Source organism: Aethina tumida, chromosome 7 (assembly GCF_024364675.1).
Source record: "Aethina tumida isolate Nest 87 chromosome 7, icAetTumi1.1, whole genome shotgun sequence".
Lineage (NCBI taxonomy): Eukaryota > Metazoa > Arthropoda > Insecta > Coleoptera > Nitidulidae > Aethina > Aethina tumida.
Window position 1 is genome coordinate 1,421,641 of NC_065441.1, and position 241,263 is coordinate 1,662,903.

Sequence of the window (241,263 nt, forward strand, 5' to 3'; positions counted from 1 at the left end):
TTTTTTCAAATTTCACTATCTATTTACCAGATTTATAACTGCTTCGCATAAATTTTCAATGGTGAATTTTGTATTGACTATTAATTATTATGTAATTTGGTAATTGACTATTAATATTGTATTGAAAATCAACAAACGTATATTACTTTGATTTTTTTAAGTGATTAAAATTAACTGGTTAGTACTAAATAGTTGATTAATCATGTTTTTAATATATATTTACCAAATGGTGACAATTATTGATAGATCAATTAAACAATATAAACTGAACTGTCATTCAAAATACAATTGATGAATTTGTATATATAAAAAAAGAAAAAAAGGTAAAAACTGTATCATATATTTCTTATAAAAAAAGTACATATATTTATTTATTACATAGTTATATTATATTTCGACTAACTAATTTAAATATGTTGGAATACAAATTAATTTTAAAGGATGGAAAAGGGTTTTAATTGATGAATTTGTATGTATAAAAAAAATAAGATGAAAATTATATTATATATTTCTTATAAAAAATAGTATATATATTTATTTATTACATAGTTATATTATGCTTTGACTAATTAATTTAAATATCTTGGAATTCAAAATAATTTTAATGAATGGAAAAGTGTTTTAATTGATGAATTTGTATATATAAAAAAAGAAAAAAAGGTAAAAACTGTATTATATATTTCTCATAAAAAATAGTACGTATATTTATTTATTACATAGTTATATTATACTTTGACTAACTAATTTAAATATGTTGGAATATAAAATAATTTTAAAGGATGGAAAAGCGTTTTAATTGATGAATTTGTATATATTAAAAAAAGAAAAAAAGGTAAAAACTGTATTATATGTTTATCATAAAAAATAGTAAATATATATTTTTTTATTAGACAGTTAAATTATACTTTGTCTCACTAATTGAAATATGTTGGAATACAAAATAATTTTAAAGGATGGAAAAGAGTTTTAATTGATGAATTTCTACATATAAAAAAGAAAAAATATAAAAATTGTATTATATATTTCTCATAAAAAATAGTACGTATATTTATTTATTATATAGTTATATTATACTATGACTAACTAATTTAAATATGTTGGAATACAAAATAATTTTAAAGGATGGAAAAGGGTTTTAATTGATGAATTTGTATATATAGAAAAAGAAAAAAAGGTAAAAACTGTATTATATATTTCTCATAAAAAATAGTACGTATATTTATTTATTACATAGTTATATTATACTTTGACTAACTAATTTAAATATGTTGAAATACAAAATAATTTTAAAGGATGGAAAAGGGTTTTAATTGATGAATTTGTATATATAAAAAAGAAAAAAGATAAAAATTGTATTATATATTTCTTATAAAAAATAGTACGTATATTTATTTATTACATAGTTATATTATACTTTGACTAACTAATTTAAATATGTTGGAATACAAAATAATTTTAAAGGATGGAAAAGCGTCTTAATTGATGAATCTGTATGTATAAAAAAAGGTAACATAGTTATATTATACTTGTTTTATTTTAATTAAACTATTTCTTATACAACTTGCCAGAAGATTGTTTTCTGTTGTTTGTAGTAAATTTATTGACAATTATATAATATAAGTTACAACAATTACCTATTATTTAGTAAGTAATTATAGGATTAAACAAATGTGAAACAAATATAAATACAAATAATAAACAAGTAAATATAATAAATATTTGTAAATTAATATATTAGTGTATTAATATTAAATATTAAAGTCTATTACATTATTTCCCACAAGATACTTACATATGTAATCTTTAAATGATTTGATATTTTTTATCTGCTATAACACTATTTAAGTCAGTGGTAGATGTGTGAATTTGTGATTGTAAAACATGTAGATAGTGCTGCAATATTCTAAAATATAAAATAGTTAATGGGTTTCATATACTTTACATATGTAATTAATATTAGTCAAGAATATCATTTCTTCAATTTTTCCTGAATTAAATTTTGATTCTCAATTTTTTTTCTATTTAAACAAATCTATAGGGTCAGATTTTTCAATCTGTTTTAATTATTCTATTTTAATTAATAAAACATGAAATCGTAAAATTGAACTGGTACCTATTCCAGATGTTTAATAATGTATGTATTAAGTATATCTTTTTTTAAATATCCTTTATCTTTTTTTACTGATAATTCATCAGGCAAATTTTGCTTATTTCTTACTTATCTTTCAATATTCAAAGATTTAAAATCTGCATTGAGAAAGCTTTTTTGAAGTTGATGAAGTTGCTTATACGATTACAAACCACATTTCGTAAAACTTTATATTTATTGTTATTATTAAACATTATTTACCGTCTAATAATCAAATACATTAAAAATAAACGATGTGATGGTGGAGATACCAATGTTTACCTCGACACTAAAGTTTTTCTAATACATGAATTTAAGTAATCCCTTAATCTATAGATACATTTTATTATTACAACAAAGTATTAAATTTGTGAAAGGTTAACATGCTATTAACTCCAATTTTGCCCAAAGTGGAGTTACGATTATTTACCTCTACGGTATTGAAATATATAATAAGAAATTTTTAATGTTGGATGTTCATGAATGAAAGAAAGAGAAACTTAATTTTTTGCAGAATCGTTAAGAGAATTAAAAGACCTAGGGTACTATGGAAGTTTTTGAGGTTAAAATGGCTACACAATTTAAAGTTAAAAACTTTTAACAGGCCGTAACAACTAGATTTTATCGGCTGAAAAAAAAAAACGTGTAAATTGACAAAAAAAACTATATCTATATTATACATTAACAATTTAAATAGTTAAAACATTTAAGAACACTAATTTCAGCGTACACGTTGATCAGTTTACAATTCAGGATCAATTCCCATCTCCGGCCTTTTTCTGTAAATCGGTGGTTTGCACAGATCGTTATCTACATCACGAAGCCCTCTGTTTACAACCACAATAAATCGTAATTTAAAAGTACATTAATATTAAATGATAAAAATAGAGATATCATTAATTATTACACTGTTAAAATGGTTACGCGGCCGTTTTTATTTATGTAGTGCGATAAAAAAATACAACTATGTTAGGAATGCTTCAGCGGATTGATTCGAATCGTGGCAACTTATTAATATTTATAGAATCCGTGTGCTGTTCATTAGCGGGGAATTATCGCAGTCGGGAGTCCGGAGTAACAAGAAAAATGCAGATGTAACTATTTCCACCGTATGATTCCTCTTCGAATAAAACGCTATTGTTAATACCAGAAAAAACATTTTATTTATAGTCATACAATATATTTTTACTTGTGCAAAATTCCTTTTATGTGTTCGACGATGTGTTTGGCCGAAAGTCCGTAGTAGTCCAGAACTTCTGCGGGTGTTCCGGATCTTGGTACCCTCGGAATGGCGTGTTGTTTCAAATAAATGTCTCTTTCTTCGGCGATTGCTCCCAGGACGGCTTCTCCGATACCTCCTTCGTAGTAGTGGTCTTCAACTACCAAGATTCTGCCTCCGGTTTCTCTGGCGTTCTTGATGATGCCGTATTTGTCGATTGGTTTGATGGTGAACAGATCCAGTACTCTCACGCAAATTCCCGATTGGGCCAGAATGTCGGCGGCCTTCAGGGATTCCTGCAGAGTGATTCCTCCTCCAATCACCAACGCTTGATCGTTGTTGGAATACCTCAGGACTGTAGCCTTACCGATCTGTAATTTAATTAAATAATCAATGCAAACCCTAAAATAATGGTTTCGTTTCGTACTTGGAAGGGGTGGTCGTTGGGGTAAACGACGGTAGTGGCAGGTCGGTTGGTTCTAATAAAAGTGATTCCTTTGGTGTTGGCAGCAAGTTCAACAGCACGTTCCGCGGAGACGGCATCGGCAGGGTAGAAAACAGTACTGCCAGGGATGGATCTGAACATTGCGATGTCTTCGAGGGCCATTTGGCTGGCACCATCTTCACCGATTGATACACCACAGTGAGAACCGCAGAAGTTGACGTTGGATTGTGAGATTGCTCCCATACGAATCTAAATTATTAAACAGTTAAATTGGGGGTTAGTTAACAAATAATTAATATTTACTTGGTCGAAAGCTCTGGTCAAGAAGGCGGCGAATGTGGAACAGAAAACGACGCTCCTGTCTCTGCAGGCTAAACCGATACCAGTTCCGGCCAAACTTTGTTCGGCAATGAAGCATTCGATGTACCTCTTAGGGTCGTATTTCTTCAGCTGCTCTGAGAAGGTTGAATTTTTCATGTCACCATCCAAAGCAACAACGTGTGGGTTGGTTTTGGCCAACTTCACCAACGCCGTTCCGTACACGTTTCTGGTAGCGATGGAATCGCCTTGTTTATAATTGGGGGGACTCTCAAGTCTGATGTTGGAGATGTTGTTTGGTGGTACTGTTTGAGTTGGAGGTCTGATTGTGAACTTGAGTTGACCTTTAGTTTTGATCAATGATTTCAAGTGTTGGACGACTCTTTCGCTGTGGGCGCCCAAAGGTTTGCCGTGCCAGTTTTCCAAGTCTTCGATTCCTGGGAAATCTCTTCCTTTGAAAGTCTTGGCGATGAGGACTGTCGGTTGGTTTTTAACAGTGGCAGCTACGTCGAAACTTTGTACTAAGTCTTGGACGTTGTGGCCATCTACGATTATGGAGTTCCATCCGAAAGCATCGAAACGCCTTTTGTACAATTCCAAATCGTGACCCACAATGGAAGGTTCAGATTGTCCCAAACGGTTGGCATCAACAATCAACACCAAGTTATCCAATTTGTAATAGCTGGCGAACTGGATGGATTCCCAAATGGAACCTTCGGCGCTCTCACCGTCACCAATGATGCAGTAAACGCGGTAATCGGCTTTATCGAAGTATTTTCCTTGGTAAGCCATACCACCGGCAATGGCCAAACCTTGTCCCAGAGAACCGGTTCCTACATCTATGAAGCTGAGCCTGGGAGTGGGATGACCTTCGAGGTCTGATCCCAATTGACGCAACCTCTTCAGTTCATTGGCTGGGATCAAACCAGCTTCAACCCAGGCACCGTAAAGAGCGGGGGCGGCGTGACCTTTGGAAAGCACCAAACGATCTGCTGAGGGGTCTTTGGGGGCGGATACTTTGTATCTCATTGTGTTGAAGAAGAGTACCGAAAGGATTTCTGCGATTGAAGATGATGTTGTGGGATGTCTGGAAAAAAACCGGATTATTATCGTAAAATTGTTGTAAAATTAGTAAGCGTTGAAAAGAATTGTTTGTAATGGATTTTGTTATCTATTTTTAAAGGTTTTGTTTATTTTGAATTTTGTTACTTAATATTTATGAACGTCCGGCCATTAAGATAAACGTTTGCATCATATTGTGTTTTGATTTTTTTTTTTTAATAGTACTTGTTCAGATAAACATGCTGTTTTTGGTGATCATTAAATATTTAAAATTAATAAATTGTTTTATCAGATAAATTGATAAGAGTTCAGTCAATGATTCTACAATAATATTATTTTTGTCCGAGATAGACTATTACACAACATTTGACATCTAAATGTTTTTGAAAGTGGGAATGATAATTGTAGGTCGGATTTAGCACTCTTATAGTTTGTGACTATTTTTTATAGTTTAATTTAATGATAAAAGATTAATTTAATTAGATTTTGTTATCATTGAATTTTTAAGATTACAGGAAAAATGTAATTATAATTAAATATTAGTATAATTTTGACGAAGCAAAGTTTTATAAACTAGCAATTGATATTTACATATTAATTGGATATTTAAAATATTTTACTTAAATTTCTTATAGTGTGTAATTATTTATTGATTATTTATAAATAACTGTTAAATATTATACAGCTACTAACCTATCTTAATTATTAATATATTAACTATGCTTTTTAATAAATATTACAGTAATAATAAATACATATAGTATTTTATTTTTTACTTTTTATAGTGTGTAATTAAGTATTACCTAATTGAACAACTACTAACCTATCTTAATAATTTATATTAATCACGTGAGATTATCAATTTTATATTTAACTAAATGTTTAGTATTTCTAAAGTCTTGTAGTTACTTACAGCTACAGTAACTGCTAATTAATTAAATAACAACTAACCTATCTTAATAATTAATATATTAACTATGATACTTAGTAAATTTTGTAAGATAATTTATAAATTTGGTGGTTTATGACTAGAAAAAAATATAAAATATTGAGATATACCCGGAGTTTGCGGCGGCGGTTGATTCCACGCTGTGTATCCTGATGCGTGTGGCCAAATCGGCCAAAGTTTGGTAATCGGTAACAGGTCCGGGCATCTTGGCGGTCACTTTCAGTCTCTCGCACACACGAAACACTGAACTGCTCTGTCATTTCGTTCGTGTTTATATTCAAATCGTGTGCGTTATCAACGAATGCCTCGAATGATTTACAAAAGTTGCTATATCAATCGTGTGGGGTTATCAATTTAATATTTATGTACGTTGATGGAAATATACCTCGAAATTATTACCGTAATATGTTTTTTTGGGTGTTTTCGGACGACATTTATGAAACTTTTAGTTTGGTCGCACACAATTAGTTTGTCGATAATTTAATTAAAACCGATGAAGTTCGAGTATAATTAAATTACTATTAATTGTTTTATCGGACAATTTAAACTATATATGCAACAACGTGCAATTAAATAATTATAATGATATAATTATAATTATTGCAACCTTTCATTTAGCCTATCAAACAAACTAATAAAAATTGATGTCGATTAATCATCGGTGTAAAAATGATAATCGTGCGTTGTTAAAAGTATTGTCAGTTGTGTATTGTGTTTAACCATTTTTCATGTAAAAAAAAGGTCGAGGGTTTATTGTTCGAGATTGACAGAGTGACCGAAATGTTCAGGCTATGCGGTACTATCAATTTTTCACACTTTCATTATTTCACACCTCGATTATCGGAAATTCCCGTTCGATTTGGCTTATTATCAATTATTGGGTCAGTCGGTTTCAACAACCCTCACAACAAATACCACATTCTAATATTAATAATTAATAATAATAATTTTCATGCGTTTCGTGGTGATGAGAAATGCAAATAAATTTCTGGTTGATGAAAAATCCAATCTATAATAAACATTACTCACACAACCTATCTTTGGAACGATCTATATTAAAATATTATACGATAATACATGTAATTAATTGAATTATATAAGGATGTATATTCATAAAGCAGATCCTATTAAAAACTGACACCGTCTTAACTTTTATAGAAAAAACCTGCATTATCTTGATTTTTGCATAAAATACACTACATAAGAATAGGAAGCAATTTTTTTTCTAAATTATTTTAATTATTGTGTTCACAGGAACGAGCCAAACGCTGAAGGAAAACGGTGAGTGACTAATTAAGTAAAATTTTTACCTATTATTAATAAGATTCGTTAATAAGGTTTATTTATAATTGCTCATGGAGGATTATTATAAATTCAATCCATAAATTTTAAGAGTCAAAACATATGTCCCAAAGTGCACCCCATCCAAATTGTAACCATTCAATTGTTATTTCTTCAATTATGTATTAAATAAATGGATTTTGAAGCAAGGAGTAATAAGACCAGAAATTTGAGACTAGATTAGCTAAGAGAATTGGTTTGATACTTTTATAATGATTTTTTACTTAAGCAAGTACTTTGATAAAAGAGTTACCAAAAGCATATTGTGATGTGATGTTGAATGTGATGATAGAGCAGTATTATTTCAATGTTTCTTGTAAGTCTTCTTCCATGTGGAAATTCTGGCCTTTAAAAAAATTTGAAAAACAAAAGAGCAAACAAGATGAGAAATTTAGAATTTCTGAATATAAAGGATATTCATATTTTTATAAGATCTGAGGCCTAATTATAGTCACAATTTCACATAATTGATTTTTCTAGAGTAATTTTGAATTATTGTAATTTGAAGAGGTGTTGCATTTTAAGACCTTTTTTATATTATTCCATTTATTTTACATAAAATTATCAGAAATAAAGAAAAATAATTTAGAATTAATAATCTTTGTTGTGTAACGAGGGAGAATCAGTGGAAAAAATATGAAGACATCGATGGGGTTGTAAAAGAATTACTGTTTCGAATATTTACGAGAGATTCGAGCTTAATTTCTGCTCATACATTTTTTGTGTTTCTTCTTCTAGGTGGATTTTCTGGCCCCCAATAAAAAATCTCTAAAAAACAAAAGGTGTATTTAAGGTAGTCTAATAAGTGAAACTAGAAATTTTGTTAATTTGTCGTTTTGGTTCTTTTACTATTTTCTCGACAATGAACATTTATATAAAAATATGCAAGAGTGTAAAATTTTAGAATGTTTCATAGCAAACAAGAGGAGAAATTTAGAATTTTCTTTCTTTCATAATTTAAGAAGATCTGAGCCCTTATTGTAGTCATAATTTCAAATAATTTAAGACATTTTATATTTTATTCCATATATCTTAGATAAAATTATCAGTATAAAAGAAAAATAATTCGGAATTAACAACTTTTGTTGTGTAACGAGAGAGAAGCAGAGGAAAAAATATGAAAACATCGATGGGGTTGTAAAAGAATCACTGTTTAGAACCTATTTAGAATATTTACGAGAGAGATTCGAGTTATAGAAGCAGCGAGAGAAAGGCAGCAAAAGATCGGCTATTATAAAAATGCCCCCATAAAAACTGATTAGAATTTCGCCCCCTGCCAAATTGCTATTCAAATGTGTGACGCTATTGGCAAGCGATTTGTTCTTGTGTCGTTCGCGGTAACAAGATTGCGGGAGCTTAAGTAGTGCGCTGTTGCCGAAGAAAAATGTTTGTTTTATTTAAATTTGAGTGCAGACCGAACGAACATTATATTCAAATTATACGCCGCAGTCTCGGAACGACAGAGATAAAATATCCGGTTCGAGAACTAAAACGCAGACCTAATATGTGTGTGTGTAAGCAGATTTTTGCCCTCGGGGGGAAATTTCAAATCGGCGACTTTCGTGGTCGCAGATCGATGCAAATAAATTTCTATTTTTTAATTGAACCACGATTCGAAATTACCAATGCAAATTACGAATCGTTTGATCTGTGCGAATTGATGTGTTTGTGCGTACGTTTCCGAAGGCCGATAATTATTTAAGCAAAAGACACACGTGCTGACGGCTCCCGAACTGGATTAGTATGCAAACGAATGCAAAAGTAATAAAAACATAATCTAAATTTGGTTTTCGGGTCGGTTATTCAAATGAGGATACGTCGAAGATGTTTCAGCACCAATTTGGGCGTCGCGACGCCGGACACATTTCGTATTTACTCACTTCAGTCCATCAGGGATGCTCCTAAAACTGCTCTTTAATTGTTTACTTATAAATAAATTGTTAATAGTAAATGTCTAATAAATTATTCATATTCATCGATTTCCTTATTAAAATTATTAAATTCTAATGTACCATCGATATTTAAATTAAAAAACGAGGATTTATTAACCTATAAAGGTAATTAAGAAAAGTGTAAATTGTATTCAGGATTAAGTATCGCCTGGGATCGTCCTGCACGTTGATAATCGTCCGAAGTCGCGGCATCGTATTCGACACAACTCGATTTTAATTACATTTTCTTTAATTAATATGCTAATAATTTTGCATAGTAATTATTGAGAGCAATCTAGCACGAGTGGCTGTCGCTTTGATGTGTCGTCTGTCTCGATATTCGTTCCTGCAACATGATTCACGACTCCAATATCAAAACCTCAACGTCTATATCCTATTTTGTTTAACTGAAGTATTGAAAATGTGGTTTGTAGGCGCCTAACGTTAAAATCTATTAAAAATATGTTTTCCTGGTGTCCTATGTATAAAAATTATTATTAAGATTTAATTAAATTAATATAAATATTTAATACAGATATAATAAAAATATGTCTAATTGGCGCCCAACTTAAATATTCAATCTAAGATTTTATCCACATTTATATTGACGTATTTATTTTTAAGAGTGCATTGGATTAAAATATTTTAACAATACATGTAAATAAATTCCGCGAATTAAAAAATACATATTATGTTTTAGTGATGCTTAATATGTTAAAATAAGTTAATTGATGTTCTAAAATAAATTTAAACATTTAAAATATATTATTTATAATTATTGATTTGAGGTCTGAGATCTTTAAATATGTTATAATTTCGTATATTCATAAAATAAAATGTTTTTGTAATTTTTGGCGCCCAACAAATTTAATACTTACGTATTCAAAAAGTGCTTTTTTGGCGCCCAACGTTAAAATTGTGTTTTAATTTCGATGTACAAATGAACATATTTTCACAAATATGTTAAAAATTTGTTTTCCTGGTATCCTATGTATAAAAATTATTATTAAGATTTTGTTTAATTTAAATATTTAATACAGATATAATGAAAATATGTTTAATTGGCGCCCAACGTAAATATTCAATCTAAGATTTTATCCACATTTATATTGACGCATACATTTTTAAGTTTGTATTAAATTGAAATATTTTAACAATACATGTAAATAATTGATATTTTAAAATCAATTTAAATATTTAAAATAAATTACTTATAATTATTGAGTTGAGGTCTGAGATCTTTAAATATATTATAATTTCATATAATTCTAAAATAAAATGTTATAATTTTTGGCGCCCAACAAATTCAATATTTACGTATTGATACTGATAATAACTTTCGATATTAAAATGCACCTATTTATTACAGTTGTACATTTTTTAAATTTGGTAGAATTTTAATATAAGTATTTAACGTAGAAATTAATTTAAGATTTTATTAATATAAAATTAATCAATATAAAAATGAAAATATTTGTTGCAGATGCACTATAAATATGACCAACGTAAGACCATTGTTTGCTTTTGTTTATTTTTTTAATTTCAATATAAATTCTAGATCATACAAAATTCTACCACGACTTTTAAATTTGAAATAGAGCTAAAGAGACATAATTTTGAAAATTAGAGTATTTAGTGCCACATTTTTTTTATTACACAAATTCCAAATCTGAAAACAAGAAAGGCGGAACTTTAGAAAAACTTAATTATTCGAAAATTTTACTTTTCATTTTTCAAAATTTGTAGAATAATATTTTTGTTTTCATTTACATAAGTCACTATTTATTAAAATATGAAAAATAAAAAAAGGTGATATTTTCGAACACGAAGTAAAAATAATACTCGAAAGAATTCAACCTTAAAAGATCCAATTGTACAATCTCATCGTAATTCCAACGCACGGAAATTAAAATTTAACAAACGATTGGTAAAATATTTGTTCTAAAATCAATTTCGTTCCTTACAGTAGAAAAACAAGCTGAATTGATTTTCCGTTAGATGGAAATAACCGAGATAAAAAAGGAATAAGAATAAATCACAAGAAGAAATCCATTACGGAGTTGAATTAACGTCATCTTGAAAAGAATTAAACGAATGGAATTAATTAAAAGATTGATGGATCCTTGAATTATTCCCGAAACTCACCCCTACGTACTAAATAATATTCATCTGGTCGACGAGATAAAAACATAACTGAACCGCTAATTATTAATAAATATAGTACTCGTATGTATGTAACTATCTCAGTAGTTAGTTGATATGAAATTGTGGCATGTTTATTTAAGTGCATTAATTACGCGTTGTGTGCTCACCTATAATTAATCATAAAGTAAATTGCTTTCGATTGCGTTGATAATAAACGCTCCGAGTCAAGAATTCGACCGTTTAACGCAATTAAACACTCGAAATTCACGTGTGCGTTAGTTTGTTTCTAATGGCCTTTTCTACAAATGACTGGCTATTTTTTAACCCCAATTTAGGGTTTAATTAAGATTTACCAACCTGACTGATCTCTGATAATGCTGTAATTTCCATTTTAATTTATTTTACTAAATATATCTTTAAGGTTACTTTGTAACCTTAAGGATAACTTTTCTTAAAAATATAAAATATAACAATTTTAATTGTTAAATTCATTTTTTACTAATTAAATTATTCTAAATTATTTTTTATTGATTAAATTCATACTTTTATAAGTCAAAACATTATTGTTATTAGTCTGTTAAAAGAAAATTTTTAACAAGCTGTATTTATCTTCTTTTTTCTTAGTTTTCATTTATTTGTTCATTATAACAATTTAAATTTTTACCATTCAATAAATTGATTAAATATTAAAATATTTAAAATTAAATTTCAATCTATAAGTCCATCCATATATTCTTCAATATTTTAAAAATATTTATTTGATATATCATTTATTTTTAAAGTGAAATCCATTGATTACTAATTATAATGTTGTTTGTTTTAGATATATGCTTATAAAATTATTATTTCTATTTTTTTACTAATTAAAATTTTCTCAATTTGTAACCTTAAAGATAACTTTTCTTAAAAATATAAAGTACTTTTTTAGTGATAACCAAAGAATTTTTATTAATTTTAGTTGTGTTTATATAACTATAATTTTTATTATTCAGTTAATTGTTTAATTATTAAAATATTTAAAATTAAATTTTCATCCATAAGTATTTATTTTTTTCAATATTTTAAAATTATTTAATTGATTTTTTAAGTGAAATCCATTATTTATTGTCGTATTTAACTGTTTATAAGTATAAGTATATTTTATTTTCGTCTTATCTTTTTTCTTATTTTTCATTTATTGGTTAATTATAACAATTTAAATCTTATTATTAAATAAAATTAATTTTCGAACTCTGGGTCATTAAAGTTTTAGTCTTTTAATAAAATGTACTTATTTTACCAAAACTTTTAAATTTATTATTTAATATATTAAATCAATATTTTAATGAATTACATTTTGTAAATCCATAACTTATTTAAAACTATTGAAAAGAACATATGATACAAACAATTTGTCAATAATAATTATTTAAATTTTTATCTCTTATTATATTATTTTGTTTATTGACCTTTATGACGGTAGTAGGTAGTAATTCGATGGAAAATTTAATTTTAGCTTTAGAATGAAACAGTCGGTGGGTGGTAATGGGTTTGTACATATGAGATGATTTAAATAAATCGGTTTGTTTCAGAGGAATAACATATTCATAAGCAAGAGCATTAAAATGCAAATAAATCGATTCGTGTATTATTGTTGAGGGCGCGAGCTTTAAACGGCATAAGGAATAAAATATTCATAAATTTGTAACGAAATTAGTGTGCGTAAGCGTTTCGTCGAATGGCAAAAGGGCATTCGGACGCGTAGCCCGGAGTAATCCGGTTCGGAATCAAACGGAGCGGGCTCCATCAAATAAACAAAGTGTACAACCACCGTGGAAACTATTAAAATGCAAATGCCGCGATGAAGAAATGCCTCCCTCGAAAAACCTAAACGTTTTTCCAGGGGGGTAATTTCTTTTTGCGGCTCGGAATGCCGATATGAATGGCCAATAAAAATGAAACATATTCATGATTTTTCCATCCGGAAAACAACACGCCGACATTACAATATTAACCCTCGATTCCCTCGATTCCCTCGATCCTTGACTGAACGACCGAACGATTGTTTCCGATCCAGTTTGTGTTTCTTGCTCTGGAATAATAATGCGCTCATTTTTATCGCCGTATTAATATTCATAATGCACTTTAATGCCCCATCTGCCAATATTCAACTCTTCACGTCCCTTTTCTGGTTGTTTCCCTTGTTAATCTAATGTAGCAGCTATTTGACTTATTATCTTCCTGTATTTTCGATTTTTTCTGCGGAATGTTTTAGGTGTTTAGTGGAGTTTATTAGAAGCAAAACAGCGACAATAATCGCGACGGTGCACCGTGGGGAAATTTATCGCCCGGCGTTAATTAATGTGCGCGTTGCCGTATTTCATTTCGGCAAGAAAGTAAGTTAACAATTAGAAAATGAAATTCAGCGCGGGCCATAACTCTTGTAGTGTTTTGTGTGTGTAGTTTGGGCCTTTCACGCGCGTCCTTTTGCATAAATCGCTTACGGAGAGGGAAAGTGACATGCTTACTTCTGTTTAGGGTTATTTATGCGGCGTAATAAATGGTCGGCACCCCCGTGACTCCGGCAAGGTGATCGCAATTAACACTATTAAAATTATTTACGGCTTTTTGAGGCGTCGGTAATTACTGCACGTTTTGTTCATTTGAATGGTTTGTCGAGGAGTGTGGTGCGATGATTTAATATTGTTTGCGTTCGTGAGCTTCAAAAGCGATGTCACACAAGATGTACAAAGGTTCATTATCGGTGTTCGCGATGGAGCGTTGGAGTTGCTGCTGTTATTCCCTCAGCCGCGTAAAACGCAATCCCATGATTCACGCGTGGATTCTCCCGTTTTGGTCCGGTACTCGCTCGAAATTCACTCACACTGACTGAGGGCTGTGTATTAATTAAGAATTTCTAATATTCTCTCGACCAAAAAAATTGATTGATTATTAAGTATTTTCTTCAACTTACTTGTTTTACATTATCTATTTATTAGAAAAATTAACGGTGATCGTCTAGATATTTAAATACCACACAATTAAACATTTTTGATTTTAATTGGATTATCATTTTATTAAAAGGACGATTCTTTTTAATTTAAATTAATTTTATAATTAAGTGTGTAAACATTTCGTACCTCCTTTTATATACAAATATCTTTATTTACATACTATTTATATAACTTTTTATTTAGATCATTGTTCATAAGTAAAGCAACTAAACTGTATATTCAATAAAGTTAATTTTATAATTTATTTCTGTGCCATCATAAAAATGAGGCAACAAATTGTGAAAAGTAGAATAAGATTAGACAGATTGGTAATGGAAAACAATTTTGTTTTCCCATGGAAGTTAGTTCTAATTATTCAAATCTGATGTCACTTCATGGGTGAGAAGACCAATTAATGAAATGTCTAATCCGAAGTACATTAGTTCTGTTGGAGGAGACGTTATGGTTTGGGGATGTTTTTCTGAATTTAGCTGGTTGAGATAAACGGGATAATGGATCATTGTGAAGAATTATTTGCTTCCATTTGCCGAAGATAACATAAGTTAGTTAAAAAATTGTTCGCTTCACAAGGAGTATGTGTATTGTCTTATCCAGCACAAAGTCCAGACCTTTGAATAAACTTCTTCATAGAGAAGTTCAAAATCATTGAAAAGAAATATCAAACGATTAATTTGAAAAGCCACTGAAATCAACGAAAAAAGATGTTTAAAAGTTATTAAGAATAATGGATATGTTACTAGATACTAAATAAAGGAATGCTAAATGTACGTAAGGTTGTTGTTTATTTTGTAATTGCTCTACTTTTGATAGTCGAATTTTTTTTCAAATATTAGTAAATCGTTAATTATTTATCCTAAATAGAAGACGACAAATTCTCAAATACGAAAAATAGAAATAAATAAATAAATGAGTCTTTATTATCGTATGGCCGAATATTTAAATATTATAGAATAATCAGAATTTATCTTCAATTTTATCAGTACAAAAAGTTTCTTTAGGCTATCTCAAATGAAAAAATATTGCCTATAAATTTATTAATTTTTTAAATTATTAATTTTAATAATATTGACATTTTAAGTAAATATATTAAAATTACAAACTAATATTCTGTTTTGTCTTAGTATTATCAGAGTGTGAATTATTAAATTAAATTAAAATTTCAAGTCGAACTAAGTACAAGGAGAATCGATAAATCGTTCTACTTAATTTTTTTATTATAAATTTCTATCGTAAATTGACGATCCAAATACGTAAAAAAATTAAATGAGTAAGTTTATTATCATATGGTTGAATATTTATTACAGAATAATAGAATTTTATATATTTGAAATAATTATGAGTATTAAATAATGCATTTGTTTGGACAAAAAAATATTAATTCCTTAAATATAAAGAAATAAATTATTGACAAAATCTCAAATTGGAATAATTGTATATATGTTTACTCTGCATTAATATGACAACAATGTTTAACAATGTTAATAAAATTACATTTTATTATCTAACACTTTGTTTTGATTTAAATTAGTATTAATAGAATATAAGTTAAATAAATTAATTAATTAAGTTATTTTCATATGGACCTAAATAAAAGTATAGTCGATAAATTATACTCTTATTATTGTAAATAGACGACGACTTATTCCTAAATACGTAAGAAAACTAAATAAATAAATAAATGAGTCTCTGTTATCATGTGGTCGAATAACATCTTTAATTTTATCAATAAAAAAACTTCTTTGGGGGACTTTAAATAATTGCTTATAAATGTAATAATTTGCTAAATTATTAATATTAATGTATAATTTTATTCTCTCTTAAAATATTGATATTTTAAGTGAATTAAAAATATAAACTAACATTCTGTTTTGACTTAGTACTTAGAGTGTGAATTAATTAAAAATTTAAAATTTCAAGTCGAACTAAACACAGGAATAATTGGTAAATCAATTTATTTAATTTTATTAATATATATATATATATATATATATATATATATATATATATATATATATATTATAAATTGACCATGATAATTCCCAAATACGTAACAAAAAAAATAAATTATCATATGGTTAAATATTACAGAATAATCGAATTTTATATATATCGAATATTATATATTTGTAATAATTATAAGTATTAAATAATACATTTGTTTAGACAAAAAAAAAATAATTTCTTAAATATTAGGAAATATTAAAATATTAACAAAATCTCAAATTGGAATAACGAGGGCGAACTTATTGGGGACATATTTTATCATTGGAAAGAATTTTGAAGAACCTTGTAGGAAACAAAAAAGAAACACCATTGTTTATAATAATTTAAGAAAAATATTCTATACATTAACAATATAATGGTCAAAATCATATTCTATTAAATTATATGCAGCAGTGATCATAATTAAATATATTAGAATTTTTTCACTGTACTGCTTTAATTGGATGCGAATATACAAGGTGTTCCAAAAGTGACACAAACGAGAGATATTGTTACTATAAAACCTTTCGGGAATAGAAGGTTGTCAAATGTAAACTCTTGGTAATATAGAAACATAAAAGATTTCAATAGGAAATCTTTCAACATAGGAAATATCAAGAACATCTAACTGTCATTAACTTACTGTTACTATGGTTTTTCGTTTTAATTTTTTTTTTTTTTTTTGATTTTACAATCTAGCCATTCAAGAGTGTCCTGGAGTGTCTTGAACCCCATTTTACTAACTTACATTTGCATGTATATGACATTATATTTTAATGTGTTTTCAATAATGAATTTTAAAAAATGTTTGGTAGGATAAATTACAATTGGAAAAAAATATTCTCATAATATTAAAGAGTCTGCTTTCATATCTTGAATAGATTCATTTGTTGCCCATAACAGAAAAGAGATCTCCAAATTTATCTTTGTTTTGCTTATTTTTGAGATAAATCAGAGATTATTTCAAATATATCTAAAAAAATTGCTTTATTACACACTTAAATATTTAATTTTCTCCAATATATAATTACAATAGCAACAATATCTCTGCTTTCTAAAAGATATTTATAACGAGCGAGGATTTAAAGTTTTAAAATATCTCAATGATTATTACTTAATTTTGGTATAATTAAAGAGTTAGTTTATATATAATGAATAATTTACTTAGTTAATTTTCTTAAATTGTTTTGTAAATATTGAAGAAATATCGAATATTTACTCTGAATTTTTGTTTAATTATCTAACTACATTGAAGTAGATAATAAAAATACTTTTCAAATGAGGTATCACAAAACCATCATATCCATAAAATAATTATTGATAGTGCCCATATTATTTTATTTTACTCACTGTATATATGTATATTAGATTTGTTTTCTTCCTGCACTGATTTACAATATTATACTAGTAGCAGGGTGTGTATTAATTAAGATTTTGGAATTTGGCGTTGACCAAAACAAAAGGGTAGTTGATTAAAGCGTTTTCCTCCAATTTTTTTTAATAAATTCCGATCGTAGTTTGACGACGTCGCAACGTCACTAAAGGCGACAGCTTGTGCGTCGCTCAATCGCTAATGAATTTGATTTCCTTCAAAAAAATAAACAGTCCGACCTTAAAGGGTGTGTGTTTAATCGCCTTTTCGACACTTGAAGTGTATTTTAATTCGATTACATTCTGCTGCGAATTTACATTTTTTGATTAAAGAAAATTAAAGTTTGTGTTGTCCTGATTGAGATTGACGTCGGGGAATAATTATTTTCTTTGCCACCCCGTAATTAAATTTGTGTCTTTGACGGAAAATTTTCGAGTTGTGTTTTTTCTTTTCCTAATCTGGCGGAAACGGCGGAAATGTTTACGCGGAATCAAATTTAAGGTGGGCAATAATCCGGTCGAGTGGACTTATTGATTGGCACGGTAATTTTCAATAATTGGCCCCGGCCCGGGGGAGGCCCCACGATAATTGCAGTTGCAATCCGAAGCATTCCGCGTTATTAAATAACCCGGGCATTGTATTACAATTAAATAAAAAAATAAAATGATATTTAACGAGACGGAATAAGAAATATAAAGCGGACGAACGGTTCGGAAAAATTCCCGATTCCCGATGGAATTTCTCGTTCGGCGCACAAATTGAGGGGACGCGCATGTGATTCCCGTATGGGGCCGCTAATATTTCCAATTTAAAAATATTTAAAATTGCGATTGCCCGACTGAATCGCCCGGAGGTGAAATTCATGCGAATTCGGACCGTCCGAATGGAAGACGAAGAATTTATTAATAATAAGGGATGGTCTGATTTGTACACTCGGGGAATTAATTAAAAACAAGATATTCGTTCGTTGTTTTGCTGTGATACGAATTTCGGGGGTTGCGATCGAAAAATTAATACGCAACGAAACAAAGTCTAATTTTAGGATCAGTTTAATTAATATTGGTATACTTCCATAATTTTGATTAAAATATGAAATATGGAAACAAGTAAAATATTTACTTTTTTACTAGAAAATAATTTTAAAACTAACATTTTTTTAATTGTTGAGAAATTGTTTGTTTCTTTACTATTTTTTGATTTCTACATATTTTTTTAATAAGACATTTTATATTTTTATTAAATTGTTTATTTCTTTATTGTTTTTTTATTTCTATAGATTTTTTTAATATTACTTTTTACCTTTTTATTAAATATTTTTTGATTTCTAATAATTTAATAAAATTTAGTGAATTTAAAAGTAAGGTATTTTTATTTAATTTATTTGGATTCTTTTATATTCATTGGTTTAATATAAATAATAAAGTATAATTTTTGAATTAAGAATTTTATATTTAAATTGTCACATGTATCATTTCATTAAACAAATTTGAAAAATTTTCTTTCCTTAAAACATTTTCCTAAATTATTTCGATATTTTTAGAATTAATTGATATTTTTTAAATTACTTATTTCCATTTTTAGTTTAGTTTAATGAATAAACTTTCGTAAAGCAATATTTCACTGAGCCTCCAAAGGAAACATTTACATCAATTAATCACGAATTAGAATAAATTTTCATCCCCATAAAGTCCGGAGTCAAAGCCAGAGTGAATAAGAGTAAGAGTAACGGAATAGCCCGCGTTTTATATAATAATATCCCAAGAAAGATCTTAATTATGTAAACGGATTACATTACTAATGGTAATAAAATATGACTTAATACAAAGAGTGTAAAGTTTGTAATTAAATGAGAATAACAGCGGAGTGGAGCCGGGGCGGACGGTGCGGGCGGAGGAAAGTAAAAGAAGAAACTAGAAACTCTTTACTCTTTCGGTAATTTTAATTTATCGAACGGCTCCGGTACAGCCACCCTTTTGCGCAGTGTTAATGAGTTTTATACCTAAGAAAATGGAGAAGATTCTTATTACGTTTTAATTGAGGTGATGTGTTTCTCTCATATTGACGGGAACAATGAGCAAAGGAGAAAGAAGGACGGAGGGCGAAGAAGGGAGTGTTCTTTGAGCCATTGTACTTAAAGTTTTAATAGATACTTCTTTTAGCATTCATTATCAGTCGGCTACAGCTCGCGTTAATCAACCAAATTTAGATATTATGTTTTGCGGTTGGCCAAATCCCCCTCGCGTCTCCGTTTCAAAACTTATCCAACCCAAAACGGTTGTGTATAAAATGAATAAATAAGTTCGACGGGGATTTTAATTATTATTTTGCCCCGGTACGCGGACCAGACCTCCTCCTTAATTTACCAAACTTTATTTCAAACAGACTTTCTGCTATCTGGAAATCTCCACTTTTCGTCGGCCAACTAGACTTGAATACAATCTTTAATTATTTTCCCCGAGTCAAAGAAAAATTTATAATCAAAATCAATGTTCATTTATTTTCTGTTGACTTTACTTACCTTGTCTGATGTGTAATTCTTAGTTCAAGGAAGGAATAAAATAAAATTGAATAAAACAATGGTTGGGTCAATTTTATGAATCATTTTTATTTTCTACAAGGCACACATACATAAATATTTACAATAAATACATGCACGCAGCTCATATACATTCTAACATTGCAAATTTATCAAGTCCTCTAAAATTAATTGATTTGTCAAATTAAAAAAGTGCTCTAAGAGTATTACAAAATTGAACAGTTTCAAAACTACATTTACAGTCGGAAAACAAATAGTAAAACATTAACATTGTGTCCGTTTAATTGATATTGTCCCTACACATTCAAACCGTACGGATTTGTGCAAACTGTTGTGTACAAAAACAAACCGGATGATTAACACCAGAATACGAATATTTACACCTATTATGTTCGATATAAAATATTTCTAGTTAACGACTAATAATGGGATTAAAATATGTTCATTTTTTTTGGACAAGTTACAAGTTTTATGTTTCTGAATCTTGACATGATTGTCAGAATGGCGTATACACATTTATTATTATTATTATTATTATTATTATTAGGTATTATTATTAGGTATTATTACTCGTTCTAGAACCGAAGGGAGGTTTTATATCTTAAGACATGCTCTATGTTACAATGCTGGATTAATTAGTTAGTAAAAATACGGGAGTTATATCCTTATTAGTAACTTCATAACCAGATCTATCGATATTTACAGATACACAATCGAAGAAAATCTCTAAAGTTATGCCCGAAAATCAGTCTTAACGAAACTTAATTTACAAAATCAAAGTAAATGTTGAAACTAAATTGATATGCATCGAAGAAAATGGACGTTTTCATAGATTTTGTAACTCACATATACTAGAAGTAAAAGCATTCCTCTAAACTAAACAATTTCAACAACAGTTTTACAAAGTTCCACGTTTATGTTGCACTGCTGGTGAACAGCACCGAGTTCTTGTAATAAGCCGCCCTGTCTTGAAGAGGCGATTTCACATCTCTCTCCACTTGCTGGTGGCGCGACTTTCTCTCCATCTCTAACTCCTGAGCCAAAGAATCTGGAAGGGAATGCCATGTTAGAACAGTTTGTTAAAGAGACGAACCGCCAATCAATCGCGATGAAACATATAGAGCGAAACGCACACACAGACAGGCATAAGTTGGGGGCATCCATTAAAGGAGCTTCCGGCGAGTTCCTGCGTCTTACCTCACTTCCGGAACTGCGGGCCTCCGGAGTCCCGAATAATTCAGAGCCAACTTGCCACTTTAAGCCTTAATGAATAGGTAATTAGTTAATATTGTGCCGGCTTCCCGTTGTCCAGGGTGCCCGGTTTTCGGGTCGTGCGGGACTTAAGTCGCCGCCATCGCCGTCTTGGGACCCATTTACCCCCGGACCAAACTAACTTTCTATTGTTCGGCGGGATTCCGATTGAATTAACTCTAATCACCGCAGATTAATATGGATTGAAGACCTATGTCTTCGGATTCGTTACTAATATGCCGGACGTGGTGCACAAAGTCTTGCCTAGTTTAGTTTGCCTACCTCACGGTTCGATTTATATTCCCGGGGGGGCTGAACAACTAACTAAGATGATTAAAAACTTGCGTTTTGTTTCCACGACGGAACCGTGGTGGGTGTTGAGAGAAGGGGTTGGTGCCTCGGGCTAATGCACCTCACTTTAATATGCACAGCCGCTTATGCGATTGTGTGTCGGATTCGCATTTCAATTAGATCCGTGGTCCGCGAAAATATTGTTTTAGGCGCCGTTTCACGTTTCTTGTTCTGCATCTAGTTTATTACTAGGAAAATAAAAGGGGAGGATCGCGGGCGAGGCGACGGAGGCCGATTTACCCGGCGAAACTTCTTAATTAAAGAGGTTCCCGGGGCTCGGGGATTATGCCTGCGACATTTTCCCGTGGCGACGCGCGGCCAAGATTCAAAATGCGGACAACGAGCCGAGAAATTGCTACATTAAAGATAACATCGTGCTAAATGGCCAACGGGCCGGAATCCCCCCGCAGTTCCCCAAAACCGGCGCCTCCACCATTGCGAAAATTAACTCTCCAACTGTCTGTCTCAACCTTTGCCCTTAATTGGTTTTAATTATGGATAGGTGCGGTTTCTGAGACGTTCGTCCGTTTCCTCTGAGGATTTGTTCGTTTGTGTCGGCCAAATCACGGGAATAAAGGCAGATTAGCCCGAAGTAAAAAATCGATAATTCCACAAATGAACGTGGGCCCCGTTTCGGATCCGCGAGAGTAAATAACCAGTAAACCGTATAAATTGGTTGTGTGTGTTTGTGAGCGTGTCTTCTCCCTTCCGAGCTCTCTTGAAAAATACGGGCGCCCCCGGACGCCTCCGGGCGAAACGTCCCGATTTAAATTCGTGAATATTATTGTCGTCGCAACGTGTGAAATCACTACAAAGCAAAATCATCGCGCTGTAACTAAATAAATGGAAATTTGTATAAATTCGGGGTCTCGCACCCTTCGCGTCGAATTTGTGTCTTAGGCATTAAGTTTAATTTATATTAAATTGACAGAAAATTTAATTTTGATTAAGTTTTAGATTAGAAATAATACCAGCCAAACGGAAAATTCGTTGTTTGCGGGCTGGCGTACAATTTTCGAATAAAATCCGTTTCTCTTTTCTTTCAACTTCATATTCAATTTATTTTTATGGGGTCGTTTCACATTTGATGTTCCAAATCGCATCAATTCATGCATCACTTTCTCCGAATCGCGATATTTCTTTTTACAACGTCTGCCCTTCTGTTTTGTCGTCGCTTTACAATTGTTGCTTGTTTTCGAATTTGAATCGAAGATGTGTGTAAACACAAATTAGGGGAGATGTTTCAATTTGTGAACTGGTTTGGTTTGGTGTTGCGAACCGTGAACGACAAGACGTTGAGATTCATAGTGCCGGAACGCGTCTTCAATGAATTAAGACAACAGTAATCGATAAAACACACTGTTGGATCAGTCACTCAACCGGACTAAATTTCTAGTCTCTGGTCCACCCAAGACCAATACCTACGACATTATTATTATTAATTTAAAACAATAAATTTACAATTATAATACTCTTTGTATTACTACTAAAAGTTTTGTTGTGTTTTATTCAAATGATTTTCTCACCTCTTTGAACTGAGTCAATCTTAGTGAAAAGAGTCAGTCGTTAAAGTAATTGTTAATTTATTCACAGCTTGATACCAATAATAAACTGCCCGCTTATTATGCTAAATAGTTAAGATCATGTACATGTTAAGAAAATATGACATTTTACCACAAATTACATACTATGTATTATATTCAACAATATGAAGTTTTACAATAAAAAAAAATTAGTGACAATTTAGTGAATATTAAAGGTTTTTAATTTGGCTTATAATTAAAAATAGACACTGGTATTATTTTCACCCTGTACATAAAACTAGTTTATATTAATATTTCAAAAAATTTTTATATAATTTAGTTATATTTTGAAAATGTCAATTTTGTATTAAAAATATCTTAACCATATCTATATAATTCTCATTAAATTAAAAAAATATATTTATATCTATATAACAATAACTAAAATATGTAAAAATGTTTACTAAATTAATAAAGTTATGAATTTAAAACAAACAATAAAAATTAAAATACATGCATATACAGGATGTCCCAAAACTGGTTAGTTTTAACCGTTACGAGGGTTTCCAGCTAAGATTGAGAAAAATTGATCAGAGATCTTTATTTAGAAACGTTGATTATCATAAACTGAATATTGACAAATCTGACCACATATAAAATATCTGCGAAAATTGATGTTTGACAACAATTTTACTTATTTAATTATTATGATTATTATTATTATTTTTGATGGTTAAATTATTATTAACGATGATAAAATCTTTTTAGAGGATTATATACTTTGCAATATTCAATAATATGAAAGTTTACAATTAAAAAATAAAAGCAATAGTGAAAATTTAGTGAATATTAAAAATTTTTAACTTGGCTTATAATTAAAAAAAAAAACACTCGTATTTTTTTCACCTTTATATAAATCCAGTTCATATGAATAATTCAAAAATTTGTTATATAATTTTGTTATATTTTGAAAATGTCAATTTTGTATAAAAAATATCTTAAATATAGTTATATAATTTTCACTAATTTAAAAAAATATAATTATTTTCATATAACAAAAATTAAAATATGTTAAAATGTTTATTAAATTAATAAAGTTATGAATTTAATTCATTCTGAAATATTCTAATAATTTCTAAAAATAAGTGGATAATGAAAATTAAAATGCATATGTATATATATATATATATATATATACATATACGAAAACTGATTATTAATTATATGGATATTAGGCTATTATCCAAAAGTATAATTTGTAATAAATTTTTCATTATGAACTAAATTTTTAAATAAATTTCTATACAATTCATACACCATAACATACTTATGTTTTTAAAAATTAAATTTTATATTCACACACTTTTAAGCAAATACCATAATTACTAATGTAATATTTTCAAACAGATAATCAGTGGTTAATCATCATATTTGGCAGCTTAAATATATTCACATTTATCAAAAATATAATTATATCTTAACTAAAGCAAATTTAGTGTATCACAAATTAATTTTTGCTAATTTGAACTATTCATTTTGAAGGTTGTAAATATTACTGTTCTGTTCTGTTATATGACAATTTTCAAAATCAGAGAAAAATGCAGTAACAAAAAAATAGACTTTGGATACTTAAATCATTTTTTCCATATCAGATATATAAGAAATCGTCCAAATTATATAAAAAAATAAAATTCAAATGTACTAAAGTGATATGAAATAATAAAATATTTTTATTAGAAAGGAAATTATTTCATATCATCATATTTATATATTGGAGTTTAGTCTTTTTCTAAATTTTCATTAAGATAAAAAATATTAATTCAAAAAATATAGTTTTGCAAAATATTTAATAAAAACAATTTTGTTTTAAAAGATAATATAATAATTATAGTTTATAAAACTACAGAAGAATTTTCCATTGATTCAAAAAATGTTCACTCTCATATTTAAAATATTTTTTCCTGTAAAAGGTTAATTAAAATATATTAAATACAAAACTGAATTAAAAAAGAATTTTCTTATAAATAAGTTTTAGCTTTTATTAATGTTTTGAATGTTGTAAATTTTAAATGAAATATTGATACTAAAATACAAAATTTCATATTACTAATTATTTTAAACTATCTGTAAATAATTTAAAACAATTTAAAAATTAAGATTCCAAAAGTGGTTACATTTAAACGAACCAGTTTAAATATGTTATTCCATCAGAAAATACCTTATATAATAATGTTTTACGCGTGTTATTTCTCTGCACAAAAACCATTATGAATCTTTTGTTGTGGCCTTTTTGTACGACGTTTAAAAAAACACACCTTAACGAATCATTATCTTAAACACCTTTAATATCGGGCATTCCACAAACGCTTTTGCTCGAACAAAAATCCGCGACTAATTAGTTTATTAATTTATCACGTCGGTCGGTTAGTTATTGTGCTACGTACAAATATTAATACTGAGTGCCATTGTCGAGAGACAACATCAGGCAAACGCGGTTCCAGATGCTGAAACGAGAATTTCATTCGAAACCAACATTTTCAAAACATGTGTCTGCTTCAATCGGTTAAACGTAAAACAAATTATGTATCATTTTATCGGGAAACATCAGCTGGAATCATATTGTACAAAAAAGGAGCAGATGCGTTTAATAAACCTTAACGAGAATGATCCAACAACACGTTCGTTTTTTTATTTTAATTTACGTGTTAAATTGAAGAGTCATTTAGGCACGATTCGAGACCGCGTCGGTTGCTCCAACTGTTCCCGAAATGAAACTCTCCCGGGCTCCCTCAATATTGCTAATTCAAAACATTACACAACACGTTTAATATTGTAAATTGCGGTTCGTGCAACTCCATGAATTCTAATATCCAAGGAATCGTCGTGCGGTAGGTTTGAGAAGTCGCCCTGCGACACCCCGAAGATGGTCGTCCCGTTTCGTCGGCACCACCCCCGTCGTTGCCGCAGCATAATTTCCCCCGAGTTCACCCGTTTACATAATATGTTTATTGTATCACGTCTGTTTGTTCGCCATAGTTGTGCCGCCGGACAAGGAACGGGGGTGGTTTATTTCAGTCCTGACTCCGCAACTTTAACTTCGATTAGATGCGGTAAATTCGTTCCTCTAATATTTGTCCCTACACACGACAACAATACATCTCATCTATCTTTCATAACTGATTATGAGACAATGTTGCTTATCTCAGTTCCACCACGTAGAGATATCTAGCTATAAACTCGTATAAACTTATATTTGGACATCTCAAAACTTGTCTCAAAATTCATACATGATAGGATGGCCACAACTTAAAAAGTCGGATGTCAAAACTTACAAAAATCGATTTGCACATTTTTTGTAAATATCTCGTTTTCTATGGGTTTTACGTTACTTGTATTTCTTATCAATATTGGAGAGAATTTAATTAATTCACTACAACTTTTGTTTTAAACATTTTTTCATACATCGAACCGTTGTCGACATAAAAGGCAAAGAGCAGACGGTATGTATTTGAGTATTTGAGGTCAACTGGTAGCCCCAATTGAAAATACGTAGTACAAAGTTTATAAATTATTGCTAAATATATAATTACCATTTTTTATTATTATCATCAGAGTGCATTTGTACAATATGTTGGAGACAATGTAAAATCAGCACGTTTATATCTTCAAGATATGTTGAAGTTGGAAGAAACTATGGATGAACAAACTTTTGAGAACTTTAAAAATGGATTTTTCACCGTGAAACGAATAGAAAAAATCAGATCTGGTACATGGACAGATATGGTAATTGAACAATGTCTTATGAAATCAATGAAAACAGAAGGAGGAGTATCTCCTGGTGGAATCACAAAAGAAAGTGTTTTGTGTAAATGGGCATATGCTATGAATGTTACAAATACTATATGTGAAGAAATGGAAATTAAAAATAGATAAGAAATCAAAAAAAATGATTGAATATAATGTAATAGTTAATAAAAAATGGTAATTATATATTTAGTAATAATTTATAAACTTTATACTACGTATTTTCGGTCGGGACTAACGATGATACTGTAGCCGTGCGCTATTTGTTCTTTATCTCGATAAAGGTTCGACGTATGAAAAAATGTTTAAATCAAAAGTTGTAGAGAATTTAATTCTCTCTTGTAAGTTTTGACCTCTGATTTTTTAAGTTGCGGCCATCCTATAGTGTGTGAATTTTGTGACAAGTTTTGGGACATCAAAATATAAGTTTATATGAGTTTATAGGTGGATACCTGTTTGGAGTAACGAGGAGGTTTGGATAATCTGTTATCATAAGACCGATTAAGTAACATGTTAACTGTATCAACCAATTTCTGGTACAATAAAATCCTTTAGTTCCATTGTTGGTAAAAATTAATTAACAATCCTCGAGAAACATTCCATTGTCCGACGTTTGTTAATTTCACCGATTAGTAGAAAAAAAGTGGAGTGGTGGAGAATCGTGACACGTTGTGGAAGACATCCCGGGCACATAATACCAATATTACCTGATCGCTAAGTTTGACCCTAAGCGACTATTAAACCATTGAAATTCGAAATTAAAGGTAATAATGAGTCGGTGTTTCGATTGTGCGGATCGTACAATGGTACCGAGGCGTTCGATTGTTCGGCTCGCAGCGTACTTTTCAGCCATGGGCTACTGGAATTAAATGTCCTTTGTTGGAGATAAATCATTAAAGTTTCGAACGATTGCTTTTAAATTGGTGCCGATGAAAAAGCTTTTATCGGTTTGTAATATACCCACTAAACACGTTTTATTGATACGTACCGCTCGCTCATCTACGACGACGGTACTTTATGTCGGCGATTAATCGGGGACCTCCCAATGATTTTTCTGCGGTTGGTGCCTTAAAAGGAATTCCGTTTATTTGTTCGACTGCCCGTTTTATGTCAATTGCGCTTATTAAACCGCATATTCCGGCTTTAATGCACCCATAAAAAGTGCCCCATTCGTTCCCTCTTAATACCTTTCAGAAAATATTCATTAATTGTACCTGAATAATTCTGCCAGAAGGCGGCCCCGGTGTTCATCATTTCGATGCCCGGGTAGCCCCAAGTCTTCGTCTCGGACTGGGTGATCGGCGGCTGCGGCGGCGGCGCCTCCCTCAACCCCTGCACGTAGCCGGGAATCGCGCTGTCTTCCCTCTCGCGATCCAGCATCCTCGACGCTTCCGGAGCCTGCAGACGGTCTCTGTCGTTCGACAGCACGTGATTTTGTTGAGCAGGTTTTTGTTCCATCTGTGCCAGTTTTTCTATAAAATCCAATCAATCAATTATTAATAAACTAGGTGTGACAATTAATATGGTTGTGTTAGTGATGCGAAGCAGAGAGATGTTTAACTTGTAGTCGGGAATGTCTTAAATGGAACGCGAGTTAATTTAATAACAACTGGCAAATGTAAGGGAAACATGAGCCCATTGTTTTCCCCGATATTCCCCATCAATATTGCGTGTGTTCCGATCCCTCTGCCGCACCCCTAACCCCCGACCCAAAACCGTATCCCGTTCTTAATGAGACTGCGAATAACAAGGCAAATATCTTGTAATCTGTTTCGGATCAATCCAGAAGTTTTCGGCAACCCCGCGGGATATCAAAGAAGTAATACGCGGATAACTTGTGATTGACGGGCCGCACGGGTTTCATTTACGCATTTCACTTCTGTTTTTGATTCCACTTTAAACACCACCCCTCAAAATTTAATATTGTAATATTTACCATTGATGATGTTGATTTGTTCTTGGGCGCCTGCAGCTTTCAATGCCTCCTCCAGGTGAGTCCGCCTTTTGGTTTCGATCTCCAGTTGGTCGTGCAGCTTCCTTCTGGTTCTTCTCTCCCGTCTCAAACGTTTTTGCACCACGGCTGGAACAATTACATTTTCATTTTATTTTATTAATCTCTTCCCTTCGTACAAGACAGAAACAAACACAGACATTCGATAAAATTGTTCCCACCGATTGTTCGTTTTTATCTGTGGATCCGACAAACAAAGAGCATTGTAAATAATAATTGTTGCGGTGGCGCCCGAAAAGAAATACAGAAGGATGTTTGAACTACTCCGTTTTATTAGAGAGGAAACGGAAGCACTTTTGTATCGTTGTTTCAGACTACGAAAGTACGAGACTGTGAAAAAAGGCAGTTTACATAATTTACAATTAAACCGTAGAAAAATAGCATGGAGCAATTTTAGGGTAATTGATTGTGTACAGTTAATGCTTTTAATACAAAATTACATTACAAACTTTTTTTTATTTAAGATAAACTTATTTTTGGTTATTTTTGGTCATTTGTGTTAATAGAATATATAATAGATAATTGTGCTTTAAAAACTGCAGAGGAAAGAGATTCAAAAACTAATTTCATGTCAAACAAGTTATTATTTATGAATTATTGTCAGTAAGAAACTTTTATAAATGACCAAAAGTTATTTAACAATATACTAAACTAACACCAAAGATAGTCGTACCATCTCAACTCAAAGTCAATTTCTCTAAGACAATAGATAATTGGAATCATCATCCGATACCACATTAATGGTAATCAATCTTGAGGTGGTCGCATTGGTCGAGAATCGGTTCTGGGTTGATGGATGGTGGCACCCTGCTGTGTCGCGGTATTAGGCGGTTCCTACCCCACGGGGAACCTCCCCCCTCGTTCTCCCAGAACTAATTATAACACTCATTACACCACAACTCAATGGTAATCACTGTACGGAGTTATTCGTTGTGATTTACAGGTTCTCCGACTTTGGGTGGTCATTAATTTGTTTGAAGAATCGATTCGATTATGGTTTTTGTCGATCTGTGGATTTTGGAACTGCGGTAATTGCTTTGTTACATTTGATTGATTCGGTTGATGTTTCGGTTTGAAGGTGTAATTTGCATTAACACCAGATAATTACTGTTAATGGTGACTTAAATTTGTATACTATGACTTGTAGGAAGAAGTTCCTTTATCTGCGAAATAAATTTAATAGTTTTTAGAAATTCTTACAAATTTAGTACTTTCTTTCTATTCTTTTTTCTCAATTAAAAATTTTAAGTAGTACCAAATCAAAAGTTATAAAACTTGTTAAATGTTCTTTTGTTCCCAATTTATTAAGTTTTAAGTAATTGATTTAAAAATACTGTAATCAATATTTGTGGTCGAGTACCAATATACCAACTAGGAGATGGTACCAAATTTAAAGGTTGAGACTTTTGGAAGATTCAACACAGTCTCAGATCTGCCAAAGATAGGAGAGACCATCAAACAGCTTCTGTGATATATCACATAGATTTCTCTTGCGGGAAAGTACACTGGTACTAGTAGTAGTACATAGTACTAGGATTAAGGAACACAAACGAAATTGCAGCAGATAAGAACGGCCAACGAAGAGAACGAAATTTCTAGAACAACAGTTGTCTAAGTTGTCATTTAGTTGTGAAGCAGATGTCAAACTAATCAAATCAGGGTTCTGAAGATGCTGGCCACTCGTATTAGCGAAACGTCAGGACAACAAACGAAAGCCTCAACTTTTAAATTTGATACAATTTTAGAATCTTCTAGTTGGTATATTGGTACCGTAATTATTGATTGCAGTATTTTTAAAGGAGTACTCAATTATTCAAAACTTAATAAATGGGTAATAAAAGAACGTTTAATAGTTTTATTTTTGATTTTTGATTTGGTATTTGGTACCATTTCGAATTGAAAAAAAAGAGTAGTAGTTGTTCAAAGCCCTGAAATAAATCATGTTTGGTGTAGGTTAGAGTACTCCGAAGTGGCTTGGACGCGAAGAAACGGCCGAGAGCCAACAAGTCAATGAATCCGAACGGTCGATCTTTGACGTGCGGATCACGTTTCACCGTCCATTGTCAATCGGCCGGTTCCCGCGGACCGGGGTGGGGCCAGAACATTGGTGAAACGACACCGGGTACGGGCCAATCGCCTTCCACAGGTAATGCCAGGTTACGGTGCATAATGTGCACGCGGTGTGTTGCCGGCACGGTCTTATCTTGATCCGCGGCCGTTTTGCCTTCCCCTCCCGCCGCCGCGCGCTCGCCGCCAAGATGGATCCCGTCAATATTTGATTAATACATTTCGTCTTCTCTCTCTCGCGCTCGTACACTCTTTCGGTACCACCCACATCAAGGCTTCGCGGACGCCGATCGCCGGCTCCGTGTTCTTTTTGGAGGAACTCCAAAGACACTTTCCTCCTTCCTCCTTCCTCCTTCCTCCTTCCTCTTTCCTCTAATCCGTGCGGTGTGAAGTGAGAATAATCGGGTGCGTTCAACCATCAACCGTCGCCCATGCCCATGCCCATGCCCGTGTTTATGTATGTTATGGTACATGGGAATTTCAATTTGTCGATACTTTTTCCTTAAACGCCTCGACATTCAAATTAATTACCGCCGGGGTATTATTGCATTGTTCCCATTATTTTTTTCAACACCGCGTTTAATTTAATTAAAACATAAAATCCAATGAATACGAAAACAGTTTTTTTCTACATTATTTCGTCGTGTTCACGCCATTGTACTTTTAATATATTATTCAGATTTTACACCTTGCACGATTTTTTAGTACGATCGTAAAAAAATAAGAGAGCAATTTAATACTTTTAACAGTAATACAATACGAGTAATGGCTTATTATCTTTAATTATAATTAATGTTTGAAATGATTATTTTAATTAACTGAATGTATCAGATTAATGTGCCCGTGTTTATTCACTCGATTATGTTAACAATACCATGTTCAAGCAGCTAATGGAAGTGAAGTACTATTTCCATTTGGCTGATCAATTACACACACCTGGAATGTGCTTCTTGACTGGAAAAATCTCAAGGATTCGTTACAACGAATCGAAATCGAAACATAAACTATGTTATTCCTCATCACGTCCCGGTGTAATTGCTGATCAATTTCGTCAGTCTATTAACGTCTCCCCATAAAATCTCCCCCCAAATATAGCGCAATATTGTGAGAGAGCAGTCCTCATAAAAATATGATTCCTGCAACGCGACGAAATCGTGTCCGAGACAGATTACAAGTTTCCTCCGCAAATAAAAGCCGGAACGTAGGAAACCGTCGGCCCCAATAAATATCATATTTTATACCTGCAATAAAGCAAACGCGCGGGTAAAAACAGAAATAGAATCGTTATCGGACGGTGTCAGGGTTAGTCGTAAATAGGGCGATCTCCGAATCGGGTTTTATTGGCCGAAAACTTCGAGATAGTGCTTCATCCCCATACCTGCCCCCCCCCCCCTTCCGGACGTCGGGAAAACTGTTTATCTGGTCCGACAGGACACACTCCTGACCTCCAAACAATTTTCCTTTTATTGTTTTGCAACAACGGAAATATTTGATGTGTGCTGCTGAGTCTTGTTATTCGTCGTGATGGATCACAATTCGGTTTTATTGCGCCCCGAATGACAGACGTATCGAATCGGGGACCGTTGTAAAACGTCTACCTGCAGATGAACTCGTAAAACACCCTTGTTATTAGTTATATTGTTTCTTTCGGCGTGAGGATAATTAATTTGAGACGGGAATGACCACTCAACACAATAGAAACGTGTTGGATTTATTGTCTTGGGGCCAGTTTTTGGTATGGGCTCATTTTCAGTTATTTATTAATTTGCTCTCTCCTTCTCTCTCTCTCTCTCTCTCTCTCTCTCTCTCTTAAATTCAAAATTTTTCTTAAAGACATTTCCCACGTGGAACACTAAGAAATGCTAAATAAATTAGGTGGCCCTATTTTTGATTCAATTAGAAATGTTATTAACAAAATACGTTGAAACTTTAATTTTCCGCATCCACAACTACTTTAATTGGGTGCACAACTATTTTTTATGTATAAATTTTAACTCTGTTTAAGAAGTTTCACAACTATTTTAATCTTATACCAAACAGTTTAGGAAACTTAAAAATTGATATAAATTTTATTTAAGCATTTTAATTGATTTCTGTGATATTAATATAATATATATATATATATATATATATATATATATATATATATATAAATATACAATCTTACATACAAAGTAAGAGATCATTGTATATTTCGAAATAATTGCATATACATTTAAGACAGTCATCAACTTTTATTAATCATAAAATATGTATAAATAAACAATCTTACATACATTGTAAGAAAAGAGTAATTGGGAAATTGTGTATTTAGAGATCATTGTATCTTTCAAAATAATTGCATATACATTTAAGACAATCTTAAATTTTTTTAATTATATAATATGTATAAATAAACAATCTTACATACAAAATAAGAGAAAGAGTAATTGGGAATTTTTTAATAATATTAAACAATTTAGAGATCATTGTATCTTTCAAAATAATTGTAAGTACATTTAAGACAGTCATAAACATTTATTAATCATGTGTAAGAATTTCACATTTTTTTTAAAGAAGTGAATGTTTTTTTATACAATTTATATAAAATATAACCCTCAAATAATTTTATATAAAATGAAACTTCTTGAATAATTCTTTTTAAGTAATTTTTTGTACAATATAAACAGATTTAAAGACCCCAAAGCAATTCTTTATAGGATTAAAACAATTTAAACTTTTATTAATCGTGTGTGAGAATTAAGCAATTTCATAAGGAATTATTAGATAAAAAGTAACTTTCAAATAATTTTGTATAAAATGAAAGTTATTGAATAACTCTTTTTAAGCAATTTTTGTACAATATAAACAGTATTGAAGCTCCTAAATCAATTCTTTATAGGATTAAAACAATTTAAACTTTTATTAATCCTATGTGAGAATTTTTAAGCAATTTTATAAGGAATGTTTTTTTATAAATTTAGATAAAATGTAACATGAAACTTCATGAATAATTCTTTTTAAGCAATTTTTTGTACAATATATGCAGTATTGAAGCTCCCAAAGCAATTCTTTATAGAATTAAAACAATTTATACTTGGATATACAACAATTTCGATTTTCCTACAAAATTGTAATAAAAAATGTGAGAAATATTCCTCGTGTACGTATTATATAAAACATTCCGCTAAGAGTGAATAAATTTTAGAAACGTTTTCCATTTTTCCTGAGGCAAAATACAAAAACAGGATGTATTCTTTGAAAAAAAAAAATGGCACTAAATATAATTAAGATTAATTTTGTATACAATTTAGACAGTTCTGCATAGAATCAAGAGAATATGAACTGCTTCAACTGTTAAATAGACAACACGTATTGAACATTTTTCGATTAAGAATATTTAATAAAGAAATTTCCCAAAAAATTATCATCAAAAATATGAGAAACATGTAATTAAATTGACTAAATTCTTTATAACTATAAAAAAATATAAAGAAAAAAATCATTCATCTGAACATAAAGAGAATCTCAAGTCACATCTTAGAAACTCAAAATATTATTCTAATTTTAAGACAGTTATAATTAAATTATTTTTTATACAATTTAGATAGTACCGAAACTGCATGAGATTAAGGCAATCTGAAACTTCCAACAGTTGAATAGATAACAAGCACTGAAAATTTTTGATTGAAAGTTTGTATTAAAAAAAAATTCCTATAAAAATATAATATAAAAATTGAAAAATATTCCTAGTGTACATAGGAAGTGAATGTGGTTCTTTGTGTGCACATTGAAGAACAGTGAACAAAACAAAAAAAAAACACCTGAATAAAAAGAGAAAATTAAGTCGTAGGTCGTGTTTCAAGTGATATTAGATCCTGGAAACGTTTCCCTATTTTCCAGAGATACAATGCTCTCTATATATTTAAGATTTGAAACTCGCATCAAATTATTATTATAATTTTAGCACAATATATAATTAAGATTGTAGAAATTATTTTTAAATTATTTTTTAGACAATTTAAACGGTACCAAAACTTCCAAAGCATTTCTGAATGGGATTAAGGCAATCTGAAATTTTAAACAGTTGAAGAGACAAAAATTAACTCGCAAGTCGGGTATCAAGTGATATTAGATACTGGAAACGTTTCCCTATTTTCCAAAGATACAATGCTGACAGCAACTGGAGTATTCTTTGGAACTTCCAAAAAAAGATTATTGTGATTATTTTTAAGTTATTTTTTATACAATTTGGACAATACTAAAACTTCTGAAAGTTCGGCAACGTTTCCCTATTTTTCAGAGGTACATGGACAACAGTGACAAACTAAAGTATTCTTTGGAACAACAAAAAATTATTATATTTTTAGCACTCAATAGATTTAAGATTGTTATGATTCTTTTTAAGCAATATTTCATACAATTTGGACAGTACTGAAACTTCCAAAGCTGCTCTTTTTTTATTAAGAGCTTTTATTAAAGAAGTTTCCCATAAAACTGCAATAAAAAAAATATGAGAAACATTCCCCGTGTACATATGATTGAATTGAATGTGGTTCTTTGTGTGCACAAAAAGAAAGAAAGCAAAAAAAAAAAGAAAAAACATTCACCTGCACATAAAGAGAAAGTTAAGTCGCATATTAGAATTTCATTAATTCCGGTTCGGGTTTCCTGCGAGAATAGATCTCTGGAAACGTTTCCCGTTTTTCCAGAGGCGCGCACACACACACACAATGCCGCAACGGGACGAAACTAGCGTATTCTTTTGATCTCCCGACGAAAAATTATTACATTTTTTTGTCCGCGTCTCCTCCCACACCGCCCGCCGCCTTTTCCCCAAGGAACGACTGATGAATAAGTTTAATGCGACTCAGACTTTCCGTTCGACAATGTGTACTATATGTAAATCAAATTTTCGGCCGTATTTCTTTTTAAAAAGGCGAACCTATTCATATTTCCTTTTTTTATTGTGCCGACCGAACAATGGCCATTTCTTTTCACCAGGGGGGGAGAACGGCAGCTTTTCATGGAACTTGGAAATTCTATATCGGACGAATATGAAATATGGCGTAATTAGTTCGCTTTTTGTCAATTCCTTCGTGTTTCTCTCGGGCGAATCTCCTCTCTTTTCTTGCTCCCTTTAATTGGCTATTATCACCGGACGAATTCACCAAAATGTCTTGTCAGATGTTTCGCCCTAAATTACCTCGTTTTATTCCAAACAAAACACACAATTGTTTTGTTGTGTGAAACTTAAGAGAGAATTTCAATTTCGTCCCTTATGCAAACCTCAAATAGACATCGGAAAACCGAATCGCCTTTTCCACTTAGAGAGCAAAAGGGAGGAATATCGATGTGTGGTCATCGAAATCGAATTTACGGGGTGGTTTGTCGACTGGCAAAGGGTCTCCCTTATGCCCCGTGCCCCGAGAAATCTCAAGATATGCCATATATTATTTTTAAATTTGTCACGAGCGTATGGCGACTGAAAAACCGGGGAATATTTTATCCCGTTTTATTTTTATGGATTCGACGCGGTGACTGTTACGGGTTCTCGACTCTTCAGCTTTCCGAGACGGGGAGGTTGAAAAGTGAGAAGTAATGCGTTTTGTATGTTAAGTTCTGTGTTTAATACAAACAGATGGTTCGGACAACGTTGAAAACGCTGAAAAGAATCGGAACAAGAAAGTTGTTGTGGGGTCGGTGACGCATAATGTAAATGTACCTGTCAAAGCAATTACACCATCGAATTTCCTGCACATAAACGGTTAATGAGAAAAGTTTCGTCGGGCAATAAAAGATGCGTCGTAAACCTCGCAACAATTACATTGGTAGGAAACACACTCGAGTCGAGTCGACTCGTGTGTCGCACGTGGGGGCGGTTCACTTTTCGAGGGCAATAAGAACGGTCGCGGCTCGTAAAACGCGGCCCGTTATGGATTGACACTTGTTTGATTTACTCAGGAAATTGGGTTCGATTCTATCGTGCCACGAAATTACTGGCTGGCCCCAGTTATCTCACCTGCTCCGTCGTAAAACTTTACTTGCTGTTGTTGGTGTTGTGTTCTAGACGAACAACGCTGGACACGTCGATATGTTTTAATTACGACCGTAAAACGTTGCCGAGGTTCCGACGTTTTTCTTTATCAGATTTTTGCGGCGTCGAGTTGACTTTTTAAGAAGCATGCAACGTGGGTTGCAGACTTGTAAACTCCGCGAATTGTCGCCATCTTTTAGCGTCACACCAAAGTAAAATAATACATGTGATAATATAACATCCTAATCCTAATGTAATTGTTCGAATTGTTGCCAGAAAACAGCCCACAGAAACCCAGTAGCTCGTACAAGAATTCCATCTAACAGGCATAAAACGAGGAACACAATGCAGCAACGGCGCACAAAGACATCCCCCGTCGGGCACAGTGCACAGTAGTCAAAATAAAAGAGGCGCGCTGGAAAAAGGAAAGGGAAAACAAATATATTATTAGCATTGTGCGGGGACCACCCATCAAAGGTGGCGCCTCGCGCCTCTCGCCTCGGCCATCGGACCAAGTGGGACCGTTGCACCAAAGCGGCCGACCACCAGGGATTATTAACTTCTTTTGTGCGTCTGTCATCCAATTTTTCGATCGCTCCGTGCCTTGATTAATACGATTCCGAAAAATGTCGGGACCAAATTAAAAAGGGAACTTTTTCAAATTAAAACCAATAACGTTTTTATCTAGGTTTAATGAAATGAAATCAGATATGTGGATTCGTGGTCCGTTTTTACGTCGGCCTCGAATTCTTATCTTATTAATGACCGTTTCGGGCTAATTGGTTTTGTTGTTTGCGGCAAAAGAATTCTTTTGTATCGGGGAATATTTGTACTGTGTCCTAATCGATCTTCTGGTGCTAAGTCTTTTTTACTTAATGGTCTTTATAATTGTATTATCCCACTTCACTATCGTTCTTGTCAGAGATTCGAACAATGGGGATGGGGAATATTTACACACACTATCCTTTTACTCATGACAAAAAATATTTATCAGTTTTATGATTTGTTTATTGTTCTAGAAAAACATAATAAATGTTACAGTTAAACAATCATGGAAAGTTTATTTAAACGTGTCTCAAACGTATTTAAATATTGTAAATGTTGTCAATATTTGGTAAATTATGCAAAATAACTAAATTGGATCACATTCAAATTAGACACAAAATGTTACATGTTTTTTTTTTTATTGAATAATGCCAACTTTATTGGACAGAAAACTATTTAAAACATTTTTCTCTTAAAGAGACCACTTAAAAAGATTTGACTTAATTGACAAGAAATATGTTTATAACTTTATTAGTACATGTTTACTTTTAATTTACAAATCTACTTAAAAAATTTCATATCCATCTTAATTATTTACAGAAATGTCTTAGAAAATATGTTTTCTTTACAGGATTGTACAAGAAGTTTTAGAAGAGTCTTAGTTATATATTGAACTGTTAAAAAAAATTTAATTTGTATAAATTATATATAAAGTTGCTAAAGAAGTTTCATAACCATCTTAATTATTTATAAAATTAAGAAATTCTAAATTGAATCATGTCTGTAGAAAAATACTTAAGAAGTTAGAATCGTCTCAATATTATCTAAAATTGTTTAAAAACTTCTTAATATTGTGTATAACTGTTTAACAACTTTTAAATTGTCTAAATTGCAATAAATAAAACTACTCAATTGGCTTAATTTTTTTATTTAAGCATTTCTAAAGTGTATCATTTTTATATAAAACAATTTAAGAAGTTTTAGAACTGACTCAATAGTATCTAGAATTGTTTAGGAAGTTTTCATTTATTTAATTAATTTTGTCTATTTTAATATTATATATAAATGTTTAGAAAGTTTTAAAACTGACTTAATTTTTATGAAACTGTTAAAAGATTCTAAACTGTATCTTTTATATACAAAACTACTTTAGAAGTTTTAGAACTCTCTCAGTAGTATATAGACTTGTCTAAACATTTTTAATTTATTTAATTTACTTTGTTTTAATATTGTGAACAAGAATTTGGGAAGTTTTAAATTGTCCAAATTGCAGTTTTTCAACTGTCTTATTGTTTTATAGAACTGTTTAAGAAACTTTAAACTGTATTATTTTATACAAAAATATTTTTAAAACTGTCTCAGTAATATCTTAAATATTTTGTCTGTATTAATATTGTATAAAACAATTTAACCATTTAATTTTAAATTGTCTAAATTATAAAAAAACTACTTAAACAATTTCTCAACTCTCTTAATTTTTATAGAAGTGTTTAACAAAATTCTAGCCCGTATCATTTCTATACAAAACTATTATAGAAGTTTTAGAACTGCCTCAGTGGTATTTTAAACTTTTTAGAAACTTTCAATTTGTTTAATTGACTGAATACTGTTTACAACTATTTATGAAGTTTTAAATTGTCCAAATTACAGTCTTTCAACTGTCTTATTTTTACAGAAGTGTTTAAGAAATTTTAAACTGTATTATTTTATACAAAAATAGTTTTAACACTGTCTCAGTAATATCTTAAACACTTTGTCTATCTTAATATTGTAAAAAACTGTTTCACTATTTAGTTTTAAATTGTCTAAATTATAAAAAAATTGCTTAAAGAATTTCTCAACTATCTTAATTTTTATAGAAGTGTTTAAGAAATTTTAAACAGTATCATTTCTATTCACAACTATTATAGAAGTTTTAGGACTGTCTCAGTGGTATCTAAAACTTTTTAGAAAGTTTCAATTTGTTTAATTGACTTTATATTGTATGTAACTATTTATGAACTTTTAAATTGTTCAAATTACAGTCTTTCAGCTGTCTTATTTTTACAGGACTGTTTAAGAAATTTTAAACTGTATTATTTTTACAAAAATAGTTTTAACACTGTCTCAGTAATATCTTAAATACTTTGTCTGTCTTAATATTATATAAAACTATTTCACTATGTAGTTTTAAATTGTCTAAATTATAAAAAGATTGCTTAAAGAATTTCTCAACTGTCTTATTTTTTTAGAAGTGTTTAAGAAATTATAAACAGTATCATTCATCTATTCAGAACTATTATAGAAGTTTTAGAACTATCTCAGTAGTATCTAAAACTTTTTCGAAAGTTTCAATTTGTTTAATTGACTTTATATTGTATGCAACTATTTATGAAGTTTTAAATTGTCTAATTTGCAAACAAAGCGGAGTGTAGTAAAGAGTTTCTTAACTTACTTAATTATTTATAGAATTGTTTATAGTAAGAATTTCTAAACAAAATCATTTCTATGTAAAACTACTTAAGAACTTGTCTTAGTGGTATATAGAACAATTTAGAAATTTTTTTATTTATTCAATTAACTTGTATATATTACTATATATACTTAATATTGTATAATTATTTGAAACTATTTAAAAGGTTTCTGAAGTGTCTTAATTACAGATAGAACTAAACTACATCAATTCTATACAACAATATTTTAAAATTGTTCTAGTTGTGTATAAATATTCCCTAAAACTGCCATAATTATCTAGAAGAAAACAGAAAGAAATAATCCTCCGTATATTCGAAGCTAGTAATTTGTTGTGATATCAATTTTTGTTCATATTTTAAGCCTTTAAATTATGTTATAAAATAGTTAAGAAAAGCAGAGTAATTTTTCAGAACGGAATAATCCTGGATATCTCTGAAACCGTTTATTTGTAGATCCACGTTCAGTAAAATAGTTCGTCATTCCCTTACAGTTCATGGGAAAATATGAAAGTGTGTAGTTTGTGGGTTCACAACTGTATTAATTGTATATGGAACCGTTTAGGAAGTTTTAAACTATCTAAATTGTATGCAAAACTGCTTAAGAAGTTCGACAACCGTCTTGATTGTATAAAGAACGGATTAAGAACTTTGTTTGTAGAGTTTTAATCCAATATTGCTTTGTGTATTTTAAAAGTCTGGAACGACTGGTAAAATTGCAGTAAAGATCGAGTGGTAAATGATAGATTAGAATTCCACGATTTGCTGGTGTGCAATTTAGTTGCGAGCTGGAAATTCCGTAGGAATCGACGAAATGAGCACGTTGCATCCGTACCGAAACTTTTCGACAGGATCGTTCGCTCATAAATATGCAAATCGAACGCGAACTATATTGATCTGTAACCCGAGGTGATCGAGAACCGGCAATTCGTGTTCCTAGATGCTCATCAACTTCATCCTCTATTTTGCAGATTAAGAAACGTCGTTCGTTCATCTCTCTGCCTCTCCTTTCTCTCTCGGCATTCAGATTTGCGCATTGGATTTCGATACGATTCGGAGTCAATAATAACGTGGCCAGTTTTTAGTATTTTTGTCTTTTTGCACGAAACCGATTCGGTGCTTTATTCACGCAACGTGAATTATAAGTTTTCGGTGAGACGATCACAAAGTTTACGCGTTTACTTTTTTATAATAACATATGTTTAAAGGCCAAAGAAATAAACACTAGTTGTTTCCACGCAATAAATATCATCAATTATTAACTCAATTTCCGAGGCATTTTGGTTACATGTAGTGGCAACTATTAAATAATATGATAAACAGTGTCATAAGCAAAGCTTTTACCATAGATTCTCGATTATAATATGAGTGAGGGAATCGCAAACTGCATTACATTATAATACGCAGTTTAAATATTTTGAATGCGCAGTGCACGGTTAATTAGTAGGTAGTTTGAAAAGGGCCCGAGTTCCAGTTTGGCTGATATTTAACCAGGTTTGATTACGGCCGTCCGCCTATAAATATAATTTGTGTTCGGTTAACGTTTCAACTTAAAACAACTAAATTATATTGAATTTGTAAGCAGAACGCACACAAAATATCGTTCACAATCGAAGCACCACATCCACCCCCTACCCCTTCAATTACATTATTATTACTGGAGTTTCAGGGGCATATTATATCCGGTGTCGCAAAATAATTAACTAAATATCATGACAATCATGTAATAAAAGTGGAAATACGAGTGAATCCATCAGTAGAAGAACTATGTTTTTATTGTAGTATTGTGTCAAATTAGATATGTAGTGCTTCGAATATTGAGTATATTTAATATTATTTATTATGTTTAATCGAATTTTGTTTTATGGATATTTATAGTAACAAATTTTTAAGTGAAATACTACAATTTTATTAGAAAAACATATTTTTAAAATAGATTTGACTTTTATTCTATCTTGCTACTCTCCACTAGATGGCAGCATATTCTGAAAGCATAAGTAGACAACCATGGACACAAAATACATGAACAAAAAAAATTAGTTTGTTTTTAAAAGTGATTATATCCGGTGTCGCAAAATAATTAACTAAATATCGTGGCAATCATGTAATAAAATTGGAAATACGAGTGAATCCATCAGAAGAAGAACGTTAAATTTTTACTATGGTCCATATTTGTTATCGCCGTGCCATAAATATAATTAAATATTTTTTGAGTAAAACGACGCGCCATAAAGTGTATGTGGGGGGTGGCGAACTGTATAGAAATCTTTTATGAAAACAGTAAAAATCATCAGAGTTATTCCCTATCAATGATAACAGTCGCATAAAAGTAAATGTGTTTTTCCGGGGACCGATAGATATTTGTGTCGCGCGACCTAATCGAATTTCTCCGGGACAAACATTCGTAGTTTCGCCGTAAAAACTGACATACGTACGTACTGTGTGCGTAAAAAACGAACCGTATTATGATATATCGTAAAAGGGCATAAAGACGACTAAACATTTCGGAAACGGGGGGGATTTCACGGACAAATCTCGGGGTGTGTGTCCGATAAATAGTTTTTTTTTCTCTTCGCCTTTTTTTGGGGTGATTTCCCGCGGAGATAATAATGTGACACTGTTTGATTTAATTGTGTTTACTTATGTGGGATTTCGTCGTTTATCCCCCAAAAGTGGTTTTATCATTTATGGGTTTTCACTCCGATTCGGGCCGAGAGCTATTTATGTCGTCGTATTTTTGCAATAATGGTTTTTGAGGAATTTATCGTGCATAATGATTCACAGATAAAATTTATAAATTTTTCAAATTTTCAATTGGAACGGCGTCACTGACACATTTTAATGGCTGCTAAAAATTGATATAAGAAAACAAATTGATAAGCATTATTATTTCAAAAAGGTAAATATCATATATAATGTTGGTTGTCTAATCACAACTTATTATTCTTTTGCCATCTGTGAAGGAATAGACAAACCGTTTAATCTGAAATTTGAAATTCATCTCATTAATATTCATAGTAGTAAATTTGTTAATGAAAAACATCTATAATTTTATTATATTAGATAAAAAAATCTGAATATAGAATGTGTTTATTCTATTTTACTTATTTTTACTTATGTTAATAATTTTAGGCAAATTGGAACGGCGTCACTGAAACATTTTAATGGCTGCTAAAAATTGATATAAGAGAATAAATTGATAAGCATTGTTATTTCAAAAATGTAAATATCACAAAGATAAGCGAGTTTACGTTCGGCGCCAAATAATAAATAAATGGGCGTACAAAATTTAAACATTTCAACTGCTGCTCCCAATTTAATTGGCCAAAGTTTCACCTATGACAATGTATAATTTAAACTCCATTTTGAATCATATTGTTTCGAAAAGTTGTATAAATATTTGCGATGTTTTGTTGTATAATGTAATTATAAAGTTTATTTGCTATGTTCACATACGTATTGTATATTATGAACGTGCACTCATTACTATTATAATTAATATATTCATGCACTCGACTTTTGTAACATTAACATAAATTTTGCAAACGGATACAATTTTGATTTAAACATATTTATTTTATTCTGACCTGTTATTAATATTTGATTGGATGTTAATTATATCATTGTAATGTATTTTCGAAAACATGCAACTATTGTTGATAATTAATTTAATACCGGAAATTTTTATTAATTTCTGATATTTAATCAGGAAGAGACGTCGATGAGAAAATAATATTTAGTCAAATCGTCTCGCAAATAAAACGATCCTCAAACCATTCCAAACCACGAATTCCTTCCAAAGCCTTAAACCAATATTTTTACAAGGATTACAATAACGAAATGTAATAAAGAACCTTCTAATTTTCCACCCCGTCATTCCATTGTCTCACCCCATCTCGATTTTTTTCTCTCGCAGAAACGGAAGTAACCCCTTGAAAAGGTCAGGGTACGGTTTATTTTTTCGCTACATTTCCCGAACGAAACAGTCGGGAGCGTTTTCCATCCCGCGGGACTCGACTTATTGATATCGCATTTATAGGTGGCATTATGGATCCTGTCGCCTGATTGAATGTTTATGTTAGCCATGCTGCGATCTCTCACACCCCACACCCGAATCCTGCGACTCCCTCAAAAAAAAAATATACTATATCGTGGCATTCGCATCTCGGTTTTCGCCTCGCTGTGTTTTTATCGTAAATATGGAATGGGTTTTATCCTGTTTTACTTTATCTTTCCATTTTTTCCGCGTTCGCTTGTCGCGAATTAGACGATAATAATGGTAATATTCGGTACATTTACTTAAAAACTCTCAGAGAAGCCTATTTTAAAATATATCTTTTAAAATTTTTACGAAATCAATTTTAATCAAGTATAATGTTGGTTGTCTAATCACAACTTTTTATTGTGCTCCCAACTGTGAAAGAATAGACGAACCTTCTAATATGAAAAATAGTAATAAATATGTGAAATATGAAAAACTTCTACAATATTATTATTTTAGAAAAAAAAAATCTGAATATGGAATGTGTTTATCCGATTTTACTTATTTTTTACTTGAATATAACTATTTAAACTATATTAATAATTTTAGGAAAAATATGAAAGACTATTTTATTCTAGTGTTAAATTAAAATTAATGTATATATGTAGTGCGTTTAATATTTCCATTAAGTAAATTTAATAAAAAATAATGTAGATTATCGTTTTGTCTTTTTAATATTTATTGTAGTAAATTTTTTAGTAAAAACTACAATTTTATTAGAAAAATATATTTATAATATTTTAATAATTTTAGGTAAAACATAAAAGTTATTTTATTATAAAATACTTTTTTTATTGCAGTGTTATGTCCAATCAATTTATATAATGTATGTAGTGCTTTTAATATTTTTATAAGTATATTTAATATAATATAATGTGTTTTATCTAGTTTTGTTTTATGAACATTTATAGTAACAAATTTTTTGACTGAAAAACTACAATTTTATTAGAAGAAAATATTTTTAAAATAGATTTGACTTTTATTCTATATTGTTACTCTCTAATAGACTAACCAATTTTTTTGTTCGTGTATTGTGTCTTCAGGGTTATCTACTTATGCTTTCAGAATGTGCTGCCATCTGTTAGAGAGTACTTCTCATATCAAAATTGAAATAACAAAAAAAAAGCATTTTGTAGAACTATCAACAATTTTTAAACATGTAAATTTTGTAGAAAAAAAACAATTTTTACAAAAAATTTGAATTGTTTTTGGTTTAGTGTTAACTTTTTCTGGGATTTACTGTATCAAAAAGCAGAAACGGGAGTTCATTTTTAAGTCCCCAGTGATGAATTTCCACCCTTGTTAATTAGGAAATCGGATCTGCGTCCGACCATCCAACTATTCCGTTCCGTATATCGTGCGGCTTTAAAGGCGTCGACCGGCACTTAATCCATATCTGGTCCGGAATTCTTTGCCGCTAATCTCCCCGTTCATTTTTCTACATATAATGGGACTTTTATTAATTTATAACTTATTAACAAAACCTTTGAGCGGACACACTCGAGTTTTTGTGGGGCATTAAGTATTAAAATCGTATTAAAACATATAATATACCTACGGCGAACTGAAGAATTATAAATTTCGCTCGGACTTTTAGGACTGCACAATCGGATTTTACTGCGGAAGATTACTTTTATGGATATTACCAATAAAAATCTTTTTAAAGGACCGACTCGATTTTCGTAATTTCATACACGGGTGTCGGGATAAATTACGGATTTTCTTCTCTCTCACAACGAATAAAAAATGGAAAAATTAATGGTATTGAAAAGTGTTTTATCCACGGTCATTATTCGGATGCGGCAACAATATTTTACGGGTGTAAACGTTGGCACGGAACGAACGACACTAAAATATGAATGGCGACATAACAATTGAATGTTTGACATGCAATATACCACGATATCCCTGACAGATACGATTTCATTTTGTCACATTGTAATGTTTAATAATCAACCATCCATCCACACACACACACACACACACACACACACACACACACACTATGATTAATATTAATAGAGAAACGTTCTAAAATATGACACGGAGCTTTGATTAGGGGACGCGACGTCCCGCAATAACAGCCGCATTAATTTCGCCAGGAATCGTAAATCGAACGTAAACGGAACATGAGCATTGTCTTGTGGGCAATGAAAAGCGTCTCGTAGAGCGTTTACTTCGTCGGATTAGAAGTGGGAAATGTGTCCGGCTTTCGGCCGCGCGATAATTACACGTCGGCCCGGCAATTCCTTCGCCAATCACCTGGGTTTTAGTGGCCGTAACTGCGTAACCGGACGCCGTCGACGTCGGGGGTGGTTTACGTCGGAGTACTCTCTAATCCCGGTCCGACTTTCATGTGACACCCGCTCGAAATTTGATTTAGCCTTTCTGCTTTTTATTAAGGGTATCTGTGTGTGTGTTGGAAAATCGATGGGGGGTTGGTTAAGTTTCGCGGGAGACGTGACCTACAATGTCACGTTCGAAAAATGCGTCAATCGATATGATGTGGGGGATGTTTCTGGTCTTGTATGTACACATGTCACGTGTCGAAGTCTCCGGTGTTTCCTACGAATCGTATTTAATGAGTGGTTGGGAATCGAAAAAGTTTTATGGCTAAAGAAAAACAAGCTGGCGTTGAATCCTTGAAATAACTTATTGATGATACCATTTCGATGTTTCAAGAATTATTCCATTGTTTAGTGAGTGCTAGTGTTAATAATTAACTACTAACTAACTATTAATCGGTATTATGTTGAATTGAGCTCTCTAATTGATATGATTATTTATATAATTTGATTATTATACTTAATTTGAGCAATTTTCTTTTGTTATAACTATTTATAGACTAAACGAAAATGTTTTATCCTCAAAAATTTATGTAAAATTTTAATGCAATTATTCATTTTAAGTTTATAGAGAAGGGAAAAAGATACCGGCTTGAAATTTTTATAACAATTATGAATTAACTCGTACTACTTTTCTAATTTGTTTTGAAGAAAATTAAAAAAAATTTGCACCTAAACACAATAGTATTTGGATTACTTTTGTTCTCCTAAAAAATTTGACAGAGATGATGGTTTTACATATCTATAAAACCACCAACTTTGATGGTGGAAGCTTCCTTTTTGGCATACACGTTGACCAAGGGTAATTACTATATATTGGAACAAAATAAAATGTATGTTTGGTTCAGGTATTTTACATTTTACTTCTATTCTATAGAAGGAAGGAATATATCGATTTGGTTTGGCAAATAAATATTGGGACAATTTATTTTATGGTTAATATGGAATCACATCACCTTTAGGTTTAATTACCTTTTAAATTTGTTTAGGTATTGATGTATTTTTCGGGGGTAATTTCATGCCAAATCACTTCTATTTTGGCCTTAAGTTGGAGTCATTTGAGTGTTGTTTCTTAAGGTTTGGTGACATTCAGATCAGGACTCCTGAAAGGTCAGTAAACAACATTGATATTGTTGTCGCCACATTTGTGGCTTTTTGGTGGTGACAGGCTGCTCTATTCTATCAAAAAATGTAATTTTCGCTAACATGCAGTTTTTTGATACTTGGCAGTCTATTTTGCGGGATTTGTTGATATTTTGTAGCGTTTACAGTACCATCATAACTCCTTTGGGAATAATTTTTTGATTTTTAGAAAATTTTATCATTTCGTTAAATAGTAACTGGATATTTACGAATATATTTTAAATTTTTGAGCATTTCTTATGAAAAGTTTTATAAAAAATAAATATTTTTATATTCATTTTCATAAAATTCAATGTTTTTTATGAAATTCTATTAATTTCGCCTTAAAATTTATTTTTTTTTATTTTTCTTCCATTTCTTATAATTAATAAACTAATTCCAGTTTGAGCATAATGCCCAATTACATACACAGACTGTTGATTTAGGAATATTTTATCAAATAAAGTTTTACTTAAAATAAATTAGAGAATTAGTTTAAATCAAGTTATAATTGCAATAAAAATTTCAAATCAACACCTTTTTTCCGTTTTTCATAAACTAATAATAAATAAGTTAGATGAATCGCCCTGTAAAGGTGGTAGTTAATACAAAAATATGAGAAAATATGTTTGAAATGATCAATTTTCGAAGGACAAAACGACGCAACAATTTACATGAACAATTTCCACACGCAAAACAAATTGCAAAGGAAAAATCCGAAACAACATGCATTAAAATCAAAGTGGAAAAGAGTTTTTGCGAGTGAAAGGGTGCCAGATTTAAATTAAAGTTTCGCAGCGCTTTGTGAAAGCAATTGACAAGTAATTTAGTGAGACCGAATGGTCATTTGTGTTGTATAAATGAGTTACGAGTCGAGTGAATAAAATTAGGACCACTGGCCGGACATCAAAGAGCCGTGCCACCCCTTTCGCAAATGTCCGTTTGAAACGGTCTCCTCCTACATTCGAAGTCCGTGTCCGTTTCAATTTGCCGGGCGTCGCGACGCCCGCCACGCATTATGCCGTTTGATATTAGAAAATTGACGCTTTGTCGATTGTTTTATTCATGGCTTTCGGAAAAGGCTTTTGAATGTCACTTTCAGTGCTTCGGAACGTGTCGCGTACACTCTTTAATTACTTTTCGTTGAATACAAATAATTATCCAACCAACCAACCAACCAACTAATTGTTACCAAGTAACGATTGTTTGCACGGTTTTTTTATTACGGGTAAATAGGAATCTTGTGACCAAACCGCATCATCTAATTTGAGTAAATAAATAATTAAAATTGAACGTAATGGAAAATAAAACCTTTAACTGATAAGTCTATTAATTTTTCGAATCTCTCATCCTGTCGGCAGGTGTAAAAACTTTAACCAAATTTAGATAAATTTTATATAACAATAGGATGTTTGCACAATCTCCCTTATCGCTTTACTTCCGCTGATGAGCATTATTATTTGTCGAGCTACCTAAATGTGAACCAACGACTTGTTCAACTATTTAAACAGATCCGAAAAACCTTGTTAAACTTCCGAAATAACAAAAATAAAAATCGGGCACATCAGTGAGATAAATTCGCGTATAATCCGGCCGGTCTTTTTTCCGTTCAAATAAATGCGATGAAGAGAGCGTGGCGGTTTCCGAGCCCCGAGTAATTTTTCGTTAATGGACCAGACTTAATCTCGTTCTCGATCTACGGCGAAGGAAAAAAAGGACCGTGAAATAAATATTATTTTCCTACCCCCCTTTGCCTCCGCTCCAGAAGTCCCGGGCGAAAATTAGGGGGCAAGTATATAAGTTTTACAGTCGAACTGGTCCGGACTCCACAGACCCCCCGGATTTTTATTTAGTCAGCCATAAGACTTTCCATATATGTGGAAATAATACGGGGACTGCGGGTAAGGATTACGTGCCGGAATTGAAAACCCGGTTTTTAAGCCCCGGGTTCCAAGAAACGAACGATTTTGATTAATTAAATAAATTACCGGACTCGTGTTTTCATGTAAAACAACTTTTCCGACCCGATAATTTCTCATATAATATAACATGTTCCTCACACCTGTATTTATTTATCGTTTTTCTCCGTCTCTAAATGGCTACTGTGGAATACATACATAATATTAATGTGGTTTTATCTTGCAGGGTCTTTTTAAGACAAGTAGACTGGAAAATGATCAGATTTCAAGATACATTCAAAGCCATTTATATACCTGTAATTATAAAATGGCAAAATAGATTTAGATATGCCGTCTGCGATGTGTTATTTAATATGGAAATTCCTGTAGCCAACAATGAGAACAATGAGTGCGTATTATCTAATAATTCTGCCAACTCTTAGGACAACACCAAAACCCTAAATTACTGCCGTTTACACCGAACAAAACGCCTGAAAACGGTTGCGGCAAAGAGATACAAGTGATTAACGAAAAGTATTCCCCCATTCCGTTTTATCTGAAACTCGAGAATGGCAAACGTAGTCCGGTACTAGAGGGTTGCGGCGTCGTGTAAACAAACCTGACGATGTGTGTGAATGCATTGAATCAAAGTTATCTTAGTGCGCGCCGCCGTTAATTAAAGTTGGTGGCGGTGTCCAACTTGGCTAGGGTGTCAAAGAGTGTTCCTTTGTCAACGGAAACTGACCATTGCAGACTTGGTCCTTTGATGTCCACTGTCTTAGTGTAACGGGACTATTTCGAGGTGTTGCGGTATTTAGCAATGTATGAACTCTTTGTTTGTACTGTTACCGGGGTCTTGGAAAACTCCGGGCACACAGAAACCGCCACTTTGTATCGCCGCCGTCAAAGCGGTGCAGTTTAAATATCCACCTTTTAAAAAACTAAAATGTCACTTGAAAGAAATTTCAACTGCAATTTAAATTGATTTTTTTTTTTGTACAAGCAAAATAACACGGGGTGAGTTTATAGGTGACTTGTTGTGGTGGACAAGTGTAGCATTATAATCCGCAACAGTGGCCGTGCCTCCATGAAACCGCACTAAAATTTACCGGGATTTATGTCTGGGAACACATGTGCGTCATTTTATTGTCCCGATACTGAATAATAAATCCCATTTATTGGGCGAACGTACGTAAACCAATTAATTTTATTATTCCAGTTAAATTCGTCAGTTTAATTGTCTGACAGTCTGCCGGATTTTTTTTACGTGGCGTTTTTATGTGTAATCTGTGTTGTCTATCACTTGTGCACATAAAGTGCTGCCATCTTTAAATCGAAAAGAATTTAAAAAAAGGACATTAATCGAAACAATAACAAGATGCTAGACGATAGGACGCCGAACCAGATACGGGAGGTGGGGTAGCTGGTTGGGGTATAATATTCCTCCCCAGAGCTAAGTAATTATTAAATTTATGCTGATTCTACGTCTTAGTCCTGGGCGGCCGTGTTCGAATTACAACAAGATTTACAATATTACCTTGATACGCCTTGCCTAATTCTAATTTATCTGCGGGGGTCGTTCTGCTAAGGCTTCGCCCCGGTTTCTCGCGCCAGTTTTCACGTTACTATTGAAACATCGCACGACCGACTCCCATTACAATCGTAAAATTCAATTATGACGTTTATTGCGGCGAGAAAACCTAAACTACGCACTTGTGGCTCGGATGACAGATCTCTAATCGTTTCACCCTACCCACTTAATGCTTACGCAAAAATTATGGTTACTGCCGTGATTAAATTTCATGATTTATACAAATGGTTTCAAGATCTTGGGCTGCGGAACTAATTTACCAAAGTATTATTGGTTGCCTACATTATCGTACATCACATGCTGCCATCTGACTAATAACATACGAAATAAAAAACATTGCAATCGATAAAAATTGGATTTTATCAACGAAATCAGGAAAATAATAAAGGTAATAGGTTTCGTGCAACGAAATTACGAGTGTGCCGAGATGGAAAAAAGCCATTTGTGTAATTCGTGAAATACAATCCGTAAATCGAATGAGACCGAAATTAATTTTATTGGCGGGTAATTCAATCGTCCCCCGAGATTCGAACGGGAAAGTCACGCGTCTGGCCGTTCATTTCCTCCGAGTATAAAACCGGAAATTGCGGCAAATTTGAAATCAATACGTGAGATATTTATATTTCCGCGGACATTACGTTTATTAATTTGTCAATTTCGTCGGCGGAATTGCTCGGCAAACGGACACGCCATCCGTTTTAGTCCTGTGCCAATGTTTAAAAGGGAAAAAGCAAAACACACACACGCAAAATAATATTAAAATAAACGCATTAAACAATGTCACAAAGCTGCTTTCGATATTTCCAATATTTGCCCGATATGGATATTTTAACTCGATATACACGACATTTACATTTTAATTTGATTTAATTGCTAATTGGTGCCTATTGTATAAATTAAAATTTCATATTCGACTAAAACAAACGTTATTATTGCCGGCCCTCTGGTTTTCTATCAACAACATTACCGATGGAATTGTTGCCCGCAAACAATCAAATTTATACGACCTGATTTTGAATTGTTTATTACAGCATTAAATTCGACTTATTTGTTCGGCACAAATAACGATATTGCCACCGCGAGGCTGAATAATTATTTCGGCCTCTCCATTTATCGATTCCACTCAATTCACTTCATAAATTTCATTTTATTCCAATTATTAGAACAAAAAATCTTAAGATTAATTCAGAAAGCAACCAAGTGTTATGTGGGTTGTCTACAGAAGAAAGCAGAAAGTGCTGCCATCCTTTGACGAGATTGTAAACGCCCTAAAAATTAATTAAACTACAATAAAGATTGAAATTCGTTTTTGTCCCGCATATTTTTATCGATAACCAAACAAACGAAACAAAGAAAGGAGGGTGGAAAACGGATTATGGAAATGAAAATAGGTCTAATGCAAAAGTAAATAGAAACTGTTTGGGTTTTATTAGAATGGATGGATCCGTTTGCTTGATGTGTAATTCGAGTCGGAGGTACGGTTGCATTAGGACTGCGGAAGTCGCGTGTTCGTCCGGAAGTCAACACAACCGTAGTCGATTTCAGAACGGAGGGTTGAAGACGCCGACTTTCGCATCCCTTCACGATTGTCTTTATTGCGTTAGCCGGCGTTCGCGAAGATTGTCGAGAGATGTGTTTTGCATGAAACATAATATGGCGAAAATAAATCCGTCCGGCCGATCAGACCGAATGTTTCTGATAGAACGATTCCGGATCACGCGTCGTGAACGGTTAGTTTATCTCATTGATTTCGACCCGCCCGGTAACTCTACACCTTATCCACTGTTCCATTATTTGGATCAGTCATTTACTGTTTCCGATCACCGAAATTTCAAAGGCTTCACTACTAACACGAGCTGATTAATAAACAATGTCGAGTCCGGTTCTGTTACGTTGTACAGGTTGTTTTCAACACAATATGCAGAATTTTGCATTTGTGTCCGGAATGTAAAACGAATAAAAAGACTGTTAATTAGTGACCGAAGTCGAAACATTATCGATCACGAGAATCATAATTGTACGTGCTACTGTGTTTTATTCAACATGCTAGATAAACGTTGGAATAAATTGTCTAAGCTAATTATCTTGTTCGTGTGTTAGGAACGCCCACTTTTTTAATGGTGACAATTCAATCACATTTTGTCACAATTTACCCAAATAAAAATATTCCAATAGTTTTTTTTCTAAATTTAATAATATCTACTTTACCAACCCATCATAAAGTAGATTTCTATACTCTTTCAATTATAAGTTGGAATTATTTATATTTTAAAATGTGCATAAACTAATTTAATTTTAAAATTGAAATAAGTTCAGAATAAGATTGTACACTTTCAAAGCATAAAACAATTTTTAATCAGGAAAATATGACGAACTTCTTGTTAATGTCTAGTAAATTTAGAAGATTGTGGATATATGTGATTGCTCTTTTATATTTTATTCCAATGAATGTGTTTGTCTGTCCCAATATGTTTTTAATAAATTAATATATATATATATATTTTGAAACGAAAATAAATTAATTGAAATTTAAAATTGAAATAAGTTCAGTATGAGATTATACATTTTCAAAGTATAAAACAATTTGTAACCAAGAAAATATGACGAACTACTTGTTAATATCTACTAAATTTAGAAGATTGAGGATATATATATATTTATATTTTATTCCAATGAATGTGTTGGTACAATAAATTAATAGAAATATAAACTTGAAATAAGTTCAAAATGAGATTATACACCTACAAAGTATAAAACAATTTTTAATCAGGAAATATGATGAACTACTTGTTAATATCTACTAAATTTAGAAGATTGAGGATATATGTGGTTGGTCATTTATATTTTATTCTAATGAATGTGTTAGTTTGTTTGTCTCAATATGTTTTTAATAAATTAAATATCTAGTTTACCAACTCTTCACTTGAGAGTTTGACATTAAAGTAGGTAAAATAGGTTTCTAAACCCTTTCAATTATAAATTGGAATTATTTATATCTTAATTAAAATTTAAACTTGAAATTAGTTCAAAATAAGACTATACACTTACAAAGTATAAACCAATTTTTAATCAGGAAAATATGACGAACTGCTTGTTAAGGTCTACTAAATTTAGAAGCTTGAGGGTATATGTGATTGTTTTTTTATATTTTATTCCAATGAATGTGTTAGTTCGTTTGTCCCAACACGTTTTTAATAAATTAAATATCTACTTTACCAACTCTTCAATTGATGCTTTGACATTAAAGTAGGTAAAGTAGGTTTCTAAACACTTTCAATTCTAAATTGAGATTATATATATTTTGAAATGAGAATAAATTAATTGAAATTTAAACTTGACATAAGTTTTAAACGATATTATACACCTATAAAGTATAAAACAATTTTTAATCAGGAAAATATATCGAACTACTTGTTTAAGTCTATTAGATTTAGAAGATTGAGGATATATGTGCTTGCTCTTTTATATTTTATTCCAATGAATGTGTTAGTTTGTTTGTCCCAATACGTTTTTAATAAATTAAATATTTAATTTACCAACTCTTCTATTGATGCTTTGACATTAAAGTAGGTAAAGTAGGTATTATTCCAATGAATGTGTTTGTTCGTTTGTTCCAATACGATTTGTATAAATTAATTATTTACTTTGCCTTTTTACATTGACATTTGAGTAGATAAAGTAGATTTTCAGTTGTAGAAAAACCTCAGCCTTGCTTGCACTTGTACATTTGATTGATCGATTCGAATACAATGATCTAAGAAATTGTCAAACGCCCGATTATAGCTTCGGGTTGGCGGGGGATGTTTCGCCCCGACGATTGATGACAGAACACGTCGCTGCCACACCACGAGAATAAATCACCGTGTGCGACCGCATTCCGGGCGCGCGCCCGTTTTCACGTGTTTTTTTTTTTCATCCGATCAACTATCCGGAGAAACCATATTGTACCGATTTAAATCTCATTTTTTACCGATCCGATTTGAATTGGGAATCCGGGTGATGTATGACTTACGGCCGGCCGTAATGCGTTTTTTCGGACCGGCAAAAACTCTCCGTCAAATTTTTGTTTCGTAACAAGCGTGATATTAATTGGGTTGCGCCGGTTGCCTACTGTGACACATCACATGTGCTGCCAGCTTAGGAAATAGGAATAGTTAATATTTCTTTGAGATATAATTCGAGGGGAAGTGTAAGTGTGTAATAACGGGAAACGAAGTGAAGGGTTGCAGTGGCCATAAAATACTAATTAATTCAGAGCATAGTGGGAATTAATGTCCACTTTAACACATCTCTAATCTTGGAGCGTCTGCTCCCTTTCCGTAGCGCGTATTGCAATAAATGGGGTGGGTCATTTGGGCAGATCGCGATAAGGGAAAGAGTCGCGGCACCGTCTTACCTCCTACCTGCGGCTCCTAAGCGAGAGAGACAAAAGGGGTCGATTAGCCAGTTTGTATGTATATGAAGCGTCCTAGTGCGGGGTAGTTATTTCGGACTGTTGTACCAAAACAGCTGCGAAAGGATAAAACGGAAGATAGTTTATGCAGATACGGGGTCGGTAAATGGGGCCGTGCAGAAGAACCAACTAACGCTGTCATTTCACGTGTTCCAAATAGATTATGGGTATTGCGGCCGCCTCGTTCGGTAATTACGCGGCCTGCCATATGGACGAAAGCTACCCCGTCTGAAAGCCCGATTGTTTATTGGGAACGGGCCGCAGCCGGAATCGGCTTTATTAGCTGCGCTGCCACATAATCAGTGTTATTTCTGCGGTCGTAAATCTTTTCTGGCGAGCCCCGTTATGGCTTTCGAATCGTTCCTACCCCATATAAATATATTTCGATTTTTTTAAACAAATATGTGTACTGTTGATTGCCTATCTTAGCGTAAGTACTGTGTTGCCATCTGTCCGTCTAATGAACGAGTTTTTGAATTGAAGAGTCAATTAATTATCCAATTATTTTCGAGTCCGTTCCTGCGAAAAGTCGAACTGTGATCGCGTGCCTCGGCATCGTTCTATACCTAATTAAATACCCAACAATTAGCTCTAAACCCGTCCAAGATGTATAAGTACGACTAATAAAAATAATATATCAATTACCTGCTGATTAGTGTGCTCTTCGTTTACTAACAGATTACTTCCACAGAGGAAATTCATAAATTTTTTTTCGAGTTCCTCTTTATTTTTTGTGACTAATTTCATTATTAACAACGAAGGTGTGGAAAGGGGTGGAAATTAACTCTGGGGAAACAGTGGATGTTCTCACCCCCGACGCGTTTGGCCGAAAAGTCGTTCGTCATGTCCTGTCATCGCACATCAACTGCACAACCGTTTTTCCCGGTTTCCATTCCCATCAACACTCGAGGGAACGATCCAAACGTTGTGATGTCGCGAGTGCACAACAAACACACAAGATCGATTCGTGTTTAATTTGAAGGAGCGTGAGAAAGCTTTTTTGTTTCCGTTGATGAGTTGATGATGGTTCGAAATATCCACGGTAATGATAAATATTAAAAACTAAAATATCTAATAGAATAATCAGAAATTGTACAAGTTCTTACTCGTTCTGTTTCTTTTTAAATAATCAATGACCAATAAAGACATCAAAACATGTGTTTGTTTGAACAAAAAAAATAATAAAACTAACTCTAGTTAGTTAACCTAACCATTAGAGTAATAAATAATTGTAAAATAATCTTCCTGTTTTGGTTAAAGTCAAGTGATTATTGACCATCAAAGGCAAGTATTAAAAAAAACTGTATTAATACAGATTACAAAAATTTGCTTGTTTCGATTAATTTTCTCTTTATGAATAAAAAAGTAGATATTTGAAAAAAACATTAGTAAAATTAGAATCTTCATTACCAATGATAGATGGAAAAAGATAAGTTTTTATATTAAAACCACAAAGAACGAAAACAATAATGAATAATTGAACTAACAACTTTTTGTTTTAAAGTCAAATGATCAATGACCATAAATGACACCAAGCTAAGCTTTTTTGAAACAAAAATAAAACTAATAGATAAGATATAGAAGGAAAAAAGTGCTTGATTGAATTTCTTTAATCAGGCAGGAAAAGAAGCTGCTACGTCAATGATGTAATAAGAAAAAACAGTTTTTATGTTGAAAACAAAAATAACCAAGCAATAGAGTAATAAATAATTGTGCAAGGATCCGCTCGTTTTGGTTGTATGCAGTGTATCGGATGACGAGTGTGGTCAATTAGGGTAAAAGCACCGATACATTGTACATTGAATATGATGATAACATGTCGGTATCATTTATTCCATGCATACAAATCCAGCGAAACAAACAAACCGACCAATAATTGGCGTGCGGTATAGAATGGGTATGAATATGAATGGTAATTTGGTGGATTTCCACTCTCTGCGTGTGTGTGAGATGCGATTCTGGAGCCCCGGCCTTTTTTTTATATAAAAGACCTGCTCCGTATTCAGCTGTCAAACCGTTTTAATGGTAATTCGGTTTAATATGGCGTTTTAAAAGGATTTCACTCGGATTTTTAATATTTTCATATTAGGCCGTGACAACTTTTAAAATATTCCCATTGATAAAATCCACTCCCGGTGCGTTTGTCAATTGACGCGCGGGATTTATATTTAATCCTCCGTCAACTGGTTATCCACGTAATTGTGTCACACGCTGCTTTATTTACATTTCTCTTCCTTGTTCCCTTCTTCATATTATTTTTGAGTTATTGTTTTTAACGGTTCAACTTTCTAACAGCAATTTATTATTAATCACTCTGTTTTCTATCGCAAAAATCTGTTCTAGTTCGTATATTATGCAAAGTTCTTGTTATGATTAAATGTTGTGTTCCTAGTGATGGTACTAAATCATGAAGTGACAGAGAAATTATAATGTTTACATGAAGTAATATATATAAAATAAAATCTACATAGTGTTCCATAGAAAATAATAATATTACTGATGTTTTACGATGCACAAAATGTACATTTTTAAAAATATTATATTATAAAAATTGTTTGAACTTAATTTACTTTTTAATTAAAGAAATTAATTATATTTATTTATATATCGTTAAACTTAAAAGTCTAAAAAAAATTAACCATAATTCACTGAAATATTTATTGTAAAATCATTAAATATAAAGAATTTAGTTAGAAAAAGTATACTTTTTGATCAGTTATTATTGTTATTTTTAATATTTAAAATGGTAAAAAACATAAAAATCTAATGTAAAAAAATATGTGTCAATTTATTTAATTGGTGATTTAATTATTCTCATATACAGGGTGATTCAACAAATTTATGGTTAAAAAATGTATGAAAAATTATAACTTGAGTTGACGGTGTTTAATAATAATTTACAATTTAATTATACTAAAATATAACATATATATATAGTGTAGCAAAAAATATATACATAGTAAAAGCAAAAAATATTTAATATTCGTTAAACTTTTTGATCAGTTATTATTATTTTTTTAATATTTAAACTTAAAAGCTTCAAATAAAATAAGAATTGTTACAATTAAATTATATAATATATATATATATATATATATATATATATATATATATATATATATATATATATATATTATAATCTAATTGTAACATATGTAATATATTTATATATATTTATAAAAATATATTAAATTATTAAAAAATATAATTCTAATATAAGAAAATATGTATTAATTAATTTAATTTTTGGTAAATTTAATTATTTTTATAATCAGGGTGATTTACCTAACTTATGTTTAAAAAATGTATTAGTAGAATTATTACTTGGCTTGAAATATACATGGTGTTCCATAGAAAATAATAAGTGATGTTTTAAGATGCACAAAAAGTCTAATGTAAAAAAATTTGGTATATGTTCAATTTAATTATTGTATATACAGGGAGATTCACCTAAGTTATGGTAAAAAAAGGTTTAACATTCTAACAGCAATTTATTGTTAATCACTCTGATTTCTATCGCAAAAATCTGTTCTGGTTCGTATATTATGCATGTTGTGATTAAATGTTGTGTTCGTAGTGAATAATTCCGATGGTACTAAATCATAAGGTGACAGAGAAATTATAATGTTTACATGAAGAAGCAAGTAACATTTTAATCATAATATATTTATGCTTCCTTCCATCTTCTTTTATTATTTTCCACGAGGACATGAATAAAATCGAACAGTGGTAGAACAGTTGTAAGACGATGGTGGTAATAGTATACTGGCATTTAGCAAAGGTCAGGGCGGCAATGCCGGAGGCAATAAAGCAACTAACCCCTGTCCCTCGATTTATAAGTCTTCTTTAAGGGTGAGTTAAGAATTACTGGCTCGTCGACTGTTCGGAATTAAAACCGTATCCGACGAACCTTTTGTTTGATGTTATTACATCAGTTTTTACATCTTGTTTCTGTGCGGGAGAAGGAAATGGCAACGCAAATGTCAGTGGACAATGCTAACATATTTCATGGCTCTAGGTCTTATTGGATGAGTTGACGGACAATCTCAATCTTTTCAATTTTGATTTTAGTGCGGTTTCCCATAACCGGCTTTGATGGAAGGTGGCTTTGATTTCGTTCTTCTTCTTTATATGGAGCTTAGGTAAATGTTAGTCAATCAGAACAATGGTTTTAATGGGTTTAGTTGTTTGGAATTGAATGATTGTGCTTAAGGGGTTGAAAGTGCGGTCTATATGAAACATTAACATCTCGTTGTGCGATTAATTGCGCTCACGTCAGCCGGAGACAAATATGTCATCAACACATTCTGCGGGGGGACGAAGCGGGGTGGGCACACATCGGTAGGCATTCCGGGGTTCGCTCCGAACTTCACTAAGACGTTTCGCTTGCGAATGACGCGAGATGAACAACATTCTCCAAGTTCCATAGATCAAACTCATTCCTACATTCGTGCCCCCTCCTAGTAAAACCACCTGCCTTGATCCTCTGTCGTTCGCTTCGCCCACAACTTTATTACGGATCTGCAACTCGGCCGAATTTCGTACATTTCGGCTTGCATTGTTTCGGTTGTTTCGGGCTGCAACTGGTAAACTATTCTTATGCTAACGGGAGACACTATTCGGATCTTGGCCTGAGGGCTTTTACTTCCCAACCACCGACACTCAACATGGGTGCTCCTCCACCTCCTTCCCATTCTCGTTCACCACCACCTCACCTCTTCATGTGAGAACTTCTTCCTCCTTTCCTCTAAACTTTATCATAGATAAATTATGCAAATTGTCCCCTTGTAATGAATTAATTCATAAAATCTTCGTGGCATCGAATTTCAGCATACATTCCGAAAATGCCCGCAGACATCGATATGGTAAACGGTCGCAATTAAAATCCAATAAATTCGCATAAGAACTTGTAAATTGGATGCAATCGTTCCGGACATCCGGTGTCCACATTTGTTGTTGTTACTTTTTTGTGTTGCGCCACACATACCGCAATTTCCAGTAATCAGATGGTTCGAAAGAAAAATTAATTATCCACCATGATTAACGTAGGATTGTTTGCACAACGTGCCTCCGACCGCAGTTATTAAACCCAACTATTATTTACCATGCTTATTTACATGCGAAAACGCTTCTTTATCCCATTTTTTGCAAAACACCATAACGGATACGCATATTACACATTATCTAAGCAAGGAATGTTTCCTGATTTAATTGCATGTGTAACGTGTAACATTGTATTTTATGCAAAAAGCAGCCGCACATACAGGGAGACGTCCGTCTATAATTTCGAGGTTTAACTGCTCCCAACGTGCATTAAAGTGCAGCCACCGAAAAAACGCTGTCTGGAATTGGAACAATGCAAAGATTGCGCCCCATTTGAAACGATTTAAACGTTCATTGGCATCCCCGATCATGCACAATACACTACATAATTACAACATATACACACACACAGGTATTAATTATATTCGTTATAATTTAAATTGTGAAACAAAGGAAATAAAACTGCTCGGCTTTTGAGCTCTGTAATTAATATTACAGGACTTTCTATTTGAAAACATCAACCACAATACAAACATTATAAAAGAGTAGAACTTAGACAATACACACAACAACCACTCGGTTAGTGTTTTTTCTTTCTTTCTTGTGTCCGATTTTATTCTTGTGTTATTATTATTTCGAAACAATGACGTCTGTAAAAATTAGTCGAGAATAATCGGCATCGAACAATAAGACAATATCGTCTGAGCCAAGAACAAAGCGACGTTTAACGAGTGGTTTTTTGATCAATTTAATATACACACACTATCACTTACCACGGATTTTTTGTTCTTCGACTAATTGTCTCTCGAGATTGTCCTTCTCCTCCCTTTCCCGCAGCACGTCCATTTTCAGCTCGGCTGAAACAAAACAAATCACATTTTAAACTTCTGTTTCTATGTAGATTTTTCATAATTATTTTTTTTTTTATTAATTCAATTAATTGTGTTTAATATTTAATACATTATATATTGTGCCAATTAACTTCTAAGAATATTACTTCAAATAAACGAAAATATCCATTTTAAATAAAATTACAATTATATTATGTATTTTGTCTAAATGTTTAGTTAGAATGTTAAAAAAACAATAGAAAATCTATTTAATTTAGAGAAGTTACAAAAAACTGATAATAATTAATATACTAAAAATATATTTGAATATTTTAAAAATATTATATCAATAATTTAAAATATTTTAAATGTTAAAAATTGGAAATGGTTAAAAAATTTCATATAATAAAATGAGAAATGTATTAATTAAAATGTTGAATTTACGAATAACTAAAAAATGTATACGAAATTCTCATTTACTAAATCATATTATAAGATAAAGACTATAAATGTATATTTTTAAAAATATTATATGAAAAATATTTGTATTTAATTTACTTTTTAATTAAAAAAAAATATTTTAATCAAAATTCACTGAAATATCTATTGTAAGATCATAAAATATCAAGAATTTAATTAGAAAAAGTAAATAATACTAATAAAGTAATTTAATATTTAATATATTATTTTACCAGTTATTATTTTTAATATTTAAAATGACAAAACTTAAAGACTTATAAGAATAAGAATTCTTACAATTAGATTTTATATTTATAAATTATTAAATTTTATTAAAATTATAAATTATTAATTTAATTATATTATCGAATAATGTAAGTCTAATATAAAAAATAATTGTTGATCAATTTAATTTATTTTTATATACAGTGTGATTTATTTAACTTAGTTATAAAATTATAACTTGACTTGAAGGTGTTCTAAAATAATTTAGAATTTAATTATCCTAAAATATACATGGTGTTCCATAGAAAATGATAAAGTTATTGATGTTTTAAGATGTACAAAATGTAATATATTATATTATAAAAATATTTTGTATTTAATTTACTATTTAATTAAATAAATTAATTATATTTTTTAAATTTATATTTCTTTAAACTTAAAAATTTAAATATTATTGTAAAATCATAAAATAAAATTTAGATAGAAAAAGTAAATAAAAGCAAAAAATATTTAATATTCAATATACTTTTTGATCAGTTATTATTATTTTTTTAATATTTAAAGTGGTACAACTTAAAAATTTTAAATAAAATAAGAATTCTTACAATTAGATTTTCTACTTATAAAAATACATTAAATTATCAAAAATTATAAGGCTAATGTAAAAATATGTATCAATTAATTTAATTTTTAGTCAATTTAATTATTTTTATATACAGGGTGATTCACATAACTTATGGTTAAAAATGTATAGAAAATTATAACTTGACTTGAAGGTATTTTAATATACAATTTAAGTATGCTAAAACATACATAGTGTTCCATAGCAAATAATAAAATTATTGACGTTTTAAGATGCACAAAATTAAACTGTCCGTATAAAATTTATGATTTTCTTTCTTCGTTAACTAATAACGTGTATAACAAAAATGAACGTTTCATCATCAAAATTGGTGGCTTTACATATATTTTAGTTAGACCATGTCAAAATTTTTGGTAAAAAAATAACTCAAAAACTATTTTATTTACAATTATATGTAGAATTTACAAATCCAAAAATATATAGGGGTCTCCATGGAAAATAACAAAATTCTTTCAAAATTTTATAAAACTAGAAAATATCAACAACTGGATTTTAAGTTAAGAATATACTGATTTTATTAAAAAATCAAAACATATAAATTTTTGTTAGAAAAAAAAACTAATTAATAAACATTTCTATTAATAAATTAAATTTGTAAAATATTTATAAACTCCGAAAGTTTTTAAACAAAACTAAATTTAATTACATACTTTTTACTTAAATAATATGAAGATTTTTTAATTTTACAAAGAAATTACAAAATTTAATGAGACATCAAAATTTCAAACGAAAATATATACACAAATATGTCACAAATTTCAAAGGGATAAAGTATGGTCCAAAATATGACAAAAAAGCTTATTGAACATGTGATATAGAGGATTATTTTTTATCCAATCATTTTTTATTGTCATTCATATTTTAGGCTATAATACATCCTATTAAAGTTTGTAACAAATTTTAGCACTGCATATATAATATGGAATTATAAAAAGTGAATTAACCCAGTTTTGAGAATTTCCGATTTCTTGCTAATCGAAGACTAGTTGAAGATGATGGAACGCCAGTTGTTTAATACTAAGGAGGGGGCACACGTACGCCGGGCGCTAATTGCAAAAACCATTCGGGACCATCGCATAATTGGAGATAAATAACGACATCAAATGCGCGAATCCGTAATTGATACGAAACGTTAAACCCCCGAAATGTATACGGCAATTACACGGCTACATCTGCTCACGGCGATCTGTTTTATCATCAGCTCGGCACCTGCGTAATCGTCATCGTGTACTGTAAATCAATTAAACACCGCATTATGAGAAACTCACCGTTTCGCACTAAACGGTGATATTTGTGCGACACGGTTTTCCACACACGGTGTCCGGTTAATTGGATGGATTCGAATGGTACCGACTGGATGGCACTCCGCCACTCATGGGAAACGTACGCGCCGACAAAGGCCGCAAAATATTATGCAAAAACCCGATCATTATCGCGAGATTCAGATAAAACTTTCCCATTTACAGGAATTCATTACGTTTACTTCGTTGTTTCGCTCAAACGATTGTAATTCTTTCCGCGACTTCAGTCCTGAGCCTTCCCCGCAATCTCCAATCCATTAGAGCTACTCCATTAACCTCCCTATCGAAAGTGCAACAATTTAAGATAAAACCAAACGTGAAATAGTTCGACCAGGAAGCTTTCGCGAAAAAGTGAAAAAAGGAAAAATGCGCAAACAACGCAATGGAATAAATGGAATGCCATCGGATAGGAGTGAATAATTCGGGCGATAGAAAATGAACGTTGGAACAAGCGCGAGCCGCGTATTAAATCAATGTTTCCAGTCACGGCAACATACGAACGAGATAAGAAAACAGCACTGTCAATAGTTGATATTTCACATTAAAAGCGCGTCCGACGCTAATGGAATATCGGCGCGATGTTGCCTCGCTTTATCAAATCATTTTGCACTGCGTAAATCACTGCTTTTTACGTAAATACATCTTTTCACGAAATCCTAATAATGTTAAATAATTTAAAGCAGTTTATTAAAAGCATAAAGCAAAAATATTTAGGCAGAATATAAATACAGAAAAAAAATAAAAGAAATAAACCAAATATAATTAAATTAGTTTAAAAATGTTAATACATATCCTACAAAGAAGAACACGCACTAAATAAATTAATTGTCATTTAAAAGACAACTTAAATAAAAAAACAGAAAGAAATTTAAGTAACTCAATAAGAAATAAAAGTTCATGTCGGTAAAAAAGAAATCTACAAATAATTCTTCCTTTGTTAAACATAACAATCATAGTGTTTTTAAAATGCTTATGTCAATTTCACTTTACAAAAGTAAAAAAAAATAAAAATATATATATTATCCTTTATATTATTAAAAATAAGAAATAAAGTTAAGTAAGACATTAATAAACAAATTAAATAAATAAAACAATATCACTCATGTTAATTAATGTAGTTATTTTTTTTAAGGAATATTGTTTAAATTATTATTATCACCAGCTTATTATTCATATTCTTAAATGTTTCTGTGTTAATAAACAATTTACATGATGTTATATATTGTTTTAAGTAATTCAATATCAAAATAAATGTAAAAATTTGTTCATAAGTGCTGCTTCATGTTTAATAAATTGATACACCATTATTATTTCATAAATTTAACTAAGCAAAAGTCATTTGAAACCACATATTTACGATTAAACTTGATTTAAGGTTCATGTCAATAAAAATGAAATCTATAAATAATTCTTCCTCTGTTAAACATATACAAGATAAATATAGATTATTACTGTATTTTATTATAGTATACTTGAAAAATAAACTGATTGAGATGAGATATTATTTTTTATATTATTAATTATATATTATATAAATGAATTTGACATTTTCAAATGTCTAAAATTATAACGTACATTTTCCTCCACAAAATTCCAACTTTGATTAGTATTATGCTATTTTATGTTTTATAAATTAATACATTATTATTATTTCATAAATTTATCTAAGCAAAAATCATTTGAAATCATATATTTAAGATTTAGTTTGATTTTAGTTTCATGTAGGTAAAAACGTATCTTTAAAATGTTGATGTCAGTTTCATTTTACAAAATTTGAACGTCGATTATTAGTGTCTTTTATAGACGTATACTATATACACGATTAAAATGAAATATTATCCTTTATATTATTAAAAATAAGAAAAAAAGTTAAGTAACTCAATAATGAACAAATTAAATAAAAAATAAATAAAAGAAAAACATAGTGGTAGAAAAATATATATTTTGTGATATTATTTAGTTATTGGCAACAATGTATGACTGTGTATTTATGTTTTTTATTGGTCGTTACCTGCTTTGAATTGATTGTACCCTTATCAGATGCAAAATGTAACACATTAAAAGCTTTTGAATTCGTAAGATAAACATTTGTCGATTTCAATCGTAATTGCTGCGATAAATCGAATATCAATCTTGTAACTCGTTTCTTTCGTTTCACTCGTGATGTTTTAGAGGTGAGGATTCCTCAGCACCAAACAATCGTAAAACAGTAACAGATAAAAATAAAAAGTGCAACGTATTCATTCACCCTCCACAAACGCACACTATTTCACAATAACGCTTGTCAGCCGAGCAAGGCCTTGCAGGGGGTTGATTTATACCGAAATAATTAAGTTCCGACATCGTTTTTCTCTTTAAACAGTACGAAATTGATTCATACGAACGAGCAAGAACCAAGATCCGAATCGGATCCATTTATCATCTGCAATCCGTTTGATAAAGATTTACTTCTCCCATTGAAAAGTTTATGGGGCCCGCTAATTCGGCGCGCGGAAGCAAAGCGAAATTTTTACATTATCATTCTTTCATTATTTCGTTACGGCCCTCCTTTTCAAGTTGTGCACCACCGGCTAATGGAAAAACCACCCGGTATCGCCAGACGGCTCAATTTCTTTAATGGCCGCACCGCGAAACATTCATCATCTTATTCAGGAGTGCGAACCAGCGATTTATGTTAATTATTTTTACTAATATGACTGAAAGATTTCAAAATTGTTGAAGGTAAAATAGAACTTGACAGTCAAAATCAAACAAGTGATTGATAACTAGATTCGTACATTACGGAAGGTGTTATTGGAATTTATCATTAGTTTGGGTAAAGAAGAAATCTACAAATAATTCTTCTTTTGTTGTCAAACATAAACCCACAAATTATGATGTTATGTTGTTACGTCATCTTATAAGTGTTCCTCCTTGCAGTATTTAAATAATAAGTGTGTTTGAGATATATATATATATATATATATATATATATATTGTTTTTCACTACTCACCATTGGAGTATTAAGTCGATCGAAAATCAAGTGTCTATGATTTGAAGTCAGGAAGGGTACAAAAATGTAATATCTGCAAACAATTGTTTTCAATGTCATATTTTTACACACTTTTCGACTCCAGTGAGGAGTAGGGAAAAGGAAAAAAATATCAAAATATGGATTTTTCGAAAAAAAAAAATGTGTTTAAGAAAGTTATTGCTTTTAACGAATTTCTGTAACACCCTGTATATTGTTTTATTAAAATTATATTAGAAATAAAAAATCATACTTTCATGGAATTAATATATATAGTTATTTTTTATCTTCGTCTTTTTATATTTTATTATTTGAATAAAAATTCAGATTATTAAAAAATTACATGTCATTATCATTAATTTAACATTACCCTTTTACACCATATTATAATCGATAACAAGAAATCTAGGAACCACACTATTAACTAATGTTTGAAGTATACTTGAAAGAGAGTAAGCTGAAAATTGTAATCTTATTTTTCTTCTGTTTAAACAAAAGTGATTTTTTATCATTTTAATGCATTTTTTTTAAGGAATATTGTTTAATATATTATTAAAATCACTAGCTTACTATTTTTATTCTTCAATGTTTTCTATGTTAATGAACAATTTATATGATGTTTTTTTAAGTAATCAGTATCAAAATAAATGTAAAAATTTGTCCATATATGTTGTTTTATGTTTTATAAATTAATACACCATTATTATTTTATAAATTTCACTAAGTCAAAGTCATTTGACATCACATATTTAAGATTTAACTTGATTTCAGGTTCATGTCGGTAAAAAGAAATCTGTAAATAATTCTTCCTTTGTGAAATATATATAAAATTATAGTGTTTTTAAAGTACTGATGTCAATTTCACTTTACAAAATCAAAAAAAAAAAAAAAAATAAATATAAAAAATATTCAAAATATTGATTTTTCGAAAAAAATGTATTTGAGAAAGTTATTGCTTTCAACGAATGATTAAATTTTCGGTACTCATTTTTATAACACCCTGTACATTATTTTGCTAAAATTATATTAGAAATAAAAAAAATAATTTCATGAAATTATTATATATACTTATTTCTTATCTTCTTATATATACCTATTTCTTATCTTCTTTTTGTATATTATTATTTGAATAAAAATTCAGATTATTAAAAAAATATGACATTATCATTAGTTTAACATTACCCGATACACCATACCACCATGGTCGGTAACAAGAAGTATACTTGAAAGAGAGTGGCTGAAATTTATAAACTTATTTTTCTTCTGTTTAAACCAATGCGATTTTTTATCATTCATGTTAATATAGTTATTTTTTTTAAGGAATATTGTTTGAAATATTATTAGAATCACTAGCTTAATATTCCTATTCTTCAATGGTTTCTATGTTAATGAACAATTTACATGATGTTTTTTTAAGTAATCAGTATCAAAATAAATGTAAAAATTTGTATATATATGCTGCTTCATGTTTCATAAATTATTACACCATTATTATTTGATAAATTAAACTAAGCAAAAATAATTTGAAATCACATATTTAAGATTTAACTTGATATCGGTAAAAAAGAAATCTATAAATATTTCTTCCTTTGTTAAACATATACAAATATATTTTAAAAATAAAATATAGTGATTGAGATGAAATATTATCTTTTAAAATGATGACTCCACAAAATTTCAACAAAATTTAAACATAGATTATTACAGTATTTTATTGTAGTATACTTAAAAAATAAACTGATTGAAATGAAATATGATCCTTTATATTATTAATTATATATTATATAATTGAATTTGACATTCGTGTCGGTAAAGAAGAAATATACAAATAATAATAATCTTCAAATGTATAATGTTTTATGTTAAAATGATGACTTACATTTCCCTCCTCAAAATTCCAACTTGCTTTATTGCTGTACTCAATTCTGTGTACTCAAAAATGAGATTTAATAATATGAAAAAATAAATAGATGAGTAAATGAAAAATGCAACTATTTTTTACTTCAAATACATAATTTTATCGCTTCAACTCTGATACTGAAACTGAAGGATACATAATTGTATTTTAATGTATTAATTAGCCTCTGAAACATTTTTATATAATAAACCAATATCTTTGTGAATGTCAATATACAGCATGTTTTCTACGTTAATTAACAATTTACATGATGTTTTTTAAAATAATCCAATATCAAAATAAATGTAAAAATTTGTTCATATATCCTGCTTTTTAACTAAGCAAAAATCATTTAAAATCACATACACAGGATTTAACTTGATTTAAGGTTCATGTCGATAAAAAAGGAATCTATAAATATTTCTTCCTTTGTTATACATATAAAAAATCATAGTATTTTTAAAATGCTGATGTTGGTTTCACTTCTTACCCAGTTTCCGTAATATTTATTTTTCGATGAAAAGTGAAACTTATTTCGATATCTCTATATTGATATTTGGAAATTCTGAATAAACGTTAATGTTTTATAAGATATCTTTGCTTATAAAATTTAAATAATATTTAAAATTATAAAAATATACCAATAAATGATTGTTAAATATAATTTAGTGGAAAATAACGTTTTTTTAATATTTTTTATTTATTTACTTATTTATTTTTTCTATAAAACGTTTCTATGGAATAAAACAACATCTTTATATATGTTGGTGCTTTTTGAAAAGTGAATAAATACATGGACTTTTTTAAGTCTTAATCTTAAAATTCATACTTACTTTTTTGTTTATATGTTTCTTATTAAATAATTATTAATATTTTACTATAATTTTTTTATACTTTATTTTTTTAGTAAAAAACACTTAATAATTTGATGGCGTTATTAATAAAATTTGATACTAGAGTTAATAAATTAATAATTTACAAAAATAATTGTTCTTTTGACAAACGAAACTAAATAATAGCATCCAGTTCATGAAAAAGCACCGATTGCGGACGTTCGACAAAAGAACCAGCGTTTAAACGGCCATTTAAAATTCATAATAAAAGCACGGAGAGAAAAATTGGGGCGGCAGCGACGAAAAGAAAAGTCAGAAATTGAAAAAGTTATTTTTCTCTGTGTTACAATGTTTAGTGGATTTGAATACGGGACGGGTCGACCGTTCTCTTTTTTCGGGTCCTCCCCGTCTAATCCAATTGTGCAGTGAATATTTAAGTGGGGGACGGCGGCGTTATTTTTAAAGAACTCCGCGCTCATCGATCACGCGTCTCGCGCTCGCACGTTTTTTCCCGGAGCCGCCGCCGCCGACGCCGCCGACGCCGCCGGTGTTTCATAATTTTTTGATTAAATTTCCATGAATGCTGTGTACACAGCCGTCCGGGGGAAATAAGAAATGAGCTTTGCATTTCAATATCAAAAAACATTCAAATATTTGCACAAATGATTATTCCATTAAAATGAAATTTGCTCAGGTATACACTTGCTCTGTTTATTATTCAAATTGGCGGGCTGGGCGCGCAATAGCAATACGCAGTTCTTAAAGTCGATTAAAGAAAAATATTGTAGCGACTGAGTCGGGATAAATCTTTTCCTCTAGTTATGTTCTGAGATATTACGCATAAAAGCCGACAGAGGGAAATTGCGTTTTAAAAAAGGCACAGTCCAATAATAATAAACCTTTATTTGATCCGCACATCCACACACACACACACACACACACATATAAAATAAGTGTGTAAAGCTGGCGCGAGGGTGGGACTATCGAAGATGTGTATCTTTTTGTCAGGGGGTGAAAGGCAGAGAGAGCAAAAAAAAAAAAGTAATAATGAGTAAGTAGATTGGGTTTGTGTTGGAGCATCGCATGATATAAAACGGGGTGAGGAGATGGCGGAGGAGAGAAGTGGAGGCTTTGCAACGAACGTAACGTTACGTATCTTTATGAGATGTGTACAATAAGTTAGAAGGGATCCAATTTGCATATGTAACTATGTACGTTTCATATTGCCCCAACAAACTACTTTATAACGTAAATTTTATGCCTTCGTGTGACTTAGTTATTATGGGGAAATTTGTTTTATATGAGTTGGGAATAAAAATACGAACAAAGAAAACAATTTAAATACATATTTTATACTTTGTAAAAGTTTTATATTCCGTACATCCGCATATTTTTCTTTATTTTTATCATTCACAAAGGAGTTAAACAACGACGTGCCGTACGGAAAAACCGCTGGATTTTCATCCGCACATCCACACATCCACACATTCGCATATAATCATATTTTTACATGCATAATGAGCCTCGTTCTTCCTCTCAGCACATTGTTTCAGCCATCAAACACAACGTAATCTTCTGAGTTTAATTGCCACATTCAAATGCGCTCTTCCTAATCGCACACCGAGACGCTGCTATTGTAAAAAAACCAACTGATTCAATTTCTCCGTGCCGTGATGGCTTAATGACGCGCACAATGAAAGGGCACGATAAAAATTAATAACTGATGAAAAATTCCCGAAATTGGCAAACTTTTTATTCGAACGGGGAGGGCCGGTGGCTTAATTTCCGAAATTACAAAACGGTTACCGACCAATTAGCAATAAAATAAAAAATAATATCGCCGTAGACAGTAAAAATCCGCACGGCGTACGCAATTTACTATAATTGCGGCTCGCGATATTAGTAACGGGCTTATTTTTTATTCACCCTGTCTCTTATCACCCTCGCCGGAACACGATAATCTCCGGGCCTTTTTCTTTTACACCTCGCCATCCAGATACGCACTCGAATGTTTTTTTCCATTCCATCTTTTGCTACTTACAGCTACCAGCGCAGAAGCAATAACAATAAATAAATATGAAAGGGGTTTTTTTCCTGCCATATAAACCACAATTACACTGCATAATGCGTAATTATAACTACGAGTCCGAGATTATCATAATATTCCCATATCTAGAACATTATTAAATTATACGATTTTTTTTAATGATATGAATTACGGCTTCCTTAACTACTTAAACTTGCGAAGGGTCAGACGGAAAACAGATGCACGATGCTACTTTTATAAACATTCATTACTCATTTACTCTTGTGTCGATTTTTTCAATTAAACTAAAGGAAATACGCATGAGGAGCAAGTGGATAGGACCAAATGTAAACAGTCGAATGTTCCCGTTGCACTCGTTTTCTAAAATTGACATATTGTTTATAATGTTGGTATGACACTTGGTAATGGTTATTTAACTAAATGGTTTGAATTTTTAGTTTTAGGTAAGTTATTTCTTATAATCTAAATAAAATGGTAAATGTATTTTATGTTTTATAATTTAATAATTCAGTTCATATATGTATATTTTAAATTACAACCATATTAGAAATAAAATAACCTAAAATTTGAATAAGATTGTTTATATATTAATATTCTTTATCTTAACTGTAAATTAAAGTTATTTTGTAGATTATAATGTACAATAAATAATTTATAATAAAAATGTTTCAATTTCATAGTTTTTTTTATTTCTGGTATTACTCAGAACACTTAGTAATTATATACAAATTAATTTGAATTTGAAATTATTCCCGGCATTTTTGATAAATGTTAAATACAGAAAACTGTAAAACTGACATCTATTGAATAAATTAAACACTACAAATCAATTTTTCATCCAGTATTGTTTCCCATTTTTAGTAAGAGGTTGGTACTTCTTGAGTGTTATCTGATTCACATCCAGTGTTATTATGTAAACACGGTGTTGCCTAACTCTTGTCATAGCTAAGTGCTGCCATCTATTATCCAATAGACTAAGTATAGATAATAAACTGCTTTAATAAATATATAATTTTGTTCTTTTTAGATATAGACAAAATAGACATGTTAGATTCCAACTAATTACAAAGTAAGGTAGTTTTATTAGAATAGACAATTTTTTTCTGTAATATTTATAATTTTTCTGTGATTTAATTTTATAATTTTATAAAATTCAACCAAAATTTATCAGGTTATTTTATCAAAATTTATAGCTAGCACAATCGTAATTTTAAAAATAATTTTTTAAGCCTGCTTCCAAATTAAATTTAGTATGGTATGGTATATTATAAAAAGAAAATTTCACAATATTAAACCAAAACAGTTCCATTATAATACTTCTTCTAATAATTCCACTGTTGAAAATTATGTTAATAGGTTAAATTTTGTAGTCTTTCCCCTATCTCTAAATCGAGTGCTTCTATTTGTAATCAGAATATTATAATTCACTCAAATATTTTGTTGAAAAGTTTGAATTTCCTTCTACTAAGTAATCACTCTCACAATTCCAATAGTGCAGTTAATCAGTTAGTTTAAATTATGATCTTCCTTTCTCAAGTAGTTTAAGTTCTTCTAATAATAACAATGGGTTAAATTTTGTTATGTTGTATTTGTATTTATTTTTGCTGTATATAGTTCTTAAGAAAACTGATGTAGTTTGTTATAATGTACATAATAAAAATCAATTTCATATTTTTTTTATTTCTGGAAATACTCAGAACACCTAATAATTATATACAAATTAATTTGAATTATTCCCACCATTTTTATCATATGTCAAATACAGGAAACTGTAAAGCTGACATCTATTGAATAAATTAAACACTACAAATCAATTTTTCATCAATTTTTAGTTGGAGTTTATACTCCTTGGTATTGCTTCTATGGAAATACCCATAATCAAATTGGCATCCTTGTAAAGTACGATTTGTGCTTTTATATTGCTGTTTAAATTATTATATTGCTATTAAATTATTTATTTTAATTGACAAGCGTACAAAAAATATGTAAAAAAAAATTAAGTTGGTCTCTGATCAAAAATTTTATAACATATTGTATTTTATGGTATACATTTAAGAACAAAGGACCAAGTTAAAGTTCCCACAGGAAATAAATATTTGTCAAGTGATTTAGGAAACGGAAAGCCGGCTATTAGTGTGAAAGAACAGAAAAGTGAAGGCGTACGGCCCTGCAACTCGACATCATCATCCCCCCGCGGAAAGTTTTGGGGCCCGGAATATTGGATAGGCCGTCCCTCTAAGGTTAAGAAAGCTACAATATGGTCGCATAACACTAAAAAGAAATGAGGGCCTCTCGCCCGCCAAGAGATTCCTGAATATTTTATAATTTGTAACAGAAGTCGCCAACTCCGGCAACTTTTTGATGAGTAGAGCCAATTAAATGTGAATAATTTAGTTAATGGCGACATTACATGTAATTGATATCCCGCACTCGAATCATAATTAGATTTTTCCGCTGCCGACGCCACCGACGAAATTAATTTCTGAAACTAAAGTTTTAATATTTAAATTGAATTTTCGTATTAAATAACTGCCGTCAACGCGACTTTTTCCGTTTAATATGAAAATGTTCCGCACCGGAATGTTGTTATATTTTATAATTATAATGGTTTTAAATTTTATTACCGAGCATAATCCGGACTTGGTCTGATGTATTAAATTTGGAAACTTTTCTCTCTCCTGCGGATTCTCCACCGCCACCAACTAGACTCCAAATTGTCTTCTTATTGACACCATTTGGATACTAAAACAACATGTTTAAGTGCAAATCAGCAATACAAATATATTGTTACATATTGAGCGTATTGATGGTTCTGGAAATGGACTGAAATTGAACATATGGGACTGATATTGGGCTAAACGATTCGTTATGTGCCTCACGGTGGCTGTCAACTCGTTATTTTATCAATTGTTCCTTGTTTGTTCACATTATTAGTCGTATGTTTCATTTATTTACCAAACTCATTTTTATATTCATATTATATCTGATTGCGTGCAAATATATTAATCTTAATGACTGACATGATCCGATAACATTTGCCAAAAATAGAAACACATAAAAAATCTTTTACAGCCGATTTGATTATCACGACGAGTTATTTGGTCGACTGTTAGTGCCTCAGGTTTGTTTGCCATCCTGCGAATCTCGACTGTTGGTCTTGCTACAGCTCCGGGCCTTATTCCATCCCCCTTCCCACCAACCCAAATTCGGGACTAAGCGGTTTAGCACTTAATGTGATTCGGATCAAAATTTGCCATAACATAACAACAACAACAATAATAATAATAATAATAGTAACAAATATGACGAAGTATTTGTCAGTTGTATATCTCGATCCGGGCCAAAACGAGAAACGAAACGTTAAAAGGGAGAACGGCGGGGGCAAATGGAAACGGAAGCAACAAGTGCGGATGTGTGAGTGTGAAAAGCGATTCGCATTCAATTGGATTTCCGGTGAAATGCGAGGATTTCTGCATTGAATGTAATTGACTACCTGTTGGGGCGTGTTTTCCAACCACCGAACCAATGCGGTCTCCCGCACTCCATCCACTTCCAATACAAGTCGAACACTTTTCTTTCGTTTCATCTCCTAATTGTTTTTGTGCTCCTCGACTAATTTGCCAGTTTTCCCCTTAACATTGTTGGCTGTTGTTTCGAGATGGTTATTTAATTCGAGTTTGATTACGGGGATCACCTTTATAAAGTTCCCGAACGGTACATATTGATTGAGGGCTGAAATCCGTAATATTTAATGTGGCATCAAGTTTTGAGACAAAGGGCCTTGCCGCCTCCTCCCTCTTGGCTCGGCTTGGCCGGGCGCTAATTCCAAAACTAGTTAATGTAAGCTTTGCATTAGTTTACTTAACATAACATTGCCCGACGTAGTTCTGAATTAATTGAATTATTGGACCGAAAAGAAATTAATCTTGTAATTGCGCAGGGGATTTCGGTACGGAGCACAGTCGGTCTGCTCATTACTGCTCCTGACTTCGAGGCCTAATTGGAATTGAACTTCGGTATCTTCCAAACTGAATATTTATTAAAAGTGAACCATTATTGTTGGTGGCAAGAGAAAAAAAACTTGAGAGGAGTAGTAACGTTTTAATTAAAGAACATAAATGGTACAGATGCTGGTTTCGTCCCCCTATATAGATCCGGGGCATTATATGTAAATGCGACACCCGCTAATGAGGTCGGAGCGATACAGATCCGAATCTGCGGACCAAAAGCGAAATTCCACCACGAGAAATGTTGAGAATTTTGTGCGGAGGAAAATGTGCACTAAACAGCCGATAACAAACCTAAACTGTTCTGCTTTTTTCGACCTGAGAACTGAGGTAAAAATTAATAATTGCGTATTATTACCCATACACTGTATGATGTCGTTTGTAGATTCTTGTTTGGACGTTGTGGATAATGAAGATGGGTTTTCGGTGCGATTTAATGAAGTTGTAACGAAACCAATTCTTTAACCGATACCATGTAAAGATAGGGCAGAAGATCTTGCTACTGTTAAGCAATCTCATGTTACCGGCTTGTTGCGCTCAACTATTGACTTAACCATTTTTATTTTACTCTAGTTATCCGGCAAAGTTATCTTTTTAATTAATTTTCCTTCGGTTTGTATAATTTTTTACTTTTTTGTTCAATTAAGTGAGACATACTGTTACGGAAATTCTTGCATTATAATGTATTACTTTCGTATTCTTAAAGGTTTAATAGATACAATTTTCAAATTTCTTAGTAAATTTTTTTTAAATAACAAAATAACATTTATTTAGTATTGAATAAAATCTATAAAATTTAATAATTTTTTCTTTCTAATATACTAATTAAAGATGCATTTAGCACACTTGATTATTTCTCTTGACAGTATTTACTACTTTATTCCTTTTTGTTATACCTCTTAGCATTTATTTTATTCTATAGAAAAGTTTTATTTTGTTTTATTTTTTATATTTTATACCTTTTAATGTAAAATCTGTTTTACAAAATAAATACTGTCAATATTCGATAACTCGAATAATAATTGACAGAAAAATATTTAGACTTCTATCCTTAAATCAAGTCTTCAAGTTATCAACAGACTCCAAAATGAGTATAAACTTACAGAGTAGTTAAGTAGTGGAAGTTTTCAACAACATCTCAGAAATTACTAATGAAGTAGGTGTAGAAAAAAATAATATTAAAATAAGTGGGAAATATTTACAAGTTTTTTAAATAGCTGTTAGAAAATATTTTTTCTAATTTACCAATTAAAAGTGTATTTGGGACATTTGATTTTTCATCTTAAGGATGGTTGTCATATTTTTTATCATATTTTTCTTTTTCTATATGTTAAAACAGTTCTCTACAACCCCAATTTGTTAAAGGAATGTCGATAAATTTAACATAAAATGAAATTGAATTATCGTTTTTCTGTCTTTTATATTTTACATCATTTTTATATAAATATTTGAATATGACAAAATACTTAATAAACATATTGTATAAAATCTATAACTCAAATCATAATATAATAGAAAAAATATATAAAAATAAGTATGTAGTGGCTAAATAAAGGAGGTATTTGTTCATATCTCAGAAACTACAATAAAATAGTTAGTGTAGAAAAAAATATTAATAAAATATTATTAAAAATTATTTATAACATAATGTTTCAAAGTTTTAATGTCATATACTTATCTGAAAAATCATTTTATATTTCTAATATACCAATTAAAGGAGAATTTAGGATATTTATCTTAAGTATATTTGCCGTTTTGTTTATCATATTTTTCTTATGGATTCTCTTAAAATAAAGAGAGTTTAAACAATAATAAATGTAAAACTCTATATCATCTATTTAGTTGAAGAGAAGCTAGTAAAGTTAATATCAAAAGAAAGATTTTTTCCTTTAATCTATCTTCTATATTTCATATATATTCCATAACAGCCCTTAGAAAGAAACTTATATGACCATAGTATATCGATAAATTTAGCAATATTAATTTGTTTGTTGTCTTTCAAAATTCTCTCACAGATGTTTTGAAAAAAAAGATTAACATTTTAAATTATCACTTAAATGCAGAATATAATGTGAATCAGTAATCAAAATCCATCGAACGGACTCATTGAATTTAGCATCAAATATTTTATACAAATTATCAAGATATTAATTTAATTAATTATTAATTATGCTATTAATACTATTGTCTGACAATTTAATTCAAGTTATCAGATCTTTTAGTTATCCAAATTCGACTATAATATGCAACTTAACGTATGAGGAATATATTAATATTATTTATGAATTAATGTTTAATATTTTTGAGATAACATTTTTATTTTCCACAATTTTTATTGCTTTAAAGATTTTTATAAATTTAACGACTTTCAAAAAGTTTGAATGTTTATTCTTCCCACAGTTTTCTCTTAAGGCAATTTAATCGAGAAAATCTGTAATGCATTATATTATAGGTAAATATGTTTATATTGATACATAATAACTATAATTAGTGATTAATTAGTAGCAGCCTCAATTTAGCAAATTAGTTGTGCGCTTCCAGTAAAACACTAATAAGATTATTAACCTCTAAACCGATTGTTTAGTTGGGCCTCATTAAAAATATAACTAATATTGTTGTTAATGTTAATATAGCGGTTTGTCTTATAATAATAGCGTGTAAAACGTCGTCGCTTTGTGAGTTCTGAAAGTCCGTTGAGAGAGGAGAAGTAAAAAAAGTGTAAGAAACATTAAGTATTTGATTAAATTCCTCGGCGATTTTCTGTCTCTTTTTATCGTATGATTGAATCTCTGAAATCGTTCTGACTCTGCATTTTGAACTATCATTAAGAACGATAATATAATTACAATATCCAGCGCCGGAATACAATAATAACATATTACGTGATTAAAAACATCTTAAAACAACTTAAAAGTAATTAACAACAAAACATATTTTTTTAATTCGAACATCATTTCATTAAAGCATTGTATTAAATATTCCGTACAGCGTATAATTTACAATCTCATTGTTAAAATTAATTCACTGTCCCAGACCGGGTCGTTTTTTTTCGGGTTACGTTAATGTCGGCCGGCAATTTTGTACAACGTAATAACACACCACGGATTGATTGGTTGGCTCTCGAAAAATAATAATCGCCCGAAATCGATCGCGGGGGACGAGAGGGGGACGAGAGGGGGGCAGGCCCGTTTCTCGCAGGCATTGTATTTGAAATTAGTTTCGAATTAGTTGAAATTTTATTTATATACGCATCGGACCCGTTGGAACCATCGGGGGCACCTGTTCCACAAATTGGATCGTTTATCGAAATTTCTTTTCTTTTCTTTTCTTTTCGACCTCTTCGCCAACGCGTCCAACAAATGCTGTTTAATTGTGACGAATATGTTACCTTGCTTTTGGGTTTTGGGAGGTTCGATGGATAATCGATTCGTTTCTTCGTCTCCTCGAAACGATTCCACAAAATTCAAACGGCATAGCAAAGCGGCAGGAGGAGCAACAATGAATGCACAAATGCACCAAAGTGCGAATGCACCTTTCGACATTGACTTATGAATACCATCTGTATCATTAAATGCAATTTGTAATGACAACATAATCGTTTAATTGATACATATCGTTTTTGTATCGTAATTGGAGAATACGCATAAATATTTCGAAATTATACGATTCCGAAATGTTTTATGGGCCAGTTTTCCGTTTCTTAGTTTAAACGAGCACAATTTAATATTAAACGGAGGATTTTTTCCATCCTTCGTAAACATGACGAAAATGAACCTGTTTGTTATTCATTAAAGAAATTAAATTTTAGCAAACTGCTTAATACAATTTGTACTAGGGAAATATTATTATTACATCTAAAAAATAAAAAATATATTTATATATGTAAATACTTCATTATAATGATAATATCATTCAATGTTATATTTTCAGTGATGTCTAATTTTACTCGAAGAAATAATCTCATTATTATATAAAAAATTACTCAGTATTTTTTTGGTAAATTTTATAAAAACTGTCTTTTTAATTTAATATATCTAATAATGAAATTAAATTATTATTTTTATTACAAAATAATATAATATTATATATTTATTTTTATAAATTTGTCTTTACTATAATTTTAGGTTTTCAATTATTTACACATTTTATAATTAAAGATTTTTATAAACTATGAAAGTTTGGGAGTTTCTAACTGATTTAACATGATTAAATATTATTTTTTATGCACCAATATTACAATACAATGTATTTACAAAAATTGTATTAAATTTTCTCTTAGTTTTTGTTCATATTTATTATATTTTAATCAATATATAACCTAACCTAACCTAACCTAACTTAACCTAACTTAATGTTATATATGTATATACTTTTTATAAATTCTCAATATTTTTACTCTAATTATGTAAATAAAGATATTAGATTAGATACATTTTAGATATTTTTCGTTTAGATTGTAAAAAATAGTCACAAATCTAAAATATTAAAAAAAATCGATTAAATTTAAAATAATTATAACATTTAAAATAATGTATTAATTAATATTTTTATGAAGCCGGTTAGTTTTTTTTTTCGTGGCGTTTATTGTTCATTAAAGAAACGAAATTTTCGCAAACAGTTTAATATAATTTATACCGGAGTAATATTCCATTAAAATTCAAAGTGTGTTAAAACGTAATAGTTGTTTTAAATGTTCTCTGTCTGGTACCTGGATAATCGTAAAATCCCGACACTAAACTGTGTTTATGCATATGTCGAATCGCTAATAATCTTGCAATTTCACTAGACAGTAGACTTAATACGCACATAAAACCGTCCGTTCATTTCATTTCGACGAGATGCGTTCTCGAAAACGTTTTCGTTAATTGGGGACCACGTTTAACTATTTTCAAATCTAATCTCCACTCCAGGAAGTGTTCGCCAACAATTTTAATTTAATTTTGTCCTTTCGTTTTGGCTTTTATCAATCCCATTTTCCATTTTCGTTTACAGTTAAAAACGTTTATTCTTTTCACTCCTTCTTCCTGTTATTATTTATTTGTCTATATTTGTGTTTTTATTCACACATTCACACATTCACACATTCACACACAACTGTTACCTAGACCTAAAACTCTATAATTTACTTGGGTCATTTTCTGAAAAGAAGTAATTTGAAAAAGAGGAGGATCCATAATCTAATAACGCTATTTAATTTGAAAGTAATCGTCGATTTACTGTTGGGAAACGTAAAAATGAACGCAAATTACTAAATTGGTCCCATTATCCATAACGTCCCATTCACGATGTGACCCAATATGGCAACCACCAGAAAAGAAAACCTTTATTGGTGTCCCTGTATGCCAACATCCTCGGGCACAGTTCGTGAAAAATTTAATTAAAAAAACTGACCGTTGATTTACGGCAATCGACCAGAACCATTAATCCTTTTTAGCGAGTCGAACAGTAGTAAGAGAAAATTAGGCGAAACGCACGGTATACGTGAAGTGGTATAAATATTAGAGGGCAACGTGGGCGGACAATATAAAGTGGTCTACTGGTTACGGTCGCTAGTGGCTACTTAAGATTATTCCAGCTACCGATTAAAAAGCAAAAACACAACACGACATCCAATCTTGACCATTCTACATCTATATTATTTATCGGGCCGCGGCAAAAATAAATATTAGCGACCGCGGCCGCGGCCGCCCTGGGGCTGATCAGGATCTTATTTAATCGCTCCTTACTTACTGAGCTTGTACCCACTCGATGCGAAAACTTATTCTCTTCTCTTCTCTTCTCTTCTCTAACCTCTTACTTCTTCTCTGTGTTGGTTATGCTAATTCGGCATCTACGACTTGTCTTGATGGTCTTTAACATTTCTAAATTTATAACGATTTTAATTCGTTTCAATCATCACTAATCACAACTCACACTAATTACCTTGATAGACAAACAGACACGGAGAGCAACAGAAAGACGATCATAATCACAAAAGAAGATAATAACAAATGTGTTTTGCGTACAAACGAACTTCCGTGTAGTTCTGTTGATCGCAATCCGTTGAAATTATAACGAATAATTAGCATAGTAATGTAAGTGTATAACAATAAAACACGAGGTCGATTAATATTAAACCAGCTTGGCATTTTGATTAATTATTTAATTATGTATCGACAAATGACTGGGCTTTTTGTGCAGGAAAACAGTCATTTCTATCGCAACGAAGAATCTCCACAATTTGAATAAAACGAACAGACCGATTTCGTTCGATTAACGTGCCTTCTCCGTAACACAACTAATAGAATCTAATCGGCAACAATTTCAACGAAACAACAATAATCGAAGTAATGGCGATGATGTGCATTTCAGGGGGGCGAATGTCGGGACATTTGAACCAGCACGCGCGCACCGATCTACGGTTTCGTGGCCGCGACACATAAACTCTGTGCAAGAACCCATCGTACACCAGATATTGTCCGCGTGTTTCGCACTCGAACCGACCGAGCCCAAAGAGCTTTACCTGGTACTTAAACTTTATGGTTCCGATAGCGTTTCAGTGCTGTTTGTTGTTCATGCGGGTCCGAGGACTTATACCACGATGCTCGAATCACTGTAATTGCCGGGGAAATATTAAAAGAAACCGACGAACTGTGTGTGTTTCTGTTTTATTTTTAGATAAATCCAACCATCAATTTTATATTCTGCAAAAGCTTAATTTTCTTGAGAAATCTTTTTGTATTCACATCATGAAGGGGCAAATGAATAAGAATGTAGTATATTTAGTCAAGTTATTTTTCTGAAGTTGGTAAGACAAAAAATAAATAAGATTGGCGACAATGCCAAATGAAATTCGCCAAAAAATAATGGTTATCGTTCTTTAGTTTTGTTTATACAGAAATGGTATCAATAAACGGTACCATACCACTTATTGGAGTAAATCCACTACAACCACGACAAGACCAATCGCTTTCTAAAATTGATATGTTGTTTATAATGTTGGTATGACAATTGGTAATGGTTATTTTTTTTGGTGCATTTTTTGACAAATGAATTTTTAATTTTAGATAAGTTATTTCTTATAATCCTTTATTGACTTGTAGGATAAATTTTGTAGTCTTTCCCCTATCTCTTCATCGAGTTCTTCTATTTCTAATCAGAATATTATAAACCACTCAGATATTTTGTTGAAAAGTATGAATTCCCTTTTATTAAGTAATCACTCCCACAATTCCAATGGTTCAGTTAACCACTATTACAGTCATTCAATTAATTCACATTATGATCTTCCTTTCTAAAGTAGTTTAAATTCTTCTAATAATAATAATGGGATAAATTTTGTTATATTTGTATTTATTTTGTTGTATTTGTATTTATTCTTGTTGTATATAATTCTTAAGAAAAATGATGTATTTTGTTATAATGTACAATAAATAATTTATAAAAAAAGTTTCAATTTCATAGTTTATTTCTGGTTTTACTCAGAACACCTAGTAATTATATACAAATTAATTTGAATTTGAAATTATTTCCGCCATATTTGTCAAATGTCAACTACAAGAAACTGTAAAGCTGACATCTATTGAATAAATTAAACACTACAAATCAATTTTTCATCCCATTTTTAGTGGGAGGTTGGTACTTTTTGAGTGTTCTGTGATTTATATTATGTGAAAACGGAGTTGTCTAACTCTTGTCATGACCACGTGCTGCCATCTATTATCCAGTAGATTAAGTATAGATAATAAACTGCTTTAATAAGAATATAAAATATATATTTTTGTTCTTTATTTTTTATAGAGAATATTCTATATTTTTAAACTAATTTTTCGACCATTAGTGTGTTATAGATCAATAAGAACAAAACAACATTAAACCATAATTAGCGTTGTACGGCGAGAGATTTCAGTAGCTGAACAGTATAACATTTCAATAACCCGATGGAAACAATGGCCGCGAGTTAACATCGATATCTGGATGTAAGTGTAGATTGTGCGCGGCGATAATTTTAAGTGGTAGTGGTTTATCGTGTGGAAAAGTGGAAAAATGTATCTGAATTTGTGCGATCGTGTCCCCGTTCCCGTTCGCGAACGGCCGGTTCATGTGTGGTGGACACACTCCTTCTTGCATCTTGTCGCTGATAAAATCTTCGCTATCGTCGCCGCCGATCTGGATCTGGACCCGAGTGTGTGTGTGTGTGCCTTGGTGCACCGGCGAATTATTGCCCGTTTCCACATCGGGATGTAATACTGGCTGATTAAAATTGCCGTTTGAATGCGATCGTTACTCTGGAAACGTCTTCATTTACATTCGGAATCATTTTGTAACGTCGTTCGCATGCAACGCAATTACGCGCGCTATAAAATCGTTTTCGCTTCTTATTAAAGGTAATTTTATATCGTTACAACATTAATAACGACCTTATAATATTTCTCGTGCTAATTAGACGGACGAAAATTTGTTTGTTCCCGGGATCGATGACAATTTGCATCTGCAATCATCGATTTCCAGCTAAGTGATTACGTTCATTATTTTTAAATAATTTATAACATTTCAACCCGAAAATGCCTACCTGCATTAACCCAATTATTTTTACATTATAATTCATGTATTTTTAAGTTTATGCCCATAAAAATTAAATACAACAGTTATTATTCCTAAACTAATGATTATAAAATATAACGACGTGTTTTCTCAGAGTTTCTTAACAACTTGTATACATATAAAAACTGTTCTTAAGTAAATTTCATTGAAAAATGAATGAATGTGCAAACATAGTTGTCTAATTCTTGTTGCCTTAACGTGCTGCCATCTATTATCGAGTAGATTAAGAACCTTAAAATAATTAATAATTTAATATGTACCAGGCCCTACTTTTTTCCTTCGATATTAGTATTATTAATTTAGCAGATGGGTTAAGAGTTTAAACAAAGGTATATCACGTAAAATAGGTCCCGGCATCCATAAATAATTTGGTACGCGATACCGACGGTTTCCGACACACACATGAATAATGTAAAACGGACCAGACTCACACTTAGCCATCGTAAATTAGTCGAAATTGATCCGCCACAGGTTGGCCGCGTCTACCGTATCGAAAACATTCGTAATTGTTCCTCCGGGCCGGATCAACCACCATCGATATCTATCCAGATCTCTGGTTGTCTCGTCTCCTTTACGTTTCGTCGGATCGAAATGTATTCAATGGGCCGACATTATGTCTCGAATGCATTTCAACAAACGTTTACGTACGACGATTATGTAGATTATCGGACGGGCGACGGATGTCGTTATGATATAAATCAGGCTTTTTCTTTTTAATGTTGCTCTTCCTTTCAACAACTTCTCAGAATTCATTTTCAGGATACTAATATTAAATGCAAATGTGCGGTGGAAACAACACGATCCGTCCGTGTTGTTTGAACGCAACATTTTTAGTGCTAACAATCAATAATACGATAAAGAACTAAAATTAATTTGTTCTCGTATCGAAATCGAGCGAAATAATCGTGCCGTAGAAACAATTTAAGTTGATGAGCTCCGTTTTCTTTCACCGTTCATTTATCTATTTTATTTGATGGGCATCAATCAATTTTAATATGCATATTGTAATGTCATGATGTGAATGTTTTATGGGAACTGTTAAAGGCGAATACGTTTCTTAATGATATGAGAATATGCGAGTTACTTTCGGAATTAACGACTGTTTAATGTGCACACAATTATTCACAAAATTTTCATTTTTATGTCAATTTCTTATTGCGTGTATCTGTTTTCTTTTAATGTTTTAACTGTAAATTATAATATACAATTTTAGAGTTTTTACCTTCAACTCGTATGTGTAAACATTATTGTCTAATTCTTGCGGTTTAAGAGTGCTGCCATCTACTATTGGTTACACAGACAATTATGTATGTATTAACTAATCCAACGTCCTCCAATGTCCTTAAAGCCACAAAATTTTTATGTAACATAACGTCAGTAGTTTGATTTTTAACATTGTCTGTATATCGGCAGGCAAAAGTCGTGTGTTGAGGGGTTAAAATGATTATTAAAACAATGTAACCCCGCGTAGAACGTGACGGTGGTGTGGCGGAGGGGGCGAGGGCGAGTGGAGAAGAGTTGGCAGCGTGACGGCCATTAAAAAGTTTACAGCCAATGTTGCTATTAGCGTTTATATTCTTTATGCCGCTCACCGTCGGTGCATTCGGCATTAACATTGCTCATTTAATGCCGGCCTCTGCATTTTCCCAGCGCAAAAAACACGATGACAGTCGGCCCGCTATTATTGGCGCATCCATAAATTTACGATATTAAATACTTAAAATTTTTATTTATTGCTACTTTTATAATTCGCCTTTATGTCCGACCTTCCCTTAATGTTCCGGGCTAAATGCTGAAATGCGCGAACTTTTATTACTTATATCTTTCGCTCACTGTGTGTCTGTGTATTTAGTTTTACTGCTTATTCCGCGAATTTTCTGCCTCTATTAAGTCCCTCGTTCTGACTCACATCGTTTATTTACATCACGTATCCTCTACTTTGTGCTAAATATGTTTATTGGCCTTTTAAAACCAATAATAATATCATAAATTGTTCTTAACTTTTATTACTTATTACTGTGGATTCTTTTTGCACAAGTCGCATTCTTAAGATACATCATTGTGCACACATTGGTTTATTTCTGATGTTTTCAGTAAGACTTTATGGTTGTATTTGCAAACACGGTTGTCTAATTCATGACGTGATAACGTGCTGCCACCTATAATTTTTTCGCACAAGTTGTTAAATTAGATTACATCAATGATAATTTTCTGAAATTCATACCATTTTGTTTCTTAACCTAATTTAACATTTTTGTATTTTGTAAATGTTTACCATTTTTAACACAACGAAGATATTAAAAAATATCATTTGTTCGTTTCGAATAATTTAATTAATAACCGATAATAATTTCATAAACTGTTCTTAACTTTTATTACTGTGAATCCTTTTTGCACAAGTCGCATTATTAATTCTGATGTTTTGTGTAAGACTTTATGGTTGTATATGCAAACACAGTTGTCGAATTCATGACGTGATAACGTGCTGCCACCTATAATTTTTTCGCACAAGTTGTTAAATTAAGTTAGGTAAGATTTACATCAATGATCATTTACTAAAATTCATTCCAATTTGTTTCTTATAATCATACTTAACCTAATTTAACATTTATGTATTTTGTAAATGTTTACCATTATTAACACAACAAAGACATTAAATAATATCATTTGCCCGTTCAGAATAATGTTCACTTACCTGCCAAAAACTTATAATTAATTTTAAAAAATTCAACGAATAATCGAGCAACTGAAATTAATTTCAGTGCTGGAATTTAGTATCTGTTGATTGGTAACCAATTGCAAAACATTATATGACATTAGAATATATGTATATAGAAAAAAGGTGCCACCTACCTATTTTCTATCGGTCCCCTCTTATTGTTAGTACTACTTACTTAGCCAATTTAGAAAACTGAAAAAAGGACTCCCCGAAAAATAAAAATGAAACACGGAAAATGTATTTAATAATTTCGTTTATTTTCAATTTTGAATTGTTAACATGTACATCACACATAATAATACCTAAATGCTAAAATGACACCACGCAAAAATGGTGTGTTTTTTGGTGCATCGAAAATTTCGCTATATTCATTTTTTTTTCAAGTGGACTGTACAATTATAGAATATATCAAAATTTTCATTTCACAGTCAGATTATCTCCTTTTCGTTTTGTGTTAATGATGATATGAGAGTTTCTGTAGTTCCCCTGATTGATTCGTTAGAAGATAATGTGACCTGCTTCGTTTAGTTTTTTTTAATAGTAGTATATAAATATTTTTAAGTTAAATTAACTAGTATTTTTATTTTTAAATAAACATCTACGCTAATAACACTGGAAATAAATGGCACATTGCTATCAATAAATCTAATACCACCAGACGACAGAATAACTAAATTCCATCACTGAAATTGTAGGCGATTTTTTTTTGTTGTGCCCAATGATACTAACAATTAATTTTTCTATAAAATATTTTTGTAACTATCCGTTATGATCGTATATCATATATACAACTAGCAAAGCTATACTTATGTAAGTGTGTATAAGTACAAGTCGATATGGGCACTGAAAAGTGCTAATGGGCATCTCTCATTTATCTCATACTTTATACAAGTGGCTGTACAAAGGCTTAAAACCAGCTGTTAAACCAATATATGTACAGAAAATATCGTGCGTTACTTAAAAGTTATTTTCACGCGTTTTAAGCCAATGTTACTATACAAATCGACAATTGTTTTCGGTTTTTGAACATATATTTTGTACAAATGGGATATTCCGAACGAAATCGGTACTCTTTCAGTCTTTGAAAATCGTATTGTGGCTAAAAGAAGTCTGTACGAGTATGTTATCAAAAGTGCAAAACTAATTGCCTAATTCTTGTTGCATGAAAGTGCTGCCACCTATTGTTTGAAGTATTAACTTCAATGAAATGATCATCATCAACACCTTTTTAAACTCATCCACTGGATTCGTTCTATGAAATACCCCAACTTAACTAATAAACCAATAAACAATCGTGGATTCGCCTCAGCTCTAACTCATTGTCAGTATCAGTAAAAATGGTTTAAACTTATAATAAATATGTACAAAAAGAATTGAAAACAAAATCACCTCGACCGAATTAACACTTTTGTGTGGCGGCCAAGTACATGTAGTATTGTGCTAGCGACAAGAGATACACCACATTACTATTGGTACCTTTTTCGTAGTTGATCTGCCGTTCCTGCTGGCGCGCGTTGTCTGCCGCCACCTTCAGCAGGCCCTGGATGTTCCTGAGCAACGTCTCCGTCGACGAGAGGCTCGGATCTTGGGTCGGGCCGTTCGCCGCCACCGCCGCCAACGTCGAATAATTGAGGGCGGCTTGGGGACTCTCGCTGCCCGGTGCCACCGGCAAGGGAAGCGGTATGTCGCCGTCGTCCATGTCTGCAACAATTCGATAAATCCAGGTAAGAATCAATCGGCGGAAGGAAAAAATGTTTCTGGTTGAACCAGATCGGTAATGCGATTTGTTATTTCGCGTACCGTACCAAGTCGAGTCCGAGTCGACGCGCAGACCGGTTTTGCGGTCTTGCACGCAAGTGGTTTTATTTCGGTTTTGTTTCGAGCCCGAGGCGGTTTCTAGTCCAGACTATAAACAGACTGTGTGCGGTGAAAAATCGCACCGTAACGAAAGTAAAACTCGATTTTGACGCGATGGTACAATCAAGTCTTGCCGACGGATCAAAATCTTATTTTTTGCCTATGATTAAATTAGTTTTTCTTTGGCGTCACGTCGCGCCACGCAATTTGGAACTTCATCAAACAATTTGAATCTCAAATTAGTGTCATTATCTAATATATTATTAAATATAACATAAAATATGTAAGCGTGGTTGTATAATTCTTGTTGTCGAGACGTGTCGCCATCTATTATAAATTAAAATAATTTTGCATGAGAAAATGATTTTAATCTCTTTTAGTTTCGTCTAAAAAGTAAACTAATTTGTGTAAGAAACAAAATTACATAAGATTTATAGAAAATGGTCGTTTATTGATTGGTATTTAAAACCCGATGGGAAATAATTTGTGTCCGAAAGGAACGTTTAAATAAGTCATCAAGTTTAGTAACCGTGTAGCATGTTAGTCGGCCATCTATTCATCTCTTGTCCGCATTAGCATTCCCGAGTCAATTTTTCCCAGGGCCCAGAACAAACAAATTGCTCGCATAACTCTTTCTCTCTCCCAAAGCGAATTATTTTCGCCTGTCCAAAACTGATTTACACATTCGAATATCGTTTTGCACCCTCCAAATATAAACGCACACACACACGCGGCGATTAATCGCATTTTAATTGGGCCCCGGGCCCTTAATTAAGGATTTCACAGTGGTTCTTTACCGCGAACGCCTCGAATTCCTGGCCCATGGACAAAAGAAATGTTTTCGAATTTCGAAAGCGTATCACACGTGACTCACTAATGACTCGAGTGGTTAATAAATTAAAAAAGTGTTTATATCGAATGTGTCAGTAACATATTATATTAATGATGTAAGTGTCTGACCTTTTGAATTATTACTCGATATGTGGAAACGACTGGAACGGATCTTTTCTGGTTCAACTGTTAATAATAATCATAGTGAAGGCGAGTCCTTACCTTGATCCTTGTCGTCCTCATCCTCCGGATCCGAGATGTTGTCGTCCTCCTCGTCGTCCTGTGCGGACCTGGGCGACCTGGGCGACGGGGGTGCGTCCGGACCGTCGGCCTCGCTGCCCGAGTGATCGGCATCGCCCAGCGAGCCGGCACTACCGCCCCCGCTCTTCGACAGATTCAAAACGGGACTGTGTTCTGTCGGTGAGCCTGCAACAATCGAACAACCTCTTCAGAAACGAAATTAATCGGACAATCCGAGCCGGGGGTTTTAATTTTAATTGATGGCAGTAAAAGCTCGGACGATAAATTAACCCTCCGAAACAATTAAATGCGCGTATGCAGAAAACGAAACCGAAACGGAACCGGGTCCATCAATCTGGATCCGGTGACCCTTTCGTTTCCATCTCGGATTTATTGCCGGGAATAAAAACACACACACACACGAACAATTAAACGATTTTATATTGCTTCGCGTTGCTTTGGAATCCGTCGTGCTTTGTTTGCGACTGCTTCATTAATTTCGATTGCCCACTCGACGAGGGTTTTTATTAACACCTGGACGAGGATTTTTGGGGGGCGGTTTATTGCCACGGTTTTTACAGTGGTGGCACAATTTTTTATTGATCAAACGGAACAAGCCACAGCTACAGGTGCTTGTTATTGAAACTGTGACTAGTGAGTAAGGTTTATTTAAGTTAAAACTTCTGATGGGAAAATTACTACTAATGTGTATAATGTGCAAACATAGTTGCCTAGTTCTAGTTGTGATCATTACTTCCATCTATTATTGAGTAGATTAATAAATGACAATTTCTATCTGAAATATCCTTATCTATTGTCTAATGACAATAAGTGAGAAACAGTGACTATTGAGGAAGATTTTTTTAATTTAAAACTTTTTAATGGGAAAATTACTACGAATCTGTATAATGTGCAAGCGTAGTTGTCTAGTTCTGGTCGTTGTCATTACTGCCATCTATTATTGAGTATTGTGAATAAATGATAATTTCTATGTAAAATATCCTTGTTTATTGTCTAATAAAAAGAAAACACTACGTAATAAAAAGGGAGACTTAAATTTGGTGGACAGCCAAACAAACTAAACCTAAGACAAACTTCCATGCGTCAAGTTTAACATCTTCGGAAAAGTTTAATTTAAGCCTCCCCCTTAAAAACATCGAAATGAAATAAAACGATGGAAATAAATAAAAGGAATGGGGGAAAAATAAAGTGTACTGACCTTTGGAATACCAACTTGACGCATTAAAGTTACTCTTAGAATGCCAATCTGGAAATTAATTAAACAATTGTAGTTTTCCTAAGCACAAGACAGAAAAAAAAAAGATAAAAAAGAACGAGAGAGGGGCAAAAAAATACGACATATGCGATTTTAATTAGTTAGTGCATGCGTCGAAAGAAAAATTTAATTACGTTGCTAATTAAAAACTGTAAAATCGACCGTTTCGGACCGAATGCAAAGCCATAATTAATAAATATGTGCAAGAAATTGCAATTTTGCTCGACACTCACCGTTTCTCGGACTCAGATCTCGCGGCTTTTGGTCCATCGGCAAAGATCTGTCCGGGTCGCATCTTTCTTCTCTTAACCTGGAACAAAACAAACAAATATTAGTTGATTAGTTTCCTGTTTTTGATTTAATAATGAATTTGACGTGTGTTAAAAAAAAAATGTGTAGTTTTGGGCGTTTGTGTGCGACGTCAAATCCAGTTGTAGGAAATTGTGTTTGGGGGGCTCGTGCAAAAATGCAAATCACCCGCCACGCGGACAAAACAAACGAATTTGTAAATTGGCTTTAACAAACAAAAGGGAACCAATTACGATCATAAAGAGGAGCGCTGCGATATATATTCATTATAATTGCATTATAAATGCATTACATTTCGGTTGGAATGGACGGCGGCATGCGATCGTGCAATTCGAAAAAATTTTCACAAAAATCCACCTGTTCCTGATCATCCCCCTTTGAGCGCCCGGCGCGGGCTCCGCGGCTTCGGAACGCAACGCAACGCAGGTGGTTGCGCCTTAAAACGCACTTACGCCTAAAATATGTGAAACGTAAGCGGGCAAGCGGGCGAACGTAAAAACGGGCCGGGATGAGGCTTCATTACGCCGAATGCAGATTTAAGAAGTAGCAGGTGTAAAAGCCGACTTTCAAATTGAAAAACATTGCCGCCCGCGATATTAGATGAGCGAGGGGATGAAATCGCATTCCGCTAAATTTACTTCTCCGTAATATTGTGCCGTTTTATCTTTATTTGGCGGATGATTCACGACGCCTCGGCCTAAATCTGCCGTTTATATTTTTATTCGTACTCTAATCATTACGGGAAATCGAGATATCCAGCTGTAAACTCGTATAAACTTATATTTTGACATCCCAAAACTAGTCTCAAAATTCACACATGATAGGATGGCCACAACTTAAAAAATCGGACGTCAAAAGGCACAAAAATCAATGTTTTACATATTTTTTGTAAATATCTCGTTTTCTATGGGTTTTACGCTACTTGTATCTCTTAATAGTATTGTAGGGAATTAAATTCTCTACAACTTTTTTTTTAAACATTTTTTCATCCGTCGAACCGTTGTCGAGATAGAGGGCAGAGAGTACGAGGGTACAGTATCATTTGAGGTCAACTGGTAGTCCCAAATGAAAATATAAATTATCCGTCGAAATATTTGACATTAGAGAAGGTAAAGTAGACATCTACCATAACTACAAGTCTTTGTTTGCGTCGGTTGATCACGTTCATATTTTTGTGGCTTTTAACAAATGGTACGGCGTGTGGTCATTAAATCGTGTTGAGTCGTCTTAGGTTTGAAGATCGTCGCATTAATCAACGACGAATCTCCGAGATCTCCCGGTGTGGGACATAATTAACCTCATCGAAAATATCGGGCGTCCAATTTGCGTGAAAACGACAAAACACAAGATAAAAAAGCGGCGTCGACAAGATCGAAAATTAATTAGGAGAGAGGAACGACAGAAACGTTTCGTTTTCGGTCGAGGCGTGAAATGGGACCTCTTTCATCATCCCGGTTGACAGCTTCCTCATGTCGGACGCGCCGCTAATAACGTCTCCGATTTTCCACAAACAAAAGAAGGTGGTGCGTGTCGCGCGACCGTAAAACTCCCGCTTATTAATTTCGTCTTATAGAAATCGTGGACGTTGGTTGTAAATCTGTCCCGCCATTGTCTCCGCTGATTGGATTCCTGTCCAAAGTTGTGTTATCAGAATTTCCCCGCTAACCACCACGTGTCCGTGCATTAACTCCGGGGTGTGGGCGGGGGGTTTTGTACCAGTCAAAAATTAAATTAATGCATCCCCGTTTCTTAATGTCGATTTCCTCTCCATTTATTGCCGGGCCGAAGTGCGCATAAAATAATAATATAATGCCGAGTCGGATGCTTAATTTTTTAATGGGCAAATGCTTTTAAAGATGTACTAACTTACGTTGAATAATTTAAAAGTAATGCGGAGTCTGCGGAAAGGCTGGCAACATTAAGAGGCCGATTCGTATCGGGGGGAGGACTCTTGGTTTATGCCCGTATTTAGTGCCACCCCGCAAAAACGGGCGGCCACAGGTGCTGCTTGTCAGGATATCTGATTCCGCTAAAAAGGAAACGTAATAACGAGTCTGATACACCTCGACGTTCGCCTGGGATAATTCGGTTATGCGGGGGAAACACCGATAAAGTTCAACCGCACAACCTTCATTTAAATGGTCTCACCAATATTATTATCAAAGTATCAAACTGAATCCGTACGGAGATAATAATTTATTAAAAAGCACACACATGCAACATTCCATTGAGTTAGTAATTACAAGTTTTTTTCCCGTTTAATCGTCGTATATTTTAATTAAAGCCCAGGTAAATTGTCGGGCCGCACAAAAAGTCCAGTTTTGTATCGAATTACGAGGCAACAATACAATATTTATCGTGAACTTTATAATAAATTATCTCGATAAATAATTTAACGCCTAGTCATAATGAATTTCAAGTTGAATCAATTTATTACAATCAAAATTCAATCGAATAGTCAGCCGCTACCGTTTACATTTAGATTTCTATCGGTATTAGTTCATTTAAATTATGTCTATGACTAATCAAAATCTGCTGAAAGCCCCTCGCAATCGACCAGCCAAATGTTCCTCATCCACCACGATTTGCCGCGGTGGCTGATCCAGGTGGACGGCCGGAGCCGAGACTTAACCCCTTCTTTGATATAATCATTACCCTCCTCGCTCTTATTCTTGTTTCATTATTATTTAATTATTTTCATTTCTGCTCGAGACATGTTACCGATTCGAAACGGCGGAATATTAGATTGATATTTTACAGGTAGCATTTTGGAATATTAATTTCATTCCCCGTTTTAATTAACATTCACCGGTCTTAACGAAAGCGGGGGCTGAAGACGCATTTGCTTGAGATAAACACTTTTTCAACACACGTAACTTGTTCATTTCCCATTCATATTTCGGGGCCGTATCTCGCCCTTAGCGAGCCGGCCAAAAGCCATTGATCGCCTCTGAAATCCTTTTAGATATCTTTCAACCCCGCGACTTACGCGACTCGGATATAGTCGGGACTTTTGTGAGTGGGAATGGCGGGCTATTTTTCTTCGGAATCCGATAAGTTTATTGTTGGTTGTTTACTTTTGGATAAAGATGAAAAGTGGTGAAGTTCCACCGTAATTTAATAAACTGACACGGCAATTAAATTGTTCTCCGAGAATCATTAAAATGTTGTTGAAAATAACATAAATATATCCATCCGTAATCGAAACCGAATAAACTCGTATAAACATCGATCACATAAAATGGTAGTTCTGGTAAATAGAACGGGCCGCAAATAATTATAAAATATGCCATTAAGCTGGAAACTAACAGCTAATTAATATCAGATTTTCGTCATGATTTATGCGTTTATTATTCTTCACTGGTTATTTTGTTACGTTACATTTTTAATAAATCCTCTTCAATATAGATGTTCTAATGGGAATATGTATTTTCAGATCGTCTGTTTATTTTAACATAACTGCTCTATCTCTCTGATATTCCAATGATCTGGTTGATATAATTTACACAAATAATTATTATGAAAGAATAACAAACGTTTTCTATAAATACACGTATTTATGGAATATTGAGAAACACTTATGATTTTACCAGTAGATTAACACATGCTGTTTATTATCATAACCGAAATCGGATTAGAAATATTATAAATTGACGGTCGTGTTACAAATAAACTCCCGAAAGAAAATCGATGGACTCATCGTCGAATTTGTAACTGTCGTCCCGCATATAATTATTACTAATTACCGGAATCATATTTTAGAAACAAAATTCTACAACGAGGGTCGTTAGAGTCGCGAACACGACACTTTGCGCATTCCCGAAATAAATCAACCCCCTCCGAAAACAACTTACAATTCATTAATAACTCTTAACATCGATGTTTGAGTTAATGAAAAATCGCAGTTAATCACCACTCGAATCAGAACTCGGACCGACCGCTGTGCCGGGGTGCGCGACACCCCTTCCGCATCCGCGTCCTATGCTAATTAAAACAGATGTAGCTTTTTTGTGGTGCCCAAATCCGACTTTAATTTCTTGTCGTCGTGTTTTTAAAATTTGTCTTCGCGTCGTAAAGGTTCGGGGGGTGTGTTGTTGCCGAGGGAGAATTGGCTTAGGAATAGCGTCTAATTTAACAGTTTCTGCCTGGATAATTGGATTTGGAACTATATTACGACATTCTGACACAGCATTAAAAGATCTTTATCGGCTGCTGCATCCATTCAGCGCCGCGTCCATTGTTAACCCTTATTAACGTATGTTAATGTTATTGTCGTGCCGCATTGTCGACAAGTCAATTTTAAATCAAACGCCCTTAATGAGACTATTAAATTACGGCTCCGATGGGCCAGTCGTCTTAGACGAAATTAAGTGAATATCTCGGAAATCACAACAATTCACACAGGATGGCCCCAACTTAAAAGTTTTTAAATTGTTGCTAATAAAAATTTATAATACTTATTTTCGGTCGGGACTACCAGTTGACTTCAAATAATTTTGTAGTGGCACATTTTCCACCCTCTTTCTCGACAACGGTTCGACATATGAAAAAATGTTTAAAACAAAAGTTGTAGAGAATTTAATTCAACACATAAGTAGCGTAAAACCCATAGGAAACGAGATATTTACAAAAAATGTGCAAAAAATCGATTTTTATAACTTCGACCTCTGACTTTTTAAGTTGGGGCTATCCTATCATGTGTGAATTTTGAGACAAATTGTGGGATGTCAAAATTTAAGTTTATAGAAGTTTATAGCTGGGTATCTCGATTTCCGTATAATGACTAGACTAAACAACAAAGTAAGTAACATTAAACCAGTTAATTATTCGACTGTTTATGTTGTAAAATTTTCAAAAACAACATATTTATCTTAGAAATTAACATCAGTTAATAACACAACGGTTCAAAAACACTTAATTAAGTAGACGTCGTTATACCTGACGCCTCCAAACAAATTACCGTAGAGAAATACGTTCGCATTTTCGACAAGTGCACGACACCCGATAAATTCCGGTACTAATTAATACGAAACGTCCACGTGTCCAGATGGAGAGCGTCGCGACGTCTTTAGCAAAAGGTGATGTACGAAGCCGAGAGGGGCTCGAGGTTTATTATTAAAATGAGGCGATTAATCATCGCGGTGACATTTTTGACGGGCGCCGCCCCCCACCACGTGCGCACGTCCCCCCCGGGTGTCGGTGTCGTCACCTTCCGCTCATTTGTTTCGCAAATAAACCCAAAGAAAACATCAGTCAACTTTTTTTTTTGAGGAAAAAAACACCAAAACCACAGGTGGAGAAATAGGAAAGGATGGCGAATTGGGGGGATGGTGGTGGAGTGGTTGACACAAGGAATGTTGTGTCGGTTCCCCACACATCAATTACCGTGTTTATGAAAAGCAAACGTTTCGTTAGCGTCAAAGATCCAGGTTTCCCGTTGGTGGTGCGTTCTCAGGCGTTGTCCGGTAATTATAAAGTGTACGTCATTTCGGGTTGTTATTTTTGACATAAGCAAACATGGAATAGGCCGTGCTGTGTGCATGTGTGCGCACGGAGGGTTAGACAGAGGCGAGCAAACAGCATTAAATCGTCATAACCTTGCCGGTTACAACAGGCTATTATTAGTGGCAACAGCCGCTGGTACTGAAATTATTTAATCGTCGTAAATATCCACCGCCGGCATAAAATTAATTTACTGTGTCCCGATTTAATTAAATGCAAATATTAATGCCGCATTTGATCGGGCGCACATCTTGCCCGCCTCTGCCTCTGCCTCCGCCGTCTTCCGATCGGTTTTTAATCGAAACCGGTGGAAAAACACCTACCCGTAAATTTTCTTTATCTCGCCAAACCGCAAACACGGTTGCCTAATATTAAACGGTTCAAAGTGGCGCCACCTACCACTTGAACGCTAATACTTGAAACTTTCCGGACTTAAACTCCAATAACCGGGCCGGAAACAATCGTTGCTTTGACCGAAAAACAGACACGGGATAATCCCGAAAGTGAAATTGGACATGTTCGGGAAGTTTTATTGTTATTTGCCCGCATCCCGCGGATTAGGCCATGATAAGTTTCTTGAAAAAAGAGTGTTTGCGCGGCGATTATCCCGTTGCTCAGGAGTCCGTGAACAGGCAAAGGCTGCCGCCGCCAAAAGAGGAAAAGCAAACTGAAAATTTTAATTAATGAAATATCCAGGTACTTATAAATCACCGGGATGCGTTGTCCATTCGGCGGCAGAGGATCAGGGCGAATCCACGCATTGTTTGCCGGGCGGTTTAACAAAAGCGCAGCTTTAATTGCGGGCTCAAGACGGGCGCCCCCCACCCCCCGTATACACATACACATGCAAATTAAATCTTGAATCCCCATTTTCACCCTTGGCTTTCTTTAAATAAATTAAACTTGGGATCGCACGAGGAATTTCCATTGTTCAAGTCTTGTTCCGATCGCTTCTTTGAACCGACTTCACCCTTTTACTTGCCGATTAGTACGCTTTTTGTTGGGGGGGCTGATAAAGATGGGTTTTTGAGGAGTCTGACCATAATTCGCAGGAGGTTTCGGTTTGACCGTAAATTCAGCAATCCGCATCGAATTTAAAACAGTGTGTGTGTATGAGGGGTGGAAAATTTAAATTGCGATGAGACGGTTTGTCAATGACGCGGGGAAATTTACATATTTCAACAAAAATCTACTCGAAGAATCCAAACGAAAAACTCAGTCAGCGACTTTTCAAGTGGCTGGAGTCGTTTACGTGGGGATGATTCACTATTTCAAAAGCTTTTGGACGAAAGTTTATTATTTTGTTAGATTTGATAACTGTGCAAGTTTTTTTCGGGCAGGGGTGAAAAACGATTACCATTATTCGTCCCTATAAAGCGGCACTTGCTAACAAATGTTACACAAATGCGAAATCTATTCAATTTCGAATCAATCGTCGTGATAGATGGAACGAAAAGTTATATTATCACCCCCCGGTTCGGTGAAAAGTAACATGTCTTCCAGCCCCGCAAGACAAATGATTCGTTCCCGCAACGAACCCCGGATATTTTAAAGGATAACCCAAAATATAAGAGCGATTAAAATTTAATTACATCTTGAAGCAATTTCGGAGTCAATCAGCTCGGAAATTTCAGATTCGTAATTATTAAATAATAATTAGGACTGTAATATTAACCCGGGAGGGATATGATTTAATATTAAACTCTTGCAACTGAATTCAAGACTTGAGAATCCGCACTAATTTAGGAGCGAAAAGGTGGAATGGGGGTGAGAAGGGGGGGCGAACAACAACTTCCACCCAACTGCAGTTAATGAATGACTCATAAATATTAAAATTCTAACATGCCTATTATGGGGAGTGTAACTACTTGAAACACGAGCAATTTCGTAGTTACACCACTCCACCAACACACAGGAATGCTACCAAATTATATATTAACCGGTCGAATTTAAATTACGTTGCAAATTCACCAGAAAAATCAATGGGAAACCCAATTTGAACTGCTAAGTGGATAACGGGTTGCCTACGACTTGTGCACACACTTTGCTGCCATCTGTTAAGCGGCACAGTTAATTCCAGCCTCCGCAAACAGACTTAAAATCCGCAGATGATCTCGTGGGTTGACCCGCGCGATATTTGCGTTCGGACGCGTGCAATAAAATATTAATAGGTTATTTTAGCGAAATGAAAAGCGAAACGCGGCGCTCCGGTTGAAATGAAAGTGGGATGCGGATATGTTTGTTAACCGAAATTATTATTTACACAGAAGAGGTTATTGCATGTCAGTTATTTGCGGTGCTGACCCGGGCTCGCGCTCGCCCATGTATTCGTAATGTTAAGTCAACAGCGCGGGCAAATAGACACACGCACACCTCCACCCCCGCAACCCCCGCACACGCGGATCCGTTTCCGTTTTCTGAATGCCACCGTACCGCCACCTTTTTCAGCCCGGGACTGTTTACCCTTCTGTGTGACCCTTTTACGGGTTTTTTTTTTGCGATTGAGCCAGTTTACCACTTAATTATTCTTTTTTTGTTGTGTGATAAGTTTGAATAAATCGATGTGCATGTACTGCACGAGGATGCGACGTTTGAGAACGAGCGGGAGGGTCGCGCCCCCGACTTCGCCTACACGCTGATGATTTTTAAAACGTCTCCGGAAAAAATATGCTCAATAACCGAATTAAAATGGCTTTGGCGCTGTGTCTAACAGCTGGGACCGCCGCCGCCCTGACAAATGACTAACTAAGTTTAGTTTTCGGCAACGTTAAAAGGCTCAGTCCGGATTAGGGGGGACGCGTTTTTTATGATGTCGTCGAAACATCGCCACTCTCGAGGCCCCCACAGAATATCTGCATAAACCTTTTTATATTATCGTTTGGCTTTTATTGCACGAACAACAACGATTTGAGTAATGCCGCTTTATGACATCCCGTGTGCGTTTATTAAATTTCTGTTTTAGTCCAATCATTATAGGGAAATCGAGATACCCAGTTATAAACTCGTATAAACTTATATTTTGGCATCCTAAAACTTGTCTCAAAATTCACACATGATAGGATGGCCACAACTTAAAAAGTCAGAGGTCAAAAGTTACAAAAATCTATTTTTTGCATATTTTTTGTAAATATCTCATTTCCTGTAGGTTTTACGCCACCTGTATTTCTTATCAATATTGTAGAGAATTAAATTCTCTACAATTTTTATTTTAAACATTTTTTCATACGTCGAACTGTTGTCGAGATAAAGGGCAGAGAGTGCGCGACTACAGTATCATTTGAGGTCAACTGGTCGTCCCGATCAAAAATACGTAGTATAAAGTTTATAAATTATTGCTAAATATATAATTACCATTTTTTATTACCTATTACACTATATTTAATCATTGTTTTGCCTACTTATCTATTTTTAATTTCCATTTCCTCGTATATAGTATTTGTAGCATGCATAGCATAGACCCATTTACACAAAACACTTTCTTTTGTACTTCGACCACGAGATACTCCTCCTTCTGTTTTCATTGATTTCATAAGACTTGTTCAATTATCATATCTGTCCATGTACCAGAATTGACATATTTTCGATTGGGACTACCAGTTGACCTCAAATGATACTGTAGCTGCGCACTCCCTGCCCTCTATCTCGACAACGGTTCTACGCATGAAAAAATGTTTAAAACAAGAGTTGTGGAAAATTTAATCATCTACAATAGTGATATGAAATACAAGAGCGTACAATCCATAGGAAATGAGATATTTACAAAAATGTGCAAAAAATCAATTTTTGTGACTTTCGACCTCAGACTTTTTAAGTTACGGCCATCCAATCGTATGTGAATTTTTGGGATGTCAAAATATAAGTTTATACGAGTTTATAGCTGGGTATCTCGATTTCCGAGATATTCACCTAATTTTGACTAAGATGATGTGGACTAATGTAAAAAGCGGTGAAAGGACAAATTTTGCTTCATCAGATGTCCATAAAGATATTATTTTTTATTGTTGGACATGGATATATATGTGTGGAGTAATTAATTGAGGAGCATTTGGGTGTAGTTTTTCGTTTTCTCTTCGGATAAACGGACATAAATCTGGTCGGAACGGTGCGTGGTGTTGGTCGAGATCACGCGACCGAACGGATCACCGACATGCCGAACAGACAGTCACCCGCGGTTTGCCACCGTTGTCTCGGCCGGTATTTATGACAGGGCGGCTTGAAAAATAGAGCACGCGAATTATCAATAACAATAATTAACTAATTGGCAGATTTACATACGGTTATTAATGGGGTGAGTCGCTCCGTCCGACCCCGAAATAAATAACGACAATTATTGATGGGCGAAATCGGAACGAAGTGAGTCGGTCTTGCGGGGGCTGTCACAAACAAATTACGCGGGATTTGCGTCGCCGTCGAAAGGCCGTTAAAAGGCCTCGCAGCAAAAGTCATAAGCCGCGGATGACAAACGATTGTCGGGGAGAGTCCGGGGCAATTTGAATAAAAAATCAACATTCAACGAAGTTAATAATGGAAACGTGAACGGGAAACCGATTTCACGGCGAGGCTTTCGGAAAGGTGAGACGCGCGACTCGTGTCGATTAGTTTTTCCGCGTCGAAAGATTTTAAATTGGGTTTCGGCACTCCCGGAATACATTTTGCGCAAATGTAATTTGGTCCCTCGCCTCTCGTTTTTTGTTTCCTCGTTCCGACTGTGTTTTTATTTTCCCCGGCAATAAAACACCCATTAAGCATCTCATTACGGGTACGTGTATTGTTTTTCCTTGCGCACGGGGTTGCCTATTAGTGCGGGGCGGGGAGTGGGTCCCTCTGTCGGACAATAGTTAATTGGTGTCCGTCCGATTTGTGGTGTGTAAATGGAGTGGAGACTTTTTGATTCTCGCTGGGAATGAATAATGTGGATCATGGCAACACGCGATGTCTGACGACGGGGATTCATTCATCAGGTTCTTGTTTGTTGATAGTTTTCATCGGAGACGTTTCAGTTGGTAATTTAGCACGTATTCAAGGTCCGCTCGTTAATGTTCTACGTCGTCATTGAATTTGAATATTGAAAAATGCACGAACAACATGCATCTCCGATAATTGCCCCGGCCAATATAAATTGCAACGCTTGTACAGCCTTGTTAGAAATTTCAGCGTTTTTAATTAGGCAGGCGCCTGATTCTCATAAACGGACAGGGGGAAAAATTATTGTAATTAAAATGAATTTATTTGCTCGCAGCTAATTACCATATAATGTGCATTTATTAATCCGTGGCGGTTAATTGTTTTCCATATTTTCTTCGGCGATTGAGAGATCGACGTGAATTTATGCGCTAATTAAAATTTCTGAATTCGTTCCGTAAAAATTCCGGGCGGTTTCAACTTTCCCCGGATAATTAACTAAGTTGCAATGTTGTGTTTTAAAATCCACAATTTCAGATGACGTCCGCAGATCCGCATTATAATTAATGATAGCCGAATGTAAGATTCACGAAGTGAATCAGGTTTCACCCTTACAATATTTCGGGTCTCCGTCCCCCGTTTAGCAGGACCGTGTCAGATAAAAGGGAACAAACAGACCTCGAAATATCGATTCGCATTTTGTTAGGTGAAGATGATACACGTCCCGAGTCGATAAGGCCTCGGACCAATTAATCATGTTCCTCCGGTTTCGTTTGCATTCGATAACGACCGACCCCCCCATCAAATAATAAACTGCAAGAATGATACTTAACTTGCGTCCGTATTATTAATATTCATAAAACGCGGAAAGGAACAGGACGGCGACGACGTCGAATGACGGACGAAATCTGGAAATCTGCGCTCGCCCCCCCGGAGGACTAATTGTGCTCGTCCATGTCCTGACGGGGATTAATTAATTTTCGGGTCTTAATTCTAATTTAAATCGCCCAGTGTTTTCGTTATTCCTACACTGTTAATTGCGCGGACAGCTTTGTGTAATTCCGTTCGCACGGAACGCCTCGACCCGAAGATTTGCATCGAACGATTTATAATGTTTTGTTAGTTAATTTTCCAAACACCCGCACCACCGGGGGATGCTGTTTTTCCGACCGTTCACGCGTCCCGAATTTGACTCGGACCGTCTTGGGTTCATTAATTATTCCGTTGCTGTTTCTGCGTTTAATTGTCGGACTCGATTCACAAATTGTTTAATTAAACTAGATATGAAATGAATGAATGAAGTGAGTGATGATTTCGATAATTATTGGTGGTTGCCTACTGTTGCCGTTATTCACTGGCGCCATCTGTGTGATTTGTTTAAATAATTAGTGAATTATTAGTAGGTGACATCTGTTAAACAGTAGAGTAATTAAAAAATGTATTGGATGTGCGTGTGTGTGTTAATCCCCTTGTTAAGGTGCCGGTTTTGAAGTGGAGTGTCTATAAAGGGAAATCTATTAAGAGAAGAGCGGCGACGGCGGCAACGAGACAAGAATACGATGTGATGAATATTGATTAGTAATTTGTGATATATAAGGTTACTGGTAATGCATCGGAAAGACCGCGCGGGGTGGGAGCGAAGGAAGGGAAGGAGGGGGAGGCACTCATTGGCCGTCGCCGAGTTCTCATTAGGGCGTAATCGGACACCGAAAGTCAGACACTATCAAAGTCCGAAGATCGGGTCCCGGGCTCCGCGCATTAAACAATATTAAGATATATCTCTCTCTCGATCGGGGTTTTTGGGAGGGAATTCACTTAGCGCTACAGTTTCGTCGATCCTTATCCGGCTCGCCGATCTAATGTTGTAATTGTATTTCGGTAAATGCTGCCTGCATCCAGTTAACGGGATTCCCCGCTCCTTATTAACGGAGACCCGGACGAATCTCGGAAAGCTCCTAAGGGATACATTGAATTCTCATTTCCGGATACCTCTACATTCCGTGCTACGTCGTCTAATTAGCGAAAGAAGCTCCTGAATATTGTTCTTAGGACTTTAAAAGTTATGTTTGTAAGGGGGACCATATAATTAAAACATTATACTGTACTGTCTTATTATGACTACATTACGAATCCGAGGGAACTTCACGAAACAATTTGGCCCCCGAAAACATTCGCATTCTCCTGATTTAATGCAATAATCGCGGATGATCTAATTATTCCGGCACTTTCTCTTAATTTCGTTCCGTTCTTGTCTACGTTACTCTTATTGTTGGTTAATTGAACTTGTGCAAAAATGTAAATGCAACAAAATAGTCCAAACATCTTAGTCAAAATTAGGTGAATATCTCGGGAATCGAGATACATAATTCATATAAAGTTATATTTGGACATCTCAAAACTTAAAATTCACACATGATAGGAATGGCCATAACTTAAAAAATCAGAAATCAGTCAAAAAACACTATCTCGACAACCGTTCGACGTATGGAAAAATGTTTAAAACAAAAGTTGTGGAGAATTTAATTCTCTACAATATTGATAAGAAACACAAGTAGCGTAACACCCATAGGAAACGAAATATTTACAAAAAATGTGCAAAAAATTGAGTTTTGTGACTTTGACTTTTGACTTTTTAAGTTGCAGCCATCCTATCATGTGTGAATTTTGAGATGCCAAGATATAAGTATATATGAGTTAATAGTTGGGTATCTCGATTTCCCGTAATGACTGAACTACATATCAAAGTTGAATGATGACTTTTTGGCATTGTAGGTGCGACATCAATTTGAAATCGCGTGGGATCCCCGATCCGCGACTAATCGCAGTTGATCCGAATGATAAATCACGGCGGGAGTGTTCGGGCCGCGCGTCCCGCTAATTCCCGGCAATATGCACGCACCGCATTTGTCAAATGTCGCGGCGATTAGCGTTCGTATACGGGCTTTTCACGGCTCACGGCCCGCCTGAATCCCGCCCGGATGATTTGTGACCGCCGCCCCCGGAATAATCCGCCGTCGGGGACGACACGAACGTTTGTCGGTTCCGGGACCCGTGACCATCAGTAAGGTTCAGCGCTGGATCTTTGGATAATTGTTTAACGGTGAGCCCGATAAATTGGTCTGTCTGTCTGAAATTTCGCTAGTAAGTAAGTAAGCCGACTCACCTTTCTAAATGTTTGACTATGTCTTCGTAAGCCGCCCTGCAGTTCTCCCATATTCCGGACCTGAAACAAACGTCACAATGTTATCAACCAGATGGCGGCAATGATTGTCAGCTAAAGTTAGGCAACCGGGTTGGCTCACATGTCAGAAAACGTTATAATCCAATATTACTTCCACAGTGTTTCAGCATTTAGCACACACACACACACACACACACACACACACACACACACACACACACACACGACATGAACTCGCAATCGACATGAATAATGAAGGAAACTCGTGCACGTTACGTTTAAGGAACTAATTTCGAATGCGAAGTTTTGCTAATCTTTGTGTTTGCATTAAATATTGCAGCGGATGGAAGTTTTCGGGGAGAGATCTTTCGGCGTTTAAATCCACCGTTTCTTGTTCAAGACACGGAGGGATTTCGCCGTACGAATCGGTCTGCATCCATAACTTCACATCGTACGGATTACCGAGACGTCGTCCCGTTTTTCTTCCAGTTAACTCGAGTTAAGTTAAATACTACCGTGTGTTGCGAATGTAGACGTGTTAATGACCTGCAACAAATAAGCCGAGTGCGAATGGATTCGTGATGATGGGCTATAAGAAACGAATGGAATTGTCTGATGGGAATGTGTGGAAGGTGAAGAAAGATATTAATCAACACAATCAGTGCGTATCGAATGGAAATCCACGTGAAAATGCCCAACAAAACTTATAACATTGTAAGAATGACACACTCACACACACACTAAAGCAAATTAGAAACAGAAAACAAGGAGACGACGGTTTTTAGGGGGAGAAGAGAGGAGAGTGGAAGCGGAGGGTCGGTCAGGTTTCATAAAGTAGACAGTACAGTCTACCTGGAGAATTAATCATGGCGCTCTCTCCGTCTCGGTGACGTGGACACGCATCCAATGCTCCGGATTTGCATTTTAATTACGGCCGTTGAGCGTTGAAATGATAATGATGACTTGAACAACCGTGTAAACAAGTGCTACACTCTTTAAAAAGCCGGACTCCGATCGACAATCCAATGTTTGCACGTCTTCTGTTTTTAATCATCTTAAAATAGAGCGAATTGGGGGATTACGCAACGAAATTTACGACGGCCCCACACACTAGATAAGAGTGAAATTGTACGATTTGAGACTTTGGAGGCCAAAAGAAGTCAAGTAGTAATCGTCTTAAGGCGGCAAGAAGACGTACAACTAAGGTCTCTAACCCCCGGGATCCATTTCCTATTGACAATTAGATAAATACCTTGCGAGCGCTTCCATGGTGGGCATGCCTTGGTTCTTGATGACCGATCCGTCGTGCCGGGACAGATTGTGGGGCATGGCGGGCGACAGGAGGGCAGAATGGGCCGCGGCCGGATGCGGAAGCTGCATGAACTGCATGTGGTTCAGGTGGGGCGGGTGGTTGTAGCCGTTGGCCAGCAACGGGGACTTTTCCAATCTCGACATTTCTGGAAATAACAAAAAAATATAATTAATATATTTATTTTCCTAACAATTACACAAAATAAATTAAAATTTTCATTGGGAGAGGGACAACAATTAATATATGTGGTTGGCAATAAACTTTAAACAAGTGATTTATTATAAGTCTAAACTGTATCAAAGATGTACTGTACAGGTTTCCCGATTTTCACTGTTTACGACATTAAATTGATACTCAACAACGTTTCAAAGCAAATGAACCATTAAACCCATAATATTGACTTTGAAGTCGAGTTAATTGACTCACTTTGTTTTATTGAGTGAAAAATGCCTGTCTAGATTAAATTATTACATATTATTATTATTATTATATAACAAATATATTTTTGTGTATTTTTTAACTTTGAATCGTTTTCAAAATTGTGCAAATTTCCCACACTAAAATTTTTCACATTTAAGAATAAACATTTATCATTATACAACTCTCTCATTCAATTTTAGGTCATTTACTCATAATAAATTTTATAATATGAATAGTTCTTTTCCTTTCAATTTTAAATAATTATCGAAATAGTACTTTTTAAATATTTTGTATATTTTTATATCATTCAAACATTTTCAAAATTGTACAGTTTTCTAATTGACTTTTACATCATTTATTAACAATAAATATTAATAATTTTAAGAATATTATTTATTATTAAAAAAAAATCCATATTATTTATATTTTTTAACTTTTGACCATTTTCAAAATTGTGCATCTGAAATTAAAATTTGTTAAACTTAAGAATAAACATAAATATATTTATTTTTCTAATTCATTTTTAGATAATTTTAATAAATTTAAGATTGAAAATTGTTAAAAAAAGTTTTCTTATTTATTCTTTATTCAACACTAGAATTTGTTAAATTTAAGAATAATCATAAATATTAATTTTTTAATTAATTTTTAAGTTTGCAATAAATTTTACTCATATTTTTAACATTTTAATAATTACGTAGTTATTCAGTTTAATTATTTTATATTATATTTTAATTATTATATTTTTTAAATTTTATAATTTTTCATCATTTTTTTTTTTAAAATTGGGCATTTTTTATTTAATTTTTAAAGTGATAACAATACAGTTTATTTGAGGTTAAACATAAGAATTTAATAACTTATTTTTATAACAAATATATAGATGGAAGACTATTAGAACCATTCAACGAGTGTACAGGTTTCTCGATTTTCACTGTTTACGACATTAAATTGATACTCAACAACGTTTCAAAGCAAATGGATCATTAAACCCATAATATTGACTTTGAAGTCGGTTTAATTGACTCAGTTTGTTTTATTGAGTGAAAAATGCCTGTCTAGATTTTCGGTTTTAATAATTTTCTATTAATAAAACGTTATCTCATTGTTCGTAACGTTGCAGGAATGCTCGTAGGTAAATAAAGTAAGTTTTAACAATTTTGTTTAATTAAATGGGAGATAAAACGGCGAATATTTCCCAATGGAATTTTACAGATTTACTTTTTTGTATGGAAACATACTGTTTGTATTGTTAATCTCACTTTTAAATATCACATATTTAAATTATTTAACGCAGTAGCAAAAATGTTCGTTTACGCAAAAATATGTTGTATATTTTTATGGTATTTGAAACAAAAATGTTTAACATTAATTAAATTGAGGCAACATGGTAATGTTGAAGGAACAACGATTCTAGAAGACTCCGGCTCTGTTTTGGCAGCGGAGAATGCCTCGAGTTTATCGTTATTGAATAATTTGTTATGCTCTTTGTAACCCATTACAATTACAGCCTAAAATTATGTGCCAAATTACTTTTATTGCCCTCGAAAATAATTAACAACAATTTAAGTGTGTCGGGGTTGTTAAATGCGGTGAAATATTGCTGTCCGTTTGCCTCCTTAAATTGCCATCCGCAGAAAAAGTCGAATTTTAATGAAGTCCACGCGAAATTACGTTCGCAAGACGGGTGAACAAAAACGATTCGCTTCCACGCGAATCGATAAACGTTGCAAACTGACCGGTTCGTCGAAAGGGGCGACGAGAGGGTTTGTTTCTCTTTGGGCACGCTCGAAATTAAATAATTTTCCTGCATTCACCCACCCCCGGCGGCTTTTGTTCGAATGCTAAAAGGTTCCAATCGAATTCAATTTCCCGACACGACAATCAACTATTTTCTTTGTCGCTGCCGCTGCCGCAGCCGCTGCCACCGCCGCTGCCACCGCCGCTGCCACCGCCGCTGTGAAGAGAGCCAAACAGCGTTTGACACATCTGAGGAATTAAATTTGGTCCGGCACCGCAGCGGAGATTAATAGAAACAAACAACATGTGATTGACCCAAGTGGAAATATACCTGACCATCCGTAATAAAAAAATGTGACTGGCCGATTCCCTCGGCCGAAGGCCCGAATAGAAGGAGAAAGAAAGAGAGAAAGAGAAAAAGTTAAACTGTTCGGAAACGTAGTGTTAAACGATAAATTTATAAACAATAATTTAACCAATTCAAAAATAATAATAGCCCGAATTATTCTGAAATTGCTATAATCAAAAGTTGGACGTAACCGAGCATAAGCGTACGGATAATTGTAAATTGGCTCGGTATAAAATTATACAGGCCCGTTTGGCCCGAAGCGGTCCGCTCCGAAAAAGGTGCATGTCATTCCGAAAACGATTTACCACGGCTATTTATTAGAAATTAGTCGAATTGCTATGATTTTCGGTTGGCACAAGATGTGCCAAGTGGTTTTGTGGTCGGTGCTTTGCGGTCGGTTTCCTCGGTCAACCGAAACGACCCGGACTGCGGTTTTCCACCGAAATTTTCGCCCGTGGATTTTGCTAATTGGTTACACTTTTCCCTAATGGACTGATGGTTTAATTAAATCATTTTACTTGTTAATCATTTCTCTTCAACATTCTAATTCTTACTTTTTATATTCGATAATTAATTTTGTTTTAATTTAAGAAGACATATATTTACAAAAAATTGTTCATAAATATTATAAATTACTACATACTATATATAACAAATATTGTATGAACGTATTTGTTCATATTTTTTGACTTTTATTAAATATAAGAAAAAATATTAAATTTAAAGATAAAATAATAAATAACCGTTTTTTATAAGTAATTTAATTCTCATTAATTAACGAAATAGTATAGTTTAAATAATTTTTCAAACATTTTCAAAATTGTACACTATTCATTCATTTTTAGATGATTTATTAACAATAAATATTAATAAATTTAAGAATACATGTAAATGTATATTTAATTATTTTTATATGAAAATATTTATTCATACTTTTTAACTTTTAATCATTTTCAAAATTGTGCAGATTTTTCAGACTAAAATTTGTAAAACATTTTTAGATAATTTACTCAATAAGTTAAATATGAGAATTAAAATAATAAATAACTGTTTTTATAATAAAAATAAATACTCATCTTTTAATTTATATAATTATCGAAATAGTACTGTTTCATATATTTTTTATATTTTTATAACTTTCAACCATTTTGAAAATTATATAGTTTTCTGATTCACTTTTAAATGATTTATTAACAACAATTATTAATCAATTTAAGAATAAAAGTAAATATATATTTAATCGTTTTTATAATAATTTTTTTTTTCCATACTTTTTATGTTTTTAAATTTTTAATCATTTTTAAAATTGTGCATCTAATAATAAAATTTGTTAAACTTAAAAATAAACATAAATATATTTATTTTTTAAAGGCTTCAACATTACGTAGCTTTCTAATTCATTTTTGGATGAAATTTAAGAATTAAGATAAATACATATTTAATTGTTTCTAAAATAAACATTTTTGTTCATATGTTTTCATATTTTTTCATATATTTTCAAAATTGTGTAGTTTCTTATTTATTTTTAGATGACTATTCAACATTAAAATTATTTAAACTTAAGAATGTTTTTTTAATAAATATTAAATAACATTAATAAATATATTAACAGTGACATAAATTTTATTTAATTAATATATATTATATTCTTAATATTTTATAATTTTGTATAATTTTTTCAAAATCGTGTATCTTTTATTTATTTTTATAGTGATAACAATACAGTTTATTTGAGGATAATCAAAACAATTTAATAATTCATATTTATAATTAATATATTTGTTCAAATTTATAGTTTTCTGGTTTAATATTTAGATGATCATTCAAGCATAAAATGCATTAAATTTATGAATAAACATTAAAATTTTATTATTAAATATTTTTGTTCCTATTTTTTAGAACTTCCCATCATTTTCATCATGGAACTAAATCAAATTTAGTAATAAACACAAAAACGAAAATATTTTCATTTTCCAAATTGTATGGGTGGTCATAATATATAATTTTATATGAATAAGTAACAATATGTTAACTACAACAAAAGTAGTATTTAGATATACATACTTTCTAAATTTTTAATGTGTATAATAATAGTTTTAACTATTCTTTGGTTTCTCTTTAAAGAGAACAAAAAGCACAATTGTAATTAACCCGCTTCTCCAGTAAAATAGTTAAAATACAGCAAAAACAGCCAAAAAACAAAATCGAACAGATTGCGTCGAAAAAACTAATTCGAATCCATCGATTCGAGAAAGTAAATCGTAATATTCATGGTCTGAATTCGCGATTGCGAATATTTGTCACGCCTTTTTCGTTTCAACGATCTAGATCAAGTTATTAGATGTTTGTTTAACGCAAATTGATTGTTGTTAGTCGCATACCGTTTATGCACGAGTTGGCCGCATTTATGCGCGAGCCACACGTATATTTATCACTGGCCGTTAATTAATTATTAATCAGCTAACACGGTTAATAAATCGTAATCGTTCGGCCTCTTATTATCGTATTAAGCGAACAATAAGAATCCAGCCACAATGTAACACAAGTTTGAAATTCGATCGCGTTCTCGGAATCGTCGTAAAACGCGGCCCCCATAAATGCGAGATATTTCGGTCATTTATGACGCGATCATAAGTTATGACAACACTAAAATCCCATCAGCGAATCAACGGACGAAATTAAAAGGTGTCCTTTCCGATCGACCCTGATCAAGTCGGCCGTTCGGAATCGGTCTGACAAGTACAAGGGTGCACACGTTGCCCCACGTTGCCTCACGTTGCCCCACGTAGGTCCGCGTTGCCTCGTCCGAAACAAAAAAACTCAATTATCGCGTCTTCGTGCGGGATTGAACAGTCCGATAATTAATTTTAACTGTCATTATTCATTAACAATCGTCCATAAAACCCCGACGTTTATTAATTTTTTATTTTCCCTCTCCAATAATCACATAGGCGATTTATTGCACAGTAAAATTTATGGCCGGGGAAAAGAGCATAGATAAAATATTATATTAAAATGCGAAATTAATATTTCACGGGACGGATTAACTAAACCGCCTACCACGGATTACGGATTGGTCCTAATGTTGCCCGAACGGTTCTCTCCCACTAATTACGGCTTGTCATTCCGAATGCCATGTTAGGATTCCTCGGCAACATCTTTTTAATTACTTTACACGTTTCTTTCCAGCATTCGTTTTTTCCTCACCACCACTACCACCACCACCAGCGGCATCGTGAAACGTTGGTGTGGTCTGCTGTAACGCAATAACTCCCTGGCTACATCCCTCCGTTGTTTGCTTTTGGCACAGAGAACGTGGAACATTTGGTGAACGGCGGAAGCCATAAGCGTCCGATTTTGTCCATCCGCACGTGAAATAATGGCGTATGAGAATGAAAAAAATTCAAGTTTCGGGTTGCACAAAGGATCTTGGATTTCTGCGATTTTTCGTAGGGCTGCGATATTAAATTGCCGTGCGGTTTCGAGGAAATTATGAAACAACATGTGATGGAAGTGTGTTCCAGTTACGATGGAAGACCGCCGTTCCTCTTGGGCCACTCGAGATGCCATTACCTCGGCATTGTGGCTGAATAATTAGTATTTACGTCTCGGGGTCGTTCTGGCCGACTGTAAAATTTAATCAGCACTACATGTATTATCCACCGACATTGTCAGCCATTAACAAACAACAACGCGGACGGCGGACATAAAATAATACCTTGCATTCTAATAACAAGTATTCAATTTTCCGTCGTGGGCTTTCATTAGTAAGTAATATTTGCGTTTTACGATCGTACTCATACCAGACGCAAGACACACCAAAACTAATCGCACAGAAACCCGAATGGTGGAGCGGGAGGCGGCGGGAGGCGGCGGGAATTGTACCTGGGCCCACCCGCGCACACTTTTCGCATCCCCCTTTCGACTGTAACACGATATCGTACTTCGCTTGCATATCACTTCTGTTTACTTTTCATATGCCATTGAACAATACCACCGGCCGACCAGCTCAATACTCCACCATCCACCATCTCGGATCGGGTGTCCTCCCATTATTCGACGCCGCTAATCGAGAACAATGCCAAGAAAACATTTTTCTTTTTTCTATTTCGGGACTGTGAATGTTTCTTTTTTGGGGCTTCTTTTAACCAGCATTATTTTATGATTGTCATTGTTTCAACCACTTTTGTTCAAGACTCTAATAAGTTTGTAAAAAGTTTAGACTGGTGATACGATTCGATCTCTTCCGTTCGAGCGTTCAAGTAGTTAGGACGTGCAATTACTTAATCATAATCTAGGTAGGAATTTTTACATATTTCTTCTTAATAATGCCTCATTTTCTACTAATATCTGTGTTCCTTCTATTTGTTTAAATGTACAGTATATTTTTTTAGTTTAAATCATTTTATTGTTATTCTTATATATTTAGAAACAATATGATCTTGTAAAATAGTTTTTTTCTCATGTATAGAAGACATGAGTAAGAGCAGTGTTTTCGGACGTCTGATATCTTGCTAATTTTTTATGATATCGTTGCATAATTTGCTTTTACTATGTTATAATAATAAAAATCTTGTGAACAAATTTATGTTTGCATCATACATTTTAAAATAAGAAATTAAATAGACCAAATAAAATAATAAAGCACCAAATGCGTCAAAAAATATTTTATACTTTGTTTTTTTATAATTCTTTATAAAATATAATAATGATGAAGTTATTTTACCAACGTCAAACATACAATAAACAACTTATTCATAAGATTTGCATTATAATTAAATTATATGACGAAAACTAATTAACTATATAATATATTTGATCGAACAAACTTGTTCACAAAATTTGTATTACTTTGTTTCTCATTAGACAAGTTGGTGGTGGTATTGTATATTTTCAAATTTGAAGTTGATCTTATTCCTTTTTGGTCACCTTTTCAGAATTCCAATGAAGGGTATTATAAGAGACCAATTTAGTGTGAGAAATCTATTTTGGCCACTCAAGTGTCACACATAGATATCCGACTCTAATAGCGATAGATATAATAAAAGACGTGTAAACATGTTAACCACTACACACATAGTAATACAAATTTTGTGATGCGAACAAGTTTTACGATCGCACATTCCGAAATAGTCAATTAAATGCGCCCCCAATAAAGCAATAAAACGGAAAAAAAATAATTTAATTATATTTACGAGACACAATAAAAGAGCATCGGACCTTTTAATTACGCTTGGGCCGATAATAATAAAATCGGACGCACAGATCATCGTCGCTGTAATTGCCCGTCTAAATAAGTCTTCACGTCGTTAAACTGGTCAGATTTAGGAGCGCGTTTATTTTATTTCCGATCGTACACACGTTTTACACACTCACACTTCTAAACGATATCAATCCACTTTGGTTACGGCGTTTGTGTAATATTTATGTGGCGTTTGCGTATCTATGAAAGGCGATTTGGGTGACGGCGGGATGCCGAGACGTCCCGCGGTTCGCCGTTGACCCCGGCTCTCACAACACCCTCATTAACTGAAATAATTACACGGCCTTAATTAGCCACGAGATATTGTTCTCCGTTCCGTCTCTCTCTCTTTGTGTGTGATACGCATTTGTATTTCGACCCGGCCTGACGTGGACAGATTGATTTCTGGCCGATGGAACAAATTGGAATCGTCTTCGGCCAACAATGGAAACAAACAACGTGCACCACAGAGATGTGTGTTTGTTTTAGGTGAGCGGGAGGCTGGCCGGACCAGCGCAATAATCGACGTTCAGGTATGTCAGTTATTAAACCTTTTGTCGCATCACAATCGGGTAATTAAGGCGCGTCCCCGATTTGCGGAATCCGTAACAAGCGACCCGCGCATTTTTGGAATACGTTCGTAACATTGTTCGGCCGTGCACAATATCCGATTTGCGGCATTTCGATTGTGTGCGCTGCCTTTTGTTCCCGCAGAGCAACCCTTTTTGTTTGGCGAATTTACTAAATATCAAAACGACGCGTACACACCACAAACGACTGGCGACATTAACGACTCGTCCCGGATTCCCTGATCTGGACCGCGGGTCCGTCATCAATCATCCGGGGACCTCGCGAAGATGTTTGTTGTGTGTGCGTACACGATTTACACACGCCAACGCTATCCAGCCATTATCGTTAAGATCGGAACGATAAATATGTAAATCGTGGACGATTTCTTTTTGTTTCGCGTCCGGCAAGAATTACGTTGGGGGATTGAGAACAACGAACAACGGAGTGGTGAAAAGTCACAAACAAATAGTCCAGTCGTTATAGACGAAAAACTTATATTTTGACATCCCAAAACTTGTCTCAAAATTCACATGTGATAGGATGGTCGCAACTTAAAAAGTCACAAGTCAAAAGACAAAAATTGAATTTTTGTACATTTTTTGTAAATATCTCGTTTTCTATGGGTTTTACGCTGCTTATATTTCTTACCAATATTATAGAGAATTAAATTCTCTACAACTTTTGTCTTAAACATTTTTTCATACGTCGAACCGTTGTCGAGATAGAGGGCAGAGAGTGCGCGACTACAGTATCATTTGAGGTCAATTTGTAGTCCCGATCGAAAATACGTAAAGTTTATAATTGTTACTAAATATGTAATTATCATTTTTTATTATTATCATTAGAGTCTGATGCACTTGTACATTTTGTTGGAGACAATGCCGATGTAAATGGGTCTATGCTATGCATGCTATAAATACTACATGTGAGGAAATGGAAATTAAAAATAGATAAGTAAGCAAAAAAATGATTGAATATAATGTAATAGTTAATAAAAAATGGTAATTATATATTTAGCAACAATTATAAACTTTATACCACGTATTTTCGATCGAGACTACCAGTTGACCTCAAATGATACTGTAGTCGCGCACTCTCTGCCCTCTATCTCGTCAACGGTTCGACGTATGAAAAAATGTTTAAAACAAAAATTGTAGGTAATAAATACAAGTAGCGTAAAACCCATAGGAAACGAGATATTTACAAAAAATGTGCAGAAAATCTGACTTTTTAAGTTGCGGCCATCCTCTCGTGTGTGAATTTTAAGACAAGTTTTGGGATGTCAAAATTTAAGTTTATGCGAGTTTATAGCTGAGTATCTCGCACCTAATTTTGACTAAGATGACCGGACTAAAAATCGTATTCATTCGGCATCGATTTTCCAATTGTTAACACACATTCGCGTTCCATTTTGCATTCGTAGTGCCGGACATGCGATTCGTGTATCCGTGCACTCGATTGCGCGGCCGTTTCAATATATAAATAAGGGAATAATATTTAAAAAGCAATACCAAAAGCGAGTTATCAAAACACGTAACTACGACTCGTGTATCAGATGGGAAACGGGCTTTAAATGTGCATCGATTCGTTGTTGTTTCTTTCTAGAGGTGAATTAATTGCTGACACACACGATACGTGTCGGCCCGTTTTCTCTGTGCTCTGTGCTCTGTGCTCCGTTTTCTCAGTCGTGCTCCATATTTGTGTGGTGGATGTTTGGATCTGTTATAAAAATATAATGCACACAAGGGCGATCTGATTGCTGGACGTAATTACAACGAGTTTTCATCGTGAAAAATCTGTTCATGTTTATCTGAAATTACATATTAAATCTTGGGTCGCGTGCAAAAAAATCCTTAAGGCACAAAGTAATAGATTAATTTAGTCCCTTTATTTCGTTCGTCGGCCGGTTGTCATAAAATTGTCCTCAAAAACCGGAAACACAAACGTAATCTTGATATAAATATCATGAATTATTGTTTTGGAAGTAAGGAATAATCTAATTAAAATTATTTCCGATGCGAATAAAGGCGGCTGCGCAACCAAAACTCCCCACCGATAAATTATCGCAATTAAAAAATATCCTGTCAACATGCTTATCAAGTTGTTAATCTTAATCGTATAAAAAACGCTCGTTTAAAACATTCAAACTCGAGTTATTTTTATAAGGAACACTGTTTCTTTTATATTTATTCACTACCGACTAAATTTTTGCATGCGTTCACAATTTAAATATCAAGGTTTACATATTTTATTGCTCCTTATTTTTATGGCGTTTTAAGTGATTTTAATTAAACTGCAACGGCACAAAGGTCGTAATTTTTAAAAACTAATACGATTGAATCTAAAGGAAGACTTGAGTTTAGTTAATTGAAACACAACTCCTGTAATCGGTTTGAAACAATGCACTTGTTTTTATTCCCGCAGCCACGTGATTACAATGCAAATTATTAATTATAAAAATTAATATTAATACAACATGTAATTGTCGGCCGTTAACTAACACAAAAAAGAAAGAATTCAATGGGCAACAAATTGATCCCGTGTCATAATGAATAGCTTCCCCCTTGTTATTGAAATGTTAGAAATCCGTAGCGTGACTTTCCATACAACATACATATTCTTTTTTATATCACAATTAAAACTCATATAATAACCGGCGGAATATTTATAATTGAACGTTCGTTTGGTGTGCGCATCTGCAACAACGTAAGTAACGCTGGGATAGCTGTATAAACATTCGTAATTGGAAGTGAAGACAAACGATTCCTTGGCACACAATAACAACTGTACAGTTTCGCTTCGTTCTCACAGACACACACACACACACACACACACGTACAACCTAATAACTAATAGCTAAAATAGAGACTTACCGGCCATGTGTCCGTTTTCGTAGGGGTAGTCGCCGTTGTCCATGCGTTGTTTCTTGAGCTGCTGATGCTGGAGATGGGAGGCCGCGAGACTCAGACCAACCGGGGCTCGTTTTGGTGGTCGGCCGGGCCTGGAACTGCAAAATAGTAGAGAATTACCGTTGTTAAAAACTCCAACGTTACGCCACCACACACTCATCCCAACAGTCGCACCCAATCAATGTCGAGGAGAAGCTGTGCTCCTTCCTCCGCCGTTTTAACTTAACATGTCAGTTAATAGAGTGTAAAACGGGGGAGACGTGGCTCAAAGTTTTGTCCCAAATCGTCCGTTAAATCCGCACGGACGTGTCGAAGATTTAGTAAATATAATTTGGAAACGGTCCGTCATAACACAGCGAGTGGAGTCAGATAGGTATTGACCGTTGACAAGTCCATCCATTAGATGCACGTCCGTTCGGCATCGAATAATATCGGTATCAGATATCGCGCCGGTCAATCGACAAATGGACCCCCCCTTCTTTGATTTATTACTTTCATTTCCGTTCGAATCCAATACCGGACAACGGGCAACTCAATTACGTGAAATATGGTCTATTAACTCAACGCAACGCCCATGAATAATGACACTTTCGACGTTACGTTTCAACTGGTTTTTGGAAGATTCCTTTCCTGGTTATTTGTGCGCAATAAAGCAGGAGTCGTGACACAAACGGGCGGGATGAGAGTGGAGCCTTAATCTGAACGCAGTGCGGTTTTCTATTATGTTGTCAAAATGATACAAACTGCCTCAATAACCGCGAGGTCGGAACGGGGATCGAGTCCTGCTACCGGACAGCTGATAAACAATACAGTCCTGCGGCTATCGCGCCGCCGAGTGATTCATGGACGTTACGCCTCTGTCCTTGAGTGGTTTTTGTTCGTTGCCTGATGTGATCTATGGGGGGGCCATATTTTTGGCCAGAAAAATCGTGTAATATAGAAAGTGTCCCACCCACTAGGAACGTGGAACGGTGGTAACCCAAACAATGTTTAGTAACTTGTTTGTTTAAGAGAGAATAGTTTCGGTTAGATAGTCTTCCGCCTGGCATCATTTACACGCACCTTCTAAATATTTACCGCCAGTTGGTCGAGTAAACACGGATAAAAATACATCCTGCAGGTTCATTCATTCGCTTCATTCACTAATTCCTGCCGAAATCGCCTTTAGAGTAGATACTCGGCCGCATTAAAACAATATCAATAAATAACACATCGCCCCGAGGAAACAGCCCATGTAAGGTCGGCGGTAATTCAAGATAAAAGCGCGACGCGAAGAGTCGAAAGTCTTGAGGAGCTCGTTGAAAATGAACGCCCGCTTAAACTCCCCGTATCGGGATTCTAATGTCTCGCAGGAGCAATTGTAATTTTCAAACAAAAGAACCGTTTAGTCAAACGAAATGGCTTTTTTTCCTGCTTAATCTGAGATTATGAATCTTTTACGGCATCCCTGCGGGATACCTGGCTGCCTGGCTGATAGCTACCAGCTACTGCCGAAACCGGGGGGGAGGGATTTTATTGTTTCGTGTCGCATGTGTGTTGGGGTCTTTGATCAATCAAGCCAATTTCTGTGCTTGCTCGTCTCCGTATTGATTCACAAAGACTTTTCGCCTTCTGCACAATTATTTGTTAATGGCGGGTTATTAAAGGTGGGCGTGGGCAGACGTAACATGTGTACCTCCAATTACACAAATCCTATAAAAAAAATAACAGGCGATTTATTAAAGGCATTAATGTGCGTGAAATAACCTCCTCATCAGTTTAATCACTATTTGTTGAACGATTCCCGTCTTTGATACGGATTTATCTGCGTTCGTGTGAGCGCGATTGTTCCAAGTGCGTGAACTCATAGAAAACGTTGTGTGTGCCACGAAATCCCGAGACACTAATTACACGGTTTGGGGTATGATTGACTGGCCCGCGCCAATGGCGGACATTTCGCTCACATTGGAAATGTGAGCCCTCCTTATTGCCAAGTCGTTTGTTTCCATGTTTTATTTTTTTTCCGGGGATCGCCAGCCATTTCAATCGGGCGCCCGAATCCCATAAATGGATAATTTGGTGCGGGAAATAAGACGAGCGAATTAATGGGCCCAAATTGCAACACGTGGATCTGCCTTCGGGCTAGTTTCTATTAATAGCGCTAGTTTATACGTAGCCAAAATAAACTTTTCTATAGTCCGATTTTTCGTTGAATTACAAAATATTATTGTTTACTATCGAAATATACGTCAAAAACTCATATTTATGCAATATAGTGGTTTATAAAATGGGTATTTTTAAAAGTATTCCTTTTATTTTTTTAATTTTAGATGTAAATTTTAATCCATTATACACAGGGTGTCCCCAAAAGAGTAACGCTTCTGTACCACAAATTATTGAGATGAAAATAGATCAATTTACCTTATCTTATCTTAGTACAAACATTGATCATTACGGAGATATAGATTTTGATTGTTTTATAGGGTATTCTAAAATCAATGATTAATTCCAGATTCATAAATATCAAAGAGACAATAATTAATTAACGTTTAACCAACCATTTCAATATTTGTATAAGTAATAAAAATCATATTTTTTCAGTATTATTCTATTGCATTTTAAAGTTGAATGTTTCACTCTAAAAAACCCTGAATAACAAGTTCTATAACGTTGATATGTTTCTATAAATAAAAAATGAAGAAATTTTAAAATAAATTATTAACTTTGTCACCCTATATCTCAATAGTTATGGAATGAACCAGTAAAATGTCAAAGAAAATCTAGCTGAAGACAAGTTAATATATCATAAATCATATATTTTTGGAAAAACTTGATTTTTTTTATTTATAACTTTTTTATTTTTATTTTTGACAAATATATTTATAAAATCTAAATTTTATATTCAAAAATTAACGCAAAATGAATAATAAATGTGTTAAATATCAAATTTCGTAGCTTTAACTAATCCATTAAAAGCCAGTTTTGAACACTTAAGTCATTTTGTTCTATTTGGTGTGAGAACACTCGAAATAGTCAGAGATAACTAATTTGGGATACCCCAGATATAGGATTATTCTATGGACATTTTGAGCTAACACACATCTAGTCATGATGAATAAATAAATTAATTAGTTAATAATAAATTGTTAATTAATGCTAAAATTGTAAGAAACCCAAAGTAATTTATATACGTAAGTTTATAAATTAAATTTAAAAAATGGAGTTGACCTTTGTTTATTAAACGACTTAAGTGTTCCCTATTTTCGATCCACTATTCACCACATGTTACATAGTGCCAAACATACGTCTACCTTTACCTCTATTATTAACAAACCCCACAGCAAAATCCTATAAAAATACCATTTTTACAGTCCAATATGTGCCTCTCTAAAAAGCCATTAATATTTTCGAATTCTCAGAAAAATGTTTGTTTAGAAAACGTTTTCCAGACAATGCGTCTGAAATTTGTGACTAATGTAGAAGAAATGTAAGAAGCGCACTTAAAAATTTTCAGGCCCCATTTCACGAGTAAATGATAAAAAATGATTTATTTGGAGATCCAATTAAAAATCGGTCGGTTGTTAAATGGATGGCGGGCGTTTCGGGTCGTTCCCCCTTTCATTAATTCGCACGATAAATCAGTACGAAAATTGAAATGGTATCGGGTGTTAATTGTAGGAATCGCAGTCCGGAGTTAATAATCGTTAACTGCATTCGGTTACCAGTTTCCAGTTTCCAGTTTCCCCGAATGCCAATTCGAACGTGTAATTGTCATCGGATTTCCCATTAACAATTAGGCTCCGGGTTGACGCGCAATTTCTACGTCAAAAAAAAAATGTATTGCACAACTAACCGAAGGGCTTGTATAAGAAAGTTGGCTAAGAATTTCCAGTCGGGAGCATCCCGCCCCATTAGACAGCGCAACACACACAAATTAAACGATTAAGTTGGTCGTGGAATTCGAAAGGGAGAGATCAATTGGAACGGCGAAACTCCTCAAGTTAAAAGCCGATGATTGAATCGGACGCATTTACAAATTATTTAATTTTACGCCCAAAGGAGCATATTTGTTTCCTAAGGCGAGGCAACTCGACTGTAACTAAAACCCCCCCGAATCGAAAACAACTGGTAAAACGAGATTTATCCTCCGGGGCCGCTCCGAAGACGGTATACATAGGCAAAGAAAAATCGTTTCGGTGTCGGTTTTAATTAGTGTCGCGGTGTCGGAATTTATTATTTTGGCCGGAACAGAAATGCTCGCGTCTAATTTCGGCGTGTGGAAATTAAACCCTCGGCGATAAACGACGGATAAATAAACCGGCATTAAAACTCGGGCGCCACCTTTCTAAAACTATAAATCAAAAGATGAAAAGTACACAATGTTTACACTGACACGTCTCTTGAGACCGTAAAATCGCTGCTGCGCTGTTAACTGTTAACAATGCCGTTTGTGCGGCGTGCGATGGACGAAAGTGTTCTCGCTTTACGACCTGCTGAAAACCTGCTGAAAATCCAACCAGACACCCAAACATGTATTACTATTATCATTATTACTATTATTATAATGAGGCGGTGGTGGCGCACTTTTTGTTTGTGCCGTGAAACAAAGGGGACAATGAAGGCATCATCTTTGATGGGGTGCGGTGGTGTGCGGATGTTTTTTTAATGATCCAATGTAAACGTGCTGCTTAAGCATGCACGCGTGATTGTGAGAAAATATTGCCACAAAAAATATTAGTCTTTCATTTCGTTGGAAATGTGTTTTGTGTAAAACAACATTAGCACCGTGCACACAAGTCGTCGGGGATGTTTTCCTTTTTTCTTTCGGAAAAATTCGTTTTGTTTGTTCGCCACGTGGAAAAGGAAACCGCACAAATTGTCCGGCTTTAATATTAATTAATGACGCTTTCTAATTTACCAGCCACCAATTATTAATTGAAACGCTATTTTTAAACGCTTTATCAACCCCCGGCCCTAAAACAGAAGGCCGACCAAAAAAAGGCCAGACAGAAAATGTATCTAGAAAAACACATGTTTCGTCGTAAATGTCCTTTTTAACTCAAGTGCCGTTTTATCTAACCCCCGTGACACCCGACGTAAACCAGACTCGGCGTGCCAGAACCCAGAGAACAACCCCCTCACCTGCCGCAATACGATTCGTTATTAAAATCCCGTTTAATATCCCACAACAAACTGTTTTAATATCAGCAATACGTCTTTTTTTCTCTCCTCGAACGCACGCGTAACTTTTAATTTGCATAGTTCGAGAAGTTGTGCCGTTTTTAATTTGGTTTATTCCGGCGATCGGCCGTAAGTTTTCAGTATGTGCTCGCTCACCCCCGTGATCTCGTAATTTCGCGCAACATCTGTCCGAAATATGCGTTTTGCTCCGCGGGTAGTTTTTTTTTAACTTATTAAAAGCGGCCAGGTGCTAAAAAACTGGAACCCCTCCCCAAAACGACAACGCATGATTGATCTGTGTTTCTGCCAAAAGATTCTCCGTTTTATGTTAATCGTCTAATACAATTATAATTTGTAAAAATTAAAAACAACATTGATGATGTGTATTAGTTTTTTTATAAAAGACAAATCGTTGAATAAGAATTCAAAAAAAGCACAAAAGATTTTAAAAATGAATTAAAATTTAATTAAGAACATTTTTGAGGGACCTACTTAATTTAAGTCGTATTAAATATTAATAAAAATGTTTATGTTTATTTTTTTTTACGTAATATTTCTATGGATATTTTATTACAAAATATTTTTTGGATTGAATATATATTTTTTTAATTTCTCCTTAAAATTAATCTTAAATTCATATTTTCAACAATCAAATTTTGAAATAATTGGATAACCATTTTATTTTTTCATTTAAATATTTATCCAAGCAATTTTTTTAATTGCCATGGACATAAAAAATTGTTTTAATTAAAATATCTCTTCAATTCGTATTTTCAAGAATACCCATATTTAAAAAATGATATATTTTTTATCAATAAAATACCAAATAATTTTTTGTTTTAAACTAATATTTTTCAATTATATAAATAAGAAAACTATATATTTTTAATTTAATTATAATTTAATAATAATGATCTTAAAATATATAATGCATAAAAAAATATGTTATTAATTGAAACAAATCTTTAATTCATATTTTAAAGAACTAAATTTTGAAATATAATTTATATTTGTTTTATCAGTCAAATAGTTTGGATAACCATTAACAATAATCATTCACTCATTAATTTAATTATCAAAACAAATATACGTTTAATTTATAATTTTTATGTCATGAACATAAAAAATATATATTTATAATTAAAATGTCTCTTCAAGAATAAAAATAGTTTTTGAATTAAATTTTTTAACTTTTTCGTTATCTAATTAACTATTTGATTCATAAAAATATATTATAACAACCAATAAAATATTTTTTAATTTAATATTTTGCTTCCTTAAAAGATGTCAAGGACGTAAACATATTTTTAATTAAAATATCTCTTGAATTCATATTTTCAATAATAATTTAAAAAAATAATAATATAATATGTGTTTTCGCAATAAAATGGGTAATTGGATAATCAAATAGTTTTTTGAATCAATCAACTACCAAGAAAATGTATATTTTTACTTTATGTTAATTATTTTCTTTCCCTTAGTTTATCATGGACATAAAACGAAATATTCTTTTATTTAAAATAAATATTCAACTGAAATAAATTTTGAAATTAAGACTTTTATTCTGTACTAAACAGACGTCAAGTTTCTCTGATACAACCAACACTCAGTTTAGTTTCATTAAAGGAAAGTGTACCAAAACGTTCGAAATGGGAAAACAAACAATCGAGACGTTAATTCCTTCCAGGTGTGTAAGAAATTAGAACCCCCATAACTCAAAAAAGCGACAAGTGATGATTGATCAGTCCTATGGATTCGGCGAGTCCTGAATGGATCCCACTTTTTATGCTAATGCAGAACCGTTGTCTAAACACAAGTAATTGTTAATTTCGTCTATCGGCTTTTCAAAACCGGCTTCGGCGCTTGATTGATCGCCACTTACCCTCCCGGTGCATGCGTCTTACTACACCCTTTAATGCCCCCAATTTAATTTTTAAAGTGATCAATTACTATTGATGTAAGGCGATTTGCATGTGAACATTTTCGGGATGTGGCCCTTTCGGCGGCACCGGGGGATGATTTCTTTCGATGTTTCGTGATACATCAATCCGGGCATTATGCCGCATTTCCATGATCCATTTAACATTCGTTTTTACGACCGTGACTAACTAAACACGGTGATTTTATGGCGTTTCGAGAGCAAAAGTTCAGGCTGATAAGATAAAAAACACACGGGGCGGCGGTGCGGCGGGGCGACGCTTTTATGGAATCGTAACAGATTTCGGGAACCGCAAAAAGACATATTGCATTGCACCGATCCGATAAGGAACGTGTAACATAAAAAGCTATTTCTGGGACGGCGGGAAGTGGAGAGAGAGACGGCAGGGACAGTCTCACCCTTTTGGGAAGTGCATTTGTTGCGGGCAACTCAATCAGAGGTCATAATTCATTTATGTGATACTAATGAGCAGTCACAAGATTATTAACGAACGAAATGGATGTTTCCCTTAATGGAAACGGGGCGATTCTAATGTGATTTGTGCAAAGACTTCTTGCGTTTCCCTTCCTACCGTTTAATTATGGATTTTGGTGGATGGATTTTATAAATATTTATGGCGGGAACGCGCGGGGCAATAATTAAAATGTTTAACACGAATTTAATAAGCGGATAACGATCTTAATTAAATCGTCGAAATAGAAGAAGCTAATTTTTTCGATTAATTCCTACAAACAATGAAATATAAATCATTTCGTTTTTATTGTTCTGTTTCTTATCTCAAGGAATCAGCTGGAAAAAATTACAAGAGTGAACAACAGTGAGTATGTGAAATGATATATTGACTGGGGAATTTACATTAATTTAATAACTGTAACAAACAACAGCACGGAAGCCGTTCGATAATTAAACCAGAAACTAGTATTAAAAGCCAAGTTTCCCAAGGCACAAATCCATTTTTTTCCACTCCACAAAAACCGAAAAAGGGCCCCAATGATAATCCATAAGTTATTGTCCAAAGTCCATAAAAGCCAACCGTATTCTATTACATTTTTATTATTATATCAGTATGTGATTTCTCTCGTCGTATTGATATATCAGTTTCGTATTGGATTACCAGAGGCAATGGTAATAATATTTTAGGGTTATAACCGGGGACACAATACAATTCGAGTGCCCGATCCGAGGGGGTGGTTTTTTAATGCATCTGTTATTCTGCAAAATACGCGATTATGCGAACGCAAGGGGTAAACTAACCCTCGGTGGGGCAGTCCCGAACAACATTGTTCTAAACTGTTCAAATATAATTGACTGAAATGCGAAATTTGTTTAAGGGTGTTTCGCGTCATGACGTTAATTAAACACACGCACGAACGTTTCCAATGCAGTATTCATTTCTAATCGGAAACGCGATACGATGTATGGTAAAATGTGGACCCATTGAAACAAGAATAATTTGCCAGAAACGTAGAAACGTTAATTCAGGTGCGAAATCGCCGATCGGATTTAAGTTCGTGGACAAGAACAAACGTCGGTCGGACCAAAGGGGTGTTTATTAAGCCGATGAGCATCACATGGCTCATTGATTTGTCGAAGTCCGTTGACCGAATCCGAATCGCAGTTTTGCTTTTGCTCCGACACCCTTCGCTTTGATGTCGCCATTTCGGTCAAAGTGACCGACCCTTTTGCCCGATGCCGGCCGCCCCAAAACGCAAAAAACTACAAATTCCGCAACGCAAACGTAAGTTTAATTAAATTAATGAAGGGATTTTTCGGCGGGCGGCCCCGCAAGAAGACGTAATCCCTTGCCGGGACAGCAGCAACACACCTCGCCGATGCGAGAACTCCGCGCCCGCAATAAATACCGAAATAAGAAAATTTCATTAACGTCATCTTAAGGTGAATTTATACGTGGCAATTTCCGAGTTCCGGGGCTTAAGCGTAGCGACACTGCCACAGGTTTTAATAACCGGGCAAACTTTGCCACGCCTAGATTATATTATTTAAATGAGTTTTATTCGCTGCGCCCGACAAAGGCCCAATTACTGTTTTCAGAGATTACCGACATTCACATTGTCTGTCTTCGCTCTTCCATTAATTCGCACGGCACTAATCCCAATTATCACTGTTTCGACAATAAACGTCAACGCGTTTTCCTCATATCTCACAAAAATTTCATTATCGCGTCAAGTTTAAACTATTTTTGTTGCTACCCATTGTTAGATGGCACCACTAATTAACTACTGAAGGTATGCAACTCGACTTGCAATTGTTCAAACCATTTAATTACAATGTATACCTTAGAAACGGGTTGAAAGGAAGAAAACAAGTCTGTAATTTAATACGCCCTTTTTTAAATTAAATATTTAAATCATATATTCCAAAATTGAAAAATATTATATTGATTTTATTAATAAAATAGTTAATTTCATAGCCAAAAAATATTTTAATTAAAATATCTTCAATTCATTTTTTTTAAATATTAGAAATTTAGAAAAATAATTTAATTTTTTTTAATAAAATCCGAAAGTTATATTTTTTAATTTGCTTTTTTATAATATATGAAAATAAAGAAATTTTTAATTTAAATATCTGTTTAATTCATATTTTTAGGAAAGCATAACATCAACACATTTTCTTCATATCTCATAAAAGTTTATATTGTTTAAAGTTTAAATTGTTTTTGTTGCTACTCATTGTTAGGTGGTAGCATTAATTAACTAGTGAAGGTATGTATGTAATTCAACTTGCACTTGTTCAAACTATTTAATTACACCGTAGGCACGTTCGGAAACTGGTTGAAGGGACCGACACAGCGAGAATTCAAAAGAAATCTGTAAATATCTGATAAAATTTAATCCGCCATTTGATTGATATGACCCGATTAAAAGTGCTTTCCAAGTGTCAACGATTAGTCAAATCTCCATTATTCAAATGATGTTTGTCCGGAATGAATCGAATAAATTGTGATATTGTATTCGGGGCGTTTAGCGTGTCGTCAAAAGCCGAATTAATATCGAATTTTAAAGGCCCCAAAAGTAAATTAATGAATATTAATATGCGTTTTGAATTATTGACACGGAAATGACATATCGACAACGGCAATCGAAATGATATTCATGACGCCTCGCGTTACAATTCCAATTAAAATTATTTATCGATCGTGACACGAAATTCTTCGAACGTTTAATTAGCCCGAGTTGTAATCAAACACACAGATCAAATGAATTTGGAAACGGTCGCCACTTTCGTTCTTACACAATTGTAACACAATTAACCCGTCTCGACTTAGCGTTTCCGTCCACAAAGCGCTTCGAAAAACGGAAACGCAGGATGAAAGGGAAAACGAAACGAAATTGAAATTGCGGTTAACAAGTTTTTAGAACGGAATTAAGAAGCCATTTCGCCGATGGAACAAGAATAATCGTCATATACCGGGAACTGGGAAAACAGTCTGCGACTTCAAAGGGCGAAAGTGCTTTACTTAATTTCGTTTCAATTAACCGAAATGGAGACGACGAAACATGTCTTGCCCTTTTAACTTTCGGTATTAATTATGGGTTCGGTTCTGTGATCTCGTCCTAACCGGTTTTGGTGGCGTTCATTACTAATAAGAATTGGAAGGGGGCAGCACAATCGGTGCACTAGACGTATGCAACTGTTTCAACATTGCGGGGACGGTGCTTTGTATGGAAGGAGTTAAATTTAGACTGGCAGGCAAGATTGAGAGAAGAAAAACGTTGCGAGGGTTGGTTGTTTGAAATTCGTACGCAGTACAACACCATTCTTATCAAAAGCGGGACATGCGACTATACACAACACAAAACGGCGTGTTTTATTTATAAAGACAAATGAAACGTAAATAAGCAGACGGGCCAGAAATGCCTTTCTCTCGACAAATGCACTTCAGCCGTCCCGTTTGCCGGTCCGCGTCCTCATTCATCTTCGTTCGCCTCTTTCAACCGGCACCGCGATCTCACTGCGATACGGATACTTTTCACGCATATCATTGAAATATTCAGAGGTCATTTCTGCCGTCCGGCATTATGTCACCGTGTGTCCGTCTTATCGTCGCGATCAGTCAATATCCCCGGCTCTTATTTTCCTTCACTCAACACTTCGCAATCACCACCACCATGCAAACTTAATCGGGATCAACGCTCACCGATTCACCGATTCACCGATTCACCGATGTCAGCGTCGTTTCGGACGCTTTCCTCGATTTCCAACGACGTCTCGAATCAAAGTATCGCGTGCCGATATCGAGTGCACGGGGACGAAAGCGGTGCACGCGAACGCACACCCGTACACCCGCACACGCAACTTGCATAAGTCGCCGGCAACGGCAACGGCCACTACAGACCTTAAAACCACTCGAATCCGAAACGGTTTTAATGTGATTAATCACGACATTCACCCACGGTTTTCCCCAGATGACTTCTTTTGCCTTGTCCCTTTTCTGTGTCCTGTGTTACGTAAAGATGGTTATTACAACCCTAAAAACAGGCGCAACATCAAGGAGAATAATAACCCAGCTAAATGGCCGTTGTAAGACTCGTTTGTGGATTAAATCCCCGCAACTTTCTATTATTAACCCCCATCGATGGCCGCGTGACGGTTGCGAATGCGGGGGACCCGGGCCACCCCCGCGGTGCGAGGAAGGCAATAAGGAAAATAAAGGGCGTGAAAACGAAATACATTTTTAAGCGGTCGTAACCCTTTTTCCTCCAAGACTGATGAATATGTAATGGTATTAATTAAAGATGTGCTGAGCCACCTGCGACCCGACGCAGGTATTACTCGCGGGGTAATTACACAAATTTTATAATTTCTTCTTGGGGAGTCGCCTAAGCCCGAGCCGTAATTAAAAGTAAAAATGGGATTTTTGTTTTTGCTACCCGGAATTGAATAATTAAATATTCACTCGGTTTATGTGGCCACTCGTAAAACTTTTCTGCCCCTTTTTTTATTCGCTGGAATTGCCTTAATTAGGAAATACGACGTCTAGAAGTTTTTCCATACATTTTCGAATGGGTTGCAAATTAACCGAGTCGCATTTCCAACACGTGAAACATCATTAAAACTTTCCGAATATATCTCTATTATTATTCATTCATATTTCATTAACGCGTCAGTTTTAAAATTTAATGCACTTTGTTACACTATCGTAGTCGTGGTTGCAGACTGTTTGCCAACAGTCAGAGTTGCCATCTTGCGACTTAAAAAAAAGCATCGATTTTAATTTGTAATTCCAGCCGTAAATGGAAAATAATCCCACAAAGGCAAATCGGCTTAAAATCAGTAACTGTCATTGTACAACAATTACGGCGGAAGACAAATGCGTTTCGGACTTAATAAACATCTTATTCGCGGTGCCATTTTACCATTGTGGCGTCCCGCTTAATTAATTAACTCGCCGCGAAAAACAAATGAGATTTCGTATTTCTTTCCGCGTATTTCTTATCTTACGCCTTTCATAATTAATAATTTTTTATCCCCCCCATAATAGGATTACTTCCCCCTTGGCAGGCAGCCTTGGCAGCGTTCGCTTTGTGTTTCGGCCCGGTCGAATCGTCTGTAATACTATCTTATTTTAATAAATGCCCCATTTAGTGTGTGCGGCCCTGTAATTAGAGATGTAAAAAAAAACTGGGGGGCAAAACATGCCAGTCACATCGCTAATGTTTTATTTTCGATTTCGCACGACAGCTGTACGTGAAAAGTCAACAACCACCCTTATCGCCGACTAATATAAGGTCCGCTAGGGTCGCTAAATTGAAACTACTCCGCTGAATAAATACACGGTGCGTTTGGCAGTGGATTTTTTCCAGACATTGATATCTGTTTTATTTTTACGAATCTAATGGACGATTCTATGGGGGTGGGTGGGGGTGATATTTGGCGTCGCAGGCCTTATTATAACGACTAATGACATGTTTCTTGGTGTCGTGTGTCTCGTTACGATTAATTTGCCGTTCCGGAGACGTCCGAGTTGAATGAGAGTGATAATCCGGGGAATTTATAACCGCATTCATACACACTCAATTAGGGCTAGTTGTAATTGTAGACCTTACGTTCGAGGGGGGGCCTTTCAAGATTTTCGCTCTGAAGATATCTCGTTACCGAGTCTGTAATGATTATTTTTGGGGTACACTGTGCGTCTTTTGAACTGGATAATTAAAATTTACTAAATTAATTCAATGTTTTATTGTTATCATTTAATAAACATAAAAATCCATTTATTGTATAAAAAAAACATATTTGTGGATTTGAACACATTTTATTCGGTTCATTTTTAATTTATCTGTTGTTTAGCACCGTAAAATCCTCAAAAAAAGACTTTTTTCTGAACATTTCACCACAATACTTACAATTTTGGAATGTGAGCAATTAGCAAACACAAATACAAATGTACAAAGTCTCACAAAGTGTGGGGGCGGTCGACAACAAGTTAGAACTAGAAGATAGACCCTTCATTTCTGTTCCGTTCAGACGTTGGCATCATTGTAAGTTTGTTTATCATCAGAAGAAGGTGAAAGAAAAAGCCAAAAGTAATTTTCCAGACCCTATGTTAAATAGGAAGGAAGTATCATCTATAGGGTGTGACCAAATAGCTTAATTGTTCACGGATGAGTCTTTTATCACTCTAATAACAAACAGTAGTTGAACATGGCCTGAATGTGGTGAGAAATATCATGAGCAAAACATGGCTCCAACTGTTGCTTTTGAAAATGATCTTGTAAACGTTTCTTTAAACCAAGAATCTATGATTGACTTGATTATTCAACCCATTATTATTTCATTTGCTCAAGAGTTTGGACCAGATTTCATTTTTGTATACAACAATGCCCCACCTCACCGTGGGAGTCATAAATTTGACGTTGCAAAATCACGAAATTATTAAGATGCAGAGGTCCCTGTGTTCTTGAAAGAACTACAGATCAAGAATTTTAAGAATGCCAAAGGGGGTGAAAGCTGTTCGTAGAGCAAGGGAGAATCGACCAAGAACTGATTGAAAAAATATAGTGGCTAAGTTGTTTTTTTTTAATTAATTAAAACATATTTTGTTATGTTCTAATTGTTCTAATTTTTGAAATAACTCAAATGATCCACTTGGTAAGACGGGTGGTGTATATTAAATTTTGATTATTGGGTTTGGTGTGTAAATACAATTAGCTGTTTGTCGACGAGTGCGAATGATTAATTTTGTGGGTTATTCAGGTGTGTCTAATCAACATTTATTACAATTTCATCGATAATAATACATGTGTAAAAACATGTATAAATCCAATTTCGTCTGAATTCTTATATTGCACAGCAATAATGTCAGTTTATCTGTTTGCCAACGATATGGACTGGATTGGAAATCGGTTTTATTAAACAAAGCGAGAAATCAATAGACGTAAAATCAACACGTGAAACGATAAAGATAACAAACAACAAATCGTATTCCTCAAAACAAATTAACATTCGATCATTTATCGATGAGGCCTAATCTTTCCCTCTCCCGTTCAACATTCAGCCATTCGTTGGTAATTTACATGCAAAACGGTCCGTTTGAACGTCCGAAGGAGAGAGGAATTTAATGAAGGACCAAACAGAACTCCGAAAACCGATTTCGGGATCGGATTACGAAAACGCCAGTCAGTTCGGTCTCTCTACCTGTGCGTCAGAAAACAAATCAACTGGCACACGAAACAATTAAAAAATATAAATTACGGATCGTCTCGAGATGAAAAATTAACCGGGACGGTTGAGACGAAAACCGAAAACCGAAAACCGGGGTGAAATATCGTTCACAAATACGAATTTTTATTTTTTGGCAATTATACGGGGCAACTAAGTCCATTTGTTTTTTCCGCCCATTAAATTGAAAATTACCTGGATTTTTTCGACATATATCACCGTGCGGAATGACTTTTATTTATTGGTTTGGGGCTTTTTAATTATGAAATTAATATCTGGAACTGGTTTTGTTTTGTTAACTGGTGAAGTTATGTTAACTAAACTATTTTAAAGCGTCCCGAAGTAATTCGAGGTTTACGTTCACACGACATGATGTAACATAAATCAGATTTGTAATATTTAATATGTTGGAAAAGTAAACATGGGTCTCTGGCGTCGATCTGTCAACAGATTGGGGCATAAACGATGCGTCTTCCACTAGAAATATATATAAATATATAATATTGTATATTGGTGTCATATGTTGCATACGAATGTTTATTGTTCGTCGTCGTCGCATTAACCATTTATGTTAATTTACACGCAACAATTTTTCCCCGTTCCGATATCACAAATAAACACAGTTATTAACTCTTACGAAAATACTTCCAGTTTCCGCTGTTTATATTATGAATTAAAACACACGATAACACATACCTGACATTCTCTCTCTCCCACCAATGTCATATTTCCCGCTTCTGTTGTTCTTAAAATACAAGATAAATGATATAATAAAACACTATTTACTGAGCTACTGTTCCAACCCAACATTGTTTACACCCAGTTTATATTTAGCCGAAAGTGGTGTTAAACGGCAATTATATTTATTTTTAATAAACAACACACATCTCAACATGAGTTACAAGCCTACAACCGTCCAAGTCGAATTCAAGGTGGTACCAAACAGTCACCAAACATAGCACCCACTTGGACCGTTGTACAGGTGGTTTTTCTCACGCTACGATATCCGTTTTTGTTTTTGGAGCAGTTTCGTCGCCACCACCGTCGCCGTCGTAAACTACTTGTGGATATAACTACAACTAGTCCAGTCATTATAAGGAAATCGAGATAGCCAACTCGTATAAACTTGTATTTTGGCATTCCAAAACTTATTCCAGAATTCACACATGGTACTTAAAAAGTCATAGGTCAAAAGTCTCAAAAATCGATTTTTGGCACATAATGTAATAGTTAATAAAAAATGGTAATTATATATTTAACAATAATTTATAAGCTTTATATTACATATTTTCGATAGGGACTACCAATTGACCTCAAATGATTTTGTAGTCGCACACTCTCTGCCCTCTATCTCGACAACGGTTCGACGTTCGAAAAAATGTTTAAAACAAAAGTTGTAGAGAATCTAATTCTCTACAATATTGGTAATAAATACAAGTACCGTAAAACCCATAGGAAACGAGATATTTACAAAAAATGTGCAGAAAATGTGACTTTTTAAGTTGCGGCCATCCTATCGTATGTGAATTTTGAGACAAGGCGTGGGACGTCAAAATATAAGTTTATACGAGTTTATATCCAGCTGGGTATTTCGATTTACAACGTATTCACCTAATTTTGACTAAGATAGCTGGACTAAACATGTTTAATGCGGAAACGGAGAAACACAAATCGCATCAGCATTACCATTACCATTAGCATTAGCGTAATCATGAAATTCACAGGAAATTTCATTCCGAGAAATGCGTTTCCTGTATTTCCCCCGCGTCTGAATAATTTAATGCCGACCGCCAAAACGCAAAACTGCAAGAACGTGTTAATTAATTATATACAATCAGAGAATAGAATTAATTGTAATAATAAAGAAATAAGGCGCTTTTTTATGGAGCGTTGTTTATGTTTAAATTCAATCTAAGTCACTGGAGCGTTCGATATAACGTACGATGTAGAAATTGTTCGGGATTAATGTAATAAGTTTACACGATTTTTTTAATGTCGGAATACTAATTGTCTCGCCGTAATTAAATAACACAATTAACGCTTAAGAAGATTGTCTATAATCGGTGTTTAGACAGCAAATTTCAACTTTAAACACTCGTTTCCTGTGTGATTTATGAAATATTGCGCAAAACTGAATAATGGTGTACCTATGGTATGGTGAGTTGGTGCAGCCCCACTTGAAGCTTTGAAAGCGATGATATCCCCGACAAAAAGCAATTAGGTGAGCCCATTCGAAAATCGGTGGCACACAAAAGTGGGACCGCAGCAGGACAACATTAATCCGGAGCGTGAAACGGCTCACCTTTTCTCCCGTCCACAAAAAAGACATTAGCCTCCATTAAATCAGCGATGCGTTCGCCATTGAGACCGGATTAGAGCCACTGTGCGCTAAAAAGGTGCAACTTACACCACCTTTTCGAAATGCGTTTTCCACGATCGTGCCGACTGATAAGCACTTACTCCCATTGTCGTCTCGCCCTTTTGCCTCTTCACGCTGCAATTACACCTAGCAAATCCCGTTTTGATGAGGGCGCACGGGAAGCGGGAACAATATCGGAGCCTATAAAATATAAAATTACGGCGCGAAATGCGATTGATTAGACGAAAGGACTCGATGTTGGCGTGGATTGTTTTATTGGAGATAAGGGTGCGGGCATGGTGGATTCGAGTGTTTCGGGAAGAGATCCCGGGACCACTTTTCATTGTTTCAAACATGTTCTTGTCTCATTGGATCTTTTATCGCGGCGATTGTAATACGATATCGTCTCGTGCACACATAGGGGATGATTTATTTGAAAAAGAACTGCTTTGTCCGCGGAAATCTCGACGATGGTTAATTCGAATGTACTTCAGACGTGAATAATTAGGTGTGGACGTTTTTCTTCTTATTTTATGAGCCTTCTTCTTTTGTCCTCCGACTTTACCATTGGCCCATTTTGTTTAGGGGGCACTGACTCTTTGAGTTTATATAAAAATTGTGGAAAGTGACACAAAATCAATGCGAAAACAAACAATTAATGTTGTTTCCCTTTGAATTCCTCGCAAGAAAGTATTTTTAATAATCAACCGGCAAACGTAAGGAATCGAGTAAAAATATCCGAGTGTCGTCTACCCCCAGTGACGATTTAATTAACTCGACGGGGCGCATAAAACTGCGAACTTTTTAAAAAATGAAGTCGTAACATCGACATTCCCCTTTTTCCTTTTTAAATTAGCGGAAAAACGTAACGTTTCTCCGTTCATTAACTCTCCCCGGGCTAATTTGGAAAGAATTTTCACCCCCAAAGAGGCATTCCGATCCTCATATTAGGCGGGACGGAGATTTTTTCCTTTTTGCCTTTCTTAATATCGGTTTCGCAACGGAAACAACTGCGAATATCTTTTTCCGACTTAGATTGATTGGTATTTCGGAAGTTTCTTTTTCTTCCTTTAAATTACTGGCTTGATTAAAAATTCTTAATGCTCTCCGTCTCTGTTCCTTTCCACCCTCGAATGGGACACGTAAACGCACGGTGGTGCAAATTTGTCGAATCATCGGACATCTTGATCCGCACTGACAAAGACATTCACCCCGACAATGGCAATTACATTAGCACCCTTGTCCCAACCTGGTAAACAACAACAAACATTCGGCAACGTGACAAAGTCGCACAGTTGGATGCTTGTACGTTTCGCTTCACCTTTTGTCCATTTCGGATGCGTTAAATCCTTGTTTGGCACCAGATGACATGAGTACGTGCATTGTTATCTATCCTAAAGAACTCAAAGTAAAAAACGTGAAACGATAATTGTTAGAATACGTTTTATGGAAGACATAAATTTAGGCTGTTCATCGATGGGATTTAATATTTATGTGGGATATAGATTGTTTTAATTCGCCGGTCCGTAGTAACACGATAAACCCATTAATTTTTGCATTCTCTCCTCTCGCATGTTGCGTTCCCGGTCCCGAACAGATACCGAAACCGTATTAATATGAATTTAATACACCCATCCCGCAGCCAGCTGTCAATTTTTTATCCGACCGCACAAAACAAAGATACAAAAAGAAAAAAAAATAATAATAAAACCGCCGAACGACCTCGATACAAAACTACCAAACTAGAAACGGACCCCGCCGGTTAAAAAACGAAACGTGAAATACATTTTTTGAGTGCAATGAGCCATTTCATATTGTATGGATCTTTGAACCTGATGAAAAGGGGCCTTTGTCGATGCATAAGCGGATACTCGGATACTCCACAAACAACAACAATGGACGTGTAGTGCATCGGCTACTGTTGCCGTTTCTCTCTTTCGAACCCTGTTCATCCCTCCGCAACGTTGTTCTCCTGCCCCCCCAGGCCGTAATTTCGACGGATCCTAATCTTATGCCAGAATAGAGCAGCAGAGATATGATTCATGCGTGCGGACGCAAAATGAAAAATTGTCCAAGGGCAATCATGTCCACTGATAATTATAAACAACAATTTGACCCAGTAATCAAAGCTTTGTTGGGGTGTGTTTGGTGAGTGTGAAAACAACACGACGTTGTGTTGGATGTCCGATGTTCATGTGCATGTGTGCGTATGTCTTCGCATTTTTCCGATGCTCACTGAACGATTCCGTTCGTCGTTGTTCTGGTGTGCTTTTCCGCCACACCTCATTAATTCCTAACGTTGACAGGATTTTTATACCTGTGTGATCAAGGTTCATCAATCTGTAATTTCGCCTGGCGTATATTCAAATTAAAAGTTTACACTCGAACTGGAACGACATTGAAACGACCAGCAAGCCTTTAATTTCGTCGTCGACGTCTATTATTTATTATTTATTATTTATCATTTGACTGAGTGACTGAGTGAGTGAAGGAAAACCAGCCACACTCGATTGATTCATTAGTATTCGCACAACACAACACAAATACATAATATTACCACTTTCAATTTTCTCCGAAGATACAACATTAATGATGTTACGGGATGAAATACGAAATGAATTTATGGGCTGAATAAACGATATTGCGGTGTTCCCACAATAGGTCGAGGTGTTTGGTTTTTGGCCCGATCAAAAGTTAGTTCATTAGTGGAAACGCAACCGATATATCATGAAATAAGATCGGCCAGACACGCAATGATACTGGAAACAGAAATCCGAAACAATAATCAATCATTTCGGGCCGTAATGGCCGTATTATGGTACAGTATTACCGTTTCATTATGGCTTTTCTCACCGAACGAGGTGAATACATCTTTCATGTACTCTATGTATCTCCAGGTTAATTAAGCATATGAGTATGGGTAGTTTTATTTACACTATTTGCATACTCTTGTGCCTTTCTCATAGCTACTTTTAGCTTTATGGGAGCATTTAACTTTTCTTTTGTTTACAAAATTAATTGCTGATACAGCGTTTCTCATCTCATCAACTCATCAGCGGGTACATTCGGATAAATGGATCACATCCTTGTTTTTTTTTCATAACTTACATCATTTACATTTATATTTTGTGAATTACAATTATTTATTTATTTTCATGATCTGTATCAGTTGAGAAATGATGAACTCAACTAATCTGTTAAGTTTCAATAGAAGCTTTCTCTTGTTACATATCTAATTGTTTTAATAAAAATTTATCCTCCTTTCTATCATTCATAAAAAGCCATATTTTATCATATGTATGTGTACAGTACTTATACAGTACAAATAAATGGTGGAAACGTTCAACAAGTATAAAAGCACTTAGTATAAAGTAAATAAGTTTTGTATTGTGTAATTGAATAAATATTCTCTAACACTCAACACAGGATGTTTCTTAAATGACGAAAATATTAATATCAAATATTCAGTGTATTGAAACATAGCTTTTACCATACAGTAGAGTATACATTTTGTATATAATTTACAAAAATAGTTCATTTAAGTCATAATGACATTAATAAAACATTTAAAGTGTTGAACGATTTCAAATAATTTACTTCAACAACGTTATACAAACCCTAATTATTTAATTACCATTTAAATTATATCTACTAATTATAACATTAACATCTATATAATAAAATTTCATATAAATAGTTTATTAAAGAAATTAACTGTTTTATAACACATATTTGTAACAGTAAATAAACAATATTAACAAAGAAATATGACTATTAAGAAAAAATAATTGTTGTTGAAAATAATATGCTTTTAAAAACTATTTCTTTAATCCTATTTTTAAAATAGTGTTTTTCAATAATTTACATGCCCTTTAAAATCATTGAAGAGACTAATATATAAAATAACTTCAGAGATACGTTTAAATCTAAGAGTATTACCAAATAATGATACTAAAATTATTGGGTACCATTTTTAATAATTTTTTTTAGGAATCAAAAAGAAATTACATCATTTTGGTATTATAATATTAGATTTGATTTTTTAATAATTTAAATCTAAAAGTATTCAAATAATGATACTAAAATTATTTAATACTCTTTTAAAAGTACCATTTTTAATAATTTTTTCAGATATATTCTCATTGTTCCAGAACTAACAAATAAAATAGCTTCTTCAGATAGATGTTTAAATCTATGAATATTATCAAATAATAAAAAAAATCATTGAATAGTAGTTTAATAATAAGTTTTAATATTTCACAGCATTTTGGTATTATAATTTTGGATTGAATAGATGAGTTATCTGCTATTTAAGAAAGACCTTGTATCTATTAATTAATAAATTATTTTTGGCTGGATTAAATAATGAGGTCATTGTTTGATGAATATTCAATTTAATTCTACTAATCTACTAAATCTCAAAATAAAATCTATATCATTATTTTATTCTGTTATGTTTTATAATCTATTTAATATCGAAATAACATAAAAAAAGATATTATAGTATTTTTTTTCAATATTGTTAAATTATTGTTTTCTGTTGCTGTAATATTTTTTAAATTAATTTATTATGTTTATTTATAGTATGGTGTACGTAAATTCAACTTATAGTTATATTTTTATTCAATTATTAAATCTAGAAATAATTGTCACATCAATCATGTTGGCATATTGATTTTTGGCCAACCACTTTTTGTAAAATGATTTTTAACAGTCTGAATATCCTCATTATTTCCAAACTAATTAACTAATATTTACAATATCAGATAAATGTTTAAATCCATAAATAGTAGCCTGAAAGCTTTATTTTACTAGTTTGTTTTTTGCCAGGCAAGTATTTTGGTATTAAAATTTTTGTCAGAAAATAATTATTTTATTGGTTTTAAGTACGTCTGCAATTTTGGGCAATAATATAGACAAACTATATCTTCCATACAAACTATTTATTAATTAAACAACTTTAATAAAGAAACCTTCAAACAATATGACTAAGAACCGATGATTAATGAAAATCATAATCTTTTAAATATCCTTTTTAGAAAAAAATCATTATAAATGTTTAATTTTGTTTTCAATCAGAGAGTAATTTTACTTAGAGATTTAAAAAATTCATCCTTTTTTAAATAAAAAGTAAAACTGGTAACAAATCAGTAAAAACAAAATCTTAAATGTTATCTATTGTCGAAATGATGCAAACACAAATGTAGATTTAAAACTAATGAAATAAAATGAAAATTGTGAAATTTTTCAGTAGAGATTGGGACAATTAAACGAGTTAATATAGATGAAAGTAAATGGAAATATCAGCCACAATAATAACAGTAAACAAACGCAAACCACACACGGGGAATAAAGTAGTAACAGTGGAGAGGTGAAGTGGTCCTTAGCCGGCAGAACGGACCGTCATTTATTTACGCAGTCATACGAGTATGGCAATTAAGGGCATTCGCGGCATCAACCAACATGCACGCACCGCAAACACACGGGGATGATCTGGTGCATTTGATGCATTGGCCAAACCACAATTTGTGTAATTGATTTCGGTCGGGTCGATTGATTCCGCGATTCGCCATCGAAAAGAAATGAGCCGGGTCGCGGGCAGGCAGGCAGGCATCAATCGTGCAAAAGTGCTCTGAGCGAGTCAGCTTTCGTAAATTACGGGTTTCGCGTTGAAAAATTGCCCTCGACATAACCAATCGAAGGCAGGTATTCAAATTTGCCAGGCGTTTCATCGGAGAGGCGAATCAAATTCGAAATTTCTTAATGGCCCTTGCCTATACTGAATAATAATTCCATGTTCTTATCTAGTCGACCCATTCAATTTTCTCTCTTCTCTATTCTCTATTCTCTCTTTTCTCTCTTTTCTCCGCTCAACACCGGATTAATGTGGTCGCAGTTGTTTTTGCGTCGATATCATCGGAACATCGGCGAACAGTGAACAGTGAACAGTTTGTTGTTAATGTGGCGCAGCTGGGTTTTGCATTTTCTTCATTAAAATAATTCGGCGGCGTGTATGACGAGGAATTTTTCGTCAATTACGCCGATAACTTTAATTGTTGCATGAAACTATTTTTTAATTGAGCTTATGGAAATGTCCGCGACCGTTTCCTGTTACGATGGCACACACAACTTATTATTGTTATCTCAAAAACTAAACGTAAAAGTAACGAACGATTCGATTTCCTGATGCTGTTAATTGTGATTCCCATGTACAGATTAATTGAATTAATAAACAGCAATTAGTTGGTTGTGTGAAGAATGAAATTGTTTTAAAAGTCTCGACCACAATGAACTTATTTGTTTCCGCATTATAGTTTAACAGCAACAATAAATACATACCTACATATATATGTATACGTATGTTATAATTGTGTGCATCTGCCGTTAATTTGCGCCGATCTCACGTTCCTACGTTAGATTATAGCATAAATAAAAATAACAATTCGAATTGTTTTTGGCATCGCAGCAGCCAAGCAACAAGCAACAAGCAACAAGCAGCAGCAGCAACAGCAACAGCAACAGCAACAACGGTCGTTGGTTCTTTGGGACGCACAATAAATGCATGAGTAGGCACATATATCGGGACGGGAATGTATCCAACCCCTAATATAACTCCATTATCTAGCGCTACAGCGTTTAGCACGGTGAATGTGAGTGATAGCGGCGGTCTGTAATTATTCCTTCAAACAGTCACTCCGGGGCCTATCTGATGCTGCTGCTGCCGGACCGTAACCCCGTTCGTTGGGATCTCCCATTGTCAGGTCGTCGGTGCCGATACCGATGCCGATGCCGAATCATTTACTAATCCAAATATCTCTCTGTGACCCGCCGATATTGTTTTATTGATTTTCGACGTTCTCAACCATTCCCGTCTAGAATGCAGTCACCAAAACTTTTTGCCTGTTGATGTGAACTACTTTATACGGAGTGTTTTTATAATTTAATAAGTCGAAAATCCTAATACCAAAATATATTTATAAAAATAAACCGTAATTGTCAATTTGTAAGGTACACGTTTGGAATTTGATTTATTAAAAATATGGGAAAAAATCGTATTTATGTCACAATAAAATTATTATTACTTTTGCTCATCAATTTTTTAAGGTGTCATGTTTTATAGAAACAAACACCAAATAAAATTATGGGTCAAATATCATGTATAATCCCTTGAAAAAATAATTTAATAAGTTTAAAACTACGTCTGCTATTTTTGGCATTAATGTTGAAAAACTATATCTTTTTAATAAATTTCCATATAAATTAGTTATTAAATAAACAATTTTAATAAAGAAACCTTCAAACAATATGAGTAAGAACTGATGATTAATGAAAATCATAATCTTTTAAATATATTTCCTTTTTAGAAAAGATCATTATAAATATTTAATTCTGTTTTCAATATTGTTTCTGTTTTCAATCACCATTATATTTTTTAAATAAATTTATGATTTATAGTAAGGAGTAGATAATTCCAACTTATGACTCACATTTGTATTCAAATATTTTCATTATTTCCGAACTAATCAAATATTATTTTAAATAATTTTTATCAAGCTTCGTGGGTCAATTATTTTTTGGTGACTCAAAAAAGACTGGATGTAGAAGATAAGCTAAACTTAGTATTATTAGAATATTGTTTCTATTCTTAATCAACTTAAATTTATAATTTATAATAGGGAGTATACAGTTCCAACTTATGACTCACATATAAATAAACAATTCAAATATTTTAATTATTTCCAAACTAATTACATTAAAACTTTTGACATACGTTTAAATTCTTGTATATTATATAATAATGCTGTTAAAAATTAGATTTTGTGACTCCATATTTCTTCAAATATTATTTTAAATACCTTTCTCAAGTTTTGTGGGTCAATCATTTTCACACGACATTTTGGGATTAGAATTAACGACTCAAAAAAAGGCTCAACAATAAAAAATATTTGTAAATTGATGTACAAATGTATATTACATGTTTGTTTAAAGCTATTGTCGTACAGATGGCTGTATAAGCACAAATGTGCCTATGCATATGCGCGTATGTTAAATATATCAAATTGAATCATACACGCTGCAGACGATACTTTTTTCTATTGATAAAAATCTAGTTTATAAGAAAGTTAAATTTTCTATATATAAATAAGGCTTTCTTAACATCAATTTATTTCTAAATCAAAAGTTCAATATTTAAAATTAATTTTATAATCATGAAATATATATTAAATTAAACAGAGCAACATAAAAACATTACGAATGGCAAACACAGACGAACGGTGCACATAGAGGAGCAGAGACATAAACGACGCGGCCGTCGCGACGCCCCGTCGCCGACTGGCCCGAATCCGGCGATTCGTACGTAACACAGTCGGCATTAGGAATGGAAACGGAATGAATGAATTCGTACGCACGAGGGGGAAATCCCCCATTCAACAGACGCAGAAACTCCGACCGTCTCCTCTCGCCCCGCACAATTCCCGTAGGAATGCCCGGGCGTCTGGCGCTGGCTGGGGCACACAACCTGTGGCGTCTCGCCGAAAAACGGCATTGGGCATTGTTTTCGTTTCCGGCGGCCCGGGTCCCCCGTTTGGGTTTCCGCGTGCGATTAATAGGTTAATTGCGTCGAACGTCCGGGACCGGGACCGGGACCGGGACCGGGAGGAACGGAAAAATGCCAATATGTATGGAGTGAAATTGAAAGGCAGGAATTTGTAATTAAAATCCGTGCATGCATAGCTGGTGGGTCAATCCGTGGCGTTGTTGGAGAACGTCGCGTTCAGGTTAGATTTATTGAATTGATAAAGCATATTTATGGAGTATTTATAGATAATAAAGGCGATTATAATCGATATTCCGTCGTATTGAATGATGGTTTGTAGGTAGTTCGTGTAAAACATTTATTATCGCGGCGTGGCTCGGGAAAGAGAGAAGGGAAATATACATAATAAATAAAAGAGGCTGAACGACGACGTATAAGCAGAACGCAATTAATTTTAGAACATACCACCTCCCTTTACACAATGTTAATCTGCATAGTAGAAGAAGTAGTTTAATAGATGGCCATATATTCAGTATGCAGCAAGTAAGCAAGTAATCTCATACCACAATGCAACAAAAACCCATTTAAACCATGGCAAAAATATAATATGTTGCGTACAAACTCTCTGATTGCCTTTACAAAAATAAATTAAATATTAAAACGTTCGTGCAACAGAATAGAACCAGACCAGACCAGACCAGACCAGACAACTCTGCTGCTGTTGCTGCGTTGCTCCTGCCTAAACAACCCTCCATCAAAAGATACCTCTTTAACGACTTTCAATTTACTTCCTACAAATTTTTCAATACCTACAACCATTCTTAATTTACTCATTTGAGCCTCTTAATATTCTTAAATTTATGTTTTAATAGATTCAATCAATAATTAATATGTACTTGTCTTTCCTGCTATTTAAGTAGTATAAAAAGGAAAAAAGCTTAGTAGTATCCATCTAAAAAAAGTTTAGACAGATATTCAACCTTGAAAAAAATTTATAACATATTTAAAAGCTACAGTTAATCATTTATATTTCAACAATTTCAAATAAGATTTATCTTCATTCTATTCTATTAAAACAAACTTCTTTAAGGATGTCCTTAAGTTAATATTAAAACTTGATGAGTCTTAATACTTGCTTCATCTTTTCTTAGTAAAATTATTAATTATTAAAATGATGAACAGAATTTTGAAAGAAGCTGTAAAAAGTCTTATTCAAATGGAGATGAAAGAAGATATTAAAGGTGAAGTTTTAATTGATCATTTATATTTCAACAATTTCTATTAAAACAAACTTCATTAAGAATGTCCTTAAGTTAATATTAAAATTTGATGAGTCTTAATACTTGCTTCTTCCTTTCCTAATAAAATAATTAAAGAAGATGAAGAGAATTTTGAAAGAAGCTGGGTAAAAGACTTATTCAAATGAAGACGAAAGTTGGATGAAACAAAAGCAAGATGTTGAACAGCATCAATAGTGATACAAAGTGGTTTTATGGTTGAAGCGAAGGAAGGTGGAAGAAGAAAAAGAAAAAGAAGAGAATTAGCGAAAAGCAAACAACAATAAAGTGTATGTCACAGTGTGACCTTTGGCCGTTCACCGGCCCCGACTGCCACAATAATAAATCCGTGGCGATTTTCTCGAAACAAGGTAGAGGACTGGCCGGACCGGGCCGATCTTTAATGGCCTAGGCGTAACTGTCAACAATATTTATTTACCGATGATTTAAAACCGCCGCATCCTATTGTCTTGCATTGTTGCAAACTGTGCAAACTCTTCGACATTTATGACGTTGCTTTTTATTGGTTTTATTGGTTTTGGAACCGCCATCTTTGACAATTCCACCTTCCTATCCTCAACAATGACCGTCCAACATCAAAACCAAATTGTGTAATTGAAACAGAGACGGGAGAGGTCTCTTTCTATCGGTAGCAGGAGATAATGTATTAATTTTTTTTACGGTTCGAATTCGTTTTGTTGGCTGAGTGCTAATAGGTTCTGTCAGTCGGTCTGTTTGTCTGATTCGAATTGTGGTGGTAATTTATCGATTCGACGGCGCCACGGCGTCTTTGCTACACAATCGATTTTTTCTTTATCATCGAACAGGTGAAACGATTGTTCATTTTCAATTTTCAATCACTAATCTACAATACACAATCCTCAATTGTATCTTTTAATAACTTTCAATGCCTATCTTTATTTTCGACAATTAACACTACTAATACTAATGCAATTTAACCCAATGGTGCTAAGATTTTAATATGTTGTCCTTCTAAAATTATTAACCAATTTATTAAGAATAAATTTGAGATTAATTCTCATAAGTTATTAGTGATTTTAGAAACAAAAAGTTAATTCTAGAATATCTGGTAACATGTATATTATCTTGGTGTTAACATTATAATTAATGTTCTTCCTTATAAACATTGTAAACAAATTAAAATATTATGAATAATAGTAATAAATTTTAAATGATGTGTTTTTGACAATAAAATATGCAAAATTTACTGTAAAACATTAATATTTAAGCCCAATGGTGCTAAGTATGGAACTTCTTTAGTACTAAAGTTGTTGGCACTAAATTTTTTTTAGAAATTTTATACAAACTGGTTGTTAATAAATGAAATATCTACTTTTACACTAACTTTCTTTGAGTTAAGTTAAGTTAGTGTTGTTTAAAATGTCTGTAGTGCTAACTCTTAACATTTAAAAATATAAGACTTAACATAAAAAAGAGACAAACAGACTTTCAGATAAATGAAAAAGATAAAATTATGTAACATTCAGTGAGCCACTTCAAAAACTTGGGCCCGTGTCATCCTATTTGCGAGGGTGGCAGCGAATATAAATTACAGGGAAACCCGACAATCGCAGAAACGTCCCATTCCCAATTAAAAGGAAAGTTGGAGTGTGATTAACCCTTCAGTCGTTTTCGCTTCTTAAAATCTGGTTTTGATATTCAGCATCATGCGTCTTAGTGCGTCCCCCTTTATTACAATTCGAAATGATTATAAAGCGGCCCGAAACAAGGGGATGCGTCCCTTACGCGTTATTGCGTTGTTGCGGGAGTATAAAACATGTGATATCAATTGTTGATTCAATATTAGAAAACGGACACGTGATTTTATTACGGGCAATGCCAGAAATTCATTAACGGTGGGATCTCGAAGGGGATGCAAGGACAGATCTTCGAGTTGAGCAACCCCTTTTGCGTTTATGGATTTGTGTTTGGAGTGGCATTAAATGGGATTTTGTGTTTCGGATCAGGAAAACACGACCTGATGCCGCTTTCGAAAATGTTTATTGTGTCACGTTTTGTGTTTCGGTTACTTATTAGCTGATCAATTTATGGTCTTATAAATAATAGTGAATAATAAAGTAATAAGTATAATGTAATATAATATGCAAATAAATTTAAATTACGTAACACAAAAATTAATACATATATTTTAATTTAAATATATAAAATATAGAAAATTAGGTTAAACATTGCAATGTTAAAAGCTTAAAATATTTATCTAAAAAATTGAATCAATTCAAATATTAAAAAAAATAACCTTAAAATTTAAAGGTAATTTAAAAGAATAAAATATAAAAATATTGAAATTATTGATTCAAAAAATATATAAAATTAAATTTGAAAAAATTAAAAAAAAACAATAAAATTAAAAAATAAAATGTAAAAAAATATTTATTAGTTTAAATTTATAATAATATAAAAATATGTCTAAACAATTGAAAATACAAATTAAAATTATCAAATTAAATTTATAAAATTTCAAAAATAAATTTAAATAATAAAAATAACCATTTAAATTAAACAACATGAAAATTAGTATTTTAGATTTAAAAAATTAAAAAAAAAATAGCTTTAAAATTTTAATTATTGATTTAAATTTAAATAATTTATAAAATTAAACTTAAAAAAGTAAAAATAACCAATAAAATTAAAAAATAAATTATAAAATAAATGTAAAAAAATATTTATTCATTTAAATTTATAATAATATATTGAAAATACAAATTAAAATTATCAAATTAAATTTATAAAATTTCAAATAATTAAAAATAACCATTTAAATTAAACAAAATGAAAATTCGTATTTCAAATTTATAAAATTTAAAAAAATATATAAAAGTAAATAAAATTAAAATTAATATTACTAATTTATAAGAATAAAAAAATTAAACCAATAATATTAAAGAAAATATAAGAATTATTAATCTAAATTAATAAAATTAAACAATTTAAATTAACAAATTAATTGTAAAAAAATTAAAATTATTTTAATTATGATAAATGTAATTAAAATTGATGAGAATTTTACCAAAAAGTTTAAATTGAAATTTAAAATCTATCATGTATATGTAAAATAATTATTATAATGGTGAACAAACGCTTTTCAATAAAAATTAAACAGTTTAGAATGATTTTTAAGATTTTGTAATAAAATTACTAATTGCTATTTGAATTGTATGTAGCTTTTTATTACTATTTTAAACCATGGTTTTTAATTACTATTTCATTAAAGCATAAAAATATTTTTTACAATTTAGAACAATATATTAACTGATTTTACTTAAACATATCTAAATAAATTTTTTAAGAAATATGCTTTTTTCATTTCTTTACTAAAAAAAATGCTTAAACATTTATTATGTTTTCATTTAATATAAATAATAATAAAAATATTTTAAAATTAAATTACAGAAAATTTAAATATATATGATAATAAATAAAGTTGTAAATTTTATTTTAAAATAAATAATATGTGTATTTTTATACATAATATGTGTACTTTATTAGATTGATTTCATTTATCTGTATGTAATAATTTTAAATTTAATCAATCAAAATTTGTTGGAGTTAATTCATGATGAATTATAAAATAATAAATAATAATAATAAATATAATAAAATTTATGAGAAAATTATAAGGCAAACAAAAATAAAATTAAATTCATGTTAAATTAAAATAATTAGAAGTATTTAATTAAAAACCGAATAATTTAATGAGCAAATTAATGTTTCTACACATTTCAATTCTTTTCAGTTGTATTTCGTCATTGTTTGAAAAAAGTGTTAAATTGTTTTTGAGTGTAACTATTATGTAGTTTTATTTAGAAATTTTTTACATAATGTTTCAGTACTTTATTTGTAGAGAAACAAGAAAACTACTTAACTTAAGATATGTATCTTATTTTTAGTCAGGTTGATTTTCAAGTGACAGAAAGTCCGTTTGAAGAAAGTAGAAATTATAATCTGACAAGATTACAATCTCTTCAGAGGATAATCCACAATATTAAAAGATTTAAATATAATAATTTAAAAATGACGATTTAATAAAAGTCACCACTCTTCTTCAACACAATAAAAGAGTTAATAGTAACAATAAGACGTCAGCAATGTTTCTAAAGGTGACAGAATAAAATTGTAAAAATTGACAGACACGTACCTGGCCGTGGTGCAGTCCTTGTACAGAGTGTCAAAGTCCTTGCAGCTGAGCAGCTTGCACCGATTGACCCCGGGCTGTATAGCCCCCAGCCCCCTCAGGATCCTGACCTGTTCGACGTTGCAAACTAGGGGCACAATGTCCAACCGTTTCAGTTTCGTGTAAACTGTGTGCAAACCTCCGACGAGGTGTTTGAGAAACAGCTCGAAAGCCTGGGGCAGACAGAGCATGGTGTCGCCGGCTATGATGAAGGCGGCCACCTTTTGACCTCTGTAATCCACCAGTTTGCACTCGTTGGCGGTCGGATCGGAGGTGGAGATCGGCGGCGGACTGTTGTACGACCTGGGGGGCGCGTGATGGGCCATCAAGTCCAAAGGACTGTGGTGCAGCACTCCCAGGGAGTTGAGCAGGCCGAGACCTGGAGGCGGCAGATGGCCGAGGGCCATGCTTCTGGCCAGGCTGGCGGAGGACACCGGCGGAGGGCTGAGGGCGTGTGCCATCGACATCGGCGGACACGGCGCCATCGGCGACGCCTGTCTGGGGCTGCTATGCTGCTGCACGCCGCCGATGTGGTTGTTGTTGTTGTTGTTGGTCGGCGGCGACGGGGACGGTTTCGCGGCGGCCGGCGAACCGGACGATGCGTGGCTGCTGTGGTCGCTGGCCGAGTCCATCGCGGTCGTGTCCATCATCGCGACAAACCCTTTCACTAACTAACAAAAAGTTTCGTTTCGAATGTTCAACGGTTGGATAATAGAGTCACTGCGAGTCACTGTCCATATGAACGGAAGCACCGAATGCGAGAAACGTGCGCTGCGGCCTGCAGGAGCGGACGAGAGGCGGTCTCGCAATAGTTGCGGATTGCGGAATTCGTATACGTATGTAGTATTGTTTGTCTGTCTGTGTGCTTGTGTGCTGTGTGCCGCCTGGGTCCGAACTTTAGGCGGGGCAGCAGCAGAACGGTTGTGCGCGCACCACCCGGTACACTCGGCTCGGTACACTCGATCGGCTTGTTCGGCTCGTTCGGCTGTTCCGCGACCTGAAGGAAGTGTGTGTGTGTGTGCAGACGACACAACCAGTACACTCGCCTGCCGTTACAAATGTAATAAATAAAAACATTTGGAAAAAGTGGTGCAAGTGGCCGGGAGGCGGGGCCGCGGTCGGTGCCCGCCCGTTCGCGCTCATTGGTCGGCCGGCGAGGCGGTCGGCGTACGGTTGGTGCCCCGCCGCCCCGACTCCGTGTCGCGCCGCGCCCCCGGCTACCGAAAGAAGTTAGTTTCTTTGTAGCGGCGAGGGCGTTTGCAGACAACTTGAAATATGAGCTGTGACGTATTGATAAAGAATGTCACCGCGCTGTCGCTCTGCAATCAATACGAGGTGTGCGGGCTCCTTTCTTTTAAGACCGTGCCTCTCTAGCCTCTCTAGCCTCTCTAGCATCTCTAGCCTCTACGGCTTGATCTTCCTTCTCTTCCCATTTCTTCACCTCACTTCACTTCTCTCGTTTCTTCGCCGGCCGCGAATCAATGTTCAAACCATTTTTTTATTGTTTTCCTTTTGTTCCATATTTTTTCGCCTTTCTTAAAGAAACTAAACACTCTGATTTTTTTACTCAATTTTAACTAGATATCTTATAGAAATAGTCTATAAGATTTTCATTGAAATGGTTATTCGGCATTTTTCAATAAAAACGGTATAAACGTTCGTTAAAGATCTTGATTTATATAATTTTATATTATTTATATTTTTAGTTAATAATAAAGATTTTATTATTCAATTTCTAATTTAATTTTATAGAAATGTTGACAATTATAAACATAATTTAAAAAATACTTAATATGTTCTGGATCATTTTATGATATAATGTTAAAATAAACATTTCCCTGTTGCTGCTGTGATTTCAATATATTACACATTTTGACTCCAGATCATCATCATTTAAAAAAAGAGAATTATAATAATTTCTGTTAATATTAACAATGAATGTTGTCTTACAAAATTTAATGTAATTTTTAATCTTTATTTTACTCAGGCATAATATAAATATATATTATAATATATATTATAAAATACGTTTCTTAAGACTATTATCTTTGTGGGTAAGATTTCATTACGTGTAGCACATATTTAAAATTTAATACGATTTTAAAAGTTTATATTTTTCATAAATTAAAAATAAATATAAACCATTCCAATCAAATTAAATTTAAGAAAAATTAGATATTTTATACTCGTTTTAAATAAGAAATTAAATTTTTAATATTCTACTTCTATGTTAGTATTAAATAAATTTAATTTTTAATAAAACACTTTTAGAATCATATTATATAAAATTAACTATTAAAAAATAAGTATAATTTTCTAATTAATTTGAATACGTTTTAATTTCTATTTAAATATATACAAAATAAATTTTCTAAGTCTATTATATGTGTGGGTAGAATCTTATTAAGTGTAGCACACAAAATACATTTTCTAGCTCTAGATGGGTAAGTTATTATTAAATGTGGCACATTAAAAAAAAATCAATACCATTTTATATTTATTTATTTTTTATTTTATATTAATTTATTATATTTATATTATATATTTATATTTATTACTTTATTTATTTCATGTAATAAACTAAATATTGTCTACAATATTTTAGAAAATTAGATATATTATATTAGTTTTAAATAAGAAATTATATTTTTATCATCCTACTTTTATTTTATTATAGTATTAAAACATTTAATAAAACACTTTTAGTGTATTATATGATATTAACAATTAAAATTCAAAGTTCAAATTTTAATTAATTTAAATATATATATAATATAATACATTTCATACAAGTGGTGAGAGTAAAAAATTTAGTACTATAAAAATTGTAAACTTAAATAATTAAAAATGGCTTAAGAATTTATTATGTGGGTATTTAATAAACTGTTAAAATATATAAAATTTACAAACTACAAATTGATAAATAATCATGTCTAAATATAAAATTTTGATAAAAATGATTAATTCTTTTAATTATAATATTATACTTGTATCTAAGGAGGAAAATAATCGTTTGAATGATCTTCCCAAATACAGGTTTATTTATAATCTCAAATCAGTCGATTTTAGTTCGGTTGTTGAAATCAATTTCGTCCCATTAAAAAAGCCCAAAATCCATTCGTCCGTTCTTCCGTCAAACCAATTGATACATTAATAAGATACGTGAGACGTCACATCCGAAACACCCACGCTCTCTCACACATTGGTTTAAATAGTTCAATCAGATTTGATTCCTGAGATAATCGACACAGTTTTGGATGGGGATAATTTTGGTCAGTAGGTCAGTGACATCGCGGGGTCCAAGAACGAGCGTGTTCATCCCCTAAATTTAAGAGAGATACTTTAATATATCGGGCCGAGGGACGAGGGTGAAACTCGACGGGATTTTCGTACCGCTTTTCCGCCCCTCCGGTTTCACTATTATTTTCTCTAAAGGTTCGCCGCTCTTCCTTTCATTATGCACGCAACAATCATTTTTGTTTGCCTCCTTTTTTCTGATTGTTGCTATTGATGTTTTGTGGTTTATTGTCGATGTAATGGTTACTGTCACAATTGAATTTTGCCACAGTGAATTATGGTGGTGAGACTCGGTTAAAATTATTAACTAACAATTTTAATTTTGGTTATAAAAGATTCTTAACTTAACTAAATGGGATTGACCTAATTATATTTTATGAATTATTTCCATTACGCTCACTTTAGTACATATTTTTATTTACAATTTATTTTGTGATAATTAACTATTGTACACAAATTTTATTGATATGTAACATATGTTAAATTTAAAAAATTGATTTTACTAGTTAAACTAATTATAATATTTACAGAATATTTCCAATAATATAATTCTTTAGTAGTCACCAGTCAGTCATGAATAATAAAATAGAAATGAACAGTTCGATTTTCCATAAGATTTATCGAATTTGAATATTATCAATCAATGACATATTGTGGAAAAGTGAATATGGAAAGTTGGGGGTGTGTAATCGTATAAAGCAAATAAGGGACAAGACTGATATCTGTTCTTTGCATAACTCACCAAATCTAAAACTCTTCAACCTCTATCCTTTTAAATTGTCCGTATATTTTAAACTCACAAATTATTAATATTAATTCCTCACTTTTTTATCAGTACTGTTTGTTTTTTAAATATTAAATAAACGTAGGAAGTGGGTTGTAAAATGAAAACACAGACGAAAAGAAAAGATTGTAAACGTTGTAAGATAAATATCATAAAATTAATTTTGCCTCTTTATTTAATGCCAGTAAAACAATTGTAGTTTCCACAGATAAAATAACAAATCCCTAATTTAGACAATAAAAATGATCAAATTAGTAATAAAAAATGAATCACGTATGGAAAATAAATTTTTTTGCGGACAATTCGTGTGGAGATTGTAGGAGCGAATTTTGATTTGGGCATCGGTGCGGTTACGCGTTTGCGAAGCGTCGCGACGGTTATCGCCGGTTGGCACGCCGACCGACCGTCTTCTTCTTCACAATTCGCATGATTAATGACACACCACGCTCCGCTCTTATGCGATTCTGCGGGAGTGTGTGGCCGATCTGCATCTCATTTTTATTGCCTCCCTTCGACAACAGTAATATAATAACATTACGAACAATTAGATTTTTATTAGGATAGCAAACAATATGTTATGAAAATGGTGGATGCGCAGGTGTAAATGATTACTTTATCTACAACTACGTTGATGACGGATATCATTTGGGTGTTTCTGTACTATAGAGGACCCGGATTACTGCTTTAGAATTTTTTAGTTTGAAAATTACTAAAATTATATATTTTCATAGAATTAAATAGAAATAATCTATAAAATGTGACCACCATGAAGTAATCTACTACGAGGGCAGTTCAAAAAGTATCCAAGCTAACTAAGGAAAAACAAAGGAATTCTGAAAAATATTCTTTATTTTTCACATTTACTGTTTAGGTAGATACCGATACCCACGTCTATAGTGAGAAACGTTGAGCTCTTCAAAACAGTAATCAACACCACCAACAAGTTTCATTCATTGTTTTTGTTCATTGCAATAATGGATGTGTAAATTGGCTTATTGTCCTGATGGAATAACACTTCTTTTCCTTGTTGAATATGGCCGATTTTCTTTAATTTCATCTCCGAAATGTAAATACAGACATACAGTTCGTCGTTGGTGGTTTATACTTTTTGTAGATAAAATGATCTCATGCTTATTCAAAAAAACTACCTTCCATATTCTTTGGAGCTGATTCTTTTCTTGTTTTGACTGTTCTTTCATCTCAGGTGTGTTAAATGATGAAACCAAGTTTCATCTATTTTAATGGATTAACTCAAAATTCGTCTCTATTATGGTGAAAGTTGGCCAACTGCTTGATTGAAACATCTTCATGTAAAATGTGGAAATATTTCTCATACAGCTTATTCATGTTGAAATGGCCACATTTTTTCTGGATACCCACAATTAGTTGACGATCATCCAAAACCAATTTGGGGATTTTTTTAAACGTTTCTAACGAGGTCTTTAAGATTTCACTGTGCTCATTTAAATTTTCCTACCCAATATTTTAATGGTTCAAAGGAAGGTCAGAGACCTTTTAAATGAATCTGTTGTATCATATATTTACAAAAACCATGTAACCCACAGGAAGAATTTGTATTTTTTGTTTAAATGTATTACACTTACATTTACTTAATTCTTTTTCTTTGAAGAACTGTTTTACATTTTTAATGCTTATAGATTATTTGTTCCTGGTTAAATCCATAACCAATTTATCTCCCTAGATAGTAAAATCCCCGTTATTTATGTTTTTTTCAAATAATTTTTACTTATTGGGCCATTTTTTAATCTCTAATTTTAAGCAACAATGATGACCATCTAAGATTTTTTTATAGTAGTAATGTTATTGTTTTCTAAGAAATTGAAAACGGACGAGAATGTTAAAGATTTCTGTAACAATTAGGCAACTGAGTTTAAATCCGCCTCGTTGTGTTGCAGTTAATTAAGAACACTCCGTGATTGATAAATATTGAATGTTCTAAAGGTGTAATGTCTTTATCATCTCATTTTTTTTATTCAAAATTTTCTAATATTTTTTTCAAGCAAATGACATTCGTTAGAAATAATAAGTCTAAGCAAAAGAAAATGTTAAAATAAATACGTAATATTGCTTGATCAGGCAGGACAATTCTTGTTTATCTTCAAAATGACCAAATAATGTAACAAATGTATTAAAATTATTGGTGTCTTCAGATTAACGAACGCCCAGTCCATTGAAATCATCTTGTTTTCATTAATTATATTAATTTTTATTTTCGTTTATAATATTTATATTTTTTTATATTTATTTTAATTGATATGACTATCTTGCTGGAATAAAAAATTATTATTATTTAATAAAATATTTAATATTTGTTATTTCTAATTTGTAAACATTTTATTAAATTTAATCAAATTAGCATTTTAACAAAGACGATTATACAAAGTGAATTTAATATTCGATTTTAAACCGTTTAAAAGATGATCCCGACACCGCAGCATTGTCGCAACACAATCCGCAATCGATTCAATCCGCACGTTTCCAATAAGCCCCAGAAGACCGCCGCTAACAAAATAACAAGACCGTCCGTACAAAAAAAAGCCGACATAAATCACAGTTTGACATGCCGACTAGTTGGCAGTGTCTCACGCACGCACCGCATACTCCCGTCGCGTCGACGGGATCCCGTCTTATTGAAACGTTTCGAGTCGCACCATATTGCGCGGTGATCCATCATCAGGGTGTCAGTCCGGCATTGTCGTCGGCGTCCCCCCGCAACAGCCCCGTGTCCCGTTCTTCGGCTCGTTCGGTTCTTTCGCGCTGTGATCGCGCATAATGACTTCGGGATTTGTGCGAATGAATATTTTATTTTTGGAGCCGGGGGTGAGGGCCGCTCATTAGCCGGCGACGTCATCAAACTCTCGTTGCGGATTAGATGAGGTTCGTAAGACGTGCGACTTCGCCCCGCCACGTTGGGGGTGGACGGACTCGCGTTCGAATTAACCGAAATTGGAAACTTTCGAACGCGTTACGTGTCCCGAGTTCGGATCGAATTATTTAAAACGGACGGGAATATAAAAGTTTTCTGTAACGATTAGGCAACCCAGGTTGCGAGCGCTTCGTTTTGTTGCGGTTAATCAAGAACACTCCGTGATTGATAAATATTGAAAGCTGCTGACGGAAAGGATGGGAAGGATGGAAATGTTGTGTTTCGAATTCGGGTGCAATTCGCGTGCATTGGAATTCACCCTCTCGTAGTTTGTGCGCGGTCCATTATCTGACATGTTGCCGGTCAGCATAAACAATGGCGGAATGTCGGAGATAAGCAAACACAATTACCGACATTTTCAAAAATACTAATCATATTCATGAATATGTTATGACAGTGTTGCGTTAACGAGAAACCGACCCGAAACAATGCCATGCCTGGAAAATGGCAATTATAAAATTTGTAAAATTGCTCGACACCATTAATTTCGCACACAAATTTCATAATTTATTATTGCAATTAATGAACGTCCAAAATACAATGCATACTTCGCATATTCATATTGCTGTGTCGCCGCGTCGCTTTTATAAACAATATTTAGGATAACATTAAACGATTTCATGCACTTTATTTCCTAGCGGATATCAACGATCCGACAAAACAAATTTGCTTTATGCCACCTATTATGTAAGGAGGCGAGAGACGACCCCCGTAATTTGAATGATCGGCGGCGTCGCGAATCGGCAAAACAAACATCGCGGGGGTGGATCTCACCATCTGTTGGACAGCGATAAGAACCGAAGGGACTCTTTACCATGAAACCAATCGATTAAGGGACACACGTATTCATGCGTTCATTTCCATCGCTGGTTTTTTATTCGCACCACATGTAACATACAACGTAGGTTGGCGGGGTTGGGATTTAATTGATTTAATTGATTTAATTGTTCTTAAAATAAACCGCGGACGGAGGAAAACAACCCGTGGATAATGAGTGTTTCAGACGCATACTCAATGAAATAATTGGAGGTTCTTTTGCATACACCCACATAAAATAAATTCATCTTTTTAATTAAATATAATTTCATTGTTAATTACTCACATTAATTACTGTTATTTATTGAATTTGCACATGTGAAATAAACATTCACATGTTAATTTCAATAATGAGTTAATGCTTTGTGATCCTGTTTAATGTAGAAATTTAAAAGAAACCGTAATTTATGCAAAAATCCTCATTTTATTATTTAAATTATATAAGCCGTACATTAAACTAATTATAATCATACAGTGTGAATGTTGTGCTGTGCCGGGTTTTCATTATTTCATTACCTTATAGTTAATCACTGTCACAATTTCACGTTGTACAACATTCCGACTCTCTCAAATCGAATAAATCGAGCAAAATCTAATTGTTTTAGTTGGGGATTCCCCTAAAAATATCTTAATTGTGGCCATAAATTAGCGAAGAGATTTGAAATAATAATGCCGACATAAATATCGGGTGGAGAATGTAACGGAGAAGCGGAAGCGGGAGGACAACAATGGAAGAGAATAAGGAATAGTTTTGGGTGGATGGTGGAGGATATAAATAATAAAAGAGATTGAGCGGAATGTTGAAAATTCAAACAGAAGGAGAATTTATGAAGATGTGATTCGAATAGGAGCGTTCGGCGTTCGGTTCCCTTTCAACGCATAAACTTGCGAAATAAATTTGCTTTTATACTAAAGTGATTCGGTATCAACCTTTGGGAGAGCTTATAGTATTTTTATGAGGATATTTGTGCAAAGAATATATGATCTATAGATATATATATATATACGTATATAATATATAAAAGGAACAATTTTATCGCCTCGGCCACTATACATACACATACACACTTTGATATAATTTTATGTGACACATTATGTATTAAAATCGGTTCTGCGGTGTGGAAAATAGCCTATAAGTACTTCCATATTGTATTCTTACATTTTAACTATGATGGATTCGCTTTTTTCGGTCCACTTCTCCCGTATCGACAACCCAACCACTTACACGATATTTGCATAAAACTCTAATATCTTTTACATAATGTTGCAATATATTAAACACACTTGAAACCATAACTAATGTCCCACACATTCATCCACTCTTTCTTACTTTCTTCCTCTCATTATTCTCATTATTTATTTTTATCTGTTCGCCTTGAAAAGATCAGTACAAGTACAGGTATGAATTTTAATTATCCCATATGCCATACCTAAATGGACCGGATTGGTCGGTTGTCCAGTGTGTATTATGGGGCGTTAAAGTAACAATAAAGTGGTAGTTTGGGTGGCGGTTTATTGTCGATAGTTAGTTAACGCAATCATTATTCCATTGATTCCGTGGCTAGTAGCATGGTACAATGGAGATGATGCAGATGATGCAGGTGATGCAACAATGATGTGCGCCCGGATTCGAAACAATACCGGACGACCGATAATAACATTAGATATATTGCATTCTATCAATACTGGCATGTGTGTGCGTTCAAGTGGCGGCGCTCCCCCCAAAAACGGGGCTAACGGGTTGTTGTTGTCCGCCTCCAACGTTTTGTTATCTGGCGGCGAGCTCTTAATGCGCCAGGAAATTATGCAGTGGAAATTTCCTATTATCTAACCGCCGCCGATGCTGCCGTCGATGCTGCCGCCGCCGCCGCCGCCGATGCCGTTGCCGATGCCGATGCTCGACATCTGTGTATCTGCGATACAATGTCCGGCTCGGTTTTGCCGCAATCAAGATAATTAATGTCCTCCCAGTCGATGTACAATGAGTGTGTGTGTGAGTTTGGCCAACCTGAGCCACTTTAACAATTTATATTCCATGTATCGAACCCACCTAACAATGAGAAGCAATTTGTGTAGCAACTCTATCAGAATAAATTACCTTCTCTATTTCTTCTATGATTTATTTTTAATTACACCTTATCATTATAAATATACTTTTATAGTTCAGAACAAATAACTAATCATTTTATTTAATGTGGTATTTTAATTTTGTTTAGTAATAATATAAATTAATTTAAAAGTGAAGAAATTAAATTCATAAACATGTTTCCGAGATCCAATGAAAAAAAAAACGTTAATTAAAATTAAGCTCTTCATTAGAATTATTTATTTAAAAAAGTACCTCTGTTTTAGTATCCAGTTATTTATTATGAATGTTCACATTTCGCCATCTATCACATAAATAATGAATTAACAAACTTAAAATTCCCAAAATTGAAGGTTCCTCTTAAACCAACCAACCAAATAAAATTGAACAAGTAACTTTAAGACATTGACTTTTTAATTCGAATTTTTTTATATTTACATAAACCTTAATTATACTAGAGTTAGAATTTATAAAATTTATAATTTGCTATCCATCGTATAATTAATAAACTAATAAAATTAATGTAACCAAAAAATAATTTCTTAATTTTGAAGCTTAACCTATTTTTCTTCAGATGGCGCCAGATAATAACATATTTCAATGAACACGTTACTTAACAGAGTTTTTGGTAGATAGCGCCACTTCATTTTAAATAACAAAACAAATGACACTAACAACAAGTTTGAATGGCACAAAATGAAAATTTATAAATTAAATTGCTATTATTGTTACAATTTTAATTTACAAATATTTTTTATTTGAATGTTTTTTTAAATAGTGCCATCTACTAATAATCATTGCAAATAGAAATAGAAATTATTACCTATTAGAAAAAGAAATCTCTAAACTTCGTGATGAGTGTCGACTTCCAATTAGTTTACATATGAAGTATGACTAATCTGTTATTATCAAATTTCGTCACAAAACAAAAAAACAAAGTGTACTTGACATGTGGTTTGTTTAATTTGTAGATCATCGCTGGTAAAAATAATGGGCGACGCCGAAGAAATTAACGACATTTGTTCCCAGGATGGGGTGCTACTCATACAGGCCAAATCCACGTACATGTCGTTTATGAACTGTATCGGTACAATATACATTAACGAAACAAGAGCGGAGCCACGCGAAAAGTTCCTGGAATGGAAACCAAACGACGTTACGGTCGATTCGGAGATACAGGATCAGGAATGGGCAGTTGTGAACACCGTACAGAAAAGGACAAGAACCATAAGCGGGAGTCTGCCTTTGGACTATCACAACAGGTTGAAGAGTCTGAGGACTCCGCTGAAAGACATATGCAGCTTCAAAGTCGCCAATAAGAATCGTCAGTTGAAGTTTTACGATGGGAAAGGAGATCTGATTTGCACGTTTCTGTTCCAAACCAACTGTGATTTTATTGTGGGGAAATTTAAGGAGTTTTTCACCACGTCGCCATCGAGGCGGGACAGGAATTTGTTTTATGTACAGGAACAGAATACACCAGAGTACCAACAGCTGACTAGGTCTTTTGCCGAGCTCAACTTGCCTGATGATTATGGGATGTGGAAACTTCTCAACAATTTCAAGCAACAGCCTGTTGAAGCTACCCTGGAGGCTTTCTCCAAAGTCACTACAATCGGTGAGAATTTACTGATTCATGGTGCTTCTTTATTATGCATTAATGACAAATTTATGTTCTTTTTATATTTATTTTTAAATTATAAAATTTAATTTAAATTCACACAATGAGTATTTGTCATGTTCATATAATTTGTAAATATTTACAGCAATTACAAGTAATGGAACTTTTTTGTGACTAACATGTTCTGTTTAATAAGTAAAATATTATCTCAATATAAATATTTTAAAAAAGTGATGATTCAAGAATACTTCAGTTTTATAACTGGTACTTATAATACTATAATGTTCAATTTTTGCCTGTGCTAGAATTTATAAATTAAGTTGTCCATTTTCTTTTGAAAACATGATGCATTTCTTAAAAATAAATAGTTGCATAATTATAATCCCATTAATCCCAAATTCAATAAACTTTGAAAACATAATATAGAAAGTTTCAACCTGAAGAACCAGGTAAATTATTACATTTCAAACCTATTCAGTTTAGTTTGTGCGCACATTTGTAGTATTTATAAAACATCTTTCCAGTGTATAGAACCATGGAAAAACCAGAAATCAACGAGAAAGACAAGGAAGAACTGAATCGCAGCATCACCGAATACGGAACGTCCGGATCTAGCGAATATGAAGTCGTCCCCAAAGTTCCCGAATTACCCACACGTCCCGAATTCCCTCGTTTGAAACCTCTGAACCGAGAACTGTGGCTCGATCATATCGATCGCGAGGGTAAAATTTCGGACGTTGAGTCCGTAAAAAATCACATCTTCCGTGGTGGCATTTGCCCCAGTTTGCGCCACGAGGTGTGGAAATACCTTTTGGAATATTATCCCTGGGATAGCACCCATTTAGAGCGGCAAAAGATCGTTGAATTAAAGAGGGAGGAGTATTATAAAATGAAGGTGCAGTGGAAGACGATATCTAAAGAACAGGAAGACAACTTTAGTGATTACAGAGACAGGAAATCACTCATAGAAAAAGACGTCAGCAGAACCGACCGGACTTTAGATTTTTATAAGGGGGACAACAATGCAAATCTAACCACTTTATATGAGATCTTAATGACTTATGTAATGTACAACTTTGACTTGGGCTATGTGCAAGGAATGAGTGATCTTCTTTCACCCTTACTTATGTTACTCCAGGACGAAGTCGAGGCGTTTTGGTGCTTCGTCGGCTTTATGAAAATCATGGTGAGTCCAATATAAACAAATTTTATTCAAAAATTGATTGATATCATGAATTGCAGTGCTCTAACTTTGACATTGACCAAGCTGGCATGAAGGAACAGTTCAAAAAATTGCAAGATCTGTTGGCGTTCTACGAACCTCAGCTATACGCCTATTTGCAAGAGCACGAGTCCGCCAACATGTTCTTTTGCTTCCGTTGGCTTTTGGTGTGGTTCAAACGCGAATTGAGTCAAGATGATGTGATGCGTTTTTGGGAGGTGCTGTGGACCGGCTTGCCCTGCGAAAACTTCCATTTGTTGATCGCCGTTACGATTTTAGATAATGAGAAGAAGGCTCTCATGTCTAACGACAACGGGTTCACCGAAATACTTAAGGTGACTTCTTGCAACAACACGTCGCCTTTAATTAACTAATTGAAATTTTCAGCATATAAACGATTTGAGTGGAAAATTGGACATAGATTCGATTTTCAACAAAGCAGAAGGCATTTTCCACCAGATAAAGGCGTCGGAACATCTGACGGATACTGTGAGATTGATTCTGGGATTACCTATTCCGCCCCCGAGTTTAGCGACGAGTAGTTCGAGGGAGATTTCACCCCTGAATGAAGATGGGGAATCATCGCTGCCCAGGTGTTCTGTAAACGAAGTCAGAATATCGCCTGATGAAGCCACTTACGAAAGAGGTTTGGACCAATCGTTTACTTAGAAAGTACGTTTACCTACGTACGTAGAAAAAAATGAAAAAAGGTAGTAACATAAAATACTATTATTATACAAATCATTTAATTAATTTGGTTGTTTGTTACAGGCATTTTAAGAAACGTTCGTCCACACGATAAAATGAATATAGTCCAAATGGATTGGGGTCGTATAACGAAAACAATTAAAAAAGTCTTGTAACTCGTGCCCTGTGATAAATTTTACTACACTAGATTGTATAAGTATCACCAAAATTTTGCCAATTTTATTAATAATTAACACCAATTAGGCTAATATTTTAAAAGAGGTTATTCTCTAGTCGCGTTTACTGCTTGAATGCCCGTAAAACAGGTTTTCTTTAATTAGGACTATTTGTAACGCAGTCATTTAGATTTTATTTATACGTTTCACCCCATATACAGGTGTGGATGATTTGTTCGTAACTTTAACGCAGTCAGAACGATGAAGAGCAATAATTAAAACACATAGTGTTACATAATGCCTTTCAAGATTGTGTCTTATTTCAATTTTCCTAGTTAATTGTACTGTGGTATTTCATATGACGGCTTTGTTGCTGCAGCTTCTTAATGATTGTTATTTGTGTATTTTTTCAAAGTTTTATTTTTGTACTGTCTTGTTTTAAAATGTATTCTATGTATATTATATTATATAAGTTTAATTGTATAATGAGCAAAACATATAGAATTTGTATTAATGTTTTCCTTGGAACTTTTAATAAACTGTTGTATATTTATCATCAAATTGTGTTTAATTTAATTTCATGATTAAACTGAGTTACTGCACTTAATTAAATTTTTAATAATTTTATAGTCGAAACGAATAGTGAAAATCGTATTTTAATAAATTTCATAGTTTTAGTTCGTGCAAATTATTAAAATTGAATGACATTAACATTTAGCTAAGCATGTACCAGAAGGTATTCTCCCTCTTTGAGGTTTACCAAGATAATGATAAAGAATTTAACGTTTTATACTATCAGTTTGTTATAATGTGTGACCTCTCGCCAAATGTTAGAAGAATCGACACTTCATCGCGTTTTTATTATCCTGATGCAATATTCAAACTTGCAAATTTTCATCGTTGTTTTTCCATACTTTGCAGAATAAAGTGTAAAATTTGCCAGGGCAGCAGAATGCAGTAAGAGGTATTTCCCGCCAAAACTTATCAGGAGTGAAACTCTGACGTCACGTTATCCCGACTAAAAATAGAACTATGTAGTTAGCAATCTGGTTAATCTGTGACTTCCCGCCAAAAGTTATTAGGAGCTAGGCTCGACACCTCCTCGCATTTATGTTATCCTGATACAATATTCAAATTTGCAAACTTTCGTCGTTGTTTCTCCAAACTTTGCAGACTAAAATGTAAAATTTACCAGGGCAGCAGAATGCAGTAAGAGGTATTTCCCGCCACAACTTATCAGGAGTAAAACTCTGACGTCACGTTATCCTGTCTAAAAATATAACCATGCAGTTAGCAATCTGGTTAATCTGTGACTTCCCGTCAAAAGTTATTAGGAGCAAAGCTCGACACCTCCTCGCGTTTATGTTATCCTGATACAATATTCAAATTTGCAAACTTTCGTCGTTGTTTCTCCAAACTTTGCAGACTAAAATGTAAAATTTACCAGGGCAGCAGAATGCAGTAAGAAGTATTTCCCGCCAAAACTTATCAGGAGTAAAACTCTGACGTCACGTTATCCTGACTAAAAATGGAACCATGTAGTTAGCAATCTGGGTAATCTGTGACTTCCTGCCAAAAGTTATTAGGAGCAAAGCTCGACACCTCCTCGCGTTTATGTTATCCTGATACAATATTCAAATTTGCAAACTTTCGTCGTTGTTTCTCCAAACTTTGCAGACTAAAATGTAAAATTTACCAGGGCAGCAGAATGCAGTAAGAGGTATTTCCCGCCAAAACTTATCAGGAGTAAAACTCTGACGTCACGTTATCCTGACTAAAAATGGAACTATGTAGTTAGCAATCTGGGTAATCTGTGACTTCCCGCCAAAAGTTATTAGGAGCATAGCTCGACACCTCCTCGCATTTAAGTTATCCTGATACAATATTCAAACTTGCAAACTTTCGTCAATGTTTGTTTCTTCAAACTTTGCAGAATAAAATTTCCCAGGGCAGCAGAATGACGTTACGTTGTCCTGACCAAAAATAAAACTATGTAGTTAACAATCTGGTTAATCTGTGACTTCCCGCCAATTGTTATTAGGTGCAAAGCTCGTCACCTTGTGTTTAGGTTATTCTGACATAAAATTCTATATTTCACGTACTCATTATATTTGAAAAAAATGCGTGGTAAAATAGAAAATTTATCAGGGCAACGCCTTCTGTACTGAATGGAGAGATGGCGCATTCGTCATACGAAAGCCAAAAAGAATGTTATTGAGCTCCAAAACGGTCTTTGATTTGATGAGAGAATACTTTTGCCATCGATCATAGCCACGCACTAATACCTGATCCTTTGATTAAACCTTTGCTTCGTTAAAATTATAATCGCTTTTGCCATCTAGGATAAATATGTTTAACTGCATGAGGATTGTACAGGTTTCTGTAAGCAAACCGAAAATTTTTAAATATTTAAATGTATAATGTTTTATAACACCAAAACAAAATCATAAATACTTCTGCATTTCTTTCTCTCTTTTCTTTTTATATACCAATAATAGAAGAGAATCTAATATATATTCTAATATTTAATATATTTTAGAATATTCAAAATTGACGGCCTCTATTGGACGTATATCCTACCAGACATCGATCAAATTCAAATTAGACAATCACAACAAACGTTTTGTAATTAAGTGTGTATCGGGAAATAAAAATGCAAAAGGAAAAAAAAATCGTCTCTGATACGGAACAAGAATATCCTTTTATATCTTTCGTAGACTGCGAAGATTTGTCGAACAAATTAAAACTATTAAATTACGAGGACGAATTTTTGAAAGATTTGAAGATAAAACCCATACATAAGTGAGTATTTAAAATGTCTCATTTATTATTCTGCAACTACTCTACATACCAGTCAATTTCATCTCAAAAATAATTCAATAATCTATTCATCTGTAATTTTGTAGATTTTATTTTGTTGTTGCCAAAAATCCAGGGGAGCAGTTCTACCTATTCTCCCTTCTAGCAGCATGGTTGGTGAGAAAAGTGGGAAAAGAATTTGTACAGCCTCAAGAATATGATGATCCAAACGAAACAATTAACAAAATTTTAGAGGCCGTTAAAGAAAATGTGCGTTATACGAATTTGTTCATTTTTTCCGTCAACATTAAACATTTTTAGGGGTTGAACGTGGATTTCTCAGCGAGTAAACTGAAACAGGGTTTCGGAGAACAAGTCGTGAACATCCTGGACAACTTAGCAACGGCTGCTTTAAAACATAAGAACTTTAAATGGGACAGGTACTAAAAAATATTAATAATAAATAATTAACTATTATAAAAATAGTCCCAAGGCTCCGGAAGAAACGGAGGAGGAGGTGGATGTTATGGAGGACGAATCCGAAATAAATTTAGACCGGGTTGAGGAAGAAATGATCGCTGCTTATTCGGACGACTCGGATGAGGAAAATATATTCAGGTTGGATGACTTGAAACCAAGAAAAAGGGAAATAACCGCCAGCGAACTGAAGTCTAACATAGATGAAGGTTTTGTCACAACTTCAATTAATGCACAGTCAAAAAATATTAACGTTCTATTACGACAATCTTTCTAGAATCATGGAGAATTGAGGTGGAGCGAGTGTTACCTCAACTTAAAGTAACCATAAAAAATGACAGCAGGGATTGGAGGGCTCATTTCGAACAGATGAAGAATCACAAGAACAACATCGAATTAACGCTAAACCCAACGAAAACCCACCTGGAAAAGCTACACAAGGACATCTCTTCAACTTTGGACAAAGTTGGGAGCAGAGAAAAATACCTGAATAGAGAACTGGAGGACACTTTACAGCAGTATAGACTTTTGCAGGATCAGCTTTCTCAAGTCAGGGACAAATACAAGAGTGTGAGTTCGGGAGTTGCTGATAGAAATCGAGAACTGAGCAAATTAACCGATCGATTGGAAACTGTCAAGCAACAAATGGAGGAACGCGGAAGTTCCATGACTGATGGAAGTAAGTAATATGAAGTTATTTATTTAAGTTGTTGTCATATTTGCTGTTTTAGCTCCTTTGGTGAATATAAAAAAATCGGTGGCTAAAATCAGGCAGGAAATCATCGATATAGACGTAAGAATTGGCGTTTTGGAGTGTATTCTGCTGCAGACCAAAATCAGAGATGAAAAACAACTTGAAAATGAATTTGGCCAATCAATTTCAATATTTTAATAGTTTTATAATGTAGTTTACACAGTTTTATGAGACCAATTAATATAATAAACTTACGTTTAATTTTATTGCATTCAAAGTCCTTAAATATATAAAAATATTTAATGAGATCAAAGTGTACAATAAAGTAACAACTGTAAATTTCCTCACTATTTAATCCCTAACAAAATATACCATACAGACATATAGTAACAATTCCTGGTATAAAACAACAAAAACTCAGTTAATCTAGTCTTAACGTAAGACGTCTACATTCCACCACTTTTCTGCAAAAGCTGCGAAAATCGGTTGGTGATCAACAGCGACACATCGATGAACCTGTCCACACAGTTTGTCAGGCAGGTTTCGGTCCTGCTGTCCAACTTGTTCGACGGTTTGTCGACGCACTTATCCCAGCAGAAGTCATTGAATTCATGGATCTATAACAAATTTAAATTTTCTAATTGTATGAGACTATAACCTCAACAAGCATGACATAACCTCACCTGCGCATTGAATTGGGCTTTCTGTTTCTCGACCATGAGGAACTCCTGCAATTCTTTGTCGCCGCCTTTGCCCAAGCCTTCGGAAAACGATGAATCGAAATCGGACATTTTGTGGGAAGTTTGTTTTATTCTGATTTTCAAAACGGGAAATTTACACTCGTAACTTGCCAATTAGTTTTGACAATCGACTACTGCGCCCTCAGTTGGAAATTTTAAAAACACGAATGATTTTTGTACAGGTAACTGTAATTTACTTTATTCAACTGAATAGTTTCGCAAATAGACGGATATTTATTAGTGAAAAAAATATGTATATATGCGCATAATACAATAAATGAAGATTAAATTATTATTATTAAATAATTTACCTTGTTTAACGTTTGTAATTACATAATACTTGTAATAAAAAAATAAAGCATGATTAAATGATTGTAACTTTATAAACTTTATAATGAAATTTATTTTATTTTATTTTTTAATTGTATAATTATAAATGAAAAGTATTATTAAATATATTTTAAAACAATATACGATTTGTAATGTTAACGTGTTAATAATTAGGACTAAGTAATGATTATAATGATTAATGAAACGGACTGTCCAGTCTGCACATCGAGTGCAACGATGGAGGCGCATCCAGCATCCCGCACTGGTACCCCCGCGCGTGACATACAGACCGGTGCACCGGGCGTTCAGTCCAGTTCGCGCAGCGCGTCGCGCACGTTCAGTGTTTTGTTTGGCGTCGGTGCGGTCGGTACGGGTTTTACGGGGTCGAAGCGTCGCGCTATGAGGGATCTGGCCACAAAAATGGCCGAACTCAAATTTGAAGCGCCCCTGGCGCAATTCGAGGAGTCCGACGAATGGGGCTCGACCGAATTCCAATCAGCCATGGTCAAGAACGAGAACGAGATCAACAACATCAACCTGAAGAAGAACAAGGAGCTGAACGACGTCCTGAACGGCTTCAGCGAGGACATACTGAACAACGCGGTGGACGAGACGCCGGCGAAGAACGTTACCGCCAAGGGCGCCGACACGGCCTCCATGGCCGACAATTTCAACGAGACGTTCTCGGGCAGTCTAGAGGATCTGGTGAACACGTTCGATGACAAGATCACCAAGTGTTTCGGGAACTACGACGAGTCGGTGGAGAAGCTCGCCCCCGTTCAGGTTCGGTCGCAGGAAGAGATCATGAACGAGTGCCAGTAAGTCCTTTTCATCCTGACGGAAAGTTGACAATGTAAATAAACAAGTCCAGAGACGCGATCAATAGACATTTCCTAAGCATTGTCTCCACGCTAAATTATTCATCGTTGATAATCTCCACAAATAAATAGCAAAATCCTCGTGATTATAAATGTAATAATAGATTTGAATCACAGGTTTTTATATCTAAACTTATCTGAAGGTCCCAGTGTGTGACAAATATGATAAAGAATCTTTTTTGACAACTTATTAAATGGGTACAAAATAATTCCAATATTCCAAATTCAATTTAAAAGTTACTACAATGTTATAAATTTAATGCTGATCTTTAAATACCCAAAAAACTGTTGATCAATCATTTTTTCCTTCAGAAAAAGATCTTATATTACATTAAAAAGTCGTAAAATATTGTTGAACCTTTTATATTATTATAAATAGTCCTTAGATCAAATAAACCTTGACTTTAAACAATAATATTGTATTTAAAATAACATTAAAACGTTAATGAAAACTATAAACATTACAACTGTATTATTTACATAATTACACGTTTTAAGTTGCGGTATACATTGTGGAGCAATTTCACACAAACAATTTTAAAAATCCGGCCTTGTATTTTATGCAGACTAAAATATTATTTATAAAACTTAAAATACGTTATCAAAATCGTTGATAACCTTTGAATGCACTCACCATTTTTAATTAATCACCGATAAAATACTTTAATTACAGAGAAAGTGACGTTAAATAATATTACATCTCTAAAAATTGCGGTTTGTAACGAGATATTCCGGTGGTTTTCTTTACGGTTTTATGGTGGTGAAAGATTTACTTGAAATCTCTGAATAGGCTAGACAAACACCAGCTATTTATTTACGTCAGTTCTTTTGAAAGCCAATGATTTATTCGACCACTTCTAAGGTTTCAAGTAAAAAAAATTGATTATTTGATGGTAATATTGTTTAGTCAATGTTCTAGATGTGGGTTAAAGGTGAACAACCGAAAATATGCTTTGACACTATTATGCATAAATAGCAAACAATGTGATCGATGTGATTTTTGCACCAGGTGAAAATGCTTTGTTTACAAACGTTAATTGTTATTGCTATTATAATTTTATGGTGCGTACAAATAGAAAGCATATTAAATATTACGAACACGTAAACATTTCACTATTTCATAACACTTTAATTAGCGAAAGAGTCATAAAACTAGGAAGCTTAAAGTTTTGCTCATCTTCTACTTAAATATTACTTTAACACCGAAAATAAATCCTTGTAAATAGAGGTCCATCTGTTTTATATTATTATATCAGTGTTTTGAAAGCTTTCTAGATAATTTTATGGATGATACAATCTTGTGTTGAACTGCTAAGTAACTTAAAAGATTCATTTTGTATATGTAAACTTTTAAACAAGATTGATAATAGTATAAACTATTGTTAAACGTTTTAACATATGTACAACTTGTATTATTTAGAGTAAATTTAATTAAGACAATTTTATAAAAGATTAATTAATTGTCGTCGTGTTGAACCTTGAATAATATCGCAAAATTAACAGAAATGATTTGTTCCCTTAAATTGGGCGTGCGCATTAACTTAAATCAATAACAGGGTGGCGTTTCCTTGCACTTGTTACTCAGCTGATTTTCAGGGGATGAAACAGGACGGAAGATTGGCTTTTATTCCACTGGTCCAATGGTTAAACTATTTCAATTTATTTTCGTTTTTGCATGCATATTATCAAACTTTGTCAGCATTTGTTGTACCATAATGAGCTGATTAGATATCTGAAAAATAGTTTAAATAAATTAAGGTGGTTCTAAAATTGTCAATAAAATGGGGCTTAAAAATAGCTTGTGAATAATACTTTTTTTACGACAAATGTCTGAAAACACCCAAAACGCATGTCGTGCCAAAAATAACAAAGGATGTAATAATCCGATCTAAAAATATTAACCCGGATGCCGAACATACCTGATTTTCCCTCTGAGAACGAGGGACGAGACATAATAAAGTTCATGGTGGAAAGGGCACGAAACTGTTCCAGAGATTTATCTCGGCCTCTTTTCGTTTTATCTGCTCCAACGAGATAGAATCCTTGATTGGCAACGTGCTGACCCAAATGAATTATCCGGGGTTTTTTGAAGTGGAATTGGGTTGTGTCACAAGCAATGATATGTTATTTCATTACAGTGTTTCCTGGTTGTAACACAAACGACTTTCTACAGTTTATCTAACGCAGATCAACGAACAACGTAAATATTTGATTCTTGCAAATATGGAACGTCAATTCGAAAGATTAGATTGTATACACACACACCTTTAATAGGTTGACAACAATAATTTTCATGTCCTGATGTCTGATATCGATTTTATGTTGCGACGTCTACTTGGTTTTGTTTAAGTTATGGGGTAACTTAATCGACGTTTTTATTGTGGGGCGTTAACAAAATTATTATCATTATTACCAGCATTACAAGATTGAAATCTGTTCCTCAACTTCTTCCAATTCAAACAGTTAATGAATTAAAAATATTCCCCAGAGAACAAAAAGCCCATTAGGCTAATACACACGGAACCGGTGTTTGAGTTAATGGGGCGAGCGTCGGGACGCCGCGGCGTCTGTATGAATCCAGGGAGAAGGTCGCAATGACTCATTCCCGTTTCCCGGTCGTAAAACGTCCGTGTTGCCTCTCTCTTTTCAATATCCGTACTTTTGTTTACGGAATACTTCGTTTAACCCAAGTTTAAAGAATCTCACATCGTTGCCTCTCTCACTGGATCGTATTTCGATGAGTATCACAACGGGGAACGTGACCTTTTAACTTGACGGGCAAATGCCAGAACGTGTTTTAACATTCAGGCGAACTTTACGGGACGGAAAACGGTCTGGAAAATTCATTTTACGAGTTATTAAAGTTCTTCCGTCGCCCGTACTAAAGGGAAGTTTAATTATGTTTTTTCCCTTGCATTTAGCTTCCCTTGAAAACTGTGGTAAATATTTGATATGATAATATTGCAAAATATTTTTGGCGCATGCGTCAACTTCATTTGAAATCATCTGTTTTGGAGATTTTATACCGCATAGTTGCCAGATTTCAGTTTTAATAACATATGTAGAGAAAAATGTTATTCAAAAATCTATATGTAATTTATTTTGTTTTTCATGTAAAATTTTGCCATTTATGTGGTTGAATTCTACTTTATTAATTAGATTTTTTATTTACTCTATATTTCTTTTATTAAAATATCATTATTAAATAAATTTAGAAAATATTTAATAATTAGGTAAATTTATAAAAGAGAATAATTTTTATAATATATTAAAATAATACATTAATATATCATTAACAAAAAATATATTTATATATTTTATAATAAAAAACAAAACACAATTAAAATAAAAACAAATCTATTCCAAAAGATGTTGCTCCGTTATACAATTTATATCTAAAAACAATAATACATTGTTTTTAGAAACACCACGGAAATATAACCTGTAATGTAAAATCTTTTAATTAATGTGCAGTAATTATCAAATTAGAAGATAGAATATACTTACTAAAAAACAAAAAAAAAATACTACACTATTTTAACAATAATTCAGTCATAAAGAACACAAAACTTTTACAAAGAATAGTTCGAATATTTTCACCGTTACAAAAAGACCTGATTACTATTTGATATTTTCTGTGATTCCCCTGTTTTCTCCAGTCTCATATTGATCCGTATCTAATTTAAATTTAAATATTTTGGAAAGACATTTTAACACCATGATATGCCTACATGATAAGCATTTTAAATGTTCAGTTATACACATATTTTTTATTTTAACATTGTACATTAATAATTAAATCATATAAATATATAAATGTCAGAGGTTCATAGTAAATTTATGTATTTGTAAATTCAAATACCAAAAATGATATTTGCCTGTTATATTGGAACCGCAGGTTGCAAAGATTTTGTGCACTGGTAACACAGTGGAGGCGATGAGGTTTTTGACCTCGCACCCTCGGGCCTTTAGGACGTGCTCAGGTAAAAAGACGAGGGGACAGACATGCGGTTGCTATGGCAAAAGTTTCCCAGTCCTTGAACGGGTCGTGAATCTTGGAACGCCCTTTAAATAAAAATGGTAATTGTTGTTTATTTTAATTCGCCATTAAATTCAGCAATTAAAACCGCACTGAGCAGGGGAACCCACGCACCGATCGTAAAACAACAAAAGTTGAGTGACAGGCAGACAACCTGTCTTTTATGGTCCGACGTACGTGGATAATAACAGAGTGTTGTTCGCCGTATTTGAAATGCTGTTTTGCCATCATATCAAGTCTATTTTCAGTCAAGAACAAAAATGTTCTTTGTAATTTTCGACCCAGATACTACGTAACACATAATCCCGTGTGATTGGTAAACACGATTTAATTTTAGCTACTGGAGATTGGAGCATCAGCGAAGCGACGAACTGAAAAGTCTGTTTGACGTTAACGTGCCGGGTCTTTGGGCAAATTACCTTTGCCGGAGACTGATGGGAATGTCGTGTTAAGCACGAGGGGACCCACCACTAATTCCGACCTTGGATGTTTAAAGCGACATCCGTTGAACTAACTAATGGCACCGCAAATTCGACTGAAACTTTCTAATTGAAACGCCTAACAAGAGACACAATGTGCTTCTAGGAGAAAAGTCGTTCCTTGGGGGGGAAATATTATGATTTGTTTATTCATGAAACAACGAAAGTACAGAAGTTGTAGTTGAACAAAGAAAAAGTTTCCAACAAATACGCCAGCCCAAAATTAATTCTCGTCCCGTCTCTTTGACTGACTATTTCTTATCAGCCGTTTGCAGAAAGGGAAAAGGTCTGATTATACTTTCCACAAGTTCTGCTTTCAGACACTCATAAATATTTACGTTTTTCTTCCTTATCTCATTCACGAGGATCGAGATAACACCAACCAACATTGTCCCAGATCGATTTGTATCCATTATCCATTCCAATCTGGATTAAGCCTGATTGGGCTTCTTTCAATTTAAGAACTGGTAAAAATAAAATTCCCATTTTAGAACTTTCAAAAAAAAAAACAGGTGATCTCATCACATTTTTGCACGTTCAACTGAAAGGCATTTTTATGCTGCGTGCTGAGGAATGCATTTTTCTAACACGTGCAAACAAAAACATTTTAGGTAAATATTTACGTATGCAGGTTTTTGATGTGCCGCAACGCAAATTTACTCGGAACGTTGCTGTAAATTACTTCGACAGGACCAAAACAAACTTGGAACAGTAGAAACAACGATTAGCATTATCTTAATTAGGAAATTAAAAGTTTTACGACGAAAACTTTTTTGTACAACCGAGAGAAATTCAAGATAAGATCTGTAATAACACAAATACGAAGAACAGCATCTCCAACTAAGGAAAGTTGCTTACCTTCATTTGTAACGCACACAATTTAAACAAAAAAACCAGATGGAATAGATTTCAAACCGTTACAACACGATTTATGTTATATAACAAGATTTAGCATAAGTACCGGCAATTTGCTTAATTTAATTAAAGCTCTGAACAAGGTAAAAATGAAACCGGAGCAATTAGCCTCATCAACCCAAGATGGTAATCCGATCTTGTGAAGGAGATAAATAAAAGTTGACAGGATTATCGGGCGTCGTGAAACAAAGACGCCCACAGTTTATAATGTAATTATGGTTATTCAGTGCCGTTTGGAAACGGACCGGAAGGAAAATTGCGGTCTTTGTTTGCACAGAAATCGTTGAACTTATCGAGGAAACATTTTTCTCGCAATCGTTAATGAAGAAGTGTTTATTTGCATATTTTAAAAGTTCAGTAAACCATAACTTTCTTAACACATTTTTTAAAACAATGCATTCAATAACTTGATTAACATTTCAACACCATAATTGTTTACCAAAGTTTATATTAAAAAGTATTACATTTACTTATCTATTAGAAGATTATTACTATTCTTTGTCGATTCCACAATCTGTGAATAACAGACTGACATCTTGCAGAAGTACAAAGGTCCTAACAACTTCATCTCGATTGACAGTGGATCTTCCAAGAGTATCGTTGCTCATGACACAGCACGGTGAAGACGACCGATAAACAATGTTATTAGCGAATTAAATGATATTAAAAAAATAAAGATATTTTTGTAACATTAAAATGTACTGTAGTATATAAGTAATGCTTACAAGATTATACCGTAGGAAAAGCGTTTGATCCGTCTGAATTTAGAGAGAGACATCATGCATGACGGAGACAGAGAAGTCTACCCCATAGTAGCCATTATTGGTACTTCAAATTCTATACGGGGTGGTAGTTTGTTGAAAATAACAAAGCTATTGACATTCTAAGGTACTACTTTTGGTAACTAATACCAATACTGCCAGACATATAGAATTTAAAACTCCGAAACTATACAGTGTGTTCCTTTAAAAATATCAAATGACACAAATGAAATTGTCTACAAAATAAATTAAAAATTCAAATCAAGATCTTTTTCCTTCTCCATAAACTTTTTATGAATAAGTTAGGTAAATCACCCTGTAATTAGAAAATGTAATTATTTCAAAGCATTGTTTATCTGATTATAGTAATTTTAAAGTTGAGCTGCGTTTTATACAATTACATTAATTTGAGTTTGTTATTTCTGTGTTTCTAGGCATAAAAAGGAGGAGAACTCAAGTTGTTTTTTCATATTCTTTGATTCTATAACTGTTTTTCATTGTATATAACGTGCGTGAATGTTACGTAACCATCCAGACGATTTTTCGAATATTTCAATAAATTTCAACACGCAAGGACCTCGTTAAACTGGTTTTTAACAGCAACGTACCTCGAAAAGCTTGTACCATTCGATTTCGGTCTTTCATCGCCATATTAATTGAATCTTTAAGATTAAATACGACTTCCCTAATCCCTAATTGGTATTCGTCTGCAGTGAATTCCGTCAGGATGTTGACTGGATGTGACGTCCAGCCTATTAGTCACCGCATTCGTAAACAAACGCTGTTTAACACATGTTTAACATGTAGAGAACGCAGGAACCAGATCGTACGTTTTAAAAATTTTGTCGAACAATATATACATGTAAATCGACTTGGCGTTTTCGACCTTGCGTTTTCATCGGTGGAAAACTATTTATAACGTCTGCCAAAACGCGAAAATCTATACGGTTTCCGTCGCAGTTACGTAACTGGAATTTTGTACGGCTTTTCTGCTCTATTGTCCGGAAAATAATCGCAACTAATACTTTAAGACCGCAACCGCATTAGCTGTGTGTAATTGTAATTTTATGAAACAAGACAGAAACGTTTCGTAAACTCCGCCATTGAACACTGATTGGAGATTAATGTTTAAACTACAAGTATATTGATTTGCATACGACCTTCCTTCGAGCTAGTTGTAAAACTCAAAATGGTTATCATAATTATTATGCAGGTGATTTATTTACCTACATACGTTTTATGTTGGCTCCTTTTTTGGTTGTCTTAGTTTATTTAATACGTTTGTACTACAATTATTCCTGATTGAAATGTAAATAATCGATTGTTTTTGTTTTCAGGATGTGGTGGACGATTACTGGCAATTTTGGCAACATTCTTCCAATCGACTGGTCCAAATCATACGCCAGGAAGCTACACATAGATGCTTTACATTTAGAAAAGGTTACTAGATACTAATTACTTTATAATTTAAGGACGTCTATCATAAATTTACTATTTATTTAGTGTATTCTGTCACAGAAGAAACGTTATATGGTCTTATTTTACGATCATCCCAGCTTTTTATTAATAGAAAAATCATTTGACTGCATCCAGTCTTATTTATGGCCCATAAACTCGACTTTACGTACCTATTTGGGCTCTTCAGCCAGCACGCACCCGTAATTGAGTTTATATTCGTCTCAAGAAAACGCATCAATTATGCTAATTAACTAAGAATATCTATTCGTACAAAAATTTGATCCATTACATCTGTTTAAGTAATTCTCCAGTTGAAAAGGTCACTTTTTATGCGGCACTTGAGGATGACGTCAGAGCACTAATTCGAATTGTTTGTTGGTGCAGATGCGCTAATTACGCCAATTAGATCGAATGAAACCGTCGTTAAATGTACAATAATTCGAAGCAGTGCTTTTATAGCGGCTGTCTGTTTTCAATCGCGTTGCGTTCGATTGAAATAGATCCCACAAGGCAAATAATTGAATGCGGTTTAATTGAATTAAGGTGTCAATGTAATGATTTTATCCAGAATGGCACTCTCACGGTGGTTCGCACCGCTTCAATGCCATTAATCTTGACTATAAATTATTAAAGTAACTGTAAAAAATGAGCAACGAGAGCTTTAAATTATTTAAATTTAAATTTTAAACTCAAGAATCAGAATGACACTTCCATAAAAGGAAAGTTGAATCATTGGAACATAAACAAAATGACGCAGCTCGTAAATTAGTGGAGAATATGTAACAGTGACCACAACAACGTCACTTCATTAGTATTGCTTAAGTGCGTAAATTGATTGATTAAAACATGTGTTAAGAAAATTATATACAATTGCCCACATTAACACTTAAATCTTGTGACAATGAGACGCCCACATTGTCGATCTTGTTTATCGCAATTGTGCTCTTGTTTCCGTTACAATTTCAAGTAATCGTTTCGATGTGACTTAGGAACCTCAAACTCCGGACGACGACCTCGACCTAAGTTCGGAGGACGAGGCGGTGGCCAGCGACTTGGACATGCACGCCCTAATCCTGGGTGGGCTCCATCAAGACACGGAGCCGTTGAAAACGGCCGACGAAGTTATCCAAGAGATCGACGACATGATGCAGGAGGACTCGTGTTCCGTCGACGGATCACCCGGTTCCAGGGACTCGGGATTGGAGAGTAACGAGGTCATGGAAAAGGCCAAGGAGGTCTTGAGCTCTCCTTTATATGAAGACAGTAATTTACGCCTTGTTTTAATTTAAAGTTTAGTACTAATTGCTGATGTGGCTTTGTAGAACTTCGGGATTTGAGTCTGTCGCAGTTGAACGAGCTGTTCTTGGAGTTGGAGGTGTTGATTAGGGAATTTTCTGAGACGTTAATTTCCGAGCTGGCGTTAAGAGATGAATTGGAGTACGAGAAGGAACTAAAGAACACATTCATTTCTTTGTTATTGGCGGTGCAAAATAAAAGGAGACAGTATCATGTTGAAAAGAAGAGGAGTTCCAAACATAGCTCAGTAAAAACTCCTAGTGGATTAGATCCAAAGGTAAATTATTATTCTATAAATAAATTGAAAGGTTCTATCATTTTGTTCTGTTTTGTAGTATTTAACAACAGTCATTCCATACCATATAGATAGTGGACCAGCCGATAATCAAACTCTCCAAGTTCTCATTAAAAGTAAGTTTTAAACAAATGATTACCATTCAGTTTGTTAATGTGTTTCTGTTGCAGTTTTGAAAGCTATTAATGAGGACAGTCCGACAGTTCCAACTCTGTTAACGGACTATATATTAAAAGGTAGTAATTTATTAACAGTACACGATAATATTGCTATTAATTGTGTTGTTTACTTTACAGTTATATGTCCAACGTAAAATCTAGCGAAGAATAACCAAACCATCTAAAAATCTAGCTTAAATATATTACGTCTAAGCTTACGACATAGCACATTTGTTTGCAATATTAATTTATTATTTGTTTCGTTGTTGATATTGTTCCTTGATTATTATTTTTTGTATTTAGCGTTGTATATATATTTTGTCGCCTAAACATTCTAGTCTAATATGTATATGTATACTTTTAAGGCCGCTTTAACAATAGTCTAATCTTGTATTCGAACGTCTGTTACGTAATAGTTTTAAGGCTGCAGTAAAACCGGATCGATCAGTAGCATATCAACAGAAATTGATATATTTTTTCGAATGCAGATTATAAAATGTATGACGTTTTCCTGCAGCTTTAACCAAGGTTTTTTGTGATTTTTCACGTCGGATGTTTAACGAATTATATTTTTACAAATCCGGTGTGAAAAGTTTGGAACAATTTAAAGGCGTTGTTGTTCGTGAAATGCACATCATACAATTTTTTGGGTGCAATATGCACAGTTCGTTTTTTAAATGTTATTTTTTTATCGTCAATTTTTTGTACAAATAAGTGATATTAGCTTCGAGTTCCGGTGATTATTGCGATTCTCTTGCCCATCCAAGAAATATTCCGTTTATGGATCCGTTTTATTGCTGATTAAACCAATTTAAAACTAATTGTAATTTTAACAAGTTAGGAGGATTTAAGATTCGTGTCTTAAATGTTACCTGTTTAAACAGAAATGCCAGCCTTTAAATGTAGATCTCAATAAAAACGTTTCTCCCATACGAAAATTTGTTTTATTTCATTCAGTTATACTAATTTATAGCAAAAGTATTTAAATCTTATGTGTTTTATCGGATTATGATAAACATTTATGTGTTGATTCCTTTTTCCTACAACATATTCAATTATTGCGGAAGAAACTATGAATTAAAGATCTGCATCTTCCGATATTCGAATTATTTATTGCCATAAATAAATATGTTTCGAATTGGATTATTCATCAAGTAAATTACCTTATAAAAATGTCAGAGAACATTATTTTTATAATGTAAAAGTTGGAGTGTGGCTAGCATCTTCAGAGGTCTGATTTGCTTCGTGTCACTTTGACATTTGAATGACAACTTAGACAAGATGTCTAGTTGTTCTAGAAATTTCGTTCTGTTTGCTGGTCATCCTTATCTGCTTAGCGATTATAGAATGAAATAGAATGAAGTAATTGAAATCCATAAACAGGGAAACAACTTCAACAGAAAAGAAGAAGCATTGAAGCGTGATAAAATATGGATACCAGTACTCAAAAACACCAAAATCGCTAAGCAGATAGAACGCTCAAAGAACTGAATGAAATTTTTAGAACATCAGTTGTCTAAGTTGTCAATCAGATGTCAAAGTTATACGAACCAAATCAGATCACTATAATTACAAATTTCCTGGTAAGTGCTTGTAGATAACTTAAATGTAAGTAATTAGTTTATTTCTCACTAATTTTTAGATTTCATTTAAGATTTTCTGTATAATGTATAATATACAGGGTGACTCACCTAACTTATTCATTAGAAATTTATGGAGAATTGAAAAAATATTGACTTGAAAGTTTATTATCAATGGAACACTGTAAATTATTAGATTCCTAAATTTTACATGTAATTACAAATTTAAAAACTTTACCAGATCCTGTACCTAAAACCTGATTGTTTTTAAATTATTTTTTTTTTTTCAAAAATTTTGACAAATTGGTGGTGTACATAAAATTCCTGTAGCCAGCAATTTTAGTGACGAAAGTTAATTTTTGGAATACACGTTAACGAGTGACTGTCCTATAAGGAGCCATTATTAGAACAATTTTATACAGGGTGTGTCATAACTAATCTAAACTAACTAAAATCTAATAAAACTCCAATAGAAAACCTTTCAATTGGTATAAATATTCCCTGTATTTGTAATTAATATTTATAAAAGACATCCAAACAAGGAGATAAATATTTTTAAGGGATAACACCTATATCTTACACGGTCTGTACGGTACAAACTCCTTTACTTTAAGGCCCATTTTTCTTAACCACTTGTAACTTTTACGCAGACCACTCTACCCTCGTCTCTCAGTATTGACCCGCTATAACAGCGGCTTGTCAGACACCAGAGCCTTTTATATATTAACAGAGAATTTACCAAAAATATAATGCCCATCAGTACCATCAGCACATAGCAAAATGAGCGTTATTTTTACAATTTCGTCAAAATTTCGGTTAATATTAATTTCATGCATAGGGGATATAATTGTAAGGTGTTTTAATATTAAAATTAAATACACTAAAACATACTAGATGTTCCCCTAAAAATAACAAAGTTATTTTAAGATGCACACAATTTAAAAATGAAAAAATGTCATAATTACTATAAAAATTTCAAATTAATATTTTTTCCGTTCTCCATGAACTCTCAATCACTCTGTATATGAAAAAATGCTTCCCCTATACAAAAATATTTTTAAGGTGGTGTTTTATATTTAAATCTTAGAAGAAAAATAATACTATTATAACTTAACAAACTATTTATTTCGTAATTAGGAAATAAATATTACAAAAGTACAAAAATAGTTCATTTTGACACGTTGGTTTGCTACAAAATGGCTTCTTTTTTTATATAAAATGCTTCTGTTATATACACTTTTAGAAACTAAAACAATACATTTTATGTATCTTACTTAAAAATAACAGTAACAATTGAGAAGATGAGCTTAAATTATAACACTTAAAACGAATAAAATTGACTAGCTTTAACTTACTACTGTGTGAAATCTTGATATGTACAGCTGTTGCAAAATCCGTCACTCGATAAAACTCTATAAATCTATACAAAACGTGTAAAAATATAATTTGTCAAAAATAAAAACCGATGCAAGTTTATACATAAATTAATTAAAACAAAAAAATTTATTTACAAAATTGCTTGGCGGATTTTCCAACGAACGTAAGATATTTGATAGAGATCTAATAAATGAAAATATCTTCTATTGCTGTTAATTTTACGATGAATTATATGGAAAAATGCCTCAATGGAAAACGGTTTCGACGACGTATACTGAAAAATAAGTAACGCAATTAATTAATTTAGTATAAAACAGTCGAATTTAAACCGATGTACCTGGTCTTAACTTCTACCGTTTCAACAGTAACTTATATAGATTATCAGAGAAGTCCAAAAGAGTGGCCGCCCTCTCGTCGTCGTCATAGTCGTGATCCGCGCTGGGGCTGGGCGGCGGCTGCACCAGATTGTACTCGTCACTCTCGTGCAACGTGTCCCTTTTCCTCTTTTGGCAGCGCGAGTCACATGACGACGGTTCCCCACCGTTCAAGCTCTGACGCGCCCTGTAAATGGGCTCGTATTCCGTCAGTTGAGCCACAAAACCCTCATTCGGGCTGATGGAAGCCCGTTTGCCCTTCACAAATTTATACGCCTCCCTGTGAACACACCAAACAATCAGTTTGCAAACCACGAAGGTCATGAATAGGTGTCTTGTCTTACTCGCTGCTCAGGTTGAACTTTTCCATAATGTACGCCAAGACCAGCGTGGCACTTCGGGAATTCCCCGACCTGCCGTGCACCAAAACCTTGCAGTTGCGCGCGATGCCCTCGTCTATGAACTTCTTCACTTGGGGGAAGAACCGGATTATGTTTTCGGTGGCGCGATCCTCGATCTCCAACGTCAGATAGGTGAAGTCGTCTCGTTCGTCGAAATACGGCCGTACATAGTGCTCCTCCGGTTGCTGCCTCACGCAGATGATGTATCTGAATGGGATAATCATTATGGGTCTTTTAGTAAACGAATAATCAGAATAGTTACCGTATGTCGTTGTCGACGAGCTGCGCGAGACAGTGACGGTCAGCGGATGTGTGCGCCCCTAAAAACAAACCGGGGATGATCTCGTGCATTGGCATGTTGGCCTGCACGTAATAATAGTTGCGGGCGGCTGAGTACAGCTGAATATCATACAGCGACGTCATTCTTATGTTGTTGTTCGTCTTTAAAGTGAAAATAAACAAAACGCCATTATTACAACGTATATTCATTTCAATTTAATCAGTTCTGTGAGTCATTTGTAAACTATATGAATATAATACTATATGATATAACATACTTTGGAATTTTAACAACTAACTAGTAAGTAATTTTTCTAAATATAAATTTCTCCTTATAAACCTTCAGTGCATTTAATTAAATTAATTTTAAGAGATTATATTTTATAATCTAAGTTTAAATATTTGCATTAGTACTGAATAAACAATTTCATTTGTCAGTCATTTAGAACTCAAGGAAACTGAAACAGTTATTTTTTATTATATCTACGATTCCTAACAAATATCACATTATAATTTAATATTCATCCGCACGTTTTAACTACTAATTTTAAATGATTTTTATTTTAATTTGAACATTTGCAACAATACTGAATAAGCAGCTTTATTTCCCAATGATTCAAAAGTCAAGGAAAGCGAAACTGAATCGACGCACGTTCTTATCAGTCAGAAAATCCTATCCTATCTCAACCTATTACGCAGTAACGACAGTGTAGGTTAGGTTTTTTAAGCGCCAACCAAAAACCACCCCCACAACCCAAATTCATCAATCCCCCACAAATTTCTAACAGCAAACAATGCGAAAATCACATGGAAATCGAGGAAAACACCCTGCAACACTTGGATAAAGAGCGTACAAGCAACTAACCTCATCCTGTTGGTAAATCGGCGAATTCACATCGATCATCTTACCAAACGATCGAAATTTTTGCGTTTTCGATTGACGTTCGGTTCGGGTGGTTGATGCACGTGCCAACTTGTCGCTACATTACTGGAAAACGCGTTCGGAGACGTTTTTAAATTTGACATTCAGGAACACTTTCTGGTCGAAAAGTGGACTGGTATATGTGGTGCCATCTGAAAACCCACGGCGAGCGACAACCGCCAAATTTAAATTGTCTGCTTCTTTTTCATTAAATTGGTCAAATAAATCTATTGTAATTTTCATTTTTAAAAAACGATTTAGGGGTATCGAAAATACTAATTATTTAACTAAAACTAGTTATGTGAAAGTACTGTTAAATTAAAAAGGGAATGTTTCATTATATCTATTTATTAACAAAATTAAGCCACAATTTCCAAGAATAAAAACATAATCTTGTTTATTTATCAATATATTATTTATTCTACACAAATTCAATAATTATTTTGTACTTATATTAATAAAAAGGATACACTTTTTTACTCCCCAAAATATCAGTACTAAAAATGTATGCTTTATTAAAATTACTTATATTTACACATTTAAATCCATAATTATGAATTCCGTTTTACATAAAATACTATATACATTCCAATTTATATTAAAACTTTAAATAATTAACACCAAGATTCTTCTTTTATTATCATATCATAAAAATCATCTGTTTCACCCCCATATAAAAACCTACAATAAAACAATTATTAACTGTAGTATTTTTATTGTTGTCAGACTTACTGGTAAACTTTCTGTTCGTTTGGTACTTTTCTCATCTTTTTCTTCTTGTAATAATACCTTAAATATTGAAAAGACAGTTAATATATAAGTAATGTTTGGACACAATTAACAAGAAAAAAATATAGATGGTGAAAAATAAGTTTTAACATCATTGTAATATGTTAACAAATAAACAAATGACAAAGGTCGAATTTACCTGAATGATCTGGACATCTTGTCATAGTTCATGTTCTTGAAATTCTTCCTGTGCCCCCATAAGTTGGCGATTTTTGCTGTGTCCTCTATTTTGAATATTCCATGCGTCTTGTCCTTCCATACGATGTAAGGACGATATTTCCGTTGCGGATCGTTTAGCAATATGTGCAGGAAATCCCACAGCTTTATTGAATCACCACCTGCAAAATTACGTCCGAAATATTACCCAATTCACGACAATTGTCAAAGCGTCACTATTCCTAATACTATTTAATAAAAGGATACATTTTAAAAAGGATACATCGTTGCATTTATAATGGTAAAAAGTCGTCGAAAACGCCCAGAATTTTGTTGTTTCCTGTCCAACAGGAAATTGTCGGTCGAAATTAGGTTAGGTTCGTGCTTATCGATTAATAAACGTGGAAAGAACTGACAAAAGTGTTTGATTTCACCGCTTTCTCCTCAAGTTCTTTGAGATGTAAACAAATTAACGGGGAGAAGTGAAAGTGACGTATAATTTAAAAAATACGTATTTGCAATTATTCTATTCACTCGCCATCTGCCGTTGAAGTCTCCTATGAAGTGTAATTTTCGTGAACGCGATCTATGCGCAAGGTGCTGAAACTTTCTCATACTGAATAAAGAAATCTGGACTTCTGAGTTGTCAAATATCTTTGCTTACTTAACCTCAAAAGTAGAAAATTAATTAAAACCCTTGTAAATTAAATTAATATATAAAAATGACTCTGTATCACTTCGGAAATTGTATAGCGCTAATTTACGTGCCATATTACCTGACTTATAAAAGTGCCGGATTGTAAGTTACCATTTTAAAAAACCATTTTGTTAGTTACTGAATTTGTACTTTTAGATCTGAATACGGAGCCTTTTGGAAATGCTTCCAAGCAGGAATGATATACGTATTCACCCAATTAGCCAAAATGTTGGTTTTGGCCACGTTTTTCCCCGATAACGTGGGCGATTTCGGCAACGATCTCATAGGTGTAAGTACCTACATATAATTAGCCACATTTCAACAGTTCTTACTTAATTTTTGTCGCAGGAATTCTTGAAGTCGACCGTCGATTTAGCTGACTTGATCGGCATTTACGTTGTGCTGGCAGGAATCCCCGGAAAAGGCCACAGCAAAGTCCTAACAGCAGGCATAGGTTGGGCCACAGCTGAAGTAATCCTTTCCAGAGCTGTGCTTTTGTGGGTTGGTGCAAGAGGAGCTGAATTCGACTGGAAATACATTCAGAAGTGTCTTGAATCTAACATTTCTTTAGTACAACATATTGTAACAGCTACATTGGTTTGGTTGTGGTCAAGGCATGACTTGAAGAGCAACCTGAAAACAGTGGTCACTGTTTTGTTGGTGTTTTCTTCTTATAAACCACTGTTTTTGGACCTCTTGATCAAGGCTATTTTGGCTGGACCATGGACTGGCTTGTTTATTAAAGCTCTGGTTACTGGTGTTACAGGTTTTCTTACTTTAATTATTTATGCAGGACTTGCTCAAGTGATTGGTATATTTTAAGTATTTTATTTATTACATTTTAGTCTTGAATAGTGTTTGTTATATTATGAACTTTTCACCTGTAAAAAGTTTTGTATCATTGATCATTATTTATAATAATTTGTTTAATAACTGTTTTTTTTCTTGAATAAATAAGTTATTCATAATTGCTATGGACTTCTTTGTGACAATATAGATTAAAGGTAGTAATTTCAAAAGAACAACTCCATAAAAAATTTACAATCTTTATTAGCTAGAAGTTAATAAATATGATAATAAAATAATCTCATTTTACATTTGTTTATGAACTAAACAAATATTTTATATAACGACATATTTTTTACATTGATAACAGACTTGTCATTTATATCTATTTCATACTAAATACAAAGACAAAATTAACACAGAATTCTTCACAGAATTAAAGCCTGGCCAATAAGAATTTGTTTTAAAAGAAAAAAGAAGTTGAAATGAATTTTGATTACATTTTTGCCGTTCTGTGAATATTTATCGTATTTAATTAGCTAATAAGTTTTAAATTATCAATCATTGTCACACTTTCGAATGTTTCTCAAACATCACAGACGCACTCATCACAGAACAACAAACCCTAAAAAACATGAAATTGTACCAGGTTTTATTCTGGACCGTTCGTTGTATGTATTAACGTTCTCTAACGTCCAAATGTCCAATTCCAAAAACGGCGGGGGCAAAATAAAACATGGCGATTAAGAAGTAGAACATCCGGCCGGATTTCCGTCGTTCTCCTCATCATCATCGTCATCATGTGAGCTCGAATTTCCTGATGAATCCCCAGAACTACTATCCATCAGTTGAGCCAGCAGATTGCTAGCATTGCCTTCATCCTGTGCCATTCGCTGAATGAAAATTATTATTTGTATTGTATAGTTTATGGTCTCAACTTACCCGGAAACGGTTTAGGTGCAAGTGCCGCCACAGCATCCATAGCATCCTAGATTCGAGCACCTCGTTGCCGGAACCGCCGCCCGACGTCCACAGTACCCTCGATCTCGTGTTGTCCATCACGCATTGCGGCAACTGTTTCATCTCCGGCTCCTGTTCGCTGCTTGGCACCCACACTTTTACGTCGTAGTCGAGGCCGCTAGTGCAGATGTAGGGTAGTTGCGGATGCGGCTCCAAAACGTTCACCTTGTCAATAAAATCATTAATAAATTAGTAACAAAAGTTATTACAAAATCAGTACCACTCCGCTGTTGTCGGCGAACATCCACTGCACTATCGCCTCTGTGTTCCTCTCCCAAAAGAACACGTTGCCGCAATCTGAACCGCTAACAATAAACTCGGACTTCGGTCCAAAAAAGTTAACACCTTTGATGGTGGCGCCGTTCCTGTGGCCCTGATAACGATGCATGTAAGTACCACGCTTGCTAGCGTTTACGTCGAACAGATAAATGTCTGCATCGTTATATGAGGCAAGTATTTCAGAACCATCATGGTTGTATACTGCGCATGTCACGTGGAGGCTACCGAACTCATGACTGTCGGACTAAAAAATTAAATTTATAAGTGTTCAACCAAAAAACTCGTATATATACTAACCCCTTCAAAAGGATAATACCGGCCCAGAGTTTGATCCGTTTTTCTCATGTCGTACGTGCGGACCATGTGATGTCTACCGCCGACCACAAACTCGTTGGTGCGCAAAGGATGACTATGGATGCTATAAAGGGCCACCTCCCGTTCGCTCTCTTTGACGTTCACAACTTTGGTAGGTTTCTGACGACGCACGTCGTGACTGAGGACCAAACCGTCTTCCCCCGCGCTCATGAACACCTGCGGCTGATCCTTGAGCACAGTCAATTTGTGGCAGGGGCCGCGATGCGAGCCCATCTTGCGATTTTCACGCACGCCTTCTTCGCGTGCCACCCTTACAAGACGAATCTGAAACACCAAATTAAAACAAAACCTAAACTACTATTAATATCGGTACTTGTCCGTCTCTGGCGCAGGTTGCAATGTGTAAATCGCCGGTCAAGTTCAAAAACCGGCTCTGGAAAACGTTGCCGCGATGCTTGGTGTCGAACTTGAGCATGCACTTGCCGATCTTCCAATCCCATATGCACACCTTTAGATCGTCCGAACCGCTGGCCAGTAGGGAACCGTCCGGGTGAAAGTTTAAGCTGTTGACGCAGCCGTCGTGCTCCTCCAGCTTGTACATGAGCTCTAATCTTTGCACGCTACGTAACGAACCGTAACATCGGCGCTGGAACAGCTCCGAACCCTGTAGCTTCGCTTTGTGTCCCACCTAAAATATTCCTTTAGAAAGAATCTCAAAGTAGGACGTGAATAATTTACTTGTCGGTTGAGCACTTCTTGTATAACAAACCAGTTATGTTTAGGTTTTTTCTTCTTCAAAACAGAACATTCTTCGGACTCGGAATCAATGTCGCTTTCCGATATGATTACGGTCGAATCGGAACTATCTGGACTTGAAGCTGGACGATCTGGCACGTTGTCGGCCTCCATGGGTTCCAATTCCGCAGAGTCCGAATTGCGATCCGATTCCGGGCTGAAAATTTATTAATTATAGTATGTATATCAATAATATTAAATTTCAACTACATTGATAAAGAACTTATTGTTTATATTAAAACATAATTACCTGAATAAACAATGATAAAATTACATTTTAGAAACCACACTCCTATTGTATTATGTATATCATGTATATTATATAAGAAAGGCAAATGGAATTATAAAAATTAAATTAAACAAAAATATTCAGCGATGCAAAAAAAGACAAGAATGTATATAATAAAAAATATAAAAACACATTTACAAACACAAGTAAAATTAATAAACCTGAAAAATATGAAACTTTATAAAACCACAGAGACACAACCTGTGATAAAACTTAATCAAAAGTGAAACAATGCAAATGCCTGATTGGACAAGCGAGACTTGTGCCAACAAACATTGGCCCCAGTCCAGACATACGAACAACAAAAAGAACTGCTCACACTGATTAAAAGAATCCTAATAATGTTTACTTCTACCTGTCTTCATCGTTGTTGGCCTCCTGCGTTCTCGTCCTGTAGTTCCTGTATTTGGAATTCCTGCTCCGTGGGAAACCGCTGTCCACGCTGGTGCTGGCCGACTCCTGTTCCGTATTGTTCGACGAACTGGAGGACTCCTCCGATTTCTCCTCAGTCTTCATGCGTTTCGCGTTATCGTTGCTGTCCCCCGCGCCCTGGTCATCGTCATGTTGCTTCTCGTTGTTACCCTCATCCATGTTTAATCTAAAAATACACAAATAAGACGTAATTCGCCGGATTGTCGGCGTTTCGGTACACGTACCGTGCAAACTCGCCGCTCGACACCGTACAATCGCTCTGATTGTCTTTTGGTCAGAACGATTGCATTTCAATCAGAACGAGAACCGTTTGCGATTAACCGAACAGCAGGCATGTCATATGGAAGTGTCAACACTATCGTTTATCAACACATCAAATGCCAATGCCAGTGGTTATTATTGCGAGCGGACTGATCACGAATTATACCATTCACTATCAACAGTTAATACGCATACCTTGGTAATTAACGAACTGTTTTTTTAACCAATATTCATTGCACTGGATTTTTAGTTATTTTCTCTCGGATAGACAACTACAATTACACAATTTTAGCATTTTTTTCTAAATATCATGTGCAGGTTTGTAGATTGCTGCTGCGCGAAATGATTAGTTTAGCTGTCATACGTTAGGAGTCGCTGCTTATATTTTTATAATTTAATAATATTATAAAATAAGTGATAATTTAAAACATCCAAATTTAAATTATAAAATAAATACTTTAAATAGTTTTCCGTGGAGATTTTGAAAAAATATTTGTCTCACTTATGGATGTCACTATATAAACAATAATAGTAATTAAATAAATATATAGAAGTTAAATAAAAAAAAAATAATAAATACAATTTAATTTGGGTTTAGTTTTATTGATTTCCAAGGAGGTTTTAATGAGTGATTTTTAAATTACACCATTAATTAAAATATAAAATTTCAAAACTCTTCAGCAATAATTCGAATCTCAACAAGTCAATTAAAAAGTCACTATTAAAAGCTCTCCTTTTAGATGTATTAACTATTTTTAGATTAAGGATAGTTATTAGTAGTTAATTTGAATAAGCCAACACCGATAAGAACTCATCTCTTAATTAAGAAGTAAACTGTATAAAACTAACACCAGTGAGTTTTTAATTTCATCATTTCTATGTGATGGGTTCATTGCAAGAGTCTTTTATTGTTACGACACGTATTTATGAATTATTCAACAATCAATTTAAGTTTATCCATCACTTTTGATTTAATTGAGCTTGTAAGGGCACAAATGGAATAACGAGTGTTATCTTCTAAAGGTCCGGACTTGAACCGTCGCGTCTCCAATAGACAGGAAATGGATTGAAGATAAGATAATCCTTAGAATTAGAAGAAGACAATATTTTTTTGACTGTGTATAGAACGGAAACATTATTAACAATTATTTAGTATCGACCAGTAAGTAACCTTATCGTATCTTCATTTGTCTAGGTCTGGGACTGAGTGACTGAATGAAGGCATCAGATAAAATGAAGTGCACTTTTACGGTTGTAGTTGTGCATAAAATGGTTGAGGAAAAGGGGAAAAGGTTGAGGAGTCGGAGGCAGCATCCAGGTTGCGGGGCACGGCTCGAGCCGCGGCCACCGAAGCCGCCGTCATGCGCGCAGCCACTTGGCCTAGTAACCGCACCAGACGACCGAATCCGTCGTCGGATCAACAGCCCAGTCGCTCGCTCGAAATCGGACCGAATAGACACCGTGTGCCTCTCACCGACACCCATCACACACACACATACACACACACAACAAACATTGAATAGGATTTAATTGGGAAACGGACAATCCGGGGGGGCGGAACGATGTGCTGGCCGCGAAAGGGGCGCGGGAGCGGTGAAAAAACGCGAATCGATTGACGGGGACCGGAATGACAGTCTGGCCGTTACGGCGGTCGTAAGTTACGTTTGGGATTTGTCGGACGATGTGTCGCGTTTGTGGGTCGACGTGCTAAGGCGATGGCAAGCGGCGGTGGCAGCAGGACGGGCCCGCAGGCCCAGCAGAACGCGGTCTCCCTCAAGCCCATCGAGGTGCCGCAGCCTCTCGTCAACGGCGAGAAGTTCATCAAATGGGACGAGGTACGAAACCAATCTTTTCCCGTCAACAGCCAAAAACATTCCATACTTTTACTCTACACCCAGCTATTATTTTGTATTGCATTTTGTAATACCTGGTGCACGCGATTACGGTTTAATAACGACCTTCGCCGACGACCAACAACAACAATCTTATTGTGCATCGATGATCTAATGATTATGTTTGCGTTTAATCGTGTCCATTGTTCTTTTTAGAGGGAGGATTCGGAATCGGTGGCCGTTTTAATCGTCCCTTTGAAAAATCAATAAAACATTTTGGCGCCCAACGTTGCAATGAAAAATTCGCACTTGTTGATGGTAGATCCTGTTGAAAACTTGTCCTCAATGTCCTTACAACCTGTGTTTTCTTTCTGCCTTTGACATTTTTACATCGTACACATTCTAAACCGGTGAATAAATGCGGAAAGCTTTCCGGAATTATCATGTAGTTGTTCATATTTTTATCTACTTGTTACTTTCATTAACACCTAACACAAACAATTCTATAAAGGTTACTCTTTTATTGATTTCTCTATAATTAAACAAACTAAATGCAGACTATGTGGTTGCCATCAATTATAAAACTCCTCATATGGTAATTTAAACAATGTAGCACATTTAATGAGTAATAAATTGTATTGATTTCGAACTTTTATTGCACTGTTAAACAAACCAACTAGAAATATTTACAATGAAATTATCACAGATTGTGCAATAATCTATGAAATGAATTTACAATTTTGGCGTCTTTTGTATTAATCACATGTAACTTGTGTGAAGTTTATCAGTTCACATACAAAGAACGTTGAGAAATATTGATGTAATCGTTTAATCTCGAAAAATAAAATAACTAAACATACTCACGTTGATAAATCTCAGTAAATATGTAAATTGTGAAGCATAAAAATAAATTTTATTAACGTTTAGTTCCATTTATTAAATTATTATTTTAAACATAAATCACTACAGAAAATAATCAGTTGGAATTCTTAGGTCCTGATAAATTACTTTATGAACCTATTTACTGATAAGGTCGATTGTTCTAAACTATTTTTAATAGCTAAAGTTAAATTGAAATTTTAAGAAATGGATGATTAAGAATATAAAAAACTATATCTAGAACCGTTGTAAAGTTTATCGTAATTTCAAGGTTAATATTGACCAGGATATTTATAAAATAATTGCAGTGTAAAAAACAGTTAACGATGTACGTTGATATTAAATAAAACATTCCTTAAAAAATAATCAAAATTTTAGGGTTTCATTTATTGAATTTAAAAATAATGTTGTTAATTAAGTTAATTTATAGTATACTGTGAGGAAGTTTTGTTTGGCATGTTTAGTTTAGTTTAAAAATTATACATTGTAAAAATTTTACCGCAGTTTATTAGTTTGCGCACCAAATAAATCCCGAAACATTCGAGTATGCTGAAAAACAAATTAATTATCCAGTTAAAAGCTTCACGATAACTATCCAAGTTCCCTTTAGTTGGCAACAAACTTTGAAACTTAAATAATGAATGTATTTTGTAAGGAAAAATAAGCGAAGAAATCGAATCCATTGATGCCGAACGAATTCCCATTGATTAAAGCATAACTTTCACCGTGTGGCATCCATAAAAACGCCATTAGACCGCATAAAAGGCACGCGATAAATGCATCCGGATTTCAACCCAAAACCTTCAACCCATTTACTCGAACCATCGGCGAATCCATTTACATAATTAAAACGATGTTTTCCAGACAATTTTCCTACTTTCACCGCCAGTCCGGGTGTAATATTAAAATTGCGGGGATGTTAAACACGAATCGACCCTATTCTTCCAGAGGGATGCTTTTCAATTACCGATAAGAATTGATTCGAGTGCTCAAACTATTTTTGCTCGTGTGTGTTTTAAGAGTGGGCACACTTTGCGGACACACAACGTTGTTTGACAAACACAAATATGATTGTATTGTAGCGTATTTATAAAACATTAACGTGTCGACGTCTGGCATGTTTGTATTTCCGTTTTTCCAAAAAAAAAAAACCAGATGTTGGCGTTTGTTGGTTTTATTAATTGCACTCATGGTCGCGTACAATCGGGCATAACAAGCCGAAAAACTGAAATGTACCGCGTAATACAAATCTAAAAATTATGCAAATGGAAATTTAAAACAACACAACAACGATTTTATCATCCCACAAGTAAAACGTCAACCGTCCTTGACACTGAACCGAGTGCGTTTTTGATAAAACACCGACTTGTCCGACGAAGAACGGGCGCAGCATTTTCAAAACCGTTCAATAACACGACTTTCACTATTTCACACATCGACGAAAAACCACGCCGTTTGAATTTAAAACGCTCGGAAATTAACCTTGCGTTTTGTTACTATCAAAATATTTAATTTAACTTGTGTGAATGATTAATTATTAATTTTAGATTCTGATTGTTGGAACAAATAATTACGTTAAAGGCTAAAAATTAATCAAACAGAAACTAACCTTTCTTAAGTTAATCTCCTCTAACCCAAAACAAAACGGATTTGAAATTTCCACCGCTTAAAAAAACTATTATTATTATCACGTAACATAAATTTCCGACAAAACTTCAGTTACTCGAGTTGAGTCCATTAAATCCGAACGTTTATGTTAAAGCTGTGTTTATTTTTAAACTTGCATCACGCTCATTGTTTTATTTTTTAACATTCGTATAAATACAACCGTGTTTTATTTTTGTTGTAATCTCCACGTCCGAAATTCCACAGATAATTTCCAATCGATGACAATAATAAAGTTGTGGGTGAAGTCGAAAAACACCCAAGAAAAGTGGCATATTTCGTGCACCGCTTGTTTGTTGGTCTTTCTGTTGGTTTACATTAAAACCGGCATAGATTTATTTTTACATAAACCATAAAACGAGATGTCGCAAATGATTTGGCTTTGCTAAAAATAATCTCATCAAACTTCCCAGTAGTCACACTTTAAAAATAAAAAAAATCCTTGTTGGTTGTCTCAGCAGTAAATTACAAAAATCTGCGGTGACACCTGGTGATTTTTAAAAAGAACTAGGCGCAAAATTCTGTTTTCCAAAAAAATGTGGCCATCGAGAAAACGTGATTCACGTTTGTTAGGTATTCTGTGTTGGAATAACTGTGCGAAAAATAATCTCATCAAACTTTCCGGTCACACTTTAAAAATAAAAAAGGTCCTTGTTGGTTGTCCCAGCAGTAAAGTACAAAAATCTGCGGTGACATCTGGTGATTTTTAAAACGAACTAAGCGAAAAATACTTTTCCAAAAAAATGTGACCATCGAGAAAACGTGATTCACGTTTATGTTAGATTCTTTGTTGGAATAACTGTGTATCAACGTTCGCAGAAGTCCAGAAATAGACGTACATTATGTTAAAGCAAACACGAATCAATCAATCACCGCCTGGGAGAAAAAAAAGCGTAATTGTTCATCACGAAACAATTTAAATTATCCTTGATTCATATCGAACTATTACTGTGGGAAAGCAATTGTTTACGAGGAAGTGTGTGTGTGATAAGAAATTGGCACAGTTCGCCGCAAAACGATAAAGAGTTGTGGGTGTCGATTAATTGGTCAGCCTGTTGGAAGAAATCAGGGGAGGAACGATTCGATAATAAACCCGTAATTAAAATGTTGAGATTATTTTTGTACTACGTTTACGTCACGATAAAATCGATGTGTCAACTATTTATTTGGATGTAATTAAATCGCGGCCGTTTCCTTCCTTTGCGGGAAAAATGGACGTAAACTATATAGATGTATTTCTAAACTATTTGTCCTCATTAAATACGCATTAGTTTAGTAAAGTGATTTTTATTTTAAACCTGTTACCTTCATTAAAACTAAAGAATTATTAACTGACTCTTTTTAAATCACTTTTTACTGATAACTTCTAACTATTAATTGGAAAATTATTAGAAATTCAATTTTTCAAGACAATAAAGTCTCTTATCTTTAATAATTATTCTTGTAATCGTTTGAATGCACAGCTAAATTTATAGATTCTCGAATGGACATTTGAGACTTTAGTTCTTACTGATTATTGGGTTGAGGAATAATCAAATCCACTTAAAAATTACTGTTATTTTCTTCAGGGGACGTTAACGTTTCTGTACCTTTAACCCTAACCTAACCTAATCTTCCGATAGAACAGGAGACTGTTTATTATTGAATTTTGATTAAGATTGTTCATTTGTGTATTTTGTTTCTATTAATACCTTTGGTGTGTATGAGTCAAAAGTAGCAGTCACAATGTTGACTCTCAAGTGATCTCCAATATATAGTAGATCACGAAAGGGAACAAAAAACTTGAATAATTTAAACAGATACTTTTACTTGTGGATAGTTTTAGTGCAGCATTTTATTCCTAATCAATAACAAAAATGTACACAAAATAATAGAACAATTTTACACACAAAAGATCATACTCAACAGAGTATAGGAAAGGTAAATTGAAGTCATCCTTTTCCACAGTACATTCTTTTAGTTTAATGAATGCAAACAATTCGGTATACTTTTGAGAGGTCCAGATTTCTTATGGGGTCGTTTCTTGTTGAATAAAGTTATTGTCGTTTTCTTCCTCGGACGTTTATGTTTCTGTACCACCTTCCGACGGCACAGGAGACTGTTTATTGTTGAATTTAAACTAGGATATGTTCATTTGTGTATGTTATTCCTATTAACATAATATACATGTACGAATAAAAAATAGTCATTGTGATTCTCTCCAATTCATTAATTAGTATGCCAAACTTTAGAAGAAGGGATTTATTTTGATCTCTCAAGCAATATCCATTGTATGCTTGATATGCCCTTATCACAAAGTCAAAAAAGGTGTTCTACTTTATTTCAAAGTGTATTTGCTACACGTCAACAAAAAATACTTGAATGTTTTAAATAATTACTGCTGCTTGTGGATGATTTTAATTGTAATCAGTGCCAAAAATCTACACAAAATAATAGAACAATTTTACTCACGAAAGCTCAATAACATACTGAGTCGGGCAAGGTAGAGGTAGATAGAAAGTAATATGGGTCTAGGGACGGATTAAGCAGCTATAAGAAGGTTGGTCGAATCATGGGTAATTCTGGCTAATTAGATTTTGATTTTAGGCCTGAAATTACTATTTTGACCTCAAATGATATTTTCATTTCTTTACTAATGACTAAATTCAATATAAAAGTTAGAGGTGTCAGATGAAATCTGATGGCATTTTTAAAATTATAATTAAAAATATCTTAAACCAGTTTTCTGTTTTCCGGGACAGAAAAAAAATTATTTCGTTGTTTTATGATATCAGAGTGATTCATCTGAATAAGTCAGATGAATCACTCTGATATCATAAAAAATATTCAGGAGAACGAAAGAAGGTATTATATTAAAATTTTTTTAACTATTATAACTGAATTTTAACTACTTTTTTAATATTTTTTGAACAACATTTCATTTCCGGTTTCCCTGAAAGTGATATTAATTTTGTTTTCAATGGAATAGACTGTATAATTTTGTATTTTTAAATTTTACTTGTAATTGCAAATAAAATGGACATATGATGTGCTTTATCTAAAAAGTATTGAGCATTTTTTTTCAAAAATTTTGACAGATTGAACAAAAATGTTTGTAGAACTACTAATTTTTATGTTAGATATGTTTCTCTAAATGCGAACGAAATTTATCACACTGTGAAAAGTAATGTGTAAAAGGTTCTACCAACTTTTATAAATGAGTACAAAAGAGCTGTTAATTAATTTAAGCTACTAGAGGCTTTCTAATTAGACAAACATTATATTCTGTGGATTAAAACTTTAATTATAAATTTTAAATAAAACTGTGTCATTTTAATTTCATAATGTTGCCATGTTTTTATGATGTTTTGGTATTGAATGTCTTTAAACCGTAATACCATAGAGTATAAATGTGCCTTTTAAATTACTTTATTAATTCATTGACATATCCTGCAATTATTGATGATAATAAACTTTACCTTACCATAAAGTAGTAAAAAAAATCTGTAGTTTTAGTTGTAGTTGTATATTCCTGAATGAGTAAGGTGAATCACCCTTGCCAAATAGTAAATAACGTTTTTTTAAGTTTGATTGATTTGATGTTATATGATACACCCACATGATGTATTTTTTTCAAACTTTTTTATAAATACGTTTTTCTAAATGTGAACGAAATTTCCCACACTGTGTGGAAAGTAATGTTTAAAAGATTTTACCAAATTTTATAAATTTTTCATCAAATTACTTACTATTACAAAAACCGGCAAAAATTAAACGTTAATACATTTTATATTTTAACGAAACAACCCGCTCATTCTTACTTTCAGACAATCAAATAAGAAATGAAAAATCATTCCGATTAGTCCGGGCATCCCCCACGGGATGTTAATAATTTCGGTCGCGGTTGCAAAACGTAATTACCGACGTGAGTTAAGAAAAAGAAGATAAATCGCCGAGTTGTCCACACAATTGACCTCCTTCTTTCCTCCGGGACATCTAAATTTGCCTCCGCCAATAAAATTGACACGGGCGACTCGTCGAATGGATGTTGCGGCCTTGACGCGCGCCCCTTCGACCTTTATAAATCACCCCCGCCAACGGAAAAACGCGTGTCTTTTCGCCCAAGTCCTTCAAATGTCACTCCAATCGAACCTGGACGTTATTCCTATCTGGGTTAATGAAAATTCAACGTCGAACTCTTCCTGATCATATTTTTAGGCTTGTTAGTATTAACGTCTTTGTTGGAGACGGTGGTTGTCGTAGTACTAATTGGTCGGTAGTTACATGAGTAAAATCAGATTTGTAATTGTTGTAGCGTTAATTAGTCGCCGTTGTTGCGTTATTGGTGGATTAGACCGTAGATACAATTAGCTTTTATTCGCACAGGAACACTTTGCTTAAAACTAATTACACGTCAATTAGTGACGTCGCAGAATGGTTGAAAATTACCGCCCCAGGTACTCTACACTGTTGAACGTGTTACAGTTTCAAATTCACTTAATAGTTTGTCTTTGAATCAGATTATGTCTTTGTTTCGATGCACCGTCCATAAATGAATGGGTAGCGACTTGTTTTATTTATTTGTAAGTGGGTTAATTAAAATTTTATAATGTTGACCGTTGATTTATGCCTCGAAAACTGAAGCCACTGTTGATATTTATTTATGTTTCACATGTATGTAAATATTTCCGCGTTCGAGTTACACAATATAAATTCCGTTGTGCACGTTTTATAATTAGATCAGGTATTTTAGCCGGTCAGATAAACATTGTTTAAAAAAAAATTCAATATTTCGACATGCAGGATATTCGGTGTAATGAATTCGTGGCGCGTAAAAATAGATTAATTGGATGTTGGGACGGATTAAAATTGTTTCGGAGCGCTTTTAACCGTAAAATGGACATAAATATCGGAACAATTATCTTTTATATGCTCATCATTGTGTCAAGCAAGACCAATTTAACACTTAAGACTTGTGACATGTTATGATTCTTCGTTTGAAATATTGCCGGCCACAGTTTTCTTTTATGTTCCATTTCAAATCGGCCGGTTTATTCCGGACATGTTTTATTCGGACTGAAATACGTTGTTCAATTAACTAAAGCTTGAGACGTTGTTTTTACTGTAAAAATCTGACGTTTATCGGAAAACAAATACACAACAGTTCTAACAGAAAACAGTTTTGTAAAATGCAAGGTGATTCACCTGAGCAATTCATCCATGGAAAGCCTGAATAAAAAAAAAACAAAATCTATAATTAAACAGGTTTAATAGAAATAAAACTGAAATACGTAACTTTGGAAATAGAAGGGGAATATTTTGGCCTAAGGTTTGCTTAAGTTGGCTTTCACACATTGGCTAAATTGTTTAAGTAGGCTCTAATCATCTCCACATCTTACATACAATGTCATAGAGTCATGTCCTACGTTATTTTAGTTTGGGGAAGTCCCAGAGAAATGCACACGTTTTTGTGGGGCAAAAAAATGTTGTTAGGTCGATGTTTAATGTTAATCAAATGAGCTCGTGCCGACCTCATTTTTACCTTACCTTGCATATTTATTTTGGAAACTGTCAAACATGTACATTGAAATCATGAAGAGTAATGAGCACTGACGGAAGAAAAAACAAAAGAGCAGCTAATTAATTTAAGCTACTAGAGGCTTTTTAATTAGTCAAACATTATATTCTGTGGATTAAATCCTTAATTATAATTTTTAATTTCATAATGTTTTGGTATTGAATGTCTTTAAACTGTAAGGCCATAGGGTATAATTTATTATACACTGTAGCTATGTTCCTTTTAAATTACTTTCTTATTTTGTTGACATACCCTGTAATTATTGATGATAATAAACTTTACTTTACCATAGAGAATTAAAAGAGAAAATGAAGTTTTAGTTACAGCTATTATGTATATTCCTGTCTTTTTATTTTAATTGATATTTCAATTAAAATCATATTGAATTATTTTTACATCTTCAATTGATTTTTAGATATTTACACAAACAAAAAATTCATTCTTCGTTACAGGTTAACAAAAAAGACACATTAATAGTTTCCTAAAATATGGTATTTGGTGGTATTTTCGTTTATATTTTTCCCTATTTTAAATGATAACATTTTCATATTCATATTTACAGGAATATTATCAAAAATGTACATTTGACAGATGTGTATTGATGAGTAAATATATCCGGAGAGGTCAGTTTGTATATATATTCATAATATTTGTTAAAAATTTCAGATTATTTTCTCTTATACAGGGTGAAAAATATTGATTTGAATTTCTATAGCAATTATAACTTGACTTATAGAAAAAATGACTCACCTGAGTAATTTATCCATAGAAAATCTGAATAAAAAAGAAGATAATTGAAGAGGTTTACACAAAATTAAACTGAAGACTCATCTTTGGAAACAGAAGAGAAATTTTTTTTTGCTAAAGATTGTGTAAGTGGCATTCACACATTGAATAAATTGTTTAAGTAGGCTGTAATCATATCCAAATCTTGCTATGTGCAGTGTCACAGCCTCAAGCCCTACGTTATTTTACTTTGGGGAAGTCCCAGAGAGATACACAGGTTTTTGTGCTGCAAAAAAATGTTGTTAAGTCGATGTTTAATGTTACTCATATGAACTCGTGCCGACCTCATTTTTAAAACAATTTTACCTTACCTTGCATATTTATTTTGAAAATTGTCAAACTACTTAAATAGCCTCTAAATTAAATTAATTAGTAGCTTTGTCAGTAATCATTATTCTTCATGATTTTGATGTAACAAACGAGGCTGTTTAACTAGTCAAACATTATATTCCGTGGATTAAATATTTAATTATAAATTTTAAATAAAACTGTCTCATTTTAATTTCATAATGTCACCATGTTTTTATGTTATTGTGGTATTGAATGGCTTTAAACCGCAATGCCACAGGGTAATAATTTATTATGCACTGTGATAACGTTCTTTTTAAATTACTTTATTATTTTGTTGACATATCCTGTAATTATTGATGAAGTTTATTTACTTTATCATGTAGAATTAAGAGACATATCAATCTAAAGTCTTAGTTTCAGTTGTTACGTATGTTTCCTGATTATTTAATTGATTTTTCAATTTAAACCAAATAAATATTATTTCATTTTGAACTCTACACCTATTACCTTTTGAATTGTTTTTGTACCTTCAATTGTTTTTCAGATATTTAGTTTTTTAAAAAAGTTTTTACACATGAAATGACAAACAAAATTTTCCACAATCAAGACATTCATATTATTCGATAGTATTAAACAAGGTATTTGGTATTTCCATTTATTTTGTGTTCCATCTTAAATGCCAATATTTTTATAAATATTTTATTCCAAATGGAATGATTTAAAATTTTCACACCACTCTCTATAATTAAAATGAATATTCACAAACATATTACCAAGAATGTTGGAAAACTTTTATTGATGATGAATAAAAATATCCAAGGTCAATTTATATGCATTCATATTATTTGTCAAATATAAAATTTCATATTCATGTGATTTACCCGACTTATTTATTAAAAGTTTATGGAGAGCTAAAAATGTTATTGATTTGAAATTACAATTTAATCTGAACTACCATTTTGAACAAAATTCAATCAATTTTGTTACTTTCAATGAAACACAAAGCAAGAAGTTATTATTGGTACTTCCAAATTTTATACGTTCGTTATTCATTTTTTATAATTACTTATAACTACGTACTTGAATATTAAAAATCTTTCGATTGGTATAAGCATTCCCAATATATTATATGTATATTAAAAGTAATTTTACCTAAAGTATAATGTAATGTTATCAGATATATAAACAGGTATAAAGGCATGCTTGGCTGTGGTAGAATTTTACAACTATTGTCTTTTGAATTGATTTTGTATCTTCAGTCGTTTTCTAGATATTTAGATTTTTAAAAGAGTTTTTATAAATGGAATAACAAACAAAAATTTTCCACCATCAAGTCATTAATATTATTCTAAAATATTAAACAAGGTTTCCATTTATTTTTTGTGCCAATATTTTAATATTTTATAAAATTTTCCACCCTATAATTAAAATAAATATTTACAGATATATAATCAAAAATGTTTTATTTGTTATGTGAATAAAAATATCCAAGGTCAATTTGTATGCATTCATATTATTTGTCAAATATAAAATTTCATATTGATGTTTCTAGATTTGCTGTTATTTTCAATGAGACACCCTGTATATTTTTAGATTTTTAAATAATACATAATTCCAAATAAAATGGCTATACCTCAACCCAATTGTTTTTGAGTTATTAATTATTTTCTAAAATTTTTTTTAAGAAGTTATTGTACTCCCAAATTTTATACAGGGTGTTTTTTATTCACTTTTACTACTATTTTCTCTCTTGTAGTTAATATTCATTTTATGTAAAATAATCAATTTTAATTATGCTAAAACATACACATAAATAACGGACACCCTGTATAAAATTTGAGAATACTAATATTGTCTCTTTATAGGATGATCCTTGATTAACTTGTATGTTAAAAAGTTTTCAGCATTAAATTAGTTGACTTTACAGACATTTTAGTGGTCTCAAAACTATTGGATATAGTTATTTGCAGTCACATGGAGAATTTAAAAGTTTCATTAAAAATAATAAAAGTAGTTGAAGGCAAGTTATAATTGTTATAAAAATTTCTTCTCCCTTCTCCATAAATTTCCAATGAATAAGTTAAGTGACTCCTCCTGTAGTTCCCTAAAGGTCACCAATAAATCAGTTATATAGTAATTTTAGAAAATACTAAAAAATACATTAAAATAAAACAATTTTGTTCAATAAATTATATTAAATTGTATGCTTGATATTCTGTGAAGGCAGAAACAGAAACTGGTTGCAAATAAAAACAATTTTAAAGCAAGCATGTATTGTTAAACTTGACACATATTATACGAAAGCCCTTTTAATAAACGTACTAGCTGAACCTATTGTAACATTTTTTATCTTTCTAAACAATAATTAATTGCACACAATAAACTAATCGACAAAGATAATAGCCACTCCAACACATTGTTCGCATCTCGTTATTAATATTAATATTCTGAAACGTTCGAGTGTCTCAACTTTTAACCTTTCGATAATTCGCTCTCGGTGCAATCAATATCTACTTATAATGAGGTATTTCAAAGTTAAAATCACTGCTTTGTTCGAACCTCCGTGTTTTGAATTTTACACAATAAAGCCCGACCAATTAGACACACATACAAATGCAGATTTTGCTTTTTTTAAATAAAAGTACACGGACCCATTCGGAGGGGAGAAAATTAAAAATACCGACAGTTTTCGGGCGTTCGCATAACCTTTCACGCCGACATAATAACGGACCTAACCTTTTGATGTGTCGGCTGCATATTTACTTTGATGAAAAGGAGCCCCGGGTCCTCCATGCCTTTTGTCCCGTTTCGATGCGTTGCACTTTTCGACTGCAGAATTTTCGAAAATACAATAAAACAAAACAAAAAAAATGAGCACACGTGCCCCGATGTATTAGTTGATTAAACTGCGGCAGTGTCTGTAATTTTATTATCGGCACTTTGCAAGTGCATCGGTGCAGCTGAAATGCTCTCTCTGTTGTGCCGGAATCTAATTAAACGTTGTTTATAACTGGGAGTCGGTGCGGGGATCGTTTTTTGGGGGCACGTGCGTCGTTGTTTTCTCAGCAGGAAGCAATTATTGTTTGAAAAGACTAATCGCAATTCGCGGATACAATATGCTCGTTATAACAAATACATTACGCGACGTTTTGAACAATGCGTGATAACGAAGTGGAACCCTGAACGCTGCGAAAGTCGTCCTGAATTGCTGTTGTTGTTAATCAACTCCTATCAGTTCACGTTGAGAGTTTAATAAAACGATTTGCTCTGATTGTGGGAGGAAAATTATCTATTTGAGGTAGAGAAAATTAGAAATTCTTTATAATATTCAACATTTTTTTGTTTTATTTTCATAAGTTTAAAAAAACATTCCTGAAAAAATGAATCATTTTTAATAAAACTAAACTATTAACTAAAAATAAAAGGATTTATATTTATAATGATTTGTTTTTGGAAGGTTACAGCTTAAAAAATTCCTGAAAACATTATAAAATTTTAACAATTCTTTTCTGAAAGATTAATAATGATTTATAATAAAATGATTTACAGTTATTACTATTTGTAATCTACTGAAAAATCAAGAGATTCCGGAAAATGTTAATAAATCTAAATAAGTTTTTCAGTGGAAGATTTTTACTTATTATTTGTTTTCGAAGGTTAAAGAAAACTATATTTCTGAAAATATTGACTAGATTCATAATTAATACTTGTTTATGTATCTTTAATTCTTAAAAATATAATAATTTTTAATAATTTGTTACATGATTATTTAATTTACATTCACAATTATTACTATTTGTTATCCGATGGTTAACAAATGAATGAAAATATTAATAACTTTTTCATTGGAAGATTTACAATTACTGTTTGATTTCACAAGCTTAAAGAAATTTCTGAAAATATTATAATAATTTTTTAGAATTATTTGCTATTTATTTTTATAAATTTAAAAAAACTCAAGAGATTCCTAAAAATAAAGATAGACATTTTAATTTATTACAAGATTATTTAAAATTATTACTATTAGTTTTTAGAAGATTAAAAATTCAAGAGATTCCTGGAAATATTAATAATCTTTAATAATTTGTCACAAGTTGATTTAAAATTATTACTATTAGTTTTTAGAAGATTGAACAGTTTAAGAATTGCTTAATAAAATTTTAATATTTTTTTCACTGGCATACTTATTTTCCTACTTGTTTTTAGAAGCCTAAAGAAAACCTAAGAAATTCCTGTAAATATTAATAATTTTTAATAATTATTCGCAGGAAGATTTACAAATTGTTTTTAGAAATTTAAAGAAAACTTGGAAATTCCTAAAAATATTAATAATCTTTAAAAATTGATTGATTGAATATTTGTTCATTTTAAATTATTACTATTTCTTTTTAGAAGGCTAAAAATTCAAAAAATTCTTGAAAATACTAATAATCTTTAATATTTTGTCACAAGTTGATTTAAAATTAGTACTATTAATTTTTATAAGGTTGAAAAGTTTAAAATATTCTTTGAAATATTAATAAATCTTAATATTTTTTTCACTAAAAAACTTAATAATTACTGCTTGTTTTCAGAAACCTAAAGATAACTTAAGAAATTCCTGAAAATTTTAATAATTTTTAATAATTGTTCACAAGTTCATTTAAAATTATTACTTGTTTTTAGAAGGTAGAAATATTAATGTATCTCAATAATTTTTTCACTGGAAGACTTACAATTACTATTTGTTTTCAGGTTAAAGAAAATTCAAGAAATTCTCGGAAATATTAATATTTAACTCAAGATATGACATTATTATTTGTTTTTATAAGGTTAAAATCTCTAGAAATTCCCGAAAATATAACAATCTTTAATAATTTGTCACAAGCTTATTCAAAATTATTACTATTAGTTTTCAGAAGGTTAAAAAACTCAAAAGAAGATATAGGTAGATAGATAGATAGAAAATATTAATAATTGTAAGTACTTTTTTCACTGAAACATTTATAATTACTAAGAAGAAGCTTAAAGAAAACTTAAGAAATTCCTGAAAATATTAATAATTTTTATAATTATTAACAAAATTTACTTAATGTTTTCATAAGTAAAGAAATATTCCTGACACTATTAATAATTTTTAATATTTTTTTATAAGAGGATGTACTCTTACTATTTGTGTTAAGAAACTTTTTTAAAAAATATGAAACGTTTAGAATTATTGTACTTTTATATTTTGTTATGTTCGTACCCGGAAATTGAAAATAAAAATGTAACGTTAAAGTGCATTTTCTCCTTCGATAAGGGTGGAAAATATTATCAACATTTATCAGTTATAGTCGATGATGTGCTGCTTTTGACATTTCATTATAAATTGATGACGGCTAAATTGAAAATATTGATTAAAAAGGCATTTTTATTTATCGGTCGGTTTTTGGTCGATTGGAAAAAAATGACACAACTTGGAGTCAATCCAAATCATTTCCTTTTCTCTCCGTTCGGTTGAAACGATTTTTCTAACACTAATGGAAATTGTACTTCTTCAAATCAGTCTTAACGTCCGCCATAAAACAAAATTGTTATCGTAATAACAATTTGACATAAGAGTCGATAAAGTAGGTATCCTACATCATATCCTCAACGCGTTTACATTAGAACAATTTAAAACTGGAGACCCGCAGGCGAACAAAAGAAAAACGAGCTAATTACCGCAACTGAAAGAGTGCAAAAGTGTCGTCGGGGTGGCGAAGTGGCCTCGCGCGAGACGCCACTCCACCTAAACCGTTTTAATCACATGTGGAGGATGTTTTGTCTCGCTCCGGAGGATTTTTAGGGGCCCTTGATTACTTAGACGGTTTCATTACGACACGCCGCGTTGATGAGCCGTCCGTCCTCCCCCATTCCGTCTTCCACGGGAGGATTTTGGCGGGGGAGTGCAGGAGCGCGAGCTCCGGCAGGCATTTAGCCGGGGAATTTCTGAAATGTTTATGGGATATTATCCCCCGAAATCGGTTTATGACTGTAAAGGGATTTCGGACGCAGACGCGCGGGGATTCTGCCGCACGCTTCGATGCACTTTTTTATCATTTTTACTGCTAAATAGTTTTAAACAACCATATATAACCTACGAGGACTGTTCAAAAACTCGACGTTGTTTGTTTTGTTGCTTTAGTTTCACTTGATTTTGCTTTCTTTGGGGGGATTTATTGCGGCAGTTTAATTTTAACATTGGATTTATAGGCTACTACTTGTTTTTATAGTTTTCGTAATTTACGTCAGGCGTATTTACGATTCGAGATAAATATATCCTTTGGGTTATTGTTCTCAGATTATCTGATCTGTTTGGTTAGTCAATAAACAATTTGCTCCCATCAATTTTGACATAAGGGTCGGTAAAGTAGGTGTCTACCATAGAACTTTAAGGACAATTAATGTTAGAAGAAAATAGTTTTGAGGTTTAGAGTGTTAAATAAAACCTTAAATACGATATCAGCATCTTCCATAGTGAATAAATAATTAGTTCTTTCATTGACATAAGGGCCGGTAAAGCAGGTATCTAACGTAAAGGTTATTAATTAACGTGCCACCTCGAGCCATTACAAAAGCAAAAGCGCACAAAGAGCCATTGAAAACCCGATTGATTGGGGCAATTGCATTTATTCCCAGACAATGGTGACGGTTGATTTAAATTTCCCGTCAGTTGAGTGTGTATTTTTTTGTGCGAAAAGTCGCATTTCCCGACGCGGCGACGAAGTTTTGGAGTCGGTAGCGAGAGCGGCACGCCAGTGACCAGCACAGATCGATAGAGGCAGCCACCTAGTCCCGTTTCGGCTCGCTTTGTGCCCATGAAAATTCCACTCTAATAGGAAAACTGTCTATTTACTTGCTTTTCGGTGATTAATACCTCCCACCGTCTATTTTTAGTTGCGCTCTACGGCCGTCGGAAGACACGTTTCGAAAATCGGCATCGATTCGAAGACAATTAGAACGTTGCGGGGGGGCGATTTGCATATAGATAAAGCAATTAGCGGTTCGGTAACCGGCCGAAAAATTATGCGCTCGGCTCTTGCTCACTTGTCTTTGTTTTGTTCGATTTGTTTGGGAAAAACAAAATATGGAAATACGTCGAAAATAATTAAAGCGGAAAGGAAAAATTGAGGCTCTAAAAGCTTCCTAAAGTATTCTTTAATGAGATAAATAATTACTGTCAGTTTTAATTAATTGATTAAATATGTTTTAGATTTCTACTATATCGATCCTAATGTCAAATTATTTGAACAAGTAAAATATACCTACGTCACTGGTTTCTTTAGCCCAATTTTCTTAACCGAATAAAAACAATTAAAACGACTATTAGGTAATAAATTCGGGTGTAATTGTAAAATTTTTTTGTAAACACCCATTAAAATTTTCAGCAAGTCGTTCGTTTTATTACTTCGATAAACATATCTCGTCTAAAAATATAATATAGCCGAATGATATGCACATAAACACATCTCTCTACATTAATATAAAAAACAAGATCGATTTTTCGTCAGTCACAGATGTAATACAACTGTAATTACCAAGATTATCTCTTCGGAAACTGAAGAGCAATAATTGAAATGGAAGCCCTCAAAATCTTGGACCTGTTACTGCCTCAGTTCTCAACAGGTTACACAACTATTAACGGCGATTTTAATAGAGCCCTTGCGCTCTCTGCATATTAACTATGTTCAAGATGCTCTGGAGAGTCGAAATTGGAATTGTGAAGGACCCTGAAGTATCGAACTTGTGTGTCTTTCGCAATGTTGGTTGCCTATATTTTACTTTTTTCCAGTTTTTTTTATCATAACTACAGATATGCATACCATTTCTATTATTTAGAATTTATTAAAACGCGTTGCTTATTGAAACGAAAACAAAACAAGTTCTTATATACGTAACCTCATCCAATTCCATCACTAACACTCGTTCCTGCGTTTGATCGACTAATAAAACGCAATAATAAAATGGGAGTGACATAAATTTTCTGCAACGTTTACCTAAATCACTTGTTTCTTTCGCATTTCGGTACGTTTTATGCAAATTTATAATGAGTTAGGGTTCTGAAATGGCCGAATGTAACTTTGGTAATATTGCTCTACTATAAGGAATATTTTTAGCGCATGCGTCAACTTGATTTGAAATCGTATCTTTAGATTTTATACCGCATAGTTGCCAGATTTTAGTTTTAATAAAATTTGTAGAGGAATATGTCTATATGTAATTTATTTTGTTTTTCATGTGTAACTTTGGCCATTTAGGTGGTTGAATTATATAAAAGATAAAATTTGGCTAATTTGACTTTAATAATTATTTTTTTATTTACTCTATATTTCTTTGACAGTTTAATATCTAATTAAAATTTAAATAAATTTAGAAAATATTTAATAATTCGGTAAATTTATAAAGGGGAATAATTTTTATAAAAAATAAAAGTCGAATAATTACATTAAAATAATACATTAATATAATATTAACAAAAAATTATATGGTTTAAAAATGAAAATAAACTGTAAAGGAAAATATATATGTCGGAGGGTTCATGTGAAATGCAAGTAGTACTATGGGTTGCATACTTATAGTACTTGGGTGGAATCAGTGGAAGTGCTAAGCAGGGGATGGTACTCGAACCGAGGGTGACGGTAGAGGAGACCTGCGAGGGCGGACAGTTAAGCTCCGTCAGGGAAGCTGTGTAGAAGTCTTGGCTTGGCTTGGCATAACCGTCGGGATCACCGCGTTTCATACGACTCCTAATTGTTTGACTATTAGTTATAATCCTGTACCTGTTAGTTCAATTACATTGTAAGGACTATTTGTGTGTTATTTAATATTCGAAATGGCCGATAATCCTGACCGCGCTGCGACATATACCGTACGAAAAATGCTCTTCGTGTCTGGATGTTGTAAGAGATGGATGCACGACAAAGAGAGAAAAGTTTTGCCCGGTAGTAAGAATCCCTACTCTCAGAGACAATGCGCCGTGCTGGTGCGCGCCGGCGCACAATGTAAATTAATCTTTGCGAATGCATTTAGTAACTCTCCGTATGCGTAGGGATGTAGTTCGAGTTCTTCGGATGCTCCATTTAAATTCCGTAACTTTGTATAATTTTCAATCTGTAAAATGAAATATTTTTTGAGGGTATATCAAAAACAAAAATAAGTATTCTAAAAATAAACTACTTTTTTGAAAATAAAAATGTATCCCAAAAATTAAATAAAATATACTAAAAACAACGTCTGCGGAGACGAACCGCATGCTAAACGCAGCAAAACCAAATGATCCCCTCCAGTCAGTTCGGCCCGCCCACATAATTGCATGTATATCTTTCCTTTTTGTTTACAAAGGGGTATTGATGTTCCGTCTCAATATGCGAGTAGACACGCTCATCATTTTTGATACGGTATATAATGAGCATACCAATAAATTTGTGTTTTGATATACCATGGGAATATAACGTGTAATGTAAAATATTTTAATTAATGAATATAGTATTTTAACAATAATTCAGTCACAAAGAACACAAAATTTTTCAACTAATTCGAATATTTTCACCGTTATAAAGCGACAACAATGCACTACAATCTGTTCAAGAAGTACAGAAGCATTTGAAACATACGCGCATGTGCATATCCACTTATGCGTTCGTGCTGCCATCTCTCCCACAATAGCCACATATAAGCATATAATGAAATTACACTATGTCTCTATCTAAATCAATTGTTTCTTCGCATTTCGGTACGTTTTATTCAAATTTATGATGACTTAGGGTTCTGAAATAGCCGAATGCAACTTGAATGAGTGTCATGAAAAAACAGGCAAAAAATATTGAAGTTGTGCCCTGTAATAGTGGTTGTCTCAATTGTACAATTTTTGTAGTATCTTAATGATAATTAACCTCACCCACGTCCATCACCCACACTCAGCATCTAATTAATTGGAAAACTTATCGACATAAATTTTCTGCAACGTTCACCGAAATCATTTTCTCGCTCGTTTTATGCAAATTGGGTTTTCGAAATGGGCGATCGTAATTTTATAACTATAAATAGATTTAGGTTTTTGTGTGTTCGCGACATAAGTGAAAACAAATCACCCTGAGTTATTTATACTTGTCCATCAGCCGACGCGTGTGTTCCTGAAAATTTCACTGATTTATCGTCACAAAAATAACCGTATCAGATTACAGCATGCAGAAACGCATAATTAGTCGTAAAGATTGGATTTATGGTTAATTTGCGGGCCGAAATAGAGGGATAGTTAACGTAGATGATGAAAGGACGAATCGAGTCGGTTGTATTTATGGAGATAAATATAAAAATTACGTGCTCTTACATAAAACAACCCACTTATTGTCTATTAAAGTATGATAATGTATTTAATATTGTTCTTATCGTAATTCGGTGCTAACTAATCGCGTTTATTGCAACCCCGTTCCTGTTTACTTCTTCCATTTAGGAAATTAAATTAATTGCGCCTAATAAATTATTTGGTGGTGGCAAGATGGGGTTGATAAGCGCCCCCCCCACCGTTCTATTTCTGTACGATCTAAGTAAATTTACATAGAGCCACCCAGAAATGAAAGTTTGCATTAACGGATTATCGTGTGGGAGCGAAAAAAAAACAAGTAATCGATTTAGTTCGGTCGTGTTTGTCTAAGAAGAGCTAATTTCGGTTTTAATTTGGTTAAGCGCGCGATATCGTGCCGGTAGGGACAACTGTAATTTGTTTTTATGACCCATAAATGTCGGTTCGCATTCAAATGTTACTTGTTCGAGTATTTTTCTTCCGTAACCTATCGATTACCGCTCAATCAACACTTTTACCTTAATTATTTTCACGTTGGACGGCTCGAATTATGTTTATTAAACGTGTTTTCGAATTGTTGTTAATATAAACATGTCCACCATAAAAACACCGATAAAATTCCATCGTGCTTCCGTTCAATGCACGTCGATAGCAATTGCTGAGGCGTCGTGCGGTTATCCACGTGAAAATTCTACCGGCGAACTCATCGGATATTCAGTGGCGACACGACGATAAAACACGCTGGAAAACATCCACTCGTACCCGATATTACATTCATTTTTACGTTTGCCGCTTCACGTTCCCGAATATGAAATGTCTTCGATATTAAGATGATCCAATAATAGTATATTATTCAACAAGCGCATGATACTCTACTTTATCATCCTTTATATGCAAGTCCTAAGCATAACATCACAGTTGGTTTTGGTTTTATTATAAATGTTTAGTTTTGTTAACTTTTATAACGCATTTGTAACATGCGCGCATGTGCATACACACTTGTGCGTCCGTACTGCCATCTATCCCATAATAGCCACATCTACTAGTAAGAATATAATAATATTACACTATGTGCAATATTAAGTCTACTTATATCACTGCCTATCAATATTATTCAAGTACAACTGGGAGACGTTTAAGGGATCATCATAGCCATCCGAAAAACTAGAGGATGTGGAGGGTCTTTACTCTTTTCAGTAGTAGTAATCGTCGAAATATCCCATGTTAAGTTCAAATTTTTATTTTTTATGGACGTTAAATCTAGTTAATTCTTATTTTTTTAGAATAACAATATATTTTAATATTTTTTGTAACAATTATAAATAAAAGCCTATTTTTAAATTAATATACAAAGAAAGTATACGTTTATTTGTTCTGTCTCTTATTAATAATCAATTATTATTGGAGCAGAGTAGAATTTAAATCTTAAAAATATTACAGCTTCACGAATCTTGAGATGTCTCTGACATTTCAGATGGATGTTTTTAAATATTTAAGACATTTCTGGGGTATATCCTAAATATGCAATGTTGTGTAGGAATGGTCGAGGTTGGCAGTAAATTTTAGCTATTTAAATAATTTCTACATTTTGTGGTTTATGTTAAAAAGTATAAGACAAGTATGATTAAATAATCCAGAAGCTGCTAGAAAATAATCGATGTAATAATAAATACATTCACAAAGTGCACCTTGGAATTGATGACGATGTAAGCAGTCGAGTTTTACAGTTCGTGGCGATAACGAATGCATTGTCCAAATCAATAATAGTAACTGGACGTTAATTCGCATTCAGAACGGTTCGTTATCGTCCCGCAATTCACTTCCATTAAGTCGAATAGAACGGAACAGTGATCCTCCGACAAAGCCCTGTGGCGATTTACATTTCCATAACCATTATCACTCCTTCTCTCCCTTTTTACAAAGCCGTCATAGCAAATATGTTCCGGCAATAATTATAATTAAACACAGTTCGTTAATTGAAAATTAGCCCGAAATTAATTCGAACAGGATTCCGGACCGTCGGAACGTCAGAAGTGACCTTTTGTACGAAAATTTCAATATAAATTATCGCACCCCGAAAACCGATTTTACAACGCGCCAATTTAATTAAACGGCCGGCCGGGGACGGCGACGCATTGTGTGTATTTTTGCGGCACACAAAAGTCGCCACCCTCGTCATCGCCGACCGCAAGACACTGGAAGTCGTTTTATTTCAATCTCGACGCATTCGAAATGTTTTACAATTTGATACTAGGTGTATAAGTGATACGAGTTGTCAACCCTCGTTAAGGGATTATCGTTCCCGTTGACGTGGACCCAAATCAAAAATTCTCATTATTTCGACACCGCCACATCTTCGTTCTGGAAACTGTTAATTTCACGGGAAGATGCCTGGAAAATTAATTTTTTTTTATGGAAATCTGTATTGCATTTTACGTCGCCGCGAAATATTTAGGGCGAAGGGTGAGTGAGAGAACGGATTTCCGTCCAAATTCTTACACAGATAATTAACTTTCGAGCACCGCCTAAAAAACGATCTGTCTGCAATGTTTTTTTTGTTGTCAATAGCCTGGCAATAAGTAAAAGGCGCCGTCACTTTAAGGGCGTGAATGGGGAAAAGAATCGTTGTGCAAATGTAAGCTCGTCCCTGACTCATGTCAACGTGTTTACATCCCCTGACGAGTATTTGATCAAGTTACTACCATAACACATCTAATATTATAAAGGATAAAAATAGCCCCGTCACACTGGAATCAATCTTTTAACGTTCTTTGAACAATATAACGTTTAAAAAGTAAAAAAGAGTAGCTTAATCCTGTATGTGACGGGATCAGGGAATCCCCGAACGTTAGATAAATCTTCCCGGACCATTAAAAATGGATAAAGCGGCTGCATTCGGAACGTGCGGCCCGTTTCAGACTTTCGTCTGAATAGTTTGCGAAGTGTACACTTACACCCTGCCTCCTGGAACACCCCTCAATCAATAATCCATATTTTCGAGTATCGCACAAACTCCACGCTGTATTTACGACGTCTGAACGAGCACGTTAATAATGCCACGGTGGATTCGAACACTTCCTTCACGTTTTTCTCGTCGTCAACTTGTTGAGGGTTCGATAGTTGTTGCACAAGTTTATTGTGAACAGTTGCAACAGTTAATTTCTTGAATAAAATTACCGTATTCCATTTAGGGAACTGTTTCCATCGTGGAACTGAAATGAACATTGATTAACTGGGGGAAAATCCTTTTGGAATTGTGTGTCGGATGGTTTGTGAAAGGAGTCATATCAGTTGCATGTTCCGTTTCCGTTCTCCACCTGCGAGTCCTGCCCCGTTATCGCGCTCAAAGCCGGGCAAATTGAATAGGGGATGCATTAGCGACGCCAAGCACAATTCAAATCTGGTTTGGTCTTATCGAAAACTACGTTGGGAGACGGCTTTTGTCTCTCGTACCTGTTGGTTCTTTAAGCTCCGTTTTTTTGCTTGGAATTACGTAGTATATAGTTTGTAAATTATTGCTACATATATAATTACCATTTTCTATTAACTATTACATTTTCATGCTTACTTATCTATTTCTAATTTCCATTTCCTCACATTTAGTATTTGTAGCATGCATAGCATAAACCCATTTATATAATACACTTTCCTTTGTACTTCGAGCACGAGATACTCCTTCTGTTTTCATTCAAAGTTTGTTCATCCGTGGTTTCTTCCAACTTCAGCATATCTTAAAGACATAAGTGTGCTGATTTTACGTATAAGTGACCACTGGCGTGAAAATACAGCAGCATTTTGCGCACTGCATCAACATGTTCATTAAAAAGCCCGAGTTGGACCTCGAGCTTTTAATTCATCCAGTTTGTTCAGAAATGTCACAGACAAAAGGGTTGAGCCACCTATACACCCTTCTATGTTTTCGTAGGAAACATCTCAAGAAGTTATTTGCTGTATTAACTGATCCAAGGTACCATCTTCAATCTTCATATCTTCAAATCTTATCATTGTTAATGTATGCTTCATTATCAAGTAAATTTTCGACTTAAACTTTACTGTATCCAGGTACGACTGATTTTTCATAAACTTGAAGAGATACATGTGATATGGCTGCCAACTCCTTCTCACTTGGTTTGGTTGTGCATTTTTGTATCCGTTCATCGTAGAAAACAACATTTTTTGGAGGTATTATCTTAATCTTCTCCATAACATGAAGAGTATAGTTACCATCAAGAGTATAAGCATTTACATCGACATTGTCTCCAACATATTGCACCAGAGTCTGATTATAATAATAAAAAATGATAATTATAAATTTAGCAGTAATTTATAAACTATATACTACGTATTTTCGATTGGGACTACCAGTCGACCTCAAATGATGATACTCCAGCCACGCACTTTATGCCCTCTAGTTCGACAACGGTTCGACGTATGAAAAAATGTTAAAAAACAAAATTTAATTCTCTACAATATTGATAAGAAATACAAGTAGCGTAAAACTCGTAGGAAACGAGATATTTACAAAAAATGTGCAAAAATATGACTTTTGACTTCTGACTCTTTAAGTTGCGGCCGGCCATCCTTGTGTGAATTTTGAGTTTTGGGATGTCAAAATATAAGTTTATTATAGCTCTGTTTCCAAGATTTTCACCCAATTTTGATTAAGATGACTGGAAAACTACGTTGGGAAACGGCTTTTGTCTATCGTACCTGTTGGCTCTTTAATCTCCGTTCATTTACTTTTGGTTGTATGTTTTTCGACGGTTTAAAAATACCTGTGAACATTTTTTGCTTGGAATTAGATGTGTATTTTCTGAAAGGAAGCATAAACAAATTCGGGTGGCCCGGTCGAGAAAACTAAACAAATTAAATGTGTTATTGTCTGAATTATAAATCTGTATTCTGTCACTGCCAACAATTAAGTAAATAATCCTAAGATAATATTTTCGCTTTTAATACATTGAACAAGTTAAAATATGGCCAACAATAATATTTATCAATGGAACAATGGATACACTAAAATTGAACGTTTCACAAACTGGATATTATTGAAAATAAAATTTTATTGCGCACAAAGTTGATTTTACGACGCTTTCAGACAAATTCGTTTTGGTTTTATTATCTGAATTAATAATAAGAAAATCAGTGATCGAACGTTTAACATTCGAGAGTTAATTCAAAAAAGCAATTACTTAATGAAACGAGCCCGAATCAAATTTCCATGTAAACAACGGCACTCGTGTCATTATTACGTTAGTAAAAGTTTAACGTGAATTTTATTCATCCGTTTATTTAAATGTAACAGTAATATTTACGTAAGCCGGAGGTGGGATTAATAATTATAAGTTTAAAACTTGTATTACGTTACTGAAACTGTTTTCGGACAAAACTTATTATTAGTGAATGTGCGAGTTTATAATAAATATAACATTTCGAAAACAACGAGTAAAATTCCCGGAACGAATAAGCAATTCGAAAGCAGGACAAAACGGACGTCAGCGAGGAACGTATTGTTTCCGGCTAAAATTAAATATCGGCGGGAAGTGAATACGCGTCGCCAACAAACCCATTGTTTTGCACCTAGTCGGTTTTCCAACTTTTCAGCCCGTTTTGCCGCTGCATCGCGCCCGCTTTATTTATAGCGGACAACCGAATCGAACGCGCGCTCTCTATTTTTATGTTTCGATCCGCTACTTGGTGACATTGGAGCCAAATGCACCGGAACGGTTTCCCCGATGGAAATTCTTTGGTTAAATAAAATGTATTTACTTGTAAATTGATTGGTCGTTTTTTTTTGTTACAGGAATCGGGGGTCGGCACTCCGGTCACCCTCAGGGTCGATCCCAATGGGTTCTATCTCTACTGGGTGGACCAGAACCACGAGATGGATCTGTTAGATATTGCCATCATCAGAGACACCAGAACTGGACGTTATGCCAAAATACCTAAGGTAAACTCTTACCAACAATAGGCAACACAGACTACACGTTTGTGTTATATTAATAGCTTCATGGACTTTTTATCTGGATTTCAAAAAGCTACAACTTAATTATTGTACAAAAAATGCAATATGTGACATAATAAAATCATAAAATTATAGTATGTCTAGAAAACCAAAATAGGTACATTTATACTGTGTATTTTTTGAAATGTATAATTTATAAAAGTCAGAATACCAGTAGCAATATACAGTAGGAAAAGAGTTTAACCCGTCTGAATTTAAAGAGAGACATCATGCACGGCAGAGACAGTAGAACTTTGTTCCATAGTGAGAAACTTACTATTTCAATCGTAGATGATGTCTCTTTCAGGATTCAGATGGATCAAACTCTTTTCGTACATATTCAAAAGTACATAAACAGTGTAATCGCATTGCATAAATTAATGTGATATAATGAGTATATAAATTCATCTGTGAATTATAAATTATACCATTTAGCTGTAGTCCATTAATAGGAAGTCGATAATTCTCTCTGGCTCTAAGACCAGTTTTATCCAACGTTTTCTTGATGCTAGACAGACTTACAGTAATTCCAAAGTTTGTGAGTAGGGAATGTACTATTTGGTCTAGTAGAAATAACCAGAAAACCCTGTCCTGTCTTTTGGTCGTAGCTTATTGTTGACTATCACCGTATCGTATATTGGCATTACCAATTTATTTATATCACTTTGTAAGACATTATACATTTGGATTACTTGTTGCCCTTGATTATCAGAGTCCAAAATTGTAATAATGGCAAAATCTTCAGAAGAAAGTCTTCTTTGGAATATTTTACAGTGCTAACCAATAGATAAATTACGAATGAACCGAATAAAATGTGCTCAAATTCACAAAATGTATTTTTTGGAAATTTTACAAGAAAGTTTATTTTTATACCTTTTAAATATTTAAAAAGTAAAGTAAATATTAAATACTGTCCATTTAGAGCTGCAAGTAAAAAAAATAATATTACTGATCGATATAAAACATTGAAAATATTTTTAAACCCAGAAAATTCAAATTATCCACTACCAATTATTTAAAAAATTTTAAACAATGTACTCTATTTAATTAAAAATTCAAGTTACATGCTTTAAAATGCATTTAATGTGACAATTAATTTTTTCGTTATAGTGTGCCAAGAAAACCAAAATGACGGCTATATGTTGTTATTCCAAGTATTTTCATTAATATTTTAGCATACCGGTTAAAAATTTTTACTACCAAGCGTTCTAGTTAATTAAAAATTCAAATTACATGTTTTAAAATACATTTAAAGAGGCAATTAAACTTTGCGTTATAAATGTGTCAGGAAAACCAATATGGCGGTTATCAGTTGTCAAGTTATTTCAACAATATTTTAGTATACCATTTAAATAATTTGAAAAGTGTATGATTTAATTGTGAATTAAAATTGAATTTACAACTTTTAAAGTGTTTCATATTTATTCAGTTAGACTACAGTCTGGTAATTGGGGGCACTGCAACGCCAACACAAGTGTGTCGTCTACAAAATCAAAATATGGTCCAAATTTTTGAACAAATGGAACAATATTTGATTGAGGAACCACGTCGCGATATCCATAAGCCTTCATAGTTTTTCTCTAAAGAAATTCATGTCCTACTACAGAATCACCTCCAAAACCTGGAAACTGGACTGGAACCATGTTTTGCTCCTGATTATTCTTATTATAGCCTTATAATGGGTATATACCTCATCTGTGAATTAACAATTATACTATTCAGTTACAGTCCATTAACAGAGGTTATCGATAACGACCTCTGGCTCTAAAACCAGCTTCATCCAACATTCTTCTGATGGTAGATAAACTCGTCATTTCGTCTAGTAGAAATAATAGTATAAAGTACAAGATTTAATGGAACTAAAACTGAATTTACAGCATTTAAAATGACTGTAACTTGTTTTACAAACATAAACTTTATTGGAAGATGTCACGACTGTATGTTGTGTCGGTTTGTTGCACCGGAAATTGCAAGAAGCCCTCAACGTCCGACAAAAACAACGGAGCAGAAAGTTGCAAACTTTCCCGTTTCCATCTGAAAGTTTCACGTCGACGTCACGTCAAATCGGTCCTAATGGAAAGAAACGGTGTTGAATTACAAGTTATCCCTTTTATGGAGTTCTAAGGGTTGTGTATGTGAACAATGTTACAACGTTGTTTACAAAGTAAAAACTAATTGATTTAAGGCAGTTGTAAATCAAACTTTCTACTGAAACATTCATTTTCAGAAATAGAATAATTTGCGTTTGAACACTACTGATTGTTTTTTACGGCTTTCAAAGAATGGAACTTGTTTTTGCCAGTAACGTCGACAGAAATTCTCTTTACGTCATTATGTGGGTGCGGTATCATTATAATTAGAGCAACCGATGCAAATTCAAACGAATTATTTATCGGACCGTTTTAAATACACGGCCATAAAGACGGAGAGAGAAATTGTGACCCCTAATTAATCATCTCTCGTAGGATTTCGGTGAAGCCCCCGCAACGCCAACATTTGTTCCGGACGTTGCGGTCACAGTCCGTCCACCTCACCCTCTGTGAAACCCCGAAAATTAAAATACCTAATTAACGTTCTTTTTAGTGATGAAGCACTAGAATTATCTTCAATTCGCATGCCGTGCTCGAGTTGTAATATTTAAACGACCGATTAGCATCGATCAGATAAACGTAAATCGCATGTTGCGAGGAACGAACCTTGACCTTGTGTGGCATCTCGATCGAAAAGTGTTTTTTCTTTTGGCGGAAGCGGCGAAGGTTTAATTGCTCGATCGTGATAAAGTTCGTGACCTCGTTTTTTCGATGGAACGGTTTTAAGGATTGATCAAACATCAAAGGGTTGTCTGATGCAACGATGAAAAGATGCATTATCTACTCGACAGTGTTACCGATTGTGTGCCATAGAATCTCTCGCATTGTTGACGTTTAATGCGGCTTCCACATCTTTTTGATCCTTCTCTCGATGAGTTTTACAGACTCATTTATAATTTCAACGTAATCCTATTAATGAATTTTAAAATCTCCATCCTACATAAAAATATTAAATTGGAAAAAAAAACTGGCGCATCCGCCATTATTTTAAAATTAAACATTGTTTTATTAATAATCGATCTTTCCAACAAAAAACGAGAACAAAATGAGCGACAGAATAAATCTCGACCTGACCTAAATGCACGGTTTTCATTAAACTTTATTTTTAGATGGATTAATAAACCGTGCCGTTTTAATTTATGTTTAATAATAAATTGGATTTAAACCGTTTCGAATGCGGACACAGACATGTATTTACTCCGAGTCTGTGTCAAATATCTATTACTTTGAATTAGGTCACATGCAAAAATAATTGAATCAATACAAATTGGAACTAAAGTTCATTTTATGAATAAATAATTATTTTGACTGCATTTGTGAAAATCGAATGGAAAATTGTTTTATATAATATTTCAATATGTTCTCATCACATAAATATTGTAAATATTTTTGTTAATTGAAATGCTTAATAATTTAGATTGTATGAGTTAGTTGAAGGGGAAATAGAATTCAAAGTTTAATGAGAGTGTAAATAATTAATAAATGTTTGAATTCAGTTAATTCACTTAGGAGAATTTCAAGAAATAAATTTCTTGGGATACTACAAGTATCGTCATTCCTTCAACATGATCAATAAACAGCTACAAGTAATCATTCTCATTGATTCTAAGACAAACTCACACTAAAATATTCAATTTTGATTTCCAATATCAAATGATCATGATGATTTAGAATCATTTTCTTTTAAATATTTGCTTTTCTTCCGTATGAAAATGTGATAGTAAATTTATACATTACACAAAAATACAGAATCATAAATAATATGTTGAATAATATGTATAAAAATCCCAAAAGTAAAACAAATTTAAAAGATGCAGATTCACAAATGATATATTTAGACGACGATTTACGTTAAAAATCACAAAACCTTACAATATATATTTAAGTAAAGTTATTCGAGAACGATACTAAATAATCAAATAAAATCATGTCATGTGCCATCCTAATATGCTTGTATGATTTCAAAATAATCACTTTGATGTTTTGATGGAATTTGCCTGTGACTATGTTTGAAATGGACGCGGATGTGGTAGTGAAACATTTGGAATATAATCAAGAAATGGCAGCAAGTTCAATCTAACAATCATAGGCAACCCATTTAATATTAACATTAGTATTAGAGTCAAGAGATGGCACCTAGGTCAATTCTACAAGCATAGGCAACTCTGGTAACATTAACATTAGTATTTCTTTAAATCAAATAATTTGAATTATAAAAGTAAAACAGCAAATTGCCAATAAATCAACAAACCTTGGAAATATAATACAATAAGTATATATGTAGGACTTTAGATATTATTGCTCTCGTACTCAATTTCTGGTATGAGGAATCAAATGTAAAAATTGTCAGAAACTGAATTTTTGTCCATCATTGTGAAATTCATAACGTCACAATTGTGTTGTTCGATTTTCATTTCCAGTAGCTTAATTCATCCGCACGTAAAAAAAAATAAAAATTGATTTAACTTGTCATTTCTATTCCTCTGAACATGATATGTGAATTTTACGTATCGATTTTTCATCAAAAAGCGACATTATTACATTATTAAAATCGCTGCCATTTGAATTACTGGACCTATCCCAAAACTATATAAATAAAAGTTGTGTAAAAAGTGTTTATTTATCTTAAATTTGAATGTTTATTTAACCATATCGTTCAATTAAACCTCGAGTTATACTTAAAAATGTTGGTACGATGAAGAATATTAAAAAAAATCAAACATTCATTTTATATTGAAAAATTTTAGGTATTTTTTACTTTTAGTGGATAAGAATGTATGAGTTTAAACATGGTGGATGCGCAGGTTATATTATTTTGTCTTTAATATACAACTATAAATGATTTATAAAAGGTGAATGATTTCTTAGGTATAAAAAAATTAAAACAAATTAGTTATTTTAAAATATTCAAAATAGTTTTAAATTAATATAGAAAATACTATAATTCCTTAAATGTTTCTTTCACAAATTTGTGTCTTCAAAATATCTACATAATTTCTAAATAAGACTTTAAAGTAAGTTAAGATTAATTAAGTTGTAAAAGTTTCATTTTGATAATTGTAATATATAAAAGCGTATGAAAATGTATAACATTTTGATATTTGATATTGTTTAAAAATGAACACAGTTCTTTTATCTGTAATCAAAGCATCTTTTATCAAAAGCAAAAGGGAGGAATAATATAACGATTGTGTCTTGAATGAACTTTTAATTATATCCTTTAATTCTTTTCAAAGGAGCTGCAATTAAAAATAACGATTCTCATTATATTCGTTTTTAATTGTGATTACATGTAAGAAACTGTTGGTTGAAATATGATACGAATTAATTCATTAGTTTTAACTAAACGACGTTTTTGGTTCACTTTAGCTTGTGCTTTAATAATTGGGAAAGTTTCCATTAAACTTGAATCAATCTTGATTAAACATGCCTTTTATGATTCTAATTACTTTTCAAAGTGTCGACGATCGCTTCTTGTTTACCCCTAAGGTCTTAATTAATTAACGTTAACCTGCTAGAAAAAATCTAAAAACCAACTATTAATAACATCCACGAGAATAAAATTATTATTAATTACAATTTTCGTTCCCTTTCAGGATCCGAGATTAAGACAAATAGTGACGATGGGTTCTCAAGACACGTTAGAAGAGAAAACGGTGACGGTTTGTTGTGCGAACGATTTCGTGAACATAACGTACATAAATTTCTGCTGTACGCGTAAGGAAATCGCAAGATTGTGGTCGGACGCGTTGATGAGTCTAGCCTACAACCTGAACCAGATCCACGGGACCGCCGTCACCTACTTGAGGAAGGCGCACACCAAACTCACCCTCATGACGGACAAAACGAACAAAATACCGGTCAAAAAGTTAGTCCAAACCAAAATGTTTGAATTATTTATTAGTGTTTCTGTATTTTAGCGTGCTGAAAATGTTTGCGCAAAGCAGAGACGACAAAAAAAGAGTGGAAACGGTGCTGCAAGAGCTGCACATGCCCCACGGCAAAAACGACGCCATCAATCCGGAGAAGTTCACGTTCGCCGACTTTTTTCGATTCTACAAATCGTTGACGCAACGGACGGAAGTTGAACGGATATTCCACGAGCTGTAAGTCACCACTAGAACGACGATAAAACAATGCAACTGATTAACGATTGCAATTGCAGATCTGGAGGTAAACCGACTATGTCTGCGTCGCAGATTGTCGACTTCCTGAACCAGAAGCAGCGTGACCCGCGGCTGAACGAGATTCTGCATCCGTATGCGAACACGGACCGGGCGAAGGACGTGGTCAACACTTACGAGCCGATAGCCGCGAACAAAGAGAAGGAAATGTTGTCCTGGGAAGGTTTTCTCAGATACCTCGTGTCCGAAGACAACAACATCATGGCGCAGAGCAAGCTGGACTTGCAGGACGAGATGGACCAGCCTCTGGCTCATTATTTCATCAACTCATCACACAATACTTATTTGACAGGTCACCAGTTGACGGGGAAGTCCAGCACAGAGATGTACAGGCAATGTCTACTGTCGGGATGCAGGTACTATTTCTGTCATATATTCGTTTTATAAATTGTTTAATTCATGTAATGATTAGATGTGTGGAACTGGACTTTTGGAACGGAAGATCTGAGGAGCCGGTGATCGTACACGGTTACACTTTGGTACCGGACATTTCGGCGAAGGAAGTTCTGGAAGCGATAGCCGAAAGCGCCTTTAAAACGTCAGATTATCCCGTTGTCTTGTCGTTCGAGAACCACTGCAATCCCCGGCAGCAGGCCAAAATTGCCAACTATTGCAGGGAAATTTTCGGGGACATGTTGTTGGACGCGCCTCTGGAGTCGCACAAATTAGAACCGGGCACCAGTTTGCCGCCACCGTCTCTGCTAAAAAGGAAGATCATCATCAAGAACAAAAAGAAACATCACCATCATCACCATAGGCGAACGGTGACGCCGTCGCCGGAAGCGCAGACAGAACCGACAGGTAACGGCGACATCCCCCATCCTCCGCCGCTGCAACAGCGACAGGGTTCCAAAGAGTCGACGGAGACTGAGGGTGAGGAGTCGAGCAGCGAGGAGGAAGGCGAGGCGATAGAGACGGAGGCGCCCACCGAGGAAACGACCAAGGATAAGGCTTCCGCAGCTTCCGAAACGGAAGCTGGTGCAGAAATTTCAGCGTTGGTCAACTACGTACAACCTGTGCACTTTTCCAATTTCGAAAACGCTAAAAGTGAGTCTAATGGCATTAAATTACAATAATGTGTGACTGCTTTGTATAATTTTAGAGAAGAATAGGAGTTATGAAATGTCGTCGTTCGACGAACGGCAAGCGACGGCCTTGTTGAAGGAGTCGCCTGTCCAATTCGTGAATTACAACAAGCATCAACTAAGTAGAGTCTATCCGGCTGGCACAAGGTAACATTAGGCATTAATTAACAATTACAAAAAAATTTATTGTTGTTTTAGGTTTGATTCCTCGAATTTTATGCCGCAAGTTTATTGGAACGCAGGTTGTCAGTTGGTGGCGCTAAATTTCCAAACCTTAGATCTGGCAATGCAACTAAATCTAGGCATTTTTGAATACAACTTCCGGTGCGGTTACCTACTGAAACCGGAATTCATGCGACGCACCGATCGTAGGTTTAATCCGTTCGCTGAGAGCACTGTAGATGGTATCATAGCAGGTAATCATTGTCCTACAATAGTTACAATAATTCTTTATTATTTATGGTCTTTCCCTTTAGGTACTGTTGAAATAACTGTGATATCTGGACAATTTTTGACTGATAAGAGAGTTGGGACTTACGTAGAAGTAGAGATGTATGGACTGCCGGCCGACACAGTAAGGAAAAGGTTCAAAACTAAAGTGGTGCCAAACAACGGCATCAATCCTATCTATGACGAAGAACCGTTCGTTTTTAAAAAGGTATCAATTGCATGATTCATTTAATTATTGAACATAAAAACACATTTTATTCATAGGTCGTCCTTCCTGACCTAGCCTCGATTCGAATCGTCGCTTATGAAGACTCGGGCAAGTTTATAGGTCACCGAGTGTTGCCAGTCGTCGGTTTGTGTCCAGGTTACCGTCATGTTAGTCTAAGAACTGAAATCGGGCAACCTTTGCCATTAGCCACGTTATTCCTCCTCGTGGTTGTAAAGGATTACGTTCCAGACAGCTTCTCTGACTTTGCCGAAGCTTTGGCCAATCCTATAAAATACCAGAGCGAACAGGACAAAAGAACGGAACAACTGGCGAAGCTGACAGACGACATGGAACCAATCGAAGGTGATGAAGATCAAAAGAAGAACACTCTGTCCAAGGTCATGAGAGAACAAGCCACAAACGGTAAATATTTGAACACATCAAGGTAACAGTATTTATAATATCATTAATTTTTTTGGTAACAGGAAGTCCAATTCAAAGGCCGTCAATAACAACTGGCGCAGGTTCCGTGGACATCGCAACAGAAAACGATTTACCCTTAATCACACCCTCCACAAATCCAATTACAATTGTGCCGATGCCCGAAACCAATTCGGTTTCTAAAACCGTTGAGGTTAAAGAAGAAAAACTGGAAGAGATAGTGGCGGAACCTTTGGAAAAAATACTCGACAACAAACTTATAAAGGAGAAAAAACAGGAGCTGGACAAAAAACTGGAGAATCTTAGAAAGAAGCACGAGAAGAAGAAAATGACATTGCAGTCGCAGAAATCCAGCGACTTTCCTGAGAAACGTTCCAAGCTGACCAACATGAAGTTGATTAAACGGCTGAGCAGCAAAAACATGTAAGTTTTAACTTGAATTCGCCGTCGTATCGCTTTTAAATGTCACTTTCATTTTTTTTTTTGTTTATACGAAGAGGTCACATTTTTTCACCGAAACAAAATTGTCCTTGTAGTCTCAAGTTTAGATCTATCATTCACTCACTTTTGCTAGACACACTCTTTCACAAAATACGTTGACGTGCATCTGTGAAGTTATGAATTTGATGGGTTCCATAAAGTTTAGGTAGGAGGGAGAGTTACAGACGGTTTGAGAAGTTCGAAGAGGATTTTGGAGTTGTACGAAAGGAGTCGTTTAATGGGTATGGAATTTTGTTTGTATTTACTAACCGTGATTTCATTAATAAAATTAAAAATGAACAGTGTGTTTTTAATATTAACTTTATAACTTCACAACGTGCGTTAACCCACCGAAACTCGCTTCGTGATTCGAAACACAAATTAATCATATAATTAATAAAACGTTCAAAATTTTGTTGAATTCCCGATCAAAATTGTGATGTGGTGTGTTTGTAAGCGCGGACAACAATCAGATCTCGTGTTCTGACCGACAAATTGGCGTATGGAGGTTGTGCCCGAAATGGTGAGTGTCTGTGTATAGCATTTGGCAACCGACGAACTTTTGCACGTTTCTACCTACTTCTTTATCTTTTATCTGCACTTCGGTTCATCCATTTGTTCTTTTATACCGTTGTTTCTCTGTATATGTTGTTCTAACGCACCCAACACCACTACACACAATTTTAACTATTATTTTTATCCTAAAAACGTTTCTACGCAAGTCAAGAATGATCCTTCAAGGACTTTTTTACTGTTACGTGTAACTAACATTGGTACGTGTTTTTGATGTTTAATTTTAATCTACACTAACAAGTTCGTTGATGGTCAAAGATTCATGAACTTACAGCGTAAACCACCAACAGCATGTTTATATGATACTCTGCTCTAAGAAATTAACGCACCACACCAATAAAAATTGATTATTATTAATATTTTATAAAAAATTAAATTGTACACTCTTTGTATAGTTAGGTACAAAATAGGTTTTTATTTATAATTATTTCAAAAATCTTAAAAAATACTGTTTTTCTAAAAAAAAAAAAATTTGATGTTTATAAAAAGTAAAAATTTGAGCTTAATATAGGGTATTTCCATCTCTACAACAAATGACAGCCACACATCTTCTGTTCATACTCAAAATCTCCCAAATTTGGACCTAAAAAAGGGGCATATGGCACGACATGTTTTTATAGAATATCTAAAATGTAACGCTCAGCATTAGGGTTCCTATTATTTATCCAACAAATTGGTACGTGCTGTTAAAGTAGGGGACGGGGCAACTGCCGAATATACTGGTTCAGCACCGTCGGAAATGCACGAGCTTGTGGGAATGCCTACCCACACCATAATTTAGCCCCCACTAAATAAGTATTTAAGAAGCTATATTCAGCATATCACAAACCGTTGTCACAAAGTTAAAAATCTCAAAACGATTTGGATCAGGAGCTGTACCCTGACCTGGTCTCCTAGTATGGTCACCAGTTCCCACAAAATTATAGGTGGTGCGTCAATTTCTTGGAACAGTATATAAAAAATTAAAACAACTTGTAAATAACTTCCTTTAAAAAGCAATTTGTGTGCCTCAAAACAGTAATTTGTATGTTCGTTCATTTCTTTCAGTGTTACTGGTGTCTTCTCAACTGAATCCACAAGCGCAGAACCTTTGACGAGCGTCGCGGACGGTCCCGAAACCAGCGGAAGCGACGGTGAGAAACCAGTCCTTCCCCGAAGCCACTCCGAACGATTGTTGGCCATCAACAAGGAGTTCGTGGCCCAGGAGAAGGAACTCAGAGAAAAATACCACGAGGTGATCTACAACCTGGCGGACAAAGTCATGAAAACGTCGCAGTGCAATCAGATAAAGGCGCTGAAGGTTAACTAATTGACTCCGCATTTTGATTGTTAATTAATGAGGTGTGTTTCAGGATCAATTCGAGAAGGAGACGACGGATCTGATGAGACGGCTGCAGGCGGACCACAGGGAGGAGGTGAAGCAGCTGGCGAAAAAACATCGAAACCGCGAACAGTTCACGAGGGTGAAACGCGAAGCGGTCACCGCCGTGGTGGGCAGAGGTGTTTCGGAGCGCGAGAAGCTCGACCAGTTGTTCGAGAATCGTCGGGACGAGTTGCTTAAACAGCACGAAATGGTCAAGGAAGCCCTCAGTGAACACAGAGCCAAAGTAACACCGATAGAATTGTAACGACGATTGTTCGTAATCGACTTGTGTTTTAGGCCAAATCAGCGTTGTGTAAGGAGTTTGAGACTCGTCTGGCGCGTGTGGACGGCGAAACTAGCGGGGCCTGTTGCTAAATGTTAACTGCTCACGTCCGGCGAACGGATTTTGGTAACGTACACGTCGCTACGCCCCGCAATTTGATGGCGGGGGTCGAAAGACACACACACTCTCACTTGACAATCAAATAGTAAGGTGAAACCATTTTTAATCGCTAAAGAATGTCCTCATGTCTTGTTAATATGTAACTAGGTACACAACACACACAAATTGATGAATTTTAGTCTAGACCGTATCGATGTTCGTTGTTATTTGTGATAGTAGCGATTAGTGAACCAATACAACTAATTTTGGGACCTTGTGTAATTCATCCAAAGCGATAACATCGGCGATGGAAGTATGTGTCCGTCGCTTTTAAACATATGACAATAAATATATTACTGGGTTTGTTGCACTGTGGTCGCCTCACACAATCTTTTTATTTATTTAAAAATAAAATATATAAAACACTAAATGATGTAATAATCAACATTGGATTTTTCGTTTAAAGTTGTTTGGTTCAATTAAATTATATTATATAAATAATATGGTAATTAGTAGTCTCGTTGGAATAAAATAAATTCTATAAGTAAAATATAATTAACCAACACATGGTAAATGGGCCTAAACTTTTAAAATAATTATTATACAAATAAGTAGATCTCATCAAATCACTTGTTGAACGTGAAAGTGCTGCTACAAGGAAACAATGCCAATGTTATGTTACATTTTGCTTTGGATAACTACATAAAGTACAAAACTAGACCATTATTTAACTAAACTAAAAAATAGCTTATTAACATTACTCTTAGATAAAGGAAGAATCGTGCCAGTTTATTTAATTGTATACGTCAAAGCTTTCAGAAGCAAAGTTTGCATTTACCCGTTATGTTTAGAGTTAGATCTGATGATAAAACGTGTGTATCAGATTCAATTATCACTCGCAACTTTGTACTGATATGCATATCTAACAGAGTTTTAGACAATAGCCAAAACTTTCACGTGATAATTGTTGGTTAAAACCAGTGATTTTTGTTAGTTCTGTATTAAATGTGTTCGAATCGATACATAACAGCAAATGTCTCTATCATATGACACCAAAAGAATGCAATAAGAAAAACTAACACGTTTGTTGCGTTTAATGGTTTTAAGTAGTCCTGAATTTTGTCTCTCACTTGTAGAATTATTACTATGTGTAATCTGTGTAATTAGCGAACAAGGATAATTTATACACGTCAGGCACAAAATATACATTTATTTATTAAAACTCTAGTCATGATTTTTTGTTTTTAGGAAAAGGTGCTTGTATGTTTTTCAAAAAGTATTAAAAACCATGGAATAATTAGTGAAATGTATTAATTAATAATTTGTACATAGATAAACAGGCTTGTGGTCCGAGTCAAGTTGTTGAATCCGATCACAAGGACTTTCGCTTGACACTGTGTTAGCGGTCCAGGACGGATTTACGTTGGAACGTTGTCGTGATGATACTTCGCACAAATTCCAGTATAAAATCATCAATGCACAAAGCAAATGACCGCAACGATTCTGGGCGTAAATAAGTCTTTTGGGCCGCGTTTGCTGTACAGACTTAGAAACTTTATCTTGTATATAGTGTTCATAATTTATTTGAATATATGTATCATATACATAGCGAGTATATAAAATTTGTTTATATTAACTTTGAAAATGCATAGTACGTACTTATTAACTGATGTTGCCAAATTTTATCGATGATAAGTGTTTCGAAATTGTTGGCGTTCAAACTGACTGGTTTGAATGTTGATGATATTGCTGAGTTTTTAGCAACTTGCCTTAACTATTAGTTATATCTTGAGTGTGCGGATTCTTTAGGACTTCCCTTTTAGTTCGACCTCCACACAAGAGACAGGATTATGTGATTTATGTTACTAGTCCAGTCATTATAGGGAGTTCACTTCGGAAATCGACATACCCAGCTATAAACTCGTATAAACTTATATTTTGACATCCCAAAAGTTGTCTCAAAATTCACACATGATAGGATGGCCGCAACTTAAAAAATCAAAAGTCTAAAGTCACAAAAATCGATTTTTTGTACATTTTTTGTAAATATCTCGGTTCCTATGGGTTTTACGCTACTTGTATTTCTTATCAATATTGTAGAAAATTAAATTCTCTACAACTTTTGTTTTAAACATTTTTTCAAACGTTGAACCGTTGTCGAGATAGATGGCAAATACAAGTAGCGTAAAAACCATAGGAAACTAGATATTTACAAAAAATGATCAAAAAATCAATTTTTGTGACTTTTGACCTCCAACTTTTTAATTTGCGACTATCCTATCATGTGTGAATTTTGAGACAAGTTTTGGGATGTCAAAATATAAGTTTATACGAGTTTCGATTTCCGAGATATTCACCTAATTTTGACTAAGATGACCGGACTAAACGGAATTTCGCACAGTCGCAGTCAGTTACCCGCTCGAGCTAATTTCGAAATTATTTGATGTTGCTAAAATAGTGTTTGTTGCTAATTGTTAAACATAAGTGGTTGTTATATGAAGTAGTAAATTTAGACATAGGCTGCATACAAGTATGACAGTCTTGATAAAAGTACGCAATAGATTTAGGAGTATTCCAGTTTCGTTTCGACTTGGTTTTTCGTTTAGAGGTTCTGATATTTGTCACTCAATGTTATCGGCCTATCTAAATATTAACTACTGAGTTGTGTACGTGAGAATCGTTAGGTTTTTTCCAAGTTTATTTGTGTATGTGTTACATGGATCTAGTCACATTAATTTATGCTGAAACCGTCCAAGAAAATGTTGATTTCCTTGAACGGTTTTCGCTCCAATCATAATACTCATACCAGTATCCAACAAGGACTAATCTTTTATCATCACTTAATAAAAATATTAAATTAAAACACGTCCCGTTTGGTGAATGAGGACGATTTTCTGCCAGTCTGACCAAAATACTCTAGGAGTAGATTTTTCTAAATCCCACCTTGTTGAATACACGTTTAAAAACTCATATAATTTTATTAATACATTCCATCATGTTTAGAGACGTTTATAATGTTCTGTGTAACTCGATTATTTTTTTCGATATGTTCGTCAATCTCGATTTTTCTATTTTTCCAACTTGTGCCTTTTAACCATGAATAATTTTTAATTGTACACTGTTCTTTATTATCTAAGTCATGTATTACATGTGTTTACTATCATGTTATTGTCTAAATAGATTTATGTGCTATGAATTTGTGTTTTATTTATTTTACCCCTCCATTTTTAGTACAATGTGCATAAATAAAACGTGATTTAAGCAATATTCCTATTATATTTATTTTATATTTATTACTTTTTTACAATGTTTTGGGTTTCTGGATTATATTTACCTTATTTACATAAAGGTATTATTTTAAACATTCTTCGAATCTAAAAATTAATTACAATAAATAATATTCATTAAAACTAACAAACTATCTACTAGACTAGTATACAATATTTACTTATTTAAATACAATAAACCTACTTATAAATACATATAATAATATTATATATTATTTTTCTTCTTAAGTACTAATGACTAGACTCGCACTCGATTGAAAATTTTACTTTTCAATGAAGAATCATTTCGAACGGAATCAAAACTTTTAAAACAGAAAACTTTTACAACTAGTTAACGTACTACTAAATCTACAAAATCACCAACAATAATAATAACAGTAAATATCAACGGAAAGTCAACTTAATCCTACTCTTAACATTATTGTTAGTTACTTAAACCTACTTATGTACTCTTCTTTGGTAAACTAGCCGTGTTGGGTTTTTCGAAATGTATTTCAAAAAACCTCGAAAAACGTCGAACTAAAAATATGATATGTCAAATAAAAATCACATTTTCACATTTAATTATTAATCGTATCCTTAAAAGGTAATGATACATTTATATGACTCACTCATGACTAACTGTTCATCATCAAAGCAACAGAGGGTGTGTTGTTTAATGACTGAAAACACCCCCAGTCTCTGATAATTGTATAGTGTTATTTCTAGCCTTAAACCTATTTTTAACTATCGATCAGTATTGTCGTTCAATAAAAATGTGCAATTTTCTATACATATAACATATATATGTTGTACCATAAATATATTTTACGTCTTGCGAAAAAGCTTCTCTCCAGTAGGTTCCCAAATATAAATATATTATCCTCTATTGTTACTTTACTTATTATAATATTCCACGAACAACGAAAGCCTGACAAACACATTTGAGCACAGTGAATTCGAAACAACTGGAATGTATTCGAAATCGGGAGGGACACAAGATCCATGGTCCAAAAACTATAAATAATTACAGCTCCAAAACTACCATTATAATCCTACTTAGGCACACACAATTACTATAGATTTCCACCGAAAAGAGGAACGTGTACGTTTTTATCATTTTTTGGATATAAAAAATAAAATGGGAAGTACTTAATCGCTATCCGAACTGGACTCTTCGACCACCGGTGGCGGTTTTTCCTTCTCCTCTTTCTGGGCCGGCTTTTGCACGAAGGTTGCCGACGCGTACGCGTTCGGGTTCTCACCTTCCGTGTGCTCGATACCCACTCTAAAAATCAACCAAATTAATTAAAGAAGAAAATGTAGGAGGAAATATTTACCTGTATTCGTGTCGGGCTAAATATCGAACGTATTTCTCTGGCGGTTCGTCGCTGTCGGAGTTCTGCAAGCTCACGCTCCTGCAAGTCGTGTGACTGACTTGAGTGGCAGGCATTGTGAACTCCACGTAGCAGTACTCGGCCAATTTTTCAGGAATTTGATCGTAACTAGTCAAGGCTATTCTGCACACCATGTTGTGAGTTGTGTACGCTCCCTGCCCTTCTTTCGGTAACCTGGGGCACCTCCAGACTATAGCCCTGTGTTGGTGCTCGTATTTAGCTTGTCCGGAAGTTACTTCGATCAAGTTTTCCTGTAAAGTTTCCATTGTTCCCAATATACGTTCTATGCCCTTAATTTTACCAGTTCTGCAATCGAAATTAATGAATAATCTATTGGTAATCGTCGTGTCGTTTAAAGTTTACCTTCTGTGTGCAGACTTGACAGATCCGTATCGGAAGTGTTTTTCGACGCGGAACAAGTATATCCAGCACTCCGGAATTGGAAATCTAATCATAACATCTTCGCAAGGAATCTGGCCCAGTTTCCTAGAAGCGAAGCCAGGCACTAATACATCAGCCTTCAGTTCTACCCTGGTTCCCGTCACACAAATCTGCGCCTTCAATTGAAGGGGCAGCTCTCTGTTTTTGGGTGGACGCACCCTGAACCTCATCAGTTCTATGTAACAAGCATCTGGTGGTTTAAATCTACAAAATAAAATGGTTAGATTTTAATCTTAGTTAATTGAGAATTAATTACTTGATTATATGAGTTTTTTCGTAGTCTTCCTGTTGAATGCACGAGTGGAATTCTACATCCTCCAAACGAATCCATTCTTCAGTGACAACTGGAATAATATCGTGCCTTCCTACTACTTCCTTACCCTGTCTTCGCATGTCGTTTACTCCTAATTCAATGTCAGGCATTCCAGTCAAAAAACCAAGGAAGAACAATCTAACTCTTGCAATCTGCTTCTCAATGTGACCTTTAAGGGAATGGTATAAAACTAAGCATTATTAACAAATAAATTTTTACCATCTGCATCTTGTTCCACGTAGAGCTCATCTACAGCAGTGATTTGCACCTCCTCCATTTTGTAATGCAAAGCTCGATCCCTGTGAGCTTGGAGCTTAAACAAAGCTTCCTCGATGCTAACCGAAAACTGTTTCAAATCCTCATAGTTCAAGGATCCGAGTTTCATCAACTGCGAAACTTGAGGTGCGTGTTCAACCGGCAATCCTAGCTTCTTCAAATCACTACCGAACTCTTTTACTCCTAAAATAAAATCAACATAAAACAAAATAAAAATGCAAGAAGAAATCGAAAACTCACCTTGATAGTCGCCCTGAATCGCGTACGCAGCAAACTGGCTTAATTTATTGGTGATTCTTTCGGCTTTTTTGACCTGACCAGGTCTGACGCCGGGTCTCTCCTTGTAGAAAATGTATTGCAGTTTGATTGTGAATATTTTTCCGAATTGATCGTACTGTTGGGCTCCGATCTCGGACACGGAATAACAAGGTTGCAACGGCAGCTCTTGGAAAGGATCTTTGTCGCCTTTCTGATTGTAGAGTTGGAGTAGAACGCAATCTTGTTGGTGGGAAAGACACACGAAAATCTTCTTCCAGAATCTTTGTCCTGTGATTTTCTTCTTGTTCGGTTGCCTCAGCAGCATCTCCCAACCGTCTCCATCATAATCGATCCTAGGGAACGGTTCAAGGGGTTGGGAAACGTCTTCGTCGAATAATGGTGTTGGTGGCGTCTCCTGAGAGTCGCTTCTCTTCATGTCAGGAGCTATAATAACATTGTAAGTTAAGTGAAAGTTATTTTTAATGGAAAACTTACCATAAGGTAGGGCTGATTCTTGTTGTTGAGTGGTGGCCATTTCCGATTGATCAAAGGGATTGAATCTCGGAGAAGTATCAGTGAAGGCTGCTTGTACTTGTGCAGGAGGTGGTGCGATGACCGGCATTATTCCAGAAGAGAATTCTTCATTAGTTTTTGGCCTATAACATTTAAAAATTAGTTTCAACACATTTATTTTTAGATGTGTGCACTTACCTAATGATGACAGAAAAATCTTTCTCTTCGTCACTTTCTTGTGAACCACTCTTACTAACCCTACAAGGTGTGCTTTGGGGTACAACAGGAGGTTCTTGAAGGGCAAGAAAAGCATCAAACGACTCCTCGTTACCAAAACCCGATGAACTGTCGAAGTTTCCTCCAGCTTCATTACCCCACGCATCGTTCCCAGAAAAAGCGTCGAAGGCGCCGTTCTTGTTCTCATCCTTTCCAGCCGAATCGAATTTTTTGGCAAAGGCATCGAATTCATCCGGATTTTCACTGCCAAAGCCACCAAAAGCATCAGGTTGTTGTTTTTGTGGAGGAGCAACATTACCGAAAGCGAAATTGTCTTGTACAGCTGGTTGGGTGATTGTCTTGTCGAATCCAAATGAGTCTTGTACAATCGGTTGGGTCGTCTCCACTTGAGTAGCGAACCCGTACGTATCTTGTACAACTGAGGGAGTAGTATTGTCCGTTTGAAAACCGAATGTATCTTGAATTTGAGCCTCTTGGTTGGCATTATCGTTGACAAGTCCGAACGTGTCGTTTTGAGTCGCGTTTGTTCCGAAAATGTCCATTGGTTGACTGGGAGGAGCGACAGTCTCCGGTTGGAAAACATTGTTGTCCAATGGAGTGAGATCCTGTTGAATTACACTTGGAGGTTTCACGGGGCTGATGGTGTCTTGATTTGTTTCGTCTGGAGCGGCGAACGGATTAAAAGTCACGCTCGAGACCGATCCCTTGCTTTGACTGTCGCTCGTGTCCATCTGCAAGTCGTTTTGCGAAGGTTCGGGCGAAACAAAACTGTCTTTGGTCTCTTGAAGAACCGGAGCTGGAGGAGAGACATCGTTGATGACAGTTTCGGGTATCTCATTTTCATTCAGTTCGGTATCTATTTCCGGTTCTACTGCGTCGAAGAGCAAATCTCGCACCTTTTCTTGTTTTGGGGTGTTGTAGAGGTTTAAAATGTCTGCTTTGGAAGCCACCGGTTTTTGCATTGGAACGTTGTCATCACCGAACATGTCCATCATTTCGTGGTTCGGTTGGGGGTGTGGTGGAACTTTCGGCGGTGGAGGCTTAGGTGGTGCCTAAAAGATCCAATCTAATAATAATTGTTTGTCAAAATTTATAAATAACTTACCTGGTGAACGGGGAAGCCCGCATCGTGACTGACGGCAGGTGGTGGCGGTTTTTGAGGAGGTTGCGGCCTTGGTGGCCTAACAGGAGGTGTAGGTCTAGCCGGAGGATCGTGCTTTGGAATTTCGGCCGCAATTTGAGGTTGAAACACTTGTTGTGGTTCTTGGGTAGGCGGATTTTGATTGACGTCGTTTCCCAACGATAGAAGATCTTCTGTATTGGACTGTGATTGAGGTGGTTTACTATCGCTAACATCCAATAAATCACCAAAGTTTGTTTCCGGAGTAGGGCTTGGAGAATGCAAATCTCGCATCGAGACTGGACTTGGAGTACGAGTAGGTGGGATCTTGTCCAAGAGATGAGAACTGGTTGCGTCCATTGCTCCCATAACTGACATTAATAGATCCTGCGTCTCCTTGGGGGGTCTTGGAGGTGGTGGAGGTCTTGCTGGACTGTTACTGGTCATGTCGTGAGTGTACTTTAAATCCAGACCAGTAGGTTTTTGTATAGCTGTGGTGTTCATCAGAACGTCCGGTTGAACCGTCGTGGTATCCGTAAAGAAATTTTGCTGACTTGCGGTTACTGTTACCGGTTCGTTCATGAAAAAGTTTTGTTGACTTCCACTTGTGAAATCAACGAAGGTGTTCGTCGTTTCAATATTGCTTTGGGTGTGTGGAATCTCTCCTTCCGCCGGTTCCAAATCCATAGGGTCGAATGCAAAAGGATTCGTGGAATTATTGGAGGCCATCGAAGTGGCCGTTTGCGACATGAATGGATTATCCATCGTGGCGTTGCCATCTTGAAAATCGTCCCCTTCCAACAGGAAGGGATTTGATGCAGGCGCCTGGTTTGCCGAATAATCATCTTCGGCGAACAAAAATGGATTCGCCGCCATTGTTTTAGTTTATCAGTTCGTTTTCTATAAGTTTCAGTTCTGTTTTGCCAGGTTGTATGTTGCTGGCTATACTTGTATCAAAGGGATCAAAATCGTCTGCATCCAAATCAAAACTTACAGGGCTCAAGGGTTTTTGAGCTAAAATGTCACTGGAGTGAGCCAAAAGATCAACCTTTGGTTGTTGAGGGACTGGTATATCCCTCGGGTTAAAGTCCGGACTGGAAACTGTGGCAGGGCCCGCTGATATCAATTCACTTTCAAGAAGTTTCAGTTCAGTTTTTCCTGGCAATATATTACTGGCAATGGATGTGTCAAATGGATCGACATAAGAAATTTCTTCGAAATTATTGGTTTCAGCAGCTGGTGTCAAAACTTTGGCGTGTATATCGTTATCAACTGCCAGAAGATCAACTGGCTCTTCCTTTTTTGGTTCCTGAACAACCGTAGGGTCGTGTATGCCTTCTATGGTTTGTTGAACTTTAGCAATAGCAACCTTTTTCTCGTCCCTCGGATCAAAATCTTGATCAGAAATGCTTAAGTTCCTTTCTACGTTGGGGTCAAACAACTCGTTTTCAATTAACTTCAGTTCTGCCTTACCAGGTGCCAACTTACTCACGAACGATGTATCAAATGGATCCTCCAATTCTTCCGGAGACAGTACTTGTTCTGGCACGGAATTCTTTCGGACGTAAAACGGCGTTAGAGGCTTGACCACTTTGTGTTCCAAGTCTGTTTGGGTCGGAGAAGGAATGTCAAACGACACTGTTTTACCTACATTCAGCACCTCCGGTCGTGACACGGAACGTTCTCGAGGTTCCCCGGCTCTGGGATCGAACTCATCGTCGCTGACCGAAGTCCTCTCAACTCTAATGTCACCTAAGAGTTCACGTTCGAGGAATTTTAATTCGGTTTGTCCTGGTTGTTTGGCGGTTTCAACAATCGAAGTATCGAAGGGATCGCGGTATTCTATATAATCGTCGTTTAGTGATGGTTTCAGTGGGTCATTCCCGAGTTGCGATAAATCAGTGTTGCTGCCTCCGAGTAAGTCTTTGTGGGCTGGTTCGAGAGTATTTGTGGTTAGTTTATCTTTGGGGACAGTTTTTAGAAGAGTCGCAAGTTTATCTTCCGCTCTGGGATTGAAATCTAAGTCTTCGTTCAAAACTTCGTTTTCTATAATCTTTAGCTCAGCTTTTCCAGGAAGTAGATTGTCGGCGAAAGTTGTGTCAAAGGGATCAACTTCTTTTTCTTCTTCTTCTTCAACTGCAGGTTCGGTTCCTTCGAAGGCGTTCCAATTTTCAACACTGGTTTGTGGTTGAGGAACAACAGGTAAGTCTGTGATGACTTTAGCAGGTTTAGATAGACTTTCAGCGGCTAATGCTGCAAACTCTTCATCATCCTCGTCTTCGATTGCTGCAGACGATTTGATGACATCGAATTCCGCTACCAAATTGGATTGAACGGATTTTGTCTCTTCAACAACTGGAGTTCTGATCGGATGAAGGGTTTTACTGAGATCTATCGGTTCATCCGGGATTGGAATTTCGTCATCGTCAAGGAGAGTTTTCACCACCTGTTCAGGAGTCGCTGGAAAGATAACATGGAAATGTGCAATAATTATGCTACTTAATTCAACTTCAAAAAGATTTAGACGCGAGGCACACGAGTAAGATTAATTTGCCTCGTTCCAGACAATGCATAATTAATTCCGGTCGATTTCTTTGACAAGTCAAATAACCGAAGGATGAGGACAAAAAGGACCAGGAGATAATAGAGTATAATATATAGACCGCCTCGCCATTTACCAATAGGAAACATTTAATTAAACTTTTTAAATATAATTTTTAATAATAAATGCAAATAAATATAATAAAAATTAAATGAAGTACCTTGTTCAGCTGCTGATATAGAGTTGGCGTTATCGTCGAAACTTCCAAGAAGTAAATCCTTTTCTTTGAGTATCTGTCGCCTGTGGGAAACAGGTCTTTGAGTCGCACAAGTCGGAAGTTGTACTCTTCCTGTTAATACTTCTACTGCAGCCCCTAAAGGCACGAGTTTCTTCCCCTTTCTTTCAACAGCTGGCCCTGTAATAATACCAATTAATTCTGAAATTAATGTTGGATATAAATGAAGTAATTTATACCTAAGATTGCTCTTTCAGCATAAGAAGTATCAAACGGATCGTCCCCTTCCTCTTTGGTAGGAGATTCAGGTATGTAAGCTAGCTTGACTTCACCAGCAGCGATAGCATCAATGTATCCAGTATCAAAAATATCGTCCTCATCCTCCTCCTCGGACTCCGATTCAACAATTTGTACAATCCCAAGATTCGCTTCGGCGGCCGCCTCCTCCTGTTCCTGTTCCTCCTTCTCCCGTTTCTCCTTCTCTTCCTCCGCCCTTAATTCTTCTTCGTGTCTCTGTACTTCACTGGGAGGCGGTACGCGTTGGAAGAACGAGGTGCTCTTGATGCGATCTAAGTCTCCCTGGGTCTTCTTGAGGATATCGTCGACGCCGGAGGTGAGGGCGAGGAACTTCTTCCACTCCTCGTTTTGACCGCCAGGCGCTGGTGCGACTTCTTCAGTCGGATGGGCCTGGTGTTCTTTACGATAGGCCTCTAGTTCTTCCGGTTTGAAGAGCTCGTCCTCTTTATGTTTGGATTTTTTACCTTTTTTCTTCTTTTTCAGGCCTTTGGTTATCTTGTGCATTATCCGGGTCAAAAGGCATCGAGGCTTCTAAACAAAATCGATACCGATACATTTCAAAAAATGTTGGTACAATTAAATTTAATATAATCATAAATTAAATGTTTTATGTTAACAAGAACAAGAAAATGGCATTTCATTAATATCAATGTGAAAATGAAATGTTGAACTGAAATGTAATTTAATTTGATAAAACACGTATTAAATAAAATTAATCAGGCTTCTTTCAAACTAATACATATAAAACATAAAACACCATATAAATTACCCACACTTCAACGTGATCGCGAACCCTTTTAATACCTATTTTAAATTACAACAAATTATTATCTGATTTTACAACCCCACCTGTTCTAAATGTCAAAGTTACAACATTTGTTTCTGCACAATTCATCAATTTTTCCAAGACTTACAGGAAGCTTCGCTTCGTCAATTGAAGACCCAAACTGGTAATAAATCTTAATATTTACCTCAAAACATGTAGTAATCGGTAGAAATAACGGTCTGAAAGTGAACGCACAGAGAGAATGGTAATAGTGATTCAGCGAACGGTTTGATAAACGACGAGGGGGAGACCGTCGTCGCGACGCCACGGAACGGACCGACGCACTATTGATTTTCCAAGGGGAATCGGCCGCACGTCATACTCCTACAATACCAACCGGACTCGGAATGCAAAACGAAATTTCCACCCATGAAACTGTTACATCTCGATTGGATAATGGACCCCATTAAATAATCAAAACGGCAACGCGACTAATTGTAAATCTTAAAGCGCACTATTTCGCGTCTTGAGGCGCACTTGCGGCTCGTTGGGAAATTCGTCACGTAAAATGCGGTTTACTCACTTTTTGGGCCTCATAACTGCTACTCTACTGGTGATTTTGATTGGGAACTCCGTGTTTTGTCACATAGTGCGGTTTGGGCTCCTTTTTTGGCCGTCGCAACAATTGATCGCACCGGGGAAGGTAAACTTCAAGAACTGGAAGATAGGTCACTTCTGTGAACTCTTATTGATTGTGCGCAGTTTGATCGCGACTGCGATCAGACGTCTGCCAAATATTTCAATCAGTCCCTTCAAATTTTCTTATTAACATTTTATAAACGCAATTTTATTGTGAATTATACGTATAATCAATTTTAAAATTTAACTCATTCGTTCTGTTCGTTCTGTTAACTTATTTAACAAATAAATGATAAATATCAAATTGGATGTATTTATACCCATATATTTTAATTTCCACTCGCCATATTTGAGGCATTAGTATATATGTTTATATTTTCCAATCAGCTTTTAAATGAATTGAAATTTAAAAGTTCCCCATCGGTTAGGCAACCCATTATACAACAAATAATAATGCGTGTTGTAATTTTGAATACAAAATCAAAATATTCTCAAAACCACTCACTTTAAAAACACAATTTTAATAAGAATATACGTATAATTAATTTTAAAATTTATGTCAATTGTTCTGTTTATTTATTTGTTATGTAGGAATACTGTTTAATATTATTTAACATAGAATTAATTAAATTAGGATGTATGAATATCCATATAAATCTAATTTGATATTTTTCTTTAATGAGGTTTTAAACGAAATAAAATTTATAAGTATCTTGATGCTTAGGCAACGCAGATTACACCAATATACAAAAACGTGCGTTCTGATTTAGATACAAATCAAAATATAGTCTAAAATATTTTTAAACTCATAAAGTGTCATTACAATTAAGTGAATATAAATATTTAATTACCCTAATATATATTAAAATAGTTGTTTATATTTATAATAATCATGTATTTTTATAAATATGAATATACATTTTTTTAATTAGATGTATGTAAGTATACCCCAATAATAGACGCGTTGCAACAAAATGGTGGCTTCTTATTTTTCAAGTAATAATAATTGTAAATAATTGTTTAGTATTAACTAAAAAACTTACATATGTTTTACTCTTTTAGGATATTCGATTTCTGACCCAACATGCTATAATTTTTTAAGTAAAATGTCTTCGGAAATTCGATCACGGATGTGATTTTTAGTATGTATTGTTTATATTT

General features: G+C 33.8%; 11 protein-coding genes and 1 long non-coding RNA gene across 18 annotated transcripts; 5 read left to right on the forward strand and 7 right to left on the reverse strand.

Annotated features, from left to right (window-relative positions):
* Positions 1-3,305: 3,305 nt before the first annotated feature.
* On the reverse strand, positions 3,306-6,364 carry LOC109604491 (transketolase-like protein 2). Its single transcript, XM_049969791.1, has 4 exons — positions 6,232-6,364; positions 4,096-5,197; positions 3,775-4,041; positions 3,306-3,718 (listed from the first exon to the last, which is right to left on the reverse strand). Exons 1-4 carry the CDS (start codon positions 6,324-6,326, stop codon positions 3,314-3,316), a joined length of 1,869 nt encoding a protein of 622 aa, XP_049825748.1. The 5' UTR covers positions 6,327-6,364; the 3' UTR covers positions 3,306-3,313.
* A 14,102-nt stretch (positions 6,365-20,466) lies between these two features.
* Positions 20,467-150,534, reverse strand: LOC109603660 (dachshund homolog 2). Of its 3 annotated transcripts, none has more exons than XM_049969970.1 (12): positions 149,484-150,534; positions 118,314-118,441; positions 107,060-107,264; positions 105,790-105,849; positions 92,147-92,223; positions 91,857-91,904; positions 90,620-90,823; positions 89,186-89,410; positions 61,928-62,011; positions 29,288-29,431; positions 28,566-28,823; positions 20,467-21,470 (listed from the first exon to the last, which is right to left on the reverse strand). In XM_049969970.1, the coding sequence occupies exons 1-12, from the start codon at positions 150,167-150,169 to the stop codon at positions 21,337-21,339; spliced, it is 2,253 nt and encodes a 750-aa protein (XP_049825927.1). In that variant the 5' UTR covers positions 150,170-150,534; the 3' UTR covers positions 20,467-21,336. The 3 variants fall into 3 exon arrangements, with proteins under 3 accessions (XP_049825927.1, XP_049825926.1, XP_049825928.1); XM_049969969.1 differs by having other exon boundaries at positions 118,314-118,447; XM_049969971.1 differs by lacking the exon at positions 91,857-91,904 and having other exon boundaries at positions 118,314-118,447.
* A 9,783-nt stretch (positions 150,535-160,317) lies between these two features.
* On the forward strand, positions 160,318-163,716 carry LOC109603661 (TBC1 domain family member 15). The gene is made up of 6 exons (XM_020020155.2): positions 160,318-160,337; positions 160,421-161,067; positions 161,595-162,256; positions 162,313-162,627; positions 162,680-163,002; positions 163,064-163,716. The coding sequence occupies exons 1-5, from the start codon at positions 160,333-160,335 to the stop codon at positions 162,959-162,961; spliced, it is 1,911 nt and encodes a 636-aa protein (XP_019875714.2). The 5' UTR covers positions 160,318-160,332; the 3' UTR covers positions 162,962-163,002; positions 163,064-163,716.
* Positions 163,717-165,762: 2,046 nt separating this feature from the next.
* Positions 165,763-167,396, forward strand: LOC109603665 (intraflagellar transport protein 57 homolog). Its single transcript, XM_020020159.2, has 6 exons — positions 165,763-165,957; positions 166,062-166,224; positions 166,276-166,394; positions 166,441-166,640; positions 166,709-167,110; positions 167,163-167,396. The coding sequence occupies exons 1-6, from the start codon at positions 165,809-165,811 to the stop codon at positions 167,321-167,323; spliced, it is 1,194 nt and encodes a 397-aa protein (XP_019875718.2). The 5' UTR covers positions 165,763-165,808; the 3' UTR covers positions 167,324-167,396.
* A 64-nt stretch (positions 167,397-167,460) lies between these two features.
* LOC109603666 (mitochondrial import inner membrane translocase subunit Tim8) lies at positions 167,461-168,002 on the reverse strand. Its single transcript, XM_020020160.2, has 2 exons — positions 167,809-168,002; positions 167,461-167,742 (listed from the first exon to the last, which is right to left on the reverse strand). Exons 1-2 carry the CDS (start codon positions 167,914-167,916, stop codon positions 167,572-167,574), a joined length of 279 nt encoding a protein of 92 aa, XP_019875719.1. The 5' UTR covers positions 167,917-168,002; the 3' UTR covers positions 167,461-167,571.
* A 498-nt stretch (positions 168,003-168,500) lies between these two features.
* LOC109603664 (fasciculation and elongation protein zeta-2) lies at positions 168,501-178,788 on the forward strand. The gene is made up of 7 exons (XM_020020158.2): positions 168,501-169,013; positions 176,605-176,707; positions 177,715-177,988; positions 178,048-178,298; positions 178,357-178,432; positions 178,487-178,552; positions 178,613-178,788. The coding sequence occupies exons 1-7, from the start codon at positions 168,595-168,597 to the stop codon at positions 178,627-178,629; spliced, it is 1,206 nt and encodes a 401-aa protein (XP_019875717.1). The 5' UTR covers positions 168,501-168,594; the 3' UTR covers positions 178,630-178,788.
* Positions 178,789-181,157: 2,369 nt separating this feature from the next.
* On the reverse strand, positions 181,158-183,542 carry LOC109603667 (serine/threonine/tyrosine-interacting protein). Its single transcript, XM_020020161.2, has 5 exons — positions 183,351-183,542; positions 182,469-182,647; positions 182,150-182,413; positions 181,769-182,085; positions 181,158-181,705 (listed from the first exon to the last, which is right to left on the reverse strand). Exons 1-4 carry the CDS (start codon positions 183,387-183,389, stop codon positions 181,782-181,784), a joined length of 786 nt encoding a protein of 261 aa, XP_019875720.2. The 5' UTR covers positions 183,390-183,542; the 3' UTR covers positions 181,158-181,705; positions 181,769-181,781.
* A 356-nt stretch (positions 183,543-183,898) lies between these two features.
* LOC109606492 (uncharacterized) lies at positions 183,899-184,856 on the reverse strand. Its single transcript, XR_002192088.2, has 3 exons — positions 184,336-184,856; positions 184,140-184,196; positions 183,899-184,088 (listed from the first exon to the last, which is right to left on the reverse strand). It is a non-coding gene; the product is annotated as an uncharacterized LOC109606492 (long non-coding RNA).
* A 135-nt stretch (positions 184,857-184,991) lies between these two features.
* On the forward strand, positions 184,992-186,017 carry LOC109606491 (transmembrane protein 147). The gene is made up of 3 exons (XM_020023038.2): positions 184,992-185,151; positions 185,206-185,338; positions 185,398-186,017. Exons 1-3 carry the CDS (start codon positions 185,075-185,077, stop codon positions 185,869-185,871), a joined length of 684 nt encoding a protein of 227 aa, XP_019878597.2. The 5' UTR covers positions 184,992-185,074; the 3' UTR covers positions 185,872-186,017.
* Positions 186,018-186,081: 64 nt separating this feature from the next.
* LOC109603663 (DDB1- and CUL4-associated factor 8-like) lies at positions 186,082-189,559 on the reverse strand. Of its 3 annotated transcripts, none has more exons than XM_049969910.1 (8): positions 189,422-189,559; positions 188,889-189,131; positions 188,188-188,401; positions 187,823-188,137; positions 187,432-187,773; positions 187,076-187,378; positions 186,778-187,020; positions 186,082-186,728 (listed from the first exon to the last, which is right to left on the reverse strand). In XM_049969910.1, exons 2-8 carry the CDS (start codon positions 189,122-189,124, stop codon positions 186,579-186,581), a joined length of 1,803 nt encoding a protein of 600 aa, XP_049825867.1. In that variant the 5' UTR covers positions 189,125-189,131; positions 189,422-189,559; the 3' UTR covers positions 186,082-186,578. The 3 variants fall into 3 exon arrangements, with proteins under 3 accessions (XP_049825867.1, XP_019875716.1, XP_019875715.1); XM_020020157.2 differs by lacking the exon at positions 189,422-189,559 and adding an exon at positions 189,190-189,407 and having other exon boundaries at positions 186,082-186,716; XM_020020156.2 differs by lacking the exon at positions 189,422-189,559 and adding an exon at positions 189,190-189,404.
* A 991-nt stretch (positions 189,560-190,550) lies between these two features.
* On the forward strand, positions 190,551-230,998 carry LOC109606177 (1-phosphatidylinositol 4,5-bisphosphate phosphodiesterase classes I and II-like). 3 transcript variants are annotated; one of them, XR_007548742.1, is made up of 16 exons: positions 190,551-191,061; positions 216,346-216,492; positions 222,233-222,504; positions 222,557-222,742; positions 222,802-223,176; positions 223,233-223,867; positions 223,923-224,052; positions 224,104-224,321; positions 224,382-224,563; positions 224,620-224,986; positions 225,049-225,427; positions 225,646-225,726; positions 227,105-227,357; positions 227,410-227,664; positions 227,718-227,908; positions 227,971-230,998. XR_007548742.1 is itself a non-coding variant. In XM_049970239.1 (15 exons), exons 1-15 carry the CDS (start codon positions 190,942-190,944, stop codon positions 227,793-227,795), a joined length of 3,678 nt encoding a protein of 1,225 aa, XP_049826196.1. In that variant the 5' UTR covers positions 190,551-190,941; the 3' UTR covers positions 227,796-230,998. The 3 variants fall into 3 exon arrangements, 2 of the variants coding, with proteins under 2 accessions (XP_049826196.1, XP_049826197.1); XM_049970239.1 differs by having other exon boundaries at positions 227,718-230,998; XM_049970240.1 differs by lacking the exon at positions 225,646-225,726 and having other exon boundaries at positions 190,552-191,061; positions 227,718-230,998.
* A 119-nt stretch (positions 230,999-231,117) lies between these two features.
* Positions 231,118-240,178, reverse strand: LOC109601379 (protein stoned-B-like). Its single transcript, XM_049970241.1, is given in 13 exon segments — positions 231,118-232,356; positions 232,409-232,771; positions 232,829-233,110; positions 233,163-233,388; positions 233,439-233,678; positions 233,736-234,197; positions 234,249-234,409; positions 234,465-235,555; positions 235,609-236,505; positions 236,507-238,083; positions 238,386-238,580; positions 238,640-239,228; positions 240,047-240,178. Coding segments are annotated over 12 exon segments (6,192 nt in total). The 5' UTR covers positions 239,202-239,228; positions 240,047-240,178; the 3' UTR covers positions 231,118-232,220.
* Between the last annotated feature and the right edge of the window lie 1,085 nt (positions 240,179-241,263).

Excerpts from the sequence above, each read along its gene's own strand:
- LOC109604491 (XM_049969791.1), bottom strand. The coding sequence starts at position 6,326 with ATGCCCGGACCTGTTACCGATTACCAAACTTTGGCCGATTTGGCCACA. Across the intron at positions 5,198-6,231 it reads ACCGCCGCCGCAAACTCCGG|ACATCCCACAACATCATCTT; the intron begins GTATATCTCAAT and ends GTTTTTTTCCAG. Across the intron at positions 3,719-3,774 it reads CCAACGACCACCCCTTCCAA|ATCGGTAAGGCTACAGTCCT; the intron begins GTACGAAACGAA and ends ATTAAATTACAG.
- LOC109603660 (XM_049969969.1), bottom strand. The coding sequence starts at position 150,169 with ATGATGGACACGACCGCGATGGACTCGGCCAGCGACCACAGCAGCCAC. Across the intron at positions 91,905-92,146 it reads AGATCTGAGTCCGAGAAACG|ATTGGCATTCTAAGAGTAAC; the intron begins GTGAGTGTCGAG and ends ATTAATTTCCAG. Across the intron at positions 90,824-91,856 it reads GTCAAGTTGGTATTCCAAAG|GCTCACCGACAGAACACAGT; the intron begins GTCAGTACACTT and ends CGATTGTTGCAG.
- LOC109603661 (XM_020020155.2), top strand. Across the intron at positions 161,068-161,594 it reads CTCCAAAGTCACTACAATCG|TGTATAGAACCATGGAAAAA; the intron begins GTGAGAATTTAC and ends ACATCTTTCCAG. Across the intron at positions 162,628-162,679 it reads GGTTCACCGAAATACTTAAG|CATATAAACGATTTGAGTGG; the intron begins GTGACTTCTTGC and ends TGAAATTTTCAG.
- LOC109603665 (XM_020020159.2), top strand. The coding sequence starts at position 165,809 with ATGCAAAAGGAAAAAAAAATCGTCTCTGATACGGAACAAGAATATCCT. Across the intron at positions 166,225-166,275 it reads TAGAGGCCGTTAAAGAAAAT|GGGTTGAACGTGGATTTCTC; the intron begins GTGCGTTATACG and ends AAACATTTTTAG. Across the intron at positions 166,395-166,440 it reads AAGAACTTTAAATGGGACAG|TCCCAAGGCTCCGGAAGAAA; the intron begins GTACTAAAAAAT and ends TTATAAAAATAG.
- LOC109603666 (XM_020020160.2), bottom strand. The coding sequence starts at position 167,916 with ATGTCCGATTTCGATTCATCGTTTTCCGAAGGCTTGGGCAAAGGCGGC. Across the intron at positions 167,743-167,808 it reads AAGCCCAATTCAATGCGCAG|ATCCATGAATTCAATGACTT; the intron begins GTGAGGTTATGT and ends AATTTGTTATAG.
- LOC109603664 (XM_020020158.2), top strand. The coding sequence starts at position 168,595 with ATGAGGGATCTGGCCACAAAAATGGCCGAACTCAAATTTGAAGCGCCC. Across the intron at positions 169,014-176,604 it reads GAGATCATGAACGAGTGCCA|GATGTGGTGGACGATTACTG; the intron begins GTAAGTCCTTTT and ends TTTTGTTTTCAG. Across the intron at positions 176,708-177,714 it reads ATGCTTTACATTTAGAAAAG|GAACCTCAAACTCCGGACGA; the intron begins GTTACTAGATAC and ends GATGTGACTTAG.
- LOC109603667 (XM_020020161.2), bottom strand. The coding sequence starts at position 183,389 with ATGATCGATGTGAATTCGCCGATTTACCAACAGGATGAG. Across the intron at positions 182,648-183,350 it reads CGATTTACCAACAGGATGAG|ACGAACAACAACATAAGAAT; the intron begins GTTAGTTGCTTG and ends TTCACTTTAAAG. Across the intron at positions 182,414-182,468 it reads CTCGTCGACAACGACATACG|ATACATCATCTGCGTGAGGC; the intron begins GTAACTATTCTG and ends TATCCCATTCAG.
- LOC109606491 (XM_020023038.2), top strand. The coding sequence starts at position 185,075 with ATGACTCTGTATCACTTCGGAAATTGTATAGCGCTAATTTACGTGCCA. Across the intron at positions 185,152-185,205 it reads ACTTATAAAAGTGCCGGATT|ATCTGAATACGGAGCCTTTT; the intron begins GTAAGTTACCAT and ends TTGTACTTTTAG. Across the intron at positions 185,339-185,397 it reads TCGGCAACGATCTCATAGGT|GAATTCTTGAAGTCGACCGT; the intron begins GTAAGTACCTAC and ends TTTTTGTCGCAG.
- LOC109603663 (XM_049969910.1), bottom strand. The coding sequence starts at position 189,124 with ATGGATGAGGGTAACAACGAGAAGCAACATGACGATGACCAGGGCGCG. Across the intron at positions 188,138-188,187 it reads AAGAAGTGCTCAACCGACAA|GTGGGACACAAAGCGAAGCT; the intron begins GTAAATTATTCA and ends GGAATATTTTAG. Across the intron at positions 187,774-187,822 it reads CCTGCGCCAGAGACGGACAA|ATTCGTCTTGTAAGGGTGGC; the intron begins GTACCGATATTA and ends TTGGTGTTTCAG.
- LOC109606177 (XM_049970239.1), top strand. The coding sequence starts at position 190,942 with ATGGCAAGCGGCGGTGGCAGCAGGACGGGCCCGCAGGCCCAGCAGAAC. Across the intron at positions 224,322-224,381 it reads TGTAGATGGTATCATAGCAG|GTACTGTTGAAATAACTGTG; the intron begins GTAATCATTGTC and ends CTTTCCCTTTAG. Across the intron at positions 224,987-225,048 it reads GAGAGAACAAGCCACAAACG|GAAGTCCAATTCAAAGGCCG; the intron begins GTAAATATTTGA and ends TTTTGGTAACAG.